The following is a 288,358-nucleotide window of genomic DNA, read 5'->3' as shown; positions in this document are numbered from 1 at the left end:
TCACCCATTCCTTCTCTCCAGAGACGCTCTCTGTCTCGCTGAGTTGCTCCAGATTTTTGTGTCTGTCTTTGGTTTAAACCGGCATCTGCAGTTTCCTTCCCAAAACATCCATGTCCGAGGCTTTCAGTAGTGGACAAGTTCACGCCCGTCGGCAAAACTCTCTCAAGATCAGTCAACATCGATGACGAAGACAACAACAGGGTAGAAACGTCAGTTCTGGTTTTGGAGGGCTGAAAACAAAGTTCAGGGGATGAGGAGGAATCAGCCTAGAGACCAGCTTGAAGGTGTATCGTGCTGTTGTCAGAGTCACATTACTCTATGCCTGAGACATGGATAGTGTACAGCAGACACTGCAGACAGCTTAACTACTTCCATATGACCTGTCTACGCAGAATGCTTCACTTCAAGTGGCAAGACAAGATTCCAGACACACAGATTGTGTCCCAGACAACACTCCCCTGCATCTCCACGTTGCTGAAAGAAACACAGATTGGGCGGGCAGGACATGTCAGAAGACTGCCTGCTGTCAGGATGCCATAGGAGCCACTTAGCAGAGAGCTGACGGAGGACAACTGATCATATGCTGGGCAGAAAAAGAGTTTGAAGAGTCACTTTGAGCATCCTTGAAGAGTTTCACCAGTAACACACACCACTTCAAACAACAAGGATTGGATCGTCCTGTTTGTGTTCCGTAAGACATAAGGACAGAATTAGGCCATTCATCCCATCGAGTGTGCTCCGCCATTCAGTCATGGCTGATCTATTTTTCCCTCTCAACACTGTCTGTGGAATTCTCTGCCTCAGAGGGCGGTGGAGGCAGGTTCTCTGGATGCTTTCAAGAGAGAGCTAGATCGGGCTCTTAAAAATAGCGAAGTCAGGGGATATGGGGAGAAGGCGGGAGAATGGGGTACTGATTGGGGATGATCGGCCATGATAACATTAAATGGCGGTGCTGGCTCGAAGGGCCAAATGGCCTACTCCTGCACCTATTGTCTATTGTCTATTGTCTATTAATACCATTCTCCCGCCTTCTCCCCATAAACTCTGATGTTAAAAAGCTGAGCTTGCTCAAACGAGGAAGCTAGAATGGAGGAAACAAAGAGAGAATCTCAAAAATCAAGAACCACTAATGCCACAGCATCCCTGCACCTCTGTTATCTGTATGGAAAGGAACTTTAGATCCCAGATTGGTCTAATCAACCATATCTGTACATATCACTACACAAGACAAGACATCATAGTCTTACTTGAGAACAAGTGGTGAAAAAAATTAATGAACATACATCACTTATTTATGATAGAATTAAATGCTGTAATTGCCAAACTAGTGGTAACTTCAGCGAACTGAAAGCAAACCAGCAAGAAAGCCATCAGATGTCAAGAAATCCATTCTCAAAACTAACATCAAACATTCGAGACAAAGTGTTGGAGCAACTCAGCAAGTCAGGCTGCATCTCTGGAGAACATGGAGAGGTGACCTTTCGGGTCAAGACCCTTCGTGAGGCCATTCTGAAGAAGGGTCTCGACCCCAAACGTCATCTACCCATGTTCTCCTGAGACATTGTAGCATTTTGTGCACTATTGTGTATTAACCGGCATCTACAGTTCTTTATTTCTACATCAAACATTAGATGATGGCATAAAAGATTGTGGTAGATTCCAAAGTTAGAGAGAGAGGGGGGGGGGAAACAAAGTAATGGTGAAAACCTTTTTGTATCAAATAGTGCTGTGACTTGAGCCACGGCGATACTGTTTGTGTACACATATTGTGGTGAAATGGACAGAGTGATAGGTGGCACACACACAATCTGTGGGCAGACACATAACTTTATTCGGTATTTAAAAGTAGTCCGGACTGGAAAGTTGTCAGAGCAGACAGGCATGGATTTTCATTAAATAATTCAAAGAGAATAGTGTGGGATTGGATTACATCTACCTTCAGATTGAGTGCTCATCCCTAGTGACTCCTTAAATCAGTCCTGAAGCATTCAGAAACATAAAACTAAAGTGCAGAAAATAAAATTTCCATAAAGGCGCCTACATCCAAACTTGGCATTTAATTTATTCGAAGCATAGCGTACATCATCTTGACTTGTGCATTGGCAGCCATGTTTGTTCATGGGTTGTGGCACATAGTCAAGAATGTGCAGCAAAATATCATACGAATAAATCCTCAATTTTTATGGCTTATAAATCCCGTCAGTGTGGATTCAGATTTTTTTTTTATTGGGAATAGATAAATCAATTTGAAACATTTCATAAAAAAATACAGTGAATGGTTGGATTTCATGGTGACCGTCACTTGTGCGTGGCATCCAGCATTCCATAATGTTAAAATCAATCTGACGAAGGGTCCCGACCCGAAACATCACCTATCCACGATCTCCAGGGGTGCTGCATGACCCGCTGAGTTACTCCAGCAAGTTGTGCCTTTCTTCCATAAAGTTAAGATGGCACGTGATAAACCCGCTAGAAAAAAACGCCACTCATATCAACCTATTGGATTTATTTATAAGTCCATTAAAAAGGCAGAGAGTAGAAAAAAAAAAAAAAAGTTGAAATTTTTTTTCGCTGAAGGCTGAATCCTTCATTTAGGATTTTCCTCACTGCTTCTATAAAGACGCCAGATGGCGTCGTTACTGTAGCTAAGGGGAGCTGGTGCTGTTCCAGCATGTGAGATCATGGTGACGGCTCTCGTGTGGAATGTCTGCAGTAGCAAACATCCCTGTTTTTGTCATAAAAACTGGAAACACCGTAAGGACTCGGCAGGACAGGCAGCATTTGTGGAGAAAGCAACGAGTTATTAATGTCGGTTAAACCTTTCCACAGAAAGAAGGGATGGGATATCGTTAGGAGGACCATTAACTTTTTGAACCTTTCACGTCCACTTACAGTGGGAAAGGGTGGGGACATGGGCCGTGGTGGGTGATGGAGAGGGGAGTGATTGAAAGTAGGCATGCAGGTGCAGCAGGCAGTGAAGAAAGCAAATGGTATGTTAGCTTTAATAGCAAAAGGATTTGAGTATAGGAGCAGGGAGGTTCTACTGCAGTTGTACAGGGTCTTGGTGAGACCACACCTGGAGTATTGCGTACAGTTTTGGTCTCCAAATCTGAGGAAGGACATTATTGCAATAGAGGGAGTGCAGAGAAAGTTCACCAGACTGATTCCTGGGATGTCAGGACTGTCTTATGAAGAAAGACTGGATAGAATTGGTTTATACTCTCTAGAATTTAGGAGATTGAGAGGGGATCTTATAGAAACGTACAAAATTCTTAAGGGTTGGACAGGCTAGATGCAGGAAGATTGTTCCCGATGTTGGGGAAGTCCAGGACAAGGAGTCACAGCTTAAGGATAAGGGGGAAACCCTTTAAAACCGAGATGAGAAAAACTTTTTTCACAAAGAGAGTGGTGAATCTCTGGAACTCTGCCACAGAGGGTAGTTGAGGCCAGTTCATTGGCTATATTTAAGAGTGAGTTAGATGTGGCCCTTGTGGCTAAGGGGATCAGAGGGTATGGAGAGAAGGCAGGTACGGGATACTGAGTTGGATGATCATCCATGATCATACTGAATGGCGGTGCAGGCTCGAAGGGCCGAATGGCCTACTCCTGCACCTAATTTCTATGTTTCTATGAGTGTAAAATAGATGTCCAATCTGCTCCCATGAGGGCAGATTGGCTGCTTCAATATTACAGTGAGACTAGGATCAGTATCATTAATAGGATGTGTAGGATGGAACTGCAGATGCTGGTTTACACTGAAGATGGACCTAAAATGCTGGAGTAACTCAGCGGGTCAGGCAACATCTCTGGGGAAAAGGAATTGGGGTAAGAATAAGAATCAGGGGTTGACAATTTAGAACAGAGATGAGCAAAAACTTTTTCACCCAGAGAGTTGTGAATCTGTGGGATTCTCTGCCTCAGAAGGCAGTGGAGGCCAATTCTCCTGATGCTTTCAAGAGAGAGTTAAATAAAGCTCTTAAAGATAGCAGGGTCAGAGGATATGGTGAGAAGGGGTACTGAATGTGGATGATCAGCCATGATCACAATGAATGGCGGTGCTGGCTCGAAGGGCCGAATGACCTACTCCTGCACCTATTGTCTATTGTCTAATATCTATTGAATAGGTGATGTTTCGGATCGCGACCCAACTTCTGACGAAGAAGGGTCAGAAGAAGGGTCTTGACCCAAAATGTCACCTATTCCTTTTCTCCAGAGATGCTGCCTGACCCGCTGAGTTACTCCAGAATTTTGTCTCTATCATCAGTATAATTAATTAATCTTCTGCTTTAACCTCAAGCAGTTAGTTTTCTCATGCCACTAAGTAAGTCCCAAGATTGGTAGAAAAGGTGCCTTCACAGCACTGCTTGTGGGTCAAGAGGAGATGGCGAGCTATACCAAGGGGCACAAAGCTAATATTTGTTTCTAGCATTAGATATCAGCTAACATGTAAAGACCCTAGTTCCTATGTATCAGATCTACGCACCTCTTCCCATCTCAAAATGCCCTGCTGGCTCCAGGGATCCAAGAAATACAGTTGCGTTTCCATCTGCTCTTGGAGATAAGTCATCAAATTGTATAGAAAACCAAGACTACAGATTGAATATATCTGTATGTGTCGCAATCTGTATCTGGTAGGAAGCAGAATGGGTTGTTGGAGACTCATTATCAGTTGCGTGCTACAGAGAGGAGGAGGGGGGGGGGGAGGAGGGGGGGAGGAGGAGGGGGGGGGAGAGGGGGGAGGGGAGGGGGGGGGGGGAGGAGGGGGGGGGAGGGGAGGGGGAGGGGGGGGGGGAGGAGGAGAGGGGGGGGGTAGGGGGAGGCAGGAGAGAGGGGGGAGGGAGGAAAGAGGAGGGGAGAGAGAGAGAGGAGGGGGGGAGAGGAGAGGGGGGGAAAGAGGAGGGGGGGGTATGGGGTGAGAGGTGGGGAGAGAGGAGGGGAGAGAGAGAAAGGGAGAGAGACAGGGGGAGAGAGAGAGAAAGAGAGAGGGATAGGGAGAGAGAGAGGAGGGAGAGAGAGAGAGAGAGTGCCTTTTTACTTCAATCCAAACCCCCCAAACAACCATTTGCAGGCAGTGCTTTTTTACTTCAAACTAACCAGATTTTCATTTTCAAACCACATTAAGGGTACTCACAGTTGTGTAGACATTTATTCAGTGTCATTCAGAGTGGAGTGACCTCCATCTTGCAGAGACTGATTGAGGCACACCACCTCCTGGTTTTATAGTCCCTCCCCCTCCCTCCAGCAGGGGCAGCAGAGATAATGGTGAATTTTTTTTAAACATTAATTTCTCTCTGATTTTTCATCGATGGGAAAAATAATCTGGTGCATGAAGGCAGACGTGGGCTCTGATCTAGGTGGCCAAAAATGACGACCGTAGACTTTTAGTAATGCAGATGGTGCAAAGATTGGTGGATGAGAACGTAAAAATTCCTACCAAGGAATGGTTACTAAGTTTGCAGAGGACTCTAAAATATGTGGTTTCACAGACAGAGGAGAAGATTATCAAGAATTACTGCATGATCCTCATCAGCTACGTGAATGGGCTAAAGAATGGCAAATGGCATTAAATGCAGATGGTGCAAAGATTGGTGGAAAATTTGGGTAATTTCCTAAAAGAAACTAAATTAATTCCTACCTTTACTGCCAAAGTTTTAATTAGTGATGGCCACTTCAAAGGTCAGATATGCACTTGCTTTACGATGTTTTTTTAATCTAAAAATTAGTCAGAGTATCACAGAGACGTTCAGCACAGAAACAGGTCCTTGTCCATGACAACGCTAATCCCATGTGTCTGCAATTGGTCTGTAACCTTCTGTGTCTTGCCTCAAGTGATTGTATCGATTCCACCATCTCTACTGGCAGTAAGTTCCGCACACTCTTGAGTAAAAAAACCTCACCTCGCAATTTTAATGCCTCACTCCCTTCATTGTATACACCTCTCTCAGTACAACCAGTAGCCTCCTTCACTCACGGGACAACAAGCTTGGCCTATCCAGTCTCTCCGCTTAACTAAAGTCCTCCAATCCAGGCAACAATCTTCTCTGCATTCTCTTCATTGCAATCATCAAGTCAAGTCAAGTCAAGTTTATTCGTCACATACACATACGAGATGTGCAGTGAAATGAACATCTCTGACTGTCCCGCTTCCTACTCAAAGCCGCCGGCATGGCCGCGCACCTTCTGTATCTGGGCTTCACTGCCGGTATCCCGGTTGTCAATAGGCCGGGGACGAGTGAGGGTGAGTATTTGAGCCACCGCCTTTAGGACAGAGCCAAGGCAATGGTCCGTATGTGCGTGAGCACCTGTAACCACGGGCCAGCGCTTGAGGTGACGTCCTCGAAGAGGCGAGATCCATGTGTACACATGATAGATGTGGCCCGCCATCCGCTCACAGACATGCGTCCTGGCCCCTCTGCAGGCAGAACTAGGTTTGCCAACCATACTGTGAACTAGGTAGGGATTCTGTCTCGATGTGTGCAGCGAGAAGTTCAGGGGGAGGGGGAGCACAGATGGAACCTGCGGGGTTCCTCAGGAAGAAGAGACACGAGTGAGGGCCTTCTTGATCTAGTAGAGATTGGGGTCCAAGAGGGGGATGTTGACTCCCTGTTCCCTGAAGCTAGAAAACACGTTCCAAGGTCCCGTTACATCTAGGGGGTGTTCTGCCGCCTCTGGACTTCCTGAAGTCTACAATGAGCTCCTTGGTCTCATCTTGGGCGCAGATGCGGCGTAGACCGAGGAATTGGGAGTAGGGGATAGAGTCTTTGCAGGAAGCAGGGTGGGAAGAAGTGCAGTCGAGATAGTTGTGGGAGTCAGTGGGTTTGTAATAGGCATCAGTCAATAGTCCATTTCCTGTGATGGAGACTGTGAGATCAAGAAAGGGGCAGGAGGTGTCGGAGATGGTCCAAGTAAATTTGAGTGCATGATGAAAATTGTTGGTGAAGTTGATGAAGTCCATGAGTTCTGCAAGGGTGCAGGAAGTAGCATTTTATCGTTTTTTCTTCCTCTACTGTGATGGCCAGAACTTCACACAACACTCTGGAGAAAAGGAATAGGTCACAAAGTCATTAATATATATTAAAATGACATTAACATTCTCAATATTGATCCTGTAGCAAACCACTGGTCACAGACTTCCAATCAGAAATACATCCTTCCATCATGCAAAACGTGGTCTATTTTGCCAGGATAATGTACCTGAAAGTTCTGTCCAATTATTCCCTCTCTCTGCTTTCCCCTCATTGCCCAGTAAGGTATTACTCTGCCTATTCAGTTTCATTATACCTAACTGCGTGTGAATGTGAATGAATTTGAGCGAATACCATATTTTAACTTCTGCTCCTTGACTGTTAACATTAGACAGAACTTGCCTGTTACTATTTTCCCGAATGAGAAAGCTGGGAGACTCTTTACCTCTGGTTTTTGTGCAAAATTCATCGGGAGTCTGAACCCTGCCTTTTTGTTTTTGACAAAAAAAACACTTTATATTGCCAAGTTTGAAAAATAGAAAAATAAGCAGCCCATTCGAATAAGCAAACTGGCTTGCCAAAATAAAAGGGTGGGTGGCAACCTCATAATTACATAATAGGCCGATATCCAGTGCATATTTTAAGTGGCATTATGGCCCTTTCAAGCCAAAAAGTTTTGAATGTAAACACAGGCCTTATTACGCTTATATAAGTTGGCAGTGGCCTCCAAAAACTATTATCATAATTCCAGTAGCATGTAAAGCAATACTTAAGGAGCTGGTACCAATTCAAGACCCGACTTTGCAGCAATAACACTAAGACAGTTTTTGCTTTCAGGGAAACTATGAAAAAAGTGTTTATTGTTGGTAAGTTGGGAATGTTGAGACCCTTCCTTTACAAATAAATTGGATTGCTCACAATGGATTTCTTTTCAGCATGAAGTGATTGAAAATCAGTTTTATGTTTGACACCAATTGTTGACTGAATGTTAACTGAATACTTTTGACCGGAAGAACAAGGGTGTTAACCCCAGGTAGATAGACACAAAATGCGGGCGTAACTCAGAAGGCCAGGCGGCATGTCTGGAGAATAGGAATAGGTGCCGTTTTGGATCGCCACCCTTCTTCAGACTGAAAGATAGAGATGGGGGGTCAGGGGGGGGTCAGGGGGGTCGAATGGAAGGCTAGGGAACTGGAGGTGAGAAAAGGCCAGAACAAATCAGGGCTAGCACAGATTACTGCAGGAAGAATGGAGCCCATTCGAAGGTCATAAGGTCATAAGGAATAGGAGTAGAATTTGGTCATTCGGCCCATCAAGTCTACTCCGCCACTTAACCATGGCTGTTAACCTCTTAACCCCATTCTCCTGCCTTCTCCCCATAACCCCTGACACCCGTACTAATCAAGAATCTATCTTTCTCTGCCTTAAAAATATCCACTGACTTGGCCTCCACAGCCTTCTGTGGCAAAGAATTCCACAGATTCACCACCCTCTGAATAAAGACATTTCTCTTAATCACCTTCCTAAAAGAATGTCCTTTAATTTTAAGGCCATGACCTCTTGTCCTAGACTCTCCCATTAGTGGAAACATCCTCTCCACATGCACTCGATCCAAGCCTTTCACTACTCTGTATATTTCAATCAATCAATCAATCAATCAACCTTTATTGTCATCTTGCAAGCAACAGTTGTACAGTGCAAAATGAAAAGACGTTTCCCAGGGAATAACGGAGCATCGCACGTGAAATTTAAAACATTTCACACATAATAACACTCAAAACAATCCAGTCCCTGATGGAACAGTATAAATAAATAAATAGTTAAAGGCAGGTAAAACACAACGTTAAAATACAATAAACCAATCTTAAAAATGTCCGGGGCAGCTGATTTGAGTGGCCAGTGCCAGTTATTAAAGTGGCCAGTGTCAGTTATTAAAGTGTCCGTGCCAGCCGCAGAATCAAGTGACTGTGAGTACAGAGTGACTGTTTAGCAGCCTCACAGCCTGTGGTAGGAAGCTGTTTAGCGGTCTTGTAGTCCGGGCTTTGATGCTTCGATATCTCTTGCCTGATGGCAGGAGATCCAGGTGTATGTAGAGGAGGTGCAGTTTGTCCTTAGCAATTCTCTGAGCTTTTTTCAGACAGCGGCTCTGGAACAGTTCTTGTACCGAGGGTAGGGAGACGCCAATGATCCTCTCTGCTCCCCTCACTACCCTCTGCAGAGCCTTCCTGTCCGAGCAGTTGCAGGTGGAGTACCACGTATTTATGCAGTATGTGAGTACAGACTCCACCGTACCCCTGTAGAAAGTCCTGAGGATGTTGGTGGGGATCGAGGCCTGTTTTAGTTTCCTCAGGAAGTGCAGTCGCTGATGGGCCCGTTTGACGGTCCCAGTGGTGTTCCTGGACCAGGTGAGGCTGTCCGTATTCTGCACACCGAGGAACTTTATGCTCTCCACTCTCTCCATTGCAGTGCCACTGATGTTGAGGGGTGTATGTTTTGGCTGCGCCCTCCTGAAGTCGACAACCATTTCATACAGATGTGCTAACGAGAGGCATACAAGGATGCGTACAGTGGAACTCCTAGCACTAAACTTATCACTTCAAGACTTTCTTTCATGTTTCAACATCTTCAGGTTTATTTTCGCTTTTTGTCATTGCAAATAAAATCTATTCAGTTGAAGGACCAAAGGAGGGTGGCACAGGGGTTGAGATATTGAGACATTTAAACTAGAAAAGAGGCAAAAAAGATTTATGATGGTGTGTTTGAGTTATAAGGAAAGGCTAGGTCGGGTGGGACATGCTCCCTCCTGGAACGTAGGAGACTGAGAGATGACCTTAAATTTTTATAAAGTCATGAGGGGAATAGCTAAGGTGGGTAGCAACAGTCTTTTCCACTGGTTAGGGGAATGTGAAACAAGAGGGCAAAAGTTTAAGGGGAAAGATTTAAAAAGGACATGTGGGACAACATTTCCAAATAGAGGGTGGAGGATAACCATATAACAATTACAGCACGGAAACAGGCCATCTCGACCCTTCTAGTCCGTGCCGAACACATAATCTCCCCTAGTCCCTTATACCTGCGCTCAGACCATAACCCTCCATTCCCTTCCCATCCATATAACTATCCAATGTGGGTACAATGTGGATGTGGGTACAATGATCTTTATTGTTTATTGCCATAGAGGGAGTGCAGAGAAGGTTCACCAGACTGATTCCTGGGATGTCAGGACTGTCTTATGAAGAAAGACTGGATAGACTTGGTTTATACGCTCTAGAATTTAGGAGATTGAGAGGGGATCTTATAGAAACTTACAAAATTCTTAAGGGGTTGGACAGGCTAGATGCAGGAAGATTGCTCCTGATGTTGGGGAAGTCCAGGACAAGGGGTCACAGCTTAAGGATAAGGGGGAAATCCTTAGACCGAGATGAGAAAAAACATTTTTCACACAGAGCGTGGTGAATCTCTGGAACTCTCTGCCACAGAGGGTAGTCGAGGCCAGTTCATTGGCTATATTTAAGAGGAAGTTAGATGTGGCCCTTGTGGCTAAGGGGATCAGAGGGTATGGAGAGAAGGCAGGTACGGGATACTGAGTTGGATGATCAGCCATGATCATATTGAATGGCGGTGCAGGCTCGAAGGGTCGAATGGCCTACTCCTGCACCTAATTTCTATGTTTCTATGTTTCTATCACATTTCAAAGATACTTGGATAGCTAGACGGATATGAACATTTTAAGGATATGGGCCAGGCATAGGCAAGTGGGACTAGCTCAGTTAAGGAGCTTGGTTAAGGAACTTGGTCGGCATGGACAAGCTGGGCCGAAGGGACGGTTTCCATGTAGTATGACTATCGATTTATACACACATATTGTAAATAGGCTTCATCTTGTTCTTACCCAACCACCCACTTGGCTGCATTTCTCAGCAGGAGTCGCTGAATAGGAATAAGGAATGTGCTAATTTGTCATTTGTGGCATCTAAGATGATCAATCGGGCAGAAATCTCTTCATGAGAATTACTCCGAAGTTAGGATAGTATTGAGAATCATCATCATCATCGGCGATCACTGGAAACAAGTATGACTGTCCTCTTTTGGGAGGACGCCTGCGCGTGACTTTGTTTAACGTGGGGAGACTGGTGCACAGACGGCCACCACACGGTCCTTGACAGATCTGGGTCAGGGTCCAGTGGCATGGAGTCCAAGATGACCAGGGACCCTTTTCTGCTGCAGCCTTCATCCGCCTTCCTAGCCGTTGTGACGCTCCACTAACGTCAGCCATCGTCCTCCGCCTGTTCCACCGTTGAGGTCTTGGTTGGATTGCTCTTTGTCAGAGACCTCCCCCTTCTTATTTGTTGTTTTTGTTTTTTTTTAACAAAAAAACCAAAAAAAATAAAAATAAAAACTGAAAAAGACAACAGGAAATAAAAAGGAAGGAAAAAAAAAAGAATTAAAAAAATAAAAATAAATAAAACAAAGCCGCCAGACATAACAGTATTGGTAAAATCCACATGGTGCTACACAGTCATGCATTGCAAAAGCATAAGTAAAGGTCACAGGACTACATCACTGCAGATAATATGAAATTATGAAATTATTGGACTTTGAGATGGTTGATAAATGGTCCCCAAACACTTAAAAAGTTGTTTGGTACCTTGGAGTTGTAGAAGCGTATCCTTTCCATCTGTATGATTATTATCGTTTCATTGAGCCATTTTTCGAAGCAGTGGGGTGTAGATGATTTCCAGTCTGTTAGGATCATTTTCTTGGCTGCCACCATACCAAGCATCAGTGCTTGTTGTTCTTCAGACGTGAAGTACAAAGCAGTCTCTGAGCATCCAAAAAGTGCCAGTTCTGGATCAGGGAGAATATCGTTTCCATAGACCCCAGGAAACCACTTAAATATTTTAGACCAGTATCTTTGTATATGAGGACAGAGCCAGAAAATATGTGTTAAAGAACCATCTGCACTTTTGCATCTGTCACATAATGGAGAAATAGCAGGGTAGATTCGATGTAATTTGGTCTTTGAGTAATGGAGTCTGTGGATGACTTTAAACTGAATCAGTTTATACCTGACATTGATCGAACAAGTTTGGATTCTGGTAAGACCTTCATTCCAAGTGTCGTCAGACACCTCAAAATTCAGCTCAGTAGACCAGGCTTCTTTCAGATGGGTAAGTGGATACAGAGGTGGTGAATAGACTCACAAAGCGAGATATTAGATGTTTGGAGTCTGGAGGAAGCTGCAGAAGCTCATAGAGTGGGCAACTGTCAGGCATGGCTTGAAAATTTGCAATTTGATCTTTAACGTAGTGCCTAATTTGGAGATAGCGAAAAAAATGAGTTGGAAAGGTTAAATTTTGATTTCAGCTGATTAAACGAAGCAAACTTTTTGTCAATATATAGATCTCTGAGGGTCGCAAGGCCCTTGTCCCTCCAGACAGCAAACACCCCATCTGTCTGTGATGGCAAAAAGGAGTGGTTGTGACATATGGGGGTGTAAATAGGGACATTTGGCAATGTACTGGAACTTCTTATCTGATTTAAAATTCGAATAGAATTTCTTAAAATGAAGTTCTCACCAACCAACTTATGTGGGGATTCCGTTTTGGAAAAAAGCAAAGTACAGAGGGAGGAATTTTTCACTGCTGTGTTTTCAATGTTTAGCCACGAAGGGGTATTATTATTATTATTATTATTATTATTATCCAAAGGTTCATAATATCCATAAGGTTCATAAAGAGACCTCCCCCTTGACCTTACCACCATGGGTGGCCCTGCCAGGAGCATAGCTCCTGATGGCATCGCTCTCAGGATCTCAGGTCCACACAAGCTTCTCCACCACGCAAGGTGACAATCCACTGAGAATTGTACACCATACATGTAGTGTCTATCTTGTATACTTGTAATTCCCATGAATATTCATAAAAAAGGCATTCAAAAAGTTCCCACAAGAAATTGCAGAGAATTGTGGATGCAGCACAGACCATCACACAAACCAACCTCCCTTCCATTGAAGGTAGACAGAGAAAGGGTCTCAACCTGAAACATCACCCATTCCTTCACTCCATAGATGCTGCCACACCCGCTGAGTTTCCCCAGCATTTTTGTTTACCTTCGATTTTTCCAGCATCTGCAGTTCTTTCTTAAACATCCCTTCCATTGACTCCATTTACACCTCACCCTGCCTCGGCAAGGCCACCATCATCAAGGACGAGTCGCACCCTGGCCACCCCCTCATCTCCCCTCTCCCCTCGGGCAAAAGGTAAAAATGTATAAAAGCGCACCCCTCCAGATTCAGGGACAGTTTGTACCCAGCTGTTATCAGGCAACTGAACCATCCTACCAATAACTTGAGAACACTCCTGAGCTACTAAATACCTCATCGGAGACCATTGGACTCCCTATAATCGGACTTTACTCACCTTTATCTTGCATTAAACTTTATTCACATTATTCCCTTCATCATGTATCTGTACACTGTGGGTGGCTCCTTTGTAATCATATATTGTCTTTCCGCTGACTGGTTAGCACGTAACAAAAGCTTCTCATTGTAAAGTGACAATAAACTAAACTAAACTAAACTAAGCTAAGCTGAGCTAAACTAAACTAAACTAAACTAAAAAGCTGCCAGTCTCGTTTTATCATAGGGGTTTGTTGTTATCGGAGAAGGATTGCTTCACCTGTCACAAAGCCAACAGAACGTTAAACCACACCTGGCTCCTACTGATGATAATAAATTACATGATCCTTACAGCAGAATCATGAATGGGGAAGCCTGCCAACAGTCCAAGTCAAGAGAATATATGGAGTAAGTTTTTCAAGGTTATTCTGTTGGCATCAAACCACGCTCGGCGATAGAGCAGGCTGAAGAATTAGGTGTTGAGACCATATTTCCCATTTGCTGGTGGTTGATTTCAATGGGAAGTCAGGAAGACTCAAATGACTGGCTAACTCGTTAGGTGACCAGAGGCTAAGGCTCTAGTTGAGAGTAAGGCCGGCAAAATGCACCTTTATACAGTATATACTGTTAAGGCTGCCCTGATGGTTAATGATACTTGACATTTCATCAGGAAAGTACTGATGCAATATCCATCTCAATTTTGGATTAGATACGTTGCATTGTGGCAATACGTTCTCTGTTGGCAGTAGTACATTCCCTGGTCCTCTGATGAGGACCTGCATACTGGTCTTTATGCTGGCCCTCATCTATTGAATGATACAGGATCGGAGAGGTTTAGAGGGATATGGGCCAAATGCAGGCAGGTGGGATTAGTGTCGATAACCCCTAGCGCCCTAGCAGGCAGGTGGGATTAGTGTAGACTAGACTAAGTGGGACCCGTTGGGTCCCAGTCACACGGGAGGTCAGGTCCCCCGATGCAACCCGTTCCCCAATGCAATATTCCACCATGGAGGGGGCGGGGTGGGTGGGGGGGGGAGGGGGGGGGTAGTGTCGGGGGGGGGATGGGGTGGTGTTTGGGGGGGATGGGGTGGTGTTGGAGGGGATGGGGTGTGGTGTTTTGGGAGGGGGGTAGGGTGGTGTTGGGGGGGTGGGGTGGTGTTGGGGGGGTTGTGTGGGGTGGAGGAGGGAGAGGGGGGGGGGAAGGGGGGGAAGGGGGACTCAACAGCACTTATGGGGTCAGTCCGGCCTCCGGGGTTTTATTCTCCAGCGGGTGCCGGAAGAGGGCGTAACCTTCATGGTGACTGACAGGTGAGAAGACCAATCTGCTGATCTCACAATTTTTTAAACCTTCATAAATTTTGTAATGTTCCACCGATCGGAACAAAACTTGGTGCGGCTGGAGGAGAGGAGAACAGTGAGTAAGGTGGCGAAAAACCCTAGCGATAAAGGGTACCGTATTTGCGCACATTTAAAAAAAAGCAAACCGAAAGTGGTCAAGATGCGAGTTTAAGTAATAGTATATATAAAAAGATAGATAGATGGATAAAAGACAAATTGGACATGTTGGTCAGTGTGGGCAAGTTGGGCTGAAGGGCCTGTTTCCACAACTCTATGACTGTATATTAACTGGGAACTGTCATGTAATAGAATTCAGATGAGTGTGATCTCGGTCTGTACTTTGATGCCTCAAGACCAAGTTGCCTTATGGCCAGTCTGCTAACTTTCCTACTTTATGGTCAGTAAAGTAGTAAAATCAAGTAAAACCAGAATAATCTGGATATACACAGTCGGCCAAGCAGCATCCAGGGAGAGTTAAATAAAGTTAGTGGTTCAAGACTTTCAGATTCCAACATCTTCAGTTTTTTTTAAACTTTGTGTCATTTCAAATAAAATCATTTCAGTTGAAGGACCAGAGGAGGGCGACCCAGTGGCGCAGCAGTCGAGTTGCTGTGAGCGCCAGAGACCCGGTTTCGATCCTGACTACAAGTGCTGTCTGTACGGAGTTTGTACGTTCTCCCCGTGATCGTGTGGGTTTTCTCCGGGTGCTCCGGTTTCCTCCCAGACTTCAAAGATGTACAGGTTTGCAGGTTAATTGGCTTCAGTAAAATTGTCCCTAGTGTGTAGGATAGTGTTGGTGTATCAGGTGATCGCTGGTCGGTGCGGACTCGTTGGGCCAAAGGGCCTGTTTCCGCACTCTATTTTTTAAAATATTTAAAAACATATATTTTTATTAGAAGCAAACATATTATGGTAAAGTATAGTTACATATTATAGTAAAAAAACTTTTCATATACATCAATCATATATCATTAAAATTTTCAATTGTCGATTAATTCTGCTTCTAGTGTTTTTTTATATAGATAGAAAGAGAGAGAAAGAGAAAAAAAAGAATTACAAATATCAAAAAAGAGAAAAGATGGAATGAATTACTTATAATACGTCATTGGAGATAAGTTATAAAGTATAACTTTTCATCTAATCCCGAGTTCAAGCTTCAGTTGGGTTTTCATGCCGGGCCAATCTATCCCTTCAAATAGTTAATGAATGGAGCCCATATTTTAACAAAAAGTTCTTGTTTGTCCATTAAGACAAGTTTAATTCTTTCTAGATGTAGGGTCTCCGACATTTCCACAATCCACATTTTAATTGTGGGGGTTATAGGGCCTTTCCAAAATTTTAATATTAATTTTTTCCCAGTTATTATACTGTAGTCGAGGAAGTATCTTTGGCTTGTTGTGAGTGTTAAACGTTGTTCTGATATCCCAAGTATTATTAATTTTGAGTCTGGTCCGCACTCTATTTCTAAAGTAAAGTAAAGTGGTGAAATTCTACTGCTGGAAAAGATTGGAGAAAATTGGGAAGGTGAAAGTTATTTCCTCGGATATAGAGGATGTAACAACGTTAAGAATCTGCTCTGTTTGTGAAACCTCCTGACCTCTGGCTTGGAACAGCTAAATTAACAGTAGACCAGAAATCTGATAATCTAAGTTATACATAAACACCCTAATTGAACTGGTGGCGATAATTAAAAGGGTGCGGTTCCCAGAGTGTAATTGGTTCTGCGGCAGATGTGATAGTTCCTCGAAAATCTTCCTCTGACCTTGAGCAAAGCAGTCAGCTTTGATAGACACAAAAATCTGGAGTAACTCAGCAGCTCAGACAGCATCTCTGGAGAAAAGGAATAGGTGACGTTTCCGACTGAGTCCCTTCTTCAGACCGAGGCGGACCAGTGGGGTAACAGTGCAAGTCATAACTAAGGTCAAATTGAAACTGTTCTGGCAGATCTGCAGGACAGCCACTTTGTTTTTTTTTTGTGTACGGAATCTGTCAAGTTTTGATTTGATTCCTCATTTATGTAAAAGCAAAACCCACGTCATTCCATTAGTTCCAAAGATTGGAGCGTGGGCCACATCTTGATGTATGTTTAACTTTTCTCTGCAGTTTATCTGTATTCTCGGGTTGTACCCTGTCCACCTCCCTGTGCTCCACATAACATTTGCAGCATTTGAACCACATCCACACTGCATTCCTTTGTATTTCCTGTTCAGGAGTGCCACGCAGATGTAAGCTTTCATCTGCTCCACAAAAGGGTTAGATAGTGATTCAACAGAAAGCTTGAACCAGTGCCAGACAGGCAAACACTATCATGGATTTCTATTAATAAACGACTTAAACATTACTGCTGATAGCTTCCCCTTTTTTTTGGTAAGCTGCTCAAAATCTATTTGGTCCTTTCATCAGACCAATATATATATATATATATTGAACTCAATTGGTTTCAGATACATTATTTTTCCCTTTCATATACCCCACCCACTTTATTAGAAACTGGCCTAACTTTAGTTGTTTCCCATCTGTTTATGAATATTATACGGTTGAGGCCTTTAAGATGGCTCACCAGTTTTTTTTGGCTTTCATCATTTATTTGGTAGCATTCTTATCTCTTAAATCAGAAGACTGCTTTTGAGCCCGGCTCCCAAGATTTGAGCACACAATTTAGGCGGATACTTAACTGGAGTAATGAGGAAATATAATCTTTCAGATGATATGTTAAACTGTAGACCAATCTGTCTTCAAAGGTGAATGTGACAGATTTTATGGGACTGTCGGATGAAAGGAAACTAGTTAACCTCGACCCCCGATCGACAATCACATTTCAATTGTTATCACAGATTGTCTGATTACTTATCTCATTGGGTCAAGTTGTGTACAAATTGGCATTTTTAAACCAACATGGCAATGTCACTTCAAAATCGCATCTGCCACAGAATCAATTATATTCTCCAAACCACTGCCTTTTAAAAGCATTTTAAAATGCCTTCCGTACACGGAAAGGGCTACAAACTTGCAGGATTTTTCTTTTCTTCATCTGAGCATACAGGAAAACTCAAAGCATGTAGATTAAACAATCGTTATTTCATCACACACCAAACAAGCAAAGTGGGATGATGTGAACTAACTCACATTAATTAGCAATGATCCATTCATCTCAACTTCGTGACGTTTCAGTTTTGACAAATTCATTCAGTGAGTAAGCAAACTTCAAGACGAGGAAGTCCAATTTGTTCACAAATCTGGTATGAATTTGATAATTGGAAGTCATTTCAAAGGTGAGATTGCTGGATTTTTTTGTTAGATAAGGGTATTAAGGGATAATGGAACCAAGGCAGTTAAATGGAGTTAAGATAAAAATCAGCCATGGTTTAGTTCAATAACATAGTCGCAAGAAGTAGGATGAATGCCCGACTCATATTTCTATGTTCCTTGAGTTTTTGCTGGGGGCCAACATGGGTTGCAATAATTTGCTTAAATGACCTCAAATCAGGAAGAGGGAATGTTTCCCAAGTATTCATTATCCAATTACCTTCATTGGATGTGTATGTAGATATGGACTTTGGAATTGGCTTTGATTTTGAATCGTTGAACTATCTGGCAATATCCGCTGTCACAATTCATAAGTGAATAACAATCATATAGCATGGTGCTGATCCCATCAAATAGTCGCCAACATTTAGGACCAAACGGCCTTTACTTATGTTGAAAATTACTGCTCTTTTATATATGGGCAGGGATTAATATAGGTCAGAAATTACAATGGAACTTGACTTCATTGCATTTCTAAATCTTGGTAGCTACTAAATTTCAATGGGGATATAACTCTGTACTTCAATGCCGATCCAGGCTAATATCAGAGATTGTGGGAGGATGGGGGAAGTGATATTTTCTTGGACTGTCTTGGAAGTTCTGCTAGATGTGTCAGCAACATAAACAGTAAGAACCAGGCATTCATAGCGTTCTGGATTAAATAAGTGTCCCACTATGCCAAGTCAAATACCAACTAACTCCAGTGTGTCTGGGTACTCTGTTACACGAACAGTTATAAGAAGGGATATAGACTGAAAAATTCATATAGCAAAGAGAGCTTACAAATCCCCAATGAAAGCATAAGCACTCACTCTATAATCCTTTTGCTTTAATAGAAAGGGCTTCTACATCTACATTTTTAATTTAAATAACCGGTGGAATTGCAACTGTTCATAACTAGGACACAATATCAGAATTTCCAGCCAACAATGGGCCATTATGGGCTCCACATTACTTTGGTCATCTGTTGCCGGCCCTGATTTGTTCTGGCCTTTTCCTACCTCTAGTTCCTTCCCCTCTACATTCAATATGAATAAGGGTTCTGACCCGAAATGTCACCCATCCTTTCACTCCAGAGATGCTGCCTGACCCGTTGAGTTACTCGAGCCCTTTGCGTCTATCTTCTATTAAAGAAAATTACTTTGGGAAAGGGATTGCTCCGTGAGCTATCGTTAAATGAATGGGCTAAAGGCCTCGTTCTGTGCTGTAATGAAATGTGACACAGAAATTGCATTAATAAACTAAACGAAAGCTACTGACAGGAAGTGATCAGTCAAATTTCCTGTCATCATACAATTATAGAACTGCTTCTTTTCTCTATGTAACTAAAATACACTTTGAGAAACTCCCTGAAGAGTTTCAACATTGACACACACCACAGGGAACAATAAGCATTAGATTGTGATGTTTGGCATATTCGCGTAAGAAATGGTACTCGTTCATATGAGGAAGTTACAATGAAGAAAGTAAAGAGCAATGAAGAATCTCAAAAATCAAGAACCACTGATGCTACAGCATCCCTATGCCACCGCTGTAGAAGGGACTTTCAAGATCAAATTGATCTGATCAGCTACACTGTAGACCATATGTCCTGATCTTGCACAAGAACGAGTGATGAAGAACAACATAGAATTCCTTGCGTTCGTGTTTGACTCCAATTATAAATGATTCGCAATCCTGTAGCAGCACCATATGATCAAATTTATGGGCAAAACCTTTGTTGGTATTAAAGTGTCTAATACAGCAGATCAAATATGATGAACTTAATTCTGCATGATAGTTTCCAAATTGGGTAAAAATACTTTCTGTGAAACAACATCACAGGACAAGAGTAATGATAATAAAATGAATTTTATAATGCAGACATGAGTATGTAGACGATTAGATTGGTTGCGATGAAAGAGGAATTTATTGTCCCACTCTGTCTTAGGAAAGAGCCCAGACGCAGAGTCTGAAGAAGGACCCAGACCCGAAACGTCACCTATCCTTTTCCCCCGTAGATGGTGCCTGACTCGCTGAGTTACTCCAGCACATTGTGTATATCACAGATATATCTGGTGTCAGAAGCAGCCTTTCCCATTCTTCACAGTACAAACTGTCACTGATTCACCTCCCGGGATGGTGGGACTGTCATAGGTTGAACGAATGGAGCGACTGGACTTGTACACCACAGAGAGTGGTGAATCTCTGGAACTCTCTGCCACAGAGGGTAGTTGAGGCCAGTTCATTGGCTATATTTAAGAGGGAGTTAGATATGGCCCTTGTGGCTAAGGGGATCAGGGGGTATGGGGAGAAGGCAGGTACGGGATACTGAGTTGGATGATCAGCCATGATCATATTGAATGGCGGTGCAGGCTTGAAGGGCCGAATGGCCTACTCCTGCACCTAATTTCTATGTTTCTATGTTTCTATGTTACACACTGGAATTTAGAAGGATGAGAGGGTATCTTATTGAAATATAAGATTATTAAGGGATTGGACACGCTGGAGACAGGAAACATGTTCCCGATGTTGGGGGAGTCCAGAACCAGGGGCCACAGTTTAAGAATAAGGGGCAAGTTATTTTTTTTCTTATTTCAGGAGTGTAGATGTCAGGATTAAAATAGTTATTCCGAAACTAGGTGTGTATCAAATTAAAATAATTTCACGTAGGGCAATTCAGAAATCTTTCAGAAGTTACGAAAGATGTCAGTGAAAATTTGCTGGTATGAACTGGTATATTTTCGTAAAATGAAGATCCCGCATCCAGCCAGGATGCAAATTGACAATTTTGAAAAATAAAATGCTTCGGAAGCTAAATTTATCATTTAAAAAATTTCCAGACTTATGAGTGGTTTGTCGAAAAGTAAGTTTTCTGTCATTAAGCTATTGAGAGCAAATAATAAAATGTCCTGACAGCTCAAACACCCACTCCCTTTCAAAGATATGTCAATTTGCTGAGGTTGATTATGTCCAATTAACAGTAACAATTATGCCATTCCTTGGCTTGCATCTGAGTAAAATGTAATTTAAAACCCACCTATGATTTGCGATTTTTGTTTAATGATAAATTTAGCTTCAGACGCCCTCTCTCTCGGGGCTGACTGAGTCTCTCTCTCTCTCTCTCTCTCTCTCTCTCTCTCTGGGCCCATGGACCCTCGCTGTCTTTTCTTACCTCCAGCACTTCACCTGCCCCCACCTCCCCTCCCCCCCACTCACTACTTTTGGCCTGAAGAAGGGTCCCGACATAAAACGCAGTCGACCGGAGATGCTGCCTGACCTGTTGAGTTACTCCAGCACTTTGTGTCTATATTCAAGCCAAATATAATAGCTTTTTTAAGATATTAAGGTTATTAAAGTATGATGATCAGTGTAAGAAAGAGGCACTGAGGTAAAAGATCTGCCTACATAGTATTTTTTAGGTTTATAAGGATACGGGCCAAAAGCTGGCAGGTGAGACTAGTGTATATTGGGCATCTTGGTTGGCATGGCCAAGTTGGGCTGAAGGGCCTATTTCCATGTTCTATGACTCTATGACTCCATGACACACAGGTGGCACAACCAGTTGAGTTGCCCTTTACTGCTTCTATTTCCATCATTTTCTGTTTTGAATCTTGAAGTAAATAGTGTGGTTGATGGAATATAGACTATTTTTCTCTCTCTCTCTCAAGATGAGGAAAATACGCCGTTTTTTTAGATCTCCCTCAGTTCGATATATTGAACAAAAATAGCATGATGCAGATCCCAAAAATCTGAAATAAAAATCTGAAGGCGCTGCAGGTTTTCAGGCAGAGAAAACCACAGCTAAATTTTAGTTTGATTTCATTTAATCAAATATTTAATTCTCATTGTGGCTGTCTGCGATAGAAGGCTTGATCTGAAATGTTAACTGCGCTTCTCTCTGAAAATCTTGCTGCCTAATCTGCTAAACATTTCTAGAACCTTTGACAATAATACGTGGTTGGCATGGACTAGGAGGGCTAATGGAACCATTTCCATGCTGCATAACGAAACTAAACTAAACTAAAGTAAACTAAACCAAACTAAACTAAACTAAACATTTAAATGTTATAATCCTTATCTTATTTGACTCGAGACTGGGACAACATAAATGATATCGGATTTCCTGCCAATTCTCCGCAACATCTGAAATTTCATTCAATTGTGGTCAATATGTATCGGACAATGCACGTAACAGGGTTATTTCAATCTGACCATTTAGGTCACCACCACAAATGAACTTTACAGTCACTGTATTGCTTGGATGTTAAGCTTTTGTATTTTTTCAGCAGATTCCAAGTTAGTGAGTCACCCCTGAAACCACTCCGCCATTTAGGCCAGAGTTCTTAAATTATTTCAGTGTCATTCACCCTTGAGTCTTTATCACAAAATTTCATTCACCCTCGACTAAATGTTCTTATGTTTTTTGGTAATTTTCATCTTATTCTCCCTTGTGTATAATTTTATATATAATTTATGTTGTCACATGAGCCAAAAACTTAAATTAACTCATTTCTTAAGTGTTTCTTTTATTCAACTTTTTGAACATCCTAAAAATATGCAAAGAAAACTAGGAGTGATAAAAAAAAAAAGAAGTTTAATTACCACTGGAGTTGAGAAATCATTAAAAAAAAACCATTCCAACGTCTAAACCATAGGTAGAGATAAAAAAAAACATATCAAATTTCCTGCTCCAGCCATCCAGGGGGCGCTGTCGAGTATGGTTGTCCTGCCAGCAGCTGTTAGTCCTTTCACCCTTTTTTTAATTTTTAGTTAGTTAAAAGAGTTTGTTTTGGAGGTCTTCTAGTCTTTTTAAGTTGGGGGTGGGGGGGGATGGGGGGAAAACAATTTTTCTCAGTCCTTACCTGGTCAGAGATGCGGGCTTTCCTCCGAGCCGTATTTTCGCCCCTTCCTCGCGGCCTATCAACAGGACTGGAGCGGCGTTTTCCTGCCGGGACCGGCCCGAACTTCAGCTTCGGCGGCGGCACAGCACTGAAGCACCATCGTGGAGCGGGCGATGCCTTACCCGAGTCGTCGTGCGGTGACCTCCGGAGTGCTGAGACCACCGACTCCAACATCCGAGGACCTGTGGCTGCGGGCGTCCAGCCGCGGGCGGCGCTGAACTTTATACACCGCGGAGCCTGGATCTCTCGCCGTGGTCGCCAGTGTCGGAGCTCAGACCAGCGCAGCCCGTGGACTTCGGGAGCCACGGTCTCCGGGTAGAAAGCGGCCGCTCCAGACACTCCAAGCCGCTGAGAGTGTTCTTCCGACGCTGGAGTTCCGTCATCTGTCAAGAGGGCCTGAAGCATCGGGCTGCCGTAGCGGCGACTGCGGAGGCCTCAATAGGCCCGACCATGGGTGAACTGGGGATAGGACTGGACTTTGCTGCCTTCCCTCACAGTGGGTACCATTGTGGGGGGATGTTTTTATGTTTATTGTTAAATTCTTTAATGTTGCGTCTTAATTTTATTGGTGTGCTGCAATGGCAGGTCAAATTTCACTACACCAATTGGTGTATGTGATAACACATGTCCTTTGTATTCCTTGTATCCTTGTATTAAAACCAATAAGAGCTTACTAACCACTTTAATGGCAATGCCTTTTATAAGTATAGAAAAAAACAATCTGAATAAATTAAGTCATTCACCCATCATTCACCCCTCTAGTTTCATTCACCCCAAAATAATTTCATTCGCCCTTGGGTGAACCATTCACCAGTTTAAGAAGCGCTGATTTAGGCTATAGCACCAGTGAACTAGGGAAAGGTTAAATGGTTTGAGAAAGTGCCACAACAGAAGTGGTTGAATCATTTCCCCTGATCTTTTTGCAATTCACCCTTCCTTCCTCTTCAACAACTATGCTGATCCTTGCTAAACTCGGAGGGGTGCATGGAAAGGAATGGTTTAGAAGGAAAAGGGCCAAATGCGGGCAAGTAGGACCAGCTGGCATCTTGATCGGCATGGACAAGTTGAGCTGAAGGGCCCGTTTCTGTGCTGTATGGCTCTATGTGTAGGAAAGAACTGCAGATGCTGGTTTAAATCGATAGTGGACCCAAAATACTGGAGTAACTCAGTGGGACAGGCAGTCTAAAGAAGGGTCTCGACCCAAAACGCCACCCATTCCATCTCTCCAGAGATGCTGCCTGTCCCGCTGAGTTAGTCCAGTATGGCTACCTGTATGGCTCAATGATCCATGAGTCTATGACTTGTTCCATTAAAGTTGACCATTCTCGAAATCCAGTCATGAACATTAAGTCAAAATCAACAATCGACTTAAAATTTGTTTGCCCATGAAGCCATTTTCATTTGAATGCTTGGTTGCACATTTTCTAAAGGGGAATTAGGAGGATGAGATGGGTGGAGATCACAGAACATGGACCAGTTCTTCTGATACAACTCATAGATTAATCAGTGAGAGAAAGATTTGGAATATCACATAATGGTTTAATCATTTAGTTTAGTTTAGTTTAGAGATACAGTGCGGAAACAGGTCCTTCAATCTACTGAGTCCATGCTGACCAGTGATCCCTGCATTATCTTATACAATAGGGACAATTTACAATTTTTACCAAAGCTATTTAATCTACAAACCTATATGGTTATGGAATGTGGGAGAAAACTGGAGCTCCCGGAGAAAACCCATTCAGTCACAAATTCCTTACAGACAGCACCCATAGTCAGGATCGAACCCGGGTCTCTGGCGCTGTAAGGCAGCAAATCTACTGCTGCGCCACCATGCCACTCCAATTGCAGGAAATATGGCAGTCGGTTTGCCCTCAGTGAAGTCCCACAAACAGTAATGATTAAGGTCAGATAGTTTGTTTGCTGGTTGAAGATGCTTTGGTTGGGAACTCCTCTGTGTTTAAAACTATACCAAGGGAGGTACTATTTCCTTTCCCTTCAACTAAGGGAGATTCTAATACTTCATCCAAAGAATGGCAATGCAGCAATTGAATGAATGAATGAAAACTTTATTGTCATTCAGATATACACCTAGACACAGTGCACCTTGAACGAAATTTCGTTGCATTTGACTCTCCAAAATCAGGTAATAGTAAAAAGTGCTCGGTGCGTCCATAAAAATGCCTCGTGTGCATGGTTCTGTAAAATAAATATATATAAAACGTTTTTAAAAAGTGTCGATATTTAAAAAGTTCTAGCCTCGGTTTTGTTGATTGTTCAGTAATCTTATGGCCTGGGGATGAAGCTGTTGCATTACTCAGTAATGTACTGAAAGTTTTTTTGAGTGGAAGGAACTCAAGAATGTCTATTTCAAAAGCAAGGATTACATTGAGTAGAACACAGTTGATGTGCGTGAGTTAATTACAAGGAAGAAAATTGCTATTTTTGTTCAGATTTCAAATTGGATTTCATAGAGGAAGAGGACGTGTTGTAGAGAAAACATGTCCAAAGGTTTTGATTGATTGGAAGATACAACATGGAATCAGGCTCTTCAGCCCAATGACTCTGTGCCGACCATTGGCAACGCGTTCATACTAGTTCCACTTTCGCATCCACTCCTTACACACTAGGGGCAATCTACAGAATCCAATTAACCACCAAATCTGCACGTCTTTGGGATGTGGGAGGAAACTGGAGCAACCAAATGAAATGCACGCAATCACAGAGAGAACGTACAAATTCCACACATACAGCACCCGAGGTCATGATCGAACCCATTCCCTAGTGCTGTGAGACAGCGGCACTACCAGCTGCACCGCTGCGAAGGGCTTTCTGCAAACATGTACAGGTGCTGTCTGCTGGTGCTATCAAGGATCATGATATACTAATAGCAGTTCTGGAAATGCTATTCCCTAATAAAGGGTCTGCAATCAACACAGATTTAACACTTGCAAACACAAAATGATTTCTCAGAGAGCCTTTGCAGATGAGATGTGCGTCAAAACACAGAAAAGACCATTGTTGAATAAAGTCAACTGTTATAATTGTTTTTGGCAAAAGGAGCAGGTGAAGGGCAGATTGGCACTTGGCCATAAAGGGCCTTTTATGAACACTGGAGAGAACTTGTTCTAGTACTTGGCGCAAATTGGGTGCACGCGTTTAAACGTTCATTTAATCATGCTACAGGGTTCTTTTCCTGCTTTCGGATTTTGTATTAAAAGCCCCTCTTATGTTACAGTTGGCTGAAACTGAGCAAATGCCAGGCCAAATCACTATGATCAGGACTTTTCAAGTATAACACTTTTGCCTCTCTAATGGATGCAGTGTTCCACCGAAAAGTATCCATGAGCTCCGTCCTAAGAAATCTAATTTGCGCAGATGAAACAGCCCGAAGACCAAACTTACCCGCACAGTAATGTACGTGTTGACTCCAAGGGAGAGCAAAAAGGAGATGTAAATGGGCACCTGGCTGTAATAAGTCCTGTTCCTGCCAGATTGTAGATCACATCTTTTACACCCCCCACCCCCAATCATTTTCTGCATTTCCACTTCACTTTACTTGTGATCTGGGTCCATCATAAATAGTATATGATTCCTCAAAATGCTTGAGCACGAAAGGGTATGGTGAGTTGGTAGTTAAGTTTGTGGACCAGTTTCCAGAATGTTGGTGCTGTTCCAGAATCCGGGCGCCTGAGAAATTTAAGTTCAAGTAATGAGATAAATCTACAATCAAACGCTTGTTTTGGAAATGATAGTCATGAAATGACTCGATTACCATTAAAGACCATTCAGAACATCATTACCCTGTTTGGTCTACATGTGACTCCTCACCCTACAACATGTTGGGTCATTGCTATTTTCTAATGTGTTCGTGCCAGATATTCATTCAATTCAAGGTGTAATTAAGGATGGATAATAAATGCTGGCTTGAGTGAATGCACAAAAAGAAAGGGTCACAAAGAATTTGCGACGCTAATGTGCCCAAACTCTGCAATTGGCATTTCCAGCCTTCCATTTTCATGCTTAGTGCAAGGTTAGATTATGTGGTGGTGTCCAAGGTTTGCTGTCCACTAATAATTTTCAGAGGTAACAAGGTCTCTCACAATTCCGCGTATATCCAAAGGGTTTCTACAGCTATATTAATAGCAAAAGGATAACGAGGGATAAAATTGGTCCATTAGAGAGTCAGTGGACAGCTATGTGCAGAGCCAAAAGAGATGGGGGAGATATTGAACAATTTATTTTCTTCGGTATTAACCAAGGAGAAGGATATTGAATTATGTGAGGTAAGGGAACAAGTAGAGTAGCTATGGAAACTATGAGGATCAAAGAAGAGGAAGTACTGACACTTTTGAAAAATCTCCAGGTCCTGACAGGATATTCCCTAGGACATTGTGAGAAGTTAGTGTAGAAATAGCAGGGGCTATGACAGAAATATTTCAAATGTCATTAGAAACAGGAATGGTGCCGGAGGATTGGCATACTGCGCATGTTGTTCCATTGTTTAAAAATGGTTCTAAGAGTAAACCTAGCAATTATAGACCTGTTAGTTTGACATCAGTGGTGGGCAAATTAATGGAAAGGATATTTAGAGATAATATATATAATCATCTGGATAAACAGGGTCTGATTAGGAACAGTCAACATGGATTTGTGCCTGGAAGTTCATGTTTGACTAATCTTCTTGCATTTTTTTGAGAGGTTACTAGGGAAATTGATGAGGGTAAAGCAGTGGATGTTGTCTATATGGACTTCAGTAAGGTCTTTGACAAGGTTCCACATGGAACGTTGGTTAAGAAGGTTCAATTGTTGGGTATAAATGCAGGAGTAGCAAGATGGATTCAACAGAGGCTGAATGGGAGATACCAGAGAGTAATGGTGGATAACTGTTTGTCAGGTTGGAGGCCTCAGGGATCTGTGTTGGGTCCACTGTTGTTTGTCATATACATCAATGATCTGGATGATTGTGTGGTAAATTGGATTAGTAAGTATGCAGATGATACTAAGATAGGTGTTGTTGTGGATAATGAAGTAGATTTTCAAAGTCTACAGACAGATTTAGGCCATTTGGAAGAGTGCACTGAAAGATGGCAGATGGAGTTTAATGCTGATAAGTGTGAGGTGCTATATCTTGGTAGAACAAATCAAAATAGGATGTACATGGTAAAAGGTAGCGAATTGAGGAACGCAGTAGAAGAGAGGGATCTAGGAATAACTGTGCATAGTTCCCTCAAGGTGGAATCTCATGTAGATAGGGTGGTAAAGAAAGCTTTTGGTGTGCTGGCCTTTATAAATCAGAGCATTGAGTATAGAAGTTGGGATGTAATGTTAAAATTGTACAAGGCATTGGTGAGGCCAATTCTGGAATATGGTGTACAATTCTGGTCGCCAAATTATAGGAAAGATGTCAACAAAATAGAGAGAGTACAGAGGAGATTTACTAGAATGTTGCCTGGGTTTCAGCAACTATGTTACAGAGAAAGGTTGAACAAGTTGGGTCATTATTCTTTGGAGCGCAGAAGGTTAAGGGGGGGACGATAGAGGTCTTTAAAATGATGAGAGGGATAGACAGAGTTGACGTGGATAAGCTTTTTCCATTGAGAGTAGGGAAGATTCAAACAAGAAGACATGATTTGAGAATTAAGGGACAAAAGTTTAGGGGTAACATGAGGGGGAACGTCTTTACTCAGAGAGTGGTAGCTGTGTGGAATGAGCTTCCAGTGGAAGTGGTGAAGGCAGGTTCGTTTTTATCATTTAAAGATACATTGGATAGGTATATGGATGGGAAAGGAATGGAGGGTTATGGTCTCAGTGCAGGTGGATGGGACTAGGTGAGAGTAAGTGTTTGGCATGGACTAGAAGGGCCGAGATGACCTGTTTCAGTGCTGTCATTGCTATATGGTTAAATGGTTTGTTATATGCCTGCAATTTAGCAAAAACTGGTGTAGGATTTCACCATTAGACACACATGTCCATCAAGCTCAAACTGAACCAAAGTTGAACTTTGCTTTGTTGTTTTTTCCTGTGTTTCCACTCTAACTAATTAGACTAATGGTGATGAGTTTAGCTCAGTTTATTGTCACTGTATCGAGGTACAGTGGAAAGCTTTTGTTGTGTGCTACCTAGTCAATCTTGACCCAAAACATCAGCCATTCCTTCCATCCAGAGATGCTGCCCGGCCCGCTGAGTTACTTCAGCATTTTGTGTCTATCTTCAGTGGAAAGACTATACATGATTGCAAACAAGCCCTCCACAGTGTACAGCTACATCATAAAGTTATGTATAAAGTGAATAACGTTTAGTGCAAGATAAAGTCCAGTAAAGTCAATAAACACAATATCTTTCTCAATCCCAATGCAGCCGGATAGCATTTTTGAATGTAGTCTATTCCAGCAAAAAAAAAAAAGCATGATTAAAATATCTAAATTATGGTAATTTGGAAAATTATAGTCTGAATTTGTTTGAGTTTTTTGAATTGGTGACCAAGAAGATCGATGAGGGCAATGCAGTAGAAGGTGACTATGCGGACAAGGTACTGCATGGTAGGGTTGGCAAGTTACATCACATGGGATCCACGGTAAACTAACCAATTCCACACAATATTGAATGAACGTATGGTACAGAGAGTGATAGAGGGTTGTTTGTTTCAGACTGGAGGTCTGTAACAACTGGTGTACCATAGAGAGCAGTGTTAGGTTCACTGCTGCTTATTATTTTCTGTTTGGATATGAATGAAGGTAATATGGTTCATAGGATTGCAAATGCCACTACAATTGGTGTTATAATGGACGGTGAAGAAGGTTATCGATGATTACAACAGGATCTTGATCAATGGACTAAGAGAGGTCAGATGGAGTTTAATTTAGATAAATGCAAGGTGATGGATTTTGGTAGGACAGGACTACAATAAATGGTAGAACCCCATGTGGTAGAACAGATGAACCTAGGGTTGTATGTATATAGTTCCATGAAGGTGGTGACACAGATGGACAAATGGAAGGCTCAGGGTATTGAGTACAGGAGATGGGATGTTATGTTACCACTACACAACATGTTTGTAGGGCTACATGTGGAGTACTATGTACAGTTGTAGTTGCTCTGCTCTAGGAAGGATGTTGTTAAGTTGAGAAAGGTACAAAAATGATTTACAAGGATGTCAGTCTGAAGAAGGGTCTCGACCTGAAACGTCAGCCATAACCTCTCTCTCGAGAGATGCTGCGTGTCCCGCTAAGTTTCTCCAGCTTTTTGTATCTATCTTTGGTTTAAACCAGCATCTGCAGTTCCTTCCTGCACATGAGTTTGCGTTATAAGGAGATGCTGATTATGTTGAGTCTTGGTCCCCTAAAGGGTGAGATTTGAACTTATGGAGGTTTATAAAATCATGAGGGGGATAGATAATGTCGGTAGACACAGTCTTTTTTCCCAGGGCAGAAAGGTTGAGGGGCAATGTTTTCACACAGGTATGGTGTGTTTGTGCAATGAGCTGCCAGAGGAAGTGGAGGCAGGTACAGTCATATTATTTAACAACCACTTGGACAGGTACATGGATAAGAAAGATTTGGTAGGATATGGGCCAAACGCAGGCCTGTGGGACTAGCTTGGATCGCCAACTTGGTCTGATTTGGGCTGAAGGGCCTGTTTCTATGATGTATAGTTCTATGGCACGATGGTGGAATTTGTTTTGAAAAACTGGGAATTTAGTCATGAATTTAGTCAAAAATTGATCATTTAGAATCAAAATGTCTGTTCAATAATTTGACTTCATAAAAGTGAATATGATATTAAAATACAAACCAAAACATTTGCAAGTTATGGTTGTTCACAGTAGTTGGCTTTTAGTAATTTAAAATATGTTTTGTATATATCTTATTTTGATTCTGTACATAAAAATTATAATTTTTGCAGCTTTCCCAAAGGCTACCAAATGAATGGAATTGAGAGTATTACAATGACACCAAATTAATCCAAGGGAACAATCTGTTTTATGGATGTAGCCATCTTCTGGATTCTCATTCTTACCAGCATAAAAACCAGGACCAGGGGTCACAGTTTAAGAATAAGGGTTAGGCCATTTAGGGCTGAGATGAGGAAAAATGTTCTCACCCAGAGAGTTGTGAATCTGTGGAATTCTCTGCCACAGAAGGCAGTGGAGGCCAATTCACTGGATGTTTTCAAGAGAGAGTCAGATTTAGCTCTTAGGGCTAAAGGAACCAAGGGATATGGGGAAAAAGCAGGAACGGGGTACTGATTTTGGATGATTAGTCATGATCATATTGAATGGTGATGCTGGCTCGAGGGGCCGAATGGCCTACTCCTGCACCTATTTTCTATGTTTCTAAGTGAATGTGGAAGCTCATTTCTGCATTCGGCTCATTTTGTGTTTCAAATTCTGCAACATTTCTTGGTGGTCTGGCTGAATCCAGGTGCGTAAAAAAACCAAATACCACCTTCAGTTATGTATAGAAACAAGTAACCACGGACACTGGCTTACAAAAAAAGACACGAAGTGCTGTAGTAACTCAGCGGGTCAGACAGCATCTCTGGAGAACGGGGTTAGGTGACGTTTTGGGTCGGGACCCTTCTTCAGCGAAGGGTCCGGACCCCTAACATCACCTATCCCCGTTCTCCAGAGATGCTGCCTGATCCGCTGAGTTCCCTCAGCATTTTGTGTCTTTTTTTAAGATGTGTCATTTTTAATAATACTTCAATATGATACTAAGGTGATGACTATATTTTTTAATTTGTTACATTTATTTTCTTCTGCAACATGGCAGAGTCCATCACTGATGAAACAGCAATGGTGAAACAGCAATGAGCAATTGCCAAGGAGGACTCTCTCTAACTTCTACAGGTGCACAGTAAAGAGCATGCTGACCGGTTGCATCGTGGCTTGGTTCGGCAACTTGAGCGCCCTGGAAAGGAAAAGACTACAAAAAGTAGTAAACACTGCCCAGTTCATCATCGGCTCTGACCTTCCTTCCATCGAGGGGATTTATCGCAGTCGCTGCCTCAAAAAGGCTGGCAGTATCATCAAAGACCCACACCATCCTGGTCACACACTCATTTCCCTGCTACCTTCAGGTAGAATGTACAGGAGCCTGAAGACTGCAACAACCAGGTTCAGGAATATCTACTTCCCCACAGCAATCAGGCTATTACATCTGGCTTGGACAAAACTCTGATTATTAATAACCAATTATCTGTTATTTGCACTTCATCATTTTATTTATTCATGTGTGTATATATTTATATTACGGTATATGGACACACTGATCTGTTTTGTAGTAAATGCCTACTATGTTCTGTTGTGCTGAAGCAAAGCAAGAATTTCATTGTCCTATCAGGGACACATGACAATAAAACTCATTTCAACTTGAACAAAATATCAAATTTGTAAGACATTTGTGATTTCTAAATAGAGACTTTCAGAATTAGGTTTAATTGATCTGAAGGGTGGGGTTAAATTAAAACATTTGGCTCCATGTAGAGCATGCCAAATGCATAGATTAAAATATAAATATGGATAGAACACTCACTCCACATAGGCATCTGTGTTAGATTAGGGGGCGAGATGTTTATTAAGAAAGTAAGCATTGTACCTTCAGAAACAGCCTCCTTTAAAGACATACACAACATAACTTTTACAAAATGGCAGCACGCTGTGTTGGCTCCTTCCAGGCAACAGATTACAATGAAACCCATTAGCAGGACAGAAATATTAAGTTCCTGATTACGCAAAATGGTGTACTGGGCACAACATGGACTTGGGATGATGCGGTTTGTGTCAATTAATAAGTTCAGATGTTCTAGGAGCAGAATTTGGCCATTCGATCCATCAAGTTTAGTCCGCCATTTAATCATGGCTGATCTATCTTTCCCTCTCACTCCCATTCTCCTGCCTTCTCCCCATCACCCCCTGACACCCGCATTAATCAAGAATCTGTCAATCTCCGCCTTACAAATATCCATTGGCTTGCCTTCCGCAGCCGTCTGTGGCAATCAATTCCACAGATTCACCACCCTCTGACTAAAGAAACTCCTCTTCATCTCCTTCTAAAGGTAAGTCCTTTTATTCTGGGGCTAAGGCCTCTGGTCCTAGATTCCCCCGCTAATGGAAACATCCTCTCCACATTGACCCACCCAGGCCTTTCACCATTTTGTTCAAAGGTTCAATGATTCTTTATTATCACGTGTAACAAGATACAGTGAGAATCTTATTTTGCACACAGACCAATAAGATTATTGCTGTATGTAAATACAATTCTGGGTTAAGTACATAATGCAGAGAAACAGCCCACCAAGTCTTTTTGCAAGGTGTTAATATGTGCCAGGTTTTGGTGCCATTTCACAGTCCCAACTGCAGTGGCCATGGAGGCCTGTTGCAGCCGTTACCTCCATCGTATTGTGAACTATCATCCAATTGCTTGCCCAGCCATCTTCACCTTTCATGCCCCGGGGGTACCTGCTGCATCCAACCTTGAAGGCATGGAAGTTAAGACCCTACCAGGTCTTCCTAATGTCCCTTGTCCAGCATCAGAACCCATGGCCAACTCCCTCCACCTCCTCTCCAGCTCCGGACTTCGTTGTGAGCAGGGGCCGGGAACTAGTGGTGAGCAGAAGGAGATGGTGGATAAGGATGGGCGAAATGTGGCACCAACTGTACGTTTGGGTGCCAGCCTCCCCAATTAATGTAGAGAAAGGTCACTTGGAACTGGGCTATCGCTGTGAGATGCTAGCCTTGGCTCGGAGGCCTGCCACTGGCATTGTGATACGAGCCAAACTTAAAGCTTTCTTCAGTCTCCATTTTCTCGACAACTTGACCACAAAAACAGATAGACAATCACCTTCTGTTCATTTCAAGTGTTTCATTGTTTCATTGACAATTAATTTGCTTAGTAGTGATGCTTAGTGTAGTCTGGTGTTTCTGGGAATGTCTGCTTGATGTTGAGTCCTGATTTATTTGTATGTTAAATTTGTAGTCCTGTAGCAGGGTGTAGTTTGCTGCTGATACAAACCTAGTCTCCCTAATAAACATTTCCTGCAATTTGAATTAATTTGCACAGCTATCTTCAGCCACCTGACTAGTTTTGACACTGCAGGCTGTCAATCTGGTTCATGCAATGGAAAATCACTGAGATTTAATAACATGTATGAAATGGGCCAAACTTAGGCAGGTAGGACTAGTGTACATGGGACTTGTTGGTCGGTGTGGGCAAGTTGGTCCGAAGGGCCTGTTTCCACGCTGTATGACTTGGACCGACTGGCCTTATATTCACTGGAATTTAGATGGATGAGAGAAACAAATACAATACTTCAGGGATTGGACAGGCTAGATGCAGGATGAATGGTCCCATGTTGGAAGAGTCCAGAACCAGGGGTCACAGTTTAAGAATAAGGGGTAGGCCATTTGGTAATGAGATGAGGAAAAACATTTTCATCCAGAGAATTGTGAATCTGTGGAATTCTCTGCCACAAAGGGCAGTGGAGGCCTATTCACTTGAGGTATTCAAGAGAGAGTTAGATATAGCTCTTAGCGCTAATGGAATTAAGGGATCATATGATCATATTGAATGGCGGTGCTGTCTTGAAGAACCAAATAGTCTACTCCTGCACCTATTTTCTATATTTCTCTGTGTCTATGTCTCTCTATGACATCCATGCTGCCACGGTTACATCAAACCTCTTTGATCTTCTCACCTTTCACATTAAGCCTTTGCCCTCTAGTTTTAGACATTTTCACACTCGGGTTACTACCCTATCTTTGCCCATCATGATTTTATAAATATCTACAAGGTGAATGAATGAATGAATGAATGAATGAATAAGTTTATTGGCCAAGTATTCACATACAAGGAATTTGCCTTGGTGCTCCGCCCGCAAGTGACAACATGACATGCAGTGACAGTTACGAATGACACATAAAACATTAAACATTAATAATAAATGTTTACCCCTCAGCCACCTGTGTTGCAGTGGGAACAAACCCAGCCTATCCAATTTCTCTGTTCAAATAAAGCCCTTAATTCCTGGCAATGGCCCGATGAAATGTGTAGGAGGGATACTTCGGTTGACACCAAAGATAGACAGAAAATGTTAATGTCCCAATGAATCCTTTTTGAACTCTATCTAATTCTACCACATCCTTCCTCTGCTGTGGTGACCAGAACTGGACATTGGTCGGTCACCAAAAGATGCCAGTTAGCAATATGTCCAAACCCATCTTTCTAACGCCACCACATCCTTCTTGTAGTGTGGCCAGACCAATGTTGAAATAGCTGCAGCTCCATATGAAGACAGACTGGATAGACTCGACTTGAACTCGCTAGAATTTAGAAGAATGAGGGAGGATCTTATAGAAACGTACAAAATTCATAAGGGGTTGGACAGGCTAGATGCAGGAAGATTGTTCCTGATGTTGGGGAAGTCCAGAACAAGGGGTCACAGTTTAAGGATAAAGGGGAAATCTTTTAGGACTGGAATGAGAAAAACATTTTTTACACAGAGAGTGGTGAATCTCTGGAATTCTCTATCACAGAATGTAGTTGAGGCCAGTTCATTGGCTATATTTAAGAGGGAGTTAGATGTGGCTCTTGTGGCTAAAGGGATCAGGGGGTATGGAAAGAAACAGGTACAGGATACTGAGTTGGATGATCAGCCATGATCATATTGAATGGCGGTGCAGGCTCGAAGGGCCGAATGGCCTACTCCTGCGCCTATTTTCTATGTTTCTATGTTTTCTATATGCCATCTCTAAAAATCCTTGCACCGCCTACAAAGGCAAGCAAGCCAATTCATTCTTCCCAACCCTGTGCATTGTGTTGCCATTTTCAGGGATGTATGAGTTTGCAGGTCTCTCCGTAAATCAACATTGTTGAGATCCCTGTCATTTACTGCATATGTCCTGTTAGCATTTGGCATCTCTCTAAGTGCATTACCTCACACTTGTCTGGATTAAATTCCATGTGCCATTGCTCCATGCAACTTTTCAACGTGTGCCCCTTGGTTAGATACCACATTTTTAAGTAGCTTAACTATGTGTGACCATACGCAGTCAAAACCGTGCAAAATAATAATAATATTTTTAATAGATTTCAAATAATAGGATATTATAGTACAGCCTTACTGCCCTAGGTTATAGAGAGTTGACTGGCCCCCAAGTTCTTGAAGAATGGCAGTTCTGTGCTCCACTTGTGGTTAATATTGAATACACTGTGTTTGTTTCTTGATGCTATGAAAGCAGATATTTGTGCAAACAGATGCATTCACAAACTCCTTTGCTAAGCAATTTCCACTAGAATAACTTTAAATGAAGGGATGGGAAATGCTAACGATGGAGTGCAACTTCCAAAAATAAGTTGTTTTGTTTTGTCTCACCAGGAATATGATCAAAACAAGACAAGCCAAGAAGTTTGCCCCCCGTGCTCCAACAGAGGAGCGTTCCATCAGTGGGGGGCAAGAGGCGGTAGGACCGCAAACCCTGCGGTCCGCCATCCCCGACACCGAGCCGAGCCCAGTCCCGCTAGCGCAGCCTGAGCAGCGGGCTGGATGTAAATCAGCACGGAAGACCAACCGGCCGGTGGTATCTGACTCCTCGGACGGGGACGTCTCACCGCCCATGCGGGGCAGAGACAGCCGCCTGAGCCGCTTGGAGCGGCTCGTGGAGCAAATGCTCCAGCGAGACTTGCTTCGAGAGAAGGAACAGTCTCGCAAAGGGAGTTCAGGCAACGCACTGGCCATCGCTTCCCCCTCAACCGAGGGCAGCTTTGGCGACCAGGGCTGGGCTGGTCAAGAAGAGGGGTCACTGGCCGAAGATGTCGGGAGTACGCTTGGGGTACAGGACCAGGAAGAGCTGCTGGGTGTGGTGGACCGCTACGTGGCAGCTCCACGAGCAGGACGGCCATTAGAGCCAAAACTGGCGGCCAGCATTAATTACCTGTCCTTCAAACCCCTACAAGAGCAGGTAGTTAATGAGGCCCTAGAGCTGTATTTGGCCCCAGAGAATTGTGCCTCGCTCAACGTGCCGGCCATCAATAGCCAAATCTGGGGGAACGTTGGGCCAAACATCCGCAGCCAAGAACTCAAACTACAGCGGATCCTCAGGCTCCTGACGTCAGCCATCACTTCCTATGCTCGTTCCGTGGATGGGGTGGAAATGACCACGAATCAGCAGGATACACTGGCACTGCTGTGCAATACCCAATTCGAAATTAACAACCTCCGTAAGGAGCTAATAAGACCTGCCCTCAACCCGAAATTCGCGGGTTTGTGCAAAACTCCGGCCACAGAGCCAGAAATCCTGCTCTTCGGCAAGGACCTCTCCAAAAAAGTAAAGGACATGGAGGAGGAGTCCAAAACATTTGGCCTCATGAGGTCAGGCCCCGGGACGAGCAAACCCACAAAACCCAAGCGGCAGTACCCCACCGCGTCCACCAGTCGACGTCAACCCTATGGGACTGGTGAAAGCTCGGGGTCTGCACATTACCACCGGAAGCCTTTTTTAGGCCAGGGCCCAGAGCGGACCCCATGGAAAATGCGCCACCCCCAACCAGCAACACATCAGCAACACATCAGACAACACATCGTCCGACAAAGAAACAGAAGCAACACCCGTAACCATGGAGGTAGGTGGGTCTGGTTCCTACCAGCATATAAAAAATGGGGGTTCTATACTAACAGGGGGGAGATTACACCTGTTTGTGCAAGTATGGAGGTCTATCACGAATGACAAATATATACTCAACAGCATTTGTGGATACAAAATAGAATTTACTCAAGAAAACATGCCACCAGTTCAGCATACACCCCAAAGGGTCTTTTCCATCTCAGTTAAAGAAAAACGAGAGGGACAAGCTGAACAAGCTGAGGCTAATTACAAAGGGTATCATTGAAAAAAACAAACATGAACCCTTGGAATTTGTCTCTAATATATTCACTAAAACTAAAAAAGATGGTGGACGTCGCATCATCATTGACTTAACTTCACTAAATATGTTTGTTAAGTATATACATTTCAAAATGGAAACGTTTGTAACTGCCAAACAACTGATTTCCAAAGGATACTTCATGGCAAGCATTGACCTTAAAGATGCTTACTATTCAGTACCCATTCAAAAGGATTATCACAGATACCTGAAATTTACCTGGATGGGGCAATTATGACAGTTTAAAGTGTTGCCTAATGAGTTAACATCAGCCCCAAGATTATTCACCAAGATACTAAAACCAGCCTTGGCAATATTAAGAAAACAAAAACTTATTGTCATGGCATATCTCGATGATATCTTAATAGTAGGCAAAACCATGGAATTGGCTAAATCAGCTGTGTCAGCCACCAAACAATTGTTTGAAACCTTGGGATTTTTCTTACAACCAGATAAATATAAGTTGACGCCATCCACAACCATGGACTAACTGGGATTCACAATTAACTCAGTCCACATGTCTGTAACTTTGCCAAAAGACAAAGCAGCAGAATTGGCACAAACATGTAACAATTTAATGGTCAACGATCGACCAACCATTCGACAAGTGGCGAGAGTAATTGGAAAGATGGTAGCAGCATTTCCAGCTACACAATTTGGACCTCTGCACTATCAAAACTTACAAAGAACGAAAGTGCAGGCATTAAAACGACATGCAGGTCACTTTGACCGAGTCATGAAATTACCCACTGAAGCAATATCAGAGTTACAGTGGTGGGTAGAGAACATTTAGTTCCAGCCCTATCATCATCATTAACCCTATGTTAATTATTCAAACAGATGCCAGTGCTCAAGGCTGTGGAGCAACTAATTCCATATCCAGCACAGGTGGTAGATGGACTAACCTAGAGTCATCGTTACTACTTACAGTGGGCATAAATTATCTGGAAATGTTGGGTGCATTTTATGGATTAAAAGCATATTCAACAAATATGCATCACTTGCATGTTCGGTTACAAATAGATAATACCACAGTGGTGGCCTATATTAACCATATGGGCGGCCTAAAATCAATATCATGTGACAAATTGGTCAACACAATCTGGCAATGGTGTGTCGACAGACATATATGGCTATCAGCAACTTACCTACCAGGTAAGCTAAATACAGTGGCAGACACCAGGTCACGCAAATTCAATGATAACACCGAATGGATGTTAAATCCCAAAGTATTTGCTAAAATTACAAAGCAATATGGCACGCCAGATATCGATCTATTTGCATCCAGACTAAATCACCATGTTCCTATGTATGTCGCTTGGGAACCAGACCCTGAGGCAGCAGCGGTAGGTGCGTTCGCGCTGGACTGGGGAAAATTCTTCTTTTATGCATTTCCTCCCTTCTGCCTCATCAGTCGGGTACTGCGCAAAATACAAATGGACTCTGCTTCAGGTATTTTGATATTACCCGACTGGCCTACACAGCCATGGTTCCCAGTGCTCCTCGACATGGTCGTTGAGCCCAATGACTTTCCCCAGTAGCCCAGAATTGCTAACTCACCCAGTATCTGGCATAAGCCACCCATGCCACGATAAAATTAAACTCCTGGGTTACAGATTTTGAAAAGGCCTCTGCTGGGCCTGGGATTGTCAGAAAACACCATCAACACCATGACAGCATCCCACCGTGTATCCACAAGGAAACAACACTTGTCAAATATCAAGAAGTTGGGAAAATACTGTTCGGACACAGGAACCACATACTCAACTACAACTGTAACCAATGTACTGGAGTTCCTGGCAGGCCTTCACCATAATGAAGGACTCAGCTACAGCGCCATTAATACAGCCAGAAGTGCTCTGTCAGCCTATTTAATTCAGGCACCAGGACAACAGGCCATGAGATCCCACCCGCTGGTGATCAAGCTCATGAGAGGGATATTTAACTCCAATCCCCCCAGACCTAGGTATACCCAAATCTGGGATGTCAGTGTGGTCCTGACATACCTTAGGGGATGGTCACCAGCTAGGTCCCTCACCCTGGAACAATTAACTCTGAAGACGGTCATGCTGATGGCACTTGTGTCAGCACAAAGAGTCCAGTCACTTCACCTATTACGACTGGACAACATGGTTGTAACACCAGACCATGTCTCATTTACTATCCAGGGGCTGGTCAAACAGAGCAGGCCAGGAACATCAAACCCAGTCATGGAATTCCGGGCTTACCGACCAGAACCACGGTTATGTGCCATGACCCACTTACTGAACTATATTGACACAACTAGAATTCCTCGAGGGAGAGAAAAAGCCTCATGGGTCAGCCACAAGAAACCTCATGGTCGGGTGACGAGCCAAACCATTTCAAGATGGCTCAAGCAGGTGCTGAAAGCCGCTGGTATAAATACTAACATGTATAAATCTCACTCCACCAGGGCAGCATCCACGTCGGCAGCTAAGAGAATGGACGTACCAATAGACCACATCCTGGCTACAGCGGGGTGGTCTGGGGAAAGAACGTTTCAAACTTTTTATAATAAGCCGTTGGCAGAACCTGCATCATTTGCAGAGAAAATATTAGAATCTGCAAATATATAATTTAGCCCGGGGGAGCAATTTATTTTTTGTTATTGTTTAATAAACACCATTATTGTTTTTACAAACAGATTCATGGTTGATTACGATAACATACTTCCTCCCTCGAACGACTTCGGCAGTGAGTGAAGTATGAACTGTTACACGGTTTGAAATCACAGAGCTTTAAAATCTTCACGTAGTCACTCACGCGACTCCGAAGTAAAATAGTACGATTAAACGAGAACTTACCAGTTTGAAGTTTGATCTGTATTTTATGAGGAGTTACGATGAGGGATTACGTGCCCTCCGCTCCCACCCTCAATAATAGAGATCAACTGGTATTTAAGCTCTTCTTTTCTTTACTATATTTATTTCAATTATTGTGTCTTTCTGTGATTCCACACCGCTGCTTTGAAGTATGTCGCGCATGCGTGCTGGACGGGTTCTTCACGTAATCCCTCATCGTAACTCCTCATAAAATACAGATCAAACTTCAAACTGGTAAGTTCTCGTTTAATCTTACTATTATATTGACTCAGATATCGAGAAGTTCAAGTTACCACCATTCTTTCAGTTTAATTCGATTCAGTTCAGTTTCGTTTATTGTCACGTGTACCGAGGTACAGTGTCACAAGGGGAATGTGCAAACTCCACACGGACAACGACTGAGGCGAGGATCTCTGGCGCTGTGAAGCCACAGCTCTCTACCTGGTGCGCCACTGTGTTCTGGGCTGCATGTCCTCACTTCTGCCAGGCTTTGAATGCGGAATAGTGCTTTGAGAAGAGCACACAACTTGGAGACCCCTGGCTTTCCAGATGTGTTTTTCCCCATTTCTAATCTCCCTGGGACTTGGCACAGGGAGTAATCCAGAGAGTATTGTGTTTATTCGATCCTTCTTTTTAAATCCCTCCCCTGCTCCTGAAAGTCTAACCATAGGACCTCAAATCCTGTGACATTTGACTTTCCCCCCTTTACCCCATAGAACACTCTGTGCCTACTTTGATGTTCTGGACTCGAAAGCCAGGGAGTCAAACCATCAGACAAAATTGACGTTGACAGTGATTGAAATCACCAGGACCGTTGTATTACTGTTGCCGCAAGTTTTTTGTATATCTTCATTATTTCTCCAACTTTGCTCCTGCTGTTCAGGGTCTTTTAAACGTCTCCAGCTAATATACTTTGTTCCTTGTTATCTCTACCTCCCCCCACGCTGGTTCTGCTCTCTATCCTCCAGGGCCAGTCTGCAACTTTGCCCTTATGTCATCCTTTACTATCAGAGTTAGACCCAGACCGGTTTCCATTGTCTGGCCTTTCTAAACCTCAATTTCTCTGGGAATATTTAATCCGTAATCTTGCAATACTGCTTCGTAAACAGATGTTATGTCAAACCCATTTATCGCTATGGGTATCTTCATTTCCATCTGGTTTCCTAAAAGTGCTTTATGTCTTCATAGCAACACCAGTAATCACACCGTACACTTCCTTATATATAGAAACATAGAAATTAGGTGCAGGAGTAGGCCATTCAGCCCTTTGAGCCTGCATATCCTGGCTGATCATCCAACTCAGTATCCTGTACCTGCCTTCTCTCCATACCCCCTGATCCCTTTAGCCACAAGGGCCACATCTAACTCCCTCTTAAATCTAGCCAATTAACTGGCCTCAACTACCTTCTGTGCCAGAGAATTCCAGAGATTCAACACTCTCTGTGTGAAAAATGTTTTTCTCATCTCGGCCCTAAATGATTTCCCCCTTATCCTTAAACTGTGACCCCTTGTTCTGACTTCCCCAACATCGGGAACAATCTTCCTGCATCTAGCCTTTCCAACCCTTTAAGAATTTTGTACGTTTCTATAAGATCCCCCCTCAATCTTCTAAATTCTAGCGAGTACTATCCAGTCTTTCTTCATATAAATCTCCTGACATCCCAGGAATCAGTCTGGTGAACCTTCTCTGTACTCCCTCTATGGCAAGAATGTCTTTTCTCAGATTAGGAGACCACAACTGTACGCAATACTCCAGGTGTGGTCTCACCAAGACCCCGTACAACTGCAGTAGAACCTCCCTGCCCCTATACTCAAATCATTTTGCTATGAATGCTAACATACCATTCACTTCCTTATCTATGTACCGCCCACTCCCCGACATCCGTCTGAAGAAGGGTCTCGACCCGACACGTCACCCATTCCTTCTCTCCAGAGATGCTGCCTGTCCCGCTGAGTTATTCCAGCATTTTATGTCTATCTTCGATTTAAACCAGCATCTGCAGTTCCTTCCTACACCTTTAATTCTGAGTTCAGTTGAGTTCAGTTGATTGTCATATGTGGATCAAGGATGTTTAGGCACTAAAAAACTCTGAAATAGGTAATCAAAAAGGCATAATAAAATTACAAAAAAGGCACGAATAAGTCATTTATTGACCAAAAAAGGCATAAAAAGGCATTTATTTCCACCACCAAAATATGGTTAAAATGATAATATAAAGGTATATAACATTAATTTACCAAAGTTGCCTGGTTGCACATAATTATGAGCGTTGTTTTCAAATTATCTGGTGTCAAACTATGCCGTCTGTCAGACAGAATATGCTTCAGTAGTGAAAAACTTCTTTGTACCTCAGCTGAGGTCACTGGTGCATACCTGAAACAAGCTACATACTCTATATTCATGTCGATATCTTGTGCATGACAACTACCTTTGTCAAGAACTTCAGCTTCTTCAAGATCTTTGTTAGCTAAAATCACTCTCACATTTTCCTTGTATGTCTTTACCTACATCGCCAGGAACTTTACGAATATTGTCAGTTACTTTGTTGAAAATCTGCAAGTTATTCACTAATATTTCGCCACGTTTCTCAAGGGTGGGGGGGGGGGAGAAAGGAAGAGGCGGAGACAGTAGGACTAGAAGGAGAGCTGGGAAGGGGGAGGGGGGGGGGGGGGAAGACAATGACAATCTAAAATTAGAGAAGTCAATGTTGATACCGCTGGGGTGTAGAGTGGCAAAGTGATCTGTGCAAGGCATTCATTGATGCTGGAATTCCACTGTGGAAATTGGAAAACAAATGTCTCAGAGGTTTTTTTAGAGAATTACACAGAGGATCTCAGCGCTAATGTCCATGAAGAGATCAAGGCTCCAACATGGTCTGAAGCCGTGACTCTGGCTAGACCCACAGTGAAACCCGCCTCAATTCCACTTGGACTCAGTCGCGAACGCCTTTTAGAGCTGATTTTAAACCGTCCTCTTTACGCACTGTGGCAATCTGTGAACAGTTCCTAGTAAACAGCGTTGGAGCCCATTAGCAGATAACTGCAGGTTCGCCCAGTCCATAGTAAACAACATTGGAGCACATCAACAGATAAATGCAGGTTCGCCCCAGGAAAAGGTATTATTTAAACGTGAAGGCTAAAAGAGTGGTCTTCCCACTCCTCTGTTGCTACAAGCCGCTATTGTTAGATAATCACTGATCAGTTTTCAGGGAGAATATTTTGAAATGATCAAATTGTACATTTTAACCAAAAAAAAAAATATTCTGGACGAGGCCAGTTTTACCGCTTTGGGGAACGAATCGTTCAATTTTTCATCTTTAATTGAGGGAGCGAGCGTGTGTGTGTGCCCAGCCAGCTATCCAGTGAAATGTGAGCTCTGATGGTTACAGTGTTCCCAGCCTGGCCGAATGTCTTCCAGATTTGGACAGAATCGCCCCTGTCTAGACTCTACGTTGCGAGTTTTTTTTTTCTTCTTTCAATTCCCCTTTGCCCCTGCAGCGCGAATTGGAAAAGAAAATGCCAAAAAAAGTAAAACGAAAATACCGTCTATCCCTCAAGATTTCTCATAAAGATGTGTGACAGATCGGCGCAGTCGCGACGTCTCTGCCCGACAGCTTTTGCAAAGTACGTGTAGTCTGATCATCTGGCACTTCCATCCAGTCCTTCGCCTGTTGCACAAGGATAATTATTGTACAGGACGAAATATTAAAAGTAACTGTATTCAGTTTCAGCCTGAACACAAGAGGTGTATTGTATTTATAAATTAAAATATTAAAACATCTTTTTTTTCTCTCTAAAAATAATGCCCCCATAAATTTTGAGAGAAAGTTGAAACGATTTAGCATTTTTGATAACGATCGGTCAATCTTTTTTTTAGCCAAAGAAAAGATTGTTCTGGATGTGAATTGATTGGATCTCGAATTAAGAATAACACATTCTGGGTGCCTCAAACGTTGATGGCGAACGAGAAGTGATTTTATTCCAGATAATTTTAACAACGACTCCATTCTAACAACTTCGAATAATTATTTGGCTAATTCACGTAATCAGTAACATTCCGCCGGACTAAATTATTGCATTTAACTCTTTGCTTTCCGGAACGTCCTCGGCAGCTATGAAGAGCTTATTCTGTTCCGTAATCTAAGCATTGGAAAAATATGTTTTGCAAATTCTTTTTTGTTGAACAATTACAAGGGGAGATACAGGCACAGCGCATATTGAGTCATAGAGTCTTACAGCATGGAAATAGGCCCCGAGGCCCAACTTGCCCACAACGGCCAACATGTCCCATCTACACTAGTCCCACCTGCCTGCGTTTGGGCCATATCTCTCTAAACCTGCCCCATCCACGTACCTGTCTAAAGGGTTTTTTTTTTTTTTTTTTAAACGTGAACACGACATTCACACAATATGCAATAAACATCAACAACATTATACACACATGCAGGATAATTGTCACATATCCAAATGGAGCAGATATGTAAACATACTGTGTCACAAAACATATCACAGGCATAAGAAAGAGTCTCTTGCCCAGAGTAGGTGAATCGAGGACCAGAGGACAGGTTTAAGGTGAAAGGGAAAGTATTTAATAGGAATCTGAGGGGTATTTTTTTTTTCACTCAAAGGGTGGTGGGTGTATGAAACGAGCTGCCAGAGGAGGTAGTTAAGGCAGGGTCTATCCCAACGTTTAAGAAACAATTAGACAGGCACATGGATAGGACAAGTTTGGAAGGATATGGGCCCAACGCTGCAGATGGGGCTGGTGTAACTGGGACTTGTTGGCTGGTGTGGGCAAGTTGGGCCGAAGGGCCTGATTCTACCTGCATGACTGTGATTATATGACATACACAACTCAACATGATAGAATTTCCATCCAAAACATACCACATTCATATATCACATATACACACACAAATGGTTAGGATGCACAGAAAAATACTACATGCATGGGTAAACATATAATATGGCTAAAATTAAGTGCCAAGAAATATATAATTACATGTACACATCATTTTTTTGTCATTATATTCCAAGGTGTTCACGTCCAAGTTTGTTAATTTTTTAAGTTGTTTGATTGTGGGATACAAAATTATCAATTCGCGTTTAGAAAAAAAATGTACAAGCAGCAATGAGATAATGACCAGATAATTTGTTTCACGAAATACCTGGGTGTCCAGCAGTTAATAGAACGGAGTCAACGCCTCTGTAGAATGAAGTGATTCCAAACAATAAAACACTTTCGCAATCCACCTTCCCACGTAGGCCTCATTGGGCGCCTCAGCTGGGGAGGGAATGGATTGATGGATTGATGGGGTATGGGTGGGGGGGTTAAGAGAGGTGGGTTGGGGGCAAAGCCAGGCAAGTGATAAGTGGACGGGTCTCGACCCGAAACATCATCCATCCCTTTTCTCCAGAGATGCTGCCTGTCCCGCTGAGTTACTCCAGCATTTTGTTTTTATCTTTGATTTAAACAAGCATCTGCAGTTCCTTCCTACACAAGTGATAGGTGGATACAGGTGAGGGGGTGGGGTGGAAGTGATAGGCAGGTGGATGGAATAAGTGGCAACGACTAAAGGAGACACAGTAGTTGGCAGATAACGAAAGGAGGAGAGAAATGTAAAACCGGAGGGAGTGAACTTGGTGTAAGGGGACAGGGCGTGGGGGGGGGGGGGGGGGGGGTAGGTATTCAGGGCATCCATCTTCTATCCCCCCCCACCCCTCATGTATCCACCTTTCACTTGCTAGGCTTTGCTCCACCCCCACCTCTCTTTACCAGCCCCCCCCCCCCCCCCTCACCTCCCGCCCCCCACCCCATCAGTCCGAAGAAGGGTCCAGATCCAAAACATTGAAACATAGAAATTAGGTGCTGGAGTAGGCCATTCGGCCCTTCGAGCCTGCACCGCCATTCAATATGATCATGGCTGATCATCCAACTCAGTATCCCGTACCTGCCTTCTCTCCATACCCCCTGATCCCCTTAGCCACAAGGGCCACATCTAACTCCCTCTTAAATATAGCCAATGAACTGGCCTCGACTACCCTCTGTGGCAGAGAGTTCCAGAGATTCACCACTCTCTGTGTGAAAAAAGTTCTTCTCATCTCAGTTTTAAAGGATTTCCCCCCTTATCCTTAAGCTGTGACCCCTTGTCCTGGACTTCCCCAACATCGGGAACGTCGTCTATCCGTTCCCTCCACTGCCGCTGTCTGGCCCGCTGACTTCCTCCGACACTATGGGCTTTTTTTTGGGTTCAAGATTCCCAAATCTGCAAAATCTTAGAAGAAACTGCCCAGAAAGACTTCGGTCGGCCACTGACATGTTAGTCTGAATCTTTTGCTCAAATTCCGCAGTGTGTTTATGATATTCTTCCCAGGAGGAGATTGTGAGTCTATTTAAATACAATTAATATGGAGTATGGCCCTCTTTATCAAGTAAACTCTCCCTAATGAGTGTAGGATAGGGTTAAGTGTACGGGTGATCGCCGGTCGGCGCGGACTTGGTGGGCCGAAGGGCCTGTTTCCACGCTTTATTTCCAATCTAAACTAAAGTCAACTAATTCATTGTTTCAGAAACTCTGGGTTCAAATCTTACCGCTGCGGGAGAGTTCTGTTGACCTCAATGTCGCAAAAGTTAAACGAGGGCGCAACCTGCCGCCTCCATTGACTCAAAGATTCCATGACACTGCTGCTAGAAGTGCAGGAGAATTCTCCCAGTAGCCCAGCCAATATTTCTCCGCCAACCATCCTCACTGGAAACAGATGATCTTATCTTTGTCTCATTGATCTGTGTGGAATTTTGTTGCGCCAAACTGGCTGCCGCTCTTCTCCCGTAACTGCATTTCAAAAGGTGCCCCACGGCGCGTTTTTTTCTATTGCACATATCGAGTCTGAAGAAGGGTTTCGGCCCGAAACGTTGCCTATTTCCTTCGTTCCATAGATGCTGCTGCACCCGATGAGTTTCTCCAGCATTTTTGTGTTCCTTCGAAAATGAAAAGAACAGCTTAAGATCTCACTGCTGAACTTTCACGGACGGCAACGGCGCAGTGCAGTGTGCGGCGGCGGCATGGGTCCCAAAATAATATTATTTTGAACGTACACAAAAGTGCTGGAGAAACTCAGCGGGTGCAGCAGCATCTACGGAGCGAAGGAAATAGGCAACATTTCGGGCCGAACAGGGTTTCGGCCCGAAATGTTGCCTATTTCCTTCGCTCCGTAGATGCTGCTGCACCCGCTGAGTTTCTCCAGCATTTTTGTGTACCTTCGATTTTCCAGCATCTGCAGTTCCTTCTTAAAAACATTATTTTGAACGTGTTTATTTTAGTTTAGTTTAGTTTAGTTTAGTTTCAACCAGATCTGCTTCTACCGGTATTTCTGACACCCAGTCACGAGCTCGGAGTGAAAAATGATTCAGGTTCAGGATTGCAAAAGAAAGGGTCCCACATGTAATCCCTTTTACAAGAGTGTGTAAAAAGGAACTGCAGATCCTTCAATCGCCACCAGTTAATGCTTATCATTAAATCACCATTACGTAAAACGGGTTATCACAATGCAATTTGAACAAGTTTGCTTGCAAATTGGTTATGGGGCGAAGGCAGGAGAATGTGGTTGAGAATCAGACATGATTGAATGGCGGAGTAGACTTGATTGGCCGAGTGGCCTAATTCATCTCCTAACATTGATGGTCACAAATAAATTGGCTGCCACAACTGTGACTATACTAGAAATGGCTTTATCCATGTGATGCAAAGCTTTTTGGGACCTGTTGAAAATGGGGAACATGCAAAATGTTCATGTTGTTTTCTGTAATGTAAAAAATATTAAATTAATTCAAGAGGTATTATAAATTAAGTATCCTTACCATTTGGCTAAAGCTTTCTGCTTTATTCTTGCCCTCATGGGCGCAGCAGTAGTAGAGCGGCAGAGACCCGGCTCGACCCTGTGACTGCCGGTGCTGGCTGTACGGAGTTTGCACGCCCCCCACCCCTGTGACCCGCGTGGGATTTCTCCGGGAGCTCGGGTTTTCGCCTGAAGCTCGGATTTCCTCCCATCATTTGGCTTGGTTAAAAAAACAAGTAAACTGTCCCTACATAATGTGTGTAGGATAGGGTTAAGGGTACGGGTGATCGCCGGGCGGCGCGGACTTGGTGGGCCGAAAGGCCTGTTTCCACGCTGTATTTCTAATCTAAACTAAAGTCAACTAACTCATTGTTTCAGAAACTCTGAGTTCAAATCTTACCGCTGCGGGAGAGTTCTGTTGACCTCAATGTCGCAAAAGTTAAACGAGGGCGCAACCTGCCGCCTCCATTGACTCAAAGATTCCATGACACTGCTGCTAGAAGTGCAGGAGAATTCTCCCAGTAGCCCAGCCAATATTTAACCGTCAACCATCCTCACTGGAAACAGATGATCTTATCTTTGTCTCATTGATGTCTGTGGAATTTCTTGCGCCAAACTGGCTGCCGCTCTTCTCCCGTAACTGCATTTCAAAAGGTGCATCAATGCGCTTTGGGACGCTATGTGAATGCAGCGTTTTTTTAATTGCAGATATCGAAAATGAAAATAACAGCTTAAGATCTCACTGCTGAACATTCACGGACGGCAACGGCGCAGTGCAGTGTGCGGCGGCGGCATGGGTCCCAAAATAATATTATTTTTCAACGTGTTTAGTTTAGTTTAGTTTAGTTTCTACCAGATCTGCTTCTCCCAGATATTTCTGACATCCAGTCACGAGCACGGACTGAAAAATGACTCCGAATCTGGATTGCAAAATAAAGGGTCGCACATGTAATCCGTTTTACAAGGGTGTGAGGAAAGGAACTGCAGATGCTGGTTTACACCGAAGATAGACACACAATGCTGGAGTAACTCAGCGGGACAGGCAGCATCTATAGAGAGAAGGAATGGGTGACGTTTCGGGTCATAGATACATAGATACATAGAAAATAGGTGCAGGAGTAGGCCATTCGGCCCTTCGAGCCTGCACCGCCATTCAATATGATCATGGCTGATCATCCAACTCAGTATCCCGTACCTGCCTTCTCTCCATACCCCCTGATCCCCTTAGCCACAAGGGCCACATCTAACTCCCTCTTAAATATAGCCAATGAACTGGCCTCAACTACCCTCTGTGGCAGAGAGTTCCAGAGATTCACCACTCTCTGTGTGAAAAATGTTTTTTCTCATCTCGGTCTAAGGATTTCCCCCTTCCCCTTAAGCTGTGACCCCTTGTCCTGGACTTCCCCAACATCGGGAACAATCTTCCTGCATCTAGCCTGCCCAACCCCTTAAGAATGTTGTAAGTTTCTATAAGATCCCCCCTCAATCTTCTAGATTCTAGCGAGTACAAGCCGAGTCTACCCAGTCTTTATTCATTACTTGTAATTCAAGGAAAACTTTTGGTAGTGCTACCCACATTATGAAGACAATAGTTTCAAAAATATTTTGAAATTGACAGATATTATGAACCAGAAAGATCCATTTTAAAGTATATCTTCCTTGATCTCAGATTTCCTAAAAATCTGCTGCTTCTTAAGTTGTACCATCATTGTAACACGGGCAATATTGCAACTAATTTATGTTGGGCTAGGTCGCAGAAAGACTGAATTCATCTGTTTTATAGAATGAATAATGCCCCAAATTGGAAAAAAATTGTTTAATTTGCAATAAGGTGGCGAAGCGGTAGAGTTGCTGCCTTACAGTGCCAGAGACCCAGGTTCGATCCCGACTACAGATGCTGTTTGTTATCCCTGTGACTGCATGGGTTTCCTCTGAGATCTTTAGTTTTCTCATCTCGGTCTTAAAGGATTTCCCCCTTATCCTTAAGCTGTGACCCCCTTGTCCTGGACTTCCCCAACATCGGGAACTATTTTCCTGCATCTAGCCTGTCCAACCCATTAAGAATTTTGTACGTTTCTATAAGATCTCCCCTCAATCTCCCAAATTCCAGACCAAAAGGGTCGAGACCTTTCTTCAGACTGCACTGTTTAGAAGAGTTTAGAAACGGGCCAGAGACCCGGGTTTGATCCTGACCACGGGTGCTTGTCTGCACGGAGTTTGTACGTTTCGTTCTCTCCGTGACCTTGTGTGGGTTTTCTCCAAGAACTTCGGTTTCCTCACACGCTCCAAAGACTTGGTCAATTGGAGGTTAATCAGCTTGGTATAAATGTAAATTGTCCCTGGTTTTTGAAGGATAGTGTTAATGTGCGGGGATCGCTGGTCAGTCGGAGCGGACTCGGCGAGCCGAATGGCCTGTTTCCGCGCTGCATCTCTCAACTAAAGTCATCGTGCTTTATGTTACGGCGGTGAGCTCCTAATCAAATGGTGAACTCCTATTCAAATGCATGACCGCGAACATTCACCCATCCTCTGTTAAATGGAAGATGTGTGTAAACAGTAATATCGGCCTAACTCCTCTCGTTCCCCACTGGCAGCTAATAAAGGTGCAAAAGCGAACATCATTATTACAGCTGTAGCCTCGCAATTTTGTGAGGTCGTGCAAGTGGCCCGCGGAGGATGTGTGTTTTTGTAACAATCTAAAAGAGAAAGAAGAAAAGAAGAGAACTAGAGGAATTTGCAACAACAAAAAAGATCGCATCTACGGGTAAATAATTCATTAAAAAAAGTACAAGGACGTGTCCAGGCTGCACGCGATTGGCCTTTCCCGCAATCTCGTTTATTTTCCACACGGACCCATGTTTAGTTGAAAGAATAGGATATCGAGGCCTTGGGGTTATTTGTTTTGCTTGGGTAGAATGTGTGTCTGTGGGCATGGGGTTAGTGTGTGTGTGTGTGCGCGCGCGTGTGGGCGAGGGCTAGGGTGAAGATGGTGTGGAAGTTGGTGGAGGGGGTATTTGGTATTGGTGCAGCGTGTAACTATGTGCATATGTGTTATGCGTTTGTGTGGCGGGGGGAGGCTGGAGTTAAATGGTGAGTGTGTTATGTTTGAGTAAGTCTGTGTGTGAGATTGAGTGTGTGTCGGTGCCTGAGTGTGAGTGCGCATATGTGTGTGTGTGTGTGTGCGCGTGTGTGTGTGTTTGTGTGTGTGAGTGTGTGTGTGGGTGTGTGTGTGAGTGTGTGTGTGCGTCTGTGTGTGTGCGTGTGTGTGTGTGTGTGTGTGTGTAGTGTGAGTGCGTGTGTGTGAGTGTGTGCGTGTGCGTTGCGTGTGCGTGTGTGTGCGTGTGTGTATGAGTGTGAGAGTGAATGAGTGTGTCTTTGAGATTGAGTGTGTGTGAATGTGTGTGTTGTGTGTGTGTGTGTGCGTGTGTGTGTGTGTGCGTGTGTGTGTGCGTGTGTGTGCGTGTGTGTGCGTGTGTGTGTGTGTGTGTGTGTGTGTGTGTGTGTGTGGAGTGTGTGAGTGAGTGAGTGTGTGTTTGAGATTGAGTGTACAAGTGAATGTGTGTGTGTGTGTGCGTGTGAGTGAGTGAGTGAGTGAGTGAGTGAGTGAGTGAGTGAGTGAGTGAGCGTGTATGTGTGAGTGTATGTGAGCAGGAGCGATTCGTGTCGCGTTATGGATGGGAGGGGGTAAGTAAGAGAAGCGACCCATTTCATTCATAGACCGGCCGCGTCTGACCCAGTCTTGGGGGTCGGCGTGTTTCTTTCTTAAAAACCTAGATTTTTTTTGCAAAGAATATTCTTGGCAGACTGTAGGAATGTCTGGAAGCTCGGGGAATGGGGCATGCGCGTGGACTGATGTTCTAAAAAAAAAGAGAAAGTTATAGACTAAACCGCAGAAATGTAAACAAGTCTGTCGAAAAAAATAGAGAAAAAGCGCCCTGAACACACAGGTACCACAATCAGACTTCTGTTTGAAGGGACCCCGGTGCGTCCAGTAAAACAAAACTGTTGTGGCCTTATTGTACAATTAATAAATATTGCTAACATCTGTTTATGGAGATGCAAAGATTTCATTCTAACGGCCCCTGTTCAGAACCACGTCTCAGTTCCAATGCAATTCCACGGCCAGATGACTTTTCTGTTTGCTTATATTCACCACCCCTTAACTGAACTACTATTTTGACTCCAACCCCCCCCCCCCCCCCCCCCCCCCCCCACACACACACATTTGCGGTTTTCGTTTTCGACGCTTTGTTAACGAATCTCCCATTCCTTCCGTGCCCGCTTCCCTCTGCCCTCTCGTTTAATCTTTCACGAATCATGCTCTCGTCGCCCTGTCTTCCAGTTCCCTTTCCCCCTCACAATTCCTCTGGGCTACCCCCTCTTACTGATCTGTTTAGACACTATCTCGCCCCCTCTGCTTTCTCTCGCTCCCCCCCCCCCCCCCCCCCCCCCCCCCCCCCCCCCACCTCGAAAGACTCTTCCAATGTCTTCCCCTCTTTTTTTTTTGCCTCTCCCCTCTGCTCAACTTTCTCTCGCTCTCTCGCTCGCACTCTCTCCTCCCTCCCTCCCGCTTTTTTTTTCTGTCTCTGGCTGTCGCTGTAAAGTGTATGGGGAGTCTGGGCACTCTCTCTGATCCGTGATTGGAGATTTCAGGGGAACAAGGAATTCCATTCACCCTCTCCCATTCACAGCGCTCACAGCTAGAAAGCAGCGCCTCCGACACCCAACAACGGGACTGCTCCGGACTCTGTAAGTACGCACCCTTCACAACCGACCCAGCTCACAGACGCCTGGGTTCCTATCATTTCGCATTGCATATATATATATATATATAAGAGATAAATCAGCACTAATTACAAAATGGGCTCCACTCGATCAGAAACTGGTAGCGTTTTTTTTAATTTACTACTCGCAACCAAACGGTATTCCTTAACTCATATTTCGGTTTGCAGCCGATGAGCGAAAGTTTTCCAAAAACAAAAAAAAAGTTTTTCCAGATGTTGGGGGAATGTTTACCTCCGCCTGTTTGTCCGTAAAAGTGAAAGTATCGGCGCTGTCGTGACGTGATATCCTGAGCGAGTCTGGAAAGTTATTTTTTCTAAACAGAAACAACGGCTTATAAAGTTCTTGCCGAATAACGGGCGAGAGAAGGGTTCAGTTCCAGTGCGGGCGGACAGGAGCAGCTCGATTCCGCTGTTTCTATCCTCTCGCTCACTTTCTCTTCTGCCCAAGCAATTATTGATTATTTACCTAAGAACCGTTCGGGGCATCGAACCGCCGACAAATTCCGGGCACGGCTCGCGTATTTTCTGCTGTGACTGTTTATTCCAAGACCTCTTTCCTAACTTGGCATTTCCCTTAGTTTCCACTCCCTTCAATATCGCGCACCTTTCCAGTTACATCTTTCCCACCTTTCCCCACCCCCTCCCTCCTGTTCCCACTTCTCTCCTTCAATTTCACACATCTTTGCAATTACGTCCTTCCAAGCTATTCACATCCCTACCTCCCTCTCTTTTTAATCAATATATTAAGCGCGCAATCTTGTTTCCACACCGATTGACCGGGAGAGAACGTAACCCCTTATCCCTAATTTGAACTGCATCTGACACGTGTTTGAAAAAAAAAAGATTTCTCTGTTAGTTTGAGGATCACGTTTCCTTGGGATTTCGAAATATAAAAGCCAGAAGTTGATCTGTTTACCCCCAGTTATCCTGTCGAAACGGTTATTTTTTGTCAGCGAATATGATGCATCACAGCCAACGTTTCAGCTTGCGGTTGTCATTTGTGGAGGATTATTCCCGTTATTTTCTTAATAAAATAATAATTTCATTTTCTAATTTCCAAAAAATTCTGAGTTCCGAGAATGAAGAAAAATATCTTTGGTTGAATTCAGTTGGATAAAAGTGAGCTAATGTTGATTAAAGTAGCATTTCATTTACTTTCTCACTTTCATTGGAATATTTAGTTTTACGGACTTGCATCTGACGGTTAGTCGCATTGAGATGGCAGCACCAAATGTACAGGGTGAAAGACTCTTCTCTTTATTAATCCCACATTCCCCCCTCCCCGTTCACGGGGGGGGGGGGAAGTGTAGGCGAAAGAGTAATGAGCTGGGTCTGGTGCTGTGTTGAAACATATTTAAAAAACCTTAAGAACAAAGAGAGGGAAAGCAAAAAAAAAGGAATGGAATTAACTTGGAAGGATGGAAGGAAGGCCGGGATAGCAAAGCGCGCTGGCGCTGCGAATGTCCAGCGGTGCCGTGTGTGTGAGAGAGTGTCCAGTCATTCAGTGAGTCTGTGAGAAAGTTTGGACCCCGTGTCCAAAAGCGGCTGTTTTAGTTCTTCCTTACACTTTAGCCCGGAGACGACAAATTAAACCATACCGTAAATCTTCTATTATAGGTAGTAAAAACTAATTTTAGATTTCCTGTCTATTGCAGCCGCTCTCGCCTGATTGCTACCAGTCGTCAGAATGCCCCAGCGGCTTAAAAGGGCAATGCCTCGTGGGCGTTTTAATTCGCTTCAGATTTTTTTTTTTCTGAATCCAATTGGCAGACATAAATCACCGTCTCACCTGCTTTGCAAAACAATGAGAGGATAGAAATTATTCACGTTCCCTCGTTACTCTGCGCACTTAATTATTACCTGTGGATGAAGCAGGGTCCTACCAGTGCTGCGGTGAAATTCACATATTGCATTGGTACAGTAGAGGGGTGGCTCCTGTGTGGATTTGACTGGGTACTTAGATAGTGAGTGGCTTTTCGGAGCTTCATTGGCATATTAGAAGAGACGACGGATCGACTCATGCCAAAACATCCTTACTGTTTTTGTTCATCTGGTTAGGAGTGGCAGTGTGGCCTCTGAATGCATGGTTTTTAAAACACAATATTGCTCTTTGATTTATTAGGTATATCTCACATTGTAAACAAATGAACAGTGCTGTATCACTAAACTAAACCAAACTAAACTCAGCTAAGCTAAACGAAACTAAACTAAAACTAAATTAAACCAAACTAAGGGGTTGGACAGGCTAGATGCAGGAAGATTGTTCCCGATGTTGGGGAAATTCAGAACAAGGGGTCACAGTTTAAGGATAAGGGGGAAGTCTTTTAGGACCGTGATGAGAAAACCATTTTTCACACAGAGAGTGGTGAATCTCTGGAATTCTCTGCCACAGAAGGTAGTTGAGGCCAGTTCATTGGCTATATTTAAGAGGGAGTTAGATGTGGCCCTTGTGGCTAAGGGGATCAGGGGGTATGGAGAGAAGGCAGGTACGGGACACTGAGTTGGATGATCAGCCATGATCATATTGAATGGCGGTGCAGGCTCGCAGGGCCGAATGGCCTACTCATGCACCTATTTTCTATGTTTCTATGTTCCTAACCTAAATTAAAAATCAAATGAATGTTGTTGATTTTCCATTCCATTGTTTTAAGTGTGATAAAACATTTCAAACTTTTGTCCATGATCATTTTCATTGGAGATTTGATAAATTAGAATTCTTTAACAACAGATATAATACGTTCTACTAAGAAAGACGGTTTGAGTGTTTTTTATTCAACAATTGAAAACTACAATGGCATCGGTTTTTATTGTGTATGGCAGTGTGCAGAATTATAATCAGTCAAAATAAACTGATTGAGGCAGAAGAGAGATAGTAGAAACAAGGAACTGCAATGCTGGTTTACAAAACAAAGACCCAGAGGGCTGGAGTAACTCAACGGGTCAGGCAGCATGAAGAAGTGTCTCGATCCGAATCATCACCTATTCCTTCTGTCCAGAGATGCTGCCCATCCCGCTGAGTTACTCCAAAATTTTGTGCCTATCCCTGGAGAACATGGACAGGTGGCATTTCAGGTCAGGACCCTTCTTCAGACTCAGACAAGAGGGAGATAGTTAGACTGTAATTAACATTTGGGTTGAAGAGACAGGATAAGGTAGCACCTTTGGGGTGGAAGAGAGGGCAGCAACTTTGAAGAACAGCTTTTCAGAGTTTAGTTCCTAGATGCTAGTGATGGGAGGAAAAAGTTGGGAATGTCCAAACAGCTAGAAATGCAGGGAAGATAAGTTATCAGATGTTATAAGAGGTTACAGAGATGGGAAGGGGTGCGGCAATGGTGAATTTCAACCGCAAAGATGAGAATTTCAATAAATAGATATCAGTGAACCAGGAAGCAATAATGTTGCGCGACGTTTATACCTTTTAGTCAACAGGGCTTTAGGGAAACTATGATGTAGTATAATGAATCAGTCAGTGGTTTTCTTCGATTCTTCAAATCTGTAGGGCAGTTGAATTAGACTCCTCATCTTGTACGCTGTTATTTCTCTGCAACCAGTCACCATGGACTAGTGCCTTGGAGCTCTGGTACATCTGTGTGAATTGGTTTGGGGGCAATCAAAAGGCAGTGACTCATGGTCACTGGTTATGATGGCATGTGTCTACGTCAGGTTGAGGCCTATGGTGGAAATACTTTTGAATATCGGATCTCCTTTACTACAAAAGTTATGCATCCTCAAAGCAATTCATATGGATGTACCAGAGCACCAAGGCACTTGGCCATAGGGTGATGGATTACAGAGGAAGACCAGAATACAAAGTGCTTAGTCCAATCCAACTCTTCTATAGAATCACAGAGTTCTGTAAATCGTGCTGGATCATCATTTAAAATAATGCTCCAGTACATCCGATTGTTTGAGTTCATGCTTCACATATAATTTAACTTATTTCTTCTTATAGTCTAAATGTCATTGCCCTCACTCATTCTTTTTTTGTTAAATGTATTCGCTTTTTATGGGTCAATAAACTTCAATGGTCTGAAGAAGAGCCTTGACCCAAAACATTGGTCTGAAGAATGGTCCCAATCTGAAACTTCATCTATCCATGTTCTCCAGAAATACGGACTGACCTGTTGAGTTACTCCTGCACTTTGTGTCCTTTTTATTTTTGTAAACCAGTATCTGAAGTTCTAACTTCTAAACTTCAATGGTTTCTGGTACCTACTTGAATGGCCACGGGGTTGGCGGGCAGTCCATACATTCTCCTAGGTCGGCTCTTTTTTATTTTTCACGAGTGTTGCTTTCTTTCTAATCTAGTAGCACAGTAGAGTGTGACATTCTTTATCTGACGCCTTGGCTCGGTTCTGGGTCTTACTTTTCTCAACTATCTGCCAGGTTGATCATGGAGAATTGTTACAATATATTTACGACTTCTCATAGCATGGAATACAGTTTATTCCAGTTGTGTTCTCCATGGCATGAGTCATGTTAGAAGTGCGTAATATTTATTTTCCTTTGCTCTGCAATAAAAACCCCAACAATATAAATATTTGGAAACAAGCGGTATTTTGGATGCTGATCTTGCAATGACTTTGATATCTTATCCCTGGAACATTGTTATTCCAGATGTTGGAATTTGCTCATGTTCTTGCCCTCAGTGTCTGTGTTCTTGCCCTCATTGTCTGTGTGCCTCTGTGTCATGCATCACGCTTTTCAAGAGTAGGGAGGTAATAAATGACTTGCATAGCTCATTGTACTGGGAAATACTTGACTTGGATAATTAGATCAAAACATCATAGTAAGAGAACTTAAAGGTTACAGAACACAAAACAGGCCCTTCAGCCCACCGAATCCATGCCAAGCAATCCCTATTAGACACAAAGAGCTGGAGTAATTCAGTGGGTCAGGCAGCAACTCTGGAGACAAGGAATGGGTGACATTTTGGGTCGAGACCCTCCTTCAAGCCCCTTATGTTACTTCCATGCCAATCTCGCCTATTTATTCTCCTCACGTTCCTATAAATTCCTCTCAGATTCTACCCACCATCGGGGTAATTTAAAGGGCCAATTAACCTACCAATCAACATATCTCTTTGGGAGGATATAGGAAGAAAGCACACAATCACAGGGAGAATGCGCAAACTCTGTGCAGTTAGCTCCGGGCATTAGCATGGAATCCAGATCTGTGAGGCAGCAATTTTACTAGCTGTGTTACTCCACTACCTAAATCCCAGGCAGAAATGTGCATCGTAAGACACACTTTGGCATGCTTTTGTAGTACCAACACAATCGGTATTAATATATTATTTGAGCAAAATTAGAATACACTTAAAAATGTATTCCATATTCAGGACTGATGTCTTAGAGCTTGCTATTGCACTATTCTGACTCGAGCCTGGACAAGTCAAGTTAGTCTGAAGGTTGACATCATTACCACATCCAGTTTGGCATGAGTGTATCAGAAAAGGAAGGGATAAACTAGAAAATTTCATTTAAAGTCCCTTTAGACATTAAACAACTAGAATGTAAACTGAACATGCCTTATTATTGTAAATGTCATTAAAAATATAAAGGTTACTGCAAATTCATGAAACAAAATTAAGTATACTCATTATGATATCATAAAATATGAATGTTATATGCCTATACAACCATTACTCCTAATTTTTGAAATAATGCTAATCATGTCACTTAATTATGATTTCAACATCAACTTATTAATACTATGTAGCGACTCCATCAAATGAGATATTAATCATTGGATTCATAGTTCTATTCTTCTCTGACACATAGTTCCATACATAACTCAACGTTATGTTTAAGTATTTAAGTATTGAAATATTCTGCAACACAATATAACATAACTAGGTAGAAAATTTAAGGAGAAAAGTCTTGAAGTTTAGCTTATTTGAAGTAGGCATTTGAATTAAAGTGGACTCACCTTTCAACTTCCAACATACTTCTGCAAATATTTATTTCTAATTCTGGTCCCTCTGGGCAACCTGACTAGACAGCACCTTGGAATTTTCAAGTTGTTTGTTATCTGTAAACTTTGCTTTTATATTTGATTGTACTAACTTGATTGATGAACCAATTACTCTAAATTAATCTAACCATAATATGGTTATTCTTTGAAAAAAAAAAGTAATATTTTTTTACCACCAAGGCTGTTTCATATACTCCTGGAACAAATATATATATTTTTCATGGATGTACTAAACACAAATTCTATTTTAAAATGTGTGTTTAAATATTACACTGTTGAATAGTCATAAGCCAGTGCAATGCTATTCCTGCATGTTTTGATGCTCGCCATATTTACGTTTAGCCTGACTTGGCCTCTCAGTCAATGTAAAATATTTTATTGTTGCTGTTCGGAAAAGTGCATTGCGTTTTCCTTTGATATGGGATAATTTTTATCCTTCAATTCATATGCTAAAAGAAATGTGTAGGAAGGAACTGCAGATGCTGGTTTACACCGAAGATAGACACAAAAAGCTGGAGTAACTCAGCGGGTCACAAAGCATCTCTGGAGAAAAATAAATGCCTTGACCATTATCACAATGCTAAATGTGGGATCTTGGTGTCTGAACCATTGTAAGAACAAGTAGACGTATAAATACTATTTTACAATTGTGACTACACTTTGAAATTTACTATGAAGTCTCTTGATGCTCTGGGAGGTTGTGACAATGCTATATAAATGCATTGCTCGGTTGTTAATTTCAGCAACCTATTGTGCGTTGAGGTCTGTGGCTGACTGGAAAACAGATGGGATCCCAGAGGAAGGTAGAGTGGAACAAACACTGCGCACATGGAATAGTTTGGCTTAAACTCGGGATTGGCACTAAATGCTTCATGTGCTTTCCAGAATGAAAAGAAAGGGAAAGCAAACAAGAAATTTACAAAGACTAAGTAAATCTGATTTGATATGACGTGTGATATGTCCCAAATATGTACCAATTTTAAGTACCAGACTGTCTCATCTGAGTGCAACCAAAATAAATGAATTTGTTAAAAAAATGTTAAACAGTCTTAATGTTAGAATGTTAAACAGTCTTAAACTCTGGCTCGCTGTGTTTCAAATTCGTTTGATCAATTTAACTTTATTAGAATTGATTAATTCATCATTTGAAGAATTAGTGGCTATTTATTATGAACACAATTTATTTTTCTTGGTTTTATTTTTTTGGTTTTCAGTAACTTCTGTAGGATGCAGTGAGGGCAAACATTTTATTTTTCTGAAGCGTACAAATTAAAGTGCGAGAAATGATCTGAAGCCATACTCTATCATATTGCAACAATTGTAGCAATCATTTAAAACATCTTTAAAAGGAACTGCAGATGCTGGAAAATCCAAGGTAGACAAAAGTGCTGGATCGTTATGGATTATTAAAAAATATCTTAATGTTTTGACAAACAATAAACCTTATAACACAGTGGAATGGAATTATTGCCATCTAAAATAATTCAGTTAAAATAAAATCTCTTTGAATCACTGGGGAAGATCTCACAGTGTGTTTTGGAAGGACATCCCTCTGCAATAGTTAGATAGAGCTCTAGGGGCTAGTGGAATCAAGTGATATGGGGAGAAGGCGGGCACAGGTTATTGATAGGGGACGATCAGCCATGATCACAATGAATGGCGGTGCTGGCTCGAAGGGCCGAATGGCCTCCTCCTGCACCTATTTTCTATGTTTCTATGTCTGTGTTTCTAATTCAGCATCTTAAAATTACCTCATTTTGTGAAGATGGACAGTCATATGTCATAACCTGCTAAACATGAATGACAATCAGGCTTGATTAAAAGTAACAATATCAATTATTTTGGAAACCCCGAACACCCGCCCTTTTCATTCGGTGGGAAAGAACATAGAGAGCCCAATAACTTTTTTTGTTATACAGTATAATGATATAACTAAGCAGTTTCCCTGACCTGGCAATGGTTCGAATCCAATGAAACCAGAGAGGTAAAGATGCAGAAACACTAATCCGTGCAATTCGTTGTTTTAGCACACGATGACACTATCATAGCATCTGAATAACAATGACTTAAAATTTCCTTGGGGGATATATCAAGGCGTTTGGAGAACTCGCCATTAGTAGTGCGCAAGCTGTAACTGGGAGGAACGTTGTTTTCAGTTCCATACCCCCAACAGGCTGAGTCGCAATGCTCGATAGTTTTAGCCTCCTGAAATCAGGAGTTCTGAGTCGACCACCCACGGGTTTCAAATTACTGGACCTGCCCCAGAAAAAAAAAACTCAGAGCAGAAAGTTAGGGCTCCTACTTCACAAGGTAAATAATCTGTTTAAAATGCTCTTTAGTACAGGCATGGTGCTCAACCTTGGGCCCAGAAGGAGAAATACACGCTCCAGTCGGAACATGACAGTCGGCTCATTTTTAATATTTCCTTTCCGCCTCCGTTTTCTCTCTTAATCCGTCCTAAATATTCTTCGTTGTGGTAAGGGCAATGGACCATTGTGGGCTCTACCCTTCCTTGATCATCATTTGCATATCGTCCATTAATATATTTACCTTTTATGTACCCCTTCATACCCCTGGTCTCCCTCTTCCGTTTCTCCAGATATGCTGCCTGACCCGCTGAGTTACTCCGGTATTTTGAGTCTATCTTCGGTGTAAACCAACATCAGCTGTTCCTTGATAGACGCGAAATGCTGGAGTAACTCAGCGGGGCAGGCAGCATCTCCGGAGAGAATGAATGGGTGACGTTTCGTGTCGAGACCCTTCTTCGGATTGCATCTGCACTAAATGTTCCTTTTATTTCTCTCCGGCGACCTGATGTAACCCTAGTTCACTGCTTCCTTCACAGTGACCCACCATTAAATGTAATTTATGATAAGAAAAACAAATGATCCCAGAACATTTTTACAGACTCAGTTCACCCCAAAGCAGATTACACGCAGTTCGGTAGCTTTAAAGTACAATTATGTGGTAAACTGGGAAATGTGGCGAATAAAATGAGTTAATGTAAATGGATGCTTGGCCAGTGCTCCACAAGTCCATGACATGGGGCTCAACAAATCCCTGCAAGCGCCAATAGTAAACAAAAACTCATTCAGATGATGTCATGTCAACACATAATACCCATTCTAATTTATTTTAATTTCGTCTCCCCTGACTCTCATGAAGAAGGGTTTCGACCCGAAACATCAACCATTCCTTCTCTCCAGAGATGCTGCCTGTCCCGCTGAGTTACTCCAGCATTTTGTGTCTATCCTCACATATAATCCAATCCTCGAGGGACGTCCGTGAAGCAGTTATGCCTTCATGGCAATCGAAAGTTTCAGATATTGTGCGCTGCTTACGTTATCTTCACTCTAAACCCCCAATTGGTTTAATGCCTTTGTGGTGGGATTTCGAATTATAATGCTGGGTCAATGGGACAGTCCTCTGGATACACGGTACAACAGTTAATCACTGCGTCCCGTTAGGGCAGGATAATAATCAGATCATCTACTTTAGTGATATAGGTTGAGAAATAAACATAGTCCAAAAAACCCGGGAGCTTCCTCCTCCTTTCTGTGATGCTAATGGCTGAATACATCCACACAACAAGACAAACCTACCATAGACACAAACAGCTGGAGTAACTCAACGGGTCGGACAGCATCTTTGGAGAAAAGGAGTAGGTGACGTCTCGGGTCGAGACCCTTCTTCAGACTGAGAACCAGGGGAAAAGGAAACGAGGCGGTGATATAGAGAGATATAGAACAAATGAATGAACGATATGGAAAAAAAAGTAACGGTGATAAAGGAAACAGGCCATTGTTAGCCGTGGGCTCGGTGATAACGAGTTACAGACAATGAGACTCAACAAGACGACTTTAACATTAGGTCAACGACTCGGGTGGGGGAGGGACGGAGAGAGAGGGGATGCGACGGTCACTCGAAGTTAGAGAAATCAATATTCATTCATTCAATATTCATACTGTAAGCGGCCCAAGCGAAATATGAGGTGTTATTCCTCCAATTAGCATTTGGCTTGGCCTCACTCTGGCAACGGGGGAGGCCCAGAACAGAAAGGTCAGTGTGGGAATGAGAAGGAGAACTAAAGTGTTTGGCGACCGGGAGATCGTGTGGGTCCATCCATGTTCTCCGGAGATGCTTCCTGACCCGCTGAGATACTTCAACACTATGTGTCCTTTTAAGACAAACTCAGCCTTATTTTAATGTCACCTATGACTGTGTAGCGGTTGCCGGGCACACTACTGGAACACATTCCAGCTTGTTGTGTTCAAGTCTTTAGATTGGGATTTGTCCATTGAATCGCATACATGATAAGCCTCTTGAACATAGCTTAGCTTTCACTGTTCGCTAAAATCCTGGCTGATACATTATACACTCGCCCTGTCACGAATTTGAGGCGCAAGCACATTTCGAGTTGTGCCTCCAACTTAATAAGCAAGGCTACGAGAGAATATTGTCATAGAAACATACAAAAATGGAAAAAACAGGTGTTCATTCGGGCCTTCCATTCAAGTCGGCACCGCCATTCAATATAATCATGGCTGATCATCCAAAATTTGTACCCCGTTCCTGTCCCCCCAAATCACCTTGATTCCGTTAGCCCTAAGAACTAAATCTAATAACTCTCCCTTGAAAACATCCAGTGAATTGGCCTCCACTGCCTTATGTGGCAGAGAATTCCACAGATTCACAACTCTCTGGGTGAAAACATTTTTCCTCGTCTCAGTCCGAAATGGTCTACCCCTTATTCTTGCACACCCCTATGTCGGCATGTCTCTATAAATGTCTTGTATTCATGGCCTTGTTGCCGGAAATCGCATGTGGTCGACATCATTCACCAGACCTTATATTTCAGTGTAATGTTGCATTAACGATATAAAACGGTGTAAATAGAAACACAGTCATTGATCAAGAGTCTGAAATTTACAAGCAGAAATATTTGTGCTGCACTGGCCCCAGCAATTTCTCGTTATCCATTTAAAGTAGGGGCTTTGAATGGAAATATACATCTAGCATTAAACATTGCATTGGACTCTAGACCAGTGCTTTCCAACCTTTTTTTGTTCATGGTCACCTTGGGGGTCTTTAATTTTTCTGTGCCCCCCCCCCCCCCCCCGACATTATTAGCGGAAAAAAAGTACTTCAATATTATAATACCTTCCATAAAAATATCAGTGTCTATTAATTGCACATATGTTCTCTTTTATTCTATTCCACAAACATCAAAAATATTTCAAGTACATAGATTTAAATTTATTAGAATTGAAATTTAGGAGGCCCCCTTCATTGAACCTGTGGCCCCCTAAATCCCAATTTTTTTTCTGTGGCCCCCCTGAAATTTGCCATGACCCCAGGTTGGGAATCACTGCTCTAGACCTCCATCTACCAGAGAGACACCATCCTGTGTGTATAGAGACTGATATTGTATTGGTCGTGTGTCTGTGACCTCTGCCTTGTGTTAAATTCTATACAAACTTTCTTCCATGAATGTTGGCGCTGAGATATATTTCAATTGACCATCTTAGTAGCTGGCACTAAAGTCTATATGTTTTCGTGTGCACATTTGGCAAATTATCTTATTATTGTCAGATAAGCCTAATCATCAGCACAGTCCTAAACCAGTACAGGGGACAATCCTGACTGAGGCCGGGGTTCATTGAAGTGAAGGTGCACAAAAATGCTGGGGCAACTCAGCGGGTGCAGCAGCATCTATGGAGTGAAGGAGATAGGCAACGTTTAAACGTTGCCTATCTCCTTCACTCCATAGATGCTGCTGCACCCGCTGAGTTTCTCCAGCATTTTTGTGTACCTTCGATTTTCCAGCATCTGCAGTTCCTTCTTAAACACAAAGTCCATTGAAGTCATTTTACTTCCCACTGCGCATACCTCGTTTTGTACAGCTGATGTACAGTTAACCCGGACCTGCAAGGTTGATCATAATCATCATGTACCACCTTCCCTAGAAGATATTTTACTTTTTGTAAACCCGCGACATTCAATCTCAATGTGTTATTAAGATAAGGAGGCAAAAAAGCGAACGCACAAGCTCTCGTCCCCCATAGCAGGTCTGAAAAATGGACACCTGATAACACAGAAGGTTGACACAAAAATCTGGAGTAACTCAGCGGACCAGTCAGTGTCTCTGGAGAAAAAGAATAGGTGACGTTTCGCGTTACTTCAGAAGAGGTATTCCGACCTGAAGCGTCACATATTCTTGTTCACCAGAGATGCTTTGAATTACTCCAGCATTTTGTGTCTCTCTTCGGTGTAAACCAGCATCAGTCTGAAGAAGGGTCTCGACCCGAAACGTCACGTATTCCCTTTCTCCAGAGATACGCCACCCTGGGTGTAGAGAGACAGAGATTGTATTGATCGTGTGTCTGTGAACTCTAGAGTCGTGTCTGACCCGTTGTGTGTCTGACCCGTTGAGTTACTCCATCTCTTTGTGCCTATCTTCGGTTTAAACCAGCATCTACAGTTCCTACCTACACATTTCGTCTGCAGTTCCTTCCGGCAGCGAATAACACTGGGCTTGTTTGAAACAGCACTGGGCAAGTGATACATAAAGATATTTTCGGTTTGCATGGTTTGCATGGTGAACTGCAACAATATTGATTCTTTAATACTGCTAATGCCACTTAGGTCAAATTGGTAGCATGATACACCTTAATAATAATAATTCGGCAAAATTCAAGTTTCATAGTTTCATTGCCGATGGGCAGGAAGGATCTCGACCCGAAACACCGCTGATCCATGCTCTCGAGAGATGCTGCCTGACCCGCTGAGTTACCCCAGCTTTTTGTGTCCTTTTAACGCGCGCTATAACTTCGAATCGCAAGGTATCTGATCCGGGTTGTGGAATAATGGTCAGATCGAACAAAGATTAACCTAGTTGGTTCCAACCTCGGTTCACTTTAGAAATAAACAACAAACATCTTAAATTCTGAAGGGTCGCGGCAGGGAACTTGTTAGAGTGGCGCATTGAAAATAAAGCATTCAACGTTGAAAAGCAAAATGCAACCGGATATGATGGAAATACGAAATAAAAACTGACATTGCTTGACATACTCAGCAGGCCAGCCAGTTTCTACGAAGGGAGAAACAAAGTTAAAGTTTCAGGTCAAGATACTAGAGTAACTCGGGGGGTGGGTCAAGCAGCATCACTGGATATCATGGATAGGTCACATTTGGGGTCGGGACCATTCTTCAGACCTTTTCTGGAGAGAGAGAGAGAGAGAGAAGCACAAAATGCTGGAGTAACTCAGCGGGGCAGGCAGCATCTCTTGAGGGAAGGAATGGGTGACGTTTCGGGTCGAGAGAGATGCTGCCTGACCCGCTAAGTTACTCCGGCACTTTGTGTGTGTGGGTTTTTTTGTTGTTGTTGTAAACCGGCATCTTGTTTCTAAACTTTCAGATCGATGAGCTGTAACCTGACACAGACCCAATCTGTTTGATCGGATATGCACACGGGTATGCAGGGAGCAGAGGGGTGTTGGATATTCTTGTTAATGGACATTTCAATGGATATTTTTTTTAAGGCAGAGATTGAAAGATTCTTGATTAGTGCGGGCATCAGGGGTTATGGGGAGAAGGCAGAAGAATGAGGTTGAGAGGGAAAGATAGATCAGCCATGTTTCAATGGTGGGGGTAGACTTGATGGGCCGAATGGCCTAATTCTGCTCCTATCACTTATGAACATATTTGGATTTGGGCAGGCAGATCAGGATTGATCTTTACATCAGACGTTCGGCACAGACATTGTGGGCCGAAGGGCCTGTGTCCGTGCTGTACCGTTCCATGGTCCCCCCCACCACGGTGGGTTTGTCCGGTATGATCTGTTTTTATTATGGACACAATCAGGACGTTGGTGTGACAGTCTGGCCCATTATTTATCTGGCGCGGCCGGTCACTGCATCTCCCACGCGAATGCCTTGGAATCCACTCTGGTTTGTCGTGGCAAATGTTTAAGTGTTTGCTTTAGTTGTTTGTCGTTGCAAATACTTATGAATGGTCTCCTTTAAACCGGCGGATTATTATTCAGGTGTTTGGCTCCGTCTTGCACTAAAAGAGCGTTTGACATTAGAAACCGCTTCAGTTACACACACATACACACACATTTATCATCATTTGACCAAATTGCCCATTAAGTGGTTGTTCTTTTCCATAACATAACGCAGGACTTTATAGCGTTCAATGTGGTTATTGTGTCTCAAAAAAATGCATTGGACTTCAGTGTAATCATTGCTTCCAGCTCTTGTGCTATGTCCTGAAGTGGTGTAGCGGTAGAGTTGTTGTTTTAGCCTTACAGCGCCAGAGACCCGGGTGAGATCCTGGCCCCCGGGTGCTGTCTGTACGGAGTTTGTACGTTCTCTATGTGACTGCATGGGTTTTCTCTAGGTGCTTCGGTTTTCCCCCGCACTCCAAAGACTTATAGGTTTGTACGTTAGACGCAAAAAGCTGGAGTAACTCGGCGGGTTTGTACGTTAATTGGCTTCTGGAGATTGAGGGGTTGGACAGGCTAGATGCAGGAAGATTATTCCCGATGTTGGGGAAGTCCGGAACAAGGGGTCACAGTTTAAGGATAAGAGGGGTCTTTTAGGACCGAGACGAGAAAAACATGTTTCACACAGAGAGTGGTGAATCTCTGGAATTCTCTGCTACAGAAGGTAGTTGAGGCCCAGTTCATTGGCTATATTTAAGAGGGAGTTGGATGTGGCCCTTGTGGCTAAAGGGATCAGGGGGCATGGAGAGAAGGCAGGTACAGGATACTGAGCTGGATGATCAGCCATGATCATATTGAATGGCGGTGCAGGCTCGAAGGGCCGAATGGCCTACTCCTGCAACTATTTTCTATGTTTCTATGTTTCTATGAGTAGGATAGTGCTAGTGTACTGGGGTGATCGCTGGTCGGCGCGGACTCGGTGCCCCGAATGGGCCGTTTCCACGTTGTATCTCTAAAGTCGAAAGTAAAGTATATCGCTGACTTACAGGGACACATTAAACAGTCACATCACAGCGCAGGGCTGTTTGACCGGGGCAAGACAAGGCTGGAAAAAAACGTGCAGGGACTAAGCAGTCTGAGAATAGTAACGGCTTGCAAAAATGGCGATAGGCACAAAAAACTCAGCGAGACAGGCAGCCTCTCTGGAGAGAAGGAATGGGCGACGTTTCGGGTCGAGACTCTTCTTCAGCCAAAAGCGGTGCCTGTTATATTAGAAATCGTGGCCGACTGATTGTGGTGTTCAGAACACATTTGCTGTCATAAGAAAGAGGGAGAAAGGCTGGCATACGAATACTAGCTCATTCAAATGAAAATCCCCCAACGAAGCAACTACATATTGTTTAAGAAAATGTGCACTAATTTTTGCAATAACAACAAAAAATCCCTCAATAGAACTCCAGACTATCTAACACCGCCAAAAAAAAACACCTCTTCGGGTTTCGACTCGAAACGTTGCCTATTTCCTTCGCTCCATAGATGCTGCCTCGCCCGCTTAGTTTCTCCAGCATTTTTGTCTACCTCTTCAGACTATTCACCTTCTCACCCAGCCATTGCTACGTTATGTGTAGGAAAGAACTGTAGATGCTGGTTTACACCGAAGATAGACACAACATGCTGGAGTAACTCGGCACGTCAGGCAGCGTCTCTGATGGAAAAGGATTAGGTGACTTCTCAGGTCGAGACCCTTCTTCGGAATGAGAGTCAGGGGTGAGGGATATTAGAGGAATGAAAAGGTTAAGAGGAAACCAGAGCCGGCACCGATGACCAAGGCACGTTGTGGGCTCCACATTCCCTTGCTACAAATTTTGTCGCGTCCACTGAGGTTGCAGGTGGTTGCCGGAGGTTGCAGGTAGTGGAAGCAGGTCGGGAGACTGACACAGACCTCCGGGATCCTCCGGTAACCGCACGGAAACCTTGGATGGGGCGCAAAGCCTCCAGAGGTTTCCGTTCAGGTTTCCTAAGTGGGACAGGGGCAAACAGATCTTACAATAACAATAAATATCTTACACTAAACATCTTGCACTAAACAGTTACCTAAAAAAAACTGGAGTGACTCAGCGGGACAGACGGCATCTCTGGAGAAAAGGAATATGTGACATTATGTATTAAAGGCCTCGCTGAAAATTGACATCTAGGGCATCAGCGAGACTGAGATCTCTTTAAGGCTGTCACTCCGTGATATCCCGGTTAGTTATGTCGCTACGATGCAGAAAATAAGCCTCTGGGTATAGTTTCAATTATGGCGTTTCTCCCACTAAATACAGGGAGCACGGGGCAGATCAGACCGCTGGGAATCTAATTCATCGGTGCAACTATCAAATGGAGTTTCAAAATAATGTAACGAGTTAAAACAATTTGCACAAAACCTCTGAGATGGAAAATAGGTAGAATCCTCCAAAGTCTCTGTTAATTAGACCTACCTATTTGTTTATTTCTATATGAACAAATTAGTCTCGACTATGCAACGGTGAGATTAGGAAACCATTTCATTCAAGATCCCGAGCGGCGCTCAATAAGCGGACAAATGCGGGCGGATTTAACAACAAAAAAAAATCACAATTTAAAGTTTGAGTCTGAAGAAGGGTCTCGACCCGAAACGTCACCAATTCCTTCTCCTCAGAGATGCTGCCTGTCCCACTGAGTTACTCCAACTTTTTGTGCCTATCTTCGGTTTAAACCAGCATCTGCAGTCCCTTCCTACACAATTTAATGTTTTACAGTATTTGAAACTGCTCATTTAACGTTATCGCTGCGATTAACAATTATACATTTCAAAGTTTTTTCGGATTTTAAACTATGTTTTAAAATACAAAAAATGAGTTTTATTCAGGGTATTGGCGTGGATACGTATTTTGTTTTTGATCGCTGCTCTTCGGGAAAAAAAGTAGAACATACAGTGGCTTGCAAAAGTTTTCATACCCCTTGAACTTTTCTACATTTTGTCACGTTACAACCACAAACGTAAATGTATTTTGTTGGGATTTTATGTGATAGACCAACACAAAGTGGTGCACAATTGTGAAGTGGAAGGAAAATGATACATCGTTTACAAATTTTTTTACAAATAAAAAACTGAAAAGTGTGGCGTGCAAAAGTATTCAGCCCCCCCTGAGTCAATACTTTGTAGAACCACCTTTCGCTTTTTGGGATATGTCTCTACCAGCTTTGCACATCTAGAGACTGAAATTTTTGCCCATTCTTCTTTGCAAAATAGCTCAAGCTCAGTCAGATTGGATGGAGAGCGTCTGTGAACAGCAATTTTCAAGTCTTGCCAGAGATTCTCAATTGGATTTAGGTCTGGACTTTGATTGGGCCATTCTAACACATGAATATGCTTTGATTTAAACCATTCCATTGTAGCTCTGGCTGTATGTTTAGGGTCGTTGTCCTGCTGGAGGGTGAACCTCCGCCCCAGTCTCAAGCCTTTTGCAGACTTTAACAGGTTTACTTCCAAGATTGCCCTGTATTTGGCTCCATCAATCTTCCCATCAACTCTGACCAGCTTCCCTGTCCCTGCTGAAGAAAAGCATCCCCACAGCATGATGCTGCCACCACCATGTTTCACAGTGGGGATGGTGTGTTCAGGGTGATGTGCAGTGTTAGTTTTCCGCCACACATAGCGTTTTGCATTTAGGCCAAAAACTTCAATTTTGGTCTCATCTGACCAGAGCACCTTCCTCCATATGTTTGCTGTGTCCCCCACATGGCTTGTGGCAAACTGCAAACGGGACTTCTTATGGCTTTTTTTCAACAATGGCTTTCTTCTTGCCACTCTTCCATAAAGGCCCGATTTGTGGAGTGCACGACTAATAGTTGTCCTGTGGACAGATTCTCCCACCTGAGCTGTGGATCTCTGCAGCTCCTCCAGAGTTACCATGGCTGCTTCTCTGATCAATGTTCTCCTTGCCCGGCCTGTCAGTTTAGGTGGACAGCCATGTTTTGCAGTTGTGCCATACTCTTTCCATTTTCGGATGATGGATTGAACAGTGCTCTGTGAGATGTTCAAAGCTTGGGATTTTTTTTATAACATAACCCTGCTTTAAACTTCTCCACAACTTTATCCCTGACCTGTCTGGTGTGTTCCTTGGGCTTCATGATGCTGTTTGTCACTAATGTTCTCTAACAAACATCTGAGGCCTTCACAGAACAGCTGTATTTATGCTGAGATTAGATTACACACAAGTGGACTCTATTTACTAATTAGGTGACTTCTGAAGGCAATTGGTTGCACTGGATTTTATTTAGGGGTATCGGAGTAAAGGGGGCTGAATACTTTTGCAGGCCACACTTTTCAGTTTTTTATTTGTAAAAAAATGTTAAAACCATGTATCATTTTCCTCCCACTTCACAATTATGCGCCACTTTGTGTTGGTCTATCACATAAAATCCCAATAAAATACATTTACGTTTGTGGTTGTAACGTGACAAAATGTGGAAAAGTTCAAATGGTATGAATACTTTTGCAAGCCACTGTAGACAGGATAGACACAAAAAGCTGGAGTAACTCGGCGGGTCTGACAGCATCTCTGGAGTAACGGAGAAAAGCATGCCTGGAGCAATTCCAGAGATGCTGTCTGACCCGTGTCTAAACCAGCATCTGCAGTTCCTTCCCACACAGTGCATACAGCACAGGCACACACAATGTCTGTGCCGAACACGATGCCAATGATAAAGTGATCTCCCCCCCGCCCGCCTGTACAGATCCATACCCCTCAATTCCCCGCAGATCAATGTGTCTGTAAGTGCCACTATCGTCTCTGCTTCCACCATCGTCACTGACAGCGTGTTCCAGGCACTCGCCACCCTCTGTGTAAAAATGTACACATCTTTAAACGCTGCCGCTCTCACCTTAAAGGTGTGGCCGCTAGTCTTTGACGTTTACACTCTGGGGAAAGGTTCTTTCTACCCTAGTATGCCTCTCACAATGTTATATACTCTTATCAGGGCTCCCTTCAATCTACGACGCTCCACCCAGAGGGAGGGGGAGAGAGAGAGAGTGAGAGAGAGAGGAGAGAGAGGGGGGGGGGGGGAGATAGAGGGAGGGTGGGGGGGGGGGGGGGGGGGGGGGGAGAGAGAGAGAGAGAGATCGTGTGCGCGAGAGAAAAATAGAGAGATAGATGAGAAAGAGAGAGAGAGAGAGAGAGAGAGCGAGAGAGAGATAGTGTGGAGAGGGAGATAGTGTGTTAGTGAGAGCGCGAGAGAAAGCGAGGGAGAAAGAGATGGAGGGGGGGGGGAGAGAGAGAGAGAGACAGAGAGAGAGGGAGCGAGAGAGAGAGTGAGAGAGAGAGAGAGAGAGAGAGAGAGAGATTGAGAGAGAGAAGGTAGACAACATGCATCTGAAGAAAATGAATAGTTGACGTTTCGGGTAGCCACGTTGCCTGAAACGCCACATATTCCCTTTATCTAGAGATGCTAGGTATTGGATAAATGGCATTAGGGACTATTTTAATGTAATTATATCTTAAATGCACGATTGGGGCAGCGAGCATAGCTCAGCAGTAACTCACCTCCTGCCCCGCATTCCATCCCCATCGTCCATCTCGTGTTACAGCTGCCCTGTTCCATGGTGGGGTGTGTGTGTGTGTGTGTGTGTGTGTGTGGGGGGGTCTCACTCACTTAAACCATCGACATCAGTTCACCCGAAGACAAACACTGGAGTAACTCAGCGGGACAGGCAACATCTCTGGAGAGAAGGAATGGATGGCGTTTCGGGTCAAGACCCTTCTCCAGACTTCTTCACCCCCTACTCTTGTAAAAGAAAAACAATTAAGACATTGGACAACTTTTGGATTATCCCTCCTCTGTTACTAGACTCGGTCGAGACTTCACTGAGCTGAGAGGAGGGTGGCGCAGCGGTCGAGTTGCTGCCGCCAGCGCCGGAGACCCTGGTTCGATCCCGACTATGGGTGCTGTCTGTGTGGAGTTTGTATGTTCTCCCCGTGAGCGTTGGTTTCCCTTTCCCCTGACTCCCAGTCTGCAGAAGAGTCTCCACCCGAAACGTCACCTATTCCTTTTCTCCAGAGATGCTGTCTGTCCCACTAAGCTACTCCAGCATTTTGTGTCTACCTCCGGTTTAAACCAGCATCTGCAGTTCCTTCCTACACAAATGCTGATAAACAGAGGATGTGCTTGATGTTCCATTCCCAGGATGAACGATGCCGAGATATTGCCGATGATGGGAGTTTTGGGTCATCCATCTGTGACAAAGAGGAAGATAGTTAGTTTTGACCAGTATAGAAACATAGAAACATAGAAAATAGGTGCAGGAGTAGGCCATTCGGCCCTTCGAGCCTGCACTGCCATTCAATATGATCATGGCTGATCACCCAACTCGGTATCCTGTACCTGCCTTCTCTCCATACCCCCTGATCCCTTTAGCCACAAGAGCCACATCTAACTCCCTGTTAAATGTAGCCAATGAACTGGCCTCAACTGCCTTCTGTGGCAGAGAATTCTACAGATTCCCCACTCTCTGTGTGAAAAAATGTTTTTCTCATCTGGGTCCTAAAAGATTTCCCCCTTATCCTTAAAATGTGACCCCTTGTTCTGGACTTCCCCAACATCGGGGACAATCTTCCTGCACCTAGCCTGTCCAACCCCTTAAGAATTTTTTAAGTATCTATCATGTTCAGGGACTGGGCTTTGGCCTGCTCTACCAGTCTAGGCTTATGTATGTACTTCACCATTTCATGACAAAACGTGTAGGAAGGAGCATAGACACATGCAATGCTGGAGTAACTCAGCGGGACAGGCAGCATCTCTGGAGAAAAGGAATAGGTGACAGTTTCAGGTCGAGATCCTTCTTTGGAGTGAGAGGAGAGGGAAACGAGGGGTATTTATTAGGTGCAAAGAACAAATGAATGTAAAAGTATGAAAAGAACAAACTTGGATTGTTATATCTGGTGTGTCGGAGGCTGAAAGGTATAAAAAATGATGAGAGGCATAGATAGGGCCGATAGTCAGAGTCTTTTTTTCCCCCAGATGGTGGAAATGTCAAACCCTAAGGGGCTTAACTTTAAGGTAGAGGAAAAGCCCAAAGGAGGTTTAAGAGGCAAGTTTCTTTTGACATGGAGGGTAGTATATACCTGGAATGCACTTCCAAGGGATGCAGTGGAAGCAGATACAATTGCAAAATTCAAGATACATTGAGACTGAGATGTGAAAAGGCAGGAAATGAAGGGAAATGGAGCCTGTGCAGACAGATGTTAAATTTACACCATGGTTGGCTCAGTCAATGTGGGCCGAAGGGCCTGTTCCTGTGCTGCACTGCGCTAACTAACTCCGTTTCTCTTGCCAGGGACGTTGCCTGAAATGTTAAGTAGTTTCAGCATTATACGTATTTTTACCGAGATTCTTGTGTCAATATCCCATTTGTTCTCTATAAATAAAAGCTGCATGGCTTGGAAATCTGACATAAAAACAGTCTGCTGGCTATACTGAGAGAGCATCTGTGAAGGGAAGCAAAACAGAGTAACGATCACCATTCATCAGCCATTTTTTATTGTGACTTGCTGTGGTGGTTTTACTTCCATTATCACAATAGTGACTGCCGTTCAAAACCAGTTCATTGACGGGCGGTGAGGCCACGTTTAGAGTATTGTGTTCTGTTTTGGTCACCATGTTAAAGGAAAGATTTTGTCAAGTTGGAAAGGGTGCAGAGAAGATTTACAAGGATGTTGCCTGAACTCCAGGGCCTGAGGGATAGGGAGAGGATGAGCCAGCTAGGACTTTATTCTTTATGAGAACCTGAGAGGTAACCTTTTTACACAAAGGCTGATTGATGGGTGTATGGAACGAGCTGCTGGAGGATGGAGCTGAGGCAGGTACTACCACAACGTTGAAGAAACATTAATGCAGGTACATCAATAGGGTAAGTTTAGAGGGATATGGGCCAAATGTAGGTAGGTGGGGCATGTTGGTTGGAATGGGCAAGTTGGGCTGAAGGGCCTGTTTCCACACTGTATGACTATGACTATGACTGCAAAGCATTTGGGACATCCTACACTCATCATATACACCATTTGAGCTTCTATTCCATTCTTCCATTGTTTCAGACTAATATTAAAAAAAACTCAGCACTTGCAACAAATAATTCTTAATTTGTTTTCGCAAGAAAAATGGGGCAGAGGCTCCAATGTTATGGGTGCAGTGGTGATATCTGCTCTGGGGTCAGTATGTGCTCAACCTGGGCGTGAAAATTGACTCTCAGTTTGCGAGGGTCCTTTTGGACAGCAATGGTGGCCACTTGAAATTGTCAAAGGCTCGTGTTAATATCAAATGAGGAGTTGCAAAATCAGGAGCTGTTTAGTAAATTTGATAAGATTATTTGGAAAATGTGCTCTTGAGTTCTGATTGGTATTAAGCATGTACAGTAAACTGACCAGATATCCTAACATAAATTGCTAGGTCTGGTAAGGACAATCTGAGGCATTTTGTGAAACAATAATTTCAACAAAACCAGATTTTTATGATTCTGTCATCCTTGTTGTTTCAGATTCAGATTCAGATTCAGATTCAACTTTAATTGTCATTGTCAGTGTACAGTACAGAGACAATGAAATGCTTGCTGTTTTAGACTTAGAAACATAGAAATTAGGTGCAGGAGTAGGCCATTCGGCCCTTCGAGCCTGCACCGCCATTCAATATGATCATGGCTGATCATCCAACTCAGTATCCCGTACCTGCCTTCTCTCCTTACCCTCTGATCCCCTTAGCCACAAGGGCCACATCTAACTCACTCTTAAATATAGCCAATGAACTGGCCTCAACTACCCTCTGTGGCAGAGAGTTCCAGAGATTCACCACTCTCTGTGTGAAAAAAGTTCTTCTCATCTCGGTTTTAAAGGATTTCCCCCTTATCCTTAAGCTGTGACCCCTTGTCTTGGACTTCCCCAACATCGGGAGCAATCTTCCTGCATCTAGCCTGTCCAACCACTTGAGAGATAACATGCAAAAACTGCCCCGTGGGCCCAACCGAGACATGTCGACCAGCATTCACCCCATACATTGACACTATCCCACACACAAGGGACAATTTACAATTTACAATTTAGAATTTTATTAACCTACAAACCTGATTGTCTTTGGAATGTGGGTGGAAACTGGACTTCCTGTAGAAAAGCCATAGGGAGAACGTAAAAACTCTGTACAAATAGTACCCATAACCCTGTGCTGCTGTTCTGCCTTCATCACGACCCACCTTTCCATCCCCTTCACCTGCTTCTCCTTCACAAATGACAGGGGTTATCGGAGAACTGTAGAAACTCCTTAACGGTTGTGAATCACAATGGCTGAACCCAATTTCCTATCAAGCATCTGTCATCTAAAGCAGTGGTTCCCAACCTTTTTTTAGCTCATAGCCCCCTTGGGATCTTTTAATTTTTCTGTGCCCCCTCCTCTGACATTATTAGCGGAAAAAAAGTACTTCAATATTATAATACCTTCCATAAAAATATCAGTGTCTATTAATTGCACATATGTTCTCTTTTATTCTATTCCACAAACATCAAAAATATTTCAACTACATAGATTTCAATTTATTATAACTGAAGTTTAGGAGGCAACAGGGTGGTAGCTCTGTGGCCCCCTTCATTGATCCCGTGGCCCCCTAAATCCCCAAATTTTTCTGTGGCCCCCCTGAAATTTACCATGGATGGTCCCAGGTCGGGAATCACTGATCTAAAGAATAGACTAAAGAATCTTGACTGATTCATTAGAATTGCCTCCTTTGGTATGTAATACCATTTTGGGAAAGGGTCCTGGCTTCAGACTTTGTCACAACCTCAGACTAAATCTGGGTAAAATTAATGAATACAAGAGATGAGGTGAAAATGATTTCCAAAAGGCAATATATAACTCTGCTTGGGATCAAGGGGAACTGGTAAAACAAGTAGATTAAGATTCAGAACTGCAGATGCTGGTTATTTCAGACTCAGGGTCTGAAGAAGGGTTCCGACCCAAACAGTTACCCATTCTTTGTCTCTAGAGATGCTGCCTGACCCGCTGAGTTACTCCAGCACTAAGAGTTTATCTTCCACACAAGTCGTTTGCGCCTATTGGAGATCAATCATCTCAGCCCAAGGCAATCTTTCCAGGGGTTGCACTGAGCTGTATCCTAGGCCTGAACATCTGCAGTTGCTTTGTGAATTACTTTCCTTCCATTATAATGTTATAGCTGTAGATGAGTTGCACAGATGTTCAAGATATCCAATTTGTTTATTAAGTCCACAAAAAGATGAAGCATCCAAGCATGCAGCAAGACCGGGGCAACTTTCCAGTATGATACATAGACAATAGGTGCAGGAGTAGGCCATTTGGCCCTTCGAGCCAGCACCACCATTCAATGTGATCATTGCTGATCATCCACAATCAGTACCCCGTTCCTGCCTTCTCCCCAAATCCCTTGATTCCGTTAACCCTAAGAGCTCTATCTAACTCCTTTGAATGCATCCAGTGAATCAGCCTCCATTGCCTTCTGAGGACGAGAATTCCACAAATTCCAAACTCTAAGTGTGAAAACGTTTTTCCTCATGTCAGTTCTAAATAGCCTACCCCTTATTCTTAAACTGTGGCCCCTGATTTTGGACTCCCCCAACACCGGGGCAATGTTTCCTGCATCTAGCGTGGCAAATCCCTCAATAATTTTATATGTTTCTCTAAGATCCCTTCATCCTAAATTCCTGCGAATACCAGCCCAGTCGTTCCATTCTTTCATCATATGACAGTCCCGCCATCCCGGGAATTAACCTTGTAAACCTACGCTGTATTCCCTAAATAGCAAGAATGTCCTGCCTTAAATTTGGAGACCAAAACTGTACACAATACTTCAGGCGTCGTCTCACTAGGTCCCTATACAACTGCAGAAGGACCTCTTTGTTCCGATACTCAACTTCTCCTCCAGCAATGAACATAGAAGAGTACGGCAGAGGAACATGCCCATCGGCCCACAATTTTGTGCCAAACATGATGACTAATTAAACTGATCTCATCTGCCTCTACATTATCCACATCCCACTGTTCCCAGCACTTCCACGTGCCTATCTAAAAGACTCACTCACTATCCTATGTGCCGCTATCCAAAGTGCCTCCATCACCTCTCCTGGCAAAACATTCCAGGCCCCCCACCACTCTCTGTGTAAAAAACTTGCCCGACACTTCTCCATTAAGCCTTCCCCCTCTCACTTTATAGTTATGCCCTCTAGTATTGGACATATCCACTCTGGGGGGATAAAAGGTACTGACTGTCTACCCCATCTATGCCTCTCTTCATTTTATATACTTCTATCAAGTCTCCTCTCAACCTCTGCCGTTCCAGAGAAAACAATCCAAGTCTGTCCAAAGTCTCCCTGTAGTTGAAACCCTCTAATCCAGGGAACATTCGCAGCAACACTGAAGAAGTTGAACACTCCCAGCAACTATGAAGACGCTTGACAAATTGGCTTGCTCAGTTTGCTCTCTGACCGCAGCAACTTGCCAAGGTTTCCAGAGTGGAAGTGATAGATGTGTGGAGTCCGAGACACCAGCTCCTCCAAATCAATTATTGTCTGCACCTAAAAATGCGGAGACTCCTTCGACAGCCGTGCAGTGGGGCTACTTCCAGCTAAATTGAAGAAGGCACATCACCTTCTGAATAGGCAATTAGGGACGAACAATAAATGCTGCCTTGCCTGAGATGCTCAGTTGCCATGAATGATAGAAAAATAAATAAACCATGGCTTTCTTTAATTCTCACCGACACAGAAAGTTTATCCATGCTGAATGTCTATCACCTACCCTAGTTCCTAAAGACTTTTTAGACTTTGGATAAACATCATGGAAATGGACCCTTTGGCCCAACGTGTCCACACCCACCAGCAATCATCCCGTTATCAACACAGGATTTAGTTTAGTTTAGAGATTCAGTGCAGAAACAGGCCCTTCGACCCACCGAGTGCGCACCAACCAATGATCCCCGCACATTAACACTATCCTACACACACTGGGGACAATTTACACTTACACCAAGCCAATGTCTTTGGAGTGTGTGGGAAGAAACTGAAGATCTCGGCGAAAGATCATGCAGGTTACGGGGAGAACGTACAACTGCCGTAATCAGAGAGCGCCCATGGTCAGGATCGAACCCGGGTCTCTGGAGCTGTAAAGCAGCAACACTCCATATTTATCTATATTTATTTACTCATCCGCGCCAGTTTTTGTTTCTTCAGCCGCTCTTTTGTGTGTGAGCTCTGACTTGTATGGAACAGGCTCGATGTTATCATAGGCAGAAAAGATGTACAAGCACTTTTGCCAAAGAAAAAAAAAATTGTGGGCACTTCTTACAAGAGGATTTTCGCCAACTAATGTGATGTGGCAGGCCTCATCCCATTGGGCTGATGCTAGGAATACAAATCTCCCTCCCCGCCTGCCATGCAAAATATTATTTGAAAGATTTAGTGAAATGTTAGCGCTGGCGAAGTTGCAATAAAAATGAAGGGAATTACATGCAGATTTCTTTATTAGCAGTTAATCTCCAAATGACCACAAATAATATTGTTGCTTCAACCCGTCCCTACAGAAGACAGCCCTTTGTGCTTATGGGTCGTGAACTTACATGTCTTTGCTTTAGAAATATAGAAAATAGGTGCGGGAGTAGGCCATTCGGCCCTTTGAGCCTGCACCGCCATTCGATATGATCATGGCTGATCATTCAACTCAGTATCCTGTACCTGCCTTCTCTCCATACCCCCTGATCCCTTTAGCCACAAGAGCCACATCTAACTCCCTCTTAAATATAGCCAATGAACTGGCCTCAACTACCTTTTGTGGCAGAGAATTCCAGAGATTCACCACTCTCTGTGTGAAAAATGTTTTTCTCATCTGGTCCTAAAAGATTTCCCCCTTATCCTTAAACTGTGACCCCCTTGTCCTGGACTTCCCCAACATCGGGAACAATCTTCCTGCATCTAGCCTGTCCAACTCCTTAAGAATTTTGTAAGTTTCTATAAGATCCCCCCTCAATCTTCTAAATTCTAGCGAGTACAAGCCGCTTGCACTCGCTAGAATTTACACTTCACTCCAAATCTTACATTTTGACTTTACCAAAGTCTTTCCTTTGCGAGACACAGAGTGCTGGAGTTAACTCAGCGGGTCAGGCAGCATCTCTGGAGAAAAGGAATAGGCGACGTTTCGGGTCGAGACCCTTGAAGGGTCTCGACCCGAAACGTTACCTATTCCTTTTCTGAAGAAGGGTCTCCCCCTGAAACATCACCTATTCCTTTTCTCCAGAGACGCTGTATGACCCGCTGAGTTACTCCAGCTTTTTTGTGTCTGCCTTCGGTTTAAACCAGCATCTGCAGTTCCTTCCCAGACATGTTTCCTTTGCTTATTCTTTACGTCCCAAACTTTCCATGTTAATATATCCTTTCTGTTTCCACCCGACTGTGCCTTTCCACTATTCTCCATCTATTTACACCGCACTCTTTCTTTCCTAGATCACTTTCCTTTGTTCGATTTCTTTTCCCTGAAACGATGCTGTCTTTTGCTTTGGTCAAAATCCACCTCTGTTTATTTCTGTTGGCAAGCGAGAGTGCTGCTCAGAGTCACTTTTCTCACTCGTTATCGCGGTTGGAAACGCTTTATTCCCCCTGTCCCAAGTGGAAAGATGGCTGGTGACTGAGTCCTGACAGCCTTCCAGTGCACACTTAGCTCCAGACAGTCACATCTGCACACAAGTAACCATCTCACCACATTCAAGCCAGCCAATGAAGGTCAGAAAAACAACTCAAAGCGCTGGAGAGTGCCAAGGAACATTGAAATGAGTGGTTGTGTTACCTCATGTCTGTTTCTCGATCAGCTTTGAGTCAAATGGAGACTTCTATTTCCTGACTCAGTGAGAAAGTTGAACTTTGTGACGGTTTGCAGGTAGTTTTTCCATGGAAGTTGAATTATTAATTAAGTCCTTCGACTGCCCTGTTGACATTTATACATTTTTTAAATTTACAAATACAAAAACTAAATAGTGGGATCTAGCTCAGGTTTGCGGGTGTTTGTTTGGGTGGCGTTTAGCAATCTGAACGGCCATAAATTCTAGACCTGCGCTTGCAGGAATTCTGGAACTTAGCAGATGATAGAGGGTGTTGCACCTGCTAACTGCACTCTGGTGCTCTGTATCACCTGGAGTCTTGCAATGAGGCCCAATCTTGCTGGGATTCCTCAGGTCAATTGTTCAATAGTGCTGCATTGCCACGTGTGCACCGCGCAGTGAAATTATTTTTTGTATTATTTTTGCACACAAGCCCCAGTCGCCACATTTTGCCACCATTTACAAAAAATTTCAAAGTTCTGCCTTCGCGTTCGATGTACTGGAGTGGCTCCCGATCCAGGTAAGCCCCAGGAACCTCCTTTATGGACGTGATTTATGAAGGATTCCAGACTCGTGGACTAGGCTGGTAGGCGAATCATGGATCTGGTAGGCGAATCATGGATCTTGGTTAGTAAAGCCCCCGTCCCACTTAGGAAACCTGAACGGAAACCTCTGGAGACTTTGCGCCCCACCCAAGGTTTCCGTGCAGTTCCCGGAGGTTTTTGTCAGTCTCACCTACCTGCTTCCACTACCTGCAACCTCCTGCAACCACCTGCAACCTCCGGGAACCGCATGGAAACCTTGGGTGGGGCGCAAAGTCTCCAGAGGTTTCCGTTCATGTTTCCTAAGTGGGACAGGGACATTTAAGGGTGTCAGAGGTTATGGGGAGAAGGCAGGAGAATGGGGTTCGGAGGGAGAGATAGACCAGAGATCAGCCATGATTGAATGGCGGAGTAGACTTTGTGCGCCGAATGGCCTCATTCTACTCCTATCACTTATGATCTTGTGATTTTATGATCTTATGATTGTTGCAAAGATGTTTTGGTTTATTTTAATATTGTTATTTATTTATAGAGTTTACTTTATGTAATTAGTCAATTGAACTTGTGCAAGGTTTAGAACTGTTCTGAACATCAGAGATACTGAAATATCATTAAAATAATTTACAGATTTCACAGCTGATAAAAACTGCTTTGGCGACCTTTGCCAGCTGGGAGAGGTCATGAGGGCATTTTGGGGAGAGCAGGGTCAATGCATTACGCTGCCCTTCAATGTCAATCCCGGAGTCGAGTGTACAGAGGACAAATTAGGCTTTCCACATCAAGCTTGGTTAAGTGCGACAAGAGAAGGGATATAGGGTGGAAATCTGGGCAGAGAGCATGATCGGTCCCATAAATCGATTTCATTTGTGCATGTGCTACCACAAATAATTACCATAGAATCATAGAGTTATACAGCATGAAAGCAGGCCCAATGGCCCAACTTGCCCACGCCGACCAACATGTCCCATCGTTTGGCCTATATCCTCCTAAACCTGTCCTCTCCATGTACCTGTCTAATTGTTTCTTGAAAGTTGCACTAGTCCCTGCCTGAACTGCCTCCCCCGGCATCATTTACGGGCTACTTTGTATATTTATTGCATTTGCCTCGAGAAATCCTATCCACGAGACACAGTAGGAACAGTGTCCGGGTAGAATTTTACGGTAATTAATTTCCACTCACTAATGAAAGTGAGCCGTTTTATTAAATAGCCAGGTTTTCTGCAGCACAAATATTTTCATTCGGCCCATATGCGTTCAACTCATCAAATAATAAAAGTTGCTCTCCTTTAAGGTAATTTGACATTTTTCAGAGCGATATCACAGGCAAACAGACACCTTGTGGGGATTTTTTATTTAATTATTTACTCCGACATTTGGTGCCAAATTGCCAATAAATTCCTGAAGGATTACACGCTTCTCTTCGTAAAGTTTCATTTAACTAGAACAAACAAAGAGTTGTAATTATAGGTTGGAAATTATATGGTTTACAACCCAGAGTTCTGTCTGAGGCTTCGTCTGCTCACGCCTTTTATTTAGCATAAACACCAGGGTTTTAATGCTTTCTGACACTGTGCAACTTCACAGACCCTTGTGTCAGTTTAAACATCTCTTCTAATCGTTTATAACTTTTTTTTTCTGGGATCGCAAAGCTTTTAAGTTTGCTCTCCTTCAACTGTTGTTACGTTATTTGCCTGTCCCAATTTTGCTCACTTTCTAGTACTCATAGGAACATAAAAACATAGAAAATAGGTGCAGGAGTAGGCCATTCTGCTTCTTTTTGTAAATCCTTCGTTGATGTTGAGGCACTGGTGTCTGGGTTTGTGGTTTGGTTGATGTTGGAGGTTCGCTTGTCTTCCAAGAAGGCCGGCCTGGGCCTTGGCCTAAAAAAGACTCATGTTTGGTGTACCGGACCTTCGAGCTTTCACAGTCGGTCTTGTTCTACTGGTGGGTGCGTAGGGATGCTGTCTGTGGCTGTAGTGGGTTTTTGATGAAGTCCCTTTTATGAGTCCCAGGGTTTTTGCTTCCTCATCGAGCTCCTTGACTTGCTTCGATAGGTTACCTCCAAATAGTAGTATTGGTGGTTTTATGTTCCCAGGTTTGCACAGACCCGCGAATTTCGGTTTTAAAGTGGGTCGGATGGCATTCTTCCTGATGCTATTTATCTTGTATTGAGTGTTGCAGAGCAATCCCAGTGCATCCTGTTGGTCCTGGGATATGCCCTTCTCATCCACCGTGCGGGCGAATGTTGTTATCCCTGCTGTTAGGAGTTTTAATACCTTTTGGAGTTTGACATCCATGCCTCTAACTCCTATTCCAATATGTTTCCATATACAAGTATTGACTACTGGAACATTCAGGGATATACAGTTGCCCGGTGCCAGGTGTCTTGACGTGGTGTCCAATACAGCCTGTTCTTGTAGCTGGTTAAAAGACATATAGTCTATACTGGCAGCAAGCTTTTGCTCCAGGTTTTGGCCAGTCTGGTCTGGCTGTATGAAGTTGGACACCATGTCCAGCAGATTTTCTCATTCCTGCATCCCCTGCACACTTGATTTTTCTTCTGCGAACCCCTCTTCAGGATCAGCCCAGTACTGACCCCCAGTGCTCCCTTCTGATGAGGGAGAAGCACTGTGCAGCCCTACAAGAGGTGCTGCTGTGGGTTTTCCATAGAGCCCACAGTGACTCGACTCCATCTCCCGGAGCCTGTCACATTGGAGCAAATGCTCCACACACCGCTCCATCCGGCTCCAGCGCTCACGGTCGCTGGCCGCCCGCGGTTGCTCAAAGTCGGACCCCTCTGAGTCCACGACTTTGTTAGTGTTTTGTTTTGCCTTACCGCCCGGCTGCGGAGTGGATCTGGCCGGTGTGGAGGCGACATCGGGCAGAGTAACTCTTACCTGCTGGTTCCGGCTTTTTAAAACTGCCGCTGTGGGGGAAAGTCACGTGACTCCGAAGTAAAATCAGTGCTGTTTCTAAATAACATTTCTATTCTGTTGACCAGACATGCTGTAGATATGGTGATGCCATTAGCAGGTTAAATAGCAATGAATTGTTGGCATGGACTGTTGCCCATTTGGAAAGAGTTAGCGGGTTTCCTCCATACATTCTGCTTCAACCTCTCCCAGCTGGATGCTCAACGCACAAAGAATTGTTTCAGTCCACTTTGCTTTTTTGCACCCCAGGAAATCTCTTTGTTTTGAGAAAAAGGAATTTCCCTTGATATGAAACATTGCACCTAAGGCCAAGGGGAAGTGCAGAGGACTGACTAGGAAGGCATGTCTGATTTGTTTTTCTTCCTTCAGGGAAGATTTGGTACTGTAATTTAGTTGCCAACAATTATTAATCATCCCCCCATATATTCTGTTATTAACAACAACATATTAAATAAGCACAGCGTTAAGGTGCTGCACATCAGCTAGGACTTCTTTAAGCAAAGCCAACCTGCAGGATACTGGCATGAATGGATGCATTCCTGGCTTTACATAGTTTCAGACTGGTAAATGGAGAATATAGACACAAAATGCTGTAGTAACTCAGCAGGACAGGCAGCATCTCTGGATAGAAGGAATTGGTGACTGCAGTCTGAAGAAGGGTCTCGACCTGAATTGTCATCCATTTATTCCATCCAGAGATGCTGCCTCTCCCGCTGAGTTACGCCAGTATTTTGTGTCTATCTTCGGTTTGAACCAGCATCTGCAGTTCCTTCCTCCAACTGGTAAATGGAGTGCAACGTATACAGAGACCACAGCAGATCATTGCCGAATAGGGTTGTGGTTAGGGTTGTGTAGTGTGGTTCAAGAGGTTGATAGTTGATGGGAAGAAGCTGTTCTTGATCCTGGCGATCACAGTCCATTGCATATATTTTATGAATACTGTATGTATACTTTTTTTTTTAAGATTGAAGAGAAATTAAATCCTTTGCTGCCAAATGCATCTTGAAATATTTGCATGGGGACGGATATTGCCACAGTTGATTTGAAACTCGGTTGCAGGAAGTCGTACAACAGTGGGAAAAGCCATGTCAAAGGACTAACTCCTTCAACCTTTAAGCTTGTTCTACCAATTGCATCTCAATGTGATGTTGTGAGCCTAGTCAAAGAGATTGTCAAACTGGGCTGTCGAGTGGCTTGGGTGGGTAATTCATGTGGACTGAAGACATGGTAGACAGCCTTTTAAAAATATATATTTTTTTCTCCGACAACTCAGTTACAATTACAATTACTGTATAATTACAATTGCTATTTACACAGTAACAATACTGTTACAATACAATACATTTACAATTGCCAAATAATCTTTTAATACCTATTCCCTTTATCATTTATCTTTACACTGTGGATGGCTCGATTGTAATCATGTATTGTCTTTCCACTGACTGGTTTGCATGCAGCAAAAGCTTTTCACTGTTCCACAGTACACTTGACAATAAACTAACTTAAACTAAATTAAACTTATTCAGCTACTGTTATTATATCTTACTTGGGTTCGTCTATTTGGTTGAATCAGCTCCATTTTAACAAACATTACAGACATTTATTTTGTTTGTTTTTGCTTCATGGACTTTCTGCCACGTGGACACTTTTTGTCCTTTGCCAAAGTTCAGTTTAGTTTAGTTTATTGTCACGTGTACCGAGGTATTATGGAAAAGCTCTTGTTGTAAGCTTTCCAGTCAGCAGAAAGACAATACATGATTACAATCGAGTCATTTACAGTAGATACATGATAAGGGAATAACGCTCAGTGCAAGGCAAAGCCAGCAAGGTAAAACCAGCTAATATTGAGAGACCTGTTGTGCACATCAGGCAGCAGTTTAGAATCATTGCCATTGTCAAGGGTCTAGTGTCATGCCCAGACGTTGAAGTATAGAGGATTTTCTTCACAAGCATTCTTTCAACAGATTAATTTTTTGACAAGAATCCAACATTTCGTGACTGATCACTTTCACTGATACCAGCCTTTGCTTTAGGAATCCTAAAATAAAAATCAGATTCCTAAACGACCAAAATATATTAAAATCCCCATGTCTGCCATGGGTGGTGGTGGAGGCTTTTAGATAGACACATGGATATTGCAGGGATTGAAGGAATATAGATCACACGTAGGCGGAGGAGATTAGTTTAACTTGGCATGGTTACTGTGGGCCAAAGAGCCAGTTCCTGCACTGTAATATTCTATGATCCACGTTCTATGTTCTATCTTCTAACATTGCAAGGCATGGGCTCTGAATTCCCAGTGTTGCAATAATCATACAAAGTCACGAACATACTGTTCAAGGCCATTAGAAATGTTTGTTCTAACCACATTACTGAGACAAATTTGTCTCACACGAAGTTACTGTCTTGAGTCTGATGTTTTTCTTTAGCCTGCTGCTTCCAATGTTCCAATGCCATTTGGGATATGAGGGAGATGCATCACTGGAATTGTAGTTATTGGCCTGATGCCTCTCAAATGTACAGCGTGGACAAGGCAACATAGCAATCAAACTTAAAAATGTACTTACAACAAGCATGAGCCATCAAGAGTGGGAAATGAAAAATATTTATTTTCTCCAAATGCGCTTATTCCATTCATAACGTTCTTAGTCAATAGCGATGTTAGGGATGGGTGGCATGGTGGTACTTGCAGGAGGATGAGTACTATGCTCTAGTGTAAGTACATTAGATGGTTTTGACCCAGTTAAATGGTCACCTGGACTTCCAGCATGTGGACTGGACTTTGGAATTTTTCTTTGTGTGAATGGCACCTAAAATATGTGCATGGTTAGTTTTTTTAGTTTAGTTTTGAGATACACAATGGAAAACAGGCCCTTCAGCACACCGAGTCCGCGCCGACCAGCGATCTCCATTATACAAGCGCACACAACACACTAGGGCCTATTTACAAATTTCCACCGAAACCAATGGGCCTACAAATCTGTACGTCTTTGGAGTGGGGAGGAAACTGGAGCTATCAGACAAAACCCATGCAGGTCACGGGGAAAACGTATAAATTCCATATGGACAGCACCCATAGTCAGGATTGAACCAGGGTCACTGGCGATGTAAGGCAGCAACTACCGCTGTGCCACCGTGCTGCCTAGTGTAAGCAATGCAATTTGAATTTCACTGCTCAATTGAACCAGGAATGTTGCCTGACCCACTGCGTAATTCCAGCACTTTGTGTCGTATTTTTTTATAAAGTAGCTTCTGCAGTTCCTTCTGTCCACCTTGCAGGCTTGTTGTGAAAGTATGAGTGGGGATTTGAAGATTGAAGATTTGAAGATCACACACATGGTATTCCCTCATGACCTGAGGTTGCTGATATCAGCCCAGTATCCTGAGCCATGTTTGCCCAAATGAGCTGACAGGCCTGATGGCTGAGTTATGAGAACTGAAAGCCATGCAGAGAGGGAAGGTCAGATGTGATGACTTCCGAAGTATTGAAGGGTCAGCAGAGAAGGAAAAGGTCCAGTGTCAGAGGGAAATGAAGGGAGAGTTGCAATGTGAAATGGAGAGAGTGCATGTGTGTATGTATGTGTAGGTGCACAGGTGTACAAGGCGTATCCTTTATTATCATGTGCACCAAAGTAGAGTGTGATTGTTTATTGGATACAGGTCAGTAAGATTATTGCCATATATAAGTAGAATAAGTATATGATACATGGAAAGGGCCCGTTGAGTCTATATGCAAGAGTCGCCAGGTTGTGACGCCACTTCACAGTCCGAGCTGCAGCCGGCCATAGAGGCCATAGAGGCCATAGAGGCCCGTTGCAGTCGTCTCCTCCACCCGGGTGTGCCGTGAACCATCGTCCCTCTCCTTGCTCAGCCATCTTTAACCAAATCCCAAATCTGAGGAAGGACATTATTGCCATAGAGGGAGTGCAGAGACGGTTCTCACCAGACTGATTCCTGGGATGTCAGGTCTGTCTTATGAAGAAAGACTGGATAGACTTGGTTTATACTCTCTAGAATTTAGGAGATTGAGAGGGGATCTTATAGAAACTTACAAAATTCTTAAGGGGTTGGACAGGCTAGATGCAGGAAGATTGTTCCCGATGTTGAGGAAGTCCAGGACAAGGGGTCACAGCTTAAGGATAAGGGGGAAATCTTTTAAAACCGAGATGAGAAGAACTTTTTTGAAGTAGGCAGAGTGGTGAATCTCTGGAACTCTCTGCCACAGAGGGTAGTTGAGGCCAGTTCATTGGCTATATTTAAGAGGGAGTTAGATGTGGCCCTTGTGGCTAAGGGGATCAGGGGGTATGGAGAGAAGGCAGGTACGGGATACTGAGTTGGATGATCAGCCATGATCATATTGAATGGCGGTGCAGGCTCGAAGGGCCGAATGGCCTACTCCTGCACCTAATTTCTATTTCTATGTAACCTGCATGCCCCAGGGTGCCTCTGGTAGTTGACCTTGAGGGTGTGGAAGGTAAGACCCCCCCTCCGGTTCCTGCTCACCGGCCCTTTGTCCAGCGACTGCCGCCATCGCCGTCTCCCTCCACCTGAATGAATGAATGATTGAATACTTTCCTGTCACATGTGACAAGTTAGAGTGAAACTCTTTGTCTGCGTACCCAAGGTATGTGAATAGTCGCCAGATAGAGGGCACTTAAAGTTAGAAAGTATCCCCTCGCCAAGTCCACATTTGTTCTCCCCCCCTCTCCCCCTCCCTCACAGTGGTACCCCCATGCTGGGTCCTCCATTGTTCCTTCCTCCATTGACCCTCCTCTCAAGCTCTCGGTCTTCAGGGGTGAGTGGGGGCTCGGTGGCTTCCCTCCCCTGGTTGCATGAGCCAGGCCTGCACTGAAGTATGGCAGTACGTGGCCCGCCGGGACTTTGCATGCATGTGTGCGTGTATGCTTGTGTGTGTGTGTGTGTGTGTGTGTGTGTGTGTGTGTGTGTGTGTGTGCGTGTGTGTGTGTGTGTATGCATGTGTGTGTGTATGCGCGCGTGAGTGGGTATGCGCGCATGTGTGTGCGTGCGCGTGTGTGTGTTTGTGTATGCGTGTGTGTGTGTGTGTGCACTTGCTTGCGTGTGTGTGCGTGCTTTCGCATGTTTGTATTTGCGTGTGTGTGTGTATGCATGTATGCGACTGTGTATGCGAGTGTGTATGCGCGCGCGTGTGTGTGCGCGCTTGTGCGCGCGTGCGTGTGTTTGCGCGTGTGTGTGTGCGCGTGTGTGTGTGCGCCTGTGTGTGCGCGTGGGCGTGTGTTTGCGCGTGTGTGTGTGCGCGTGTGTGTGTGCGCCTGTGTGTGAGTGCGCGTGTGCGTGCATGTGTGTATTTGAATGTGTGTATGAATGTATGTGCATGCAGGCAAGAAGAAGATAGGAAACGTTAATGGAATTTTATGTTTAAAAATAGCAACAGTTGGGAGCATTTTGAGCGTAATGACGCTGGAAGGCAGCAATACGCCACCGTGCCTCCCCCATATGTAACATAGTAATCTGTAAAACCCATAATAAACAAAAATAGTTTGCTATATATATATAAAAACAAATAGACAAATAAATAGACAATAATAGTGCAAAAATAATGTCCCCAAGTCTATATGGTTTGGAGTCTATTTGGAACTTGTAGTGTTTAATAGCCTGATGGTTGTAGGGAAGAAGCTGCTCCTGAACCTGCATGTTACAGTTTTCAGGCTCCTGTAGCTTCTTCCCAGTGGTAGTAGTTCAGGGAGAAAAGCAGGCGGGAGTGTTCCAGTAGCCTAGCACCTGCAACCATTTCTGGGCTGAACTTAGGTCAAAGCCCAGCGAACATATAGTAATCTAATGCAAAGACTATGTTGTGGAATAAAGAGGGTTGGTGATTCACCATCACTTGAACCATTTACATGGAAATAGGACAAAATAAAGGTAGCATGCAAGGCAATACAATTCCTTGAATCTGACTTGGTTTGGTTCAGAGCTACAGCATGGAAACAGGCCCTTCAGCCGACCGAGTCCATGCCGACCATTGATCACCCGTTTACACTAGTTCTATGTTATCCCACTTTCTTATCCGCTCCCGGCGCATTAGAGAAAAGTTACAGTGGCCAAATAATCTATAAATCACCTCTTTAGGATGCGGGATGAAACCGGAGCACCCGGAGGAAACTCACATGGCGACAGGAAAAATATGCAAATTCCACACACACAGAACACCTGAGCAGAGAATCGAACCCGGGTCTGTGGCGCTGTGAGGCAGCAGCTCTACCTGCTGCACCACTGTGCTTCACTAGACGTATGCTTGCAGACAACTTGTTCAGCTTTCACACTGAAAATGACTCTGCTCTGTTCTGCGATTTGCAAAAAAAAAAGATAATTGTTGTTTTGGTTTGAGAGAAATGGGAAAATTTCAAGAGATGGTGGGAAATTATTTCCAATAGCCTCCCCAGAAAATGTCAAAAATGCACAGCAGGACAATCAGTATCTCAAAATAGAAAAATAACCTCCAAACGCAATCCAGATGTGGAACTTTCATTCAAGCCTGAAATACAACGCTGCACATTCCCTTTCCAGCTACTACTGGACATAAGCTGATTCATGGAACAAAGAGCATAACACAGTACAGCACAGGAACAGTCCCTACTCCTCACTCTGTGTTAACTAACTGCTCAAGTCAGTTAGTTAGTTAGCTATGTTGCAGGAAGGAACTGCAGATGCTGGTTTAAACCAAAGATAGACACAAAATGCTGGAGTAACTCAGCGGGACAGGCAGCATCTCTGGAGAGATGGAATGGGTGACATTTTGGGTCGAGACCCTTCTTCAGACTGAGTCAGGGGAGAGGGAGATCCAGAGAGAAGGAAGTGTAAGGTGTGAAAATGAGAAAAAGGGGAGGGAGATCATGAAAAATGTAGAATAGATCATTGTTAGCTTGGAGAAGGTGACAACAAAGCAAACAGAGATAAAATGTAAACAAGGACGGTCAGACTAGTCGGAGAACTGGGAAGGGGGAGGGATGGAGAGAGAGGGAAGGCATATTGTCACAGGAATAATGTGAATAACTTCTAGTGCAAGATAAAGTCCAGGAAAGTCCGATTAAAGATAGTCTGAGGGTCTCCAGTGAGATAGATTGTAGCTCAGGACTGCTCTCTAGTTGTTCCTGCTCCTGCTCCTGTTACTGAGTTGGGTGGTACCTTGGGTATTTGGTTGATGACATGATGTTTATATCTTTTAAGGACCATCTGTATCAAGTGGTATAACTTTTGATACACTGTTGGAATAGCCGGTGCAGTTAGTCACAGCAGGTGATCGTGTATTCCTTACAATATTTGGTCTTGAAGCTCTGTACCTTTTACTTAACTTTTAAGTAGCAACATAGAAGAACGTACAAGTATAACGTCATCTGGACAGGGTGGTATTACTGTAGTTATCAAACCGAAGATAGACACAAAATGCTGGAGTCAATCAGCGGGACCGGCAGCATCACTGGATAGAAGGAATGGGTGACGTTTCGGGTCATGAGCCTTCTTCTGAAGAAGGGTCTCGACCGGAAACGTCACCCATTCCTTCCCTCCAGGGATGCTGCCTGTCCCGCTGAGTTACTCCAGCATTTTGTGTCTATTCAGGGTGGTATTGCTGGCAGGCGGTGTCCTGGTAGATGTGTTGGTGAACAGGAAAAGAGTGAGAATTCTCAGCCTTGTGCAAGGAAAGGGTAGAGGCGTTCCTGCTGTTACATCGTACAATCAAGCTGCAGGGTGAAGAAAAATAATTTCTTCCCCACAGCCATCAGGCTATTAAACTCGGCTCAGACAAAACACTGAATATTAATAGCCATTAATCTGTTTCTTTGCACTTTATCTGTTTAATTATTCATGTGTGTATATATTTATGCAATGGTGTATGGACACATTGATCTGTTCAGTATTCGTGCCTAGTAAATGTTCTGGTGTGCTAAAGCAAAGCAAGAATTTCATTGTCCTATCAGGGACACATGACAATAAAACTCTTGAACTCTTGAAGAACAATAATCATTTCTTCTTCACCACCATCCCGTGGGGCAGAAGATGCCGAAACGTGACTCAAGAACAGCTTCATCTGCTCTGCTATCAGACTTCTGAACGGTCCTTCCCCAAGCTAGGGTGCAGTTCTGATCTTCCAACCTACCTCATCGTGGACTTTGGACATTTTCTCCAGAACCATTAGGCTACAATGTTGCGACCTACATTCTGTTCTCTGGTTCTTTCTCTTTGCTCCACCTTTTGTACTTGTCTTTGGCCTTATTGTATTCATGTATTGTATTAATAATATGATGCTGATAGCATGCAAATAAAAGCTTTTCACTGCACCTCGGTGCACATGACCAATAAATCTAAACCATCTGTGGGAGGAGGAGAGCAATGCTATGACTCAGTATGAAAAGTTAAAGGTGTATTTGTGTGACAAAGCACAGATGAAATCTCTTATTAGAGGGTTGTAGAAACTTGTAAAGGGACCAGTTCCCTCGCAGATCACTGCAGGTCATACATTTAAGTGGTGATTGTGGACAGACTGAAGGTGGAAGCAAATAGGAGGTAGACAAAAAATGCTGGAGAAACTCAGCTGGTGAGGCAGCATCTATGGAGAGAAGGAGTAGGCGACGTTTCGGGTTGAGACTGACACAAAACGTCGCCTATTCCTTCTCTCCATAGATGCTGCCTCACCCGCTGAGTTTCTCCAGCATTTTTTGTCTACCTTTGATTTTTTCCAGCATATGCAGTTCTTTCTTAAACAACTTGAAAGTAAACAGATACTTTTTAAAAAACCTTTTTGAATTGGTGTTGTGGGTTTGATGGATACCTAGACATTAGTGAGAGAACTGTGATGAGGTTGTTGGATTTATTGCATTTATTGATCATATTTTTTGTTTTTTTTAGTGTGTCTAAATGTGTGTTTTAATGTCTCTTGGTATATCTTGTGTGGGGGGTGGTGAGGGGGGGGGATAAGGGGGGAACTGCTTTTGGTCGCCTCCTCCCCAGAGAGGTGACTTTTTCCATGTCGCCTCCCTCGTGGCCTAACACCATGGATTGGTGCGGCCTTTCCCGGAGTCGGGCCCGGAGTTTCAGCTGCGGGCGCAGTGGGCGCAGCGTGGACTTTTCATTGCGGAGCGGGCGAGCCCTTGCCGGGGTCGCCAGGAGGGAGTGCTCCGATCACTGGCCCTCGGACTGTTACAGCCTGAAGCTGTGGTCTGCGGAGCTTCTAGCTGCGGGCGTGGCGTCCGGAGCCTGGGATCCATCGCTAGGGATCGCTGGAGAAGTGCTCCGACTGCTGGCCCGTGGCCGATAACATCCTGAAGCCGCGGTCTCCGGTAAGAAAGTGCCGATTCAGGACTTACCGTCCTGACGAGAGGTCCTGTACATCTGGCCGCCCGCAGCGGCGACTGCGGAGGTTTATGGCCCCCGACCAAAGAGGAACAATGGAGGAGGACTGACTGTGCTTTGTGCCTTCCGCCACAGTGAAGAATGCTGTGGTGGGTGCTTGTGTTAAAAACATTTTTTAAATTTTTTAAATTGTGTATCGTGTGTTCCTTTTTGATTGTACCGATGCTGGCAAGATTCATTTCATTGCAATTTATTGTGTATGTGATGAATAAATCTGATTGATTGATTGATTGATAGGATGGCCTCCATCATGGAAATGACTTTCAATTTTGTAAGGTGGTTCCAAATGAGGGCTAGGATCGTAGAAAAGGCCAGACTGTGATGGAAAGCAGTAATGGACATGGATGGGAGCATGGAAGTAAGGAAGCTATGTATATAGAGGATAAGAACGAACCAACTAGAGGCAGCACATAGAGTCATGCAGTGTGGAAACAGACCCTTCTGCCTAACTTGCCCATGCCGACCAATATGTCCCACCTACACTAGTCCCACCAGCCTGTTTTTGGCCCATATCCCTCTAAACCTATCCTATCCAAGTGCCCGCCTAATTGTTTCTTAAATGTTGCATAGCATTGACACTATGCAGTGGATCAATAGGAGCTGTTGGATCCAAACAAACGTTTGGACGTAAAATGGTATTGATGGATACAAGTGGTACGTTTGCATTGGCGAATTGCCAAGTCCATCTCATGTTGGGTAAGACCAGTTCTCTCTGCATCAGGTGAGAAAGAATGACAAAATGTGGGCACGTTAGTTGCTGGCGAAAGTACATTACCCAGTGGCTGGGTTACTCCATTAGTGTTGGTCCCTAGAGCAGACGAGTCTGTATGACTACTTTGAGATTCAGCGATGATTTTGAACAGATTGATGATGATGAGCCGTATCTACTGCCCACCTCAGAAGTTTGTTTATTGGATTCTTGATATTTTCATGAGCTAGACAGGTTAAATGTGGATAAGGGAGTCATAGAGGTAGCTGGCTGTTTATGAATAAGCATAGTGGGTTGCATGCTGACAATATAATTTCTGTCAGGGATTAATTTGAATTTGAAAATCTTTCAGACGGCAATGGAAATTTCACAGGAGAAGTCAAGATGTCTCCCAACAAGATTGCAACAAGCTGGAAAGGGTGCAGAGAAGTTTTACGAGGATGTTGCCAGGATGTTGCCAGGACTCGAGAGCCTGAGCTAAAGCGAGAGGTTGAGCAGACTAGGACTCTATTCCTTGGAGTGCAGGGGGATGAGGGGTGATCTTATATAAGTTTATAAAACCATGAGAGGTATAGATTGGGTAGATGCAGAGTCTCATGCCCAGAGTAGGAATTTTGGAATCAAGAACCAGAGGACATGGGTTTAAGGTGAGGGGTAAAAGATTTAATCGGAACCTGAGGGGTAACTTTAGCACACAAAGGGTGGTGGGTGTATGGAATGAGCTGCCAGAGGAGGTAGTTGTGGCGGGGACTATCCCAACGTTTAAGAAACAGTTAGACAGGTACATGGATAGGACAGGCTTGGAGCGATATGGGCCAAACGCAGCAGGTGGGATTAGTGTAGCTGGGACATGTTGGCCGGTGCGGGTAAGTTGGGCCGAAGGGCCTGTTTCCGCACTGTATCGCTCTATGACCCTATGACTCTATTTGACGAAGTAAGATTAAATAGAGTGAAGAGAGATCAAGTATTGGATGCCAGAAAAGGAGCTTTAAAATGAGTGCTGGGTCATTTCCGGATGCTGGCAGGAATAACTATAATGTGTAGTAGTAGAAATTGGGAAATTTATCTCCCAATAGGTTGTTGAGGTTGAAGGTCAATTTTGCGATTCGATTATTATTTTTCAGTAGAGTTTACATGAACCAGTGAACGCTAGGCAGAATTAGATGTAGCCGGGACAGAAATAATCATGATTTAGTTAAATGAAAGAACAGGCAAAAGGACTTCTGTCCCTGCTTTCCACAGTTTGGGATGCATTGATGGAAATATGATGGCATGGTGTAAATGTAACTCTTCCTTTACAATGCCTTAATCCATTGAAAAATATATCAGGGAACAAATGGTTGGTTGATATGTATTAATTCTTGATTAGTAAGGGTGCCAGGGGTTATGGGGAGAAGGCAGGAGAACGGGGTTAGGAGGGAGAGATAGATCAGCCATGATTGAATGGCGGAGTAGACTTGATGGGCCGAATTGCCGAATTCTAGTCCTATCACTTATGATATCAGCAGAACCATCTCAGAACAACACTAGAATTATGATAAAACACAAACAATAAGTTTACATTTTATTTTGCACCTTGGATTCCGACGAATTGTAAAAGGCTTTATCTACTACACAGCATTGTGATTTATTTGATATTTATTTGCAAAATGTGATTGATAATTGAGTAAGTTTACGTTTTATATTGGATTCCGATGAATAAATCCTTTTCCCGACTGAAAAATGATTTATTAACTACACAGCATTGTGACATTTGATATTTTTATGCAAAATATGATCGATAATTGAGTAGGTTTACCTTTTATTTAGGATGGTGGATTTTTTTTTTTTTAACAATCTTTTTATTAGAGGCAGGTACATACATTAAAAACATTTCATGTATATCATTCCTACATTACTAATATTATATAATGTATAATATTATCCCTGAAGAAGGGTTTCGGCCCAAAACGTCGCCTATTTTCGTTGCTCCATAGATGCTGCTGCACCCGCTGAGTTTCTCCAGCAATTTTGTGTACCTTACTAATATTATCGATTGATATTAACTCTGCTTCTAGTATTTTTTTTTATATAGATAATAAATACGAAAGAGAAATTAAAAAAAGAAAAAAAGCATGATAAAGAAGAATGGAATAATTGACTAAAAATATAACTTTGGAGATAAGTTTGTAAATTATATAAAGGGTGCTGGGTTCTGAAGAGTTGAAAAAGGCTTTATCAACTGCACAACATTGTGACTTATTTGATATTTTTTATGCAAAATATGATTGATAATTGATTGATTTAAAGCAGCTGGAAATCCTGGTAGGGCAGCAATGTGCTTTACAGCATCCTTCTAACATTCAACAATAGTTTCTTGCTGCACAGTCTGCCTGAGCAGCAAAATGGAAAATATGGAAATTGATTTGGGGGAAGACACTGCCAAAGTGAATACTGCTTTTTATTTTTAACTGCGTAGTTGAAGTGAAAAGCTGAAGGCCCAGGGTGTGCAACATGGCCAAGATTAAGAATAATAGACGGGAACACGAGGTAAATCAAGAAGCCGCTCCTCAGACTAGGGTTTGAACAGCTGGCATGGATTAGAGGTGAAAGGAAAGACTGAGGAGCTTCACAGCTTTGTGTTCCTGGGCTAGAATTGGAAACTCAGTGAGTCTCGGTTTCAACGCAGTGCCTTAAAGAATGGGCGCAGCGCCATTTAACTTCCAAGTCCCAGAATACATGGAGTAGGATTGAGTAGGATTTGTCTGAAATAACATTTTAATGCCTTTTTTGAATGGTGTAGATCCACTCATTCTTTATTGCACGGGCGATTGAACATCTCATGTATGAACATTATAAGCAGCAATACGTTAGAGATTTATGAAATAGCGAAGCAATGGATATTCTTCCAATACTCAGGGGTGATGCAGGGACATGGCAAAAGATGACTGTGCCTGCTTGAGGACTGCAATGTCATTCTTAACTGGTGAAGCGTTGATGTTTTTCAAGACAACAGCTGTATAAAAAAAGCTACAGGTACTGGAATTCTGAAATAAGGACATAAAATGCTGCGATACTCAACAGATCAAAAGGTTGAGGCAGGGACAATAACAACATTTAAAAGGCATTTGGACATGTGCTCGGTTTCGAGATGCCTATGGGTCAAATGTGAACAAATAGGACTCGTTTAAATGGGCACATATGGGGAACATCAAGGCACTGTGAATTCTGGAATCTTGAGCAAAATACAAAGTGAAATTGCACTTTATGAAGTAAAATAGAGATAGGTCAGGTTGGGGGGGGGGGGGTCCCCCCGTTACGGGTACCATGCAATCCCGTGCTACCTGCTCCATGGTCGGTTAGTCGGCGACTAAACCGTCTCCCCCACCTGGTTTGCCAGGGGAGGAGGGGGCTGTGGACCCCCAGCAGGACCAAAAACAAGACCTATCAAAGGGCGGATGAGCTCCTAGCGAGCCATCGGCCATCCACACTTCAGTAGAAGTTGCGATCACTGTCGTACATAGCATTGTAAGTAATTATGATAAAGCACACACTCCAAAGTCCTGTATCTCCAGTGGCGGAAGTCTGCAGGAACTGGAGTACAGAGATGTGTGGTGTGTCTGTCACCTTTCCTGTTGGAAACCAGCACCACTGCGTCGCTAATGTTTTCAACGATGATGAATGAATGAATGACATAAACAGTAAATGGTATCCAATGGTTTACAATGGTACTTTATTTGTCATATGTACCAGGGCAGATTGAAATTTATTTTTGTATACAGTTCAGCACAATTATCACTATACATAAGCACTTAGGTACATCTTTGATAAGCATCTCAGATACAGTACAATTGTACAGCAGTAGTACACTAAGACAGTATACAGAGTTTCCTGTTATGACGCCATTTTCAAGTTATAGGTGCCGAGTTCTTAACCTGACCATGAAGGCCCGTTGTTCTAGTGGCGTTGCAGGGTCGGCCTGGCCAAGCGTAGCTGTGGTGTCCTCCACCGCTGCTCCACCACTGTAAGCCGCGTCCGGTCCAGGCACTCGGCCACTTGGAGCGCCGCCTGGTCCAGCCAAGTCAAGTCAAGTCAAGTTTATTTGTCACATACACATACGAGATGTGCAGTGAAATGAAAGTGGCAATGCTCGCGGAACAACAAAACAACCAAACAAATTATAAACACAATCATAAGACACATATTATTTTACGTAATAAATAATAGAAGGAAAAACGTTCTGTACAGTTAGTCCCTGGTGAGAAAGGCGTTTACAGTCCGAATTGCCTCTGGGAAGAAACTCCTTCTCAGCCTCTCCCTCCACAGGCGTGCCTGACCGCAGGGCTGGAACCGTTTACAGGTCTGTTGCCTGCTCCGCACTCTGCACCTCTTGTTGTATAGTTCCTGCAGGGGGGTGAGTGAAGTTCCCATAGTGCGTTCGGCCGAATGCACTACTCTCTGCAGAGCCTTCTTGTCCTTGGCAGAGCAATTCCCGAACCAGATGGTAATGTTCCCGGACAAGATGCTTTCCACCGCTGCTGCGTAGAAGCACTGGAGGATCCTCAGAGACACTCTGAATTTCCGCAATTGCCTGAGGTGGTAAAGGCGCTGCCTTGCCTTACTCACCCAGTGCTGAGGCATGTGATGACCATGTCATAAGATTGGTGATTTAAAACAGTTGATGTCACCATTTATACTCAATGGACCCTTGATGCTTCAAGTCCATGATCAGATAATTCCCTGAAAGTGGTAATCACCACCTCCTCCCGGTAGGCCCTAGGTGGGCCCACCACCACAGTGTCATGCAAGAATTGCTGAACCTAGCCACACAGTGTGACTTGCTTGGGGGCTGAGGACATATCCTGTGCTCAGGGTGAGGGACTTCGATGTATCTATCTATACCTATGGCGGTGATAAAAACCCAGGCTCAAAGGGAGGTGTTGAGCGTTCCGTCCGCCTGCAGTACGGAACCCTTCCTGCCTTTCGATTCGTTGACGGCTGCTCCTTCCTCAGCTTCCAACACACTTCGAAACAATGTTGCAAGACAGGAACACTCAACTTTTCACTGCTGCAGCAGGCAGGGATTTTTTTTAAAGAGGCAGGGCAGTGCTGGAATCCTACTTTTGAGAACGGCTTCAGTTCCATTGGAGGAGACGGGTGCATGGTGGAATATTGGGTTGGGGATCACACCATTGGGGGAGCAGACCCAATGGGTCTGCACTTGGTCTAGTAAAATATAAAAGTTGGGACTTTATGTTGCGACTTGACAAGACGCAAATTGGACTGCACTTGAAAATATTGTGTGTAGTTCTGGTCATCACACGATAGAAAATATGTGGTGGCACTGGAGAGAATGCAGGGGAAACGCATCAGGATGTTGCACGGATTGGAGGACTTGAGTTGTCTCTGTTTCTCTTTCCACTGATGCTGTCTGACCTGCTGAATATTTCCAGCATTTTAATGTTTACATTTATATTTATTTTTGGACCTGGGCATTGATGCAACAGTCCTTCTGGTCACAGTTTTAGTTTAGTTTAGTTTAGTGTCATGGTTTAAATCTGCACCTGCAGTTCCTTCCAACACTTATTGTCACGTGTACCAAGGTACAGTGGAAGGTTTTTGTTGCACGCTAACCAGTCAGCGGAAAGACTATACGTGATTACCATCAAGCCATCCACAGTGTGCAGATACATGATAAAGGGAATCATGTTTAGTGCAAGGTATAGTCCAATTAAAGATAGTCCGAGGGTTTCCAATGAAGTAGATGGTTCAGTACCATTCTCGATTTGTATAGTATTGTTGGGCAGAGACTTCTATGATCGTGACCAACAATAATGAAGGACTGCTGATTAATTCCAAGTCAGGATACTCTGTGGCTTGGAGGGAAAGCTGCAAATGGTGGAGATCCTACACACCTGATCCATGGTAAATTACTTAGTGATCTATGAAAAATATGTTAATCTTATTCCCGTACTTATAGTATCCACCTGAGCAATTAGATTTTTTTCACATAAATCTAATTGTAGTTCCACAACTAACATTAAGCTTCTACTTAAATTGTTTTGGGTGAAATATCAGGCATTCGTAGCTGGAAATTTAAATGGATGTATAACATTACATTCGCTGATAGAATTGTGTACACTGTGTAACTGTTAAATGTACTTAGATTTATAACTTAAATCCCATCAAATGTTTAATGTCTCCACATAATGCATATTTGAAATGTTGCCAATGTTTAATTCTTTTTAGATAATTGTGGGTTTTCGTGATACTGCTCAGACTAAGTCATGGGATGCATGGTTTGCAAGGCGTATCATTATGTAATCCAAAACGCTAAAGTAGATCAGTTTCTGTAACTAATTACCACTCAAGGCCAATTAGATCACATTTTTATGTGATGGGGATATTTCTCTTAAAGTTGCCAGCCTATGCAAAGTCAGGAGAAATGAATAGGAAATGAATGGCTTTTGTTCTAATTCTTATGATTAGTTTTTTTTCTAAAACCTGACACAAAACATTTGCATGAATGGTAAATTGCAAGAAAATTAAACATGGACTGCATGCCTCAAGCGTTTATGCAGTCTTGTGGTTCTTCAGTGGGGTCATTCACATGAGGGCAAAGTTTCTGCATTCTGCTGTGATAGCCAAAAATTTTAATTGTAATGATCATGAAATGTTTTAAGCTGTCACCCAAGCTCTTAGTCAACATGGGAAACCAATAACCCATTCCTGGAGATATTGGCACTGAATGTTAAATAGGTGAATTCCAAAAGGGTGGCTTCTCCATTTTCTCCAACTTCAAGTAAACTTCTCGATCCCCTTCTCACCTACCCATGTCTTCCTCCACTCTACCCCCCTGAGTATATACACCCTTCTCCCACGACCTCCATTGCCCCATTCACTTTCCCCTCCTACTGTTTATCACTCACCTCATCTTACTCCAAATCCCCCATTTTCCTTTTATCCCCCCTCTTTCCCATGCCCCCTTTCCCCTTCAATCCATATTCTTCACCCGGCTTCACTGTTCACTATAGTTCCTTCTCAATCTGGCACCTTATTCTCTCCATTTCACTTCAAGCCGTTATTACTATCCTCACCCATCTGCTAATCACCCCTCTGCATCTCAGTCCACCTACCATTTGCCAGTTTTTGCCACACTACGATCTCTCTCTACCTGCTCTCCCCCCTTTACTCCATCAGTCCTGACCTGAAACATTATCTATCCATTTCCCTCTGCAGATGCTGAGTCCATCCACCACTCGTGGTTCCAACATCTGCAGTCTCTTCTGTCTCCCTTGTTATTAACGGAGCCCTGAGAGCAGAGGCAGCATATAGATAAGGTGGGATAGTCAGAGAGGAGAGGCCAGGGAGGAGTTGTGGACATAGGCCCAGACCATCACTCAAACTGACCTTCCATTGCACGGACTCCACCTACACTTCAAACTGCCTCGGCAAAAACCGTGAGCACAACCAAGGACCAGTCTCACCCAGGTCACTCCCTCTGCTCCCCTCTCCCATCAAACAAGAGGTACAGAAGTTTGAAAACGCATACCTCCACATTCAGGGACAGTTTTTATTTCCAGTTGTTATCAGGCAACTGAACCATCCTCTCACCTGCTAGTGTGCGGTCCTGACCTGCTGTCTACCTCATTGGAGACCTTTGAACGATCTGCAATCGGACTTTACCGAACTTTATCGTACAATGTTATACCCTAATTCCTGTATCTGTACACTGTGGATGCTTGATTGTAATCAGATATAGTTATTTATTTAGAAGAAGGGTTTCGGCCCAAAACTTTGCCTTTTTCCTTCGCTCCATAGAGGGAGGGGGGGAGCTGAGGAGAATGTGAGGAGAATAAAACATGGGATTAGTGTAAAATGGATGTTGATGTGCTGAAGGGCCGGTTTCCACGCTGTATCTCTTTATGACTATGACCCAATCCCATGTATTGATGTTATGCCTTTGAAAACAATCTATAGTTCTTCACATGCAATGATATGATTTATTGGTGTTTAAGAAAGAACTGCAGATGCTGGAAAAATCGAAGGTAGACAAAAATGCTGGAGAAACTCAGCGGGTGAGGCAGCATCTATGGACCGAAGGAATAGGTGATGTTTCGGGTCAAAACCCTTCTTCAGACTGATTTGGGGGTGGGGGGGGTGCGCAAGAAGAAAGGAAGAGGCAGAGGCAGTGGGCTGTGGGAGAGCTGGGAAGGGGAGGGGAAGGAGGGAGAAAGAAGGACTACCTGAAATTGGAGAAGTCAATGTTCATACCGCTGGGGTATAAACTACCCAAGCGAAATATGAGGTGCTGCTCCTCCAATTTGTGGTGGGACTCACTCTGGCCAAGGAGGAGGCCCAGGACAGAAAGGTCGGATTTGGAATGGGAGGGGGAGTTGAAGTGCTGAGCCACCGGGAGATCAGGTTGGTTATTGCGAACCGAGCGGAGGTGTTGGGCGAAGCGATCGCCAAGCCTGCGCTTGGTCTCACCGACGTACAGCAGCTGACACCTAGAGCTGCGGATGCAATATATGAGGTTTGATGAGATGCCGGTGAACCTGTGCCTCACCTGATTCCTTGGGTCCTTGGATGGAGTCAAGGGGGAGGTAAAGCGACAAGTGTAGCATTTCCTGCGGTTGCAAGGGAAAGTACCAGGTAAGGGTACAGTGAATCTGACCAGGAATTCTCTGAGGGACACAGAAAGTAGCGGAAAGCCAAAGGGGAGGAGATGGTTCATGGGCTATATTTAAGAGGGAGTAAGGGGTGCCCTTTGGGGATAAGGGGCTCGGGGGGTAGGGAGAGAAGGCAGGTACAGGATACTGCAGAATTGGGGTATGATCAGATCCTGGTGAGAGTCTCATCATATCGAAGGGGGGAATGGCCTACTCCCTAGAGAATAGGACATCTCCGATGTTTTTGGATTTTTCTATGAGCATAGACGGAGGACCAGGGACACCTACAGGAAGCAGGGTACAATTTTCCAGATGCCATGCCAATTTACCTACAAACCTATATAGTCTTTACAGTGTGGGCAAGTTCTTACATACTCTGTTATCAGTTATAGTGATGTTGGCAGGATACATATCCGGCAGGATACTAGAAGAGTTTCCTTGCTACAAACTCCATGCAAACAGCACCCGTTGTCAGGACCGAACCTAGGCCTCTAGTGTCGTAAGGCAGCAACTCAACCGCAATGATGACATTAATTGACCATTAAATCTGGCCATTAAATGAATCGTCATTAAATCTTGATGAGCAAATATCGAATGGGGATTATGTTTCATTGGACTGGCCATGACAGCCCCACCATGCTTGGTTGTGGATGCTTTGCCATGAATAGTTTAAATGAACACTCACAACGCCGAACTTTACATACTAGTGCGGTTTAGTAATACAGTGTGGAAACTGGCCCTTCGGCCCACCGAGTCCGTGCCGACCAGCGATCCTCGCACTTTAACCCTACCCTACATACAGTAGGGACAATTTACAATTATACCAAGCCAATTAAACTACAAACCTGCACGCATTTATAGTGTGGGAGGAACCCGGAGCACCCGGGGAAAACCCACGCAGGTCACGCGGCAAACGTACAAATTCCGTGCAGACAAGATCGACCAGTAGTCAAGATCGAACCCGGGTCTCTGGCGCTGTAAGGCAGCAACTACCGCTGCGCCACCATGCCGCCCATTTGCCGAACATTGCATCGACGGAGTTTCTGGCTCCATGGTTTATGGCATTCATGTATCTGTATCGCTGCATTAAACAATATCACAGGGCAACCTCCTTATCCGAAAATAATTCACTCATCAAAACATCTGACATCATTGGTCTATTTTTGAAATTGGAATACTCAGCATGCAGAGGTTAGTCTAGAATGTAAATGACATCATTCGCTGCTGGCCATTGTAAATATATCTTTCTGTAATTAAGTCGGTTTACAATATATTTGGCCAGTGGGTTCTCACGCACAGTTCACGGTGTGTTTGTTTGCACATGCAGAGGGTGTCATCTCTCCAGTGCTCTAATTCTATCTGTCTCCCCTTGTACACAGGAGTTGTGAGTCGTGTCTTGTTGCCACACCCCCGGAGTCCAGGAAAAGGACATGATTCAGACTGTCCCAGACTCAGCGGCTCATTTCAAAGTTAGTCAGTAAAATACATTTCTGCGAGTTTGCTGCCTGTGATGCTCTAATCTGTGGGGGTGATGGTGCTCGGGGAGAGAGGGAGGGGGGGGGATGTGAAATGTTGCAGAGGACATAAAAAACACTCAGCAGGTCAGACAGCACCTGCTGAGAGAGAAACTGATTTAACAATTCAGATTGATGACATCAGAATTGGTCAAATGTTGCCTGATCTGCTGAGTATTTCCAGCATATTTGTTTTCATTTTTATCTCATATTTTCAGCATCTGCAGTTTTTCATTGCTTTATGGTTCAAGGTAGATCATTGGGAATAGTTTCATTTGTGGTGAACAGTGAGTCTGAGAGCAGGGTGGAACCAGGTTTGCCCGAGAGGCCGGGTGAACCATTAGCCCAAGAGCTGAGGGTGGCCCAGCGGTAGAGTCGCTGCCTTACTGCGCCAGAGACCCGGGTTCGATCCTGACCACAGATGCTGCCTGTACAAAGTTTGTACGTTCTCCCCGTGACCTTTGGTGGATTTTCCCTGGGTGCTCCGGTTTCCCCCCAGATTTGTAGGTTAATTGGCTTGGTAAAATTGCAAATTGCCCCTAGTGTGTAGAGGATAGTGTTAGTGAGCGGGGGTCGCTGGTTGGCGCAGACTCGGTGGGCCGAAGGGCCTGTATCCGTGCTGTATCACTAAACTAAACAGTGTTTATCCAACTGTCATCACTATTGCATTTCATGGGCTAGGAAATCACCAGCTAGCCGTGTGAAATCGAAAAGTACGTGAAAACCCAAACTGCGCACCCTTACTAATGTATTTAACTAACTCGTCCTCCCCCACCAGACAATGTAGTCATTGACTATCTGACCATCTCATCAGCCTCCGGGGGAAAAGGAATTAGGGTGAGTTGGCGTAGGATTCAGAACTTATCCCCCCCTCCCATCCTGTCCAATAATCCTCCCTTGCCGTCCTCATTTTAAATTTCCTCCATTAAAGAGCGAACAGAGGAATGTAATATGAATGAGACAAATATCCACATTACAATACCTGGAAGTAATTTATCGGGCCGGAAAATCTCTGCTCACACAGAAGGGTCAGCAGATCTATCCCCGGGGATTTTAAAAATTCACTGCCTTTGCACAATTGTTGCTGATTTTATATATAACGCGCCAGGGAGAAAAAAAAGGAGAAATCTCTCCTGCCGACCCTTTATGGATCACAAAATCATCCTCGCTGGCAGGTTAAATGGAGCACATTCCTGGAATGTCAAAGAAAAAAAACAGTTGATAACAAAAATAATTAACTCTTTTTTTAATAAAAGAAAATAAACCCAAAATAAACACCAGGTAAATGTGCAAGATTTAGCAGCCAGACATGGGAATAGGGTGATGGAATCCTACACAGGAAGAAACGTTTGCTATTCTGTTGAGACTAGACTGGGTCATGCGTTTAGAGTTTAATGAGGAAGATGCGTTGAGAGGTATTTTCTGTCGCTTGGCTCGGGAGTTTGTGAGTTTCAGGCAGAACTCTTTTGGCATGAATTTAGATGGGTTGGGGAGAGTCCATGTTGGGATAGATTGCACATGGTCTGTGAATGGAGGTTTGGAAGAGCCAAGTAACCCTTTGTGATATTTGTTTTATTTAAGTTTCCAGCAGTCCGTTAGAGACACGGGAAGGGTACAATTAGCGGGTTGGGTGTGTATTTCTGTGTCTTACATGACCTCGTTTGGTCTGGCGAAATGGATAATCTGGCAAGGCTCTGGAACCAAGGGGGCTGGAAAATCGGCGGTAGTTTTAGTTTGGAGATACAGCTTGAAAATAAGCCCTTCAGCCCACCAAGTCAATAGACAATAGGCATGTGTACAAGGACCCCCAGATACCGTTGTACTTCCCCTTTTCCCAACTTGACGCCACTTAGTCCATGCCAACCAACGCACAACATACACTAGGAAGAAGGGTCTCGACCCGAAACGTCACCCATTCCTTCTCTCCAGAAATGCTGCCTGTCCCGCTCAGTTCCTCCAGCTTTTTGCGTCTATCTATACTAGTTCTATGTTATCCCAGTTTCTCATCCTACACACTAGGGGCAATTTACAGAAGCCAATTCACCTACAAACCTGAACGTCTTTGGAATGTGGGAGAAAACCAGAGCACCCGTAGTAAACCCACGAGGTCTCAGGGAAAACTCCGTACAGACAGCATCCGTAGTCCTGATTGAACCCAAGTCTCTGGTCTCTGTTAGGCAACAATACTATGCTAACCTGTATGTACAGAACTTGTTTTTATTGTTTATGATGGGTTTTGCAGAATACTATATCGACATATCTGATATGCTGCTGCAAGTAAGAATTTCATGGTTCCGTTTCGGAACATATGACAATAAGACACTCTTGACTTGTTCTTTTAATGCAAGGTGAATATGCTGCTTTCTCCAGGTCTGTGTGTGCACTGTCTTGGCAGAAGGGCCTTGAATCCCTGAGCATGCGTTCCGATCGCTAAATATTTGGCTAAACATGTTTTGTTTTAAATGACCATGCAGCTACAGTTAGAAGCATGTGGTTAGTGTGTGTCAGGTCTGAAACTTTAACAGTGGGAAAGTAAATTATGGATTTGAAAACTCCCGAAATAAGCAAGGTTTTTCTTGGCAAATTAACTTTGCTCGGAGGAGAAATTACCTTTATATCATAAGGACATGTGTGCCTTTGTGTGCATGTGTGTGTGTACCCAGTGAGAGGCTTGGTAGGGGGAGAGGTTGTTTTTTTTTTTTTTTTTTTTTTAAATTATATCATTTTATGTACAACTTTTTTTTTTTGTTACATTAAAAAAAGATTAGAATAAGAAAAATAAGTTAGATAGTAAAGGATCGAAAGATGTGAAATATATAGTGTGTGAAGAAAGAAAACGAGTAAATGAAGAAAGTTGAGAGAGAAAATAGAGAAAAGAAAAGAAAATAAAAAAGAAAAGGAGATCATTATTTATAATCTTGACCAACCCTCGTCCAGTCCTGAAACAGTTATTTTTTACAATTGTGTTGCACCATATGATTCCAAAAAAACGACGAATGGAGACCAACTCGTTATGAATTGGTCTGATTTATCCATTAGGAGGAATCGCATTTCCTCAAGATGAGCTGTGTCCAACATACTTGCAATCCACATTTTAAGCGTTGGTATTGATGTACCCGTCCAAAATTTAAGTATTAATTTTTTGCTATTATTAAACCATAGTTAAGGAATAGATTTTGAGATGTGTTCAATTTATTCCCATCTTCCATTACGCCAAATATAATCATTTCAGTATTGGGGTCCATTCTTGTCTTGAATAATTTTGTAAATATTTCAAAAATATCATTCCAAAATCTATAAAGTTTTATGCAGGAAACTAAGGAGTGTGTTATAGTTGCCTTTTGGGCTAGACATTTATCACAAGTGGTGGATATATTTGGATAAAATTTGTTCAATCTTGTTTTTGAATAATATAATCTATGTAAAATTTTAAATTCAATTAGATTATGTCTTACATTAATTGAACATTTGTGAATATCTATCAAGTATTTTTCCCATTTAACCTTCGTAATTTTTATCATTAGTTCCTGTTCCCACTCTTCTCTAAGTACCTCTGTCGATGGTAGGTCTATATTTAGAATACTATTATATAAATATGATATTAATTTTTGTGTCAGCTTCAATATTCATTGCTTCTTCCAATAACTCAGGAGTTACTTTTTGATATCCTTGTATATATTTTTTCATGAAATCGCAAATCTGAAGATATTTAAAATATTGGTTGTTTTTCAATTTAAATTTTAATTGTAATTGTTGGAATGATAGTAGGTTTCCCATTTCGTACATATCCCCGATCCTTCTAATTCCGAGACTTTCCCATTGGTTATATGTCTTATCAATAAGAGATGGTTTAAATAAAGGGTTATTCGCAATTGGCATTAACAATGATAAATTTCTTAATTTTAAAGATAATTTTATTTGTTTCCAAATTCTTATTGTACCATATATAATTGGGTTCTTCTTATATATTGTGTTATTCAGTTTTTTTGGGGAGAAGAGGATCCCCAAATTTTTGGATCGTTCCTATATTCCAAGGATGGCAATCCTCCTTCTCCATTTTTATCCATTCTGTCTGTTGGGTAGAACTATCCAACCAATAAATCATATTGTTAATATGCACTGCCCAGTAATAATACATAAAATTCGGAAGTCCCCCGACCTCTTTTGGTTTACATAAGTGTTTTTTTGTGATTCTATGTGATCTATAGTCCCAAATATAATTAGTAATATTAGAGTCTAATTTAAAAAATATATATTTTGGTATATATACCGGTATAGACTGAAATAGGTATAGTAATTGTGGTAGGAAGATCATTTTTATTGCATTTATTCTACCAAATAGCGTTGAATAATGCTTTATATTTTCTAGTAATCTGAATACCCAAATATTTAAATTTTTCTGTTGCGATTTTAAAGGGGAACTTCAATAAGTGTGTAGGTTCTTGAGGTTTTAATGTCATGATTTCACTTTTATTCCAGTTTATTCTATATCCAGAAAAAGACCCAAATTCCTCTATTATTAAGTTTAATAAATTTGGTATGCTCGTTTGTGACTTTGTAATATATAAAAGTATCTCGTGTGCATATAATGAGATTTTATATTCGGATAGAGGATGATCTATATCCGAAGACACAGATTTCACATAATTGCAAAAGGGTTAGAAAGACGATTAAGGCATTTTTGAAGCAAAAAAGTTACTATGATCTGGAATGCATTGCCTTAATGGATCTTGAAAGCAATTTATTTGCAATTTTAAAGAAGGAAATGGGTGAAGTAGTTAAAAAGGTTAAAAACAGTGCATGACTGTGGAAAAATGAAGCAGGTCTAATTGCATTGTTCTTTCAAATGGATTGCTCACATTGGTAGTAAATTGCTTTGGTCAAATCGTCCCGCTCTTTGATTGTATCTATCCCTTACTTGATCCTGCCTGAAAATAATTTATACTGCTCCCCTCCAGCCCCAAACCCCCTCTTTTAGATTCCTGCCTTTTGTGATTGGGGTCGTTTCACACTTTGTATTGGGACACTGAACAGATTTGCTGCATGCTCTCCAGTGAAACATAGCTTGTCTCAATCTCTTAATTGGAAACATGTTCACGGGCAGCATCGGAAAGGTTCTCCACTTGGAAGGTACTGGTTAAGCGATTGAAAGAAAAATAAAGCTAAGATCCCAACTCGTAAAATGTTCACGTTTCATTATGGTCTAGAAATGAGAACAACGTACAACAAATGACACAACGAGGCAGAAACGATGCAGTCAGCACTATCATTAGAATTTACATTGGCATAATAGATACCCTGGAACCCGAATAAAGAATGCTACATTGGGTCTTGCACATTTGCAAAGGATTTTATTCAATTTGGAGTTGATTTGTGTAATTGTATTTCTATGATAGAAATGTAAATGGAGAGATTATGCTCAATGTATTGAGTTTAATTTGGATTACAATGAGAGTACTGTGTGGAATATGGTTACCATTATTCTACAAATGTATCAAGAGGCACTAGAGGAGGGGGGGTGCAAAAATGATTTACAACCATATTATCAGAACTGCAAGGTATTACATACCAGGAAATGATGAGCATACAGGGTCTCTTCTTTGAATAGCTGTAGACTAATACTAGGGCTCGAAAGGCCGAATGGCCTACTCTTGCACCTATTTTCTATGTTTCTAACATTTAAGAAGATCTTAAGAAGAAACTGCAGATGCTGGAAAATCGAAGGAACACAAAAATGCTGGAGAAACTCAGCGGGTGCAGCAGCATCTATGGAGCGAAGGAAATGGGCAACGTTTCGGGTCGAAACGTTGCCCGTTTCCTTCGCTCCATAGATGCTGGTGCACCCGCTGAGTTTCTCCAGCATTTTTGTGTACCTTTGGGAAGATCTTCACCAGGGTAGATGCATTGTAAAAGGCCATCCTTGACATTGTTACTGACAGCATTTTGATTGTGAGTCAGGGTGCATCCTTATCCCACCACTCGGATAATGGGGTTACGCTATGTGCAGCACAGTGGCGCAGCGGTAGAGTTGCTGCCTTACAGCGCCGGAGACCCGGGTTCGATCCCGACTACGGCTGCTGTCGGTAGGGAGTTTGTACTTTCTCCCTGTGACCGCTTTTACCTGCGTGGCTTCTCTCCGGCTGCTCCGGTTTCCTCTCACGTACCAAAGACGTGCATGTTTGTTGGTTAATTGGCTCCTGTAAAGTGTCGCTGGTGTATGGGTGATGGTCTGTACGGAATACGGAATCGGTGTTCCACGCTGTGTCTCTAAACTAAACTAAATTACACAATGGGCAGATACTGGAAGATGCAGTAAAGGTGGGAGTTGAAGTCAGTGTTCGAGTCTGAAGACACTGATTTGATTCTAGCCCTGCCATACTGCAATGCAAGAAGCCCATTAACCACATTAACCCCAGACCCAGATGGCCCTCCCTCCAACCTCAGTATTCAGTATTTCAGTATTTACTTGAATGTCACTTTAACTGAGTACTTATATACACAGATGAAACAAAAAAAAAGTTTCTCAATCAGTTCCTGTCAATGCAGTTAATAAAAACAGAATAAATACATATAGCTTTAAAAAATTAAAATTACCATATCTAAAATAGGCCTAAAAATTGAAATATAACCATTCATTCAGACCGAACAGTGGCTTTGCTTTGACAGGTGCCTAGCCGTCAAAGTATGGGCGAGGTTAGATGTGTTGGTGTATGATATATGGGGAGGGGACAACCTGCTCTTTTTAAAGAAATCCTCAATGACGTACAGGTCAAGTGTGGAGTGATGGTGAGCAGAGATGTTTGCAGAGGAGTGTGTTGATTGAGATTTGTGAAGAAGTGATGACTGACGATGCTGTTGTTCGGGTGCAAGGGATAACTTTCTGTTGGAATAAAGGGGTGCTTTAAGGGGGGCTTTGAGTGTGACAGAAAGGGGCCTGAAGGTCTGGAGAAGGAGAGGGGGAAAGACTCTTGCGATGTCGGCCATTCCTGACAAAGTATTTGGGAGAAAGACAAAACATGTGGGAAGGAACTGCAGATGGCGGTTTATAACGAAGGTCGACACAGAGTGCTAGAGTAACTCAACGGTTCAGGCAACATCTCTGGGGAAAAGGGATTGGCGAAGTTTTGTGTCGTGGCCCTTCTTTAGACTAAAAGTAGAGTGGAGGGGATTGGAGGTCGGAAAAGGCCAGGATAAAGAAGGGCCGGCCACAGATGACCAATGAAGGGTGTAGCCCAGAATGGCCAATAGTTGGCTGGCACAGGTCTCTGTGCTCTAATCTATCCATGTAGAATAAAATTCTCCAAGGGATATTTCACTGCGATCTGACACACAGAATATAGGACATAGAACAGTACAGCGGAGGAGCAGGCCCTTCGGCCCATAATGTCTGTGCCAAACATGATGCCAAGGCCAACTCTGCCTGCACATAATCCAACCCCCCCCCCCATTCCTGCATTTCCATGTGCCTATTCAAAAGTCTCTTAATTGCCACTATCATATCTGCTTCCACCACAGCCCCCTGGCATCTCATTCCAGGTACTCACCACCCTCTGTGTAAAAAAACTTGCCTTGCACATCTCATTTAAACTTTTCCCCTCCTACCATAAACCTATGCCCTCTGGCATTTGATATTTCCATCCTGGGATAAAGGTTAGAAACATAGAAACAGAAAATAGATGCAGAAAGAGGCCATTTGGCCCTTCGAGTCAGCACCGCCATTCATTGTGATCATCCTCAATCAGTAACCTGCCTTCTCCCCATACCCCTTGATTCCACCAGCCTCCTCGAGCTCTGTCTAACTCTCTTTTAACTTCATCCGGTGAATTGGCCTCTACTGTCTTCTGTGGCAGAGAATTCCACAAATTCACAACTCTCTGGGTTAAAAAGTTTATTTTCTCATCTCAGTTTTAAATGGCCTCTCCGTTTTTCTTAGACTGTTGCCCCTGGTTCTGACTCCCCCAACATTGGGAACATTTTTCCTGCATCTAGCTTTTCCAGTCCTCTTATAATTTTATGTTTCTATAAGATCTCCCCTCATCCTTCTAAATTCCAGTGAATACAAGCTCAGTCTTTCCAATCTTTCCTCATATGACAGTCCCGCCATCCCAGGGTTTAACCTCATGAACCTACACTGCACTACCTCAATTGCAAGGATGTCCTTCCTCAAATGACGAAAACTGCACACAATACTCCAGATGTGGTCTCACCAGAGCCCTGTACAACTATTCTCAAGTCTATGCATTATGAAGGCCAACATGCCATGAGCTTTCTTCACTGCCTGTTGTTCCTGCATGTTTACTTTCAGTGACTATTGTACAAGGACACCCAGGTCTCGTTGCACTTCCCTTTTTTTCTAATCTGACACCATTGAGATAACAATCTGCCTCCTTGTTCTTGCAGCAAAAGTGGATAACCTCACATTTATCTACATTATACTGCATCTGCCATGCTTCTGTCCACTCACCCAACCTATCCAAGTCACCCTGCAACCTCCTAGCATCCTCTTCGCAGTTCACACTACCACCCAGCTTTGCGTCATCTGCAAATTTGCTAGTGTTACTTTTAATTCCATCATCTAAATCATTAATGTTGTAAATAGTTGCGGCCCCAGCACCGAGCCTTGCGACACTCCACTCGTCACTGCCTGCCATTCCGACAGGGACTCGTTTATTCCTACTCTATGCTTCCTGTCTGCCAAACAATTCTCTATCCTTGTCAATACCCTACCCCCATAACCACAGTGGCATTACCTTTGTTACATGCCAATTTTAATTCCTGCTGCAACTTGCACACTATATCCAGGTTATTATTTGGGGTTCTGGCAGTCGACCCTATCTATGCCATTCATGATTTTATATACTTCTATCAGGTCTCTCTTCATTCCATATAAAACAGTTCAAATCTGTCCAACGTCCACTTGTCGCTAACATCACCTACTCCAGGCTTCATTCTGGTAACCCACTTCTGCACCCTTTCTTATGATGTGGCGATTAAAACTGCAAGCAGTACTCCAATTGTGACCTCAGCTAAAGCCCTGTAAAGCTACAACACAATTTCCTGATTCTTACAGTACACTCAATGCCCCGACCAATGAAGACAAGCATACCATATGCCTTCTTGCAGATGCTGGTTTATACCAAAGATAGACACAAAGTGCTGGAATAACTCAACAGGTCAGGCAGCATTTTTGGAGAAAAACAATGGATGACGTTTCGAGTCCAGATCCTTCTTCAGACTGAAGGGGGGGGGGGGGGGGGGGGGGGGGGGGGGGAGGACAATGGGAGGTGAAGAGGGGCGAGGGACCAGGACTAATCAGGGCCAGCCACAAATGATCTCAGGCAGGGCGTTACCTACCAAGACCTTCGCTACACCTTCTCTAGCTTCCCTAGCCAACAATGGCCCTACCAGGCAATGCTCTGCCTGAGGTCATTTGTGGCTGGCCCTGAGTGGTCCTGGTCTTTTCTTACCTCCAGCTCTTCATCTCCCCCCCCCCCCCCCCCCCCCCCCCCCCCCCCCCGTCACCCCCAACCCCAACTTTCAGTCGGTAACTAGAACCAGAAACTAGAAGGGTAGGTGATCTCATTGAAGCAAAACAATTTTCATCAGGGTTTGTTGGGATTAATGCAGTGTTGCTGAGAATAAGTGGGGAGAATAAGTGTTCGGCACGGACTAGAAGGTCCGAGATGGCCTGTTTCCGTGCTGTAATTGTTATATGGTTATATGGTTATATGGTTATATGCTGTTTCCCCAGGCTGGGTTGTCTAGAACGAAGGCTCATTCAAGGAACCAAAGCAAAGGGCAATCTTTCAGGACATAGTTATAGATAGAACCCTAGTCACAGTGCAGAAATAGGCCTTTCAACTTGTCCTTGGTGATCAAGATGCCCCATCTACGCTAGTCCCACCCACCCATATCCCTCTAAGATGTGATGTGAAGATTGAAGAAATGTCTTCCCTCCAAGTATAGTGACTCTTCATAATTCTCAAGGAAGAGTTCCATGGATTTTTTAAGTCTTAGAGTTGTACAGCATGGAAACTGCCCATCTTGTCCATACCCACCTTTATGCCCATCTATACAAACCCAATTTAATTGGCCTAGGTCCAATTCCTTCTATGCCTTGCCTTTTTTATTAAGGATTCAATGTCTAGCACAGAATATTGGTGTTGACGTAAATGATCAGCCATGATCTTATTGAATGGTAAAGTAGGGACAGAGGGCCGACTTGCTACTCTGAACACTGTTATACAGGTTATGTCACTGGCAAAGGCCTCTTGCGTGTACTGACTCCCTACATACAGAGCCCACATGGTGGAGGCCAAGTTAGTGGGTGTTTTTAAAGCAGAGATTTCTAGGTTCTTCAATAGTTTAGTTTAAAGGTACAGCGCGGAAACAGGTCCTTCGGCCGACTGAGTCGACACCGACCAGTGATCCCTGCACACTAGGACTATCCTATACAGCAGGGACAATTTACAATTTTAAGGAAGCCAATTAACCTACAAACCTGTACGTCCTTGGAGTGTGGGAGGAAACCCGAGCACCCGGAGAAAACCCATGCGGTCACTGGGCGAACGTACAAACTCTGCACAGACAGCACCAACGATCAGGAACGAACCTGGGTCTCTGGAGCTGTAAGGCAGCAACTTTACCACTGCGCCACCATGACAAAGTTTATGCAGAGAAGGCAGGAGAATGGAGTTCGAAGGGAAAAATAGATCAGCCATAATAATAATAATAATAATAATAACTTTATTTGTTAAGCACCTTAAAAACAACCAAAGCTGACCAAAGTGCTGTACAGAAAAAAGAAAACAAGCAAGACATCATAAAACAGGCAGAACAACAGAACATACAACTAACACGAGGCGCATAAATTACATACAAAAAATCCAAACAATAAATTAAAAAAACATAAAACACGAGTACGAACAACGCAGCAAAACCAAGCAAATAAAGTTAATAAACAATTCAACACCTCACTGGCCTACAAAGGCCATGGAGAATAGATATGTCTCTGTACAACTCTAAGCCATGATCGAATGGGGTGGCAAGTTTGATGGGACAAATGGCGTAGTTCTGCACCTACGTCTTATGATCCTGTAATCTACACCCTCACCACAGTGTTCAGAGAGTTGGTATGTATGACCAGCTAGTTGTGCACATCAAATTGAGAGGAGATCTTCTTCCTCAGTGCCAAGCAACCAAACCTTAGCTAGGTGGGAGTTTGTGTTTACCTGAATGAAGAACGGTCGGGTAGCAGTTGTGATTAAGAGTTGTACGTTTTATGTGCAGCATCTTGCCCTGGTTTATATGGCTGGGAATTATTCACGCATTAGGATTCCAGCACATGCTTTGCAGCCTGATTCAATTTCTACTGAGTGTTTCCAGGTGTGGTCGAGCAAAGCTACAGGGCCAGCAACACAGAATTCAGAAGAAACTTCCTTCCAAAAGAGTGATGAGGATGTGGAGATAGAGGTGCGGGAAATCATATGAGGGGCGGAAAACAGTGGCCTTTGTCGATAGACTTTAGATGGTGAAAGGTAGATGGAGACTTGAGTGGATCTTGATATGTCATTACTTGTTATAAAACTGGTGTCAATCTCTTCAAGGGCAGCAAGCAGCGTGGCAAATTTAACATGGCATGAATGAAAATAGACCTAGGGAGAATAAATTGGGTTTGTATAGATGGGCAAAAAAGGTTGGTACGGACATGATGGACCCCACTGTTATCATGGAGGTGGATCCAGGAATTAGACTGAGCAACTCTGGAGGGTTTGCAACACATTTCCACATTAGGTTGTTGCATGTCTTAGTTTAGTTTAGTTTAGTTTAGAGATACAGCGGGGAAACATGCCCTCCAGCTCACCGAGTCTGTGCCGACCAGCGATCCCCGTACACTAGCACTATCCTACACACTAGGGATAATTTACAGTCTGTACCGGTCAATTTACCTACAAACCTGTGTGTCTTTGGAGTGTGGGCGGAAAACGGAGCACCCAGGGAAAACCCACGAGGTCATGGGGCGAACGTACAAACTCCGTACAGACAGCAACCGTAGTCAGGATCGAACCTGGGTATCTGGCGCTTTGAGGCAGCAACTCTACCACTGTGCCACCATGCCGGCAATGTCTTGGAGGGAGAGCTGGAGGCTAATGCTTTTCCCACAGGACTGATGTCTTGATGTTTCCAGATTGAGGCTGTTGTGTGGTTGAGACGAGTATTGGTACAATGACTTGCCATGGTGACGAAAATGGTTGTGACGTGATGTGGGGTATGTCTGGTTCCTTACATGAGCCATCCTGTTTAGTGGACAGCAGTTAAGAGAGGTTTGGAGGGATATGGACCAAACGCGGGCAGGTGGGACTAGTGTCTGGACTAGGAAGTCCAGAACAAGGGGTCACAGTTTAAGGATAAGGGGGAAAACTTTTAGGACCGAGATGAGGAAAAGATTTTTCACACAGAGAGTGGTGAATCTCTGGAACTCTCTGCCACAGAAGGTAGTTGAAGCCAGTTCATTGGCTATATTTAAGAGGGAGTTAGATGTAGCCCTTGTGGCTAAAGAGATCAGGGGGTATGGAGAGAAGGCAGGTACAGGATACTGAGTTGGTTGATCAGCCATGATCATATTGAATGGCGGTGCAGGTTCGAAGGGCCGAATGGCCTACTCCTGCACCTATTTTCTATGTTTAGTGTCGCTGAGACATGTTGGCCAATATAGGCGAGTTGGGCCGAAGGACCTGTTTCTACACTGTATCACTCTTTGACTCTATGACTCCATGAGCAGCTTTAAATTCCAATCCACCTGCAGCCAGGTACTGTTGGACTATTCTTGTCACAGCTGGACGTGGTGGGACAGGGGACTGAGGACTGTCTGGAGGAGAACCGGCTGGCGAAAGGCCATTAAAAAAAGGGTTTTAAAGCACCCTTCAGAGGATGAGATTATATTTCACTTTAATATTGCACTTGTCAAACTATTCAGTCAGTGGTCTAATTAATTCCAGAACGTGAAATACAGTCAACTCCATTTCGATGAAAACCAGATCGGGGGACTTTTTCAGAAAGCCCTGACTTGCTCCCAGTTCATTCCAGTGGTTTTCCGTGGCATTTCAATTCAAGCCTTTAAATGCGATGTCGAGACAGAGAGAAATGTTCTTCATTTTTATGAAGAGGGGTGAAATTGCAGCTGAAACAAAACTGAACCAGACACACAGCCTTAAATATAATGGTATCAAACTGCACTCCGGCAATCCTGGCTAGATACTTGAAAAATAAATAATGTGTAAAAATAATCTGATTTTCTGACCCAGATATATAGCCTTAAGTATCACGGTATCAAACTGTACTCCTTCAAGCCTAGCTCGAACCCTGAAAAAATAAATTGTGTTTAAAAATAACCTGATTTTCCAATGATAATTGAAGTCAGTCAAAAACGTTGTGCGATGTCAGGAATTCTGGACTCTGATTCATTTCTTTCTGCTTGAGAATATTTAGTTGCATATCCCGCAATCCCCTTCCCGATCTCAATGGACTACACACCGATCGGTGCGTGGATAGGACAGACAGGCTTAGAGGGGATGTGGGCCAAACGCGGCAGGTGGGACTAGTGTAGATGGGGGGTTTTTTTGTCAGCATGGGTCAAAGGGCCTGTTTCCATGTTGTATTGCTCTCTGACTCTAAGAGGGAAAGAGTGAGCTATCATGATATCTGGGGAGATGGGAAAGCCAGAGGGAATGGCGAGATTTGTAGGTTGTGAGAGGCAACGTGGTAGATGTGAGGTCTGATTGTTTGCCTGGTTAATCACTCTGACCCACTTCCTGGGAGTAGATCGGACCCCTGCTAATCTCTCCACACCCACTTGGCTGAGCAGATTGGTCCAATGCCGCCCAAGCTGCCTCCTGACAGGGGCGGCACACTGGCGCAGTGGTAGAGTTGCTGCCTAACAGCGCCTGGTTCGATCCCGTCTACTAGTGCTGTCTGTAAACTCTCCCTGTGACCGTGTGGGTATTCACCGCATGCTCCGGTTCCCTCCCACACTCTAAAGACGTACAGGTTTGCAGGTTAATTGGCTTTGGTAAAAGAATTGTAAATGTTCCCTAGTATGTAGGGTAGTGCGAGTGTTCAGGGTGATAATCGCTGGTCGGCACAGACTCAGTGGGCGGAAGGGCCTGTTTCCGCGCTGTATCTCTCAAGTCTAAAGTCTGAAGTTCTGGCAGCAGATTCATCACTCGCCCTCTGTGAATGAATTGTTGCCTGGTCTCCCCTTCTTTCACCCGGCTTGTCCCCCGAGTACAAATTTGTTGCCCAGCTCCAACACACCTCTTCATAGCAGATTAATTACTTGACCTCCTTCTGTTAAAACCAGATGTGAAGGGTTGAATTTCACATGGAATATTTATAATTTTTCATTCTTACACATCTGACATCCAGTTATTTGAGCGAGAGGGGGCTTAACACGATCCTCTTTGCCGCAGAAAGTAATTAATTTGGCTGTAAAGTTCTTTGGGAGCCTGTGAGATCAGGAAAGGTGGTGGGTAGCTGCAGCTTTATTAAACAATGGCAGGAGGGGGCAGTCTAAGCATGAGGTGAATGCTGCTGGTGAACAAAACTGAAAGTCCTAGACAATGGACACTTTGAGGATGACAGGAATTGTTCTGTTTTCCTGTGCTTTCTGTGCAGGCTTGCTTGGAACATAGAACATAGAACGGTACAGCACAGAAACAGGCCCTTCGGCCCACAATGCCTGTGCCGAACATAATACCAAGTTAAACTAACCTCCTTTTCCTGCAAGTGATCTAGTGGGTGTATGGAACGAGCTGCCGGAGGAGGTAGTAGTAGCAGATATTATCACAACTTTTAGACAGGTAAATGGATAGGGTAGGTTTAGAGGGATATGGGCAGGTGGCACTAATGTAGATGGGACATGTTGGTCGATGTGGGCAAGTCGGGGCGAAGGGCCTATTTCTAAGCAGCATGACTCTATCCATATCCTACCATTCCCTGCATATCCATGCTCCTATCCAAAAGCTTCAAAATACCATAATCGCATCTGCCTCCACCACCACCTCTGCCCGCACGTTCCAGGCACCCACCGCTCTCTATGTAAAAAAACAATGAGCTTGCTCATCTCCTTTAAGCTTCAAAGCCTCCCACCTTAAAGCTATGCCCACCATTCCTTGACACTTCCATCCTGACTTTCAGTTAATGACTGTTTTCCATGACAATATACACAGAATAAGTAACGAACCACCGTGAAAACTCTGAATGTTTTTTTTTGAAACTCTGAGTGTTCAGAACGTGGACAAATTTGAAAGTCTACTCCCCAAACAAATAAATAATGGGAGATTCCATCTATCACAAAAATAACATCAGGCCCAATCCACTCAGAGTTCTTCAGCAAAGTTCCCTAATCTTCAGCCCTTACCCTCTCTACTATGGCGGTCCATAAAACACAAATTATCAAAACATTTGGGGTGGCACATTAGGGCAGCGGCAGAGTTCTGCCTTACAGCCCCAGAGACCAAGATTCAATCCTGACTTCTGGTGCAGTCTGTACAGAGTTTGTATGTTCTCCCTGTGACTGCGGGGGTTTTCTCCATGTGCTCTGGTTTCCTCCCACACTACAAAGACGTACAGGTTTGTAGGTTAATTGGCTCCTATAAAATTGTAAATTGTCCCCAGTGTGTGTCGGACAGTGTTAGTATAGGGGATAATTGCTGGTCGGTGCGGACTTCAAGGGCCGAAGGGCCTGTTTCTGCATTGTATCTCTGAAGTCTAATGTCTAAAACTAATGTTCTTGGGGAACTACAAGGAAGGAGATGCTTTGCAAAGCCACTTCTCACACCTACTCTTAGTGTGAGAAAATTACCCCTCAGACTCCGATTAAATCTTTCCCACTTCAGCTTAAACCTATGTCCTCTGGTCCTCAATTCCCCTACTCTGGGCAAGAGACTCTGTGTGTCTACCCGATCTATTCCTCTCATGATTTTGTACGCCTCTATCAGATCACCCCTCATCTTACTGCACTCCAAGGAATACATTCCCAGCCTACTCAACCTCTCCCAATAGCTCAGACCTTCGAGTCCTGGCAACATCCTCGTAAAAGTGTAGAGTACCATTGTTAAAAAAATGCTGTGCAAAACATCCTCGAATCCTACAGTATAGAAATCTGGATGGCCAAGGACTTCATAGCCAGTTGTTTGTACCTGCTCCTGCGACTGAGTGTAGGTGAAGTGAATGAAGAGTTTCCATCCCCTCCCTCTGCCCAGGTCTCCCACCAGTCTTCCTGTCTCTGACTACATTCTATCTCTGCCCTGCCCCACTCCCCTGACATCAGTCTGAAGAAGGGCCTCGACCCGAAACGTCACCCAGACACTGCCTGTCCCGCTGACTTACTCCAGCATTTTGTGTCTATCTTTGTCCTAGACAGACTTGTTTAAGATGGGGACACTCCTCAAACAGTTATGGATATTGAGCCTTTAAGAAGGAACTGCAGATGCTGGAAAATCGAAGGTACACAAAAATGCTGGAGAAACTCAGCGGGTGCAGCAGCATCTATGGAGCAGAGTCTGAAGAAGGGTTTCGGCCCAAAACGTTGCCTATTTCCTTCGCTCCATAGATGCTGCTGCACCCGCTGAGTTTCTCCAGCATTTTTGTGTATCATGGATATTGAGCCGTTTTGAAGACTGCACTTGGTGCCTCTGAGGTCTGGTCGCGTTCACTGATCCAACTCTTGTGTACATGTGGGGAAAATATGAGCAGTCACGGCGCAGATATTGCGAGAGGTTTTTTTGTTTATGGGACAGGAATCTGCTTCAGGGTGTCATTGCCAAGATGTGGCAGAGACGAACACACTTACTCACGTGCCTGATCGGCTCATTCTGTGCTCCAGATGTCCGGCCAACTGCAGCTCTCCGCTCCTTTCTGCCACATTTGCAACAAAAGGTAGAGACTGCCGCTCTTTAATTCTCTTTTGCTGACCGATATTTTGTGCGATCTTGTGGAGTGGGAGCAAGTGAGGGAGGAGGACGGGGAGCTGTGAAGGGAAGAAGGAGGGAAACTGACTTTTTCCTCCTACTTCAGAATAACGATCCTTCATTATTTCCTGAAAGCGAGCAGTCACATTGTTTTGTGAGGTGAATAGAACGAATGTGTGTCGTGAAATGATGCCGAGACTCAGATGAATCTCTGGTTGGGAAGTAGTCTTTGAAGCAGTCTTCATTTGGGTGGGATGAGGGAGTGCAACTTCGTAACCATTACATAGAATTAACCACTTAAATTTATTTGGAAACCCATACTCAGATCAGACTGTTCCATATGTTATACTGTAAACTAAATTAATCGGCATGCATACCAGTCCTTAAAGGGCAAATATTGGTACTTGCTTTTATACCACCCTGCTTCATATAATTTTCCACATAATTAATGGGGCCGAGATGAGAAAAACATTTTTGGTAAATCTCTGGAACTCTCTGCGACAGAAGGTAGTTGAGGCCAGTTAAATGGCTATATTTAAGAGGGAGGTAGATGTGGCCCTTGTGGCTAAAGGGATCAGGGGGTATGGAGAGAAGGCAGGTACAGGATACCTAGTTGGATGATCAGCCATGATCATATTGAATGGCGGTGCAGGCTCGAAGGGCCGAATGGCCTACTCCTGCACCTAATTTCTATGTTTCTATGTTTTCTATGTGTAGCCTTGTCTTGGCTCCACCTGCCCCATTGAAAGTACGCATTGAGAATAAAAAATGGGATTTGTGCAGGATTAGTGTCAATGAGTGATTGGTGGTCGGCACGGACTCAGTGGGCCGAAGGGCCAGTCTCCGCGCTGCAGCTCTCTCTACGGCTCCATTCAGCTCACAAACGCTTACTGCTGCAGCATGTGTTTTGAATATCATTTCTTTATTGCCACTCATCCCTTCGTGGGTCAGAAACTAATAAAGTCACACACTAAAGGCAAGCTGAAAAGTCTTGGCTAATACAGCAATGAAGTAGTGAAAGGGCGCTGAAATATATAAGGTGACGTTCTTCAGATGGGATATTAAAATGGGGCCTTGCCTATGCTGCCAGATGAAGTCGACAGTACAGATTAAAAGGGGAGGTTATCCCCTAATATCCTGGCAAATATTAACTCTCATTCAACAACAACGAAACTGATTATGTAATCATATTCACATTTCTGTTTTGTTGGGATTTTTATGATGTACGCTGGCTCCCATGTTCCCTATATTTCAACTGTTATGTTTTTCCAAAGTACCTTATTGAGAGTAAAGAGTGAGTATCCAGAGCAATGTAAAAGTGCAATGTAAATTCAAACCATTCTTTAATTCTTCTATGCTGGTGCAGTGGAAGCAACGTGATCCATCATTATTTAGTGAAATTGGTGAATGCGCAAAAAATAAAAAGAACAGTGACACATTTTTTGAAGTAATGGTCGCATGAAGGAACAAAATGATACTTGGCTGAATGTGCAGTAAGTGGTAGCGATACAACTGTGAATGGTCAGAAACATCAGAAAAACGGAGCAAGTTAGATTGAGGGGGGATCTTATAGAAACTTGCAAAATTCTTAAGGGGTTGGACAGGCTAGATGCAGGAAGATTATTCCCGATGTTGGGGAAGTCCAGAACTAGGGGTCACAGTTTAAGGATAAGAGGGAAGTCTTTTAGGATCAAGATGAGAAAATCATTTTTTACACAGAGAGTGGTGAATCTGTGGAATTCTCTGCCACAGAAGGTAGTTGAGGACAGTTCATTGGCTATATTTAAATGGGAGTTAGATGTGGCCCTTGTGGCTAAAGGGATCAGGGGGTATGGAGAGAAGGCAGGTATGGGATACTGAGTTGGATGATCAGCCATGATCATATTGAATGGCGGTGCAGGCTCGAAGGGCCGAATGGCCTACTCCTGCTCCTATTTTCTATGTTTCTATCTAAGTTTCTAAGTTGAACCTGTGGAGGAAGATAGCATTTCATCAACATAATTGACCATAGAGTCATAGTCATGGAGAGTCATACAGCGTGGGAACAGGCCCTTCGACCAACTTGCCCACACCGACCAACATGTCCCATCAATGCTAGCCCCAGCTGCCTGCTTTTGGCTCATATCCCTCTATACCTGTCGTATCCATGTACCTGTCTAATGCTTTCTTAAATGTTGCAATAGTCCCTGCCTCAACTACCTTCTCTGGCTCATTCCACACACCCACCACTCTCTTTGTGCAAAAGATTCCCCTTCAGATTCCCATAAAATGTTGTTGGGCACTAACATTGTGGGCCAAAGGGCCTGTTCCTGTTCTAATGTAACCTTGCACGAAGATGAAGTATCACTGTGACAGAACACACCAACCCCTTTATCCTTGGCTCACATTAAAATAGACTGCGCGGGTGACAAGTTGAAACAGCGGCAATGACTTTGCAAGATGCCCCCATTTTCCCATTAACAGCAGGCCTGGCCAACTGGCATTAACTAGCATTGATAATTAAAGGAACCCAAGACAGCACAAGAACCTATAGGTGTAAGAATTCAGCGACATTTCATTAGTTCATAAATGATACGAGCAGAATTAGGCCGTTCAGCCCACTATGCCTACTCCGCCATACAATCATGGCTGATCTATCTTCCCCTCTTAACCCCTTTCTCCTGCCTTCGCCCCATAACCCCCGGACATCTGTACCAATTATGAATCTATCTATAATTGTATCAATACACTGTAAATGGCTTGATTGTGATCATGTATTGTCTTTCTGCTGACTGGATAGCACGCAAGAAAAGCTTTTCACCGCACTTCGGAACACGTGACAATAAACTAACTGAATTGAAATGATCTCTGCCTTAAAAATATCCATTAACTTGGCCTTCCGTGGCAATGAATTCCACAGATTCACCACCCTCTGACTAAAGAAATTCCTCCTCGTCTCCTTTTTAAAGGAACGTCCTGTTATTCTGAGGCTATGACTTTTGGTTCTAGACTCACCCACTAGTGGAATCATCCTCTCCACATCCACTCTATGCAGGCCTTTCACTGTTCGGTAAATTTCAATGAGCTCCCCCATCATCCTTCTAAACTCCAGTGGATAGAGGCTCAATGCTGCCAAATGCTATATGTTAGCCCACTCATTCCTGGGATCATTCTCATGAACCTCCTCTGGACACCCTCCAGCGCCAGCGCATCCTTCCTCAGATATGGGACCCAAATCTCTCACAATATTCCAAATGCATACTGACCCGAGCCTCAGCATTACATCCCCGGTTTAGTATTCCAGCCCTCTCGAAATAAATGCTAGCATTACGTTTGCCTTCCTTACCTACTGATTCGACTTGCAAATTAACTTTTTGGGAAGCCTGCACCACCACACCCAAGTTCCTTTGCACCTCCGATTTCTGAATTCTCTCCCCATTTAGAATATAGTCTAAAGTTGTTCCTACTACCAAAATGCACGACTCCACATTTTGCTGGTTGTGAAAGGATTACAGAGAGACAGTCATAGAGTCATACAGTGTGGAAACTGACCCTTCGGCCCAACTTGCCCACACCGACCAACATGTCCCATCCATACTAGTCCCACCTGCCTGCGTTTGGCCCATATCCCACAAAGGATGGAAGGGGTAGTGGAATTTTTGGCTACAAAATGATTGGAATAAAAGCACATGGTTTTTAGTTGAGCTTCTAGAGCATCTGAGACCACTACTGGTCAGGGAGCATAGCTTGGTGCAGCCTGACGAAGGGCAGCAGAACTTTGGATGAGCTGCAGTTCATAAGACTGGTCAAGTCAAGAGTATTTTGTTGTCAAATGTCTCAAAATAGAACATTGAAATTGCCAGCAGAGATCATAAGATCATAAGATCATAAGCGATAGGAGCAGAATTGGGCCATTAGCTCATCAAGTTCTACTCCGCCATCTATCTCTCACTCTGAACCCCATTCTTCTGCCTGCTCCCCAGAGCACTGGGGTTCCCAAGGTGTAGATCGGGACTTGGATATCAGGGATACTACTTGGTATGGAACAGCAATGCTAAGGATGTGTTAGTTATAGGTCTTTGTGATGTAGAGGAGATGACGTTAGAAGATCAGCTCGGGGTCAAAAAGGTTCCTGGTACTGAGATAGGTCAATGTGCTGTGTGGTGGGGGAGCTGAGGATCTTGGCTTCAGCCGTCCCATACTTAATGGAACAAAATTAGCGAACATGCTACTTGATGACAGAGTATTTATCAAATGTCTTGGTTGAATCTCAGACCACCCTCCTTTCAGGCAGTATGTTCCACATGTAGCAATGTGCTGAGGGGGGAAAAAAAAATCTTGATCACCCAGAGATTTTTGACTCAAAATCTGTGTTTCAGCTTCGCAAACATCCTGCTCATATTCACCACAACATTCTTCGTCATATTGCCCACATCAATATCCTAATCCCTTTTTTAATGCAAATAGATTATACATAATCTTAGGCTACATAGAAACTAAACCAAACTTTGTTGTCAGTCAACGTTGAGTGAACACCTTCCAGTTTATTTGCTCTGTGCAGAATTTTCACTGCACCCCTACTTTAGACTTCCGACTTTCGACTTTTCAGACACAATGTGGAAACAGTCCCTTCAATCCACCGAGACAGGGCCGACCAGCGATAACCGTACACTAGCTCCATCCTACACATCAGGGACAATTTACAATTTACAGAAGCCAATTAACCTACAAATCTGCCCGTCTTTGGAGTGTGGGAGGAAACCGGAGCACCCGGAGGAAACCCCTGTGGTCACAGGGAGAAAGTGCAAAATGCACTTGTGTTTCCACTCTTGAGGGAGTCGAGGACCAGAGGTTATAGCCTCAGAATTAAAAGACGCTACTTTAGGATGGAATTTCTTAAGTCAGAGTGTGGTGAATCTGTGGAATTCATTGCCACAGAAGGCTGAGGATGCCAAATCAATGGATATTTTTAAGGCAGAGATAGATTCTTGAGTAGTACGGGTGTCAGGGGTTATGGGGAGAAGGCAGGAGAATGGGGTTAAGAGGGAGAGACAGATCAGCCATGATTGAATGGCAGAGTAGACGTGATGGGCCGAATGGCTAAATTCTGTTCCTATCACTTATGAACTTATGAACACCATACAGAGAGCACCCATAGTCAGGATTGAAGCCGGGACTCTGGCGCTGTAAGGCTGCAACTCTACCACGGCGCCACAGTGCTGTCCTCAAGGTACCTATTCAGGAGATGAGTTGAATAATCATTTGAAATATTTTGATGGGGAATTAAATCTGTCAACAGGTTGAGTTATAAACAGTAATACATCTTTACAACTAACATAGCAGTCTTGAACCAATTCATAGCGGAGTCAACGGACAAAGTGTCGGATGACTTGTTGACTTACAATGAACAAAGTGAAGAGTACTTCTTGTGAAAGGAGTAACTACCTGACTGGTTAGGATCTTTCTCAGAATGTCCTTCGCCAATGGGTTGGGCATTGCCTCGTTGAAGCTGTTTCAAAACCAAAATACCTCTCTCAATCCCCTAAGACATTCCCCTTACCGAAGCATAAAAGGAGGAGCATATGTAGGCCATTCAGCCCTTCAGCCCTGCTCCATCATTCATTATCATCATGAGTGGTTATCCGGTTTGTTCCTGCTCTCTCCCCTATCTCTTAACCTACAAACCTGTATGTCCGTGGAGTGTGGGAGGATACTGCAGAAAGCCCACGCAGTCGTGGAGAAAACATACAAACTCCGTACAGACAGCGCCTATAGTCAGGATCGAACCCGGGTCCCTGGAACTGTGCCACCCTGAGCTCTGGAATGAAAGTTCAATGAAGTGCTCAAACTGCACTGATGCCCATGAACATATTCCAGTACACAAGCGTACATACACGTAAACACATTGTTGACTGCTAAACGATTGCACTCATATTAAGACATTGATTATTTGCTTCCTCATTCCCAGCTGTAGTTGCACATTATAAATATCTCCCGTTAACTGTAGCCCAGGTGGCGTTGTCAGCGATGGTTGCCTCGCCAACGGTCTGCCTGTCTTTTCGTCTTTTTTGTTATTTTTAGTGTATTTTAGAAGTATGTGTTCAAGTTCTCTGGTTTGTATTATGTGGGGGGTGGGGGAGGGGATCGTGGGAACCTTTTTCTCAATCTCATACCTTGCCGGAGATGCGATTGTTTTCCGGATCGTATCTCCGGTCGCTCTGCGGCCTAACATCATTGAGCTGGAGGCCTAGTTCAAGACTGACTGTGGTCCGTGGACTTACCATCAGAGCCTGCGATCCCTTGCCTGGGATCGACGCTCCAACTGCGGCCTGCAGATTTCAACATCGAGGAGCCCGCAGTCCCGGGTAGAGACCGATGTCGGGAAGCTCCAAAGTCGCAGAAGGTTTGACTAGCCCTGACCCGGGGTTCGATCACCCGGTGGGGGGGGGGGACCTAAGATTCCCCCCGGTGTGGGAGCTTGATTCCCACCATGTGGTGAGCTCGACCGCTGGCTACGGGAGTCGAAATTGGCCCGTCAACGGGAGGCTTGAGGCCCCCGACAAAGAGAACAAAGAAGGGAAAGATTGAACTTTTTTTCGCCTTCCATCACAGTGAGGAATGTGGAGGAGTCACTGTGGTGGATGTTTATGTTAAAATGTATTTTGTGTGTCTTGTTGCTTTTTATTGGTATGACTGTATGGCAAATCAAATTCCTCGTATTTTGCAAAACATACTTGGCTAATAAAGTATGATTATGATTGTGTTTATGATTATTGCACTGATGGAAGGAAAGCTCCACGTGTAGTCATGTATATGCGTTATGACATAATATTTATATAAATGAACGAATATTGATAAAAATTGTTCCCGTCAAAGCTATCTCAGTCAGACATGTGCACTCAGCGGGCTTGAGAAAAGTAAATACATTTCCTAAAGGCCTCAAGCCTCATACAATGTCTTGTATGCTAACATATAACACCACCCCAAGCAAGTGATTACGGAAGTAATTTTTGAAGTAAAAGTAATTTATTTTCTAAAGTAAGATAGCTAGAGAAATGAGAGAGAGCGAATATACAGAAACTCCAGGAATAAACTCACTTGCCGATGGGACAAAATGAGACGGTGGGAGAGTGGGTCCAAGAAGTGCAGACAAAGATAATTTGACAGAAAGACAGATTTAATTTTCAAATACAGGAAAGTTACATGTCGTTCAGTGTACTATACGAACTGGGCCAGAAAACAAGCAGAGTATTGCTATGAATACAGAATGGAATTATATTGTGTAATACTAATCTGTAGATGTTTACATAAAGATAATTGATTTCATGTCAGCATTAATTTATCAAGAATCAACGAATCAAAGAATCATATGTATGGAAATTTTATGGCCCATTAAATCTGTGCTAGTTCCCACAGAATAATCCTATTATTCCATTCTCCTTATAGATCTGCAAATTATTCATTCCCAAATACCTATCCAATTCCCTTATGAATGCACTGATTGATTCTTTACATAGGCAGCTTGCTTTTTAGATTATAACTCCATTTTTAGATTATAACTCCTTCTGGAATAAATAAACCAAATTTCGTTTGAACCTCAATGAGGTTCAAATGACACAAATAAATTGTATTGTATTGCATTATTGTAAATACATTTTATCTTACATAGAGTCACACAGCACGGAAACCGGCCTAATGGGCCAACTCGCCCATGCCGACCAGATGCCCCATCTAAGCGAGCCGCATTTGCCCAAGTTCGGCCTGTATTCTTCCACACCTTTCCTATCCATGTACCTGTCCCAGTGTCTTTCAAATGTTTTCTTATAGTTTAGAGATACAGCGCGGAAACATGCCCTTCGGCCCACTGAGTCCGCACCGACCAGCGATCCCCGCACATTCACATTATCCCATACGAGGGACAATTTTTTACATTCATACCAAGCCAATTAACCTACAAACCTGCAAGTCTTTGGAGTGTGGGAGGAAACCAAAGTCCTCAGAAGAGAACCCACACAGTTCACGGGGAGAACCTACAAATGCCTTACAGACAAGTGCCTTACACCCGCAGCCAGAATCGAACCTGTGTCTCTAGCCCCATAAGGGAGAAACTCCATTGATGCGGCACCGTGCCAACCATTCGATGTTGTTATTGTATCTGACTCAACTCACATTTATAATCATTTACCCTAAGTTTCAAAACTGACCATTTGCACCTGAGCTAAACCAATTATAATCCGGAGCTTCTCAATTAAACCCCCACTCAACCTTTGTTCCAATGAGAACAATTCAGCTTTTCTAGCGGAATGTAGAAACAAAGAACTACAGATGCTGGTTAATGCACAAAAGGACATAAAGTGCTGGAGTCACTCAGCAGGTCAGGCAGCATCTTTGGAGAACATGGATAGTTGGCATCTCAGGTCAAGACCCTCTTTAGTCTGGAGATCTATGTTCTCCATAGATGCCGCCTGACTGGCTGAGTTACTCTAGCACTTGATGTCCCTTTTTACTAGCAGAATCATCACATCAGGAATAATATTTGTATATTATTAAGAGAAAAAACTTTTTCACCCAGAGACTTGTGAATTTATGGAATTCCCTGCCACAGAGGGCAGTGGAGGCCAAATCACTGGATGGATTTAAGGGAGAGTTAGATAGAGCTCTAGGGGTTAGTGGAATCAAGGGTTATGGGGAGAAGGCAGGCACGGGTTATTGATTGGGGACGATCAGCCACGATCACAATGAATGGCGGTGCTGGCTCGAAGGGCCGAATGGCCTCCTCCTGCATCTATTTTCTATGTTTCTGTTTCATTTCTGCAAGCACGAGTGCATTCACATCTTAAAGTGAAATGGATGATCATAGTGCGAGATAACTATGACCTAACCAGTATTTTATACAGGTTCAACATAACTGCACTGCTTTTAATATTGTTTATTGTATTTATGAAACCCAGTCTTCGTTACCATTGTCTCCGCATGCCCCCGGTCCTCATCATGGTTTTATGCATATGTGCTCCAAGGGTCCATGTTCCTGTAGATCCTGCAGACTATGCCATGAAGTCTATATTATCTTTGCTTATTCTTTCTGACCAGGTGAATCACTTCATGTTTTGTACTAAATTTAATCTGCGCCTTCTTGTACTCTTTTACTTTCCTACTTATACTTGCTGTTATACTTAATGGTGAATTTTCACCATATCCACATGATTAGGTTGGATCAGAAAAAGCTGTGGTCCCACTATTTAAATTGTGGACAAAGAGACTTCATTCAAACATAAAATGGGACTCATCACAGATAGTGTGCGTATAATGCAACCTCAATTAAATTATTTTAATGAAATAAAACGAATTAAATAAAAACTATCAACTGTTTTATTAATAGTGTACTGTACAGATCATCGCAAGTGAGCTGAGCAATTTTTTTGCCCCTGCAGAAGCACTTAACTCTGCTACATATATTTAACACAGCCAAACATGCTAAATGCGCACAGCTCTTTTATTCCTGGGTTGGACTTCAGTTGGGATAAGGAAGTCTGTCAATTGCATTAAAAAAAATGAACATTGTGTAAACTTCCACCACTGCCCACTCAATCACTCATCCAATTAAAGAATCCAAACACATAACCTGACCCCTAATTTGACAAGGAGTGATATGATTTCAAAAATGTACTATGATCCATTAAATTTGTCAAGGAACTCGTCATTAGTCAGGGGCCGAGCAATAAAACCGAACAATTATGGAATGTTTAGACAAGGCAGGAAGTCTTGTACTTAAGTGGTGCGTTTGAATCAGACTTCCTGTATGAAAACAATGTGCAATTCCACACATTCAGAACTTGTGCTTGAATTAGGTTTATGGTTGTAGTTCTTTAGGACTGATTATAGAAACATATCAAGCAGCAGAAATATTTGGAGATTCAAAGTTGGTCTCGACCACCTAAGGATGTGGACTGGGCGATCGTTTCACCGAACATTTGCTCTCAGTCTGCCAAGGCCTCCTGGATCTCCTGGTTGCTATCCACTTTAAATCTTCCCATTCCCATGCTAGAAATATTCGGGCCTTCGAGCCAGCACCGCCATTCAATATGATCATGGCTGATCATCCAGAATCGGAACCCCATTTCTACTTTCTCACCCTTATCCCTTGATTCTGTTAGCCCTAAGAGCCATATCCAACTCTCTCTTGAATACATCTAGTGAATTTGCCTCCACTGCCTTCTGTGGCAGAGAATTTCTGACTTTTTTATCCCGGGCCCCTTCCATTGCTAAAGTGAGGCCACACACAAACTATAGGAACAATATCTGTAGAGTTAAGAGTTTAGTTTATTATTGTCATGTGTACCGAGGTACAGTGAAAAGCTTTCCTTTGCGTGCTATCCAGTGAAAGAGAAGACTATACATGATTACAATCAAGGCGGCCTTTCATTTGTTCTATATCTCTCTCTATATCACTGTCTTTCCCTCTCATTTCCATTTTTCCAGACTCTCAAACTGAAGAAGGGTTTCGGCTCGAAACGTTGCCTATTTCCTTCGCTCCATAGACGCTGCCGCACCCGCTGAGTTTCCCCAACACTTTTGCCTACTGTCCATTTCATAATTCTGCTTGTGTAGGAAGAAACTGCAGATGCAGGCTGACATCGAAGATAGACACAAAATGCTGGAGTAACTCAGCGGGGCAGGCAGCATCTCTGGAGGAAAGGAATAGGTGACGTTTCGGGTCGAGACCCTTCTTCAGACTGAGAGTCTGAGAAAAGGGAAATGAGAGGGAAAGATGGTGATATAGAGAGAGATATAGACGAAATGAATGAAAGATATGCAAAAAAGTAACGATGATACAGAGAACAGGCCATTGTTGGTTGCTTGGCAGTGTACAACTCCATGGGATGAACATTGAATTCTCTAACTTTAGGTGCCTACATCACCATCCACCTGCTCCCCCATATACCTGTAAACCCTCCCTCACTTCTCACCTGTTCAGACGATGTTGAGTTACTCCAGCATTTTGTATCTATCTTGAGTGAGAAATCAGATCAACCACAGCACAACTGAATGCCAGCACTGATAAGCGAGTCTGAGCAGTTAAAATTGGATTCTCTAACTATATTACAATCAAAAGTCAGACGAAGAAGTCATTTTCAGCATTGTGTCACCCACATGCTATTTATTTTGACTTTGAGATTTCGGTAGCATGTGAATGCTATTATGTTGTGGAAATATTCTCTTTGGATCTGCGTGTCTTAGCTGTAAATCTTAAATATAGATGTGGAGCCAGAGCCAGCATTTGTTAAGGTGAGATTCATGGGAGCTCTCCACATAAGCTGATTTATTTGCCTCTATCTTCTGGAGTTACTTGCAGCCTTCAAACACAAACTTGACAGATATGGGCCTTTACACTGGCAAACAGGTTGAGTATTTTGGAATGAATCACTTCTGACTGCTGGTAACATCGATCAGATGTTAATGCAGCCAAGGTTTCTAGAGTGAAACTTCAGCATGTTTTCGTTGAAAGGTTGCTCAACTTTTACAGGCAAAGATGGCAACATTTTAGAAATCACCATTATAGATATGTTATGCTAAAGTCTTTGAATGTACATTGAGTTTAGTTTAGTTCAGAGATACAGCACGGAAACAGTCCATTCGGCCCACCGTGTACCCACTGACCAGCGATCCATGCGCACTATCTTACACACGGCGGACAATTTACATTTTTTTATACCAAGCCAAAAATAACCTTCAACCCTGTACGTCGTTGGAGTGTGAGAGCAAATCGTAGCTCTCGGAGAAAACCCACATGGTCATGGGGAGAACGTACAAACTCCATACAAACAGCACCCGTAGTCAGGATCGAACCCGGGTCTCTGGTGCTGTAAGAACTCTGGTGCTGTAAGGCTCCCACTGCCCTATATTTACTCTGCTACTTTGCTGCAAATGTTAATTCTCTTATTTAAACCCTTGTCATAAATGGATTTATACTAAATTTAATGAGTTAGTTGTCTTTTCTTGCAAACTTCAACATTGACGTAAAAAGCCTTTACAAAGCCCTGTGGTCTTGGATGGAGCTGTTCTCAAACCATGCTGTGATGCATCCCGATACAAATGCTTTCTATGGTGCATTAATAGAAGTTGGTGAGAGTTTTTGGGGACATGCCGAATTTCCTAAGCCTTCTAAGGAGGAGGAGCAGATTGGGGCAAAGTCTAGATGAGCAATAGTGATAAGAGACTCTGTAGTCAGGAGAATGTACAGGCTTTTCTGTGGCCACGAGTGAGGCCAGTAAAGAACAAGTCTACCTCTGGCTGCTTGCCTTCCCTTTCAGAATATCCTTGACTCAGAACAGGCCCTTTGATCCATCGAGTCCACACAGATCATCGATCGCACGTTCACACTAGTTCTCCGTGGTCCAACTTTCCCATCCACTCCCTGCACATGAGGGGCAATTCTACGGAGATCAATTAACCTTCAAACCCGCACGACTTTGGGATGTGGCCAGAGCACCCAGAGTAAATCTGTGCAGTCACAGGGAGAACATGCAAACTCCACACAGATAGCACCCGAGGTCAGGTCTCCAGCGCTGTGAGGCAGCAGCTCTTCCAGCTACACCACTGCTATAGGTAAATTATTTTGCACAGTTTAACAATAAAATGAATTAGACAACTTATGCACATTCATAAGACTGAATATGCATAAGTGTGCTCCGGTTTCCTCCCACGCTCCAAAGACGTACAGGTTTGTAGGTTAATTGGCTTTGTTAAAAATGATAAATTGTCCTTCATGTGTAGGATGGTGTTACTGTACGGGGTGATTGCTGGTCGGTGCCGACACGGTGGGCCGAAGGGACTGTTTCCATGCTGTATCTCTATAGTCTTAAGGTTGACGATAAGTCGCAGATAGTATGATGATGATTTGCATGCAGCCGGTCTTGGCAACATTTAACGTAGAACAGGACAGCACAGCAAGAGGCCCTTTGGCCCACAATGTTTGTGCCGAACATGACGTCTAGCGGAACTAACCTCATCTGCTTGCAAGTGATCCATATCCCTCTATTCCCTACACTTCCAATGTGCCTATCTAAAAGCTTCTTAAATGCCACTATCGTATCCGCCTCCAATAAGCAGGTGCAAACCCCCTGGTGACACCCACCCACCCCCCTGCGTAAATCAAACCTGCCCAGCACATCTCCATTAAACTATCCACCTCTCATCTTGTGGGGACTCCCTCTAGCGTTGGACATTTCCACCCTGGGAATAGAAGTTCTGACTCCCTGAACCCATCATTGCCAAATAACGGTGGCAAGGTGAGGGACAGTAACAGCAGCAACAGCTAGAAATAGCCAGAAAGTCAGGCTGCGTCTACGGTGAAAGATAAACCAAGCTATTGCTGCAAGTTGATGATGTGAGCTAAGGGAACCCACATGGGAGGGATTATGTCGACAGACCCATAATAAACTGGGAAGTGAATCTTCATGCACATTATCTATCAAATACTGTCTAATGCAGATAAGGAGAATCTGTGCCGCAGCCTGGCTGCACGAGACTGCAGGTCTTTTTCATTTTATAAATCATGCTCCATGAATAAGCCGATACAGTCTGCAAAAGGAAAAAAAAAAGAGATTATTGTTTAACCAGAAAATCTCTTCCAGCTGCTTATAATCGAGCACGCGACAGTAATGAATTCCTGCACATGCGTTTTATCCGGACTTTTCCTGTTTTGCAAAAACAGATTTTCTGCTGAATAAATGCACGAATTGTCACGGAGAACTCCACTCGTCAGGTGAGATGGCAGTGGGGGGACTGAGAACCGCGATCTTTTCTATGCGTAGGATGGAACTGCAGAAGCTGGTGCAAACCGAAGTCTGGAGTCAGCAACTCGGAGCGGGACAGGCAGCATCTCTAGAGAGAAGGAATGGGAGCCTTATCTCCGGAGGTGCTGTCTGTCCCGCTGAGTTACTCCAGCTTTTCGTCTCCATCAGCGATCTTTTTATGTCGGTAGAAGATGCTGTTACTGGTTTGTCTACCAGACAATTGTTTTGCACAGGCTGGAGAAACTCAGCGGGTGCAGCAGCATCTATGGAGCGAAGGAAATAGGCAAACGTTGCCTATTTCCTTCGCTCCATAGATGCTGCTGCACCCGCTGAGTTTCTCCAGCTTTTTTGTGTAACCTTCGATTCTCCAGCATCTGCAGTTCCCTCTTAAACACTAAAAATTGTTTTGCACAATTGACTTGACTGGTGGTTTCCCTGAGGGCTCAGCCAGTCCAAGCAGAGAGTGCCTCCACCCACGAGCAGATCCCAAGTTTCATTAGAGCTTTGTTGGTTTTGCGGATTACGTCGGGGAAGTTGGATAGAGCGGCTTAATTGGCCTTGGGCAAAATAGTTCAAGTTCGCGAGGGGTGGGACGGGGGCTGGGGGGATGGAATACAACCAGGATTCACCCTCTTCTCAATGGTTTTGTTTGGTTTTAGAATCATAGAGTCATACAACGTGGAAACAGGCCCTTCGGCCCAACTCATCCAAGATTCCCCATCTAAGCTTGTCCCATTTACTTGTGTTTGGGCCATATCCCCCTGCACTGACGCAGAGGTCGAGTTGCTGCCTTAAGCCCCACTGTCCCACTTTCCGGAGTTACTCACGAATTCTCCCGAGTTTTCCCCTTGGCATTTCAAACTCGGAGATGCCGGCCGTAGGTACTCGGGGCTATTTTTTTTAAACTCATGGACATTTTTCAACATGCTGAAAAAACGTCCCGACTTACCTGATGCCCCAAGTACCTACGGCTGGCATTTCGAGCTGCTACGGAACATCTACGGCCTCCTACGGACTAGCTACGGACATTCCCCGAGTTTGAATCAAAGGGGAAAACTCGGGAGAATCCGTGAGTAACTCGGGAAAGTGGGACATGGGCTGTACACCGTGTTTGACCCCGACTACGGATGCTGTCTCTACAGAGTTTGTACGTTCTCCCTGTGACCGCATGGGTTTGCTCCGGTTTCCTCCCACATTCCAATTCAACATTCAGTCTAGAAAGGGGTCCCAACACGAAACGTCACAAATCCATGTTCTCCGGAGATGCAGCCTGCCCCAGAATGTTGCGGCTTTCTTCGGTAAGCCAGTACCTGCAGTTCCTTGCAGTACCTCCATTCCGACAATTAAAAACTGCAAGACCTTTGCATTTCATTCCAGAGTCGGACTGCTTTCTGCTTGCTCCTCATTAATCAGAGTCCTTGCAGAGGAGATTTGTTTAATTTGGCATCATGTTCGGCAAGACCATTCAGTGCCAAATGACCTGTTCCTGCAGAGTACAGTTCTATGTTCAGGCTTAAAGAATTGCGTGTATCATTTTGGTAGGAACTGCGTTTCCAGTGCTTTGCCTCATGTCCCTGATGTTTCGGGTCAAAAGTGGTTAAATGGTAGCTGTCAGCAGAGGTAGTATCCTTACTTCTGAATATGAATCATGGAGCACTTAGTTCATGGTCAACACCTGTGTGACGAAGTGCAATATGTGTTATCTTTCAGTTAGAATATTAAACTTTCAGGAGAAGGTAAAAAACACCTTGTGTCTTATTCAATGATGGAAGGATCCCCTCGAGATATGCATATGTGACATTGAATAGGTTTAATTGTAAAATATGTATAATAACAAAAATGAAGGAAGAATGGACAGGTCAATCATGCTAACAATGGTGTGCAAGTTATTGTAGTCCCTTACGTAAAGGATTCGACCTTCCAGAGAAGTTAGTTAGTCCCAGATCTGTGTCAGACTACATGTGTAAGTAAGTCCACGTTTAGTATTCTACGGAAAAAGTACCAGCAAAAGGGATTAGTATAGCTAGGCATCTCATGATCAACATGCTGGTGTAACTCAGCAGGACAGGCAGTATCTCGGCATAGAAGGAATAGGTGACGTTTCGGGTCGAGACCCTTCAAAGTCACCCATTCCTTCTCTGCAGAGTTGCTGCCTGCCCCGCTGAGTTACTCCAGCATTTTGTGTCTATCTTCGGTGTAAACCAGCATCTGCAGTTCCTTCCTACATATCTCATGATCAACTAGGATATTTGTGGGCCAAAGGGCCTGATTCCGTTCTGTATGACTCCATGACTGTCTGCTGTTCCCATTATGAACCACAACCAACATCCAGCAATGTTTTGCCCAATACATACACACCCTGTCACACATGAAGGCTACATAATCTACCGGGAGAAGCAAATAATAGATACAAATATTCATTAAGCAAAATAAATTGGAGATTTGTACGTCACACAGCCAGGAAAATATTCAGCTCTCATTTGAAGGATATTAGTAGGTTCTATATGTCAACTATGCTCTGCAAAGTATGACCTGAATTGAAATTGGAACACCTTTGGCCTGATGTGTCTCCTGATTCACATAGTAATATACTAGCAAGTAAATTGATGCAATATGTGGGACAGTGTTATTTGATGGCAACAGGTTGAGGATCAAAATCCCATTGAGCTTGCAGTGACAGTCATCACCAATTTAATCTTTCAGTGAGGACGTGTGTAGACATCAACTGAATGGAAAGACCAGACTGTCGATGTTGACCATGACACCCGCTGTCGGAAAAAATCTGCCTTCCACACGGCAACAACAGGTCAGACTCAAATGCGATGGATATAAAGTGACCCTGGTCTAAGTGAAGCATGTGAATGTGTGAGGGGATGGAGAATGGGGTTAGGAGGGAAAGATAGATCAGCCATGATTGAATGGCGGAGTAGACGTGATGGGCCTAATTTTACTCCTATTCCTTATGACTTATGACCTTAATCCAGTTTATGTTATTCTGACTTTATTCATCGTTGGAGTTAATGGAGGGGAAGAGAACAGAAACGCATTTTATCCACAAAAGTTTAGATTCTTTGGATAAAAGGGAGATTAAATATATATAAAATAAATTAAAGTTAAATAATTGTATATAATGCCATTAAAAATGTAGGAGATTAATAAACTACATACAGGGTCGTCAGAAACATTGCACCTTATGCAAAGAAATATAAAGATTGAAATTAGTGTAGTTTAGTATGGAGATGCAACACAGAAACAGGCCCTTCAGCCAACGAGTCCGCACTGTTCTACACATTAGGGGCAATTTACAATTTTACCAAAGCTAATTAACCTACAAACTGGTGCGTCTTTGAAGTGTGGGAGGAAACCGGAGCACTCGGAGAAAACCCACGTGGTCAAGGGGAGAACGTATCAACTCCGTACAGGCAGCAGCAGTAGTTTGGATCGAACCTGGGTCTCTGACGCTGTGAGGCAGCAACTCTACAGCTGCGCCACAATGCCACCCCAAAGGCTATGTGACTGGGATTCACATGAGAGGAGATAAACATGAGAGGAAAAGGAAGCAAACTTGAATTGGGTGAAGTAAGGAGACGTTAAAGTGGTGAATAAAATCAAGCAATGCTGGAAGCAAATGGCAATACCTGTAGATCTATATGTGGAAATGTGTCCTGAAGTACAAATTGAAACAGATGTTGCCCGACTGCCTGAGTATTTCCAGCATTTTCTGTTTTTATTTCAGATTTCTAGCACCTGCAGCTGTTTTGAGTTGCAATAAATTCTTGGTAGCAATATGTACATCCCTGAAAGTTAACATTAAAACCAGGGATTCCAGCAATTTACCCAGACAATGAGGTAATGGTCATATAGTTCTGAGCTGGAATGGTTCACGATTAAAGGGAAATTTACATATGATGGCTCTCCAATTAGTACATTGTCCTTGTTCTTCCAGGACAAGGGGTCACAGCTTAAGGATAAGGGGGAAATCCTTTAAAACCAAGATGAGAAGAACTTTTTTCACACAGAGAGTGGTGAATCTCTGGAACTCTCTGCCGCAGAGGGTAGTCGAGGCCAGTTCATTGGCTATATTTAAGAGGGAGTTAGATGTGGCCCTTGTGGCTAAGGGGATCAGAGGGTATGGAGAGAAGGCAGGTACGGGATACTGAGTTGGATGATCAGCCATGATCATATTGAATGGCAGTGCAGGTTCGAAGGGCCGAATGGCCTACTCCTGCACCTAATTTCTATGTTTCTATGTTTCTATGTTTCAATGTAGCGGAGGATGTGTCATTGGAAGGAGCTGTTGAAGATGTACGTGTGAAAAGCTACAGTGTATTTTTACAGTTGGTGTACAATATAGCCACAACACGTTGATAGTGGTAAGAGAGAATGCCCATTATCATTTGACAATAGACAATAGACTATTTTTTTAATTCATTCCTACAAATTAAGGGAAATATTTGAATTACAGAATGACCAGAGATAGTTGTAGAAAAGTTATTCGAGGTGAAAAATAAAATATTCTGAAATAAGCCAGAAAAATAAGCCATAAAAGTAGGGTCCTGATCTGCAACATCATTTGTCCATGTTCTCCAGGGATGCTGCCTGACTTACTCTGGCATTTTGTGTCTTACTTTTGTTAACAGCATTTGCATTTCTTTACTCCTGCAAATCTTAGGCTGATGCTTTATTCTATCCTGGCGGAGTGCTCCATGTTTCAATTGGGGACTTTGAAAAAACATATTTCTCTGAGCACCTACCTGCCCGTTTGAATGAATGCAAGAAGATCCTTTGGATCTAATGAAGTTGTGAATAGTTGGGGTAACATTTATCCACCATCAATACCACAAAGGGCCTGTCCCACTTGGGAGGCATTTGCGCGTTATTTACGAGACAGTCGCGTGAAAATCGTCTAGCAGTACAATAGTCGCGCGCCAAGTGCCCCTGAGGGCCCTGCCCCCTTTGGGAGCCATTTGCGATGTCGTTCTTACCTAGTCCGATCTCCGTGGCAAGAATTTTCCCAGTGAAAATCAAACATACTACGGTGAAAATTTTTCAAAACTACGCGCGCTTTATACCCGGATGGTCACGTGGTGCGGCGCTCAAATGACGAGCAAATGGCGCGCCGACGGCGCATGGTTACGGACGTTGACGCACGGTGACACATAATAAATTAGCATAGCCAACGTTCGTGCGTCACCGTGCGTAACCATGCATCACCACGCATTACACGTACGGCGTCAGTACGTCAGTGTACGCCATGAGTATATCAGCGTACGTAAGGGATACGTTACGCAGGTGGCGTGCGAGGATTTTGAGCCTCACAAAATCCTGGGGTGTCGCGTGTTACTGCACGTCACTGCATACTCCTCCACGCGCCTTGTGCGCATCATGACGTGCCAACCAATTTTTGGCATGTCGAGTAAATGAGGCACAAATGACGCCCAAGTGGGACAGGCCCTTAAATTAATCGTCATTTATCTTGTTTTCTATTTGTACATTTAAACTATAGGACTGGCATTCTTGTGCATCTTGCTCGGATGAGTTGGGCCGAAGGGTCTGTGGTGTGATGAAAAACTCTGTGACTTTATTTGTGGGATCTTGCTTTACTAATTAGTTGACCTCTTTGCCCACATGATTATGGCATCTACACCTCAAAAGCAGTTAATTGACTGTGAAGCGTTCAAGAAGGAACTGCAGATGCTGGATGATCGAAGGTACACAAAAATGCTGGAGAAACTCAGCTGGTGCAGCAGCATCTATGGAGCGAAGGAAATAGGCGACGTTTCGGGCCGAAACCCTTCTTCAGACTTCACTTGACTGTGAAATGTTGAGGATGTGAAAGAAAGTGAATAATTATCTAACTTCCTCTTTGCACTTATGCTGCATAATCTTATTGGAGGTTATGTAAGACAATGTGTGTGCAAGACTGTCTAGGACCACACAGTGGCGTAGTGCACTAGGACACCAAAGAATGGTTAGACCAGGCTGCTAGCCTCCGGCCAGAGTCTACGGTCTAGAAAGAGGAGGATATTTTGGAGAAATGATTGATACCAAATTTTAAGAGAAAGGGATTGGAAATAGAAGAGGTTAATTAATATATGGAAAGTAATGAATAGGCTTAATTGTAAAATATGTACAATAGCAGATTTTGTTACAGTAAACATTCAAAATGATACAGTGTTGAATGATCACTAGAATAGTCACCCACATGTTAACGAGAATAGTTAACTAATGTTCCTGAGATTTAAGAGGAGAGGAGAGTACAATATACATTCAGATACTTCTTTGCCAACCCCTTAAGTAGTAAAGTAAGGAAAATTAATTACGTGATCAATTCAGTTATTCCCTACCCTTATCTACATCTGGCATGCTTACTTTCAAATCAATTTCATCATTTTTCTTATATTGATTAGTATTGTTTATGACCATATGTGTACTGCCCTTATAATCACCTGTCATAGAAACATAGAAAATAGGTGTAGGAGGAGTCCATTTGACCATTCGAGCCAGCACCGCCGTTCATTGTGATCATGGCTGATCATCCCCAATCAATAACCCGTGCCTGCCTTCTCCCCATATCCCTTGATTCCACCAGCCCTCAGAGCTCTATCTAACTCTCTCTTAATTCCATTCAGTGATTTGGCCTCCACTTCCCTCTGCGGCAGGGAATTCCACAAATTCACAACTCTCTGGGTGAAAAAGTTTTTTCTCACCTCAATCTTAAATGGCCTCCCCTTTATTCTAAGACTGTGGCCCCCTGGTTCCGGACTCGCCCAACATTGGGAACATTTTTCCTGCATCTAGCTTGTCCAGTCCTTTTATAATTTAATATGTTTCTATAAGATTCCCCCTCATCCTTCAAAACTCCAGAACTTTTCTTTTGAGTTTTTTTTATCCACTAATTTTGGCTTTTTGTTCATTCCCAGATTTAATTGATCTACCATAGGCAGTCCAGTTCTCGCTGGAGTTTAGATGAGGGGAACCTCACTGAAAAATACCAGATAACGAAAGGCCTAGATAGAGTGGATGTAGAAAGAATGTTTCCAATAATGGAAGATTCTAGAACCAGAGGGCACAGCCTCAGAATTAAAGAACATACCTTCGAAATGGAGATGAGGAGGAATTTGTTTAGCGGGAGGGTTGTGAATCTGTGGAATTCATCGCCACAGACGACTGCGGAGGCCAAGACATTGCATATTTTTAAGGCGGAGATCGATAGGTTCTTGATTAGGAAGGGCATCAAAGGTTACTGGCAGCAGACAGGAGAATAGGGGTTGAGAGGGAAAAATAGATCAGCCGTGACTGAATGGCGGAGTGGACTAAATGGGCTAATTCTGCTCCTATGTTTTATGGTCTTATGGTATCTGCAGTTGCCAAAACTAATCCCAGCACTCTCATTCAAATCAGATGGGAAGCTATTTGGATTTGTGGATTAGGCTTCTCAAGCTTGTGGTAAGACTTCAATTTACAAAATATAATTGATAGAGCAAGCTCAGCATATGCCATGTGGAAACAAGGAATTACAGATGGTAGCTCATAAAAAAAGACACAAAGTGCTGGAGTAGCACAGTAGCTCAGGCAACAACTCTGGAGAACAGCTGGAGAACATGAATAGGTGCCATTGCAGGTTGGGACCCTTCTTCTGATTCTGAAGTCTGAAGAAGGGTCCTGACCAGGAAGGTCACCTATCCATGATCTCCAGAGATGCTGCCTAACGTGCCGAGTTACTCCAGCACTTTGTGCCTTTTATGGCATATGCCATTCCCATTACTCAATATATTGAGTAAATCTCAGTGTTCCTCCAGCCGTTTGTTTTTTTTTTGCTCAAGATACTGAGAAGATTCAGGAAATTGATAACGGAGTAAAGGAATGATTCTGTTATTAAAATATAAAATGTATGATGTAATGAAGCAAAAACTCTCCTGTGTTCTGCATTTTCACACATTCTGTATTAAAATAGTTCAGAGTGACTGGCTTGTTCATAGCTTTGTGGAAAGTGAGCAAACGTAATTTGGAAACCCTGAAGTAAAATCTGAAGTAAATAAAGGCAGAAAAATGCCAAACACAAAGCAAGTTAAATAATGCCCCTGTCCCACATAGGAAACCTGAACGGAAACCTCTGGAGACTTTGCGCCCCACCCAAGGTTTCCGTGCAGTTCCCGGAGGTTGCAGGTGGTTGCCGGAGGTTGCAGGTAGTGGAAGCAGGTAGGGAGACTGACAAAAACCTCCGGGAACCGCACGGAAACCTTGAGTGGGGCGCAAAGTCTCCAGAGGTTTCCCTTCAGGTTTCCTAAGTGGGACAGGGGGATTAACAGCTGAAATAAAAAGATACATAGGTTCACATTTCTTATCCCATAATAGCATCTTCCACCTTCATCAAGCATGTCAGGATTAATTCAGTGATTATTCCCACTCCCTTATCGTCATGCTAATTTACACAACTTGGGAGATACAGTTTACACAAATTATGACTATTCTAGAGAATGGGATGTATTTAACCACACGCCTTATATATGTTGTCTGCAGGGCACTGGAGTACATTTTACACCCTGTCTGCTTCAGCTCAGCTTAGTTCAGTTCAGCTTTCTAATCAGCAGGAAACAGAGCGATGTTGCAGCAGTTATTACAAAACACCGCTGTTCTTTTTTCCTCCAAGACCAGTCTCAGGGCCAATTGTGTTGAAATTGTTCGAAATGAGGAAGTTATTATTTTTATCCTTCAACTATAAAGGGCAGGTCCAATTTTATAGAACTCTTCGCTTTGACAGTAATTGGGATGAAAGTTTAGTTTGTGCTTTATTTTTGCTTGAAAAGATAGATATTTCATTTACAAGATCCTTAAAATTACACTAAGGTAGACACAAAATGCTGGAGTAACTCAGCGGATCAGGCAGCATCTCTGGAGAGAAGGAACGGAAAATTACACTCACCAATGCCTGTTCATGATGTTGGAGGCATGTAGATATGATCACCATCACACAACGACTCCAAAATAAATGCATGAAGCAGCATCAACCGCCGTCCAGGTTTATTTTGACCTCACAAAAGTGTTGAATTTCACCAAATTGAGTGAGGTTTCGCAAATTACCTTCAGAAATCACATTCAATGTCTTATAATAGAAGGCAAACCATCATCTTAACCACTAATTCTTCACAGATCCAATCTCTGGGCATTCTAGAGTCAAGCAAGGCCCTGTTATTTCCAACACGTATTTCAATGGTTTTCACTGTAACGCTGCACCTAACTTCCAATAAACGTTGCAATCAATTGGGACTAGGGTCAAGCCATTATAGGGTTAGATTCTATAATGGGGTATGGATATTAGCAGTAAAAAAATGCATATTAGATAAATAGTGAGAGATTACAGATTTCTGATCTGCAGAGGAATCTGGTGTTAGTTTAGAAATACAGCATGGAAACAGGCCCTTCGGCCCACTGAGTCCATGCTGACCATTGATCACCTGTTCACACTAGTTCCATGTTATTCCAATTTCTTATCCACTCCATACACACTAAGGGCAATTTACAGAGGCCAATTGACCTGCACATCTTTAGCATGTGGGGGGAAACCGGAGCTCCTGGAGGAAACCAACATGGTCACAGGTAAAATGTGCAAACAATGCACAGACAGTACCCGACGTCGGGATCGAACCCGGGTCTCTGGCGCTGTGTGGCAAAAGCTCCACCAACTGTGCCACTGTGCTGTGCGGTGGTGCCTTAGTGCATGATTCATAAGAGGCTAGTAAATGGTACAGCTTTCCCAAATACAATGTTGTTGTCTTGTTGCGAGCTGAATTCACAACAATAATATTATTAAGTGGTAGAGCAGGTATGAGTAGCACTGTTCCTAATTTGAACAATTGCATGTTCAGATTTATTTTAATACAAAATGCATTGAAATACAATAGAAGGTTTTGTTTTGATCACTCCATGCATTTGTATTCAAGATATCCTGAGCCGTATAGACATTTATTATCATCTTTGTATATCCTAATTATCTAACCTTGTTGGAACTCTGCGTGAAGAATATTCGACTAGATCTCGACTGCAGATCTTTTTGGTAATCTCTTTAGCAAAAAACATGGAGAAGGTCCCAGACTGGATTTGGGATGGATCTGTGTTTGCAGTTCTGCTGGAGCGCCGCAGAAACAACCTGAAGGAGATGGAAAATAATGGGTTTGGAAATAGAGGGCATATCATTATGAATCGTGCCTGGTCATTTGAGAGGATGCATTTAGCATCTCCCTTGAAGAGCGACATAGCAAACGATAATTTGATTGGCAACCGAGGTTTGGATAGAGTGTTTTCGACCTGCTCTGGAGCGTCCCGGAGGTAGGAGGGTAAACTGATGGGTGAACCTGGTACAGCGCTGTGATAGAAAATACTGTGATGAGTGGTGCAGCGGTAGGTATTTCGCCGGTATTTCCCCTCAAGGGCGGAAATATCAGGTATTGTGGGTCCAAGAGACTCATGAGATGGACTCATATCATAGAAACACGTATGAGTTAATGGGGGGGTGTGCGTGCCACCTCTGGACTTCCTGAAGTCTACAAAGGAGAATTAAAGGAGAATTACGAAGCACATTTTTTAATACAGAGAGTAGCAGTTGCATGGAACGCCAGGGAAATTGTTGGACGTAGATAAAATAGCAATGTTGTGGAGACATTTCAACAGACACATGAACTGAGGGAGAGAATGGAGATGGACTATGTGTAGGCAGGTGTGCAGTTTAAATTGGCATCAATTTAGGGCTGGGACCAGTGCTATACTGTTCCATGTTCAATGTTCTATGCTCTAATTAAAACTAGCCACTATTGAATTCAATGTCAGAACCATTTTACGATAGGCAAGAACTGGGTGGCACGGTGGCACAGCGGTAGAGTTTCTGCCTTACAGTGCTTGCAGCGACAGAGACCCGGGTTTGATCCCGACCATGTCTGTAAGGAGTTTGTATTTTTTCCCCGTGACCGCGTGGGTTTACTCCGAGATCTTCGGTTTCTTCCCATGCTCCAAAGACGTACAGGTTTGTAGGTTAATTGGCTTGGTGTGCTGTATGTGTGAATTGGCCCTAGAGTGTGTAGGATAGTGTTAATGTGCGGGGTGATCGCTGGTCGGCACGGACTCGGTGGGCCGAAGGGCCTATTTCCGTACTGTATCTCTAAATGAAACAAAACTGTTAACGTGATAATGCTGCAAATACTTGGTCTCCCAGTCACCACATTACAACAAAATCACTCTTTTCTCAATGGTGACCTGCACCTTCCTCTGTGCACTTCCTTAGGAGTGGCAACAAGACAACAACTCATTCATTTTAGTTCAGAGCACAAGACAGCAATCTCATCCATTTCCTTCTTCTGTAACTCTTTATAATCTGTAAACGATGTGTCCACATGCATCTTAGCAAGGCAACGTTAGTAAAAAAACACAGTGAGAGGAATGAGCAAAGCCTTACTCTGTTATTTAGAATAACACCAGTTAGCGACGTTTATTGCAGGAAACATCAATCCTCGGTGGTATAACTTTACCCAGAAATGCTTAGCAAGAAGAGATTTTAAGGCCATCTCGGCAGCTTAAGGAACTGTTTAGAGACTGCTCTGGCTGCACAAATTAGCAGTAAATAATAAAACATTAGAGAAATAAAATAGATGGAAAAGTGACAAATGATAGGAAAGAATTAATTCCATTAGTTAAATTAATTCCGACCTATTGATTTGAAATATTCTCTGGGGATGAGTTAATCATTTGATCATAGTTCACGCAGGATATATGTAAAAAAAAATCATTTTGATTGCTAAGATTTCATTGAATATAGTTAAACATGGATAGGCAGGGAATGGGGAGATATGGAATCATAGTCATGGAGGCACTATGGAAACAGGCCCTTCAGCCCAACTTGCACACACCGGCCAACATTTTCCATCTGCACTAGTCCCACCTGCCTGTGTTTAGCCCGTATCCCTCTAAACCTACCCTATTCATGTACCTGCCTAATTGTTTCTTAAATGTTGGGACAGTCCCTGCCTCAACTACCTCCTCTGGCAGACTGTTCCATACGCCCACCACCCTTTGTGTGAAAATGTTACGCTTCAGATTCCTATTAAATCTTTTCCCCTTCACTTTAAACCTATATCCTCTGGACCTCGATTCACCTACTCTGGGCAAGAAACTCTGTGCATCTACCTAATCTGTTCCTCTCATGATCGTATACACCTCGATAAGATGACCCCTCATCCTTCTGCGCTCCAAGGAATAGAGTCCCAGCCTGCTCAACCTCTCCCGATAGCTCAGACCCTCAAGTCCTGGCAACATCCTCGTAAATCTTCTCTGTTTCCTTTCCCATCTTGACAACATCCTTCCTATAACACAGTGCCCAGAACTAAACACAATACTCTAAATGCGGCCACATCAACATCTTATACAACTGCAACATGACCACCCAACTTCTATACTCAACCTCCCAACTTCTATACTCAATGTTGGTGTTTGCTACATTATATTGGCTGGGTAAGGAGCCAATATATTTATCCTCTTCTTGTCACATATTGGTATACATAGTTTGTTGAATACCAGTTATCTTTTTCTCCCACTAATTACAACGACAACTTATGTAAGAAAGCGGAGATCTTCAACATCAGATTGATGCAAACATGAATCACCTTCTTTAGGAGAGAAAGGGGGGAAATGTAGTGGTGTGGGGGGAAGGAATGGAGAAAATAATAATAATATTGTTCACTCCAGTCAAGTTAAGGTCAGGTTTTTAAGCTCATGTTTTAGTGTGACATCTGTATCCTGTGGTAAAAGTCCGTCAGCATCATTTAACACCTGCCTTGAAGACCAGCTTTAGAAATACAGTGAAGAAAAAAAAAAAGAAATCATCAACGATAGATCAAGAAAAAACAACATTGTTTTCTGGTCTCTCTTATCTGTGAACTCCAAAATATCCTGCTTCTTCGAGCTAAGCCAGCCAGGACCAATAGAAACCTCTTCCTGCTACAGCCTGACTTCATTTCCCAGACTTAGCACAATCTCGCCGCCTCTTAAAAAAAAACTTCAACCACTCTGACTGGGCATAGGCGACTTTTAACAATATATAGATTGGGAAAAAAAGAACGTACTTTTGTGCGAAAATGGCCACCTCAATAAAGGTAAGAATTGCTCGAATTCTGTTTTAAAACGCTGTGCTGCAAATCATTGCTCTTCACCAAATGTGTCGAACGGTGGAAAAAGCAACACCCTCTTTTTCACAATGGAAGGCGATGAGCAGATTTCCTTTGTGCTGCCTGTAAAATTTCCTCTTTCCTACTCGGTCGGTCTGGCTTGCCTGAAAATCTTTCTGAGGAAAAGATAGAGATTCTAACGCATGCCCTGGACAGAAGAGAGATGCGTAGGCGTTGTTTTCTTCCCTCTTGAGTTTTTCCGCTATCTCGGTGGCAGTTTTGCGAGTTTGCTTGAGTGATCAATTGAAAGAAGGAGAGTAAGGTAAGCCACTGCCCAGAGAAGTTTGAGTGTGAAGGTTGACTCCCTTCACAGAGTTAGCGGGTAATTTCATTGCACTTGCCAGATATTCTAGATTGTAAGTAATATTTAAGTTGGAGTCAACTGGAGCCGGATTGTTGAGAGCATCGTAAACAATCTCAAGTACGTGTTTTGCTTCAACTTTTTTGCGAACTTACCTGTTTTGATGAAAGTTGTTGAGAAATTTCAACGGACAATCCAGGATATTTGTTGCAATTAATTTATCTTTTGCGATTTTTAAATTTGAATCGCCATGCTGGGTTGTTAAATGCTCATTCAGCTTATTCCTGCAAATTTAAAAATAGCTGTTTTAGTTCCAAGGTATTTTTCCGCTCACTAAAAAATAAAAAAGCACCATCTAGGAAGCAGAAGGTGTTTTCATTAATGTCAGGATTGTGCAAAAGTGTGTGGAATCGGAATTTATCTTAAATCTCCATTTGATTCAACATTTGATTCGGATTTGTTTACGTATATGTCCTGAATACTAAATTCCTAATGAGTGGGACTGCTGATCAACGAATGTTGCTGAGATAGGTTTTTATGAAGCACCACTTTCAGTTTGAATGCTATATTTTGAAGTTATTTTGAAACTAGTGAGAAAATTGTGAACAGTTCAGCAGTCCATTGGGTGTGGTGGAGTGTGTGTGCATGGTTGGTTCTTGTTTGTCAATGGAAAACAGGTCCACTCTTTAATTTTGATATCGCTACAAGTCTTGTTTCCATTTACATTCCTAAACCAACTCCTTAAACAGCCTAAAGAAGACGCATATCAAGTATCTTCTTTCGTTTCCAACTGTGCCCACAGGCGGGAGACCTTTGGAGCTTCTAAGAAACCTTTCCGTGTCGAAATTGAGGAGTGGTAAGCCATTTGTAAGAGCTCTGGTCTATGAGAAACTGCAGGATTGTCCCAGTTAAAGTTGGAATAAAACTTTACTTTGATGCCTTTCGGTGTTTTTCTACGCTGACGCACTTAAGCGTCCGACCCACAAGCAAGACTGATTCCGGGCCATCTTGAAGATGCCAACTTGAAAACGGACGACAAATTGTAAACACGCAACTCACTCGGACTCTGTTGTCTCCACAGATTAAATACAGCGGGCTTGGCATAGATCTGTGTCATATTTCACTGACGTCTATGTTATTCCAGGTTGAGCAGCAGCGCTTCAACAGAGTGAGCAAGAGATCATTCTTGGGGCAGACTGATGCCAACTCTGCTAGCGTAGAATGTTCCAGCACACACACACAGGCAGTTTTTCTGCGTAGCCTGTGTGTGGGATGAATGCTTGGTGGCCCAGGTTTCAGCTTCACGCTCATGCTCGTGGAGAGAGCCTGCCATTCACGACATTCTGGCAAGCACAGCTGGGGCTGCAATTTAAGTAGCAGAGCAGATGAAGCATACAGAGCAAAAATCAACTGAGTGCTTCAATGCGCAGAGAATGTGTAGGATCATAATCTTTCTGGTTTCACTTTGACGAGTTTGACTGACCAAACTCTTTGTATTATAGTGGTTTTGCATTTCTTCACCAATCTCCCCCCCCCCACCTAGCTTTCTTTTCCTTGCCAAAAAAAATGTTTTTGAATAAGAACTTGCTACTGACTCTTCATCATCTACATCCTCCCCCTTGGTCAGATACTCCGCCACTTCAACCTGGACTTCCACTGTTACGCCAATGACACCCAGATCTACCTCGGCACCAAATCCCCCCACAACCCCCCCCCCCCTCTCCCATATCAACTCCTGTTTGTCAGCTATAAACACCTGGATGCAACATGACTTCCTCAAACTCAACAGCGATATGACAGAATTCCTCCTCATAGGCTCCAAATCCACACTCAGCAAAATCAATAACCCCACTCTCACCATCGACGGCACCACTGTCTCCCCATCTCCCCAGGCCCGCAACCTTGGCGTGATCTTTGATTCCACCCTCTCCCTTGAGCCTCACATCTGCCATGTCATTAAAACCTCCTTCTTTCATCTCCGCAACATCGCCAAACTCAGACCCTCTCTCACACCTCCCGCTGCTGAAAGACTCATCCATGCCTTCATCTCCTGACTGGACTATTGCAACTCACTTCTCCTTGGCATCAGCTCCACCTACATCAACCGACTCCAACTGGTCCAGAACGCAGCCACCCGACTCATCACCCACACCAAATCCTGGCATCACATCACTCCAGTCCTCAAACAACTTCACTGGCTTCCCATCTCCCACCGGATCACCTACAAAATCCTGATCCTCACCTACAAAGCCCTCCACCATCTGGCCCCCCCATATCTCACTGACCTCCTCTCCCCCTACCAACCCTCACGGTCCCTCAGATCCACATCAGCCGGTCTCCTCTACATCCACAAGTCCAACCTCCGCAGTTTTGGGGACAGAGCCTTCTCCAGGGCAGCTCCCAGGCTCTGGAACTCCCTCCCCCAACTGATCCGCAATTCTGTGTCCCTCACCATCTTCCAGTCCCGCCTCAAGACCCATCTCTTCACCTCTGCCTATCCTTAGCCCCTCGTCCCCCTCCCTTTTCATCTGTGCATTAATTGCCTCATATTGTGTTTTGAATTGTATTCTGTCTTTACTTTGTGTACTAGTCATGTCTCTACTATTTATTTCATCCCCTTACATGTTTTTCCTCTACCTGCTAAATTTTTGTAAGGTGTCCTTGAGACTCTTGAAAGGCGCCCATAAATAAAATGTATTATTATTATTATTACATTATGGTGTGATAATTCAGTGTGTACTGGGTGGCACTGGGACATGGCTGTAGAGTTGCTGCCTTACCGCACCAGAGATTCGGGTTCGATCCTGACTACGCCTGTACAGAGTTTTTACGTTCTCCCCGTGACCACGTGGGTTTCCTCCAGGTGGCTCCGGTTTCCAAAGACCTGCAGGTTTGTAGGTTAATTGGCTTCTGTAAATTGTCCCAAGATTGTTGGGTTAGAACTGGTATACGGGATGGTTGTTGGTTGGTGTGTACTCCGTGGGCTGACTGGCCTATTTTCATGCTGTATCTCTAAACTAAACTAAACTAAACTAAACTAAACTAAATAGGTTAATTGACTTTGGCAAAATTGTAAAGTTGTTCCTAGTGCGTAGGACAGTGTTAGTGGACTCGGTGTACCGAAGGGGCTGTTTCCACGTTGTATCTCTAAACTAAACTAAACTATAAACAAAACAAAATTTCTGTGAAATGTAAACTCTCTGCTATAAAGATGGAAGCACTTACTTTGATATTCAGAACTGTAGCTTTGGGGTGAAGGCGACTTGTCCCACATTTCACCCGCTTGCTGAGAAATTCAGACCGAGGTGACCAGTCCATCAGCTCTTTCTGGGATTTTCCCTCCTCTCCCTGTAAAAGAAACCTCAGTAAACCACCTGTCCCAGGTGAGAATCTTCAACTTGCTTTACGCGGGACATTGACTGTTTTTTTTAACAGCGCCAGGAATTATGCAGAAAAAATGAATACTTTACTTTTAACTGCACATGTATAACGCTATGTTATGGCTTCAAAATGCCCTGAGGGGCGATTCTTAAACCTCAGCAGGATTTTATTATTGAAGACTAAGTGGCACCAGTAATAATTAAAATGATGAATAGTCTTTGTGCACATTTTGTGCTGTGGAGTTGAATCTGAACTATGGTTATATATGTCTAAGGTTATAGCCCTCCTAGGAGTTCAACAATTAGGCTATTCTGCCCTGATAACTTCAACATTGGCAGAATAAATATTTTAATAACTCAGTGACTCGACTATAATGCTCGACTGACTACCTCTCAAATGATTCCCTTAAACGTATTTATCCGAAATTCTCTCCTCTCTGATCTAGCTTGTGATGTCCCTTCTGCATTTACTGATCAACTTTAATTATTAGTAGGAAGGAACTGCAGGTGCTAGTTACCCATTCTTTCTTTCCAGAGAGGAGGAAAGGGTCTCAACCCGAAACGTCACCCATTCCTTCTACCCAGAGATGCTGCCTGTTCCGCTGAGTTACTCCAGCATTTTGTGTCTGACTTTAATTATTAGTCAGCACTGTATTAAATCTAACCTTCTGATTTTAGCTTTCAATTCCCTCCACTGCATTGCCCCTCTGTCTTTGGATACTTCCTTCCACTTCCATGCCCCATCCGCCTGGAACATCCTCAATTCACATCAGCTTTGAGGGACATCATATCCAGATTTCTAAGCATAAATTCCGGAATTTCTTTCCTAAATCTCAGTTTCTCCACCTCTCTTTTTTTTATTGCATTCTGTAAATCTAAACTTGTCATCGTTTGCCCTCGTCTCTTGATGGGTCATCTTTACTGATCGTGTTTTTGTAAAGAGCTTTGAGATATTTATCGATTAATTCATGTGAAATGAATTGCCACAGAAGGCTGTGGAGGCCAAGACAATGGATATATTTTCAGGCAGAGATAGATTGATTCTTGATTAGTACGGGTATCAGGGGCTATGGGGAGAACGCAGGAGAACAGGGTTGTGAGGGAAGGAAAGATCAGTCATGATTGAATGGCGGAATAGACTCGATGGGCCGAATGGCCTACTTCAGCTCCTATGATTTATGAACTTATTAACTTTTGAGTCTTTTCCTCAGGGTAGGAGAATCAAGAACTAGAGGGTATAGGTTTAATATGAGAGGGATAAGATTTAATAGGAACCTGAGGGGCTGCCTTTCAGCACCAGAGACCCCGGTTCAATTGCATTAGTAAGATACAAGTCACCCCTAATCTAATTGAAAGATGGGACAGGCTTGAAGGCTGGATTGGCCTTTTCATACGTTTTTGGCCACAGGTCTTTAGAAAAGTAAGTTGAACGTAGAACTCCATCAACTGGTTATAGGAAAAATCAAAAGACAACCATGACTTGTAGTTAGAAACATAGAAACATAGAAATTAGGTGCAGGAGTAGGCCATTTGGCCCTTCGAGCCTGCACCGCCATGGCAATATGATCATCCAACTCAGTATCCCGTACCTGCCCTCTCTCCATACCCCCTGATCTCCTTAGCCACAAGGGCCACATCTAACTCCCCCTTAAATATACATAGTTGCGGGTAATGGTAGTGAAACTAATATTTATGAGTACATATATTGCTTCATTCTAGCTGTAACTTCCATTGCAGGATATCAGTTTCTGCTGTAGTTTGTTGTGTCTTTTATACAAAATACAAAGCTGGAGAAAAATACTGTTGGTGAAAACCAGAGTAAGTGAACTGCTGCCATTTTGCCCCGTGAGGCTTTAAAAGTTTTTTTTTTGTAGGTATTAGTGAATCTGAATAGAAAACGGCTGCGTTTTAACTCATTTAGTCGCTATAAAGTAATCAAGTCAATTTATACATGGAATAGCACCTCAGGCAGAAAGAGTAAAATGTATTCCTTTTAATGTTATGCATCTGATCAGCTATAAAGCACTCACTGTGTAACGGACAACGAGCAAGGGAATAAACCTCTGTGAATATCATGTTATATGTTCATGCAGAATATATACAGACACTCTCTGTGTATATACAGACACTCTCTATGGTAAAGGCTGTGTGTAATGTATCACTTCTCTATTTTTTTTTTTGAACGTGAATTTCAGCTTGTAATCACACATGTGTGACTATATATAAATACCTGATTAGGTTCGAGTACGCAACTTATTTCCAGATGTACATTATCTTACATAAAACAACCAAAATTGCTGCAAGGTAAAAATCTGTAGCTCCCTCCTGGGTGCTCATGTTTTTCAAGTCAGTCTGCATGAATATTGTGTTCAAGAAGGAACTGCAGATGCTGGAAAATCGAAGGCACACAAAAATGCTGGAGAAACTCAGCGGGTGCAGCAGCATCTATGGAGCGAAGGAAATAGGTAACGTTTCGGGCCGAAACCCTTCTTCAGTCTAACGGCAACCACCTGCAACCTCCGGGAACCGCACGGAAACCTTGGGTGGAGCGCAAGGTCTCCAGAGGTTTCCGTTCAGGTTTCCTAAGTGGGACAGGGGCATTATACTCTCTCAAATTATCAAGAAAAGAAAAATGCATCAAATTTCATTCAGATAAAACATTCGGAATCAGAATTAAAGTGTTTGCCTACATGGCTTAGCACACATTGGAAGGTCTCAGATTTATTGTCTGAGAATATTGGGGAAGGGGGGACACGACTGCTTGCCCAATTGCTTTGAATTAGAAACAGAATAATTGTCCAAGCTTCCTACTCCTAATCATTCTGTAGAGAATCTCATCAGAAAGTATGTGAAAGGGATAACATTAGTTTCAGCCTGGCTATATTCACTGTAAAAGGGTGGCACAGTGGCTCAGTGGTGGTGTTGCTGCCGCACAGCGTCAGAGACCCGGGTTCGATCCTTGGGTGCCGCCTGTGTGTGGAGTTTGCACGTTTCCCTGGTGACCGCGTGGGTTTTCTCCGGGTGCTCCGGTTTCCTCCCACATCTCTATGACGTGCGGGTTTTGTAGGTTTATTGGCCCTCGGCAAAATTGCCCCTGGTGTGCAGGGAGTGGATGCGGAAGTGGGATAACACAGAACCCGTGTGTGCGGGTGATCGATGGTTGGCGTGGACGAGGTGGGCCAAAGGGCGTGTTTCATTGGTGTATCTCTAAACTAAACTAACGGATGGGTGAGATAACTGATGGCTTTGGGGTTGCTGTCTTTACCCTCCTAGGAGTTGGATGAGTTTGCTGATTAATATGTCATTGATTCAGATTCAGATTCAATATGTCATTGATTGTCAGTGTACAGTTCATAAGTGATTGGAGCAGAATTGGGCCATTCAATCATGGCTGATCCATCTCTCCCTCCTAACCCCATCTCTCCTAACCTGCCTTCTCCCCATAACCCCTGACAACCATGGTAGCCATGGTTTCACATAGCTTAGTTAGATAGTTAAAAACATAGGTTTTTCTCTATTTTTTCCTTCAAATGGTCCACAGTTCAATCGCTCCTCTGTCAGCAATAGGTTGTACGGAAGATTGGGATGCCAGTGCATGAAAAAAGATTCTGTGGTAGAGGATGAGGTGTAGATGAGCTTCATAATCTCACCACACTCATCTTGTTGTTGGTATGTGTGGTTTGCTGTCTCCACTTGCCTCCCTGTACCTAGGGGCATATAGTTATATGGAGTTACGGAGTTTGTACATGTTTCAGCTTTAGCAGCTAGTGGGGACATTATGTCACAGAATGTGTACCATTTTGATAGTCTACAATGTGCACTTTTAGTTGCCCAGAATGAAAAAAACAAGTATACAGACAGGAATAAAATGAACCCTGGATAGACCAAGGCAAATTCCTTGTATGTGAATACTTGGCCAATAAACTTATTCATTCATTCATTATTCATTCAAAATCCTGGAGTAACTCAGCGGGTCAGGCAGCATCTCTGGAGAAAAGGAATAGGTCGAGTCTGAAGAAGGGTCTCGACACGAAAAGTCACCTTTTCCTTTTCTCCAGAGATGCCGTCTGACCCGCTGAGCTACTCCAGTATTTTGTGTCTATCTTCAGTGTAAACAAGCATCTGTGGTCCCATCCTGCGTAAAATGAACCCTAACTGACTGGGGAAGAAACTGGCTCAAAAATTACTTTGTCTGAAATGTAATTTATTCTCGTTTCCTCCCCACACTCATTTTGGGATTAAATGTCAACAAATGTGAGTGTTTTAAATAAGCAGAGCCAGACAAAGACCGTGTTTGCTTTAGAACATCCTCTCTGCTCAAGGCAGGAAGGGTGCTGAGGTCCTGAGCCAATGCTCAGGCACAAAGTCCGTGGTTTCACATTTGCAAAAGCTGCAGGGACCTGCAGATCCCGAGCAGTCTGATTCATGCAGCAGCTGTGAATCTGCATGAACCAGCGCATTTCCAAGCCACATGCGTCCATGCAAAGGCATGCACTGATGCTTAGTTCAACGGTCAATGTTCAACGGTTCTTCATTAGCACCTACACAGACATACAGTAGTTCCTTCTTTGTCTGTTCACAGGCTGTGCCCAAACTCAGTGTACACTATCCTTGATCGGACTTTGCTGGCCTTATCTTGCACTAAACATTATCCCCTTATCATGTAACTCTACACTAAATGGCTGGATTGTAATCATGTATTGCCTTTCTGCTGACTGGTTAGCACGCAACAAAAGCTTTCCACTGTACCTTGGTACACGTGACAATAAACTGAACTGAACTGAATTGCTGACCGAGACCATGAATGTTAAGAAAGCCGTGCATTTCTTTTGTATAAACATTTTTTTTTATGAATGCAGTTTTTATTTTTGAAATTAAAAAAAAATGTTATTTCTAAGGTGATTCACACCCAATTAACGCAGGGTTAACAATTGTGCTCACAGTCCAAAATCAATCTGCCTGAGGTGAGAAGTGGGGAATCCATTTCAGGTGAAATGGGCTGTGGTGAATCGATTAGCGTTTTCACCAAGAGGGGAAAGCGGAGTAAATTTAATTATGACCTGTCTAAAAGCTAAACCCTCAGGGTCTACAGAGAAAGCAACCTAACGACTTACAGCTCTCTTTCTCATCTGAACCACTCCACATGGTCTCTATTGAATAGCCGAATGAGAGGAGTCTTCTTATTCTCCCCCAAAATCATGCTATTATCATGGAAACTGTGCAATAGGTTTGGGCAAACACACAAAATTAATTACTGCATAATTAACTGCTTACTTAGTGCTGGTGTCAGGGGTTATGGGGCGAAGGCAGGAGAATGGGGCTGAGAGGGAGAGATAGAACAGCAACGATTGAATGGCAGAGTAAGCACAATGGGCCGAATGGCCTAATTCTGCTGCTAGACCTTATGAACATGAAGAAGGTATTGGTGTTCCTTCTGGGGCACTAGTTGTGGAACCGATTGCGTTCCTCCTATTCAGCAGCATGAGCCAAACTGTGTAGGAAGGAACTACATTTGCTGATGGTTTAAATGGAAGGTAGACACAAAACGCTGGAGTAAATCAGCGGGTCAGAGAGCATCTCTGGAGAAAAGGAATAGGTGATGTTTCAGAGGCTGACGAAGGGTCTCGACCCGAAACGTCACCTGTCCCTCCAGAGATGCTGTCTGACCCACTGAGTCACTCCAGCTTTTTGTGCCTATCATGTGTCAAGTTGTTACTGGAAATAATTTGTGAAACCAATAATTATGTTATCAGTTACTTATGCTTCTTTCAATATTTGCTTAGTTTTATTTAGAAGTTGTTTAATCGGCTGCTATTCTCAGCAAAATGTCGTGAATTTGCATTTTTGATGTTGTGCGGAGATAGCTGTGAAACAGGATGGGAAATTCCTTGAACTGCAGTTATTCCCACTGGACTTCCAGTGAGTTACTGGCAAGGGCGAGATCTGCTCTGAAGAGTTTCCCGTCCCTTCAATAAAGACTGGGGTGATTTGGACCACCATATTTGTGGCAGTGTTTTCCACGAATCTTGGTTATTAATATCAACATAGAGAACATATAACATTGAACAGTGCAGCACAATCACAGGTCCTTCAGTCACAATGCCTGTATGGAATAAGATGACAAATTAATCCCCTCTCCCTGTGGTGATCCACATCCCATCATATCCTGTGACCATCTAAAAGTGTCTTAAATGCGATTTTTGTTTCTAGTTCCACCATCAACCCTGGCAGTGTACTCCAGGCACCCACTGTTCTCTGTCTAAATAAAAGGCACACAGAAATAATTTAAACCTTTTCCGATCTGATCTCAAAGCTATGTCCTCCAGTTGTTGATATTTCTGCCCAATTGACTTTTTTTGACTGTGCACCCTATCCATCCCTCTCATAAATCTTAAGGGATTGGACAGGCTAGATGCAGGAAGATTGTTCCCGATGTTGGGGAAGTCCAGAACAAGGGGTCACAGTTTAAGGATAAGGGGGAACTCTTTTAGGACCGAGATGAGAAAAACATTTTGCACACAGAGAGTGGTGAATCTCTGGAATTCTCTGCCACAGAAGGTAGTTGAGGCCAGTTCATTGGCTATATTTGAATTGAATTCTGTCTTTAATTTGTATACTAGTCATGTCTCTACTATTTATTTCATTCCGCTTACATGTTTTTGCTCTACTTGCTAAATTTTTGTAAGGTGTCCTTGAGACTCTTGAAAGGCGCCCATAAATAAAATGTATTATTATTATTATTATTATATTTAAGAGGGAGTTAGATGTGGCCCTTGTGGCTAAAGGGATCAGGGGGTATGGAGAGAAGGCAGGTACAGGATACAGAGTTGGATGATCAGCCATGATCATATTGAATGGCGGTGCAGGCTGGAAGGGCCGAATGGCCTACTCCTGCACCTATTTTCTATATTTCTATGTTAACCCACTTTAAAAAAAAATATTTTTTATTAGAAGCATGTATACAAATAATAGTAAGCCACAATTTAATTTCAGATTTCTTACATAGCTTCAGGTTTTTTTTAAAGAATAAAGATAAAGGGAGAAAAAGATGAGAGAAAGTAATAGAGAGAAGAAAGAAAGGAGACGCAAAAGGAAACTCCCAATAACAAGATTATGGAGATAGTTCCAGGAAATGTTGTGTATCCAATCCGTTCATCCAATCCCAAACTCAGGTTTCAACCCTGATTTGTGTTAAACCAATTTACTTTTTCAAAAATTCAATAAATGAAGACTATATTTCTAACAAAAAAATCTGGTTTGTCAATTAAGACAAATCCTATTTTTTCCCAAATGCAAGGTCTCAGTCATTTCCGTAATCCACATTTTAATTGTGGGGGCTGCTGGTTTTTTCCAAAATTTTAGTATTAATTTTTTCGCAGTTATCAAGAAATTGTCTTTGACTTATCGTAAAGTTTGTGGTATGTTCTAATAATCCTAATATTATTAATTTTGGCTCTGGGTCCAGTTGGATATTGATAACTTCAGAAATAATTTTTAAAATGTCCCCCCAAAAATGTTGAATTTTTATACAACTTACATAGAAACATAGAAACATAGAAACATAGAAATTAGGTGCAGGAGTAGGCCATTCGGCCCTTCGAGCCTGCACCGCCATTCAATATGACCATGGCTGATCATCCAACTCAGTATCCCGTACCTGCCTTCTCTCCATACCCCCTGATCCCCTTAGCCACAAGGGCCACATCTAACTCCCTCTTAAATATAGCCAATGAACTGGCCTCAACTACCCTCTGTGGCAGAGAGTTCCAGAGATTCACCACTCTCTGCGTGAAAAAAGTTCTTCTCATCTCGGTTTTAAAGGATTTCCCCTTTATCCTTAAGCTGTGACCCCTTGTCCTGGACTTCCCTAACATCGGGAACAATCTTCCTGCATCTAGCCTGTCCAACCCCCTAAGAATTTTGTAAGTTTCTATAAGATCCCCTCTCAATCTTCTAAATTCTAGAGAGTATAAACCAAGTCTATCCAGTCTTTCTTCATAAGACAGTCCTGACATCCCAGGAATCAGTCTGGTGAACCGTCTCTGCACTCCCTCTATGGCAATAATGTCCTTCCTCAGATTTGGAGACCAAAACTGTACACAATACTCCAGGTGTGGTCTCACCAAGACCCTGTACAACTGCAGTAGAACCTCTCTGCTCCTATACTCAAATCCTTTTGCAATGAAAGCTAACATACCATTCACTTTCTTTACTGCCTGCTGCACCTGCATGCCTACCTTCAATGACTGGTGTACCATGACACCCAGGTCTCGCTGCATCTCCCCCTTTCCCAATCGGCCACCATACAAAGGTATGCGTTGTTGGCTTCATGAAATTGACATCTATCACAGAGAGGGGAAATATTGGAAAAATCCTATTTAATTTTGCCTTCGAATAATGTAGTCTATATAGTAGTATTTTGAATTGTATCACGGTGTCTAGTATTTATCGAACAATTTTATACACTTCTGTCGGCTTTCCCCTTAACTCCTGTGCTCCAGAGAAAACAATTCAAGTTTGTCCAACCGTCTGATCCAAGCAGCGTTGTTGGTAGACCTCTTCTGCAGCTTCTTCAAAGCCTCCGCATCCTTCTTGAAATAGGGCTTCCCCACTACACACAATACTTCAAATGTGGCCCAAGCAAAGCCCTATAAAACTGCACCATGACTTCCTGACTCTTACAGCCAATGTCCCAACTGACGGAAGCATAGCAGACATGTTCTTTACCACTCCATCTACTTGTGTTGCCACTTTCAGGGAAGTATGGGTTGGCATCCTAAGATTCCTCTGCACATCAAAATACACCTTACACAAGTAATCAGGCGATGGCTTGACACTAGAGAAAATGGAGCAGTTGACCATATGTTGTGTCTCGTTGAAATGTAACAGGAGGGTTTCATATATGTTGAACATTAAAGTCAAAATACCATGCATTATCCATTGATTGTCTGCGTATTATTAAAGAGTGTGCTCTTGAAGACTGATCTGTAAATATGAATGGTCAATCTTGTTTGTTTGGTTTAGTTTATTTATATATTGGCACATGCATCGAGGTACACTGAAGAGCTCCCTCACCAGTCAGTGGAAAGACAATACGATACATGATTACAATCGAGCCATCCACAGTATACAGATACATGGTAAAGGGATTGGTGTGAATAATGTTTATTGCAAGGTAAACATAGAAACATTGAAAATAGGTGTAGGAGGAGGCCATTCGGCCCTTCGAGCCAGCACTGCCATTCATTGTGGTCATGGCTGATCGTCCCCTATCAATAACCCGTGCCTGCCTTCTCCCCATATCCCTTGACTCCACTAGCCCCTAGAGTTCTATCTAACTCTCTCTTAAATCCATCCAGTGATTTGGCCTCCACTGCCCTCTGTGGCAGGGAATTCCATAAATTCACAACTCTCTGGGTGAAAAAGTTTTTTCTCGCCTCAGTCTTAAATGACCTCCCCTTTATGTTAAGGCTGTGGCCCCTGGTTCTGGACTCGCCCAACATTGGGAACATTTTTCGTGCATCTAGCTTGTCCAGTCCTTCTAAACTCCAGTGAATACAAGCTTAGTCTTTTCAATCTTTCCTCATATGACAGTCCCGCCATCCCACGGATCAATCTCGTGAACCTACGCTGCACTTCCTCAATCACAAGGATGTCCTTCCTCAAATTAGGAGACCAAAACTGTACACAATACTCCAGATGTGGTCTCACCAGAGCCGTATACAACTGCAGAAGAACCTCTTTACTCCTAAAGTCCGATCAAAGATAGCCCGAGGGTCTCCAATGAGGTTTTTTTTTTAATTGGAATTCAGTAGGTGGTTAAAATATTTGGTGGTTTGGATGCGAATCTTGTGCGGTGAAAATGATAGGAAATATTTGCGTTATGGGGAAGCTTGTACGAGGTTCAAACCTTTGAAATTTCATGTCAAGTGCAGGTTATGCCTGGACTGAACCTATGCATTGTTACAACAGCTTTGAAGCACTGAGCAATTGGCCAATGTGTGGTTAAGTTTTCCTGCAACCCCTTAAGGCCTTTTCTGTTGATATCACAACTTATTGTGGTTTCTGACGACAAGGCAGATTGCAAGATGCTGTAAGATTGCTTTATCAAGCCTTTGCTTTAGCAGCTTTGGCAGCTTGCACCATTTGAGCGCAGAGAGAGAGGCATGTGCAGCTTCTAAAAGATGACCATCATTTCTACTGAAGATGTTTCTTGAGAATAAAAGATTGCAGCATACTGTCCTTAAAGAGGGTATGCGCAGCACAAAGTAACTGTGTCATTCCAATTATGAAACTCAGTTGAAGGCACAGTGGCGCAGGAGGGCAGCACAATGGCACAGCAATAGAGCTGCTTCCTTACAGTGCCAGGGACCTGGGTTCGATCCTGACTTTGGGTGGTGTCTGTACAGAGTTTGTACATGCTCCCTGTGACCGCATGTACAGGTTTGTAGGTTAAGTGGCTTTGGTAAAATTGCGAATATTCCCTAGTGTGTAGGATAGTGTAGTGTACTGGGTAATCACTGGTCAGTGCAGATTTGATGGGTTGATCCGAATCATCAAGACTGAGAACAGTTCAAGATGTCTGTTGGTTGACGTTTGTGACACATGGCTATCGATATCTTAAAACAATGTGAGGTCTAATGCACACTTGCAATTCGAAGATCGGGGTTATGGCAATAATCTCCTGGGCTGTTTGTATGAACATTTTTTTTTACAATACAATACAATATAATACAATTTATCTGTCGTTTGGACCCCATTGAGGTCCAAACGAAATGTCGTTTCTGCAGTCATACATACAAAACGAAAAAGCCCCAAGACACAACACAATTTACACAAACATCCTTCACAGCGCATCTTCTCCTCGCTGTGAAGGAAGGCAAAAAAAACCATATCTCTCCCCTGCACTCCCCTCTCCCCCCATGTCAGAGTCAAAGACAGAGTCAAAGCCCCCAGCGGGCGATGTTAAATGTCCCGCAGCCATTAAAGCCACACCGGGTGATGCAAGGCCAAGCACCGGGTCTTGGTGTTGGAGCCCCGGCGGGCGCTCACAAAGTCCCGCGGCAATTCCAAGCCGCGCGGGGCAGGGATGTAAGGCCCCGCTCCAGGTAATCTTCAACCCCGCAACTCAGGCGGGAGAAGTCGCCGTTGCGGAAGCCCCGAAAAGCGGTCTCCAACCAGGGACCCGCGGGCTCCCGGTATTTCAGTCCACAGACCTGCGGTAGGAGCTTCCGAAACTCCGGGGGTCGGGCCACAGCAGCGCTCCACCATAGCTCCATCCGCTCCGGACTCGGCCAGCTCCGCGACTGGAGCCCCAGGTCGTTCCTGCTGAAGGCCGCTTCACGTAGCAGCCCCAACGACAACGGAGACCCGACAAAGAAAAGGTCGGGTCTCCCGTGCAGGGGAAAGAATTTAGAGTTTCCCCCACCCCCCGCCCCCCCCCCACCCCCCCACACACATACCCCGACAAAAAATAATTAAAAACTACATTTAAACTGTATTAGCGCTTTGCACGTGAGAATAAAAGCACCATTGAACCATCGAATGCAGTGTAGCTGCATGTTCAATGTTGGTTGACTTGCAAAGATTTGCTTTAATTATTCAGTTTATTGCCTGAAGACTGGCAGGTTGACCCAGCTACAGACATAGCTGCAAGAAATCCGAAGCAAAAATCAAATCAAAAATCAAAGCATAAGTTAATTTTACTGTGGGACTCAAATTCACAGCGTTTTCTAACCGACAACAGCTGCATTGCCAGTCCCTTCATCCTCGTTGCCTGTGTAAACTGTAACAGTTTGGTCCCTTTATCTATGATTAAATATGCAGACTTGCTACTAAACATTGGCTACTTTCTTCATCGCCATACCAACATACCGGGCATGCTAAGTACTATACACAGTTTTGAAGAGGAAACACACACAGTGTTCTTAAAAAGGAAATTGCCTCCCAATAAAATGACACACGAGACTGCTGAGGATTCAACACGTTCACACACCACGTTAGTTTTCAACGTTAGCATTAAGACCAGAATGTCCCTGCTACTTTTCCAGTGGTTTGAGGTTTTAAAAGTTACATTCCTGTTTTATTGATCAAGGTTCGCACTCTTTGACCTAGGTTCCCATGTAAAGTTCACTTCAGATGGCTAGTTCCCCTAGCTTTGGTGATTGGAAATCCCGATATGTGTGATCTCCCTTCCCTGATGTATCAGTGATGTTGGAGCTCCTGATATACTCCTTGGGAAGTCAGGACCTGTATTATGTTGTGGCCTCATTAATGCTCATCCATTAGAGTCACAGCAGAATGCTTTAGGTGATGCCAAACCAATTAACCTGGTTAATTAACATTAATTGGGGAGCTACTGTAGCAATCTAGTTCCATTTGGGTGGCGGTTTATGGGTTGTGAGAAGGGAGATTGTTATAGGAACAGTGTAATATGCACTCTGCCCAAACTCTTATTTTTTAGTTTGGTTTAGAGATACAGCTTGTTAATAAGCCCTTCGGCCACTGAGCCCATACTGACCAGTGATCCCCGCACATTAACAATATCCTGCACACACTAGGGACAATTTACAATTTTTAATAAGCCAATTAGCTTGCACACCTGTATAGAAACATAGAAACATAGAAAATAGGTGCAGGAGTAGGCCATTTGGCCCTTCGAGCCTGTACCGCCATTCAATATGATCATGGCTGATCATCCAACTCAGTATCCTGTACGTGCCTTCTCTCCATACCCCCTGATCCCTTTAGCCACAAGGGCCACATCTAACTTTCTCTTAAATATAGTCAATGAACTGGCCTCAACTACCTTCTGTGGCAGAGAATTCCACAGATTCACCACTCTCTGTGTGAAAAAAGCTTTTCCATCTTGGTCCTAAAAGACTTCCCCCTTATCCTTAAACTGTGACCTCTTGTTCTGGACTTCCCCAACATCGGGAACAATCTTCCTGCATCTAGCCTGTCCAACCCCTTAAGAATTTTGTACGTTTCTATAAGATCCCCCTTCAATCTTCTAAATTCTAGCGAGTACAAGCCGAGTCTATCCAGTCTTTCTTCATATGAAAGTCCTGACATCCCAGGAATCAGTTTGATGAACCTTCTCTGCACTCCCTCTATGGCAAGAATGTCTTTCCTCAGATTTGGAGACCAAAGCTGTACGCAATACTCCAGGTGTGGTCTCACCAAGACCCTGTACAACTGCAGTAGAACCTCCCTGCTCCTATACTCAAATCCTCTTGCTATGAATGCCAACACACCATTCGCTTTCTTCACTGCCTGCTGCCCCTGCATGCCCACTTTCAATGACTGGTGTACCATGACACCCAGGTCTCGTTGCATCTCCCCTTTCCCTGTCACCATCTGCCACCATGTCTTTGAAGTGTGGGAGGAAACTGGAGAAATTTCAAGTAGGTCATGAGGAGAACGTACAAACTCCATGCAGACCGCACCTGTAGTCAGGATCAAACCTGGGTCTACGGCGCTGTGAGGCAACAACTCTACCATTACGCCACCATGCTGCCTGACCAGACAATGACGCACTTATCACAAGCAGTAACCCTAGAAAGGTTAAAGCATATTACAATTAAAACTTTGATCCCTTTATAATTATTATGTGAAACGTTAGCTCCATTCTAATTCGATTCTTGATCGATGAATATCTTTCGTCGCTGAATGCTATGGACAGTGAGAACAACCTCACCACCTGACCTGGTCCCGTTATACAACTAATTCCAATGGCAGAGATGCATTGTATATGTCAAACGTTCCGCTGTAATATGCAACAATAATAGTTCACTCCATTCTAATTCGATCTTGTAATCTCATCTTGTTATTTAGACAATAGACAATAGACAATAGACAATAGGTGCAGGATAGGCCATTCGGCCCGAAGGGCTGAATGGCCTATTCCTGCACCTATTGTCTATTGTCTATTGTCTATTGTCTATTGTCTAAATAACACGATGAATCACCTTTAAAGTGCTTTCCAGAGGAAATAAATTGATGAGCTAACATGTTTCACAAAGTAAGAAAAAATGATCAACATTTTTCCTTGAAATATCCTTTAAACTTTCGAGAGTTATGCCCCCCTGTCCCACTTAGGAAACCTGAACGGAAACCTCTGGAGACTTTGCGCCCCACCCAAGGTTTCCATGCGGTTCCCGGAGGTTGCGGGTGGTTGCCGGAGGTTGCAGGTAGTGGAAGCAGGTAGGGAGACTGACAAAAACCTCCGGGAACCGCACGGAAACCTTGGGTGGGGCGCAAATTCTCCAGAGGTTTCCGTTCAGGTTTCCTAAGTGGGACGGGGGCGTAACTGCATCTGATAACTAGGTCATTGACTGAAAATGAATTGCAAAGTGGTGTTTCTTCAAGGATTGTTGATGTTTTTATTGTTATTTTCCTATCTTTTTGTTTAGTTTAGCAAAAGCATTTGTCGCGAGCCAACCGGACAGCAGAAAGACATTACATCATTACAATCGAGCCGTCCACTTCTTGTCTAGTTTAGTTTAGTGCAGTTTAGTTTAGAGATACAGCGCGGAAATAGGCCCTTTGGCCCACCGAGTCCGCACCGACACAAACTAACACTACCCTGCACACACTAGGGACAAATTTTACGTTTACAGCAAGCCAATTAACCTACAAACCTGCACGTCTTTGTGGAGTGTGGGGGGAAGCTGAAGATCTCGGAGAAAACCCACGCAGGTCACGGGGAGAGGGTACAAACTCCGTACAGACAGCACCCATAGACAGGGTCGAACCTGCATCTCTTGCATGCGAATGAGATTATTTGCTGTTGGCAACATGTTCAGCACAGTCATTGTGGGCCGAAGGGCCTGTTCCTGAGTTGTACTATACTAACCAGGGGCCTGCAAAACTTCAGATGCTATTTCAAGACTTGCCAAGGAATTATCGTCACTGTTCAAGCACTTAATACTCCTTCTTTCCATCAAAGCCTTCATCCAGACCGGTTAAAGTATGTGTGCTAGCTTCTAAAAGTGGCATCACAGGTAGATAGGATGATAAAGAATGCTTTTGGTACAGTGGCCTTCATCAGTCAGAGTATTGGGTACAGGCGTTGGAAGTTATGTTGCAGTTGTACACAACATTGGTGAGGCTGCAAATGGAATATTGTGTTCAATTTTGGTTACCCTGCCCGGGGAAGGATGTTATCATGCTGGAAAGAGTGACGAGAAGATTTACAAGGCTGTTGCCAGGATTCAAGGGCTTGAGCTATAAGGAGAGATTGAGCAAGTTAGAACTTTATTCCTTGGAGCGCAGGAAGCTAATAATGCCCTTGTCCCACTTAGGAAACCTGAACGGAAACCTCTGGAGACTTTGCGCCCCACCCAAGGTTTCCGTGCGGTTCCCGGAGGTTCCCGGAGGTTTTTGTCAGTCTCCCTACCTGCTCCCACTACCTGCAACCTCCGGCAACCACCTGCAACCTCCGGGAACCGCACGGAAACCTTGGGTGGGGCGCAAAGTCTCCAGAGGTTTCCCTTCAGATTTCCTCAGTGGGACAGAGGCATAAGGCAGTAGCTTTACCGCCACACCAGCATGCTGCCCCTTGTTCTCGATTAAGACTATGGGATCTAGTCTGTAGTGTTTGGATGTGCAGGAAGATGGCTAATTAGATCAATCAAGGCACAAACTTTCCTTCCACATTAGTGAAGGAGGTGTAGGTACGCTGTACATCGGTGGTTCTTAATTTTCGTGATTCTCTTTCTCTCTTTGCTTCCTCCATTCTACCTTCCCAATTTGATCGAGCATCATTTTTCATGTGTTTACAGTATGCCAAACAAGATGGACAAATACTCATTGTTCCCAGTTATGTGCGTCACTGCTGAAACTCTTCAGGGAGGTCTGAATCTCCTTTTCCATCCACCACATAACCTTTTGCCCTCAGCCAATTCCCCATAAAGTATGTGTCATCAGACATTCTTCGGCCATGTCCTGTCCACCTGATCTGTAATTGTTTCAGCAACGCATAGTTGCCGGGAAGGTTTGTTTGGGAGAAAATCCATACACGCACATCAAAGAACAAATTCATCAATTACATGAAAAGGGATCACCGATATCTGCACCCCTCTACTACAGCAGTGACTACATGTCAAAGGTATCTCATCGGGTTTAAAGCCCTGTGTGTGACACAGGTTGTGCAAGGTGGTATACAGAATGTGACTTTGTAGAAACATAGAAACATAGAAACATAGAAATTAGGTGCAGGAGTAGGCCATTCGGCCCTTTGAGCCTGCACCGCCATTCAATATGATCATGGCTGATCATCCAACTCAGTATCCCGTACCTGCCTTCTCTCCATACCCCCTGATCCCCTTAGCCACAAGGGCCACATCTAACTCCCTCTTAAATATAGCCAATGAACTGGCCTCAACTACCCTCTGTGGCAGAGAGTTCCAGAGATTCACCACTCTCTGTGTGAAAAAAAAGTTCTTCTCATCTCGGTTTTAAAGGATTTTCCCCCTTATCCTTAAGCTGTGACCCCTTGTCCTGGACTTCCCTAACATCGGGAACAATCTTCCTGCATCTAGCCTGTCCAACCCCTTAAGAATTTTGTAAGTTTCTATAAGATCCCCTCTCAATCTCCTAAATTCTAGAGAGTATAAACCAAGTCTATCCAGTCTTTCTTCATAAGACAGTCCTGACATCCCAGGAATCAGTCTGGTGAACCGTCTCTGCACTCCCTCTATGGCAATAATGTCCTTCCTCAGATTTGGAGACCAAAACTGTACGCAATACTCCAGGTGTGGTCTCACCAAGACCCTGTACAACTGCAGTAGAAACAAGGAGCTGGTTAATAGACAAAAGGACACAAATGGCTGTAGGAACTCAGCAGATCAGGCAGCATCTTTGGAGAACGGCGATAGGGCACGTTTCAGGTGGAGAAGGGTCTGAGGAAGGGACCTGACCTAAAACGACACCTCTCCATGTTCTCCAGAGGTGTTGCCTGACCTGCTGAGTTACTCCAGTACTTTATGACCTAAAGGTTACTTAGTTCTACCTTTAGGATTACTGATCTTACAGTCGAAAATCCTACAGTAAACATGTTCATTGAGTGCGTGACATAATTGGGACTTCTACATTGCACTTCAGAGATTTGTTTATTTCCGCTGGTTTCCCCGCCCTGTGCACTGTTATCTGGTCAGAAGGGACAGGAAACATTATCTTTTGCTTGAGTTATAAGCCTTTTTGGCTTCACTGTCTTTCCAGTTTTCATCCTCTCAACTGTAGTTGTGACTTGTTCTCTCCAACAAAGAAGAAGAAAAAAAAAAAGAAAAATAATGCTTTTTTTCTACTCAAGTTACAGAAGCAGAATTAGGTCATTTGGCCCATCGAGTCTACTCCGCCATTCAATCATTGGCGATCTATCTCCCTCAACCCCATTCTCCTGCCTTCTCCCCATAACCCCTGACACCCTTACCAATCAAGAATCTGTCAATCTGTGTCTTAAAAATACCCAAAGACCTGGCCTCCACAATTGTCTGTGGCAATGAATTACACAGATTCACCACCCTCTGCCTGAATATATTTGTCCTCATCTCCTTTCCAAAAGTACGTCCCTTTATGCTGAGACCATGGCCTCTGGTCCTAGGCTCGCCCACTAGCCCTCCCCACATCCACTATATCCAGGCCTTTCACTATTCGGTAGGATTCACTGAGGTCCCCCCCTCCACTCCTCCATCCCCCCCCTCATTATTATTGATCAAAACTTTCAACGGAGAGCAGTAATCTGGAAATATTTTGTCCAACCCATCGCAAAGTTTGAGATCTTGCATCAGTATTAATGAAGGGCCACAGTTGGTTAAAATGGTTGACTGTGGTTGTGTTGATACAGTATAGAGCATGATTTATGTTATGTACGGCTCTGCGCACAGTGCAATGGGCAGCCTCTATGAACCTTTGTCGGGCGTCCGCACAATCCCTCATTTGTCCCTCTCTCCCTCTCCCCTCTCCCTCTCTCCCTCTCCCTCTCTCCTCTCCCTCCCTCTCCTCTCCCTCTCCCTCTCCCTCTCCCTCTCTCTCCCTCTCCCTCTCCTCCCTCTCCCTCTCCTCCCCTCTCTCTCTCTCTCTCTCATTCCTCTCTCTCTCTCTCTCTCCCTCCCTCCCTCTCTCCTCTATCTTTCCATCCCTCTCTCTCCTCTCCCTCTCTCTCATTCCTCCCTCTCCCTCTCTCCCTCTCCCTCTCTCTCTCTCCCTCTCTCCCTCTCTCCCTCTCTCCCTCTCCCTCTCTCCCTCCCTCTCTCTTATTTTGTTTTGTGCTCTGTTTAACGGTTGGCTTGAGCCATTCTGGCGAAGGTTAATTGCTCTCTTAGTTAAAGCAGTTCTTTTTTACAGATGGGTTATCAGAGCTCAACACTTGGATCGGGTCTAATCTCATTTCCGACACCACTTCCTCTTCCTCAAACTGATTCTTACTCAGCCCTTGGGTCTATTGTCAGCCAACAGAATGAGGTTGAGTTATGGCTCACAAAACAACACTCCCTGTTTTCTGATTATACAATAACACAGCAGATTGCTCTTAAATGCATAGTGCGTTTGTCATGACCCTATCAATGTTTGGTTCCTTCTCAGAGAATCAAAGGCTCTATGTCATCAGAATTTTTTAAGCATGAAGCCAAAATTTCCAGTTCAATTTGCTTTCAAATGGAATTTGTGCATCAGCATCAATTTTAGGGCGTTAAAGCTCGCTAGAAAATATATCCCACATTGCAGTTTGCTCCACCCCAGCCAATCCATGGATTAACAAGATTGTAGCGAGTATAATGAATCGGCACAGTGGCGCAGCGGTAGAGTTGCTGCCTTGCAGCACCAGAGACCCAGGTTCGATCCTGACCACGGCTGCTGTCAGCCACAGAGTTTGTACGTTCCCCCCCTGTAACCACATGGGTTTTCTCTCCGGGTGCTCCGATTTCCTCCCACATTCGAAAGACGTACAGGTTTGTTGGTTAATTGGCTTCTGTAAATTGTACATTGTCCCTCCTGTGTGGGATAAACATATAAACAGAGAAAATAGGTGCAGGGGGAGGCCATTCGGCCCTTTGAGCCAGCACCACCATTCATTGGATAGTGCTAGTGTATGGGGTGATCGCTGGTCGGCACGGACTGCGTGGGCCAAAGTGGACCTATTTGTGTAGAGATTGGTCTAGACTAGATAACATTGTGTTGGCATTACCTGATCCAACATAACCGCTTATACATTGTATCAGTGGCCATTTCAGCTTGCAGCATGAAATTGCACTCAATATTATTAGTTGAGTTCCATTGTTTGCCCAGCATTTGTCAGACACATAATAGTGTGCCATGGATGTTTGAAGCCTTCCTGACACAAAATGGAGCTCCTATGTCCATAAAATGACCTTCATTTATGAGTTAAACAAAATTAACCCAACCTGTTGAATTCTGTATATAGACGACGCTTAAAGGTCCATAGCTCACAATGGGATTCTTCACAATCCAGCTCAGAAACTCACTGGAGATGTCCATGCATCTCCCAAAGTGGCAAGACTCTGCTCAAACTAGCAAAGGGTACTTTCTGTTGAATTTGACTGCCAAGAAACCACAGCGCTACTTTTCACCCAGCTTCGGTCTTTTAAGAGAGAGTTAGGTAGCGCTCTAGGGGCTGGTGGAATCAAGGGATATGGGGAGAAGGCAGGCACGGGTTATTGATTGGGGATGATCAGCCATGATCACAATGAATCAAAGGGCCAAATGGCCTCTTCCTGCACCTATTTTCTATGTTTCTATGAAAAAGGACCGCCTTTTCTTTCAGGTGGCCACCCTCCTATTCCTGGCAGTTTCTGCCTCGGAGGATGATACGAAGCCAATGCAAGCTTGGTTTGTGTGTGATGGTGGTGTGGGAAGGGGTGGGGGGGGGAATTATTCTCTGTGGAATATTGGAGAATCAATATGAGTGTGTGTATGTGTGTGTGTGAGAGAGAGAGAGAGAGAGTGTGTGTGTGTGTGTATGTGTGAGAGAGTGTGGTTGTGTGTGTGTGAGTGTGTGTGTGTGTGAGAGTGTGTGTGTGTGTGTGTGAGAGTGTGAGTGTGTGTGTGTGTGTTTTCAGCTTAGTTTATCTGCTCATGTCATGTCAGGTACAGTGAAGAGCTTTTATTGCGTGCTAACCAATGAGCGGAAAGACTATACATGATTGCAATTGAGCCGATACATGATAAAGGAAATAACATTTAGTGCAAGATAACGTCCAGTAAAGTCTGATTAAAGATAGTCCGAGAGACTCAAATGAAGTAGAAAGTAGCTAAGGCTGTTCTCTGGTGTGAATGGAGAACATGGACAGGTGACGTTTCGGGTCAGAACCTGTTTTCAGACCTTTCTTCATCGTTATAGTGCGGTGGAACCAGCCTTCACAAATCCCTCCTGATATCTCATTCACTGGCACTATGGGATTTGCTCAAGCCATGATTTAACGTAGGTACACAAAAAAGCTGGAGAAACTCAGCGGGTGCAGCAGCATCTATGGAGCAAAGGAAAAAGGCAATGTTTCGGGCCGACACCCTTCATCAGACTGATCGGGGGTGGGGAGGGGGGGGGGGGGGGGGGGGGGGGGGGGGGGGGGAGAAGAAAGGAAAAAGGAGGAGGATCGAGAATGCTGGGTGATGGGTGGAGACAGCAGGAGGCCTGAGGAAGGGGAGGAGACAGCAAGGACTAACAAAATTGGGAGAATTCAATGTTAACATAGCTTTTGTGCAGACTCAGTTTGGTATTAACGTTGAATGCAAAACTGTTTATTGGCACAGAAATAAGGTGAAGTCTACTTTTACTCCACGATTCATATTCTGAAATATTGGCTGTCATATCCCAATACACAGTCTTGGCCTTTATCGGCTTCTGAGTAGTCTCAGTGGAGGATTAAGAGTGCTCTGATCGGGAATATGTGAACAAGGAAAAATAGAGTTTATTATATTAGGGTGGTGGTAGCGCAGCGGTAGAGCTTCTGCCTTGCAGTGCCAAAGACCTGGGTTCAATCCTGACTACGGGTGCTGTCTGTGAAGAACATGTACCTTTTCCCCATGACCGCATAGGTTTTCTCTGGGAGCTCCGGTTTTCTCTGGGAGCTCCGGTTTCCTCCCACATTGTTCACCAGACTGATTCCTGGGATGTCAGGACTTTCAAATGAAGAAAGACTGGATAGACTCGACTTGTACTCGCTAGAATTTAGAAGATTGAGGGGGGATCTTATAGAAACTTACAAAATGCTTAAGGGGATGGACAGGCTAGATGCAGGAAGATTGTTCACGATGTTGGGGAAGTCCAGAACAAGGGGTCACAGTTTAAGGATAAGGGGGAAATCGTTTAGGACAAAGATGAGAAAAACATCTTTCACACAGAGAGTGGTGAATCTGTGGAATTCATTGCCACAGAAGGTAGTTGAGGCCAGTTCATTTGTTATGTTTAAGAGGGAGTTAGATGTGGCCCTTGTGGCGAAAGGGATCAGGGGGTATGGAGAGAAGGCAGGTACAGGATACTGAGTTGGATGATCAGCCATGATCATATTGAATGGCGGTGCAGGCTTGAAGGGCCGAATGGCCTACTCCTGCACCTATTTTCTATGTTTGATTTCCAAAGACGTCCAGGTTTGTTGGTCAATTTGCTTCGGTAAAAAAATAGTGATTTATCCCTAGTGTGTAGGATAATGCTGGTGTACGGGGTCACTGGGCAGTGCGGACTTGGCGGGTGAAGCACCTGCTTCCGCGCTGTATCTAAACCTCAAACCTAAACACTATATTTAATAATTTATGTCCCCATAAAAACACACACTGATTTTCTCTGTATATTGAAGAATTTGTACATTTTACCTTTTTTTAAACTACATCCTATTAATCATTTGGGATTATTGTTTCCACCTTTTCCTGAGTTTATCATAAATATATAGCTCCCCATCTGATGTGTGGTGACAAATACTTGGCCGTTCAAACACGACCAGGTCAGTGAGTGAAGATAATTTGACCTGCATGCTAGATGCATTTTGAATTGGTTTGCTCTCTGTCAGTTTTTAAATTTGTCATTTCAGTTTTTGTCATTTTGCAGTATAGCACTTGCTCTGTGGAAAACTAGTGTACCAGTAGTTATAACATAACATATGGCAATGATGATATTGCAGCACTGGGTAAAATATGGGTAAAATATTGATCACTGGTGATTTTTCATGAGGCTCGGCATCTTTAGACACACACAGCAGTGAAAATCTTTACATTCAGTTGCTGTGCAAACAATTCAGTTCAAATATTGTGGGTTATGTCTTTGTTTGCTTAGAAATGTAATAATCATGCACCTATTTTACTGGGGATAAATTACTGCTAAAGTGATCAACATTTCAGATGTATGTGCATGCAGATTCTGAACCAGATTTGTAATGCTCAATATTTGGTAAATGCATCACAAAAGAAGTCGGGTGTTGAAGTCTGAAGCCAAATAAAATCAAAATACTTATTTAGCATGATGGAAGATTAATGTGCATAAAAGTACACGTTAAAACCACACTATGTGGAGAGCTTATATTGTTTTTCTGCAGCCTGTTATATTGCATTAAACTTGGCCAAAGCATTGCACATAATAGAGCAAATCTTACACACATACACTTGCATGAACACCTTTAGCCATGGAGTCATACAGGATGGAGACAGGCCCTTCAGCACAACTTACCCATGCCAACTAAGATGCTCCATCTAAGCTAGTCGCATTTGCCTGTGTTTGACCCATGTCCTTCTAAACCATTCCTATCCTTGTATCTGTTCAAGTGTCTTTGAAACCATTTCCACCCGCAGCTTGTTCTATGCACCCACCATCCTCTGATTTTTCTGAGTTTTTGATTCTCTCTACCCTGGGCAAAAGACTGTGCGTTCACTCGATCTGTTTCCTTTCATGATTTTATACTTTTATCATAGCCATGATTTTCAAGGATTTGTGGGCTGATGTGAAGTGAATGCCAGGAGAAAGAGAACATCGAAGGAAAAGGTCAGAAGAAAGTTGAAGGAAGTTCAAAGCGATGGAGACACATTGCTGGAGAAACACAGTGGGACCAGCAGCATCGGGGTGGGGATGGGTGAGGAGGGCGGGGGAGGAATTGTCAATGTTTTGGGACAAAAACATGCCTGCAGCAGGGCTGAGAGTGCGGAGAGAAGGTAGCCAGTATAAAGGGAAGAGGGGATGTGGTAAGGCAGGGGCTAGTAGGTGTAGGTGGACTGAGGAGAGGTGAGGGGATGGTGGGCAGATGGAACCAGGTGTGGGAAAGGAGTGGAGTGGAGCTGGGTATTAGAGGCAGGTGGCAACAGGTGAAAACAGATAAGGAAGAAAAAAAGATGCGGATGGAGGGAGGGAAGGATAAAGGTGGAGATGAAAGTTGGATGATCAGTGGGAACACAATGGATTGCATCTGTTCAGTAAGAAATGACTGTTAAAACATAATCATCGTCATCATCATCACCGTTGAAAACATCAACGGGCACGGTGCCTTACAATGCTATGTACGAAAGTGATCGCAACTTCTACTGAAGTGTGGATGGCCACACAGAGAGTGGTGAGTCTGTGGAGTTCTCTGCCTCAGAGGGCGGTGGAGGGCAGGTTCTCTGGATGCTTTCAAGAGAGAGCTAGATAGGGCTCTTAAAAATAGCAGAGTCAGGGGATATGGGGAGAAAGCAGGAACGAGGTACTGATTGGGGATGATCAGCCATGATCACATTGAATGGCGGTGTTGGCTCGAAGGGCCGAATGGCCTACTCCTGCACCTATTGTCTACTGTCTTTTGGCCCGCTAGGAGTTCTTCTGCCCTTTTTGGTCCTGCTTTGGGTCTGCAGCCCCCTCCTCACCTGGCAAACCAGGTGGGGGAGAAGGTTTAGTCGCCGACTATCCGACCATGGAGCAGGTTGCACGGGATTACATGGTACCCATGGCGGGGGGAACTCCCCCCCAACCTGACAGATTAACACAAAGCAGGTGCTATAAAACCAGGCAACCACTCCACCAAACAAAACAAGACTACTGCCAAAGTAGTATCTTTTTATGACAATGGGGAACTCTAAGGGAGAAACGAAGGACAGACGGAACCAGATGGGGGAGGGGTTGAAGTGGGTGCTGTATCTGGGTAAGAGGGAAATGGAACCAGGAAGGAGAGGCAGGTAAACGTGGGTGATGGTGTGTTAGAGGAGAGGCATGGGAGAGGATCAGAGAATCTGAAGGAGAGGGGAAGAGGAACATCGAAGACAAGGGTGAAGAAATTGGAAAAGTCAATGTTCGTACCACTTGGATTTAGACTGGCCAGGCAGAATATAAAACATTAGATTAGTTTAGTTTAGAGTTACTACATGGAAGCATGCCCTTTGGACCAACGACCCCCATACACAAGTTCTACGCTATTCCCAGTCTGGCATCCTACACACTAGGGGCAACTTACAGAAGCCAATTTATCTACTAATTGGAGTGTGGGGCCCGGAGCACCTGGAGAAAATCAACAAGGTCACAGGGAGAAGGTACAAAATCTGTACCGACAGCACCTGTCCCTACAGAAAGCAAGCTCCGTACAGAAAGCAAGAATTTCATTGTCCTATCTGGGACACATGACAATAAACTCTCTTGACTTGACTTGACATGACCTGTGGCCAGGATCGAACCCAGGTCTCCGGCACTGTGAGGCAGCAACTCTACCGCTGCGCCAACATGCCGTTGTTCTTCTAGTTGGCAGTAGGCCACCACTCTGGCGTTTGAGAAGGCCGAGGACGGACAGGACAGTGCAGCAGGCAAAAGCAGCGATCAGCAGAAGGACGGGGTCAGAATGGGTTTGGCGGGTTGGAAGGGTGTTCAGGATTTCCTGGCGATGTCAATGAGAAAGGGGGATAAAAGCGTGACTGGTGACGATGAAAGGTTGCAGTTGGAACGTAGCTGGAGGGAAGATGGATCTTTCAGACTCTCTGGCAACAGCCGAGATAGCTTTAGGTCATTTAATTAGTGCAGAAGCAGGTCTCAGTTCTGCAGCCAAGATTATGTCAGTGTTGAAGTCCAACGTTGTTTCACAGGCCTTGCTTGCACTGTAGAACTGTTTTGCAAGTGAGATCTATTGAACCATGCACGCCATTTGATATCACGTTGTGACGTGGGTGTCGTCTGAGCAAAGGACTTGGATCGAGGACTCAGATGTGAGTTGCCAGCACAGAGTATCCAATCCCTGTCACATTGTGGATAAAAACTTTGGACAATGTACGTCATTCCTCACCCATGCTTCTAAAGTAGCAAAACGCTAGCATCATCAAACAAAATTTGACATTCGATTAACGTAAGGAAGTATTTGGTAAGATGGCCAAATTCCTGGTTAATGGGGCAGGTTTCAAGCAATTGCACAGAGGATAGAGAGGCAGGGGAATGGGCTTGAGATGAAATTCTAGCGCGGGGCATTGCCAACTGAAATGCCAGCATTGGTGGAATGATTAAATGCAGAGATGTTCGTCAGCCAGAATTAGAGGCGTGTAGATAGCAAGCTTTAAGAACTGGGACACCAGGAAAGCACGGATTGCTTTTGAAAATAAGCGTACGCATATTTTAATGCAGCTTAATTGAGAGCCAATGACGTTCAGCAATGTGGTGTAAACAGGAGAATGTGATTTCAGATGTTCGACCAGGAGTGTGTTGGAATAGTCAAGGCATCAGACCCTTTGATCATGAAGATTAACAGGTCCAATGCCTGATTGAGGCCTCCTTTATAAACTTGGGCTATCCCGAACACAGCTGGTACCCAGCTGGGCTGCGTTCGTGAAAAACCATGTGGCCTAATTAGCTTTCTTTAAAGGGGCCACTGCAGGCCTCTTTAGATAATATTTGTCTAAATATGGAACCAAGATGTCCAGGGCTGCTGGCGCTACTCCACATTGAAGCCTCCTGTTCATCACCCTCTCTTATCCAACATCAATGTATGTCATCCATATCCTTCACCCTGCCACGCACAATCTCTTTGTTCTCCCCGGGTCTTCCCGCTTCTCCGCAACTTACAATGTTATTGTTTTGTGGATTTCCCCATTATTCCCGTTAACGGGGTGAGACGTGTCCTTAATTATGCAGGTGGACTAGCACGAGGACAGCATGAAGTCTAGGTGTTAGGTTTACGGCCTTTTATCAAAAAATGGGAACATCTACAAAACAATAACAATGCAAGTTATGCACCCTCTTCTCCCCTCTTCCATCAGGCAAGAGGTACAGAAGTTTGAAAACGCATTCCTCCAGATTCATGGACAGTTTCTTCCAAGCTGTGATCAGGCAATTGAATCATCCTATCACCAACCTGTGAACAGTCCTGACCTACCATCTATCTCATTGGAAACCCACAAACTATCTTTAATCGGACTTCCTGGACTTTACCTTGCACTAAACCATTATTCCCATTATTCCCTTTATCGTGTATCTGTACACTGTGGGTGGCTTGCTTGTAATCATGTACAGTCTTTCTGCTGACTGGATAACATGCAACAAAATAGCTTTTAACTGTACCTCAGTACATATGACAATAAACTAAACTAAATCAAACTGAACCATATCTCTCGCCACAGATACTCCCTGCTTTCAAGCATTTTCTGTTATTATTTCAGATTCTCAGCATCTGCATTTTTGTTTTTTGTTTTTCTGCATTAAAGTCATGGGCCATGGCATGTTCAGTCATCATCCCTCTCTGTCTCCTAGTCTCCCACCACCAGTCCACAACTATTAATTCATCTCCTTCCAAGACTTAACTGAGGTAGCTGTAGGGCGATGCAGTGGTTGGCAATTCAATCCTTTTCGGTGGCATCAAGCGGTGGTATCAGTAGCTCTCTGGTTTGGTTTGAGACCCATGGTCATTACTATGTGGGCACCTCAGCAGACCTGTTCCCATGCTGCCAAGTGTCCAGGCAACCTAACCTCAGTTCAAACTGCAAATGTGAATTAGAACTTGCATACCTCTTGAAACACATACCAAGTGATGCACAGTGTTAGATGCGCAGAATCTCTTGCCCAGAGTAGGGGAATCGATGACCAGGGGACATAGTTCAAGGTGAATGTGTGGAATGAGCTTCCAGTGGAAGTGGTGGAGGCAAGTTCGATTTTATCATTTAAAAATAAATTGGATAGGTATATGGATGGGAAAGGAATGGAGGGTTATGGTCTGAGTGCAGGTAGATGGGCCTAGGGGAAAATAAGTGTTTTACTTGTAAAACGGACTTGTTTCCATGCTGTAATTGTTATATACATAGAGTGATACAGTGTGGAAACAGGCCCTTCAACCCAATGCATTTCGTTGTCTCTGTACTGTACACTGACAATGACAATTAAATTGAATCTGAATCTGATATAGTTATATGGTTATATGGTTATATGAATGGGAAAAAATGCAATAGGAAGCTGAGGGGTAACATTTTCACACAAACGGTGGTGCGCGTATGGAACAAGCTGCCAGAGGAGGTAGTTGAGGCTGGGACGATCCCATTGTTTGAGAAAGAGTTAGACAAGTACATAGATTGGACAAGTTTGGAAGGATAAGGACCAAGCGCAGGCTGGTGAGACTAGTGTAGCTGGGACATGTTGACCAGTGTGGGCAAGTTGGGTTGAAGGGTCTGTTTCCACGCTGTATCACTCTATGACTATGACTCTAGGTGGTTTTTGCAGCATGCACGTTTAGATGTTTTATGTCCAAAACCACTGCCAAGAAGGAGGTTTGAAGGGGTTTCCATTCCATATCTGAACAAACAGAATATAAGACAAAATGAAAAATAAAAAGTAAATGGTAGAAATCTGTAAAATAAAAGAGAATTACTATGTAAGTTGTTCAAAATCTATGCCCAGGTGCAACACTAAATTATTAGAGATGGCCAGTTCATTTTGTCATACATTTGATACCGTCGCACATAAAAGACAAGAAAGAGATCCATGTTAATATAGCAACCTTTGGCCAGAAATGTTTGAAGGCCAGTGATGTAGCAGCACCTGTTTGCTTTCAGTTTTCTAATGTTGGTTGAGGTATGGATGGTGGCACAATGATAGGGAGAATCTGTCCTCCAGATTCAGGGACAGATGCTTCCCATCAGTATTCAGGTAACTGAGCCATCCTACCCCAACTAGAGAGCAGTCCTGAACTACAATCTTCCTCATTGGTGACCCTCGGGCTATCTTTGATTGGACTTTACTAGTTTTGCCTTGCATTAATCGTTATTCCCTTATCATGTATCTATACCACTGAAAATGGCGTGATTGTAATCATGTATTGTCTTTCTGCTGACTGGTTAGCACACAACAAAACCTCGCTCGGTACATGTGACAATAAACTAAACAGCTAGTGAACTGAGCTGAGAAACATAGAAACATAGAAACATAGAAATTAGGTGCAGGAGTAGGCCATTCGGCCCTTCGAGCCTGCACCGCCATTCAATATGATCATGGCTGATCATCCAACTCAGTATCCTGTACCTGCCTTCTCTCCATACCCCCTGATCCCCTTAGCCACAAGGGCCACATCTAACTCCCTCTTAAATATAGCCAATGAACTGGCCTCAACTACCCTCTGTGGCAGAGAGTTCCAGAGATTCACCACTCTCTGCGTGAAAAAAGTTCTTCTCATCTCGGTTTTAAAGGATTTCCCCTTTATCCTTAAGTGAAGTCCCCATCTTCCTTCTGGAAGGGTGACGCATATCCACCTGAGACAGCAGACTTGATTTAACGTCTCGTCCTAACCCCGGATTCTCCGATCCTGGACCCTGCAGCGCACCATCACGACCACTCTGTGCTGCAGCACCCTATGCGGCCAGCATAGACCGAAGATCTTTTTACGGCTCTGCGCTATTCCGCGCAGAAATGTCAATGAACAACTTGGGGCACAACTTCTTCAGTAGCATCACAAAGCTCTTCTCCAATAGCATCATGAATGGGGGTTGGCTGGTCCTTCATTCATGATGTCACTTGAAATGGAATCTCACGACGTCACGGAAGAGATTTCTCCAGTGAAATGTCAACTCCCAGATTAACTCTGCTCAGCATTTTAAAAAGCACATTAAACATGAAACCGAGGAAAACCGCTGAGATGTACCAGTAAGTGTATGAATGCCTTTCTTTAAAACATTAGGTGGCAATTAAGATAGGCGGTGGTTCCATGGTATCCAGTAGTGAGTGACACTGTAGTAAAGAGGATAACCTTCTTCCCAGGTTGGAATTGCCAAAGATTAGAGGTCAGAGCTTAAAGGGGAGAGGGCTAAAGTCTAGATGTGAAGGGCAAGATTTTGTTTTACCTAAAGAGGGATGGGTGCCTGGAACGCAATGCCAGGGTCGGTGGTGAAGGCAGCTACGATAGCGGCATTTAAGAATCTTTTGGCTATACTGAGAATGGAGGGATATGGATCACGTGCAGGCAGAGATTAGTTTAACATGGCATTGTGTTTGGCAGGATGGCCGATGCACTGTTCCTGCGCTGTGCTGTTCTGGATTCTGTATGTTCTAAATGTATCTTGTGTGTGTGTGTGGGGGGGGGGAGCAGGATTTGCTTGCGGATTTATGAATGTGCTACCAAGTTTGTTTTAAGAGGAAACAACAGATATACCAGTCAACAAGAAAATACAGGATTAACTTTGTAGGGAGAACAGGATGGAAATATTTAATTAAAAGGAAAGCCTCTGGTTCTGTATCAGAACAAATGGAGGAAATGTTGAGCTACCAGGCAATATACTATAGTTTACATTTATCTGGTATATCCATTAATTTTTTTTTTGCTTCCGCTTGGCATTACACAGAATTTTTACAGAGTTCTGACTTTATTAATTCAATGCTACGATTAGGAACCCATGTGATATTTTAATTGATACCACACTAATGTAAACTTATTGTTCCATTGTCCTGAGTACTCTGCTTCAATGCCGCTTTCAGCATTCCTCCATAGGGAATGGACAATCAGCCGTTGCTGTGTTCACTATCTCTCCATGACCAATTGATGGTAGATTCTCATAGAATCACACGGCTTGGAAACAGGCCCTTCGTCCCAATTTGTCCATGCTGACCAACATGCCTCATCCGCACTAGTCCCACCTGCCCACGTCCATGGCCCATGTCCCTCTAATTATATAGAGGGACATGGCCTAAACTACCTCCCTGGCTATTATTCCACATACCCACCCCCTTTGTTTATCTGTCAGGTTATTTCCCCTCTCAGCTCAAACCTATGTCCTCTGTACGACATTATATTTAGTACAGTAACAACTTTTAAAAAACTTATTACATCTGCATGGAAAGCATATATTTATGTATATATTTATATAATGGTATATGGACACACTGACCTATTTTGTAGTCACGCCTACTATGTTCTGTCGTGCTGAAGCAAAGCAAGAATTTCATTGTCCTATCAGGGACACATGACAATAAACTCTTGAATCTTGTATCTGAAATCATAAAACTATCACAGTCTTTCCCCCAAATAATACCTTGGAGATAACTCATTTCAACAGATTACAATTGCCTATGACTGTTTTCATTAAAAATGTAGATTAAACTTGACGTGAGTTAAACACATAAATTTCCAAACATTGTTTCTTTGCAAAAAATAGGAGCATAAATCGGGTTCCAACCCATCAGAATCGCATATTAATCGAGCTAGCCCTGGGTAGGAGAGTGAAAGTGTATCTTCAGATAGAACCAAATGTGTAGGAAAGAACTGCAGATAGATGTTGGTTTAAATCGAATTGACTTTTCAGCTATATTTAAGAGGGAGTTAGATGTGGCCCTTGTGGCTAAAGGGATCAGGGGGTATGGAGAGAAGGCAGTTACAGGATACTGAGTTGGATGATCAGCCATGATCATATTGAATGGCGGTGCAGGCTCGAAGGGCCGAATGGCCTACTCCTGCACCTATTTTCTATGTTTCTATGTTTCAGATTGAGACCCTTCTTCAGACTGAAGGGTCACGACCCGAAACGTCACACATTCCTTCTCTCCAGAGACGCTGCCTGTCCCGCTGAGTTACTCCAGCATTTTGCGCCTATCAGACAGAACCAGGTGGATTAGGTAAAGGCTGTGAACAGAACTTGCGAAAATAACAAGAACAAGAAGTATATAATTAAAAAAAGTAATATCAAATAAAATGGAGAATGAGGAAGGAAATAAGAATAGGAAGGAGCAAAAGATACTATAAAATCAAAAAATGTAATAATTAATTTAGTTTTCAACACATATGCCTAGAAATTGTGAACCCATGTTTACCTTCTTATGCATAAAATGAAAATGAAGACATTTTTTACGGACGTTGTGCCTGTTTCTTCCAACTTTCTGTTGGCGTACCAATGATCAAGAAATTCAGCTTGGCACTACCTACCTTGGTTCATCTCGTGATTCATCCCTGCATTGAGTCATTTCTCCAATCTAGTTTACACTTAAGATGGCAGAATCAAAGGATAGGATTCATCATTTAACAATGGAGACTGAATGAAAAGTGCACGACTTATGTAAATAACTCACAATAAATTGAGCTAAACATTAGTTTAGTTTAGAGATACAGCGTGGAAACTCATACTCTAGCACTATCCTACACACTGGGGACAATTTACAATTTACAGAAGCCAATTATCTTACAAACCTGTACGTTATTGGTGTGTTGGACCTGGAGAAAACCCATGTGGTCACAGGGACATGGAGAACGTACAAACTACAGACGGCACCCGTAGTCAGGATCGAACTGGGTCTCTGGTGCTGCAAGGCAGCAACTCTACCACTGCGCCAAAAAAAAGTCCTGGTAGCTTTTGGGTTAAGTCTAGAGCAGTGGTTCCCAACGTGGGGCGTACGCCCCACAGGGGGGCAATTTGATTTTTAAGGGGGGCAATTTCCACCTAATGTTTTTTTCTTTTTTTTTACAATTTTTTAGTAATTTCTTGCTCAGAACTTTAACTGTCTTTTGTTTATTTCATTTTTCTTTTTCATGGATGCCATGTTCTTTTGAAGCTTGTTTAAACCAAGGTATTGGCGTTTTAAGCTTCTTCAGCTGAAACGGAGTTCACTTTTTAAATGATAAGAATTATATATCACCACATGGGGGGGGGGGGCATCAGGATTTTAGAGGTGATTAGGTGGGGCATGGCCAAAAATAGGTTGGGAACCACTGGTCTAGAGCAACAATCTGGAGATATTTTCCATTCAGTGAATGGGGCAGAAAATGCCATGGTGACTTGTTCGTACGGGCTGCTTTCTTTTTGCATTTAAAACAGCTCATAACAAATGTTCACATTAAAGCGGTTTATTCTAGATGTGGTCACTTGATCAGATTAGCTTTCCTGATTTCAGGGTCTCTTCATCACTCCTCCTTACATACAATCTGCTTCTTTCTGTTGGATTCACACATACACACCACTCTAAATAAAATGAGGTTATGTCATTTTGGTTAGTAAGTGTAAATGTGGGTGACCAACAGAGGAAACCCAAGCCTAGTCCACATCCCAAACTGTAATAAGTCTTCTCTGATCCTCATTTGTAACCACAGTCTGGGTTAAAGTTAAAAATGTAGTCCTCACTGCTCGTTATACTAGGAAGTTTCAATTCATAAATTGCTGGTTGATATACAGTATGTGCCCTGAAATTATTCATTGAGTCATACACTATAGCAACAGTCCTGTTGGCTCACAGTGTCCACACTGAGTACTCATCTATGCTGGGCTCTCAGCACCTCTATGGCTTGGTGACTCAAGTGCATGTCCAAATGTTGTGAGAATATCTGCCTCCAACACCTTCTCAGACAGTGCGTTCCAACTTTCCCTCAGATTCCTTCTAATACTCGTCACGCTAAACCTTCGCCCTCTGGGTTTGGATGTCTCTGTTAGCTAGACAGCTTCGTTTATTGCCACGTGTACCGAGGTACAGTGAAAAGCTTTTGTTGCGTGCTAACCATCCTGCGCCGACCAGCGACCCCCGCCCATTAGCGCTACCCGACACACACTAGCGACAATTTACACATATACCCAGCCAATCAACCGACAAACCTGTACATCTTTGGCGTGTGGGAGGAGACCGAATATCTTGGAGAAAACCCACGCAGGTCACGGGGAGAACGTACAAACTCCGCGCAGACAAGCACCCGTGGTCAGGATTGAACGCGTGTCTCTGGCGCTGTAAGGCAGTAGCTCTACCGCTGCGCCACCGTGCCGCCCTTAATCTCGGTTTGCATCTCTTTAAGAGCTTTAGAATCTAACCTGTGTGTTTACAGGACTAGCTGCATGTTAGACAGCTGCCACAATATTTGCCTACTGACCTGTGGGATGCGGGTGATTGCTTTTAAAGACACGTCCCTGTGGTAGCCAATAGCACATGGGTCCCCGGCCCCCAGTAGACAGAACAGGCCAGTCATGCCTGTGGCATGAATAGTTCTGAACCTCACAGCTTCCAGACTCACAGACCATGAGCAATGATGCTCTTTTACACACAGAAAAAGATACTTATTCACACGCAGTCCACTGATATCTTCATCACGTACACCTCATTTGTTTGTGAGCTTTTTTTTACAACGGTATTGAAGCATGGCCTTTTGATACAACTTCCGTTCAAAACAATGAATATGAACCAGGTACATTGGTGATTGCAAGTAGGGAAAAAAAAACCCAAGGGGAAGTGATATCTGCATTAAAGCGAGTCAAATATAAGAGGTGGTGAGTTTAGGGTGAGAGGGGGAAATTTAAAAGAGATTTACAAGGCAGTTCTTTTATACAGAGCCTGGGAAGTGGTAGAAGCAGATACAGTAGCAACTTTTAAGAGGTTTTTCGATGGACAATGAACAGACAGGGAATTGAGGGGTGTAAAATACAGGCAAGCAGACAACGTGCAGTTTAACATGGGATTGTGGACAGCACAAACATCGTGGGCCGAAGGGCCTGTTCCCGCGCTGCACTGTTCTATTTTCTATGTTTTGTAATTGAAAGTGCTGATCCATGATTTTTACATGTGATTTATGCTCAATAATGGGGGTGGCGCAGTGGTAGAGTTGCTGCCTTACAGCGCCAGAGACCCGAGTTCGATCCCTGACCACGGGTTTGCCCGTAGTTTGCACGTTCTCTCTGTGACCGCATGGGTATTCTCCGAGCGTTCTGGTTCCCTCCTACACTCCAAAGACACCCAGGTGTGTAGGTTAATTGGCTTAAGTAAAATCGTAAATTGTCCCTAGTGTGTAGGATACTGCTGAGGTACTGGGATCGCTGGTTGGCGCGGACTTGGAGGGCCTGTTTCCGCGCTGTGTCTCTAAGCTAAACTAAACTAAAGTGAATGGGCTTATCTCTCCCAGTGAAAAGAAATTCAGAACTAATGTAGCTATTTTTTATTGTTTAATTTGACAATGTGCTTTGGATATGAATGAGATTATTGTTTTCTTTAAAATGTACCCCAGTGAAATGGAGAAGCTAAGTACATTGCAAAACATTGAGGGAAGAGAGGGAAGGGAAAAGCAAAATGCAAGACAGAGTTTCATGGCTAGGTACATAAATCATTGTCGGGCGCAGTTCCTTAGTTGTAAATGCAAAGAAATTGGTTTGTATAAGGAACCACAGTTGCAATTTTTTTTCATCATGAAAGTCCTCATCAATTTATAGACCTTGCTAGTTGTGTAGCAGTTCGGGAACAAAAGTTTGCCAATTCAACAAATTTAATTGATTAAATGTTGTCAATTATAGTTTGCATCAACAAAGGAAAAACATTCCTTCCCTGTCCTCACTCATTTTTTCACAAGAGAACAACCTGTCTGAAGAAAGGTCCCAACACAAAACGATACTTATCCATGTACTCCAGAGATGCTGCCGGACCTGCCGAGTTACTCCAGCACTTTGTGTCTTTTTTTTGGTTGTAAACTGGCACCTGCAGTTCTTTGTATCTCCTGTCACAGTTGGGTGGTGCGTGGATCTTGGTTCAAGGAAGTTATTATTTATTGCTTCTGAAATAAAACCTTGCCAGTCCCAAGAACACATTAAAAACATTGCGACACATATTCCAGAGAACCCAGTTGCAGTTGAAGAGATGGTTGATGATTAGATTCAACCGCTTGGTGCAGATTAGCTGCAGTTATCTGTGAAGCATCTCTGTGCAGAGATCTGATACCCCACCAGTTTCCTTCACTTATTAATGTTGAGAATATGAAAGGGGCTGATCCAAATCCAAACCCCGCAATATGTGCCACCCGATACTACTTTATGCTACGGGCCCAGGTCAATAACTCCCTGAAACATAGAAACATAGAAAATAGGTGCAGGAGTAGGCTATTCGGCCCTTCGAGCCTGCACCGCCATTCAATATGATCACGGCTGATCATCCAACTCAGTATCCCGTACCTGCCTTCTCCCCATACCCCCTGATCCCTTTAGCCACAAGGGCCACATCTAACTCCCTCTTAAATATAGCCAATGAACTGGCCTCAACTACCTTCTCTGGCAGAGAATTCCACAGATTCACCACTCTCTGTGTAAAAAATGATTTTCTCTGGCAACACTCTGGCAAAGTGGCAACACAAGTAGATAGAGTGGTAAAGAAGGCATATGGTAAACTTGCCTTCATCATTTGGGGCATTGAGTGTAAAGGGCCTGTCCCACTTGAGCGTCATTTGCGAGTCATTTTTGCAACATCATTTACGCGTCACGACGCAAGGTGCGCATGGCGTGCATTTGTGCGCATGGCGTGCATTATGCGCGCATGGCGCATGGTGGCGTAGGCATTAACACGCGGCAGCGCGCGGCCCCCCGCAGGATTTTGGGATTCTCAAAAACCTCACACGCCACATGCGTGACGCGCAAATGACGCCCACGTGGGGCAGGCCCTTAAGAGTCAGAAAGTCATGATGCAGCTCTGTAAGAATCTGGTTAGGCTGCATTTGGAGAATTGCAGATAGACACAAAAGTCTGGAGTAACTTAGTGGGTCAGACAGCATCTTGATGTATCTCCATCATATACGATTGGGAATTGCACGCAGCTTTGGTTACCCATTAAAGAAGGATGTGAAGAGAGTGCAGAAAAGGTTTTTTTCAGAATGCTGACTTGATTAGAGGGCATTAGCTATAAGGAGAGATTGAACAGACTTGGGATTGTTTTCTCTAGATCGCCAAAGGTTGACGGGGAACCTGATAGATGCACATGAAATAATGAGAGGCATAGATGGGGTAGAGAGAGGTGGAACCTATCAATGACCAGAGGGCACAGCTTTAAGTGAGCTGTGCAGGGCAAGATTTTCTACACAGGGTGAACTAGGTGTCTGGAGCACGCTCTCCGGATGATGGTGGAGGCAAATATGATGGTGGCACTTTAGAGGATTTTGGATCAATACATGGATATGCTGCGAATGGAGCAGGCGGAGGAGATTAATTTAACTTGGCATCATGTTCGGCATAGACACGGTGGGCCGAAGGGTCTGTTCCCGTACTGTACTTTTCTATGTTCTATCTGAGCAAACAACCTGAGTGATTTATTGCCAATACAGTCAAACTACACGGGACATTAAGTGTTTGCAAAAAACAACACAAAACGCTGGAGTAACGCAGCAGGTCCGGCAGCATGTCTGGAGAATACGGATAGGTGACGTTTCAGGTCAGGATCCTTCTTCAATAATTGGCCTGAAGAAGGGTCCCGACCCCCCCAAATATCACCTATCCATGTTCTCCAGAGATGCTGCCTGACCTACTAAGTTACACTAAGGCATATGGGGTGGCTCAGGAAGTAGTGCTACCACCCTACAGTGTCAGCAACATGGGTTTAATCCTGTCCTTTTGTGTGGAGTTTGCATGTTCTCCCCGTGATAGCGTGGGTTTCCTCCCAGGGCTTCCATGTCATCCCACACCGTGACGATGTGCAGGTAGCTTCAGTGGCTACAGTGGGTGGCTCTCAGTGTGGAAGTAAGTGGTGAAATCTGGGTTAAAGAGGTTAAAGACAACACGGGGAGAATAAAATGGAATTAGTGTTTAGGTCTAGCAAGGAAATGCTTGCTCAATGATCGGTGCGGACTCGGTGAGCTGTTTCTGTGACATATAGATCCATGACTCAATACATAATAAGGACCATTTAGCTCATAAGGGCCATAGCTTACAGTCATATAGTGTGGAAAGCACGCCCTTCAGTCCAACTTGCCTAAGCAATATGACTACATGACTCTATGATGCTATGTCTACAATATATTTGTCTTCCATCTTAAGGGAATTTGTTCTGATCTCTCTCGAGCACCTCAGTCAAAACAATATTTGACCATCTGAGAATATTAGTGCTCACTCCTATAGACTGTCCACCATTCAAGGGCAAAAAGCGCAAAGGCTTGGATATGGTGGATATGTTTCCACTAGTGGGAGAGTCTAGGACTAGAGGTCATAGCCTCAGAATTAAAGGACTTTCTTTTAGGAGGGAGATGAGAAGACAATTCTTTTGTCAGAGGGTGGTGAATCTGTGTAATTGTTTGCCATGGAAGGCTATGGAGGCCCAAGTCAGTGTATATTTTTATGGCAGAGATAAATAGATTCTTGATTAGTACAGGTTATGGGGAGAGGGTAGGAGAATGGGGTTAGGGGGGAGAGGTACATCAGCCATGTTTGAATGGTAGAGTAGTCTTGACGGGCCGAATGGCCAAATTCTACTCCTGTCCCTTATGACCTTATACCCTTAAGTCTGCCCAATGAAATTCCACCGCATGCAGTGGCTGATCCTGCTGCCAACCTCTACCTTACGAGCCACCCCATGCCTGATGTCTATTCTATGTTGTTCTGATGTCTTGTATCATTCAGAAATGCAAGGTATCTCTGCAGACTTTAGAGATATAGTGGGGAGACAGGCCCTTTCGCCCATCGAGTCCGTGCCAACCAGCAATCACCCGGCACACTGGCACTATCCTACACACTGGGGACAATTTTTACAATTTACAGAAGCCAATTAACCTCCAAACATGTACGCCTTTGGAGTGTGGGAGGAAACTGGAGCACCTGGAGAAAACCCACGTGGTCACAGGGCGAAAGTACAAACTCCATACAGACAGCGCCCTTAGTCAGGATTGAACCTGGGTCTCTGGCGCTGTAAGGAGGCAAATCTACCGCTGCGCCATTGCGCCCTCCCTTGAGTACATAATGAGTTCTGTACGTAATCGAGCTTGGTCATTCTTGTTAAAATTATGGCCTGTATATTGTGTACATCAGAAATCATTTCTCCACGCGTTTGCATAGACATGCACAGATCCCGGGGGTACGTGCTATTTTACGGGCCAAAGAATTTTTAAGCCAATGAATTTGAGAGAGATGTTGAAAGATGAAGGTGAGAAATGTGACATTTTTTCCCCCTCACATCCTGTACTGAAATGTGAGATTCTATAATGAATGATCCTGTCGACTTTGTCCTATTTAAAACCTCCCACCATATCTTTAGTTCTCAGCTTTAAACAGACAAAGCCTTGCATCACACAACGTTTGTATTACGATTGTCCTCCGAACTTCCTGTAAGGGTTAAAGGACCTGATCGCAGGCATTAAGCTGCCCGATTCCCCAGATACCAATGGCTTTTGCCTACTCGCTGCTTATTGTTCAGTGGAAGTCATTTGTTTTCAAGTTTCTCACTTGCTTTTCCTGCTGTTTTCTTGGCGTTTGGATGAGGTAGGAAAGGATATGAGCGCAGGAAATAGGTTTGCATGGCAACGCTATTAAAAAAAAAATGGACACAAACATATTCAAGGTCAAAAAAGCTTGAATAGAAAGCAGAGCAATAAAAATATGTCAGAAAAATATAACCGCTCAGCAGCCAACTTCAAACAATTTCTTTTAACACTCCAGAAGGGAATTTTGTCAAATCGACCCAAAGTTCAAACTTTGTTGTGATAAAACCTGCTCAGGGAATTCATAATTTTCATGCTTTCTTAAATGCCAAATTGTACTTGTGAACATTTTCCGAATGATGGTAACATTGTTGAGCCACATTAAAGAGGGATCTCTTCCCTTCTTCCAAATCTTCCCTCATAGTTAAGTAACTCAGATAGGTTTCTAATTTAAAAAAAAATCAGTTTGGTAGCTGACTACAGGGCCATTTAAACACAGCTGGGTGAGCCACACATTGGGTTGGTAATTCTTGGCAAGACACATGTTGACCAGGCAAATCCAACTCTGGATCGGATTAAAATGCCTGGCTATGTCCCAAATGAAACCCAACCTTAGATCATTTTCTATGTTTAGTTTGCGCTGTTAAATCGGTGAAAACACAATTTCTAAGCCATTGTCTATTTTGCTGAGTACAGAAGCATTTGGACAGGTACATGGTTAGGATATGTTTAGAGGGATAAGGGCCAAATGCGAGATAGGGCATTCTTCACCAACAGGCAGTCGTTTTTAAGTAGACATGGTGCTACTTGGCCTGCCCTTCTGCATTCCACGTTAAAGCAGGATTTCAGCATTGATCATCAACATTTGTACACGGTACATTTGTACAAATGGATACATTTGTGCATGGTATATTTGTACATCCAGGTAAGACATGTGTAGATGGATATGGGCCAAACGCAGGGGCATATTGGCTGATGTGGGCAAGTTGGACCAAAAGGACCTGCTTCCACTCTGTAAGACTATTTAATTGAGGACATTTCAGAAAAAATATGATGAAACTGATTTATTTGATGAGTGAATCCCAACTTGTTCATATGCGAGGGAGGATAATCAAAAAGTTAGATTATATCCGTCATTGAAAACTTTGGCAGGTCTAGATGTTAGATGTAACAATGGGTATTAGCTCAATGCTTCTCGCTGCACTAATAGAACACGAAGTTAATAACTTTTAAACAAGAATAAAGGTTAGAATAATCTGTGGAACAAAATCCCGAGAAACATCAGTTGATATTTTGTTCATTCACATTCCAATAATAATTGGAGGAACATCTGCTTGGCAGTAAGATCAAAGGTTGTAAGAATAATTAGTTTGCAATGGAATATGGTGAATCTCATATTCCTGCAGTCTGAAATCAGTTATAAAAATATTCAGACAATCTTTACCTTTCATTAAATATTAAATGCTGGGTCTCGACCCAAAACGTCACCTACTCCTTCGCTCCATACAAGCTGCCTCTGTATACAAGCTGCCTCACCCGCTGAGTTTCTCCAGCATTTTTGTCTACCTTCGATTTTTCCAGCATCTGCATCTCTTTCTTAAACAAATGCTGGAACTACTCAGTGGGGCAGGCAGCATCTGTGGAGAGAGAAACCAAATTAACGTATTTGGTCAATGATATTTCTTAACCACTTGCAAAGTTGCTTTTTCTGCTTTTGTGCATTCATAAGTTCATAAGTCTTAGAAACATAGAAACATAGAAAATAGGTGCAGGAGTAGGCCATTCTGTCCTTCGAGTCTGCACCGCCATTCAATATGGTCATGGATGATCATCCAACTCAGTATCCTGTACCTGCTTTCTCTCCATACCCCCTGATCCCTATAGCCACAAGGGCCACATCTAACTCCCTCTTAAATATAGCCAATGAACTGTGGCCTCAACTACCTTCTGTGGCAGAGAATTCCAGAGATTCACCACTCTCTGTGTAAAAAATGTTTTTTCTCATCTCAGTCCGAAAAGATTTCCCCTTTATCCTTAAGCTGTGACCCCTTGTTCTGGATTTCCCTGGACTAGGAGCAGAATTAGGCTATTTAGTCCATCAAGTCAACCCCACCATTCAATCACGGCTGATCTTTCGTTTCCTCTCAACCCCATTCTCCTCCCCTCTCCCCCTTAACTTTGATGCCCTTACTAATCAAGAAACTCTTAATCCCCACTTTAAAAATACCCAATGACTTACAGCCAAGGGAATATTTAATCAACGCCAGGATTTCCATTCATGCTACATTCCCGACCTCATGTCATCATGACCTGTATCCCGATACTTTGGAACCTTGTAGTACAATTCCTTCCGCCATGGTTTCCACCTCCTTATGGCATTCTCTCCTTCTGTTTCTCCACTGGAAAGTTAAACGAACCTTGGGTTTTTAAACTAAGGGCTTTAGCAGTGGAAAAACAGCTGAATCTCTTTCGGCATTGTTGTCCAATTTCACCCTGGAAAGAACATCCATTCACAATAGTATGATTCATTCTGTTAGTTTACTCTTCACAATGGGGGGTCCCACTGCTCAACTGTTAACAGCAATATCAGTATCACACTCTTGAATAGTATTGGCCACAGGTTTGGCCATTGAATTGGCAAACCTTTTCCCACAACGGACTTTATATCCCACCCTGCTTGCTGAAATAAAGGTAGGGATTTGGAGATTCACTGTGATGGATGTTTATGTAAAGTTCAAGTTCAAGTGAGTTTATTGTCATGTGTCCCTGATAGGACAATGAAATTATTGCTTTGCTTCAGCACAACAGAACATAGTAGGCAATTACAAGTGTGCGTCTTGGGTTTTTTTGTAATGTAAAAAAATGTAGAAATGAAATTTTGTTCAAACCTAGGTTTGAATGACAATAAATAGCATTCCTTTCCATAATAATCCCAACTTTTTCAGCTGAAAGAAAATTGTGTTCAGTTTGAAAACACTGACAGCAAAAGAGAACTTGACATTTACAAGATTGTATGAATTCTTCTTGGTTAGTACGGGTATCAGGGGTTATGGGGAGAAGACAGAGAATCAGGTTGGCAGAGAAGGATAGATCATAAGATCATGTGATAGGACTAGAATTAGGCCATTTGGCCCATCAAGTCTACTCTCCCATTCAATCATGGCTGATCTATCTCTCCCTCCTAACTCCATTCTCCTGCCTTCTCCCCATAACTTCTGACACCCGTACTAATCACTGATTATCCTGATAATCAATTGAGCAGCAGGACCTCCATTGTAAAGAATAGATCAGCAATGATTGATTCGCGGAGTGGACATGATGGGCCAAATGGCCTAAGTCTACTCCTATAGCTTATGAACATGAATATGATACTTTTCAAACTCTAATTATGCTCCCACCATTGTCTCTAACACTGTTATACAGTATACTGCTATATTCAGTACTTTGTATCTTCCTCTTGGCTCTATATCTTTTACTTGAGTTTGAACTGATTATATCTATGCATATCTGATCCGTTTGGATAGCATGCAAAACAAAACTTTTCACGGTACCTCGATACATGTGACAATAATAAGCTTAAACCTGGTCCACCCTGTGTCAGCAGACTGTTCTTGCACAAGGCATACATGAAGCGCTTTCAGTTCCTCCTGACACCAACTCCGCACTCCGAAATCTGCCAAACTGATCTTAAAATATTGTCAAAGCACTTTGTTGGTCTGCGATCACTTTGTTGGTTTGCCACATGTTAACAACTTCAATTTGTTTTCTACTTCTGTTGAATAATGTTTGGGAAAACTTTTCCCCATGTTTCCACAACACAAGGATGTGGAGAAATGGTTTGCACTGAAACAAGATCCTGGGACATTAAAAACACCATTGCAACATTGTCATCGCCACATCAATCAAATGCAATTATTTTAGTTGCTTTCCCTCCCTGGAGACAAAGATAATGGTTTTCTTAGCTACATTTGACAAGTACCTTTTCTATGTCTTTTTTGATTGTTCCCCATTCATATATTTTAGAGATTTAGAATATCCTAGATCCATGTATCTTAACATATAACTGTGAGCTTTTTCTTCTTTTAGAATTTCAGTTTAAACCAATTTGCTCTAAATCAATGATCTAAACATCAGTTTACATTAGTCTTGCTTAGTTTAGAGGTACAGTAAAATGCCTTCTTGGTGTGTGCTATCCAGTAAGTGGAAAGACTATACATGATTAGAATCATTGATCAGAGGGTGGTGAATCCGTGGAATTCTTTGCCACAGTGACAGACAATAAACTAAACTAAACTAAACTAAATTTATCTAAACTAAGCTAAATTAAACTAAACTAAACTAAACGTGACTAAACTAAACTGATATCTCGATCATTGATTTATGAGCAGATAGTTTGAAACTGGCATTATAAACAAAGACAGCTCATAGTTATATGGTAATATATATGACGCCTGGATAGATCTCAAAAAATATTTATGAAGGATACAAGTATTATTGTATTACAAATAACACAGCAACATTGCACAGTTTCACTACAGCAAATGTAAATGACCAATAAATCTACTTTTTAAACCAAAATGACCAAGCGAGATAAGGCCAACAAGATCAACAGAAAGTGCTAGAGTAACTCAGTGGGTCAGGCTGCATCTCCAGAGAACAAGGATAGGTGCCACTTTGGGTCGTGAATCTTCCTCGGATCTGTTGTGTCACTCGGCGACTGATCCAGCAATTTGTGTCTATCTTTGGTATAAACCAGCATCTGCAGTTCCTTCTTATTACGTTAAGGCCAACAGGAGTTTGGTCTAAGGTACACAAAAATGCTGGAGAAACTCAGCGGGTGCAGCAGCATCTAAGGAGCGAAGGAAATCGGCAACGTTTCGGGCCGAAACCCTTCTTTAAAGTTTGGTCTAAGTTGAAAGATGACACTGTTCAGAGATAAGCCAATGTCTAGGCCAGGAGTGGACAGGCCCATAAGAGTACAGACAGACCACTTCAATATTTCCTTCTTTTTATAGAGTGCAATGTAAATATTTTACTTATTTTGATATTTATGATCTGGTTCTTGCTGCATGCAGTAGAATAGTGAAACACGGCTTCAAATATTTCAATTGGGATGAGTTTCTGAGCATAACCTCTGGCTATTGTAGAACATACAGAAATGGTGGAGAAAAAAATCACTGGGCAATTTAATTGCAGTTACTGTCTCATTTGTATCTGATCTTATTTTAGCTCCTGCAGCAGCCTCGTAGAATGTAGTGGGTAAAGGTTGAATCAGGAACAGAATAATCACTCACTTTTAAGAGTTGTCCAACATGGTCACATAAACTGATGTGAATTCGTGCAAAGGAATTTGGCAAAAGCAAATCAATGATAAGGGGACAAGGTTGGCATAGTGCACGATGATTTGCTCTGCTATCTCACAGCATAAGAGCCGTGGGTTCGATTCTGACTTCAGGTGCTGTCTCTGTGGAGTTAGCATGTTTTCTTTGTGACTGCATGGGATTCCTCCGGACACTTTGGTTTTCTCCCACATTCCAAAGATATTCCACTGTAAATTGCCAGCAGGAGGACTGTGCGAAAGAACAGAGGAGGGAAGAGAATTGGTGGGACTGCTCCAAGAAGACTCGAAGGCTGAATGGTTTTCTACGTTGCGAGAAATATAAAAATGCAATCTAATATTCCTGGTTCTTTGAACCTAGCAATATTTGAATATAACATTGAATTACCTATTGAGTTCAATTAAGCAGTGACTGGGACAGAACGAACTCCCAACATTTTCAATTAAAAACTCCCAACATTTTCAATTAAAATATCAAATCATTTGAAATTGGCAACTTTGAATTACAGGACAAAGATTTTAATTTAATTGTGTAGGAAGGAACTGCAGATGCTGGTTTAAACCGAAGATAGACACAAAAAGCTGGAGTAACTCAACGGGACAGGCAGCATCTCTGGAGAGAAGCAATGGGAGAAGTTTTGGGTTGAGACCCTTCTTCAGACTATTAATTTCATTGGTGTTTAGTGTTTTGGTATTGTCTCCTCTTTAAAAAAAGAGTTGACTTGAAGACATTATTTTAAAAGACTTGCATTGTCCACCAAAATGATAATACTTGAAGCACATTCTTAGTGAACCAAACTCAAAAGTAATGTTTCATTCGTTTCAGTGCAGACTAAGATTCGGAAGAAGAATCTCAGACATGACCTGCGTATCTTTCTTTCCCACAGGAAGCATTATCGGTAGTCAGTGAAGACCAGTCCTTATTTGAGTGTACCTACGGAACGCCACACCTAGCCAAGACGGAAATGACAGCGTCTTCATCAAGTGACTATGGACAGACTTCAAAGATCAGCCCACGTGTTCCTCAGCAAGAGTGGTTATCACAGCCACCGGCCAGAGTGAACATCAAGATGGAGTACAATCCTAATCAGGTCAATGGATCCAGGTAACTATCTTTGTGTGAAGCCTCAATTGTTATATCATTGCTCCAAACAGGAGCTTAAGGTGTTACAAGTTCAGACATTTCCCTTTCACTTCTGGGCTTTGAAATGCATTACAACTATGACTTACGGTCTTTTGTTACAACTTACTTTTTTGATGATGTACAATTATCTTGGTTGGGTGTTCTTAGCAATGATATCAGGTCTTCCTCCTCTTGCGTTTGAGGCAGCAGAAGTCCGCAGCAGGGTGATGCCATCCGGTTCGATATCCGTAGGTGCCCGCCTTAAAAAGGGCGTATGCTCCGAGTTGGCACCAAGCTGCGGCGCTGCTGCTGTCTCTGTTTGTTGTTGTTCGCCTGACAGGTCAGTTGACAGGGGCTCATCACGGGGAGGTCGACAACATGAGCCCCAGTATCAGGTGATTGTAAAGGAAATTGTCTATTCCACACTACTTAAGTTAGAAAGGTAATAAGCCTTTATTGATTTATTATGGCAAGATTGCTACTCAATTTTCTGGTTAACCAATATTTCCAAGGTGAAAAAAGCTATTTCTGAAGTCCCCCCTTTTTTTAATATTATATTTTGTATCAAAAATAATAAATCAGAGTTTTATGATCCCAAACTCTCCAGGTCCACATCCAATCCAATTTTGCTTCAACTATTTATGACTTGGCTGCGTGGACTTGTTCTCAATATTTTCCTCAGATTTGGATAACATTAGGTTTTGAAAAAGAATGGGTCAAAACCTAAGACTGTTTATTGTCAAATATCTGCCTTGAAAATTAGTGGAGTTGTGGCATTTCCAAGTCTACAGACATACAGAAGGACTCGGGCCTTTCATCCAAAGTTGCTTTGTTGCAGTTCATTTTCAAAAATTATGAAATATTCAATGAACCAAGAAATACAAACATTTCTATTGAGGTTAATTTTTCCAACAGCCTAGCAGTAATCGAGAGCACATGGGGAGTTGAATACAGAATGGAATACATTTCAGAGACAGAGTACAAAGTGCTGACTCGACTCCATAGAGTATGTAGCGCTAGCAAAAAGCCAAGAATTTCTTAGCAGTAATTTATGTATAAAACTTCAAAGTTTGAATAACTATTATTTTAATGATTTGGCTCATGCAGGTTTAAATCAGATTCAGCAAATTCAGAAACGCACACAGAAATAATTCTTTCCAAGCTAATTACGACGAGATATTTGAACATTTTTACCTTTTGCTTCATAATCAACATGCTGAAATTCTCCATTGATATTCATGAGGCCTCATATCCTGTGTTAAGCCTGATGCTGTAAGATCAAACCCCTTACACGATTTAGGGGAATTCCAGGAAGACTGGGCTGTTCAGAAGCCTGAGATTTACTGAAATTCAAATGGCTGAAGATTTCAGGGGGAATAATCAACTTCAGCCAGAAAGATTTCCACACAATAGGCATGTACAAAGTTGTGAAACTAAAATATCGAGTCCCCGATGCATGTTTGATTTAAATGTCGAATCAGTGTGTTTAAGAGGGAACTGCAGATGCTGGAAAATCGAAGGTACACAAAAATGCTGGTGAAACTCAGCGGGTGCAGCAGCATCTATGGAGCAAATAGGAAATAGGAAATAGAAATTTCCTTCGCTCCATAGATGCTGCTGCACCCGCTGAGTTTCTCCAGCATTTTTGTGTACCTTCGAATCAGTGTGTGTTCCCTATGATAAACACATCATTACCAAATACTTTTACCGAGCAATTGTGTAACTGAAGCTCAAATTTATTGTCCTTTTGTAAAACGTAGAATTGTAGGCACACGGATAAACATAACCTCGTGATGCAGAAACCAATAATGTGTCATGGGCTGTCTTCCTAAATTTAAATGTATTGAGCTCTGCCATTTGATATCATAACTCAGACCCTGTGTTTTATAGGCACCTTATTTAAAAATTGGCATCCTCTTGGCCCATATTAAACTATTTCATTATGTGTGGCTGTATAGAGTCATAGAGCCATACAATGTGGAAACAGGCCCTTCGGCCCATCTTGCCCACACTGACCAACATGTCCCATAGTGCCACTTGCCTGCGTTTGGCCCATATCCCTCTAAACCTGGGATACCCATGTATCTAGCTAATTGTTTCTTAAACGTTGCAATAGCCCCTGCCTCAACTACCTCCTCCAGCAACTTGTTCCATACACCCCCCCATTCTTTTTTTGTGAAAAAAGTATCCCTCAGATTCATATAACATCTTTCCCCCTTCACCTTAAACCTATGCTCTCTGGTACACGATTCCCCTACTCTGGGCAAGAGACTGTGCATCTACCCGATCTATACCTCTCATGATTTTATACACCTCTATAAGATTAGATACACCTCTGTAAGATCAGTATGTTTAATGCATTGTAATGGTTACTGTAAGAAATGCCAGCAATCCCATCACTTTGGTCATAATGCACCACTTTAAACCTGCCAGGTCATTCATTTACCTTAAGGTTTAATCATTTTGGATGAAAAGAGTAATTTGGTGTGCTCTTAAAATTAAATGCAGCAGAAATAGGTGAAACCTGACTCAGTTGGAAAGGAGATCTCACTCTGAAGATTTCTGCAACACTGGTAATTGGAGAAACAAGGAATTGCAGACGTTGGCAATTGCAAGTGTGTTGAGGACCACAGATGAATTGCTTGAATCAAATTCTAAAATTCAGATGATAAATATGTAACATTCATCACAAAACGAGTGAACTGTAATTGTGAAAGGAAACACTCTCAACAATTTCTGTGAAGAATGGAGGTTAGAAAAATCGTGGAAATGTTTCTATTTCATAAGCTTAGCCACAAAATTAAGTTACTTCCGAAAATAATACATTTGGCATAGGTCGCATCTTATAACCATATGACCATATATCTTCCTCTTCCTGCTCAAAATTAGAGGGATTTTGACTGTGGAAACAGAGAGAAATGAAGCAGGATGATCAGTAGCCACGATACATGCATTAAGATGCTTTGGAAAAGTAGCAGGCGTGCTGATTTTTTATTTATAAGTTAAGATTTGTGCTTGATAATTTACTGCCAGAAAGGGTAGTAAAAGGGTAGTAAAAGGGTAGTAAAAACAGATTCAATAGACCTTTCAAAAATCAATGAGAGAAATATTTCAAAGAGGAAAGTAAAAATGTGTTACGCACTAGGGAAATAAATCAAAGTGGTGGGGATTTTTTAAGGTTGATGGTTATTAATCTGCTTGTGCTCCGTCTTTCCTTGCTCGGGCAATGCCTAATCCTCTATGTACTTGATTCCACTGATCTCATTCTAAAACCAATTCAACTGTTCTACTTTTTCCTCTCAACTCAATAGGAAAACTGAAACTATTCCTTCTGTGAACCTTTCTCTTCTCTATTCTGCATCCGCATTCCAGTCTGTTCTTTGCTATCTGCTGGGATCCCCAGGACAGGATGAGCTGGCGTATCTGTCGGAAAATGGTAAAAAATGAAATCTGTCTTTTGTAACTCAAATTACTTTATTCTCTTTAAATATCCATTGGGGAAGAGGTCAAATCCTAGGATGTACAACGGGTGACAAATTGTATATATGTATGTATGTATGTATGACGAGCGAATGCCCTTCTGATCTGCCTTGTGTCTTTTACCTATGCTGTCAGGGCAGAAAATATGCTCTTCTTACTGCATGTTGCCTATATGTGACACCAGACATTGCCAATGTAGTTGATCTTTTAATATCTTGCCAAAGTTACTCAGTTCAAAGTCACTTGGGGATGGAGAATGAGGCCACACAGTGGTAGAATTACTGCCTTTCAGCACCAGGGAACCGGGTTCGATCCTGAGCCCAGATGCTGTCTGTTTACTTTGATGACTTTGATTACCGTGGAAACTCAAGGTAATCCTAAAAAGGGAATCAAAGTTACCAAGTTATGAATGGGGTTTATTTTCATTAATTGTTAAATTTAGAGATGACCGAGTGGTGCAACTAGTAGAGCTGCTCCCTCAAAGCTCCATCGACATAGTATCAATTCTGACATTGGGTGCTGACTATGTGGAGTTTGCAAGTTGTTGTGTGACTGTCTAGGTTTTTCTTGTGGGCGCTCTGTTTTACACCCACATCCCAAAAAATGTACGTGTCAGTAGGTGAATTGGCTGCTGTAAATTGCCCTTAAGCCCCTGTCCCACTTAGGAGACCTGAATGGAAACCTCTGGAGACACCCAAGGTTTCCGTGCGGTTCCCGGAGGTTGCAGGTGGTTGCCGGAGGTTGCAGGTAGTGGAAGCAGGTAGGGAGACTGACAAAAACCTCCAGGAACCTCCGGGAACCGCACGGAAACCTTGGGTGGGGCACAAAGTCTCCAGAGGTTTCCGTTCAGGTTTCCTAAGTGGGACAGGGGCATTAGTGTGCAGGTGAGTGGCACTAAATATTCCCATTTTATGGGAATGTGCAAGAATTATAAAATGGTACTAATGTAAGATTAGTATAAACGTGCCACCTTGGTGGGCTGAAGGGCCTGTTTCCTGATGTGAATCCTGATGTCTGTGAAAATTTAACAAGAATACTGCCGAATGAAAATTTATTGATGGCTTTAATTATATTTTACCTTTCAAATTATCAGCTCAATGTCTTCAGTAATAAAGTGGAATTCTATTTACATGATGCCATTAACAATCCCAAAAGCTCAAAGGGTTTTCTATCTGATTTACTAGTCGATTGCCGGGCAGATACTGTCGCAATGTTAAAAACGCATATACAGGAATTCTTGTGCGAGGTGTTAAGTTTCTTTCTGGGAAAAGAGCCATTGGAAAACGTACCCTGTATGTTGTGCAATGCAGAATAGATGGGAAAATAGATTTTCTGACCAGCACGGCATGTGTGAAACGCACGAAAAAAAAGAAGGCTAACCCTGGAAAAATGAATCTTAAAACAAACTGACATTTACATCGATCCCTGGTGATACCATATAAATAGTCTGAGCGGCTTTAATAAAGGTAAATGTGTAAGCAGAGATTGACAATGCTGTACCGATTATGCAAGAGAAAAAGTCCCTGTGGGATATTATGGCTTCAGGCCTATTGGGATCATGGCAATACCATGTGTGGAATGCAGTGGGTTTGAATTATATATTTTAAATCTTTGGATTGCAAATCTACTGTGGGTTTTTTTTAACAACTTAAGCTAACATTGCTAACTGCTTTAAAAGTATCTTGTTGGTTATTAATTTTCTGAGTTGCTAAATGTGCTACAACAAATGCCAATCATTCATTCTTCCATTTTCAGAGTGATTTGGAGCCATTTTCTGAACTTTCAACTCCAGCTACTGATCTTTGTTGATTAATGTGACAATATGGAGTCCAAGAATCTTTACTGGGACACTTAACTTCCATATTGCATTTCTGAGAAGTGGCCACTGATTTGTTGACCAGCATTTGAAGCTCCCTTTGTCACGGTTATAAAGAAAAAATAACTGGGATAGATGAGGGACTTTAATAACTATTCAGACATGAGGCCTTTCCGTCAATTCTGCAAGATTTGTTTTGAATGTAGTTTAGTTTTGAGATACAGCGTGGAAACTAGCCCTTTGGTCCCCCGAGTCCGCGCCGACCAGCGATCACCCCGTACACTAGCACTATCCTACACACACTAGGGACAATTTATAATTCTTACCGAAGCCAATTAACCTACAAAACTGCACGTCTTTGGAATGTGGAAGGAAACCGGAGCACCCAGAGAAAACCCACATGGTCACGGGGAGAACGTACAAACTCTGTGCAGACAGCACCCGTAGTCAGGATCGAACCTGGGTCTCTGGCATTGTAAGGCAGCAACTCTACCACTGTGCCACTGTGCCGCACTTACAGGGAGAGAATACCAACATGATCAACACCCAAAGAGTAAACCATGGTTTTTGGAAATATGAGGCAGCACCTCTATCTGTTGCCCTCACTTGTGTCTCCCTATCGCAAACATTCCCTCTGTTATCTTCACCCTTACCTGTTGAAGTATGAGGGGCGTTTGATGCCTTCGGGCCTGTACCCGCTGGAGTTTAGAAGGATGAGTGGGTGGAGCAGGGGGGAATCGTATTAAAACCTACTGAATAATGAAAGGGCTAGATGGTGTGGATGCAGGGAGGATGTTTCCAGTTGTGGGTGAGTTTAGGACCAGAGGGCACAGGCTCGCTATAAAAGAATGGAGATAAGCAGGAATTTCTTTTGCTAGAGGATGGTGATTCTGTGTAATGCATTGACGCAGACTGGTGTGGAGCCAATGAGGCAGATGTGGGTATTTTTAAACCAATGATTGATAGGTTCTTGATTATTAATGGGCCTGTCCCACTTAGGCGACATTTTAGGCAACTACAGGAGACTATGCAGTCGCCACATGGTCGGCACATGTTCGCGGGTGGTTGCCGGGGAGTCCCTTCGTGGTCGCGAGGAGTTCCTGCATTCTGGGAACTAGTCGCGGCCTTATTATGGTCACTGCGCATTTTTCAACATGTTGAATTTGCGGTGACCAGAATGAAGCCGCCATGGAGAGCAGCGAGAATTCTCGTGCCGTAGATGGGTCGCCAGGAGATCCCAGTGGGTCGCCAGGAGGTCGAAGGTTCTCGTAGGTTCTCGTAGGTTGTAGCCGGTGCTGACCTGTGAATTTCATTGGCTCATTGGGGAAAGAAAACGTAAGCAGTAATTTTCAGAACCAAGGGTAACCGACCGGTAATGTTAAATGTCCGCCGAGCTTCACAGCCGTGTATCTCTGGCTTCTTAAAAGCTGTCTCCACTTCTGCTCTCCTCACCCCCCCTCTTTTAAAGGACTTAACGTACACTGTGCTTTAGCCGTCTTAATTACAGCGCCAACCTTCCTGTTCATCGCGGTGTATGTCTGTATCACCTTGGCTTTGCACCGTATGAATTTCATTTAGACAGCGCTCCCCCCGCTTTCCCTGTCCCCCGCCTGCATAATGGGCTGGTGAAGGAACCGATGTGTGTGTGTGCGCGTGTGTTCCACTCTGACAGTCGCCGTTCCAGTTGCCGGTTTTTCAGGCGACTGCCGGCAACTTGACAGTCGCCTAAGTGGGACAGGCCCATAAGGGTGCCAAAGGTTATGGGGAGAAAGCAGGAAAATGGGGGAGAAATAGATCAGCCATGATCGAATGGCAAAGCAGCCACAATTGTCTGAATGGCCTAATTCTGCTTCTTTGCCTTATGGTTTTGCGGTCTACATCTCTCTGCAAGTTAAAAAACACTTGTTTTCTCACTAATCAAGGTTCTTTCTCCACAGGTGCTGTCTGGCCTGCTGAGATTAGTCTGCATTGTCTGTTTTTAATCCAGATTTCAAGCACCTGCAGATTTGAGGCAGACTCAGACAGTCAGTGTTTGATGCATAGCAAAATCCTTCGTAAGATGCTTAAATTGAAGGTCAAGAACAATTATTTCAGATGGCATTTTGTTGGAAAAGTACATTCATCTGAAAATTTTCAAAGAAAATTATTAAAATTATGATGAATGAAAAGCCAGTTTAGCAATTAAAATGGTGGAGAATTTGATTAAAAGAGAAGACTTTTCTAGGTTTTTGGCTATTGACGAGGTAGCTAAGCATTTGATCATATTCCATCACAGTCATACATCGTGGAAACAGGTCCTTTGGCCCAACTTGCCCACACCGACCGACATGTCCCATCTAGACTAGTCCCACCAGGTTGCGTCTGGCACATATCCCTCTAAACCTGCCCTCTCCGTGTACCTGTCTAAATCTTTCTTAAACGTTGCGATAGTACCTGTCTCATCTACCTCTTCCGGCAGCTCGTTCCATACACGCACCACCCTTTGTGTGAAAAAGTTACCCCTCGGATTCCTATTAAATCTTTCCCCCCTCACCTTAAACCTATGTCCTCTGGGCTGTGTTGCTACGTATCTCATGCACTGGAAGGTAATAGAATTGAAAATGTTCCCTAAAAATTGATTGAGCAGTGCAAAGAAACAAAAAAAAAGATATTTAATCCAGATAAATATATGTTGGCTCACAAACATGAATTATGGAGTTTTAATAATAATAATAATAATAATAATAATAATAATAATAATAATAATAATATCTTTTATTGTCATTGCACTTAAGTACAACGAGATTTGGGTTTGCAGCTTCCATCTGATGTCATAACTTAAATAACTATTAAAATTTAGATTTAGATACCCCGAGAAACATGGTTTGTAAAAAGAACATTACAACAGTAAAACAGTGCAGACGTGTCTGTGCGACGTGACCATCCGAGGGAGACAGTCCAGGGGGGGTGGGGGGCACTCACCAGGGCCGGTTCAGAGCCGCTATAGCTCTGGGAATGAAGCTGTTCCTGAGTCTGGAGGTTCGGGCGTAGAAGGCCTTGTAACGTCTGCCGGAGGGAAGTAGTTCGAACAGTCCGTTACAAGGGTGTGAGGAGTCTTTATGGATGCTGATGGCCTTCCTGAGGCACCATGTTTGGTAGATGCCCTCCAAGGCTGGTAGTGGTGTCCCAATGATCTTCTGCGCTCTGTGGATGACGCGCTGAAGAGCTCTCCTCTCCACCTCCGTGCAGCTGAGATACCACACAGAGATGCCATACGTTAATATGCTCTCCGTGGTGCAGCGGTAGAACATTGTCAGCAGCTGTTGGGGCAGACCAGTCTTTTTTAATGTTCTCAGGAAGAACAGTCGTTGCTGTGCCTTTTTGACCAGCGCGGCGGTGTTGGTGGACCATGTGAGGTCCTCTGAAATGTGAGTGCCCAGAAACTTACAGCTGGACACTCTCTCCACACTGTCCCCGTAGATGGAGATTGGGGCGTATTCTCTATTGTGTGACCTCCTGAAGCATTAATTGATAAGTCTTAGTCACAAAGATGAAAAAGAATGGGATTTTAATGTGATGTTCTTATTTATTTTAGTAATGAGTAAAGTTAGACATTGTAAAAGCATGGATGGAAGTGATTCACCATGCATTAGTTCTATTCCTGTTTGGCTCGTGAGAAAGTTTGACAAGCAATGACTAAGTATCCTAGATTTAAATCTCAAACCATTCACCAAGTCAAAAGGGATGGCCCACAACTACGTAATTGTGGCACTCCTCTCTTGAACGGGAAACAGTGTCTTTAAAAAAGAATATCTCAACTAACAGTTGTGTTCAGCAGTCCTGCACACAACGCACACATTCATGAGTTAAAATCCAGTCTTTGCTGTATTTTACCACCTCACAGTGAGGAGGAGTTGGAAATTCACTGTGATGGATGTTTGTGTAAACTGTGTTAAGTTTGGGCCTTGGGTTTTTTTTGTATTGTAAGTGTAGAAAATTTTGTTCCAACCAAGCTGTTTGAATGACAATAAAAGGCATTCTATTCTATTCCATTTGTATGCAGACTGGAAACTATGAGACACGGTAATAATTCTACGATGCCTAGCATTGACGTAAGCTTCTTCCAAGTGAATAATGGGTAGAGAAATGCCACTCAAACTATTTCTCTCATATTAAGATTGAAGATTAAATAGTTTTGGTCTCCAAATTTGAGGAAGAACATTCTTGCTATTGAGGGAGTGCAGCGGAAGTTCACAAGGTTAATGCCCGGGATGGTGGGACTATCATATGTTGAAAAAATTGAGCGACTGGGCTTGTATACACTGGAATTTAGAAGGATGAGAGGATATCTTATTTAAACATCTAAGATTTTAAGGGATTAGACACGCTAGAGGCAGGAAACATGTTCCCAATGTTGGGGGAGTCCAGAACCAGGGCCCACAGTTTAAAAAATAAGGGGGAGGCCATTTAGAATGGAGATGAGGCAAAACCTTTTCACCCAGAGAATTGTGAATCTGAGGAATTCTCTGCCTCAGAAGGCAGTGGAGGCTGATTGTCTGGATGCATTCAAGAGATTTAGATAGTGCTCTTAAAGATAGCGGAGTCAATGGATATGGGGAGAAGGCATGAATGGGGTACTGATTGTGGATGTTCAGACATGATCATCCACAATCAGAAGGGTGCATTCGGCTCGAAGGGCTGAATGGCCTACTCCTGCACCTAGTTTATTGTCTATAACTGCATTTTCCATACTGATTTTTAATCCTTTCCTCTTGGAAATGAATTATACATTGTTATTGTTAAAATAAATGAACTGCATAAAATAGACGTTAATGAATTTGCTCTCAGATAGACGTACATGATGTCATAGAATTCCAGAAGTCGTTGATTATGGAAGGCTGTTCCTCATATTTTCCTTTGATGTTGACAGTTCAGGCTTGAATTGTGTGGACTGTCTCCTGATTTTTACAATAAACATCTGGCAAAAATTCTGTAACTAATCTGAAAATTGATTTCAAAGATACAGAACGTGAAGTTACAACATAACCACAAACAGGTCACTCACCGAGCATTGCAATATTCCGTCGAATCGCTGGCTGGAATGATTGTTGAAACATGGCACATTTAAAGCCCTGTCCCACTGTACGAGTTCATTCAAAGAGTTCTCCCGAGTTTGCCCTGATTCGAACTTTACGGTAATGGCCGCCCGTCGGTACTCGGGGCTCTCGTGGACATTTTTCAACACGTTAAAAAATCTTCACGAGTCTTCCCAAGTCTTCCCGAGCTTACCTGACGTTAGTGAGTCTTCCCGAGTACCTGCCGTTAGCGTTACAAGCCACTAAGTGACGTCCCCGAGCTCCGACGTACCCTCTACGTTCATTCTCCGTGCTTACCACGAGTTTGATTTGTTTTTAAACTCTGGAGAGCTCTTGAATGAACCTGCATCGTGGGACAGGGCCATTAGGCTTTTAATTTCTGGGGAGGGGGGGGGGGGGGAAAGGGGGGGGAGAGAGAAGGGGCGAGGAAGGGGAGAAGAAGGAGTGGAGACACTTTTAAGAAGCCAGACAACTTATAATGAAGTTTAGCGGGCATTTAAATAACCAGTCGGTTTTCCTTGGTCCTGAAAACTCCAATGAGCCAATTAAAATGCCCGGTCAGCGGAAGAGATTGCCTACGGCTGCCCTCGACTGCCTGTAACTACATAGCGACCCCACTCCACTGCCTCGATCATGAAGGAGAGTTCCAGTGACCTCCTAGGACCTCCTAGGCCCACGTGTCGACCATGCTGCGAGTGAGTCGAGGGAAAACTCTTCTAAACTCGCGGATTAGGTCGCCGCAGTGGGACAGCCCCTTAAGTCAACATTTCAGATCCGGTGATACTAATGGGGAACAAGGCTGAATAGATGTGTCGATAGGAACTGCAGATGCTGGTTTCAATTGAAGATAGACACAAAAAGCTATAGTAACTCAACGAGTCAGGCAGCATCTCTGGAGAAAAGGAATAGGTGACATTTCGGGTCAAGGCCCTTCTTCAGATTGCGAGTCGGGGGAAAGGAAAACTAGAGGTAAGGACGGTGATGTAGACACATATAGAACAAATGAATGAAAGATATTCAAAAATGTAACGATGATAAAGGAAACAGGCAATGTAAGACTGTGTCCTTGGTCAGAACGAGTACAGACTCAACAAGACGACTTTGAATTTGGTACAACTTGGGTGGGGGAGGGATGGAGAGAGGGAATGCAAGGGTTAGATGAAGTTAGAGAAAGCAATATATTTATACCAATGGCTGAATACTTTTGCTCCATATGGATATGACATGGACTTGATGGGCCACATGCCACAACAATCATAGAAACATAGAAAATAGGTGCAGGAGGAGGCCATTCGGCCCTTCGAGCCAGCACCGCCATTCATTGTGATCATGGCTGATCACCCCCTATCAATAACCCGTGCCTGCCTTCTCCCCATATCCCTTGACTCCACTAGCCCCTAGAGCTCTATCTAACTCTCTCTTAAATCGATCCAGTGATTTGGCCTCCATTGCCCTCTGTGGCAGGGAATTCCATAAATTCACAACCCTTTAGGTGAAAAGGTTTTTTCTCACCTCAGTCTCAAATGACCTCCCCTTTATTCTTTAACAGAGTCATTCAGGTGGGGGTGGGGTTGAATGGTTATAGAAAACTGCTGATTTCATCCAGCTCACGGAGCTAAGTTATTACTGCACCCTATAAGAGAGTATGGTTGTGGTTTGTCTTTAATACAGTTTACAGTTACAGTTTAGTTTATCGTCACGAATATCGAGGTACAGTGAAAAGCTTTATTGTTGAGTGCTATCCAGTCTGCAGAAAGACAATACAAGATTATAATCGAGCCATTCACAGTGTATAGATACATGATAAGGGAATAATATTTAGTGCAAGGTAATGCCAGCAAAATCCAATCAAGTCAGGTCCATGTACATGTTTACTCAGCAGTATAGGCAGCTTCCATTTAAAGAAATGTTTTCTTAAAAAAATTTCTGTACGTTTTCTAAAAAGACTGTTACCTTCTGGGTGATACCAAGCTTGATTTCCGATATTTTACCCAAATGCTGATTCTTCAAGAGTGGTTGTTTCACCAGAATCATTGATTATGGAAGGAATGTCCAATGGCACGTTATTGTCAAATATACCTCGGTACAGTGAAATTCTTCTTATACAATCAGCATGGTGACTCAATGATTCAAAGTGCATGAAAATAAAAATCATTAAAATGCCAATAGAATTTTAGGTTTATAAGAAAGGTATGAAGCACATGGTTAGATAATAATTAACTATTTATACAAGTTGATATATGCACTTTGGTGCACAAAAAAAGCTATTTGCACCACGGATAACTTGTTGATTTAGCCTAGTTGAGAGATACATCGTGGAAACAGGCCCCTCGGCGCACCGAGTCCCCGCCAACCAGCGATCACCCGCACACTGGTTCTATCCTACACACTAGGGACAATGTTTACAGAAGCCAATTAGCCTACAAACCTCAGATTCAGATTCAATTTTTTTAATTGTCATTGTCAGTGTACAGTACAGAGACAACGAAATGCATTGTCGAAACCTGCACGTCTTTGGAATGTGGGAGGAAACCAGAGCGTGCAGAGGAAAGCTACGTGGTCACAGGGAGAACGTACAAACTCCATACAGACAACACCCGTAGTTAAGATCGAACCCGAGTCTCTGGAGCTGTAAGGCAGCAACTCTACTGCTGCACCACTATGCCGCTGATGGCTTCAACCATTTGTTTCAGAGTCCAGAATACAACAAAGAGAAAAGGTAGGCGTAGCACCAATAGAATATAACTACTTATTTCATCGTCCACTATTGGGATGAGAAACCTCCGCTAATGACATTTCCTTCTCAACAGTGTTTGGTCGACCGTTGAAAGCATGTCAGAGTATCAAGTACCTGTCCAGTCAATTTGGCAATGGAACTGGACCATGTGGAGATGCCATGTGGCCAATACCTTAAAGCCAACATCCAAAGATGAACTGTTTAAGAAGGAACTGCAGATGCTGGAAAATCGAAGGTACACAAAAATGCTGGAGAAACTCAGCGGGTGCAGCAGCATCTATGGAGTGGAGGAAATAGGCAACGTTTCGGGCCGAAACCCTTCTTCAGACTCGGTCCGCAATAACCAACCTGACCTCCCGGTGGCTCAGCACCTCCTCAACTCCTCCTCCCATTCCCCATCCAACCTCTCTGTCCTGGGTCTCCTCCATGGCCAGAGCGAGTAACACTGAAAATTGGAGGAACAGCACCTCATATTCCGCTTGGGGACTCTGCATCCTGCGGGCATGAACACGGAATTCTCCCAATTTTGTTAGCCCTTGCTGTCTCCTCCCCTTCCTCAGCCCTCGGGCTGTCTCCTCCCATCCCTCAGCCCTCGGGCTCCTCCTCCTCCTTTTTCCTTTCTTCTCCCCGCCACCCCCCATCAGTCTGAAGAAGGGTTTCGACCCGAAACGTTGCCTATTTCCTTCGCTCCATAGATGCTGCTGCACCCGCTGAGTTTCTCCAGCATTTTTGTCTACCATCCAAAGATGAACTTCCTTGATCTCACACTTAAATCCTTGTCTGACATGACTTACAAATAGTAGATATTCTCATCCAGCTGTGTAGACACAAAATGCTGGAGTAACTCAGTGGGCCAGACAGCATCTCTGGAGAGAAGGAATGGCGATGTTTCGGGTTGAGAGGCTTCTTCAGATTTCTCGACCCGAAACGTCACCCATTCCTTCTCTCCACAGATGGTGCCTGGCACGCTGAGCTACTCCAGCATTTTGTGTCTACCTTCGATTTAAACCAGCATCTGCAGTTCTTTCCTACACATGTTCTAAGTTGGTGTTGACCCATGCCACTCGCGAACAGTGTCCTTACCCATTGCACAACTCTAATCCATTTCAACATAATGCATTCTTTTTCCCAGCAGTTAGCTGTGGTTTGAAAAGCTTTATTTGTCTTTGCTTTCTGCAGGCCATGTTATCCAGATTGCCCCATACTTCCCTGGTTAAACATAGAAACATAGAAACATAGAAACATAGAAAATAGGTGCAGGAGTAGGCCATTCGGCCCTTTGAGCCTGCACCGCCATTCAATATGATCACGACTGTTCATCCAACTCAGTATCCTGTACCTGCCTTCTCTCCATACCCCCTGATCCCTTTAGCCACAAGGGCCACATCTAACTCCCTCTTAAATATAGCCAATGAACTGGCCTCAACTACATTCTGTGGCAGAGAATTCCAGAGATTCACCACTCTCTGTGTGAAAAATGTAATTCTCATCTCAGTCCTAAAAGATTTCCCCTTTATCCTTAAACTGTGACCCCTTGTTCTGGACTTCCCCAATATCGGGAACAATCTTCCTGCATCTAGCCTGTCCAACCCCTTAAGAATTTTGTAAGTTTCTATAAGATCCCCCCTCAATCTTCTAAATTCTAGCGAGTACAAGCCGAGTCTATCCAGTCTTTCTTCATATGAAAGTCCTGACATCCCAGGAATCAGTCTGGTGAACCTTCTCTGTACTCCTTCTACGGCAAGAATGTCCTTCCTCAGATTAGGAGACCAAAACTGTACGCAGTACTCCAGGCGTGGTCTCACCAAGACCCTGTACAACTGCAGTAGGACCTCCCTGCTCCTATACTCAAATCCTTTTGCTATGAAAGATCTCATCTGAAAATATTTGCGTCCCGGCATTGCTAACTGAGCATTTTTTTGCCAGTCTAATTGCTTTAGTTCAGCAACACACATGAAAAGAAACTGCCACATTGCCTGGATGTTGAAATGTGGAGAAATTATAGTGTGTGGTCAAACTTAAAACAGCTGCTCCTGTGCACTGTTAACATGAAGAGAGCTGCAGCTTATATTTATAGCGTGTCTGGCCGTTATGAAGCCAGGCAGCCATGTGATTGAGCTAAGGGACGGCCCAGGACAATTGCAGTTGTGGGTTGTTGTTGGTTTTTGCCAAAATAAACCACACAGTGATCTATTTTTAATTGCGGCCAGCACCCAAGCTGATTAGAGATTTACAATGTGTGACTTGTATATTATGCTGAACTAATGTGCGATTGAGATCCCTGGCTGCACAAAATTTTCATTTCTGTCATCTGGACTTCATTCCTTGATAATAATTTTTAATTATCTACTTCTGCCTCGCTGGCTTCTCCCTGGATTAATTATCGGATCGCCCATCTGCCTCTCTGCAGAATTGAAACGAAGGGAACAGAATTAGAAAAAGGTGCGATGATTTGAGGAGGAGGGAAGAGAATGTCATTTGTTCCACAAGTTGATGGTGATAATTCGGTGGAATGAATTTTGGACAGGGCTGGAATTTAAGGGAAAGAGTTAATCATCTGTGTTTGATTATCACCCAATGGGCCACAGTGGGGGGAGATTGTCCCAGATGTCATTCAAACCATTCACAGACGGCTGTGGAGGCCAAGTCAATGGATAATTTTTAAAACAGAGATTGACACATTCTTGATTAGTAAGGGTGTCAGGGGTTATGGGGAGAAGGCAGGAGAATGGGGTTGAGGGGGAAAGATAGATCAGTCACGATTGATGGTGAGAATGTTCAGGTTTCTGTGCCTTCTGTGGGGAGTGGGGAGAAGAAGGATTGAGCAGGGTTTTGACGTCTTTGATTATGTTGGCTGCTTTTACCAGGCAGGATAAATTGTGGACGGAGTCAATGGTGAGTAGTCTGGTCGCTGTGATTGACTGGGCTACAGCCGAACACTCTGCAATTTCTTGCGATCTTGGGCAGACTGCTCCCAAAACAATAGACAGGGAATGGAGGGATATAGACCATGACATCAGTTTAAATTGTCAACGTTATCACCAGAGACTTCATGCACTGAAGGGCCTGTTCCTGGACTGTACTATTCTATGTTCTATGATAACTCTGCTCTCTGTATCAACATTTTTTTGAAGATGTGACCAAAAAGGTCGATGAAGACAGAGCTGTAGATGTTGTTTACATGGACTTCAGTTACCATCCTATATTAGCTTTGAAGATTCAATAGGAACCTGCGGGGTAACCTTTTATACAAAGGGTGAGTGTTGTATGGAACAAATTGGTGGAGGAAGTAGTTGAGCGGTACTACCATAACATTTAAGAGACATTTGGACAGGTGCATGGATAGGATAGGTTTAGAGGGTAATGGGACAAATGCCAGCAGGTGTAGATGGGGTATGTTGGTCAGCATGGGCAGGTCGGGAGGAGTACCCCCCCGCCATGGGTACTAGGTAATCTCGTGCTACCCACTCCATAGTCGGATAGTCGGCGACAGGTGAGGAGGGGGCTGTGGACCCCCAGCAGGATCAATAACAAGACCTGTTTTTGATCACGCTGGGATGAGCTCCTAGCGAGCCAATGGCCATCCACACTTCAGTAGACGTTGCGATCACTGTCGTACATAGCATTGTAAGGCACCGTGCCCGTTGATGTTTTCAGCAATGATGATGATGATGATGAGCAGGTTGGGCCTAAGAGCCTGTTTCCATGCTGTATGACTCTATGAGTTGGCTGAAATCAGCTGCTTAATTGAACTGCTACTATCTGTGAGTCTATGACATTCATGTGATGTTTCCTGGTAAACTGGTGCGCAGTTCATAATGATGAAGCATTGCCAGTATGATGTGACAGCATCACCTCATGAACGTGACCCATTGAATAATAAAATCACCAAACTGTGATGTACCCATCAATGGACCTCCTCAATAACCTGTCACTACAAAACATTCTTTCAAACTTTTCAGTGACAATAAAAGCTTGAGGATTGAAGTCAGCTTTTCAGTAAGAATGCTGGCCAACGTGTTGAATAATTATTTTTGACAGCACAAAATATTACTTGCAAGAAACATGACCATACAGCTTGTTGATCCCTTGCAATATCAGTTGTCCTCAATAATCTTTCTTGCACTAAATCCATGTCTTGGGCAAAACATATCTTACAACTACGGCATAATTAAGTGAAGCGTAGGTTCACTAGGTTAATTCGTGGGATGATGGGACTGATTTATGATGGAAGAATGGATCGACTGGTTTTATATTCACTGAAATTTAGAAGGATGAGAGGGTATCTTATAGAAATATATATAATTCTTAAGGAATTGGACAGGCTAGATACAGGAAAAATTCAAGAGGGAGTTACATATAGGACTTAGGGCTAACGGAATCAAGGAATATGGGGAGAAAGCAGGAACGGGGTACTGATTTTGGATGGTCAGCCATGATCATATTGAATGGCGGTGCTAGCTTTAAGGGCCAAATGGCCTACTCCTGCATTTATTTTCTACGTTTCTGCATTTCGTTGTCTCCAATGCATTTCGTTGTCTCTGTACTGTACACTGACAATGACAATAAATTGAATCATTTCATTTTCATTTCATTTCATTTCATTTCATTTCATATCATTTCATTTCATTTCATTTCTATGGGGAAATTACTTTTTGATTTTAGTTTAGTTTAGTTTATAGATACAATGCGGAAACAGGCCCTTTGGCCCACGAGTCTGCGCCAGACCAATGATCCCTGCACACTAACACTAGGGAGCACACTAGGGACAATTTGCAGTTATACCACGTCAATTGCCTACGATACCGATACATTTTTGGAGTGTGGGAGGAAACCGGAGATACCGGAGAAAATGCATGCAGGTCACGGGGAGGACGTACAAACTCCATGTGGGCAGCACCCGTAGTCAGGATTGAACCCGGGTCTCTGGCGCTGTCAGGCATCAACTTTACCACTGTGCCAAGTGCTGCCCTTGATTAGGATAGACAATTCCAAAATTCTGTTTCATCTCGATCTTAAACGGATTTATATAGAAAAGTACAGGAAGTGCTTGAGCAAGTCAACGGGTCAGGCAGCATCGCTACAGGACATGAATAGGTAATGTTTTGCTAGACATTGCCTATTCGTGTCTTCCAATGATGTTGCCTGGCCCACTGAGTTACTCAAATCCTTTGTGTCCTTTATTGCAACCCAGCATCTGCAGTCCCTAGTGTCTACACAGAAAAGTACAACACAAAAATAGGCCCGTTGGCCCAAAATGTCTTTGCCAAACACAACGCCAAGATGAACTAATTTCCTCTGCCTGAACGGAACCCATACCAGATCTAAAAGCATCTTAAATGCAACTTTCTTGTCTGCCTCCACCTCCACCCATGGCAGGGCGTTCCAGGCACCCTCTGCCCTCTGTGTAAAATATTTATCCCATACATCTCATTTAACATTGCCTCTATCACTTTAAAGCTTTGCCCTCTGGTAGCAATGTTACAAAATTTTGAGATTTAAAAAATCAAGTCTGCAATTTATCCCATCAGATAAAGCATAACAATAAGTTTAATTTGACACCTAATTCACTTTCATATCTCAAGTAATAAAAATGTTATGGCCATTTTCATACTCGGAAATTAGCATCACTTTCCCTATTGATTTTCTATGGACATAACAAAAAAGCTGTGATCGTGGACAGTCAAAAGCCCATAACCTTCTTAAAAATTAAGAGAAATGAATGAAATTTTCAGTTATCATAGATTGAAGCATTCTGAAACAAATATAAAATAATCTTACTTGGATGACCTGAAATTAAAGCATATAATTAGTTAGTTATCCAATTGTAGCTAATTTCAAACTTCAATTACTAGATCTAAACATCTATCCATTTCTTAATAAATGATTAGCATTTTTAAATAGCCCAAGTGTCCAAATAATATTCACAAATAATTCACAATGAAACATGATTTTTAAATCTCATTTACATCAATTTATAGGCCAAATGGAAGGAATTTAGTGTTCAATTGCTGTAAATTAAAGTCAATTTAAATCGGCTTTCTAGTGGGTTCCTGTGAACGCGCTGGTTTAGAACGATCACATTGTGCTGGATTTGTGCCCTCAAGTGCCCAGAAAAACACTGCGGGATATAAAGAGCCCAAAATGAACTATTCGCTATAGAAAACTTTATATACAAGGTTCTTAAGAATCCCCTTTTAATGTAAAAATAAGGTACATACCTTTAATTGTTTGCTTTATAAAACCCTGGGGCTGCGAGAGGTTGCGAGTTTAGAGAGTGATTTTTAAACTACTATAACTATTATACAAGGCCATAAAAACTAATAATACCTTTTGCGACGGGGTCTTTCAGCGATTTTCCGTTAATGATTTACTAGGCTGAACATTTTCGATTGCAACAGCCTAGTAAAAATCGCGTTTTAAACCCGCCCCCTCTAAACAGCGCCAAAATTGCGCGCACACGGGGTAAGGCAGATGCTCAGCCACGATTCAGGTAGGTTTTGTAACATACCTACCTCTGGTCTTTGACATTTCCAAACAATGATCCCTAGTTCTAAATACCCCACTAAAGAAAACATTTTCTCATTACCTACCCTGTAATTTCCCTTCAAATCTTAAAGTTTCCATAAGATGTTCCCTTATTTTTCTAAATTTGCAATTAATTTGAACCCAACCTGCTCAATATTTCCTCATAGAACAATCACTGTTCGAGAAGTTAATCAAGTGAACTTTTAAGGAATTGGAACAAGTATATTCTTCATTAGATAAAGAGACCAAAACAGTAGGCAGTGCTCCAGGTCCAGTCTTGTCAAGTGCAGACCCGTTGGGTCTGCTCCCCCAACGCACCCATTTCCTACCCGTAGCCCCCACGGGTGGCGTGGTCCTCCAACTCAAGCCGCTCCTGAACGTAAGATTCCAGCACTCCCCTGCCTCCCTCAGCAGTGCTCTTTAAAAAAATTCCAATTGCACTTGCCCTGTTTGTTGCCATAGCAATTTGCCCTCCCCCTGCTAGCCGAGCCATTGTGACGTCATCAGTTGAAGCTGGTCGTTTTAAATTTAAAGTCTTTTGATTTTTTTAAAACTTTAATCAGTAATAAGTTCTTTCTTGCACATCTTCTGACACAACGCATCTTTAGGAGATCACGGGCGTCATCCCTTCAATGCTACAATGCAGGCATGGGCTCGATTTTTAGCGAGACTTTAACCATAAATACTCTGACATGTGTATGGTAGGTTTTTCTGGACTGGGTGTCATTCTCATTCACTGTTAATCACTTAGACATGGAGCATCACTTCAATTCAACCTTCACCTGTGGCACTCAGTCTTGAAATGATCAGTAGGCATGGTACCAACGATCCCAAATCATCAAGTCAAGTTTATTGCAATATACCCAAGCGGAGCGAGGCACAGATACAATGAAAAAACTTGCTTGCAGCAGCATCACAGGCACATAATCAGAAGAATGCACAAAAACATTCATAAATTATACATAAATCGCACATAAAATGGTAAATGGTAAATAACTGAGGGCCAATAACCATCCTGGGGATTCACCACTAGTTATACTAGTTACAACACTCTAGTCTGAAAAAGACCCAATTATTCTAAGTGCAGTCATAGAGTGCTATAACGTGGAAACAGGTCCTTCGGCCTAACTTGCCCACACTGTCCAACATATCCCAGCTACACTAGTCCTACCTGTCTGTGTTTGGTCTATATCCCTCCAAACCTCTCTTATTCATGTAGCTATCTAACTGTTACTTAATCGTTGGGAAAGTCCCTGCCTCAACTACCTCCTCTGGCAGCTTATTCCATACACCCACCACCCTTTGTGTGAAAAAGTTACCCCTCAGAATCGTATTAAATCTTTTCCCCTTCACCTTGAACCTGCTGTATGTCCTCTGGTCCTCGATTCACCGACTGGGCAAAAGACTCTGTGCATCTACCTGATCTATTCCTCTCATGATTTTATACATTTTATTTTCTCTGTAATAGTCATTCAATAAATGCAGCAATGCCTGCAGTTATTATCCACGCCTAACTGTCTATGAGAAGCTGATGGCAAGCTGCTCTCTTGATCTGCTGCAGTTCTTCCACAGTTGCTGCTACGAGTATCTAGATTCGCCCAAGCAATAAAAAGGGAGCAGTGATATATTTCCAAGTAAAGATGATTGGAAATGAATTTGCGAGCAGTGACATCCATTGTTCTTGACCCAGGTTGATAGAGGTTGTGAGTTTGGTAAATGTGGTCAAAGTTACACTGATGAAACGTAAATGTATTTAAGCCTCACGCTGCCAACGGCAAGGCCGGCAGCATAATCAAGGACCAGTCGCACCCTGGCCACTCCCTCTTCTCCCCTCTCCCATCAGGCAAAATCTGTAGGTGTGAAAACGCACACTTCCAGATTCAGAGATAGTTACTTCCCAGCTGTTATCAGGCAACTGAATCATCCTACCACAACCAGAGATCAGTGCTGAATGACTGCCTCATTGGTGACTATCGAACTATCATGGCTTTACCTTGCACTAAACATTGTTCCCTTATCATGTATCTATACACGGCAAATGGCTCGATTGTAATCATGTGTTGTCTTTTCTGCTGACTGGGTAGCATGCAACAAAAGCTTTTCACTGTACCTCTGTACACGTGACAATAAACAAAACTGACTGGATGTTGTGTAAGGACATGTGTGTGGATAGTGAAGGGAGTGAAGGTTTGGGTTTCTACTATCTGATGCCTTCATCTCTCTCTGTTGCCTCTGTTGCATCCCCACCCTGTGTGTCACTCCTGGTTTCCTTTGTAATTTGATGCCATTTCCTTCATTCTCACTGCGTTCACACAAGTATTCCTCTGGTAATTGTTTACTTGCCATCTTAATTCCCACGCCAATGCTATTATTTTAGTTTAGTTTAGAGATACAGCGCGGAAGTAGACCCTTCAGCCCACTGAAGTCTGTGCAGACCAGTAGCCCCCGTGCACTAACTCTATCCTATGCACACAAGGGACAATTTACATTTTTACCCTCGCCATTTAGCCGACAAACCTGTACGTCTTTGGAGTGTGGGGAGGAAGTCGGAGCACCCGGAGAAAACCTACATGGTCACGGGGAGAACGTACAAACTCCATACAGACAGCACCCATTGAACCCGGGTCTCTGGCGCTGTAAGGCTGAAACTCTACCGCTGCGCCACCGTGCCGCCACTATTGTTGCTTCATTGCAGCAAAACCTCACAATCAAGGTTCTTTATTATTATTTACTACTTTACTTTATTATCCAGTGAGGGTTTCCTGTCTCCTTTGTCCAACAATGAAGACAGTTAGAGATGCAAACTGCAGATGCTGGAATAGTGAGCAAAACACACCTCTGGAGGAATTCAGTGAGACAGGCCTCATCTGTGAAGGTAGTAGACAGGCCGAGTTTTGGGTCAGTCTAAAAAAGGCTCCCAACCCATAGCGTTGGCTGTCCATTCTCTCCAGAGATGTTGTCTGATCTACTGAATTCCACCAAGACAATTCCAAGCGATCACAATGTTTTTAAATTTCTCGCAAAACTTTGGTTAGGGTTGAACACGGGGAAGTTTTATCTTGGACGAAATCCAGCCTTTCTTTTTTTTTTTTTTTTCTTTAAAAAAGATAGAAATAAAAGAAGTAAGGAAAGTAAGCAAGAATCGTGAAGGTGCAGGAAAGTGTTGGGAGAAGAGAACCCCTTAGGGAAGGAATTAGAGAAGGAAGCAAAGAAAAGAAATAAGACCCTAGAAAGAAAAGAAAAAAAAAGAAGAAAGGAAAATCAATCGCTCTATTGTAACACAAAACTCCGCAAAAAAGGATATACCAACCGTGTTTTTATTAAAAATTTATTTTATACCTCCCCGTTTCCAGGTCTTGGTAGCCTTTATGTTATAACTTATTATTGCACCTTATGCTTGTAATAGTTCCATAAATGCAGACCACGTCTTTTGGAAGTGATCTGCTTTGCCTTTCCAGCCTTTCAAGTGTCACTGGAGCTTCACTCCTTCAGGAAAGCGGAGAGTTTTCCAACAAGCCTCTGACTTGACTCTTGCAGCACAAAAGGGCTCTGTGGTGTCAGCAGCATCCCCTACCATTGTGCAAGGATGCATGAAAATGCAAGTGAGGAAGGCCGTCAACAACGAAGGGGGGACCTGGCGAGGGGGCCACCGAGATTGAACGGGGTCAGGGCGGAGGGCCGTCGAGAACAATGGGGGGGTGGGGGGGGGGGGGGGGGGGGGGGGGGGGGGGGAAGCACTGAGAACAATGGGAGGGACTCAGCAGGGGGGTGGTGAGATTGAAGGGGGTGCCGCTGAGAGCAGAAGATATGTCTGTTCGACGACTCTTGAGTACTGCCTGGGTGAGGTCTGTTGTATGGTTTTACCAGGTTGTGTGCAAAACAAAGCATTTCACTGTACATAGATACACGAGACAAAAATGTACCATTGATCATTGAATTGAATCATTAAAAAGAAAGATGACTCTAGCTGGGCATGATGATATATACATCTACGTGATGGTATATACATCTTCTTGACAGTAAAACTGTCATTATAAAAAAAAGTTGAAGTAAATAAATTTCTGTATTGTCATTCCTAATCTGAAAGTCAACCAAAGTGATTTATGTTCCTTTAAGATCTTTGGAATTGAACTTATTTTTGTAGAGAAATATGCTAACTAATTTGCACACAACAAAGACTCTTGCGAAGCAATTTGCAACATGAAACACTAATGGGGCTGTCCCACTGCGGCGACCTAATTGGCGAGTTTAGAAGAGTTTAGGAGAATTTGAAAAAATGTCATGTTGAAGACCTCCATCGACTATGTAGAAGACCTCCTTCGACCTCCTTCGTCTATGTTGAAGAACAGCTTCGACTAGCTTCGATAATTGGACACCGAATAGTGGAGAGTGAAGACGACCTCCTTCGATCTCCTTCGACCACTCTTCGACCTCCCTTCGACTATTTTGAAGACTATCTACGACTACGTTCGATTACCTTCGACTACCCTCGATTACCTACGAATAACAGCCGACCTACTTCGACAAAATCTACGAGTAAAAAAAAGTATTGATTTTTTCCATGGCGACCTTTTTTTACTCACGAGCATTTATCAACATGTTGAAAAAAACTCCGCAACCTAGTTGGGGCCTCGAGTACACGGGGACTACTCTCGAGCATGAAGGAGAGTTACAAAGACCTCCTAGGACCTCGTGTCGACCATGCTGCGAGTTTGAGTCGAGGGCAAACTCGACTGAACTCGCGGATTAGGTCGCCGCAGTGGGACAGCCCCTTAACTCTGTTTCTCTCTCTCTCCTGTTGCTACTTGAAGTGGGTAGTTACTTCCAAATCTTTCTGTTTTTATTTCAGATTTCCAGCGGCGTTTTTGCTCTTGGGGTCTTTAAAATCCATTAATGTGTTGGTGGTAAATGGTAACATGAGTTCATTGTGCACAATTAACAAATGAAAGCTTCCACTCCTGTGCAAAGGTTTAATGGGATATTTATTTGTGGTACAACGTTAGAAAAAACCAACACATAAGCATTCAGCCCATTTTACGATTTCCTTGCCACAGATCATGTAAAATCGTCTGACTCTTCCCTTGCTAAAACTCGAAATAAAGTTAATTGACGAGAAACTTCAAATCTCTCTCCATGGATACATAATGTTTGTTTTGTTGATCTTTCTTTTATGAACCCTGATGCTTCCAAGGATCTCGACCTGAAACGTCACCCATACCCTCTCTCCAGACATGCTGCTTGTCCCACAGAGTTACTCCAGCCTTTTGTGTCTAGCTTCCATCGAAGACCTCCTTTCTCCTGTTATCTGATCCTTTGGCTTGTTTGTACTCCAGTACTTCCAGTACTTGCAACATGTGGACCGGACTTTGGACACTTTTTCTTTGTTTTTCCTTTGTAAATGGCACCAAAATATGCCGACCATGCATTTGTGGGTTGTGCCAAAGAATTTTGCTGTGTTGGAAGGAACTGCAGATGCTGGTTTAAACCGAAGATAGACGCAAAATGCTGGAGTAACTCAGCGGGACAGGCAGCATCTCTGGAGAGAAGGAATGGGTGACGTTTCGGGTCGTGACCCTTCTTCAGATGCTGCTTGATTTCGTCTGAAGAATTTCACTGTGCTTAGCATACATGACAATAAAGAACCATTGAATGTTAGTTCCCTTTCTCCATATAGTCTTCTGTTCTCCTGAGGTCATTGTATTTCAATGACATTTTTTGGTTCTGGTTTACTTTAGCATGCATTTTTCTTTGCTCTCAAATTTAATTTTTATGATTTATGATTGTCAACATAGAAGTTCGATCCTGTCATTCTTTTATGTACTCAGCAACAAATCAAATTACTTGCACTCAACTTATACTTCTAAATCTTTTTGCAGAGTAGCCAAACTAGGTACAAGCGAAAAGCAGCAGGTCCTTGGAATCACTGTCTTCTGGTGTAACTGGGTGGGTTTCGTATGACTGCACCAGTTTCCTTCCACGTCCCAAAGATGTGTGGGTTTGTTGGTAAATTCTGTAAATTGTAAATTGTCCCTAGTGTGCAGGACAGTGTTGGTGTACGGGTTATAGTATTAGAATTAGACCATCCAGCCCATCAAGTCTACCACCATTCAATCAAGGCTGTATCTATCTCTCCCGCCTAACCCCATTCTGCTGCCTTCTCCCCATAACCTCTGACACCTGTATTAATCAAGAATCTATCTATCTCTGCCTTAAAAATATCCACCAACTTAGCCTCCAAAGCCTTCTGTGGCAAAAAATTCCTTGACTATCACCATGAATTAGTCAACAGGAGCATAAAAGAAATACAGAGGAAGTGAATGCCGCAAGGTTTCGTTATGATATGAGCAAGTCACTGGAAGGATGCAGGATTCCACCGGGGATAAGAAAGCAGGGACAAAGGTTATCCTGTGGCTTGAAGCCAATTCTGGGATTAACTCATTCTCCATTCAAGTCTTGTATCTTGAGTGTGTTCTGTTCACCTCGGACACTCAGTTTCAAATCGCCAGAGGGTTGCAAAAATGACAATGAAAGCCAGTCATTTCCTGTTGTTTCTTTGGCCCAAGATAGCCTGGCCTCTATCCAAGAGCATGGGCCAGGGTTATATAAGCAGTTATTTTTTCTCATATAACTGGAGCTCAATAACTGGTGCCTATACAATCCACATTTCCAAAGATCATACCTGAACTGTGACTATAAAGGGCAAACTAAATTAAAACACAACCCCATTTTGTAAGATACAAGGAACTGCAGATGCTGGTTAACAACAAAAGACACAAATTGCTGGAGTAACTCAGTGAGTTAGGCAACATCTATGGAGAATATGGATATGTGAGTCTGAAGAGGGATCCTGGCCTGAAACTCACTTATCCGTGTTCTACAGTGACGCTGCCTGACCCACTGAGTTACTCCAGCACTCTTGTGTCCCATTGTGTGAGCCAATCTCAGTACTCTCATAATCTTTTTAGGCCAAAATTAAATCGATGACATTGTACGTGTTTTATTTGAAGATTTTTTTTCCTTGAATCTTCATGAAAACTTAACAATGATAACAAAAATGAAATAGTGTGATCATGAAGGCATTCTTAAAACATTGAGTGTGATTAAAAAAAATGATTTAACAAATGCTCACATTTTCCTATTTGTGAATTATGGATGTAGTGGAATATTCCATGTAGACCTTCAGAGGGTTCTTCACATTAGATTGTGAATGGAGTTTTAATATCATTGTTTTCATGTAAACGAGAAATAAGAATATATTTTTGCTGGGAAGTAGAGCAAGAACCTTAAGGCATCGTGTTATTAGGCAGGCAGGCAAAAATGCTGGAGAAACTCAGCTGGAGAGGCAGCATCTGAAGAGCGAAGGAATAGGTGATGTTTCGGGTCAAGACCCTTCTTCAGACTGATGTGGGATGGGGGCGGGAAGAAGAAATGAAGAGGTGGAGACAGTGGGCTGTGGGAGAGCTGGGAAGGGGAGGGGAAGGAGGGAGAAAGCAAGGACTACCTGAAATTGGAGAAGTCAATGTTCATACCGCTGGGGTATAAACTACCCAAGCGAAATATGAGGTGCTGCTCCTCCAATTTGCAGTGGGACTCACTCTGGCCATGGAGGAGGCCAGGACAGAAAGGTCGGATTCGGAATGGGAGGGGGAGTTGAAGTGCTGAGCCACCGGGAGATCAGGTTGGTTAATGCAAACTGTGCGGAGGTGTTGGGCGAGGCGATCGCCAAGCCTGCGCTTGGTCTCACCGATGTAGAGCAGTTGACACCTAGAGCAGCGGATGCAATAGATGAGGTTGGATGGAGTCAAGGGGGGGGTGGGTGGGGGAGGTGAAGTGACAAGTGTAGCATTTCCTGCGGTTGCAAGGGAAAGTACCCGGGGCAGAGTTCCTGCAGATTCATACTTAAACTCACCCTGACTCATTTCTATAAATTACATGACACTGAGCTTTATTTAAAGAAGCTGCCCCTAGTCTGGTTAACCACACATTACTAATATGGCAACTTTAACAATAGCCTATTTTTAAAAAAAAAGCAATATTCTTTACAAAGGTGTGATAAATGAACTGTGTTGGAGCTGCCACATTTATAAATCCCAGGCTGTTGTTGTACTGGCTATGGTCGAGTAATTGTTTTGCACATTATTTACATAGTGCTTTTCATGGGCTTGAGCAGCGGAAGCTTTATAGCTACTATCCAGACTCTTAATAGACAATAGGTGCAGGAGTAGGCCATTCGGCCCTTCGAGCCAGCACCGCTTAAAATGTATTCTCTTTTGTCACGGCAAAACTCCACAAGCGGCAATGAAATAAACTACTTTAGTGAAATTGGTTGAGGGAGAAATATTGGCCAAGTTTCATGGGAGAATTCTCGTCCTGTTCTTTGAGGTAAGTCCACGGGTTATTTTGTATCCATCTGGGATGGCACCTGTGGCTAAGGGACAACGTTAGCATTAAAACAGAAATTGGAGATCCAAGAGTAAGTATTCATAGTCAAAGTATCTTGCCCAGAGTAGGGGAATCGAGGACCAGAGGACATAGGTTCAAGGTGAAGGGGAAAAGATTTAATAGGAATCTGAGGGGTAACTTTTTTACACAAAGGGTGGTGGGTGTATGGAACAAGCTGCCAGAGGAGATAGTTGAGGCTGGAACTATCCCAACGTTTAAGAAACAGTCAGACAGGTAGATGGATAGGACTGGTTTGGAGGGATATGGACCAAGCGCAGGTAGGTGGGACATGTTGGCCATTGTTGGCAAGTTGGGCCGAAGGGCCTGGTTCCACATGGATCACTTTATGGCTCTGGCTCTAACAGCAGAGTAATGGGCCCTTACAGCCCTCTTCATCTATCTCCAACGATGCTTATCTACACTAATCCCATTTGCCCACACGATCTTATCTCCACTCCTCTCCCACCCAAGTATCTGACCAAATGCCATTTCAACATTGCAATCGTATCGGCCTCGACTACGTTTCCTGGCAACTCATTTCAAATATTCACTGCCCCTTGTGTGAAAAATATTCACTGCCCCTTGTGTGAAAAATGTACAGTGATGATCTCCTTTAAATTCCTCTTCCCTCACATTGAAACTGTTCCCTCTAGTTCTAGACCCCCGTCCCTGCCCTGGAAAACAGGTTATGACTCTCTATCCTTTCTACACCCATCATAATTCTGGTAACCTCCAGAAGGTCAGCCCTCAGCCTCGTACATTCCAGTGAGAATAAGCTCAGTTTATTCAGCCCCTCTTTACGACTAGAGCCCTCCATTCCAGCCAACATCCTGGTGAATCCCTTTCATTCTTTCTATTGCTTCCCCGAGTGTGTTGACTAGAACTGTACACAATACTCTGGGCGCAGTCTAACCAATGTCTTGTAAAACTACAAAGCAACATCCCAGCTCTTATACTCAGTGCCTCGGACAAAAATGCTCAATGCCTTCTTGTTTAATGTTTAATGTTTCATGTGTCAATTCCTAACTGTCACTGTGTGTCATGTTGCCACTTGCGGGCAGAGCACCAAGGCAAATTCCTTGTATGTGAATACTTGGGAATGTTTCTAGATCACAGTCATAAAAAGTTGAAATAAATAGCACATTATTTCACCATAAAATCAGAATGCCTCTTTTTCATACTAAGGCGATTTGAAATCTGGAATGTTCTTCCCTATTCATTGGAGACCTTTGAACTATCTTTAATAGGGCTTTACTGGACTTCAGTGTTATATATTGCAAATCTAAACTTTGTCCCCTTTACCTGTGCACTGTGGATGACTCATTTGTATTCATGTATGAAAAGATGATCAGTCTGAAGAAGGGTTTCGGCCCGAAACGTTGCCTATTTCCTTCGCTCCATAGATGCTGCTGCACCCGCTGAGTTTCTCCAGCAATTTTGTGTACCTTTGCATTCATGTATAGTCTTGGAATGGATAGCATGCAAACACATTTTTTTTTCACTAAACTAAACTAAACTGAATCTTGAGTGCCTCTTGAACTATTACAGCTCTTCTGCTGAAGATACTCCCAGTGGTCGATGGTTAGTTTGGACTCGATAGGTCAAAGGGCCTGTTTCCACGCTGTATCTCTAAACTCTGAACTACAAACAAAAGCAGGAAACGACAGATTGCTCAGTGGGTCAGGCAGCAGCTGCCAAGAGAGAAACAGGGTTAACATTTCAAGTTCATGACCTCTCGTCAGAATTTCCGGCTTCTGGTCTCTTTTTCTTTTGCTTTCAGACAAACACAAGGCAAATTAGAACCAGAGCTTTTTTTTTGTGAATTCTTGATTGGTTTTAGCAGCTGTTTTCAACTGTTGTTGGAACTTTGTGGCAAATTTTCAAATCAGGACCAACCCAAAACATTCCTGTGGCTATGAAACCAACGGGCCTCAAGATGACATTTTGGCATCTCTGGCAAGGAAAGAGGCAGTGACTTCTCCAAGTGGTGTAGATGTGCAGAGACATACAAGTCAGGAGCAAGTAACTATACAGAGGTCAAGAAATCTTGCAACTGAGAGAGAGAGCGAGAGACATATATAGAGTAGACACAAAGCTGGGTGGCAGTGTGAGGATGTTAGGAGGTTGCAGGGTGACCTGGACAGGTTGAGTGAGTGGGCAGATGCGTGGCAGATGCAGTATAATATAGATAAATGTGAGGTTATCCACTTTGGCGGCAAAAACAAGGGGGCAGATTATTATCTCAATGGGGTTAGGTTAGGTAAGGGGGAGGTACAGCGAGACCTGGGTGTCCTTGTACACCGGTCACTGAAAGTTGGGGTGCAGGTACAGCAGGCAGTGAAGAAAGCTAATGGAATGTTGCCCTTCATAACAAGAGAATTTCAGTATAGGAGTAAAGAGGTTCATCTGCAGTTGTATAGGGCTCTGGTGAGACCACATCTGGAGTATTGTGTGGAGTTTTGGTCTCCTAATTTGAGGAAGGACATCCTTGTGATAGAGGCAGTGCAGCATATGTTCACGAGTTTGATCACTGGGATGGCGGGACTGTTATATGAGGAAAGATTGAAAAGACTAGGCTTGTATTCACGGGAGTTCAGAAGGATGAGGGAGGATCTTATAGAAAAATATAAAATTATTAAAGGACTGGACAAGCTAGATGCAGGAAAAATGTTCCCAATGTGGGGTGATTCCAGAACCAGTGTCCACACTCTTAGAATAAAGGTGAGGTCATTTAAGACTGAGGTGAGAAAAAAACTTTTTCACCCAGAGAGTTGTGAATTTATGGAATTCCCTACCACAGAGGGCAGTGGAGGCCAAGTCACTGGATGGATTTAAGAGAGAGTTAGATAGAGCTCTAGGGGCTAGTGGAATCAAGGGATATGGGGAGAAGGCAGGCACGGGCTATTGATAGTGGACGATCAGCCATGATCATAATGAATGTTGATGCTGGCTCAAAGGGCCAAATGGCCTCCTCCTGCACGTATTTTCTATGTTTCTATGAGATAGAGATAGAGATAGAGATGGCGAGGGAGATGGAGAGAGAGAGAGAGAGAGAGAGAGATAGGGAGAGAGAGAGAGAGAGAGAGTGAGATAGTGAGAGAGATAGAGAGATAGACAGATATATATAGAGAGAGAGAGAGAGTGAGAGGAGTTGGAGTGAGAGTGATATGGAGAGGGGTGGAGGGGGGGAGGGAAGGGGGGTGAGATAGAGATAGAAATAGAGGGAGATGGAGATAGAGATGGAGAGACAGATAGAGATAGAGAGAGAGAGAGAGAGATCGAGATAGGGAGAGAGAGAGAGAACAATATGGAGAGGGAGGGAGGGTGGGAGAAGGAGGGCAAGAAAGAGGGAGGAATGGAGAGAGTTAGAGAGGGGGGAAGGGGAGAATGAGAGAGGGAGAGAGGGAGAGACGGAAAGAGGGAAAGTAAGAGAGAGAGAAAGACAGCAATAGACCTAGCTGAAATCAAATAATTATCGTCAGTGCAGTTATTTGCTGTAATTTATGACCTGACTGCAAATTCTAAGCCTAGTCTATCCCACTATAGACTTAGTGAACTCTGGAGGCAATTTTATGAAACCAGTAAAAGAGTTTTATGTTTTACATTATTAAATATCAAACTGGAGTAGCAAAAATAAAGGATTGTACCATTTTTCTCTTGGGATTTTTCTGTACATTACAGCAACAATCCATGCCCTTTCCCTCCATCTTAACCAGAGGTCATTTCATATCTTTGGGCTTTTGATACAGCTCAGAAACAGGCCCTTTGCACCTCCGAATCTGCACTGACCAACGATCACCCGTTCTCTAACACTATCCTACCCACTAGGGACAATTTACAATTTTACCAAAGCCAGTGAACCTACAAACCAGCACGAATTTGGATAGTGGGAGGGAACCGGAGCACCGGCCAATGGCCACGGGGAGAATGTACAAACCCCGTACAGGCAGCACCCGTGGTCAGGATCGAACCCGGGTCTGTGGCGCTGTAAGGCCGCAACTCTACTGCTGCGCCACTGTTGCTGCGCCAAAACGTTGCCTATTTCCTTCGCTCCATAGATGCTGCTGCACCCGCTGAGTTTCTCCAGCGTTTTTGTGTACCTTCCCTTCTGATGTTTGCCTTCACTACCGGCGTAATGAAACAAAAACTGGACAGAATTAACCCACTGTGAGTCAAGCCATGTCCTGCCTTGTGATTAAGCTTCATTTGTATGAAAACAAATCAAATTCTTTTTGGTGAGTTGTTATTCTGCTCTCTGACTCCCCAGCAACTCACTTGGCACACAATGACAAGCGGGCACATTTTAACTATCCTGTTCCTTTGAGCATTCAGCGGCACCATTCAGCTGTGGCCCTGCAATGATCCAAAGTCTCAACCAGACGGTCTTGTTTATGTCGGCTGTTACGAAATGTCCAAAGCACATACCAAAGGACCAAACACCTGTGGTTATTTTTTTTTAAAATACGTTAATTCTGTCCAGTTTTTGTTTCATTACGCCGGTAGTGAAGGCAAACATCAGAAGGGAAGGTACACAAAAATGCTGGAGAAACTCAGCGGGTGCAGCAGCAATCTATGGAGCGAAGGAAATAGGCAACGTTTCGGCACGAAACGTTGCCTATTTCCATCGCTCCATAGATTGCTGCTGCACCCGCTGAGTTTCTCCAGCATTTTTGTGTACCTTCGATTTTCCAGCATCTGCAGTTCCTTCTTAAACACATCAGAAGGGAAGGTCTGTCCACCTTCCTATTCTCCTCCCTTTCATTTATATGTGCCAGCTCCACACTACTGCTGCATGTTCTAAAATGAACGAAAAAGTAGTAACATCCTGATGTTTGAAGCATGTGTGTGATCTTGATTGCAGTTTAGCCATCTTAAGCCAGTGTGCCTCTGACGTAAGCAGTGTGACCCATTTTTAAGAGGAATACAGGACCGTTGAACTATTAATCACTAATTAGACCCAATCTTAAGAATTTACAAACTTACGTTGCAGCCATGGCATTGTTAAGTGTCACTCGTTTCATTTATTGAAGAAGGTGCTTTCAATTTGATATCTGGCTGCATGATACATGTGAGGTCAGATCTACATATCCTCATTTGCTGTGGGATCAGTTTATCTTTTGAAGAGATATACACTCTGGGCTTTTACTCACATGAGTTTAGAAGAATGAGGTGGGACCTCATTGAGGCTTAACAAATAGTGAAAGGCCTGGGTAGAGTAGATGTGGGAAGGATGTTTCCAGTGGTGTCGGAGTCTAGGCAAAGCCTCAGAATAAACAGAATAAATAAAAGGACGTACCTTCAGAATGGAGGTGAAGAGGAATTTCTTTAGCCAGACGGTGGTGAATCTGTGGAATTCATTGCCAAGTGGGCAAAGTCATTTGGTATTTTTAAGGCAGAGATTGACAGATTCTTGATTGGTACGGGTGTCAAGGGTTATGGGGAGAAGGCAGGAGAATGGGGTTGAGAGGGAAAGAGAGATCAGCCATGATTGAATGGCGGAGTAGACTCGATGGGCCGAATGGCCTAATTCTGCTCCTAGAACTAATGAACATATAATAGCCGGTGCCACTTTTCAATTTGAGATTGCTTTGTTTATCTAAATTGCTATCAGATAAATATATATAAATCCTATGTAAAAGGCAGAGATAAGGTAGACAGTTAGAGCCTTTTTCCGAGGGTGTAAATGTCCAACACTGGAGGGCATAGCTATCAGATGAGAGGGGGAAAGTTTAATGGCGATGTACAAAGCAAGTTTTTCTTTAACACAGAGAGTGGTGGGTGCCAGGAACACATTGCCAGGGGTAGTGGTGGAGGCAGATATGATAATAGCATTTAAGATGCTCGTAGATAGGCACATAGAAGTGTAAGGAACAGAGGGGTGTCATGTACAGGCAGATATCAGTTTAATTTGGCATAATGTTAACAAACATTGAGGGCTGAAAGGCAAGTCCCTTTGCTGTATGTACTGTTCCATGTTTCATAAAATAAAAATGTTATTGATTTTGCTATATTTCGTCCTGTGATGTGTTTACTGATGTCTGCCCCATGTGTGAATGCTGGATGGCCAACCTAGTCTGGTTGGATGTCGTCTTGGAGGCCGCATGATAAGACGTCTCACATCCAAACCACCACCCAGTCAGAACCGATTTTCCAATCATTTTCAATATTTTTATAGCTAATTAATAAACTTTTTTTTTTAAAGGAAATGGATTTAAAACATTTTGTTAACACCCTACGTTATTTTTCCAGCATTACCTGCAACAAAATCCCAGGGGATTAATCTTGAAGTCATAGAAACTCCAGGACAATCGTAGACTTTTGAGTCACCTTCAGCATTCATTGCTTCATTTTAATAGCTATTGCTACATAACATAGTTGACATCAATTTCTAAAGATTACTTAGTTTATATTGAGTACATTCATTGGGGAGAGGTAACATGTTCAACAAGCCGGCTCTCCATTTAAGGCAAAGATCAAAGAGATGAGCTTTTGAAAGCACTGGGCCTCTACACGCTGGAGTTTAGACGGTTGAGGTGGGGGGGACCTCATTGAAACTTCCAGAATAATGAAAGGCATAGATAGAGTGGATGTGGAGAGGATGTTTCCACTGGTGGGAGAGTCTAGGACCATAGGTCACAGCCTCAGAATTAAAGGGCGCTCGTTTAGAAATTAGGTGAGGAGGAACTTCTTTAGTCATAGGGTAGTTAATCTGTGGAATTTATTGCCACTAAGGGCTGTGGAGGCCTAGTCAGTGGATATGTTTAAGGCAAAGATAGACAAATTCTCGATTAGAACAGGTGTCAAGAGTTATGGGGAGAAGGCAGGAAAATGGGATTAGGAGGCAGAGATCAGCCATGATTGAATAGCGGAGTAGACTCGATAGGCCGAATGACCTAATTCTACCCCTATAACTTGTGAACTTGTGAACCAAAGCAATTATTTTTTTGAAATCTCACATCCCATTCCCACTCTGATCTATCTATCTTTTTCCACCAATCCCACCATAAGCCCCCCACAACCCTGAACCCAGTTTTGTTCACCTTCCTCATTTGGTTCCTCGGTTTCTTCCCACACTCCAAAGATGTACTGTTTATCACTCACACATTTAATTTACTGAGTCCACTATTCCATCTCCCACCTGGTTCTACCTGCCCATCGCTCTTTCTTTTATCACCATCCTTACTTAACAGATTCCAACATCTGCAGCCTCTTGTGTGTCTCCACTTGTCACCTTCCATCCTTTGAATCTACAACCACCCTTCCCTTGCCCCACTTCTCTCTCTCCATCAGCTCCTTTTATCTCTTGTTACCTATCTCTGCCTATCACCCACCAACAGAAGGCTGTGGAGGCCAAGTCAATGGATATGTTTAAGGCGGAAATAGATAGATTCTTGATTAGTATGGGTGTCAGGGGTTATGAGGAGAAGGCGGAGAATGGGGTTTGGAGGGAGAGATAGATCAGCCATGATTGAATGGCGGAGCAGACTTGATGGACCGATGGCCTAATTCTGTTCCTATCACTTATGAACTTATGAACTGCTGTCTTTAAGCCCCACCCATATCAAGTCAATAGTTAAGAGTCAAGAATCATGACTAAAAGTGTTTAACTATCATATGGGACAATTACATATTTTACTTGCTGCAGGATTTAGGGCACATTAATGCAATAACACTAAAAATAAATGAGTTTGAGTTTAGTTGATTGTCTCGTGTATTGAGGTTTTTGCCGCGTACTAACCAGTCAGCCGAATAAATATACAACAAACAATGGTCGGAATGGACTCCGTGGACCCGTCTTCTGTATTGTACCCTTCAATCCATCCAAAAAATTGTTTCTGGCAAGGCCAAAATAATTTCCCTATCCCAGTAAAAAAAAATCAGCCATAAATAAGTCAGTGATTGTGCTTCCCTAATGAATAAAGGTTTGCCAAGATTTTGACCCAGGGATTTTGAGAAAATATATATTTTTAAAAGCTCCATCCATGTAAATTGTTGGGGAATTTGTGGCAGATGGTATTTTTACAGAAATAAAACGTATTCCTGAGTGGTCCACTGCTCTTTTTCAATGTACTGAAAAGCACCACTGTTTTCTGCCGAGAGATAAGACTACACAGTCTTCAAATGTGAATGATTAGTATCAGAACTGGGGTGGCACAGCGATAGAGTTGCTGCCTTTCAGGGTTTGATCCTGACCATGGGTGCTGTCTGCACGGAGTTTGTACGTTCTCCCCGTGACCTGTGTGTGTTTTCTCTGAGATCCTCGGTTTCTTCCCACACTCCAAAGATGTACTGGTTATCCCTACTGTGTTAATGTGTGGAGATCGCTGGTCGACGCAGACTTGGTGGGCCAAAGGGCCTCTTTTCGTGGCTGTATCCCTAGAACTGTAAACTAAAATAAAAGAACCCTTCAATAAATGAAGATGAAAGTGACTTCTGTCTTTACCATCATTTGCCATAATTTGACCTCTGTAGGAAGGGACAATTGCATGGGCATTGAGCAAGAGTGGAATTGAGTTTAGGTGTACCTTGTAACTGGTTTAATGATGGTTCTTACCCAATGTGTCACATGTGCATAAAGGGCACTTTGGCGTGGGGAAGAGAGTGGAAGAATAAGCAGTTACTTCAGTAAGGTTGGGCGCATTTTACCACCACTACTCTCTGTGTAAAAACAATTGCCATGTACGTCTCTATTAAACTTTCCACCTCTCACCTTAGAGCTATGCCCTCTACTGATGGAGAATGTTCAGCCCCCAAGTCCTGAGCTCTGATCTCAACTTTGGTTCCCTTGTCAGGGCAGGTGTTGGGGGCCACTTTCATTCCTGGACCCCAATGTAAATTTGCAGAGTCAAACCCTGGCTGAACCAGGCAGGATGATACAAACGTATTTACCAGAATGACAAGAGGCCACAGTTGGATACAACTCCTGTCAGTCTTATTCCCAGTCCCTGAAAGAAGTCAAACAGAACATTTATTCATTTCCTTGCCCTGTTCTGAATCTTTGTGCTTATTTCTACCTAGCTTTTCTGGGAATTTTCATAAATTCATAAATTACAGGAGCAGAATTAGGCTGTTCGGCCCATCAAGTCTACTCCACCATTTAACCATGGCTGATCTATCTTTTCTTCTCAACCCCATTCTCCTGCCTTCTCCTCATAACCCCTGACACCCGTACTAATCAAAATCTGTCAATCTCCACCTTAAAAATATCCATTCACTTGGCCTCCATAGCCTCCACACTCCTCTGTGGCAAAGAATTCCACAGATTCACCACCTTTTGATTAAAGAAATTCCTCCTCATCTCCTTGCCCAAGGTGCATCCTTTAATTCTGAGGCTATGGCCTCTGGTCATAGACTCTCCCGATAGTGGAACCATCCTCTCCACACCCATCCTATCCAGGGCTTTCACTATTCAGTAAGTTTCAATGAGGTCCCCATCAAACTAGCATGGCATTGAAAATCCAGCATCAATATAGAGCATCGGCAAACAGGAGCTGAACAACATTGCCAGAAATTGTCTTGACTCCAGTGAAGATCTACTATTGAGCTCAAGATGTTAAAATGGAATGGGGTACTTGATCTGTATAAAGGCATGCTGCCCTGCTAATAAGTTAACAGCTTGGATATCCCATTGTGCAGGGCAGTGGGTTGGAAGGAGAAGGTGTTAGTTAAAGTTAGACCTGACTAAAAAGGATAAAAAGATCCATACAGTTACTATTAAATATGTCATGCTTTGATATGTGGTTTCAAGTTGATTCATGTTTAGCAAGCCATTCCCTTCCAGCCTCCGAGTCCTTGTTTCGCTGACCAGAACTTGATCTCTGCATCTCAAGTTCCCTTTGCTAAAAGTAGTCTCGTTAAATGGTTTAATGCTCCTTGGAGACCCCAAATCACTAACATTTTGTTCCGCCAAAAGAACCCCCTACACAGAGTTTTATGTAATGCATCTGTTGTTTTAGAAGGACGTGAAATACATGCTACATAATAAAACATTCATTCCCTCCAATGCTAAGTGTGAGTGTGTGTGTGTGTGAGCTAAGGAATGGCTGTGCGTTCGAATGCATCGCCAGGCTCCCTCATTCTCCCTGCCACCCCCGGTGCCCCAGCCACAGAGCACCTGCATTCCACTCGTAAATATACCATTGATTTTTTTTTTTTGCGCAACCTATTTTTTTGTTGTTTGTGCAGAAACTCACCAGAACACTGCAGTATAGCCAAAGCGGGCAAGATGGTCAACAGCTCGGAGAGTGTTCCTATGAGCTACAGCAACTACATGGAGGAGAAGCACGTACCACCTCCCAACATGACCACTAATGAGCGGAGAGTGATTGTACCAGCAGGTAATTACAGCGAGGGATCATTTTTAAGCATGTGTCTGTGAACAAGCCCAACAGATGGCCTCAAAAAGCCGTACACACGCACACATGGACGCACACCCCGGCATGGGTCAAAACCAGAGAAAAAAACACCTCAAGCGTGACAAAACTGGGTGTTTGCAAACAGAATGCAAAACAGATGGGACTTTCTGTGTAGAAACATGGAACTGCAAATGTTGGTTAATATACAGAAGGCCACAAAGCGCTGGAGTGACTCAGGCAGGTCAGGCAGCATCTCTGGAGAACACGGATGGATGATGGTCCGGCTCAAGACCCATCTTCGGCCTGAAGAAGGGTCCCAACCCGAAAAGCCACCCACCCATGTTCTCCGCTGATGCTGCCTGACCTGCTGAGTTACCCCAGCACTTTGCTTCATGTTGGAACTTTCTTAGGCTTTGCGGTATGGCGGTGATGCTTTGGTTATTTTACTAGGCCGATATTCTAGAGTCGTTGACTAGCATTCTGAGTTCATGTCTCCACGAGGGCAGTTGTGGAATTTAAATTCAGTGAACAATCCCGAATTTAAGCTAATGCACTCAATGACAACACAACCATTGGATAATTGTTTAAAGCTACCTGCTTCACTAACATTTTTGAGGCGATGAAATCCTTTTCAGGCCTGACCCAAAAAAGTATTCAGATCAAAGTGGTTGACTCTTAAAACACCCTCTGAAAAGGACCAGCAAGACTCTCTTTTCAAGAGAAATTAAGGTTGGGCAATGTGCTGCTCTTGCTAATGGAGCTTTAGCCTCGTTTATGATGTTACTGCCTCTGAAACAAAAAAGAAATGGATTTGAATACCATTCCAGATATTTGAACAACCTGAAACTCCACCGAGCGTGGCATTTTTTGAGGTACTGTTCTTTGAAATAACCATTGAACCAAAATCACCCACCCGTTCACTTAACTGAGTACAAGCCACCTGTAGAGCTCTACAAGGGCAACCAGGGGAATTACCTTTGGTGTCCTCATCATCATCATCATCATCATTGAAAAGATCAATGGGCACAATGCCTTACAATGCTATGTACGACAATGATCGCAACTTCTACTGAAGTGTGGATGGCTGTTGGCTCGCCAGGAGTTCATCCGCCCTATGACAGGTCTTGTATTTGGTCCTGCTGGGGGTCCACAGCCCCCTCCTCACCTGGCAAACCAGGTGGGGGAAACAGTTTAGTCACCGACTATCCGACCATGGAGCAGGTAGCACGGGATTACATGGTACCCGTGGCGAGGGGAACTCCCCCCGACCCGTCCTGGACAATATTAATCCCTCAAATTTGAAGAAAACAAATGATCTGATCTGTATTTCACAATTGATTATGGAAGCTGGCTCTGCAAAAGATCCCTGTGGCATTTTCTGCATCATTAGAGTGCCTATCCTTTAACAATAGTTCATTGGGTGGAAAGCATTTTGGGAACAAGCTATCGCGGTAAATAGTGCCATTTCCACACAAACCTTGCTGATTTGTCTTTTTTTCCATCAAGACTTAAAATGACTGCTGGGGTTATTAGTAACACAGTTAATTTCATCAGTTGTAAAGTAATTGTGAAGTCATACCACATGCAATTAATAAACACTTTAATATGGACACTGGTAGAGTTGCTTATCTTTAATTTGTTCAGTTTTCAAGTCAATATAATGAGTGGCAGGATATACATTTATGGACTAATAGGATGTAGAGAATCCTGGAAGAAACCCATGGCAATTGAACACCTACCATCCTTTAGATAGGAGACGAGGAGGAATTTATTTAGTCAGAGGGTGGTGAATCTCTGGAATTCATTCCCACAGACGGCTGTGGAGGTCAAGCCATTGGGCATTCTTAAAGTGGAGATTGGCAGGTTCTTGATTAGTGAGGGTATCAAAGGTTACAGGGAGAATGGGGTTGAGAAGGAAAGATAGATCAGCCATGATTGAATGGCGGAGTAGACTTGATGAACCAAATGAGCCAATTCTGATTCAATTACTTATGAACTTGAGTAGGAAGGAACTGCAGATGCTGGTTTAAACTAAAGATAGACACAAAAAGCTGGAGTAACTCAGCAGGACAGGCGGCATCTCTGGAGAGAAGGAATTGGTGACGTTTCGGGTCACCCATTCCTTCTCTCCAGAGATGCTACCTGTCCCGCTGAGTTACTCCAACATTTTGTGTCTCTCTTCGGTATGAACTTATGACATTGCGGAGGGCAACGTCCGTCATTGGTTTACAATGTTAATGTTTGTGCTTTTGGTTTTATCCACCATTCTCCCCTCCCCTCCCCCCCCCCCCCCCCCCCCCCCCCCCCACCCCCCCCCGCTCGGCTCCCTCCCTCACATGCAGATCCCACACTGTGGTCCACAGATCACGTGAAGCAGTGGCTGGAGTGGGCAGTGAAGGAGTACGGCTTGATCGATGTGGATGTGCCGCTCTTTCAGAACGTGGAAGGCAAGGAGCTCTGCAAAATGACCAAGGAGGATTTTCTGCGCCTCACCCCAAGCTACAATGCGGACATCCTCCTCTCACACCTGCAGTACCTCAGAGAGAGTAAGAACGTTCAGTGTCCTTCAAGTCTGTTTGGGCTTAACCTTGCCTTTGTGCAAGTCCAAGTTTATTTTCTCTCACATGCTTAAACTACCACACAAAGTAAAACCTGTCCCATCCTATATGTTGCATTGCGGCAATGTGCCTGGCACATCAGCACTGCTTTACAATTTACTAGTTGTAAAGTCAATCTAAAATGTGTTGTAATGCACTTATTAAGGTGTGGTTATAACATTTCAATAAGATGCTATGATATTTGAATACAAATAATTCCTTTGAATAATTCCTTGGAGCAACCCATTGGCCTTACCCCATATTAGATACCTCCTCTGCTGTTGCAACTCAGACTGGGATACTGTTCCAATGCCTCCTGTTGGGATTCGGAGTTGACTCATTCAGTCAGGCAGAAGATTCTGCTTTAACTTGCAAGGAATGTACAGCACAGTAAGCGACTATTCGGCCAGCGGTCTATCCCAGGGTTTATGCTCTGCACGAGCCTTCTCTTGCCCTTTCTCATCTCACCCCATGTGTCTGTCCATTGCCTCTGTCCTCCTTGTCTGTTCTACTAGCATGGCCTGAAATCTATACACGCCAGTCACCTCTGTTGTGTCACTGGGCACCTAGCTCCTCCTTCACGCCAGTCTCTGACTTGAATTGAACTCTATGTACATGCACGTTCTCGGTGGATTATTATTATTATTATTGTTGTCATGTGCACCGAGGTAGAGTGAAAAGGTTTAGTTTGCGTGCTATCCAGTCGAAGAAAAGACTACACATGATTTCAATCCAGCCGTCCACAGTGTACAGATAAATGATAAAGGGTGCGACACTTAGTGCATGATAAAGTCCGATAAGTCCAATTAAAGATAGTTCAAAGGTCTCCAAAGTGGGAGCGGGGAGGCCAGGAGCATCCTCTCTTTTTGTTCTTCTCTTTTTTCTTCTATGTTATCCAATTACCCTTGGAGAAAATGTTATTTGTGTAGCAGGGCTGTATTTCTATTGTGATGTGTAGTTGTGTGGCTCTGCAGATAAGGAAAAGGAGGTGAGGGTGCAGGGGGTAGGGGGGATGAGGTGGTGGTGGAGGGGGGAGATGGGTGATGCTGGGCTGGAGTTGGAGGAAGGGATTATTACCTGATTGCTAGGAAGAGCTCTCCAGCTATTGGCAACCTATCTTGACATTCTTTAAGATTTTGGAGGCAGGAAATAGCATGGCAGATATTATAGAAATAGGAAGTGACTGATTACATTGATTGGACAGCATTATAGATCTACTACTAGCTAATGTGAATTAGAGGAGTGGATGTGTAGGTAGTGCATCTCTGGATAACATGGATAGGTGACGTTTCAGCAGTCTGAAGAAAGATCTCGTCCCAAAACGCCATCTATCCATGTTCTTCAGAGATGCAGCCTGACCTGCTGAGTTACTCCAGCACTTTGCGTTCTTTAAGGTATTAACCAGCGTCTGCAGTTCTTTGTTTCTACAGGGTGGCATTAGTGGGTGATTCCAACTTCCATTATATTGGCGAGATCGCCCTTAGTGAAAAGCATTTGGGATAGAAACATAGAAAAATAGAAATATGGAAAATAGGTGCAGGAGGAGGCCATTCGGCCCTTCGAGCCAGCACCGCCAATCTTTGTGATCATGGCTGATTGTCCCCTATCAATAACCTGTGCCTGCCTTCTCCCCATATCCCTTGACTCCACTAGGGCCTAGAGCTCTATCTAACTCTCTCTTAAATCCATCCAGTGACTTGGCCTCCACTGCCCTCTGTGGCAGGGAATTCCATAAATTCATGATGGGATGATAGAATGAGATTTGTTAAATGTGTCCGAGAAATATTCCTTCATAGCCCTGCTAGAAATGCGGCGACACTGGGCCCCTCTTCGGGAACAAGGTAGAGCAAGTGACTAAAATGCCAGTGGGGGAGCACTTTGTGACCAGTGGGCATAATTTTATTTGTTTTAAAGTAGTTAGGGTTTCTCCCACACTCCAAAGAAGTACTGGTTTGTAGGTTATTTGGCTTGGTAAAATTGTAATTTGTCCGTTAGTGTGTGTAGGAAAGCGTTAGTGTGTGGGGAACACTGGTCAGCATGGACTCTGTGGGCCAAAGGGCCTGTTTCCACGCTGTCTCTCTAAATTGAACTCAACTAAAGCAATCAGGTGCAGTTCCCAAATCATTGCATAATGATGTGATCAGTGACTTGCTGATGAGGAAGAAGCCTCTTCTTGCAACTTACTTGCGTAGTCAAGGGTTGAGGGTGCTATGGAATGGCAATGTAAAGAGCGGAGAGGGGGGCACAGTACCAGCTATGGCATTGATGCCCATTTACAGACACATTTCAGCCATCTTAGTATTGGCATAACGCCAACCGGAACAATGATGCCAAGCTGCCCCTGTTGGAACATTTTGGTGCTGGAGCGAGATCTTTAACTGAATTGCTCACCTGGTATTGTGCTGTCTTCTCACTGAAAGAGGAATCACTATAAGTTAAATGCAAACACTGACAATCAGAGGAAAAGGGTTAGGAGAATTAAGATAAATGTGAAAGTTGCTGATTTTTATGTCTAAAGAAATGATTCCATTCAAACTTAATTACAAATGATTTTAAGCCTAATGCTAAGGTACTGGGTAATTATGGTTTATTTTCTCGTAAAACCACCGACAGACAGACCCGAATTTGAAGGCCCTGCAAAATTTTGGCCTGAGGCCTCACTGCACTAGGTTGAGGGGGCTACTGGCCATGTTGTGGCTCAAGAAATGCTGAAGCCATTGCAAATAGATCACCTTGAAACTATTTACCGTTATGGTTATTCGAGTGCAATGAGGGGCAACGTTGGTGGAGGATGAGGCATCTGCTGCCAGGCTCTGTAACTAGGGATAAACCCTGCTCCTCTTGACTCTATTAGAGCTGAAATCAAATATTTTCACTCTTTCTATCACTAAGCCATATCCACGACAGGAAAACCTGAGGTCAAAACTGTTTTAAATATAGAGAATGCTGGAAATATTCAGCAGGTCAGTCAGCATCTGTGGAGACAGAAACAGAGTTAAACACAAAGCGATGGAGTAGCTCAGAAAAGTCAGGAGGAATCTGTGGAGGGGATGGACAAGTGACGTTTCAGGTCAGGATCCTTGTTCAGAGTCTGAAGAAGTGTCCCGACACGCCACCTGCCCATTCCCTCCACAGATGCCGCCTGACCCGCTGAGTTACTCCCAATTGGTTTTGTGTTTTGCTCAAGATTCCCGTATCTGCAGTTCCTTGTGTCTACAGAAACTGAATTAATGTTTCAGGTCTATGACCTTTGATCAGAAACTGTTGTGCTTTGTGATTTTTATTTAAGCGGTCATCAAATGGTGACTAATTTAGCAATGCATTTTCAAGTGTTCCTCAGGTTTTCCTCTCCTGCCTGTGGCCAAGGAAATAGCCATCACCGAAAAGGTGAGTCTTTTTCATATACAGCTTGATGGGGAGCCATGAGGAGCAAAAGTCAATCTCCCAGCTCCATAGCACGTTGGAGGGCTAGTGCTAGCCTGTTTATTTACCCCAATAACACCCTCGCCCACCAGCCATTCCCTTCCTTCTTCTCTCCCATTCTGCCAGTAATGTAAGTCAATCTGAAATTCATCTCTTTCATTCGCTTTTCGAACCGCCAACAACTCACTTGAATGATACCAAAGTCCGCTTTCTGGTTAACTTTGAGCTCGCTAAAATGGTCGATGTAGCTGTGTCATGGATGGGGAAGTGACTTGGAATCATGGTGCCATTGCAATCCCTCATACCAAGAGTCGACGGCATGATGGCACAGCGGTAGAGTTGCTGCCTTTGGGCGCCAGAGGCACGAGTTCGAACCTGACTACGGGTGCTGTCTGTTCGGAGTTTGCACGTTCTCCCCGTGATCTGCATGGGTTTTCTCCAGGGGCTCGGGTTTCCTCCCACACTCCAAAGATGTACAGGTTTGTAGGCTAATTGGCTTGGTATAGTAGTAAATTGTCCCTGGAGTGTGTTTATAGATAGTGTTAGTGCACGGGGATTGCTGGTCGGCGCAGACTCGGTGGGCCACAAGGGCTTGTTTCCGTGCTGTATCTCTAAAAGCATAATTAAAACCAAGAGTCAACCTTCATCCGGACTTATCCAAGCAGAAAGCATCCTCTCATCAATTGCATCCAAATGTTGCTTGCATGATTCCATCGTTTTGGTACCAACATCTTGTCCACAGACTTTAAACTTGTTGAATGAATCAGCTTACTCACATCTGGAAGGAGGTAGAGGGAGGGAGAAATAAAAATATATAGAGGGGTGGCATGGTGGCGCAGCATAGAGTTGCTGCCTTACAGTGCCAGAGACCCGGGTTTCCTCCCATCCTCCAAAAACGTACAGGTTTGTAGGTTAATTTGGCTTCGGCAAAATCATAAATTGTTCCTAGTCTGGAGGATAGTGCGAATGTACGGGGATCGCTGGTCGGCGCAGACTTGGTGGGCCGAAGGGCCTGTTTCCGCTCTGTATCTTTAAACTAAAATAACTAAACTAAACTAAATCTGTCCTAAATAAATCCTCCTTCACTTTGATCATATAGACACCTATACTTGTAATATCCTTTCAATATTTCAGGGGCCGTGATCCTCCAGTCTTTCCTAAGGTCCCAAACCTCTATTGATATTGCTCAGTCTTATGGATCTTCTCCAGTTTACTCCTGTTGTATATTCCTGGCTCTCACAGATCAGAAATGGGCAAACCATTCAGAATAAACATGACTTCTTTCAATTTATACACTGCTTTCTGGGCACGAGAGTTCACCGATATTGTTGTTTTGTCAATTGGCTTCTGTTACGCCCACAAGTAGCTTAGTCCTCTTTCAAATATAAAGCAGCAATTGCTGGAAATACTCAGCATGCCAGGCAGCAGTGGTGGGGAAAGAGTACGTTAATGTTTGGTTTGATTACCTTTCATCAGATCATTCATTAGAAGGCTCTGATGAAGACACTAACAGATCAACAGGCCATAAGGTCATGTGATAGGAGCAGAATTAGGCCATTTGGCCCATCAAGTCTACTCCGCTAATCTATCATGGCTGATCTATCTCTCCCTCCTAACCCCAACAAGTACAGGCCAAACATAGATAGACATAGAAGACATCCGATTCAGATTCTGATTCAGATCAGATCCAGATTCATATTTAGATTTAGATTCAGATTATCTTATTGTCATGTGCATCAGGGTGCAATGAGATTCCATGTTCATATGAAGCTCACAGAATAAACAATGATGATAAATACCACAATAAATATTTGTGCAAAACTTCAAAATTGTGCAAAGATTTTAGTGTAATCTGAAGCAGTGCAAAAATATATAAAATAATCAAATGCAATAACAAAATAACTGGATGCAGTGGATTAAAAGTTGGCAACAGCTCATTCGAGAAGTGGGTACAAAATAGGTGGTTGTTTCAGGAGACTAATCCTGTAGCTGTGGGGAAGAAGCTATACTTAAGATAGATACAAAATGCTGGAGTAACAGCTTGTTTAGAAAGGATTTGCAGATGCTGGTTTAAACTGAAGATAGACACAAAAAGCTGGAGTAGCTCAGCGGGCCAGGCTGTATCCCTGGGTGACGATTCGGGTCGAGACCCTTCCTCGTTACCAGTTCTTTCTCTCTAGAAATGCTGCCTGTCCCTGCTGAGTACTCCAGCTTTTTGTGTCTATCTTCTTAAGTCTGGGTGTCTGGGCTTTGAAGCTCCTGTATCTTCTCGCAGAAGGTATAAGAGAGATGAGGGAATGGCTTGGATAGAGTGGGTGTGGAGAGGATGTTTCCACTAGTGGGAGAGTCTAGGACTAGAGGTCATAGCCTCTGAATTAAAGGACGTTCTTTTAGGAAGGAGATGAGGAGAAATTAATTTTGTCGTAGGGTGGTGAATCTGTGGAATTCTTTGCCCCAGAAGGCTGTGGAGGCCAAGTCAGTGGACATTTTTAAGGTGGAGATAGATAGATTTTTGATTAGTACGGGTGTCAAAGGTTATGGGGAGAAGGCAGGAGTATGGGGTTAGGATGGAGAGATAGATCAGCCATGATTGAATGGCAGGGTAGATTTGATTGGCCGAATGGCCAAATTCTCCTCCTATTCCTTATGATATTTCCATCCTTCCTGATACAACGCGGACAGGAATGAAGTAATGAGCCTGCGATGGACATGGCTGCTTTCACCACTCTGCAGGTCGCCACACCTGGCTGAGATGCACCCTGTCGGAATGCTTTTTATAGAGCATCTGTAGAAATTTGAGAGAATCCTTGTGGATGTGTCCAATCTTCTCAGATGCCTAGGCAAGAAAATGCACTGATGTACTTTCTTGCTTACTGCATCGCTGTGATGGGACCAGGTTAGCTTGCTGGTGCTAAGCCTAGGGACTCAAAGATGCCGACTGCATCTCCAGCTGCTTCATTGAAGAGGACAGGGTTGAGTTCACCCTCCCCTTCCCTTTCTCATGACCCCCCCCCCTTCCCTTCCTTAGGTCAACAACTAACTCTTTTGTCCTGCTGAGGTTAAGTGCTAGGTTGCTGATCTGATACCGACACAAAGCTCACGGACGCATTCTTATCGTCCATCTCACCATTATTATTGACCCGTCCGAGAGCAGTAAATGTAAAGATTGAAGATAGACACAAAAAGCTGGAGCAACTCAGCGGGACAGGCAGCATCTCTGGAGAGAAGGAATGGGTGACGTTTCGGGTCGAGACCCCTTTTCCAGACTGGTTAGGGATAAGGGAGATGAGAGGTATAGATGATGAAGTAGGGAGATAAAGAACAATGAAGACAAGATATGCAAAAAAGTAACGATGAGAAAGGAAACAGGCCATTGTTAGCTGTTTGTTGGGTGAAAATGAGGAGCTAGTGTGACTTGCGTGGGGGAGTGATAGAGAGAGAGTGAATGCCAGGGTTACTTGAAGTGAGAGAAATCAATATTTCATACCACTGCGCTGAAAGCTGCCCAAACGAAAAATATGAGATGCTGTTCCTCCAATCTGCGGTTAGCCTCACCCTGTCAATAGAGGAGACCTAGGGCAGAAAGGCCTGAGTGGGAATGGGAAGGAGAATTAAAGTGTGTAACAACCAGGAGGTCAGGTAGGTTCAGGTGGACTGAGCTGGTGCAGTGTTTGTCCACACAGCCATGGCTGTACAGGGAGCTGAGCACACGACCCTGAGGAGCGCCAGTGTTGAGGTTCAGTGTCATGGAGTTATGGTCATCAAGGATGAAAAACAAGCCCTTCGGCTCAACCTGTCCATTGCAACCAAGGTGCCCATGTAATCCAGTCCCATTTTCCTGCATTTGATCCATATCCCTGTAATGACCAATTCTAACGCCCTGAGGCCTTCTTGTAAGGAAGAATAGAGGCCAGTTACAGAAGGAAACTCCAAGGCCAATGTCCAGGATTTAGAGATGATTTTATATGGTTTTGAAGGTTGAGATGTAGTTGATAACTAGTATCCTGACATAGGTGTATTTTTTGTCGGGGTAATCCGGAGTGGAATGTTGTGCAAGAGATATGGCGTCCAGCATAGACCTATTTTTCCTGTATGCAAGATGCGAGGGGCCTGGATAGTCCGGGAGACTTGGGATGAGTCTGGGCCATTATTAATCTTTCAAAACACTTCAATATCGTCAATTGTTGGAACTACTGTTTGGTACTCATTGAGATAGGGCTCTTTACATTTCTTCTGGAGTGGAATGATGGACGAGGTTGAAGATGTCAATGGTGACTATGGCCAGTAGATTGTCCAGGGATTCCATCCATGCCGGCTGCTTTCCGAGGGTTCACCTGTATACAAGCAGATTTGAATCTTGCCATGGAGATGTATGGGACAGAGCCAGTTGGGGATGGAGGGATGTGCCTCAGTTGAAATGGGAGTGGAGCATTGAGCTCATCTAGTAAAGATACAAAAATTGCCACAGTTTGTCCCTGATTTTGGCTTGCAGCCCAATTTGGTATTCAGGCCCGATCTCAGTAGCCTCGCATCTGCTTGATGGAAATGAGCCTCCAGCTCCTTCTGGAATTCAATCTTTGAAGAACACTTGAAAAACTCTTGCCACAATGTCCTGGACCTTGATGATCGATCCCCACAAATTACAATCATTTTGCTTTGAGCAGAGTTTGGCTGCAGAAATGAAGTCTATCCCTTGATTGCAATTTTGAGTTATAATTTTGCTCTTAAACAGTCCTTGGGAGTGACAATAATTTGCTTCCACTCTGGTTCTGTGGACTTTGAGATATTGATGAGGTTGAATTGGCACTCGAATCTCTAGCTCAGGTGGCACTGGAGGCTTTGGATGGTGGGTGAGTAGTTGGGAGATGCTCGGTTCCTTCCACCATTCACTCTTGTGCGTTTACATGCTCCCAACAAGTGGACTCAAGGTTGGCAATGTAACTCCAGGTGCTCTTTCTCCATTTGAATTGGTCACAGACCAGTGATTCCCACAACTCACTGAGAATCTTACAATTCTTCAAGAAAACTTTGAGAACGTCTTTGAATCTATTTCTTTGCCCAGTTGGTAATCCCTCATTCGAGGGTAGAGATTGGAACTGAATATTCCTCTTGGACATCGCCTATCACGCAATAAAGAATTAATTAATCATTCAATCCACCCACTCATCCATCCATCAATCAATCAATCAATCAATCAATCAATCAATCAATCAATCAATCAATCGATCGATCAATCGATCGATCGATCAATCGATCAATCGATCAATCGATCACACTCACTCAATCGACCGATCAATCAACCCCAGATCAAAGGATCGACTGATCGATCAATCAAATTTATCAATCATCTATCAATCAATTAATCACATATAATTCAATCACACATCAATCAATCAAATCAATCATTCAATCACATATTAATCAATCAACCAATCTTGCTCAGCAGAGGCAGCTGAGTGTAACGCTGGGGATTTAGGTCTGAAAGAGAGGGTTTTTTTTATCCTCTTCAGTCAATGAATGCCTCAATGGTAACTGATTGTCACATGTACCTAGGTATAGTGAAGTGCCCTTTATGCATGCAATTTAGTAAAAAATCTAATGTCCCTGTCCCACTTAGGAAACCTGAACGGAAACCTCTGGAGACTTTGTGCCCTACCCAAGGTTTCTGTGCGGTTCCCTGAGGTTCCCAAAGGTTTGTCAGTCTCCCTACCTGCTGCCACTACCTGCAACCTCCGGCAACCACCTGCAACCTCAGGGAACCGCACGGAAACCTTGGGTGGGGCGCAAAGTGTCCAGAGGTTTCCGTTCCGGTTTCCTAAGTGGGACAGGGGCATAACTATACATACATCTAGTAGATTACATCTTGCATCCTTCAAGTTTCTTAAAAATGTAGTCTTCTCTTGGCATAAAGGCCCGTCGTCCTGGTGGCGGCACTGGGTTAGAGTTGCAGGTGTCGGCATAACCAGGTGATGTTGTTGATGTCCACCACCGCTGCTCCACCAGGTTGTCCATGTTTCACTATTGTACAGGAGAGCTGCTCTGTGGCCCGCCCATAAACTTTGTGCCAGCTTTGACGTCTTCATCCTCAAGCACTCTTTTCCTTAGACAGCCAAGGCTGTCCTGGCACACGGACTTTGAGTATTCATGTCTGCCATCAATGAGAGTTGGCTCTTGAGATAATGGGACGTGGCCCACATTTCCATCCATCTTGTCATGGATTTTGATCATTGGAGGACATCATTATGGAGCAAGTGCAAGTTGCTGGAGGAGCTTTGCTTTGCAGATATTTATTCTAAAGCCCATTCTATCTGTATCAGTGAATGGGCCCTTGATGACTTAGTCCTCTGCATCCCAATATGAACCTGCGCAGGTGTTGCTTGCAGACTGGTCCTCTGTGACCATGGTCACCCTGAGTTTATCGTTCAGTTTTACTGGAACTTCTTGATATCCCGATCAGTCTGCAGCCATAATGTCAGAGGCAACCCCTCCCCCTCAGCCCTCTGAAATGCCACTCTCTGGTCCACATTTGGACCAAAGTTGTGAATGTGATGAGATCTGGAGATGAGTAGTCCTGGTGAAACCCAAACTATTAACTGTTGAGCAGGTTATCAATAGGCAAATGCTACTTGACAGCTCTGTCTAACACCTCACGATGACCATTTCTAATGAAAGATCAGAATTTTCTCTCTCCACAGATGCTGCCTAACCTGTTGAGTATTCCCAGAGTATTTTCTGTTTCATTTTGGATTTATAGCATCTGCATATTATATATTCCCTTCTTCCCCCACCCCCTTGAAATCAATACACGATGCACCATCTCAATTTATTTGAACTCGTTCTTTTCCATGACTTGAAACCTGTGAACACTATTTTCCCTTTCTACCTGAAAACTTTAGACATTACAACCGTCATAAAACCTTAACACTACTACTGGTTCACCAGCGTCATGCCTTTTACTCTTCTCAGTACTGGTGGTGAATAATTGATCGGTGAATCTTGGCTCTTCAGCTGCTTATCCCAGCTTATAATAAATGAGATAGACACAGATTGCTGGAGTAACACAGCAGGACAGGCAGCATCTCTGGATAGAAGGAATGGGTGACGTTTCGGGTCGAGACCCTTCTTCAGACCTTCGGTGTAAACCAGCATCTGCAGTTCCTTCCGACACATTATAATTAATGAGAGCTGATAATACCCATCCAACAGGTGATAACCGGTGTTACGATCTCATTCAGATTCCACGGATTCACAGAATTAGAGGTTTGCAAAATAGTGCATTGGTCATTGGCAGTATTGGAGATCGAGCTTTAATGCCTAAGCTGCAGGATGGCTGGAAGTCTTTATTCAGCCAATTCATTTGCAGGCCAGAGCAAATATTTTCAATGCTGCATTTAGTGACAATACCAAGCCAGCCAGAATGGAGATAATCAGGTGATGTCCCTGCTAATCACCCTTGGTGATCTCAGCCTCGCACTTTACCTGCCTAGATAACTACATCACTATAATCTGGTGTTCTGCAGAACTTATCCTGCCTTTATTGGGAGAAGCTGTTGTTGGTTTCTTTCCCCTCCACTCTTTAAACAGTCTCTGTTTTCTGAGTACATTGACCTTGCTTGCTAAACAGTGGATGGTTCCCCCCTCCCCCCCTCCCATCTCCAACTCACAGTAAATAAATACTTCAATTTAAAAAATAAATAAATCCATAGTTGGCACAAACGTCTTCCTGTGTAACTGTCACTTTTCAATAGGATAACGTTTTGGTGACTTTTGAATCGAATCATTTCCTATTTTGCAGCACCACTTCCTCATTTGACCTCAGATGATGTCGATAAAGCCTTGCAAAACTCACCGCGTCTGATGCACGCCAGAAACACAGGTAATATATTAAAGCTGAGCTGTCATCCACAAACTTTCTATCCCCCGCCCCCCCCACCCCCCCAACCCCCCTCGCACCCTACATCCCACTACATACAGTGAACCACTGTGGGTGAAATTAGCATTGTCCAAAGCACAAGATGTTCAGGTCTTAGCCAGACCCTTTCTTGTCTATCCCCTTCCCTATAAAATAAGCCTTTCAAAATTAGGTCGCAGTATCAAAGTTTGGATCGACAAGATTCGGATCAGGGCATATAGGTTATGTCTAGATATCAGAGGGTCCAGAGATGTAGCTACAGAGAGTCTAGAGATGTAGCTACAGAGGGTCTAGAGATGTGGAGAAGAGGTGAGTTGAAGTATTTTGTGACATGAGGGAAGAATATTCCATGTTGCGCATGGACAATGAGGTTTACAAAATTGGATGGACAGCAAATGGTGAGGCACAACTTTTCCATGCCCCTCCTATTGAGTATGGTACCTGTTACAGAGGAGGATGGCAAAAGAATGTACATTGTTCTGATATTTATTAACAAGTGGCAAATGCAAGACTTTATAATCCTTGCTATTACAGTTTTTCTTCATCAGTCTACAAAGTGATATTGTAATCCGCATAGATCTGGAAGTTCAATCGAGTGTGTGGTGTTGTGTAGTCATATTCCATTTTAAGGATGTTTCCAGATTTTATCTGTCACCTACTAATGGGCCTGACTAATTATCAACTGGTAACGTAAGTGTCTCTCGTTGCGGCCAAATGAATATTTTTCCTATCTACAAAGACGGCATGAATCTCCAACGGTACACTCTTTCTTCTGCCACTCTTGCTGCAGCTTCTATGTGTTATCCCTCCAGCCTCCCGACTTTTTTTCCCATTGTGTGGGTATCATAAGCAACATGACCTAGGGGTTGAAGTGAGAGGAAGCAGTTTTAAGTTGGAGTAAGTTTTTTCTACATGCAGAGGACTGGTTGAGATCTGGAACATGCTGCCTGAGTAGGTGGAGGAATCGGGTACAATTACTACTTTTAGGAGGCATTTAGCCAGGCATTTCAATATGCAAAATATAGAAGGATACAGTCAGAACACGGTCAAATGGTATTAATGTAGCTCAGCATAGACATGGTGGACCTGAGGACATGTTTCTCTGCTATACAACTCTTATGATTCCTTCCTCACCCAGAAAAATGTGGAGGGAAAAATAGCTGTATCTGCAATTTCTCCAGTGTTATTTTCTGTTCAGAAATCAGGACAACTCCACATAGTCCAGAATTGAAAAATAAATACAACTTATCTGTATGGCAAAATAGACCATTATACCAACAATACCGAATAATTAAAAGCAATTAAAATTAAGGAAATAGTCGGAATAGAGATAATATTCATGAAAGACGTGAAACAGATTGATGACGAGAAAAAGTTGAAACAAAAGATTGGGGTTTATTTCTGGATGAATAAAACACAAAATCACAGAAAGAGAATAGCACCAAGGATGGGCCGCTAAATAGGAGCAGGTTTTTTCCAATCTCCATCCATTAAAGCCGGTTGGTCAAATTTTACAGAGATATTATTAGGAATGAGAACATGTAACTATTGAGGACGATTGACCAGGTTCCAGAGAATGGACGACTTGGAGGAAATCTAATAGAAGACTCTATTGTTTAATGGGGTGGATGGAGAGAAACCAATTCCAGTGGTAGGTAAATGCAGATCTTTTAGGGAGACACAGATGGCTGTGGAGGCCAAGTCCATTGGATATTTTTAAGGCAGAGATTGACGGATTCTTGATTAGAACGGGTGTCAGGTGTTATGGGGGAAGGCAGGAGAATGGGGTTGAGAGGGAAAGGTAGATCAGCCAGGATTGAATGGTGGAACAAGCTTGATGGGCTGAATGGCCTAATTCAGCTCCTAGATCAAGTTTGTGTTTATTGTCACGTGCACCAATTAAGGTACAGTGATATTTGGACATGTGAACATGAACATGCGGCAGGATGGAAGTAAAATGCAAATAATTTAGCGGGAGTTTATATGTTTACTGAAACCAATGAAAATGTAGACCATATTATTAGATGCAATGTTAGATAGCTGAAAAAGTTAAACGGGAGCATTGGTACACCCAAAGGGGCCATGGCAAGGGGGTAGCAGGTAATTAGTGGTATTGGGGGTAGAGTGCTGACATGGATAGAAATTTGGTTGGCAGACAGGAAACAAAGAGTAGGGATTAACGGGTCCCTTTCAGAATGGCAGGCAGTGACTAGTGGGGTACCGCAAGGCTCGGTGCTGGGACCGCAGCTATTTACAATATACATCAATGATTTAGAATGAAAGGATGCAAAGTAACATTAGCAAATTTGCAGATGACATAAAGCTGGGTGGCAGTGTGAACTGTGAGGAGGATGCTATGAGAATTGAGGGTGACTTGGACAGATTAGGTGAGTGGGCAGATGCATGGCAGATGCATGGCAGATGCAGTTTAATGTGGATAAATGTGAGGTTATCCATTTTGGTAGCAAAAACAGGAAGGCAGATTATTATCTAAATGGTGTCAAGTTGGGAAAAAGGGGAAGTACTACAGGATCTGGGGGTCCTTGGTCATCAGTCAACGATAGTAAGAATGCAGATACAGCAGGCAGTGAAGAAAACAAATGGCACGCTGGCCTTCATAACAAGAGGAGTTGAATATAGGAGCAAAGAGCTCCTTCTGCAGTTGTATAGGGCCCCAGTGAGACCATACCTGGGGTATTGTGTGCAGTTTTGGTCCCCTAATTTGAGGAAGGACATTCTTGCTATTGAGGAAATGCAGCGTAGGTTTACAAGGTTAATTTCCGAGATGGCGGGACTGTCATATGCTGAGAAAATAGAGCGGCTGGGCTTATATATTCTGGAGTTTAGAAGGATGAGAGAGTATGAAACATATAAGATTATTAAGGGTTTGGACACGCTAGAGGCAGGAAACATGTTCCCGATGTTGGGGACCAGGGGCCACAGTTTAACAATAAGGGGTAAGCCATTGAGGGAAAACTGAGAAACACTTTTTCTCACAGGGAGTTGCGAGTCTGTGGAATTCTCTGCATCAGAGGGCGGTGGAGGCCGGTTCTCTGGATACTTTCAAGAGAGAGCTAGATAGGGCTCGTAAAGATAGCGGAGTCAGGGTATATGGGGAGAATGGGATACTGATTGGGGATGATCAGCCATGATCACATTGAATGGCGGTGCTGGCTCGAAGGGCCGAATGGCCTACTCCTGCACCTGTTGTCTATTGTTTATTGTCTATTAACATCAAACAAACTTTGTGTGCACTTTTACGACTGACGGGATATTTCGTCTGAACGGCTTGCTTCTGTGCTGTAGATTCCAGGCAACCTTTGGGAAAAGGACTCCCATTCCGTTGTTAGATGATGGATATTTCACCACTTTACTGAGTGCAACATTATTTATCCCAGTGCAATTATAATCACCTCCCTCACCTTTTCCATCGGGCATTCCCTAATAGAATAACGTCACATCGCCATTGTTCCTTTGACAATAATATGAATGTTGCCTGATCAACAAGTAGCGGGGATCAACTTGCACGTTCTATGACATCAAAGTAAAAGGGCTGGGCAATTGCACCAGAGTTGGTCTGAGAATCTCACCACCAACTCTTATTTCCCTCCATAAATATTGCCCCCAGTTTATCACTGTTGTTCTCGAGAACACAGTGACTCACACCATGATGCGGCAGATTCTCTGACCCTCTCAGTCAAGGGATAGTTCTTGGCATGCGGAATACAAGCGATGATGTATTTCTTTAAAGGAGGCACCTTCTAAGGAAGCCTGACCCAACCCTTACTGCAGTAAATAAATGCTTTGACTATTACCTGTTTTCTCAGTGTAAATCTGCTCATGAAGGTTCCCCTCTGAACGTCACTGCACAGAAATGGTTATCACGTTCAGGCCAATTGGTATTTCTTTTCCCGCAGTTGCCCCTGACCCAGACTCCACATCGATGCTGGATGATATTGATGACTAAGCAACAGCCAGCAATCACCAACCTTCCAAGCACTGGGGCCAAATAATCAATGACCTTGGCATCAGGGACGATTCTATTTTCCCCTGAGCAGCGTAGCAACCTGATGCACTTGCTGTATATTTGGCCCATCGCTTTGTGCACACAATTGCTTGACTGTTATTTCCTCTTTATCTTTTCAGGGGGTGCAACGTTCATTTTTCCAAATCCATCCGTTTATCCTGAACCAACCCAAAGACTGACAGTGAGACCCGGTAAGATTCTACAATGTCAATGTAACTGGGCGGTGGACTATCAGTAAAAATCTTCCGGGTGGAACACACGCCTAGAGATTGAATTATACGGTGGCGCAGCGGTAGATTTGCTGCCTTACAGTGAATGCAGCGCCGGAGACCCGGGTTCGAACCCCACTACGCGTGCTGTCTGTACGGCGTTTGTACGTTCTCCCCGTGACCTGCGTGGGTTTTCACCGAGATCTTCGGTTTCCTCCCACACTCCAAAGATGTACAGGTTTGGAAGTTAATTGGCTTCCGTAAATGTAAAAATTGTCCCTAGTGGGTGTAGGATAGTGTTAATGTGCGGGGATTGCTGGTCGGCGCGGGTACCGTGGGCCAAAGGGCCTGTTTCTGCACTGTATCTCTAAACGAAACTAAACTAAACGATACACTTTTTCAGTATGATAAATACGCCCAACGTAATAGTTTAATTTAGTTTACTTTAGAGACACAGTGTGGAAACGAGTTCACGTTGACCAATGATCACCGTACACCAGTTCTGTCCAAAACGCTAGGGGCAATTTACAAACTTACAAACCTGCACATGGTTGGGATGTGGGAGGAAACTAGAGGAAACCCATGTGGTCACGGGGAGAATGTGCACACTTCATACAGACAGCACCCGTAGTGAGGGTTTAACCCGGGTCTCTCGTGCTCTAAGGGGGCAACTCTACCGCTGCGCCTTCATGTTGCCCCATTGTGTTAATGCCCAAACAAATTCCCCATGGAAATTCAAGACACTGGACACAAATACATCAAAATAAAATGATGTGCATCTCTGCATTAAAATGGCTTGTGTGCTGTTCCTATCAGTAACTGCAATAAGTGCTTGCAATGGTTCCATCTATGGCTTGCAAATTGTTGGAAAGTATATTATTGCTTGAGGGCACAAAGTGCGGGTTAGGCAGCATCTTTGGAGACGCGGAAGAGGTGAAGTTTCGGGTCGAAACGTCACCTATCCATTTACTCCAGAGATGCTGCCTAACCCGTTGAGTTACTCCAGCACTTTGTATCCGAATGTGTAAAGCAGCATCGGCAGTTCCTTTGTTCAACACATTATGGCTTGATCTTCGCCCATGGCAGCCTCCTTACAGTGAGTCAAAGCTCTGTCGTGGAAATGAGACAGATGGAGCACAGAGAGGATGATGTGTTCTGCTAAGTATCTGGGCACCTGACGGTGTGCACCAGTTGTGGCCCCCAGCCATGACACACTTCACGTTGCTCAGGTCTGATCAAGGGGCCAGTGATTCCGCAGGAGAGTGCACAGCTCAACTGTGGCATCAAGGCCAACAGTACAATCTGAGCCAGAGAGCTGCTAAAGTGCAGTAATATTGTGAAAGAATGGGTCGACTGTGCTTGTATTCACTGGAATTTAGAAGGATGAGAGGTAATCTTATAGAAACATATAAAATTCCAGAAGGATTGGCCAGACTAGATGCAGGAAAAATGTTCCCGATGTTGGGGGAGTCCAGAACCAGGGGTCACATTTCAAGAATAAGGGGTAGACCATTTAGGACTGACATGAGGAAAAACTTATTCACTCAGGGAGTTGTGAATCTGTGGAATTCTATGCCACAGAAGGCAGTGCAGGCCAATTCACTGGATGTTTTCAAGAGAGAGTTAGATCTAGCTCTTAGGATTAAAGGAATCAAGGGATATGGGGAAAAAGCAGGAACGGGGTACTGATTTTAGATGATCAGCCATGATCATATTGAATGGTGGAGCTGGCTCGAAGGGGCCGAATGACCTACTCCTGCACCTATATTTCTATGTTTCTATGAATGGCAAAGTGCGGGTGATGGTGTTGAGTGAGCATGATCCAACTAGTCCCACAGCGCACGCCCACCTTTTGGTTCCATTGAAAAGGACAAATAATCCCAATGTGTTTTCCTCGCTCCAGACGTCTAGAGTTATCACCACCCACAGGTCTGCCATAGTCCTGCAAGAGAGTCTGTCAGAAATTGTTAATTGATGAATATTTCATTCATTCCACGTTCCATATTTAGATTTGCCTTATGATGCAACGCGCCGAACCGGGTGGGGAGGTCACGCTGGAGTTCCGCCAAAGGGTAATTAGTTTACAGTCTGTTACATTCATTGATCAATGGGGGCCTATGTCTCTGCAGATACTGCGTATGAAGTTGCAGTCGGGCAACTATTTTCCTGTAAAGTCTGCCCTCATCAAGGTGACAAGGATTATTTGTAGGGAATGAGTTCCATGGGCAGACACCAGTCCCTGCCGACCTGAGCCAAAGGTCAACACACCATTAGAGCTCAATTGACTGGAAGCATCTAGCTGAGCTCAGCAAACACATATCCTGTTGCTTAACTCAGGTCGAAACATTGACACATAGAAAATAGGTGCAGGAGCAGGCCATTCGGCCCTTCGAGCCAGCACCGCCGTTCAATATGATCATGGCTGATCATCCAGAATCAGTACCCCGTTCCTACTTTCTCCCTATATCCCTTGATTCCATTAGCCCTAGGAGTTAAACCAAACCCTCTCTTGAATACATCACGTAAATTGGCCTCCACTGCCTTCTGTGGCAGAGAATTTCACTTCCTCACATTAGGAGACCAAAATTGTATGCAATACTCCAGGTGTGGTCTCACCAAGACTCTGTACAACTGCAGTAGAACCTCCCTGCTCCTATACTCCAATCCTTTTGCTATGAATGCTAACATACCATTTGCTTTATTCACTGCCTGCTGCACCTGCATGCCTACTTTCCATGACTGGTGTACCATGACATCCAGGTCTCGTTGCATCTCCCCTGATTGTTTCCAATGCAACTATATTCCATCATGATTAAGGACACCGATCTACATACATGCAATACTCCAAATGTATTCTCACCAACACCTTGTACAGCTGTAGCAAACTTCCCTACTTTTACGTTCAAACCCTCTTGTAGCATAAATCAGCTTTCCATTTGCCTTGCTAATTACTCACTGTACTTGGATGACAAATTGGTGTTTTCCTACAGACGCCTAGCTGCCATTGAGTTATGCCATTTCACTTCACTTAAACAATGTTCTGCTGTTTTGTTCTTCACACATCCCACTCTGCCAAATACAGCGGGAAAAACTACAGAAGGGGATGCTTGTGCTCTCTTTAATTTTGAGGTGGAAGACTATAGTACAATATTGAGTTTTAAAGGCATGGAGTCACACAGTACGGAAACAGGCCCTTCAGCCCATTTCGTCCGTGCCAACCAAGATGCCCCATCGAAGCCATTCCCATTTATCTGTGTTTAGCACCTGTCCCTCTACACCTTTCCTGTGTACGTACATTCAATTTAGAGAGTATTTAGAGATAACCGCGTGGAAACAAACCCTTCAGCCCACCGAGTCCACACCGACAAGCGATTCCCATACACTATCCTACACTCCAGGGACAATTTACCATTTTCCAAAGCCAATTAACCTAGTCTGAAGAAGGGTTTCGGGTAGGGTTTCGGCCCGAAACGTTGCCTATTTCCTTCGCTCCATAGATGCTGCTGCACCCGCTGAGTTTCTCCAGCACTTTTGTCTACCTCCAATTAACCTACAAACCTGTATGTCTTTGGAGAGTGGGAGGAAACTGGAGCACCCAGAGAAAACCCACGCAGTCATAACGAGAATGTACAAATGCTGTACAGACGGCGTCCGTAGTTAAGATCAAACCAGGATCTCTGGCGCTGTAAGACAGCAACTCTACCACTGTGCCTCAGTGCCGTCCCTTCCTGTTTAAATATTGTTATTGTACCTGCCTCAACTACTTCTTTCAGCTGCCTGTTCAATACGGCTCAATTGTAATCACGCACTGTCCTTCGGCTGACTGGTTAGCACGTGACAAAAGCTTTTCACTGTACCTTGGTACATGCGACAATAAACTAAACTGAGCTAAATATACCAACCACCCTCAGTGTGGAATTATCCTCTCCATATTCCCAATGAGGGCCTCCTTTTATTCTGGAAGTGTGAGCTCTTGATGTGAGTTACAGTTGTAATGGGTTGGGGTCCTACTGTGTAGGAAGGAAGAGACCAGCCTTAATCTATTCACCCGTCCATGGCCCCTTTGGCCGGTACTCCTTCAAAGCTGTGAAAGTAGCAGCAGGCTGGCCCGCGCATACAAGATGATGTCTAATGATCTGACTACCTATTCCTGTCACATGAGAAGGGTTAAATTGTGACACATTGGTGGCAGCATCATAACCTTGATGCTTCTCATTAACCAAAAGTCTGTAGCCTCCTTTTGCTCTGGTATTTTATTTCATTCTCATGTTTAAACTATACTTTTTTATTCTTAATGTTTTAATGTTTCATGCTTTATTCTTAATGGTTTACTGTATGTCGTGTTGTAACTTGCGAGCAGAGCACCAAGGCAAATTCCTTGTATGTGTACATACTTGGCCAACAGACCTATTCATTCATTCATCATTCATCATTCATCATTCATCATTCATCATTCATTCATTCAATTAAAATGGGGCAACCTTTCATTCTGAATAGAATCATATTGTCACATGGCATGGAAACAGGCCATTCAGTCCAACCTGTTCATGCCGACCAAGGTGATCCATGTACATGTCCTGGTGTCTTTTTAAATGTAGTGGGAAGAAGATATTATAAAGGATCTTAATTGACAACTTTTCTTCCTTGCCAGGAACCCCTTCCACAAATGTGACCAAAGTTGAAGACCAGCCCCGGCAACCAATAGGTACATGCAATTGTAAATTGTAAACTATGCCAACTACCAGTTTAGCTGTGTTGGTAAAATCAGCATTCTTCCTACGAGCCTACACGACCAATTCTTAAAGATAGACACAAAACGCTGGAATAACTCAGCGGGTCAGGCAGCATCTCTGGAGAAAAGGAATAGGTGAAAATTAGAGGCAAGAAAAAGCCAGAACAAATCAGGGCCAGCAATAGTTGACCACAAGAAGGGTTGGAGTCCATATTGGCCCATTGTTGGCTGGCGAAGATGAGCTAACAAGAGGGATACAAGGATGCGAACAGTAGAGCTAGTAGGATGACTAGGGTGGGGAGGGGGTGGGGAGGAAGAGGGGTGGGGAGAGGATATGAGGTGCTGTTCCTTCAATTTGATTTGCGTTTGGCCTCATTCGGACAGTGGAGGAGGCCCAGGACAGAAAGGTCAGTGTGGGAACGGGCAGGGATTTTATCCCTTCGGTATAAACCAGCAGTTTCTTCCTACATATAATTCTTAAAGACATTTGTCCTCAACTTATTTGTGACAAACAAGAGATTTCTAAGCAAGAACGTTTTGGGGGTCAGATTCCTACGTTAATGCAATATGTCATTGTAACCTCCCCAATTATCCATTTCGAAGCGACACATTTCCATGGGCACAGGCAGCATCTCTGGAGAGAAGGAATAGGTGACGTTTTGGGTCGAGACCCTCCTTCAGACTCATCCCAAAACGTCACCCATTCTTTCTCTCCAGAGATGTTGCCTGTCCCGCTGAGTTCCTCCAGCATTTTGTGTCTATTTTTGGTTTAAACCAGCATCTGCAGTTCCTTCCGACACACACATTTCCATGATTCTGTAGGTGTACCTTTGTCAAGTGTAAAGGACAAGTTCTCTCACATCTTCCCTGAGAAGGAATTTTGCAATAGACCTCTCCCTCGAAATATTCCACTCTAAGAAAATTACTGTGCTGGCTATCTGAGGCTGAACGCATGTGATAATTACTGCTGCCAATAAGCATCATTTCATGATTTCAAAAGGGTACCTGACTCAAATACATAGATAATACAGAGGATAAAAATCCAAGATATTACCTGATTGCACACCAGTTCAAAAAAGATTTCCCAATTATAATTATGCAAACATATTTGGGTGGAAATTACAATTTCACTGAAAAACAAACTTGATTTCAAATGTAACTTGTGGCTGGATTGCTAATTGCATGTTAAAGTGGAAGCTCTAATCTACTAACTGTTAATACAGTAAACCAGACAATGTTATACAAACTAACAAAGTATTTGGCCACCGTCATCAGCAGTAGTTATTTTCATCTGCCCTGTTTTATTCTCTGCCTTCTTGTTAAGATCACCAGAAGCCCTTTTATATCTTAGGTTGTTAGCCAACTTTGCTGTATGAGGGAGCTAATATTGACACACAATTGAACAGAGGAATTGGGGTTAAAATGGTTGGGGAGGTAAACAGTCAGAACCTTTCTCCTTGGGTGGAAATGTCAAAGATCATAGCTTTAAGGTGAGAGGGGCAACGTTTCATGTAACAAACCTACAGGGCTAGATTTGTACACAGTGAGTGGTGGGTGCCTGGAATGAGTTGCCAGGTCTGTTGGTAGTGGAAGATATCATACTGGTATTTAAGAGACTTTTAGATAGGCACATGGATATGCGGGGAATGGAGTGTTATGGATCACGTGCAAGCAGGGAAGATTAGTTTAACTAAGCATCATGTTCAGCACAGACATTGTGGGCCGAAGGGCCTGTTCTGGTGCTGTACTGTTCCAAGCACAGAACGTACAGGCAGATGAGATGAGTTTATCTTTGCATCATGTTGAGCACAAATATTGTGGGTCGAAGGGTTTGTTCCCGTGGAACATAGTTCCTGCTCTATGAGGCTTGGTGGTGGACATTGGTGAGAGGATGGTGCCATTGTAAGGTCAGATCACATTCACTCCCATTGTCCACATCTGATTCCGGCCAGAAATGACACTGCAGATGGTTAGGGGCCTGGAAAACATTTTGCTGGTCCAGGGTTCAATGCAGAGTCTAGACTGCTGCTCGAGGATAAAGGATAACTGGGCAGGTCAGAGGACAATCTCGAACCTCTCTAGTCCACGCGGCTCAGGAATACCACCAATGTCATAGAGTCATAGAGTCATACAGCGTGGAAACAGGCCCTTCGGCCCAACTTGCCCAAACACCAGCCAACATGTCCCAGCTACACTAATCCCACCTGCTTGCGTTTGGCCCATGTTCCTTTAAACCTGTCCTATCCATGTACCTATCTAATTGTTTCTTAAACATTGCGATAGTCCCTGCCTTAACTAACTCCTTTGGCAGCTTATACCATGCATCCACCTCCCTCTGTGTGAAATGATTAACCAATATTAACCAATTGAATCTGTAGATGAATGTAGATGCTTCTACAATATGGATCTTATATTTATGTTTTTAAATATTCTCAGAAGATTCTGAATTAGGTCACCATTTAAACATATGTTCTAATGTTAGCAGATCCTTATCAGATTCTTGGACCAACCAGCAGCAGACTTGCAAACCCAGGTATGTTGAAAGGAGTAAAATAGCAGTTTGAATGAAAGAATAAAAATTAACACTAATTAACATGAATCGATTCCTTGATTAATTCGCCTTCTCTCATCTGTACTATCAAGATGGTTTTCGCCATCATGGCTCTGTATTTATTCCTATCACCAATACCGTGAAACAATATACTCCTGTCAGCCTTTCTCACTCTATCAAAACTTCTGCATGTGTTTTGCCATAGAAATATAGAAACATAGAAACATAGAAAATAGGTGCAGGAGTAGGCCATTCGGCCCTTCGAGCCTGCTCCGCCATTCAATATGATCATGGCTGATCATCCAACTCAGTATCCCGTACCTGCCTTCTCTCCATACCCCCTGATCCCTTTAGCCACAAGGGCCACATCCAACCCCCCTCTTAAATATAGTCAACGAACTGGCCTCAACTACCTTCTGTGGCAGAGAATTCCACAGATTCACCACTCTCTGTGTAAAAAATGATTGTCTCATCTCGGTCCTAAAAGACTTCCCTCTTATCCTTAAACTGTGACCCTTTGTTCTGGACTTCCCCAACATCGGGAATAATCTTCCTGCATCTAGCCTGTCCAAGCCCTTAAGAATTTTGTAAGTTTCTGTAAGATCCCCCCTCAATCTTCTAAATTCTAGCGAGTACACGCCAAGTCTATCCAGTCTTTCTTCAATGATGAGTGTTTTGGCAGCACTGGGCCTGTACTCGCTGGAGCTTAGAAGGATGAGGGGAGACCTCATTGAAACTTACTGAATAGCGAAAGGCCTGGATAGAGTAGATGTGGAGAGAATGTCTCCACTAGTGGGAGCGACTAGGACCAGAGGCCATAGCCTCAGAATAAATGGACATGCCTTTAGAAAGGAGATGAGGAGGAATTTCTTTAGTCAGGAGGTCGTGAATCTGTGGAAGTCATTGCCACAGAAGGCTGTGGAGGGAGGCCAAGTCAATTGATATTTTTAAGGCGGAGATTGATAAATTCTTGATTAATGTGGGTGTCAGTGGTTAGGGGCAGAAGGAAAGGGAATGAGGGAAAGATGGATCAGCCATGATTAAGTGGCGGAGATTACCTAATTCTGCAATGATTTATGATCTTATGAACTTATTTTTTCAATCTACTTACCTTTCCCAGCTTTGTGCCTTGTAGGTATTTAAACTCTCCCCTTTCGCTTTAATAAAAATGGAAACTCTGAAGCTCTGGGCTTCCCGACGTCATGATTTGGCATAATCCTCTTGTTTGCTCTGTTTCAGGGAGTGGTCAGATTCAGCTGTGGCAGTTCTTGCTGGAGCTTCTATCCGACAGCTCCAACGCCAACTGCATCACCTGGGAAGGGACCAACGGAGAGTTCAAGATGACGGACCCAGATGAAGTGGCAAGACGTTGGGGGGAGAGGAAGAGCAAGCCCAACATGAACTATGACAAGCTGAGCAGGGCCTTGCGTTACTACTACGACAAGAACATCATGACCAAAGTCCATGGCAAGCGCTATGCCTACAAGTTTGACTTCCATGGCATCGCACAAGCCTTGCAGCCCCATCCCCCCGAGTCTTCAGTGTACAAGTACCCGACGGATATCTCGTACATGAGCTCCTATCACGCACATCAGCCAAAGATGAATTTTGTGGCTTCCCATCCACCGGCTCTACCTGTGACATCGTCCAGTTTCTTCGCAGCACCAGGTCCCTACTGGAATTCTCCGACTGGAAGCATCTACCCAAACGCCAGGCATCCTGCCACCCACATGCCACCCCATCTTGGCACCTACTATTGAACAAAGCTCATATTCTCGATAAAGACTAGGGTTACTGCTCTGGGAATGCAACACTGTGTTACTAACTATGGACTTTTAAAATTGGAGAAACCCCCCCCCCCCCCCCCCCAAAAAAAAAAGTTTAGACTGTACATGAACATACTGAAGATGAGATAAGTCTCGAATACTGGAAGAGATTAAACCGTGTGTTGACAAATTGAGAAAAAAAATAACTTGATATCTGTCTGTGGGAGACTGGAGTTGGGTTACTGGAAGGGCACTATTTTGTAACGGGCATTGGAAATGAGAACAAAAGAATTAAGGATCGAGAAACTGGTCACCTTTGGCTATCAGGAAGAAACGAGTGTTGCATGAATGCAATACTGTGATTATGGAATTTAAGAATCAAAGATCAACACACAGCAAGAGAAAACAAAAGTCAAAATTATATAAATGTAGGATCTACCGACGAGAGACTTGAAATGTAACATCGTGGATGTTCTTCAGTAGTTAAACTCTTGCTCTGAAATGAAATATTTATACCTTCTGGAATTTATTTGTTAACAGGATTTATCATTCTAAGTATATTAAAATCAAATATTGCGGAAGATATCTCCGAAACCCGGGAGACTGTTGGACAAAAACTGCAATGATTTGGTACAATGATTTCTTACTTTGCATAGTTTGAGCCAAACATTTGGATTTTGAGTATGTGCAGAAGGCTTTGTGATGGATTGGTAATTAGACAAAGGTGATGAAGCAGGAGAATAGTTAGTTGGAGAGGAATGAACTGGTGTGTGCGTGTGTGCGTGTGGTTTCTTTTGCAAATGGACATGCAAAAACAAGACAATGTCAATTGGATGTAAAAAGGTTTCTCCAAAGAAGTTACCAAAAAACAGGATAATTTTCATAGTCGTGAATAGGAAGGGGAAATATAAGAAGGAGAAATCAAAAACGGAAATCTGGAGCCAAAACACTTCCTCATATAATGGATGTTTTAAAACAAATCTCTAAGAATTGGAAAACTGGGATTGTCTGGAATTATAACATTTTGAAAGCAATCGGGATTTTGTGAATGTGCTTGATGTAAAACTGATCGAGACCTGAAACTTGGGGTTCTAACATTTTTATACCTGCACATTTGGGCTGGGGAAAAAGCCCATTATCAAACCTGAGGAGATTTCAATGCATTTTTTTTAAACCTAGGCGGTCGCCAGTTGTGAAGAGTCGCGAACGCTGTGCGTTTGTAAGAAATAAGTATTCAAATCAAGGTTATTTGCATTTTATATTGTAAACTTATTATGTAACTTATGCATTTATATATTCCTTTGTTTTCTGACACTACGAGTTGACCTCGGCCAACCATGAACACCAAAATAGTTTTAAAAAAAACATAAAAACGGAAGAAAAAAAAAGAAAAGAAAAAAAAAAATGCGCGATTAAATGTTACAGCCTTGATTTATAACTCTTTTTAATGAAATATGCTTTATGTTTACATATGAAACTCTTAGCACATAGGATGCAAATTATATATGTATTAAAATAAGCCTGGCTTTCATTTCTGAGTTTGTTTCACATTGTTACTCATACATAAAAACATAGAAACAGAAAATAGGTGCCGGAGTCGGCCATTTGGCCCTTCGAGCCAGCACCACCATTCAATATTCCTGCTTTCTACCCATATCCCTTGATTCTGTTAGTGTAGTTGATTCCGTTGATACCTTAAGCTTATGACAGCATCTGTTCGTGTGGTCATGTATGGTAGGAGGGAGGGTGGGAGAGTGTGCATAGGCAACAAAAGGAATGGTAATCCCAATTGTATGTAGGTAACTTAATATCCAATAGGTGGATCTAATCACCTTAAAAGATGTGGCCTTGGTACAAAATCAAAAGTATATATTTTTAAAAATCATGTAATTTTTATTCAATGGAAGTAATTTTATTGATATTATGCCAAAATAAATCAGATATTTTTGAGGTATTATCATTTTAAGAGAACATTGCCTGTATACTTTCTGTAATTATAGGTTAAATAATAGGGGCCTGAATCAGGATGTAAATAGTGATTGCAGGCAGGAGCAATGAAAGAATCATAGCTTAAATTTGTGAATCAAATGAGGTGGATGGGCTAACATGATTTCAGCGGATGAGTCTTTGGAACCAAAATTATTTTTTCTGGGAGAGGGAACTGCAGATGCTGGAGAAATCGAAGGTTACAAGAAAAGCTGGAGATTTTCTCTAGACAAGGAAAGGCAACGTTTGTCATTGGTTTTCCTTCACTATAGATGAGCAGCGTAATCTCAGCTTTTCTGTGTACAGAGCCATGAGTAATATATGCGGCAAACGTAAAACAGAAGATTTTCTAGGCACATTTGTCATTGGTTCCTCACTATAGTTGAGCAGCGTAATCCAGAATACAGAGCCATCTAGACTCCTGATCTCCTGGTTGCTAACCTCCTCTTTCCATACCCATACTGGCCTTTCTGTCCCGGGCCTCCTCCATTGCGATAGAGAGGCCACATGGTCATGTGCAAAATGGAGGAACAACACCTCATATTTCGCTTGGGCATCTTACAACCCAAAGGTATGAACATTGAATTCTCCAATTTCAGGTAACTACAAAATCTTCCTCCTCCCCTTCCTTCCACCTTAACACCACCCCCCCCCCCCCCCCCTCCCCCCCCCCCCCCCCCACCTCCCTTTTCCCCTGTGCCCCACCTGGACTTGCACTTATTTCTCCCCTTTCACCTATACGCCTTCCTCTAGCTTCACAATCCTCAGCTTTTCAATCCGTTTTGTCTTCTGTCTGTTCATCTTTGGCCTTGGTCCACAATCTGCCTGTTAACAAAACTTTCTTCACTTTTATCAACCTATTGCCTTCCAGGCTTTATCCTGCCCTCATCTCTTCCAGCTATCTTGCCCCTCCCCCCAACCTACAATCAGTGTGAAGAAGGGTCCCTGCCCAAAGCGTCATCTATCCATGTTCTCTGGAACCGCTGTCTGACCTGCAGAGTTACTCCAGCACTTAGTGTTTTTTTTACTCCAGGTCGAGGTAGAGTGAGATTCTGTTAGGGATTTCACTCTGGGGTCCAGTCAGACACTTTAAGGGTTCATTAACATCACGACAGTGTGATAAAAGAATATTCCATGCTGGTTTAAACAGTGCAAATATATCTTTGTTTTTCTTTTTAGTTCCCTGGAAAACCACATTTTACATTTGCAAGTACAACAGGCACACAACTGGTGATCTAATCAGGGAAGTGATGTTTGCAAAGATTATGTTTTGGTTTCGAAACTTTAGTTTAGTTTAGTTTCGTGATACATCATGGAAACAGGCCCTTTGGCCCGCCAACACCATGCTGATCATCGATCAACCATTCACAATAATATTATCATATCCCACTTTCGTATCCACTCCCTACACACTCAGGGCAATTTATTTTTTTGCAGAGGCCACTAAACCTACAAACCAGCATGTCTTTGGGATGCAGGAGGAAGCCGGAGCACCCAGAGGAAACCCGTGCGGTCATAGGGAGAACGTGCAAGCTCCACACAGACAGCACCTGAGATCAGGATCGAACTCGTGTCTCTGATGCCGTGCGGCAGCAGATAGACAATAGGTGCAGGACTAGGCCAGACGGCCCTTCGAGCTACAGCTAGAATAGAATAGAATAGAATAGTTTCTGTATTGTCATTGTAACATGAACCATGTACAACAAAATTTAAAAATGTCAGCCAGTCAGTGCACCATTCAAACATTTCTAAAAGCTAACGATACATACAAGGTAAAATATTAAAAGATAAACAACTAAAATAAATATCACGAAAATAGCACGCATAAACACCCAACCCTCCATCCTTCTGTCGATTTCACAGTGTACCACAGTCCCTTAGTATGTCTCGCCCCTGCGTTCCTTGGCGGCTACATTTAGTGCTTTTATAGCAGTGGGGTAAAAACTGTTTTTTAGTCTGTTCGTCCTTGTCCTTGTAGATCTGTACCGTCTGCCTGACGGCAACAGTTCAAACAGGGAGTGTCCGGGGTGGGAAATGTCCTTTATGATACTCTGGGATTTTTTGGTGCAGCGGGAACTGTGTAAGTCCTCCAAGGTAAGGAGAGGGATGAACTGGTGTGTGCGTGTGTGTGTGTACACCACTTTGCTGCCTTATATATTATTCCTAGAAACCATTTTGAATTCAGCCTGAGAGCTCATCTAATTTCACATCAAGAAATCTAAAAAAAATGGGAGAGTCATGATGTGTTCAAAAAAATGATAGTTTAAAAAATAATCTTCAGAGGAATATATTTTAACCATGACAATGCGGGGTTATAACCAATTGCCTTAACACCACAGACTTTGATGAAAATTGAGTTGGAAAAAGTGTTCTTAAATTCGATCTGCCTTTAATTTGAATCTAAAATCTGCAATGTACACCATATTACGAACATCACACTTTGAAGCTGCATATCCTGGCTTTAAAATAAAAAGTTACACAGTACAATGTGCAGGATCACAATCTGGCTCTTTGTATCTAATATTTACAAAAGCAATATTTACAATTTCCGTCCCAAATCAAACTTGCTCACTTAAAATAAAAAAGATTTCTCTTAATTGCATCCATATTACTTGTCATTTATCCTTCATTTCGTGGTAGAGAAACAAACTATTTGGCCCAACCGTTTAAGCTCTGTTTGCCTCTTCCCAAGTTACCTCAACGAACCTAATCAATCACTTCAAATTCCTCTGTAAAGACTGTGGGCTATTTGCCACAGTTATTCCATATGCTGGCAAATTCGAACCAATCGCTGGATGGCCTGATTTAAAGACACTGTCATAAAATCAAGTCAACCTGAAAATGTTTGCGATTTGTGCCACAATGTGGTTAAACAACCTTGAGAATTGATGCAGAATAAAGGTGGGTGATAATGAGAAACTAGCCTAAATGATGGATAGGAAATGTATGACCCAGTCATGGGTTAACAGATGCCTGGGTTACACTTTCATCTGGTTTACATAGAAACATAGAAAATAGGTGCAGGAGGAGGCCATTCGGCCCTTCGAGCCAGCACCGCCATTCATTGTGATCATGGCTGATCGTCCCCTATCAATAACCCGTGCCTGCCTTCTCCTCATATCCCTTGACTCCACTAGCCCCTAGAGCTCTATCTAACTCTCTCTTAAATCCATCCAGTGACTTGGCCTCCACTACCCTATGTGGCAGGGAATTCCATAAATTCACAACTCTCTGGGTGAAAAAGGTTTTTCTCGCTTCAGTCTTAATTGACCTCCCCTTTGTTCTAAGACTGTGGCCCCTGGTTCTGGGCTCGCCCAACATTGAGCAGGAGGTCCAGAAAGAGATTAACAAAGGTTAGGTACTCCAGGAGAATGCTTGCGTTTGCAGGATATATATAGATGGAAGTGTAGAGATGGGGAAACTGCTAGAAAAGGGATAGAAGGCAGTGGTAGAGTTGCTGCCTTACAGTGACCCAGAGACCCAGGTTTGATCTTGACTATTGGTGCTGTTTGCGTGAGCACTGGTTTCCTCCCACATCCCCAAAAAGTGCAGGTTTATAGGTCAATTGGTTCTGTAAATTGTCCCAAATGTGTAGGAAAGAACCAGTGCTTGGGTGATTATTGGTTGGTCTGGACTAAGCTGTATCTATATTTTGTTTCTAAGTGAGAGAGATGGGCATGTGGAAATGTTCTGATCTTCACACAAAGTTACAGATGCAGGATTTTTATTTAAAAGCCATGATATTTTACTTCCTTAATGATGCTATATATAAATACAATTGCTATGTAAAACTGGGGAACAAAGATGAAGTCCAAAGATGGAGTCCAGTTCTAGGAACAGAATAAGGCCATTCGGCCCATCATTTACTCCACTACTCAATCATGGTTGATCAATCTTTCCCTCTCAACCCTATTCTCCTGCCTTCACTCCATAACCCCTGACACAAACTTTAGACTTTAGGGTATCTTGACTCTTTGGAAGGACACGATGCCTGGACTTACTCAGAGATATTCACTTACATAAAACAGAAGAATAAATGTCATATTGGTGATTCTTGCCCAAACGTGGACCCATGGGCATTGTATATACCAAAGATAGACACAAAATACTGGAGTAACTGAACTGGACAGGCAGGATCTCTAGAGAGATGTTATAGGTAATGTTTCTTCAAGACCCTTCTTCTGATTGAGAGTCAGGGGAGAGGGAGTCTAGAGATATGGAAGGGTAAGGTGTGAAAAACGACAGATCAAAGCAGATGATGATAAGTAAATGTAGAATGGTTCATCGTTAGCTGAGGGGAAAGTGGCAACGTGGACTACAATCAGTAATATTAAGTCAGGAAGACAGTGGAACTAGTTGGAGAACTAGGATGGGGAGGGACGGAGAGAGAGGAAAAGCAAAGATTTCTTGAAGGTCTTCATTGTACATGTGGCCAAGTAGACATAAAAATGGGACCTTCCTCTGTAGGTTCCATTGAGCCCAATACTGGCACCTCAGTATAGGGATGTCATCGAGCTAAGTTCTTGAACTACCCAGCAAAAATGTATGCACCTCAAAAATACTCACAAATAACACCACAATCTGTCAGTCTCCTTAATTAGAAAACCAATAAACTGCAGATGATGAAATCTGAAAAAAAAAACGTAAAAAATATTGCAAGCATTGGGCAAGTGAATGCACCTTTGTAGCTCCCTAGTATATATTTATCTTTCCTACCAATGAGGCCATTCTACCCTGCCAGCCAGCTGTGCCTGCCAGCTCACAGAGTATTCGCATCAATTCTATTCCCTCATTTATACCCTTGTGATCGAGGTAGGAGATTGCAACCTTCACGTGGTCCACCCTGTTTCGACGAATGCAATCAACCTGGCGTGCACAAACAGAAGATCAAACAGAACAAGTTGACTTACAACTTTAGGCTGTGCACGCCATATGCAAGAAGACAAGAGCGGAACTCACTATCAAAACATGGAGGGGACGGGGGACACAATTTTTTGGCGGCCGCGCACGTATGCGCACACACACGCACGCGCCCGAGGCTTCGAAGGCTCAATCCAGCGCTAAATGCAGTTCAACTGTGCCTGTCTCACCGGGCTAACTACAGTCTGTCTGGACTGACGGGATACCAGCGCTGCTTCTCCGTGCTGGCCATATTTCTCGCAAGCCCAGGCAGGTTAACCTGGCGGGGATGTCCCCCACCTCTCAAAACATGGGGGGGACGTGTCCCCTCTGGCACCCCCGGGTTTTCCGCCCCTGCAAGAAGAAGACCCTTGCGACGTATTCTCTCACATATGCCCCCAATCCTCTCACCAACCCCCTCACTGGGGTAATTTGCAAAAAGTTATCCTAATATTTAGGATTCTTTTGGGATGTGGGTGAACACCAGTGCATCTGGGGAAACCTATATAGTCATTGGGAGAACACTCAAACACCACAGTCAAAACCTCTGGTCAGGATGGCATCTGGGTTACTGGACCTGTGAGAGAACGCAGCTACCTACGGCATCACTGGTCGAAAGTGAAAACTGTTCCAGACCAAAGACTCTTCATCAGAACTAGGAAAAATGGAAAAAAACATTTTAATTTTCAAAACATCAGACTAAAAAAATTGAAAAGAAAGTGCACAAAGTGCTGGAGCAACTTAGCGGGTCAGGCACTATCTCTGGAGAACATGGAGAGGTGATGTTTCAGGTCGGGGCCCTTTTTCAGACTTTTTGACCCAATACGTCACCTATCCATGTTCTCCTGCAATGCTGCTTGACTCTTCAGCACTTAGTGTTGGTTCTTGTAAATCTCCTTTACCATGTTTTTCTGTCCTTCATCAATGTTAAAACCATGGAATATTGCAATCCCCTCCCCACCTACGGTTACCCTGCAAACAGATTTTAACGATGACAATAAGAGCACCTTCTATTTGTGCCATTCATTAATTTACTTGTGAATGCTGTAAGCTTCTGGGTACATTACCTTAACTTTTATGTGTAGGAAGGAACTGCAGATGCTGGTTTAAACCGAAGATAGGCACAAAAAGCTGGAGTAACTCCGCAGGACAGGCAGCATCTCTGTAGAGAAGGAATGGGTGACGTTTCAGGTCGAGACCCTTCTTCAGACTCAACTTCTCAATCTGAAGAAAGGTCTCGACCTGAAATGTCACCCATTCCTTCTTTCTGGAGGTGCTGCCTGTCCTACTGAGTTACTCCAGCTTTTTTGTGCCTTAACTTTTAAGTTTTCTCCCCCTTTCCTGCTTGGCTTTGTTTTTGCCGTATATTTATTTTGCTTATTAGTTTTCAAACTTGCTCTTCCCACTTAATTTCTCCCCTTTTGGGAATCCCTTTGAGGATCCCAACCCATTGCCAAGCTAATGTATAACCTTCTCAATGGCCTTAGCAAAGCTCCCCCACCCCTTCAAGGATATTGGTCAGGTACCTACAGAGTTGCAAGGATTCTTTCCTCGCTAGTCACTTTAATTGATGACTGAGGATCAGAAGATAATTAATACGCACTCACGAGCTCTCCACGAGACATCCAATACCGTCGACAGATAAATCTTCCGAAAACAGTCTCTTGATTAATAGTTTCTTTATTGTTGTAGTACAAATAGTAAGATAATCCATACTAGCCTCTTCTTGTATAAGTACATTTCAATCATACTCGTGGTCTTGCTCGTGCATGGTCAAAAACTATGTCTCTCCTACGATCTTCATCGAACTAAACTAAACTAAAAACTACTTGGGAGTCTGCGCTAGAATCCCAGCCACAAACCTCAGACTACGTATAAATCCCACCCACATAATTACAGGCAGATACAATTTAAAGGTAACTGGTTATAGTTATAACATAAACATAGACATAGAAAATAGGTGCAGGAGTAGGCCATTCGGCCCTTCGAGCCTGCACCGCCATTCAATATGATCATGGCTGATCATCCAACTCAATATCCTGTACCTGCCTTCTCTCCATACCCCCTGATCCCTTTAGCCACAAGGGCCACATCTAACTCCCTCTTAAATGTAGCTGAGTTACTAACATACTGAGTTAAGCTAAATGGCTACTACATACAGGCGGGGTAGAAGATTGCAACCTTCACGTGGTCCGCCCTGTTTCGACTAATACAATCAACTCGACGTGCACAAACAGAAGATCAAATAGAACAAGTTGTCCAACAACTTTAGGCTGTGCATGCCACATGAAAGAAGAAGAAGACTACATACTGGCTACTACAAAGTTCCACGCACCATAAAATAGCTCCAATGCCTCAGAAATTGAATGCCCTCCCTCCTAAACTAACTCTCTATCTATACATTCAATAGCTCTATCCTCTGATTTCTGTACTTACTAGAATGTGAATCTGTGAGTAATGCTGGCATTATTGCTTCCAAGTATCTCCCTTTTCTTCAATTCCTTAATAATTTCTAGTTTTTACACAAACCTGTGAACTTAACATTTTAAATTATGTGTCGGAAGGAACTGCAGACGCAGGCTTATACTGAAGATAGACAAAAAAAATCTGGAGTAATTCAGAAAAATAGACAGAAGTCTGAAGACGTCTGAAGAAGGGTCTAGGCCTGTAACGTCACCCATTCTTTCTATCCAGAGATGCTGCCTGGCCCGTTGAGTTACTTCAGCATTTTGTGTCTATCTAATTAAAATTAATACTTGACTGAGCATCAATTACTAATTGGCGGGTTCCAAATTTCTTCTGCATTTAGTTTGTATTTCTTGGCCACTCTCTAACTCCCCGGTTTTAGATAGTATTCCAGGTCTCATATCGCCAACCAGTAGAAATAACTTCTCTCTGGCCTCTCCGTGTTTCCCTTCTAAACTTTGAAACTTCGATATAATCACCTCTAAAGCCTCTAAATTACAGGCAACATAATGTTAATCCTTTCAGTCGCACCATGTAATTTAATCTTTAATTCCAAAGTCAGCCTGGTAAAACTACATTTAACATTCATTTATTTTTGCCATTGAAATGTTGGTGTATGTTGCTGTCCCTCCTGTTATATTATTGATATATTAATTTTTGTCGCGTGTCGTTTTCAGGATGAATTCAGTGGCACCAGTATGTACTTCCAATTTCTTTGTTAATGTAACAACACAAAAATGTTCCGTGGGGCCAGCATATAAGGATAGAGAAATGTTTGACTTGTAATGTAAATTGTAAAACTCAATTTGTGCCTTTGCCTCTTGGCCCCACTGCTGGTATTTTCCAGAACAAAGTGTGCATTATCCTCCTACGACCATCCATCCCCCAGCTATTTAACTACCTTCAACCTCAAACATTTCCAATCTACTCACTGCTATCAAAATACAAGTTACGTTGAAAAGATAGGGAGTGGAGCTAAACTAGGCAGCCCATAAAGTACAGGGTGAAACACTTTCAGGCATTAGACTTTAGAGATACAGTGCAGGAACAGGCCCTTCGGCCCACCGAGTCCGCACTGGACAACCATCACACTGCACACTAATCGATCCATAAATGCTTGCAATGCCACAGAAATCAAAATCCCTTCCTCCTGTATCGACTCTCTATCCGCACTATCTCCTTTGCCCCACACACACTACGGGCAATTTTGCAACCTTTTCACAACTTACCAAAGCCAGTTAATCTACAAACATGTATGTCTTTGGTGTGTGCGGGGCCAACCGGAGCACCTGGAGAAAACCTACCGGGTCACAGGGAGAGTGTACAAACTCTATACAGACAGCACCCATTGTCAGGATCGAACCTGGGTCTCTGCTGCCGTAAGGCAGCAACTAAACCGTTGCGCCACTGTGCCTCCCTAAAGGGCCTGTCCCACGAGCATGCGACTCCATGCGGCAAGCGCGACCTAACGTGGTCGCTTGAGCTGTATGGCCTTGCGGGGCAGGTCCCACTTCGAACGCCGGAGCCGTATGGTGTTGTGCGGAGCTGGTACCGACATCGCGCGGGGCTCCGAAAAACTGACCGTGTTCAAAAATTCCGCGCGGCAACGGCCTGCAGGCCTGCAGCCGCCTCGACGCCGTACGCACCGCATCGACGGGCGTGCGCAGCGTCTTGACGGCGTACGTCACGAGCGAACATCCCGCGGACTTCGCTCAAACTTCACGTCACTCACTCGACCTCCGCGCGGTCCCTCGCTTCCGGTTTGGTCGCGCTCGCCGCATGCAGGCGCATGCTGGTGGGACCGGCCCTGTATGGGGATCACTCGACCTCTGCGTGGCCCCCGCGCAGCCCCGCTTCCGGTTTGGTCGCGCTTGCCGCATGCAGGTCGCATGCTCATGGGCCAGGCCCTTAACACTGATCTAGTAACATCTCATACAAGCCATATATGCACCAATTATTTGGAAATAAGGATGTGGCACAGTCGCAGATAACACTTAACACAGTTGTCAATATTCCTCATTGTGTTATAGGCTAACCCGAGCTTTAACTGCTCTGCTGAAATGGCGAAGAGAGAAATGTAGTGTGGGTTAAATTAATCTTCTGCCAATATCTAGCAAAGTAAGGAGTTCATTTTTTAAATTATTATCTGATATTATTCTTCTGATTAATTTGAAAGCTTAAGCTTCAGATAAAAGTGGACACTGCATGTTTTTCTCCACTATCAGCGCTCTTGCTAAAGGAGGTGCGTACTGTAAGTTCCAGGAGCAGAATTAGGCCATTCGGCCCATTAAGTCTTCTCCGCCATTCAATCATAGTTGATCTATCTTTTCCTCTCAACCCCATTCTCTTTTACTTTCTCCCCATAACCCCTGACACAAGGTCTCTTGTGCTGCAAACTTTACCTGATGTCTACTGTGAATTGGGACTGGTTTCTTTAGATAAACTGCCCGCACACTCTTTAATTCAGTCAAATTCTTTGCGCGAGAGATTTTACTTCCCGCCTGGGTCAAAATCTAAGTTGACTGATGCTGTGACAAGAGATGTTGCCTGGCCCACTGAGTTACTCCAGCACTTTATGTCTTTCTGTGCAAACCAGAATCTCCAGTTCCTTGTTTCTACATTAAGACTTGACTAATTATAGTGTTGTTCTCAATATGAATGAAAAGCAGGGGCAGATTTTCCACAACTGGCAGCAGTGACTCACTCCGAAACTGAGCTGGCTGTTCATGCACTTCCCTCCATGGTGGCTCATGAGTTTTCAATAGGGAAATTAAATTCTAATTTCAATTATAAAAAAACGCAACGTATCTGAGTAACTCAGTGGGTCAGGCAGCATCTCTGGTGAACATGGACAGGCGACGTTTCGGGATGGAATCCTCCGGTACTTTGGGTCTTTTTCTGGTTAGCCAGCATCTGTAGTTCTTTGTGTCTAACAATTTGAATTGACAAGAGTTCACTCCTCATTCATGGCAGGTGAAAGTGAAACACTGATTTTGTCCATCAAAGCAATGGGACAATCCAACGGACTGCTTCATTGGAAAATGGCCCACGATAAAATGGCCAAATGTTATAATAAAACAGTCAGATGATGAGTGAAAGATAAGCATGTGTGGCTGAAATTTTGCTGGCTGGAAAGCAAGGAAGTTGGGCAGGAAAGACAGGAAGTATGTAGGGAGGAACTGAAGATGCTTGTTTAGACAATAGACAATAGGTGCAGGAGTAGGCTATTTGGCCCTTCAAGCCAGCACCGTCATTCACTGTGATCATGGCTGATCATACATAATCAGTACCCCGTTCCTGCCTTCTCCCCATATCCCTTGACTCCGCTATCTTTAAGGGCTCTCTCTAGCTCTCTCTTGAAAGCATCTTCTTAAAGCAAAGATAGACACAAAAAGCTGGAGTAACTCATGAATCAGGCAGCATCTCTGGGCACTGTCTTTTTTGGTAAACCAGCATCTGCAGTTCCTTGTTTCTGCATTCTTTGCATGTTTTGTAATAAATACAGATTATTGCTAATTTACATGTGGCACAGTGGCACAACTAGCAGAAGGGCTGCCTCACAGCTCGGGGGTTCCACGTTCAACCCTGACCTCTGGTGCTATGTGTACGGAGTTTGCACGTGCTCCCTGTAGCTGCATTGGTTTCCTCCAGTTGGCCCAGAGTTTTTTGCAGATTGGTAGATGAAATGGCTCTGCAAATTGCCTCTGGAGTATAGGTAAATGGTAGAATCTGTAGGGAGTTCTAGAGTCAAGAGGTTATGGGGTTAAGGTGTCAGGGTTATGAGGAGAAGGCAGGAGAATGGGGCAGAGAGGGAAAGATAGATCAGCCATGATTGAATGGCGGAGTAGACTTGATGGGCTGAGTGGCCTAATTCTTCTCCTGGAACCTATGAAGAGAGAGTCAAGAGTGTTTAATTATTATATGTAGTGAAACGGAACAATAACATTCTTACCTGCAGCAGCACAACAGGTTTGGAAACACATCACTCAATAGATAACATTAAAAAACAAACAAAAAAATGGAGTTCAATAAAAAACCCCCAATATGATGCTGAACAAAACAAAAGCAACAAAGTCCCGCGTGCAACCAAGACAGCTCGTAGATCGAAGTTTATTTGGTGTTTGTAGTGTTCGGTGTATTGGGCAGAAGTTATTCCTGAACCTGGGGATCATTTTGGGGATAGTAAATGACAGGGAAAACTAATGGGGAAATGGGATTGCTCTCTAAATGGGTATGGCTTCAATGGGATGATTGGAAGATATGACTGGTGGTGGGAATAACCAGACTGACTCGCCTCCGCCCCAAACCTCAAGCACAGACGTCTAATCCAACACTTGGGCAGCATGGTGGTGCAGCAGTAGAGTTGCTGCCTTACAGCGCTTACATCGCCAGAGACCCAGGTTCGATCACGACTACGGATACTGTCTGTATGGAGTTTATACGTTCTCCCTGTGACCGCGTGGGTTTTCTCCGATATCTTCGGTTTCCTCCCACATTCTAAAGATGTACAGGCTTGTAGGTTCATTGGCTTGTATAAATGTAAAGTGTCCGGAGTGTGTGTAGGATAGTTTTAATTTGCGGGTATCGCTGGTCGACATTCTCCCTGTGACTGCGTGAGTTGTTTCCGGGAGCTCTGGTTTCCTCCCACACTCCAAAGATATACAGGTTTGTAGGTTAATTGGCTTTGGTAAATTTTCCTTGGTGCGTAGGATAGTGTTAGTGTACGGGGATCGCTGGTCGGCGCTGACTCGGTGGGCCAAAGGGCCTGTTTCCTCGCTGTATCTCTAAACTAAACTAAAACTGAACTTGAGAGGGAGGGGACACAGTCGGGGATTGGCCTTTCCAAGTGAAATGTTGAATAGAAAGTCCGTTGGCATCTCAGGAGAATACAAGAAATCCCACGGGCTGTTTCAAAGGTGAGTGGGGAAGCCACTTGCGGTGTCCTAGCCAATATAGCTTCCTGAACTAACATCACAGAAACAGAATCAGATCACAATCCCATTGTGCGATGCGCAAAGTGCTTGCTGTGAGCAAAGTGACTGGTTCCGTGGTATTCAATTTCATGATACTTTATCAAGAGCGTTTTCAAGAGAGAGTTAGATTTAGCTCTTGGGGCTAACGGAATCAAGGGATATGGGGAAAAAGCCATTGCGGGGAATTTAGATGATCAGCTATGATCATATTGAATCGTGGTGCTGGCTCAAAGGGCCAAATGGCCTACTCCTGCATCTATTTTCTATGTTTCTATGTTTCTATGGGGAAATTATTTTTTGATTTTAGTTTAGTTTAGTTTATAGATACAATGCGGAAACAGGGCCTTTTGCCCACGAGTCTGCGCCAGACCAATGATCCCTGCACACTAACACTAGGGAGCACACTAGGGACATGTTCTATGTTTCCATGTTTCCATTGTCACATGTACCGAGGTGCTTTGAAATTCTTTGTTTTTGCATACAATAAACAACGAGTCACCACCTTTCTGACACAATCAAAGTTACAAAAGTACACATGAGAATCATGTTGGTACATCTTTGTTCTTGTGCCTCCCCCACCCCAACATCCTTCCTTGTTCTCGGCTGCGCCCCCATACCCCCCACTGCCGCCGGGTTTCCCTTCGTTCTCTGCGTCCCCCCCCCCCCATCTCCCTCTTTGTCCTCGGTGGCTTGACCCAATCTGACCGCCCTTCCTTGGCCTCTCCTCACCTGTCCACTAGGTCCGCTCATGTGCGGCTCTGTGGCGCTCGCCAGGATCTTCCTTGGCAGGAAGTACAATATTAACAACTTCAGAGATCCTCAATTGGGTTTGGGATGTTCTGGAAAAGATAGTGTGTGCTGCTCCTTAACCTCTTGTTGAAATATCTGATGCCCTGTCAATGGTTGCTATTGAATCTGATTGCACGGGCTGTTGATGTAATAGATTCCAGATCATTGCAGTTTGGTGGTTTAATAATAACTTCAGCGATCACCACTAATCATCCTGTCATCAGGCTGTGGGATGGAGCCCCTGTTATGGACTGATCCTGCCATCTGCTGGTGAAAGCCAACATTGTTCACGTATTAAGTTTTCATCATCAACTGTTGGAACATGATAATTCTGCACAAATTAAATGCCTGGATAGATCAGGACATAGAGTAATTGTGACATACGGCACAGAAACAGGCCTTTAGCCTAACTCCTCCACGCCAGCCAAGATGCCCCATCTAAGCTCGTCCCATATGCCCACTTGTGGCCCATATCCCTCTAGACCTTTCCTGGTACAAAATGTTTCAGATTCTGGGACAGGTTTTTTGACGAGGTCTTAAATTTGTCACAAATCATCATTCTTTTATTGTAGTTTAGTTTAGTTTAGAGATGCAGCACGGAAACAGGCCCTTCGGCCCACTGAGTGCGTGCCAGCCAGTGATCGCCGCTCACTAAACACTATCCTACACACACTAGGGACTTTCTACAATTTTACCAAGCCAATTGACCAACAAACCTATATGTCATTGGAGTGTGGGCGGAAACCGGAGCACCCAGAGAAAACCCATGCAGGTCACGGGGAGAACGTACAAACTTCGTACAGACAGCACCCATAGTCAGGATCGAACCCGGGTGTCTGACGATGTTAAGGCAGCAACTCTACTGCTGCACCATCATGCTGGTTTTTGAAGAGATCCTAAAATTGTCAATTATCATTGTTCTTTTATCCTAGCTGGATTGAAACCCTGGAAGCTTTTATTTAATGGCGCTCTGCACCAGCATTTCAGTGCAGTGGCTCCACCAGTCTAGCTGAACTGCAATTAGAGTCAATAAACATCAGACACCCGCAACACCCGTATTCCAAAGGACACAGTCGCTTTTCATGGGCAGTGACCTGTTCCCTTCACTCAAATATGCACTGGATAAATGAATTGCCCAATACATTGCTGAGAGTCATAGTTGTAGATGCAGCCAAGTCCTTCACACAGATCAGACTCCCCACCAATTGACTCCATCTATGTCTCATGCAGCCTTGGAAAAACAGCCAACATAATCAAAGACTTCACACAAAGAGTGGTGGGTGTATGGAACGAGCTGCGAAATTAGGTCGGTGAGGCTGGGACTATCCCAATGTTTAAGAAACTGTTGGACAGGTACATGGATAGGACAGGTTTGGAGCGATATGGACCAAGCGCACGCAGGTGGGACTAGTGTAGCAGGGACATGTTGGCCGGTGTGGGCAAGTTGGGCCGACGGGCCTGTTTCCATACTGTATCACTCTATGACTGGTCCCTTGCACGGTCATTCCTTCTACCAGCTGCCCCTGTCTGGCAGAAGGTGCAGAAGCTTGAAAGCGCACTCCACCGGACTCTGAAACAGCTTCTTTCATCCTCTTATCAAGCTTCGGAACAGTCCTCCCATTAGCTAGGGTACTGTCCGATTCACCTCTTGAGGATATTGGACTTTATCTAAGGAATAGATGTGCTACCAATGTGCTACAAAGCTGAGAACTATATTCTGCCCTCTGTACCTCCCTGCAGTGTCCTTGAGTTAGGCATTGTATTACGTATGGTACATTTGATCTGTTTGAACAGCATGCAAAACAAATCATTTCACTGTACAATAATAAAGCTAATAATAAATTTAAAGGCAATGTAATGTGAGGTTTTGTTCCCCAGAGAAGGGAGAGATTGGTATTGGCAAGTGAGGATGTAGGAAAAATATTCCACCTTATACTGATGCCCGACAGTTTGAGTACAAAAATAAGCATCAACATTTTTCTAATACCATAAATATGCATCAAAATCCGCTCAACACGTATTACATTAACTGACAGAAAGTGCATCTGGATGCTATCTGCAGACAAATAGAGTGGAATTCTTTGTGGGTGCAATAGGTCGCAGCAAGTATCCTGAGTCATTGGAAGTAATAAAAATGCTGTAGAGTTTAATTTTATTGTAAGTTTTATTGATCACATGTGTGCTGGCCTTGAAATGAAATCCACATCAGCTCAGAAAGGTTGAATGCTTTCAAGCAAGAAGTTAATCCAATCAAAACAAAACAAAACCAGTTTTTTAATTTGGTTCTGCATTTTATATAGAGAATATAAGTGTATATGCATACCTACTCACACACCAATATACTTGCATATATCAATATACCTACAAACAAACTTACTCACTAATGGGTAAACGTAATCCCCCCTCGGGTTCCTATTAAATCTTTCCCCTCTCACCTTAAAACTTTGTCCTCTGGTTCTTGATTCCTTTAGATAGACAGAAAAAGCTGGAGTAACTCAGCAGGACAGGCAGCATCTCTGGAGAGAAGGAATGGGTGACAGCCGGAGTAACTCAGCGGGACAGGACTTATCTCTGGGGAGAAGGAATGATTTTATACACATCTATAAGATCGCCCCTTTGTCTTCTGCTCTCCCAGAAATAAGGTCCTACCCTGCCCATGATGAAAGCCAACTGGTTGAAATGCTGAGAATATTGGCAAGTTAATAATGGCAACGACATTGGCAAACTATGATGTTGAACGACACTGTGAAACATTTAAAACAACATTGAATGGAGTCTATGAAAAATATATTTTACTTTGAGGAAAGAACAGGACATGATGAACAGTCTTTCACCTTCTCCTTGGGAGCTTCTCAAGGTCAAACGTGACTTACTTATACCATGGTTTTGGGGATATTCATAAATTCACAAGTTCTAGGAGCAGAATTAGGCCATTCGGCCCATCAAGTCTACTCCGCCATTCAATCATCGCAGATCTATCTTCCCATTTTAACCCCATTCTCCGGCCTTGTCCCCTTAACCTCAAACACCCATAATAAGCAAGAATCTATTTATCTCTGCCTTAAAAATATCCATTGTCTTGGCCACCACAGCATTCTGCGGTAATGGATTCCACAGATTCACCACCGAATCTGACGAAATAAATTCCTCCTCATCTCCTTCCTAAAGGAACGTCCTTTTATTCTGAGGCTATGACCTCTGGTTCTATCAGGCAGCGAATGGGGCCAATATCAAAATCGCAAACTCTTGCCCGGATGGATAGGAAGATGTTGAAGGAGGGGAGAAGTGAGTTGTTTGTGATGAAGGTCGACACAAAGTGCTGGAGTCACTCAGTGGGTCAGGCAGCATCTCTGGAGAGAAGGGATGGGTGATGTTTCGGGTCAGAACCCTTCTTCAGATTGAGAATAGAGGGGAGGAACTAGAGGTAGGAAAGCTGAGTTACAAGTGTACTTTGCAGATATAAACTAGCATCCTTTCTATATTTGGTAATTTGTGAGATGCTTGAGTCCTTCTGCTAATTCTTAATAACATCCCAAATACCCTTTCTCCATTTTGTGCAGTTTCCCATGCATCAGTTGGGATGTTGAAATTACTTAAGGTTACTTTGTGTTCAGATGTGTTCAAAATTAATTTGAACACATCTGGGAATCTTTTCCTCAGTCCGTATAGTAATCCATCCCTTGACAAAGCACGGTATGGTTCATTTTGGGAGTTTGGTGTAGGTCATGCCAACCATATTGAGGACAACCAAGTACAACTGGGGCATCCAGTTGGATACGGAACAGCCCAGAGTAAGGAAAGAGGCAAGCATTAAGGTGCAATAGTGCCGTTTTAGAGGCTTTTAGACAGGCACGTGTAGGGAATGGAGGCAGAAGGATCACGTGCAGGCACATGAGATCAGCTTATCTTGGCATCATTTTCGGCACAGACATTGTGGGTCGAAAGGCCAGTTCTATGCAAAAGGATGAGATTTGAGTGGAGAGATACCATAGTGAATGATAAGAGGAACATACTAAGACACGAGTAAAATAAAGACAAAATCAAAGAGAATCTATGAAATTATTATGGGATATAAAGTACAAACAATTTTACTGATATATCAATAAGAACAATTGATTGGAATACTGATTCTGCATTCCGTAAAACCAAGCTAATCTGACATATCTGGTGCGTCACGCAATGAATGGCAATGAGGGATAGAGGAACCTTGCTGTATCACTCTAAGAATCCCTGTAGGTGGCAGCGCAGGCAGATTACAGCGTTGACTGAATTCTTGCCTTCTGTAGATGCAGGACATTGAACATTAAAGCAAGGAGGATATGGTGAGGGCTTTTCAAGCATTGATCAGCCACAGCTGGAGTATTGCGTGCAGTCGTGGCTGCCACATTGCAGGAAACGTTGCCTATTTCCTTCGCGCCAAAGATGCTGCCGTACCCGCTGAGTTTCTCCAGCATTTTTGCCTACCTTCGATTTTCCAGCATCTGCAGTTTCTTCTTGAACATTTTACAAACCTGTACGTCTTTGGAGTTTGGGAGGAAACCGAAGCTCCTGGAGAAAGCCCACGCAAGTCACAGAAGGACGTACAAACTCCGTACAGCCAGGACCCGTTAGTCAGGATCGAACCCAGGTCTCTAACAAAGAAAATAGGCGCAAGAGTAGGCAATTCGGCCATTCGAGCCAGCACCGCCATTCAATATGATCATGGCTGATCATCCAAAATCAGTACACTGTTCCAACTTTCTCCCCATACCCCTTGATTCTGTTAGCCCAAATAGCTCTCTCTTGAATACACCCAGTGAATTGGCCTCCGACGCTGTAAGGCAGCAACACTACCACAGCGTCACGAGTTATGAGGAGGTCAGATAGGTTGGGTTTGTTTTCCTTGGAATGGAAAAGGCTGAGGGGAAGCCTAACAGTGGTACAAAAACATCACCAAGGCACAGATGGGGTGTCGTCATCGCTAAAAACATCAACGGGTACGGTGCCTTACCATGCTATGTACGACCGTGATCGCAACTTCTACTGAAGTGTGGATGGTCACGGGCTCACTAGGAGCTCATCCGCCCTTTGACAGGTCTTGTTTTTGGTCCTGCTGGGGGTCCGCAGCCCCCTCCTCACCTGGCAAACCAGGTGGGGGAGAGGGTTTAGTCGACGACCATGGAGCAGGTGGCACGGGATTACATGGTACCCGTGGCGGGGGGGAACTCCCCCCCGACCTGACTTATGGGGTAGATAGTAGGAAACCTCATAGCAGTAGTATATGACACAAGAGGGCATGGGATCAAGTTAAGGATTGGAGGTTTACGGGGGATCTGAGGAAACAATGAACATTTACGAAGTATCTAGATGAGGAGAAACAAGGAACTGCAGATGCTGCCACACAGACACAAAGTGCTGGAGTAACTAAACAGGTCAAACAATGGTAGAGTTGCTGCCTTACAGCGCCAAAGACCCAGGTTCGATCCTGACTACATTGGTACGTTCTCTCCAAAACCTGCGTGGGTTTTTTCTGGGATCCACAGTTTCCTCCTATTCTCCAAGGACGTACAGGTTTGTAGGTTAATTGACTTGGTAAAATTGTAAATTGTCCCTAGTGTGTCTGGGATAGTGTAAGTGTGCGGGAATCGCTGGTCGGCACGAACTCCGTGGGCCGAAGGGCCTCCCACTGTATCTCTAAACTAAACTAAGGTGACACTTTGAGTTGGGATCCTCCACACTGATTGTAGGGGTGGGGGAAGAAAGCTGGAGGAGAGGAGGGGTGGCACAAAGCCTGACGGGTAATAGGTTGATACAGGTGAGGGGGGGGGGGAGGGGGGGGGGGGGGTCTGTTGATAGATAGATGGTTGGACAAAGGCCAGTACTTGAATCAATTGCCCACACTCAAGTACTAGAAGATATGTATAGAATGGATGGTTACTCGAATATCAGCAGCAAATTGGTGGATGAAGATTCTATTTCTGTGTTGTACAGGCTCGATGACTATGTAAACTCTTGAGAAAAAGGTGAAGTGCAGAATATGGGTGGATTGCTGAAATGACACCTACATTTAAGGAGGATAAAATACATCAAGGGAATTATAGAGCAGTCATCTATACTTTGATGGTAGGAAAAATAATAGAACCCCTATGAAACAAAAGGATACATCTTGAAAGGAAGCGTATAATAATGATTTGTCAGCAGAGATTTCCAAAGCTCAAATCATGTTTGGCAGGAACGCAGAGAGTGGGAGTAAAGGGTAAGCATTCACGGTGGAAGAAGTTTGCACATGACTCAAAACTGGATCACTGATCTTCACAATTTACATTTTAAGACTTTACTTTTCTTTCGGGATGCAGCGTGGACACTGGCCCTTCAGCCCTCCCAGTCCGCGCCGACCCGCGATCACCCCGTTCACCAGCACTATCCTACACACTAGGGACAATTTACAATTTGCAGAAGCCAATTAACCTGCAAACCTGTTCGTCTTTCGGATGTGGGAGGAAACCGGAGCACCCAGAGAAAACCCACGCAGTCACAGGGAGAACGTACAAACTCCATACAGACAGCACCCGCAGTCAGGATCGAACCAGAGTCAGTGGCGCTGTAAGGCAGCAACTCTACCGCTGCGCCACTGAGCTGCCACATCAATACATCAATGCTTAAGCCTCTGGAATAAAACGCTGTTTCTGCATTTGTAAATTGTATTAAACCAGCACCTGCAGTTCTTTGCTTCTACATCTACTGTTCCAAATGTGCTATCAGCAATGGTTCCTTGTTAGCTCTCTCTGCTTTGCAGTATGGGATGCAATATTATGCTTCTTCTTCTTCTTCTTCTTACGTATGGCGTGCACAGCCTAAAGTTGCTGGACAACTTGTTGTATTTGATCTTATTTGATTGTGCACACCGGGTTGATTGCATTAGTCGAAGCAGGGTGGACCACGTGAAGGTTGCAATCTTCCCACCCCAATATCATGCTTAAACACATCAATTTGACTGACTGTGCCGACAGGTGAGATGTTGAACTGAGGCCCTGCCTGCTCTTCACGTTGTTTAATGAATTCCATGACATTTATTTTCCAGAACTGATGGGAAACTTTATCCAGTACCTTCGCTATAAGGTTGAAAATACCTACACAGGTAAGGAATTTACACTTATACTGGCAAGGAATTTATGATAATGCAAGAATTGTGTTGGAAGGAACTGCAGATGCTGGTTTACACCAACGATAGACACAAAATGCTGGAGTAACTCAGCGAGACAGACAGCACCTCTGGATAGAAGGAATGGGTGACGTTTTGGGTCGAGACCCTTCTTCAGACTGTTGTGTTGTGTTGGCCACTTTCTTCCTGGTTAGATGTACCAGCACATACTGCTTTATAAGTTCATAACTCATTGGAGCAGAATCAGGCCATTCGGCCCATCACGTCTACTCCGTCATCCAATCAAGGCTGATCAATCTTTCCTTCTCCACCCCATTGTTCTTCCTTCCCCCTTATAACTGCTGACCCCCCGTATTAATCAAGAATCTTTGCACCCCAGACACCATGCTTTACAGCCTCTACGTTGCAGACAGCTTTCATTGAAAGTGATTATGTCATTATCACATGGCTACTTGTGGAAATGTGTTGGATGCAAAATGGCAGTCAGATGTCGTGCACTAAAACAGCGATCACACTTCAAAAAAAAAACCCATTGTTTGCGAGTTGCCTTTGTGTCCCTTGTGAGCCTGTTTAAAGCAAGTGGTTTCCTCTACAAACAGCTTCTCGTGTGAAGATGGGCAGAAAGTGATTGAGTAACTGAGCGGGTCAGACAGCATTCCGGAGATAAATGAATAGGTGACGTTTTGGGCCGGGACCCTTCTTCACACAGACGTTATACCTTTCTTTGATATAAACTGCAGTCTACCTCATTGAGCTACTATCTACCTCATTGGAAACCCTCGGACTATCTTTGATCGTGCTTTACTGGAGTTTATCTTGCATCAAACATTATTCCCTTTATCATGTATCTACACACAGTGGACAGCTCGATTGTAATCATGTGTTGCCTTTCAGCAGACTGGTTAGCATGCAACAAAAGCTTTTCACTGTACCTGGGTACACGTGGTAATAAACCATACTTAACTCATAGACCAGCATCTGCAGTTTTTTGTTTCCACAGGTTCATGAGTAAATTAACTTCCTAGGTGTTTAGCGATTTATATTCTTAAACTGACCTTAATCTTACGTGAAAATCTGTTATATCAAGCAGTGATCTTGGTCAGTTATGCAGTAATGCTTACAAGGTTAAATAGTTTGCTGTTAATTCTTTACTAGATTGCAGTCCATTTTTCTGATCAGAGCACTTTTGGCTTCATAATGTTTTGGAGTAAATGTGACCTTTGACACATGGGTGAGGGATCACGTCTTGATCTCTGCATGACCTTTGCAGGGCAGTGGGACTGGCTAAATTGTTCTTGCAAAGAGATAGCATGCACTCAATGGGCTGAATAGACTCCTCTGGGCTTTCACCTTTCTGTGATTCTATAAAAACCTCAAACAACCTTCCCAGATGTACTAGCAAAATTGTGTGTGAACTAAATAACTCAACATTTTGGAGTTTGTAGAGAAAATTAGTGACAATCACTCTAAACGGCAGCAAAGAGGGAGATTAATATATGATACCGATTGAGGGAATGTGCCAGGATTAGTATGATGAGAATTAAGCAAATTTGCAATGAATCTGTTCACTTATAGGTGAATAAAGCTGTGGAATAAGCTCTCAGGGTGGTAGAGTGGTGCAGCGGTAGAGTTGCGGCCTTATAGTGCCAGATACCTGGGTTTGATCCTGACTGCGGGTACTGTCTGTGCAAATTTTCAACATGTTGAAAACGTTTCTGCAACCAAATATTGGTCGCCATGGAGAAAATCGATAATCCCGTAGGTGCAGTTGCAGTGGGGTCGCCATGTAGTTGTAGGTAGTCGATGTAATCGTATGTAAATTTAGTTAATCGCTTTTGCTGACTGGTCATTTCATTGGGGAAAATAAATATGCACGAGTTTTCAGAGCCAAGGATAACCGACCGGAATGTTAAATGCCTGCCAAACTTCACAGCTGTGTATCTCTGGCTTATTGAAAGTTGGCTGGGTTCTTAAAACGTGCCTCCACTCCTTCTCCCTCCCCCCCCCCCCCCCCTTTTCCTCCCTTCTCCCCTCCCCTCCCCCGCATTTTAAAGGACTTACCGTACACTGTGCCAGCCGTCTTAATCTTCCTGTTCATCGCGGTGTGTGTCTGTATCACCTTGGCTTTGCGCCGTGTGAATTACAGACAGCGCTCCCCCGCTTTCCCTGGCCCCCGCCTTTGCGATGTGTTTGTGTGTGTGTGTGTGTTCCACTCCGACAGTCGCTGTTCCAGTTCCCGGTTTTTCAGGCAACTGCCAGGAACTCGACAGTCGCTGGCAGTCCACTGAAAAGTCACCTAAATGGGACTGGCCCTTTAATTGTCTTCAGTAAAAATTGTAATTTGTCCCTAGCGTGTAGGATAGTGGTAGTGTACGTGATGATCGCTGTTTGGCGCGGAACTTGGTGGGCCGAATGGCCTGTTTCCATGCTGTATGACTTTAAGCTTTCGCCAAGTCTGTTAAGGCATTTTTTTTTAAATTAACCTGCACATTATTTGTTCATCGTCATTAAAATAGCATAAATATGAATTTCATATTTGCTCCCCATGTTAGTTTCCTGTCAGAGTCAATGAAAGGAACTACAACCCATGATTTTGAATGAAAATCATAAGAATTGCCTCCTTTCATAATCACAGGATGTTCAAATGCTTCATGGCCTATAAACTACTGTCAAAGTACAGCTGCTGTCACCAAGCAGTCAAAGAGTGGGTCGCATTCAGCTGCACTCACACTGCAAATGATAAAGGACTACTTAATCTTTACCGACATGGTGGTTACAGGACATGTTGCCTCGGCAAGTCCAGCAGCATAATCAAGGATGAGTCACAACCTGGCCACTCTCTCTTCTCCCCTCTCTCATCGGACAAAGGTATAGAAGTGTGAAAATGCACACCTCCCGAATCAGGGACAGTTCCTTCCCAGCTGTTATCAGGTAACTGAATCATCCTACCATTGGTGACCCGCGGACTATCTTTGATCGGATT

General features: G+C 43.5%; 1 protein-coding gene across 19 annotated transcripts; it reads left to right on the top strand.

The window, feature by feature from the left end:
- The first annotated feature begins 53,072 nt into the window (after positions 1-53,072).
- Positions 53,073-264,652, top strand: erg (ETS transcription factor ERG). Of its 19 annotated transcripts, none has more exons than XM_055645144.1 (13): positions 53,076-53,238; positions 104,696-104,785; positions 138,279-138,381; positions 197,236-197,453; positions 235,735-235,886; positions 238,247-238,450; positions 241,832-241,888; positions 249,720-249,800; positions 253,983-254,054; positions 256,082-256,144; positions 258,724-258,777; positions 261,290-261,337; positions 262,595-264,652. In XM_055645144.1, the coding sequence occupies exons 3-13, from the start codon at positions 138,325-138,327 to the stop codon at positions 263,113-263,115; spliced, it is 1,527 nt and encodes a 508-aa protein (XP_055501119.1). In that variant the 5' UTR covers positions 53,076-53,238; positions 104,696-104,785; positions 138,279-138,324; the 3' UTR covers positions 263,116-264,652. The 19 variants fall into 19 exon arrangements, with proteins under 19 accessions (XP_055501128.1, XP_055501126.1, XP_055501125.1 ...); XM_055645141.1 differs by having other exon boundaries at positions 261,287-261,337; XM_055645151.1 differs by lacking the exon at positions 256,082-256,144 and having other exon boundaries at positions 53,074-53,238.
- The last annotated feature ends 23,706 nt before the right edge of the window (positions 264,653-288,358 follow it).

Source organism: Leucoraja erinacea, chromosome 13 (assembly GCF_028641065.1).
Source record: "Leucoraja erinacea ecotype New England chromosome 13, Leri_hhj_1, whole genome shotgun sequence".
NCBI lineage: Eukaryota > Metazoa > Chordata > Chondrichthyes > Rajiformes > Rajidae > Leucoraja > Leucoraja erinaceus.
Note: the sequence above shows the minus strand (reverse complement) of the source record. Positions and strands in the feature narration are given on the sequence as shown.

Excerpts from the sequence above, each read along its gene's own strand:
- erg (XM_055645143.1), top strand. The coding sequence starts at position 138,325 with ATGTTGACCATGACACCCGCTGTCGGAAAAAATCTGCCTTCCACACGG. Across the intron at positions 138,382-197,235 it reads CTTCCACACGGCAACAACAG|GAAGCATTATCGGTAGTCAG; the intron begins GTCAGACTCAAA and ends TCTTTCCCACAG. Across the intron at positions 254,055-256,081 it reads AAGACTGACAGTGAGACCCG|ATTTGCCTTATGATGCAACG; the intron begins GTAAGATTCTAC and ends TTCCATATTTAG.